This window comes from Panthera onca, chromosome D1 (assembly GCF_046562875.1).
Source record: "Panthera onca isolate mPanOnc1 chromosome D1, mPanOnc1 haplotype 2, whole genome shotgun sequence".
NCBI classification, from domain to species: domain Eukaryota; kingdom Metazoa; phylum Chordata; class Mammalia; order Carnivora; family Felidae; genus Panthera; species Panthera onca.
This window is the reverse complement of record NC_138348.1, coordinates 4,032,300-4,276,092: the sequence shown is the minus strand read 5'-3', so window position 1 is coordinate 4,276,092 and position 243,793 is coordinate 4,032,300. Positions and strand designations below refer to the sequence as shown.

The 243,793-nt window shown below is 60.1% G+C and overlaps 5 protein-coding genes and 1 long non-coding RNA gene across 22 annotated transcripts; 4 read left to right on the top strand and 2 right to left on the bottom strand.

Moving 5' to 3' along the window:
* Nucleotides 1–11,751: 11,751 nt before the first annotated feature.
* MRPL21 (mitochondrial ribosomal protein L21) lies at nt 11,752–24,708 on the bottom strand. Its single transcript, XM_078433797.2, has 7 exons — nt 24,604–24,708; nt 20,273–20,330; nt 18,105–18,190; nt 16,789–16,952; nt 14,300–14,352; nt 13,221–13,324; nt 11,752–11,866 (listed from the first exon to the last, which is right to left on the bottom strand). Exons 1-7 carry the CDS (start codon nt 24,701–24,703, stop codon nt 11,802–11,804), a joined length of 630 nt encoding a protein of 209 aa, XP_078289923.2. The 5' UTR covers nt 24,704–24,708; the 3' UTR covers nt 11,752–11,801.
* Nucleotides 24,690–122,053, top strand: IGHMBP2 (immunoglobulin mu DNA binding protein 2). 6 transcript variants are annotated; one of them, XM_081790222.1, is made up of 16 exons: nt 24,690–24,925; nt 27,176–27,345; nt 30,656–30,839; nt 31,073–31,170; nt 32,483–32,646; nt 35,144–35,344; nt 36,918–37,065; nt 38,484–38,658; nt 41,285–41,467; nt 41,791–41,909; nt 42,329–42,423; nt 43,361–43,484; nt 44,312–45,157; nt 46,931–47,317; nt 47,393–47,565; nt 50,150–51,162. In XM_081790222.1, the coding sequence occupies exons 1-16, from the start codon at nt 24,690–24,692 to the stop codon at nt 50,345–50,347; spliced, it is 3,501 nt and encodes a 1,166-aa protein (XP_081646348.1). In that variant the 3' UTR covers nt 50,348–51,162. The 6 variants fall into 6 exon arrangements, with proteins under 6 accessions (XP_081646348.1, XP_078289916.2, XP_078289918.2 ...); XM_078433790.2 differs by lacking the exon at nt 46,931–47,317; XM_081790223.1 differs by lacking the exon at nt 27,176–27,345 and having other exon boundaries at nt 24,813–24,925.
* LOC132662122 (mas-related G-protein coupled receptor member F) lies at nt 97,343–105,280 on the bottom strand. 6 transcript variants are annotated; one of them, XM_078433780.2, is made up of 5 exons: nt 105,110–105,280; nt 104,125–104,217; nt 102,501–102,577; nt 102,272–102,385; nt 97,343–99,194 (listed from the first exon to the last, which is right to left on the bottom strand). In XM_078433780.2, the coding sequence occupies exons 4-5, from the start codon at nt 102,317–102,319 to the stop codon at nt 98,211–98,213; spliced, it is 1,032 nt and encodes a 343-aa protein (XP_078289906.1). In that variant the 5' UTR covers nt 102,320–102,385; nt 102,501–102,577; nt 104,125–104,217; nt 105,110–105,280; the 3' UTR covers nt 97,343–98,210. The 6 variants fall into 6 exon arrangements, with proteins under 6 accessions (XP_078289906.1, XP_078289905.1, XP_078289909.1 ...); XM_078433779.2 differs by having other exon boundaries at nt 102,501–102,574; XM_078433783.2 differs by having other exon boundaries at nt 102,501–102,549.
* A 5,148-nt stretch (nt 122,054–127,201) lies between the features above and the next one.
* TPCN2 (two pore segment channel 2) lies at nt 127,202–153,982 on the top strand. 6 transcript variants are annotated; one of them, XM_078433785.2, is made up of 25 exons: nt 127,203–127,384; nt 130,190–130,254; nt 130,962–131,038; nt 131,385–131,562; nt 132,871–132,987; nt 136,512–136,618; nt 137,162–137,234; nt 138,330–138,429; nt 139,384–139,449; nt 140,121–140,185; nt 140,661–140,761; nt 141,357–141,438; nt 141,660–141,746; nt 142,489–142,608; nt 142,748–142,807; nt 144,658–144,786; nt 145,586–145,635; nt 146,950–147,049; nt 149,546–149,617; nt 150,927–151,000; nt 151,527–151,608; nt 151,698–151,780; nt 152,161–152,242; nt 152,484–152,578; nt 153,167–153,982. In XM_078433785.2, exons 1-25 carry the CDS (start codon nt 127,279–127,281, stop codon nt 153,243–153,245), a joined length of 2,250 nt encoding a protein of 749 aa, XP_078289911.2. In that variant the 5' UTR covers nt 127,203–127,278; the 3' UTR covers nt 153,246–153,982. The 6 variants fall into 6 exon arrangements, 4 of the variants coding, with proteins under 4 accessions (XP_078289911.2, XP_078289910.2, XP_078289913.2 ...); XM_078433784.2 differs by having other exon boundaries at nt 138,327–138,429; XM_078433786.2 differs by lacking the exon at nt 127,203–127,384 and adding an exon at nt 127,523–128,144 and having other exon boundaries at nt 138,327–138,429.
* A 47,513-nt stretch (nt 153,983–201,495) lies between these two features.
* On the top strand, nt 201,496–207,121 carry SMIM38 (small integral membrane protein 38). 2 transcript variants are annotated; one of them, XM_081790220.1, is made up of 3 exons: nt 201,496–201,839; nt 202,472–202,576; nt 202,995–207,121. In XM_081790220.1, exon 3 carries the CDS (start codon nt 203,523–203,525, stop codon nt 203,838–203,840), a length of 318 nt encoding a protein of 105 aa, XP_081646346.1. In that variant the 5' UTR covers nt 201,496–201,839; nt 202,472–202,576; nt 202,995–203,522; the 3' UTR covers nt 203,841–207,121. The 2 variants fall into 2 exon arrangements, with proteins under 2 accessions (XP_081646346.1, XP_081646347.1); XM_081790221.1 differs by lacking the exon at nt 201,496–201,839 and adding an exon at nt 201,885–202,067.
* Nucleotides 207,122–232,298: 25,177 nt separating this feature from the next.
* LOC132662125 (uncharacterized) lies at nt 232,299–242,213 on the top strand. Its single transcript, XR_013550296.2, has 4 exons — nt 232,299–233,223; nt 233,985–234,069; nt 236,529–236,684; nt 239,169–242,213. It is a non-coding gene; the product is annotated as an uncharacterized LOC132662125 (long non-coding RNA).
* Nucleotides 242,214–243,793: the final 1,580 nt, after the last annotated feature.

Here is a 243,793-nt window from a genome sequence, read left to right as displayed (position 1 = left end):
ATTCTGACCACCGTGCTGGGGCACTCGACCTTGTACGCTCCCATCTTTGTGCGCGTGTAGTGTGCACGTTAATACGCTTCTGTTTGATTTTCTGCCTTTAATCTGCCTTTGGCCGGTCCGTTCACAGGGCCCCGACCGCGGAACCTAGGGTGGGCAGAGGAAAATATTTTTTCCCTCCCCTGCAGGCATTGTTTACAAAAATGCATCCTACATTATATAATACTTAATAGAGACAAATGCGTTGAAAAAAGTCCGGAAGATTTTGCCATAAATTGTTCCTTCTGGAGAGGATGTGCTTTTGAATAATGGCCAATAAAAAGGGATTCTTTTTCTTCCTCCTCCCTCCCTCCCTCCTTTCTTTCTTTTTTTTCTTTCTTTCTTTATTCCTCCTTCCTTCCTTTCTTTCTCTTCCTTCCTCTTTCTTTCTTTCTTTCCTCCTCCCTTCCTTCCTCCTTCCCTTCTTTCTTTCCTCCTTCCTTCCTTCCTTCCCCCATCCTTCTTTCTTCCTTCCTTCTTTCTTTCTTTCCTCCTTCCTTCCTTCTTCTTTCTTCCTTCCTTCCTTTCTTTCTCTCTCTCTTCCTTCCTTTTTTCCTTCATTCTTTCTTCCTTCCTTCCTTCCTTCTTCCCTTCCTTCCTTCTCCTCCTTCCTTCCTTCCTTCCTTCCTTCCTTCTTTCCTTCCTTCCTTCTTTCCTTCCTTCTTTCTTTCCTTCCTTCCTTCCTTCCTTCCTTTCTTTCTTTCTTAGACAACAACAGGCCCAAAATGGAGTACCTTCACTCTGGCCCGCCAAGACTTCTTACCTAATCTGACTGCGGTTTCAGCCTCTCCCAGGCCTGGGGCTTGAAACCAAAGGTCTAGAATTTCCTGGTCACACTAGTGAGCTCATCTGCTTGATAGACTCCCCCCAACCCCGCCCCCACCATTCTCCGACCCTGCACCCGAAAGGGAGGTGACCTTGCCTGAAACAATCCTTTCCTTTCTTTTGCTAACATCCTTCTTGTCCGCCTGCTCTGTTTCTGCCCATGAAATCCTATAAAATCCTTCCGTTTTGCTCAGATCCTCAAAGCTCCTCTTTACCTGCTAGGTGACCTGCTTCCCAATTCATGAATTGAATCTGTTGAATAAAGCTGATTAAGTCTTTAAATTTGCTCAGTCTCGGGGCGCCTGGGTGGCTTGGTCGGTTAAGTATTCGACTTCAGCTCAGGTCGTGATCTCGTGGGTGGTGAGTTCAGGCCCCGCCTCGGGCTCTGTGCTGACAGCCTGGAGCCTGTTTCAGATTCTGTGTCTCCCTCTCTCTCTGCCCCTCCCCTGCTCACGCTCGGTCTCTCTCTGTCTCTCAATAGTGAATAAATGTTAAAAAAAAAATTAAAAATGTGCTGTTCCATTTCTGTTACGCTCCCAGGTAGGCCAGTGTGTGTGTTGTAGCTTTTCTAAGCTTCAGGCTTATTATCTGTAAGGCGAGGATCACGAAACCTACCTTGCAGGATTTTTTTTTTTTTATTTTATTTTGAGAGAGAGCTGGGAAGAGGGAGAGAATCTCTAGCTGTCTCCACAGTCAGTGTGGAGCCCGACCTGGGGCTCGATTCCCTGACCCTGGGATCTCGACCTGAGAGAAATCAAGATACTCTACCCCCCCCCCCCCAGCCACCCAGGGGCCACCCCTCCCCCCTTTCTAAATATAGTTAACCCACCCTGCAGGATTATAGGATTGTTGTGAGAAATCCATGGGCGTGATGGTTGATTTTATATCAGCCTGACTGGGGCGTCCGGAGACCCGGGAAAACAACGTTATTTCTGGATGCGTTCTGCAAAGGTGTTTCCAGAAGAGATCAGCCTGTGGCGGTTAGAGTGAAGAGGGTGGCCCCATGTCCCCAGGGATGCGGGCGGACACTGTCCCATCCTCGGGGGCCTGGATGGAACAAACCGGCACAGGAGGGACGAATTTGCCCTCTCGGCTTGGGCTGGGGCCTCCACCTTCGGTCCCCGGACACTGGCCTCTCCGGCTCTCAGACCTCCGGTTGGCTCTGGAATCACTCTTTCCAGGGTGTGCGGCTTGTACGTGGTAGAGCACGGGTCTTCTCCGCTTCCCTGCCCGTGTGAGTCAGTCTCTCACAATAAATCTCCTCCCGTGTGTCTCCGCATATCCTGTGGGTGCTGCTTCTCCGGAGAGCCCTGACTCCCACGGCGCGCCCATTTGGTGACGTGCAAAAGGGCTGTGGTGCAAAGGGTGCCTCCTTGCCCTGAGAGACGCACTCGGGCCAGACCCTGGTGGCAACTTCCAAAGATATTCTGTGTTGTGACGCACACCGACTTGTCTGCAATTCTTTTCCCAAGTGAAATGGTGTCTGAAGACGGCTAGCTCAGGGGCGCCCGGGGGGCTCCGTCGGCTGAGCGTCCGACTCTTGATTTTGGCTCAGGTCGTGATCTCACGGTTCGTGGGTTCGAGCCCCGCGTCGGGCTCTGTGCTGACCGTGTGGGAGCCTGCCTGGGATCTTCTGTCTCCCTCTCTCTCTGTTCCTCCCTCACTTGTGTGCCCTCTCTCTCTCAAAATAACTAAATAAATGTTAAAAAAAAAAAAAAAAGGAGAGAGAGAGAAACAACCAGCATAAACACCTGAATGTGCCCGGCCGAGGACGTCCCAGCTCTGCGTCTGGGTCACCAGTACTGCGTGGCTGGGACCCTACACAGGAATTTGGTTTCACCTGTGTGCAAATATTTTTCGAGCATAACTGGTCTGAGAAATCAGCTTGCCAGGCAGGCCTCTCTTTAAAACCAGCATTCATTCATTCATTCATTCACTCATTCACTCATTCATTCTTCCTTTTATTTACACAGAGTTCACGTCATATTTTGTGGTACACCCTTCATATGACTCCATGGGGATTTGACCATTTCGCAGACAAAAGGAGTGAGGCAGAGACAGGTGAAGCAACTTTGTCCGAGCTCCCATGGCTCACAGGGGCAGAGCTGGGATGCCAACCCCGAAGGTACCCTCCAGCGGAGACATGCAGCCCTGGGCTCCACCAGCCCAGGTCGGGGAACGGCTTGTCACCTTGTCCCGTGTGGGGTGCCGGGCCAGGCTTTGCGCAGGACGCTGAATCTACGATTATGTTGTCCTTGTTTGCGAGGAGCTCAGCCCCCCTGGCGGATAAACAAAAAGACTTGGGGAGCTTCTGAGTGAGCGTGTCAGTACCTGGAACGAAGGGTGAACCCCGAGGCCGGGAGACCGGCCCGACGGCTCGCGCGGTGACCCAGGCATCGGCTTGCCACTGTGGGGCCAAAGGGAACAAATGGATGTCCCAAAGGAGGGACAATCCAAGCGCTGCTGTGAAGGTTCAAGGGCAGAACTCCTGAGCCGTTGGTTCGAAGAGGAGGGGGAGGGGTGCGTGACGGTGCCGGTCCCCGTCGGGTTCCTGGAACAACACGTGGCTGGGGGCCCAGCCACGGTCCCCAGATGATTTCAGAAAGAACTCCTGATCCCGTTACACGGCCCCCCCTGGGGCTGGCCTCCTGTCCCTGCATCTGAAAGGTGAGTTTCATCACCAAAGAAGGTACTATAATGGATTCAAATGCACGTTCACTGGGTTCCACTCGCCCCCCTCCCCCTGCTGTCTGTGGCCGCATTTGGGGTTAAGGGATCGGCAGGCATGGGAGTCAGAAGGAAGGAACAGAAGTTGGAACCGGAGTTTTTGTTCTTAGCCGCCCCTAGGATGTCTGTCACGGGAGAATTTAGATCTATGCGCCTCGAGGTGACGTCTTAGCAGCTCTGTCTGGCAGGGACTCGAGGCGAAGGGTGACAGGCTGGCGGGTGGGCCTCTGGGGCCGTTGGGTTGGCTCATTCATGACTCCAGCCAGCTGGCGCTGGGCGATCCCTGGAGGGGTGTGGGATGCCAGGGCGAGGAGGAACCGGGTCTCTGGGCAGCTGGCTTGGCCTTTGAAGGAAAATGTAACACATGTGGATCGAGTCCATGGCTAGACCCGGGCAGGGCCACAGGCTGGGAGCCGCGGGGCATGTCCGCAGAGTTCAGGGCTGACCCAAGGGTGTGCCTTTGGTGTCCCTCCCACCCCCGCCCCGTCTTGACCACTGTCTTGGGCTTGGGTTCCTGGGCCTGCTGGATGAAGGTCCCGCAGACCGGGGATGGGGGGCGGTGGGGGGTTCACACGATTTGTTGTCTCCCGGTGCCGGGGGCTGGAGTCTGAGATCATACCGTGGGCAACGCCACATTCCCCCGCAGGGGCCGGGCAGGCGTGTGTCCCGGGGCCTCTCCCCTGACTTCTGATGGCCCCTCTGCTTGTGGCTGTGTCACATGGTGACCTCGCTATGTGTGTCCACATGGCCCCTTTTCCCCAAGGACACCGGTCACGCTGGATCAGGGGCCACCCTAGTCCAGCGTGACCTCATCTGAACTCATCACGTCTGCAATGACGCCGCCTCCGAGTAAGGCCGTGCTCTGAGGTGCCACGTGGGCCGGGGGGGGGACACAGTCGAACCCGTGACCACCACCCACCCCGTGTTCTTTTGGCCTCCCTTCTCCGTGTTGGTCCCGGTGGTGGCTACACCTGTGTGTGTGTGTGTGTGTGTGTGTGTGTGTGCCCTCGGTGTGGGTGCTTGAGGCTGGGCTTTGGCTTCCCCTCCAGTAGCCTGAGGCCCGGGACTTGGCTCCTGGGTGACGAGAGGACGGCTGGGCCCCTTGGGAGCAGAAGCAGCGCATGGCTGCGGTCAGAGAACCGTGTCCTGATAGGTGGCTCTTCCCCGTGTGGCCGTGAGCAGAGTTGAGGAGACGCGCCTGCCCACAGCCTCTCCCGTCCGCGCGCAGCCCGAGAGGCCAGCTGCCTTCCAACCTCTGTTCACGTCCGGATCGCAGATTCCCCGACAGGTGTTTCCCGAGGGGCCCCCGCGTGCCAGGTCCAGTCGCCACCCGGAGCCCTCGAGGGGCTCCGCTCTGGGAAGCCGGCCCAGCTGCGATTTGTTCGACGCGGGCCCCGGAATGCGGCTCGGGCGCATCCGGTAAGTAGCGAAGCGTCTTGAAACTCAAAACGCATTTGCGTCAAAGCCGGTAATTTACTCTTACCCCGGGGAGGAAGATTTCTGCTCCACGGTCCAGCTTTTTGTCGCGGACTCTCTGGGTCTCTCGCGTGACACCGGGTCTCATTGTGGACTCAGAGACGGAGGAGTCTCCCGGGATGTTCTGCGTGCGCGTGCGTGCATGTGCACGTGCTCGTGCGTGTGCATGCATGTGCGCGCGTGCGCATGCACGTGCTCGTGCGTGTGTGCATGTGCTCGTATGTGCGTGTGTTCATGTGTGTGCGCGTGTGCACGGGCACGTGTGTGTGCATGCATGTGCGCGTGTGAGTGTGTGTGGGCATGTGTGTTTGGCATGTGCTTGTGCGTGCGTGTGTGAGTGGCTTCCCCAAGAGCAAGGAGCAATGGGCAGTGCTTTGCCGAGTGCTGAGCATCATCACACATGGGATTGTATAGAATTTGCACAAGTCGGTGAGGGGTGGCTTGCTCTGAATTGTGTGTGGGGAATAGAGGCTCCCAAAGTTTCTGTTTTGTTGGTCCGAGTGTATGTCAACTGTGTCTCTGATTTTCTGCATTTCTTTTTCTTATAAAACATTTTTTTTGAAGGTTTATTTATTTTTTTTCAGAGAGGGAGAGAGAGCGTGAGCAGGGGAGGGACAGAGAGAGAGGGAGACTCAGAATCCGAAGCAGGCCCCAGGCTCCGAGCTGCCAGCACAGAGCCCGATGTGGGGTTTGAAAGCACAAATCATGAGATCATGACTTGAGCCGAAGTCGGACGCTCAACCGACTGAGCCACCCAGGCGTCCCTATTTTCTGTATTTCTGAGGCTCTGGCAACAGGGGCCTTGCTGACCCTGGAGGGACAGCCCCTCCCAGGGTTAGCGATTCCTAGAGACAGCAAATAACTAGCCTGAGAGGGTGACTTTCAAAGGAGCCCACGCAGAGCCCTCTCTCCCACCTGTCTTACTGGGGTCTCACCCTCAGGACCACGGTCCCCTGCCCTGATCAGCCCAGGGCAGGTCCCAGACAGCCGGGACAGAGGCCTTGAAATTATCCAAACTAGCCAAGCCCCCGCTTGTTCATTCCGCCTGCCTCTTCCTTCCCTCGAAACCACAGTGATGGTTCCTGCCCCCAGCCCTGTCTCCCTCTGCCTCCTGACCGACCCCCGTGCTTTCCCGTGTGGCCTCCTCCTCTCGGGCTCTGCGAGCCGCAGATCTGTTGTCCTCACTGTACCTGAATGACAATGAAAACCTAGATTTAAAAAACAGAGGGGTTGGGGCGCCTGGGTGGCTCAGTCGGTTGAGCATCCGACTTCGGCTCAGGTCATGATCTCACAGTCTGTGAGTTTGAGCCCCACATCGGCTCTGTGCTGACAGCTCAGAGCCTGGAGTCTGCTTCCGATTCTGTGTCTCCCTCTCTCTCTGCTCCTTCCCTGCTCATGGTCTGTCTCTCTCTGTCTCAAAAATAAATAAAAACATTAAGAAAAAAAATTAAAAACAAAAAACAAAAAACAAAACAAAACAAAAAAAAACAGAGGCGTGCAAAAGAGGGGAGGAGGGTGGTCGAGCAGAAGGATCCCAGGCTCGTCTCATCGCATGGACACGACTAGATAAGCCATCGGGTCATTCTGAAACTCCCAGAAATTGACCCGACAGAGCAGACTTCACAGCTGCACGGAGAAAAGAATGCTTTTTGCTGCACAGAATCCCACCTCGCGTATTTTATTGCACAGAAAGCGTAATGCAGAATTTAACAAGCCCAGTTATAAAAGACTTACGCCAGATGCAAAAGAATAAATAATCAATAAGAGATACAACAGAGGGACGCAGCTCCCTGCCGGCCAGGAGAAGACGTTCACATAGGTGACCACCTGGCACAGGCGTTGTGGTCCTGGGCAAGGGTACCGAACGGCCAGGGAAGGGGTCGTCGTGTCCTTCTGGATACTAATGGCCCAGGCCAAGTGCCTCCTTGAGGCCAATAGCACTGTGGCCCCATTTGGCCGAGGCTTGGGAGGCGAAGTCGTTTGCCCATCAGAGCTGGGACTCTGAACAGGGTCACCTGTCCTGAGGCGGTGGAGGAATGCCACCAGAGAACCCCATACGGCCCCTGCAGAGTGAACACAGCAAACTCATTAATGCTACGTGTCGTTCGTACAGTGATGTTAAAAATCTGATATAATTGGGGAGGGCACGGGGGAAAAACAGGTGGGCTTTCGGGGGGAGGGAAAGGTGGTGTGGGGGAAAGGAATTTTCTGGGGTGACGGAGGGCTCTGAACCCTGGTCTCAGATCCTGCCCCCTGAAATGGCCCCACTTCTAGAATCTTCTCTTAACATCATAGGATTTTTTTTTTTTCCCCAGTTCAAACATTCCAGGAGAGAGAACTCTCCAAGCTGAGCTCCAGGAAGTTCCGGGCAGTGGACAGAGGAGGGGCTGGGGGCGTGTGCAGAAGGAGACATACTTGGCTTTCACATTGGGCATCAGGCTGGCCAGGAGAACAAGTTCCCTTAGGCTCCTTCGGAGACTCGGACGGTCTCCTTAAGGAAAACATTCCTTATCGGTGGAAATACCGGTTTCATTTCAAAGTATGGGGTTGACAATTCAGCAGAGTCTTCCCTGGAAGGGCAGGCAAATCATGAGATGACACATGTCTGCACTGCATCCTCCTGTGAGAAGAGTCTTTCCTCGGGGCGCCTGGGGGGCTCAGTCAGTTATGCATCCGACTTCGGCTCAGGTCATGATCTCACGGTTCATGAGTTTGAGCCCCACATGGGCTGTCTGCTCTCAGCATAGCCCATTTTGGATCCTCTGTACCCCCCTCTCTTTGCCCCTCACCTGCCCTCTCTCTCTCTCTCTCTCTCTCTGAAAAACAAACATTGGAAAACATTAAAAAAAAAAAAAAAAAGAAAGAAATTGGGGCACCTGGTGGCTCATTGGGGTTGAATGTCCGACTTCAGCTCAGGTCATGATCTCGTGGTTAGTGAGTTCGAGCCCCACTTTGGGCTGTTTCAGATTCTGTGTCTCCCTCTCTCTCTCTGCCTCTCCCCTGCTCTCACTCTGTCTCTCTCTCTCAAAATAAATAAGCATTAAAAAAAATAATAAGTAAAACGATCCTTTTAAATTTTTAAAAAATGTTTATTTATTTATGGGCTCTGTCCCTCAGAGATCATTCCCAGAGACGACCTGTTAAACTGCTGACCCTGAGGTCTGGTGAGGAGCCTGGGGGCGGGTAAGACCCCCCACCTCGCAGTTCTGTTCTGCACACAGAGCCCAGACCCCTTGGCCCTGCCGAGAGCGGGGCGCTGCCTGTCGTGGCGGCCTTCAGCCGGAGGAAAGAAAGAAGAAACCTGGAGGGCGTCTTTCAAGGACATCAGGCGGCCTGGGTTTCTGTGTCTCCAGTCCCTCCCGTGTGGCTGCACAGGAAGCGGGTCAAGGTGCACCCAGCCTTCCAGCTGCTTGGCTCTTGTCTCCTGCGGCCGCTGCTGTGCCCGCCTCCACGGAAGTGGTCCTCGGGCCCAGGTGTCTGAGGCCCTGGGTGTGGGGATGCCGGGAGGAAAGGTTCTGACCCTTGGGGTCCCGGAGCCATGTGCAGACAGGTGAGCTCCGTGGGCACCACTTTATTATTTTAGTTTTTTTAAGATAAGTGTACTCTTTTTGATATATATAAAGTTCATCCATTTATTTTGGGAGAGAGAGAGCATGAGCGGGAGAGGGGCAGAGAGAGAGGGAGAGAGAGAGAATCCCAAGCAGGCTCTGCGCTGTCAGCACAGAGTCCAATGCGGGGCTCGAACTCACAAATGTGCCATCACGACCCGAGCCGAGGCCGGACTCTCAACCACTGAGCCACCCAGGCGTCCCCCTGGCCGACCCTTGTAGACATCGCTGAGTCCCACCTGGACTTTAATGCTTCCAGGGCTGTGTCTTTCCGTGGCTCCCGTGGACGCTGGGCCCCATCTCCTCCACAACCTCCCGGGTCATCGGCCTCGCTGGTGAGTAACACAGAATCTCATCCTTATCCTGGAGCTGGCTGTCCAGGGAGGGGGGGGAAGGCCAGCGAGAAACCCGGGACAAATAAATACACATGTGCTGACCCCGGGGAGCAGACAGCGACCCAGGGGAGGGTCCTCCTGAGATGAGATGGCCTGGCAGCCCCCTCCGAGCTATGGACGCAGATCCCTTGCAGCCGGGCGTGCGGGTTAGGGCGGGAGTCATAGCCCTTGTGCCAAACCCCTGGGCTGTCCTGCCTCCCAGTGTCCCCTTTCATGCTTTTCTTAGTCTGCCCCCCCACCGCGTTCTCAGGACATTCCTGGGAGGCTCTGAGAGGGTGAGCAGACTCTGCAGGCCAAGGTGGGTGGAAGGAGCAGGGGGCTGGGTTAAAGGGAGGTGAGGCAGGCAGGTGCTTGGCCACCCCCCCCCCCCCCTTGCTCCTGGAGCTGCAAGGTGACCCCGTGGAAAGAACGGAAAGCTGGCCTAGGGGAGCAGGGAGGTGCTGCGGGCCCCCCGAGCGCCCTACCAACCCTGGGGGCGGCCTGTGGAGTGGCTTCCGCCCCAGAACAGCACAGCTGTCGGGAAGGGCCTGTAAGGAAAAGTTCACACTCTGCAAAAATACAGATGTGGATCTTTTTTTTTTTTTTTTTCAATTAAAAAAAAAAATGCTTGTTTATTTTTGAGAGAGCAGGAGTGGGGGAGGGGCAGAGAGAGACGGAGACCCAGAATCCCAAGCAGGCTCTGGGCTCTGAGCTGTCGGCACAGGGCCCGACGCGGGGCTTGAACCCACGGACCGCGAGATCATGACCTGAGCCGAAGTCAGACACGTAACTAACTGAGCCACCCGGGGGCCTACTATCTTAACCATTTTCAAGCGACAGTTCGGTAGCATTAATGATTTTCACAATGGTGTGCAGCCATTACTGCCGTCTACTTCCAGGCTTTTCCATGACCTCAAACAGAAACCCTGTACCCAAAAAAAAAAAAAAAAAAAAAAAAAGAAACCCTGTACCCATCCAGCAAGAACTCCCCGTCTCCCCCCCACCCCCCCAGCTGCTCTCAGCCCCCGGGAACCTCTACGCTTTCTCTACGGATTTGCAAATTCTAGACGTTTCATACAGGTGCAATCATACAGTTTGTGTGCTTTTGGGACTGGTGGCTTTCAGCATCGGGTGCTCAAGGTTCACCCGTGTGGTGACAGGTCAGGGCCCCGTCATTTTTAGGGCTGTACGACATTTCACTGTGTGCCCACCGCCCACATCTATCCACCCACCTGTTGACGGACACGAGTTCTTTCTGCATTTTGGCTCCTGTGAACAGGCCTCGTCCAGTATGTTCAATGCTTCGTGGGCACCCGGCCAGCTCCCCAGAGCGGGGGTTCCGCCTCTTTCTAGGCGGTGCGCGTGGTCACTTCTCGTCGCCCGAGTCCTCACAGCCGTCCAGCGAGGCGGGCACCGCACGCCCAGCTCCGTCTGGCTCCAGAGCCGAGCGGTACGGCCGGAATCGGTTCCGCGTCCCGGCGTGTGGATGCGCCAAAGGCAAAGAACGTGGAAGGCGGATCCCGTCCTCAAACGTGTCAGCACGAGGACGGTCCTCAGAAGTTCCTGGCGTGGACTCGGCGGGAGTGCACCCCACGCTCCGGGGCTGGCTCCCGCCACCCCTCACACCCAGCATCACGGGGGGGCCTGCTGCCCACTCGCGCGGCCCCGTCCTGCTGTGCACGGAGGGCATTACGGGAGGGACAGCCCCCCCAAGGGCTGCCGGCATGGGGGGGGCTCCGCCTACAGAGCTGTCTTCTTCCTTCCCTCCCCTGCCCACCCCCCTGCAGGGAGGACCTGACAGGCGACTACCCCCCCCTCCCATGACTCCCCGACCCCCCAAGCAACTCCCCAGGACTCCTGCCGAAGAAAGCATTCACTCCGGTTCCACAAAAGGTTGTATTGTGCGACTTACAAGCCCTAACTGTTCTTTGGGAGGAAGGCCCTGCCTCCGGGAAGGACACAGAACAGGGGACCTTGCCATCGGAGAGCCCCTCTCCCCCACTGGCTCCCCCTGTCCCGGGCCCACTCTGGGTTCAGGACCTGTCGTCCCTCCCTGCCTGGGGGGTTAGCTGGCCTGACTCCCAGCACACAGATCTGGGCGGCCCCAAAGGCTTCTGGGACAGGCGGCTGCTGCCAGGACCCACTTGGGAACCCCTCCCGCCCCTCACCGCTCCAGGCTGCCCACTGTCCCTCCTCCCGTCCCCGCTGCCCCGCCCTTGGTGAGAGCGCCACCCCCCTGCACCGCAACCCTCCTTTCCTGCTGGACCGAGAGCAAAGGACAAGAACAGGGACTCTGGGCCCAGAAGGTTCGAACCCCAGCTTCTTGAAAAACCCAATCACTAGACACAGGTATACTCGGAGATGGGGTCCACTCGCTTTCTGTCCACCCATCTTGCCCAGAGGTGGAAGCCGGACTGTTTCTCTTGGCGTGGGCTCCCGGGTCCCGGCTGCGCCCCCCTCCACACCCTCGGGCCCCACCGCCTGCGCTGGGGTGGAGGACAGCCAAGAGAACCACGGTGTCCCTTGCACAAGCCTCCAGGCTGCAGCCCCGGGAGGGCCGTGCTTGTAATTCTTCCCGAATTCCAGGCTTCTCTGGCTCCGGGAGGCTGGCTGCTTAAAAAACTATGCTCACAGACGGGGGTTCAAGCTACAATGGCCTGTCACGGGCACGCGGAGATTTTACGTCACAACTCAGAAACCCGGTCTCCGGAAAACGGGAGTTTATTTTTATACTCTGTAAATAGTAGCTTCGCGATCAGCACAAACACGGAGCGATCTCAATGGTGTTCACCCGGAGGACAGTCTGTGGGTTCACGATAACTGGAAAAGACAGACAACAGGGTCACCGCTCGGCCACGGATTCTGCCGCTGTTCGCGAGCTATAGTGAAACCCTGCTGCTGGGCCACCCGAACTTTCCATGGGGTTGGCCTCACACCGGCTCTCCCCGGGCGGCAGGCACGTGTGGGCCCCGCCGGCCACCTGCCGTGAGCGCGTCACGGCGGGTGCTTTCCTCTCTGCCCACACGGCCCACGGGCACCATCAGACACAGCAACACCAGGGCGGGGAGGCCAGGAGCGTCCTGGCCTGGGGGCGGACGGCCCGTCTGCCCGAACCTGGGGCTACCTGATGGCGGCAGAGTGTAGGAGAGGCTCCTCCTGGCCTGACCTGCGGGGAGGCCGGCCTACTGGTTCGGGATATTTTAGCGACTCCCGACTATGAACAGCTTAGGCAGCCCTTACGGCGTCACCAAGGACCGTGGGCGCTATGCGCTCCCGGAGGCAGGATTCCATAGCCCGCGCGTCCCAGCCACGAGGAGCCCCCACCTTGTCAGTTAACCGGGCAACGGAAGGTGGCCGTGGACTGGGGCAAAGAAGGGTGACGTGTGGGGGTCAAAAAGAACGGGGCGGCAGAGGGTGGGTAGTGCCAGCTGGACTGAGACCCGCCTGGGGCCTCCTCCCTGTGAGCCCAGGTGCCCCGGTGCCCTCTACCCTGGATGCGTGGAGCCCGGCACCCACACCAAGAGGCTGGGCGGGGAAAGCCGGCCTCCTGCCCTTGTTCAGGGGACGCTCTCGCCTTCCTGACCCCTCGCATCGCACCCTCTGCAACACTCCTGCAGTGCGCTCCAAAACGCCCCGGATGAGGCCTCCTCTCCCCTTCCCGCTCATTGGCCGCTGAGCCCACCCCACGGCCCCTCTCTTCCCTCATGTGCTGCTCACGAGCCCCTGCCTGTGCACCCACGCGGGGGACACGCACAGGTGACACGCACGAGTGAGGTCTCTGCTGTGAAGTCACCCCTCAGACTCGCTGCTCCCAACTCCACCCTGGGTCTCCCCGACCGCGCCAGGGTGCCTCCTCCCTGCGCGGCTCAGGCGGTCGGCCACCGTGGGTCAGGGCCTGCCCTGTCCCGTCGTCCTCACGCTGCAAGCCGCCCGAACCGTCAGCACGCAGCTCCCCCTGGTCCACGGTGGGCTGTGCTTCTTCCCTCTCCGACCTCTGACCTCACCCCCTGCCACCTGAGGGGAGCCTGAGGCTCCCGGGCCCTCCCTCTGCACCCCTCCGCCTGTCCGTCCCCATCAGACCTGTGAGGCCGGACAGAGCTCCCTCCCTGGGGTGTGGCCGCTGTACCCCCGGCAGAGCACGAACAAGGTGCCAGCCACACTTTCTCTAACTTACCTTTCTTCCTCCTGTAGTTTTTCCTTCTCTGAAATTTCATATTGATTTTTGGCCATGATTCTGTCTTTTCAATGACTGTGGCTTCTACCCGAACGAGATCCTTTCTAGAAGACAGAAAATACCCTTTTGATTATTTTTCAAGCTTACTAACGCTTTTTGTAAGAATTTCCAAAATAAAGTTTTACTGTTGTGTGTGTGTGTGTGTGTGTGTGTGTGTGTGTGTGTTATAAAAGTGATATGTCCTTTTCCCTGCAGATATTTTGAAAAGCACATAGCAGCCTGATCAAGCTCAGTGCAGAAAGGACAGGGCTGGGGGGACTGGCAAAATAAGTGAAGAGGGATAAACTCCCAGTGATGAAATAAATCAGTCATGGGGACGTGACTACAGCAGAGAATACGGTCAATAATGCTGTAATCGCTTCGTGTGGTGACAAACGGTGACCAGGCCTGTGGGGGGCGTGCACTCTGCAACGTATGAAGGTACCATACACCTAAAACGAACGCCGTGTCGTATGTGAATTATACAATTCAACACCATAAAAAAAGAACAGCATCAGGGTGCCTGGCCGGCTCAGTCAGTGGAGCACACGGCTCTTCATGTTGGGGTTGTGAGTTCGAGCCCCACATTCGGTAGAGTTTACTTAAAAAAAAAAAAAAAAAAAAAAAAGAAAAAAAGACAACAGGGGCGCCTGGGTGGCTTAGCAGGTTAAGCACCCGACTCTTGATTTTGGCTCAGGCCACGATCTCACGGTTTGTGAGTTCGAGCCCCGCGTCGGGCTCTGAGCAGCAAGGGGCCTGCTTGGGATTGTGTCCCTCTCTCTGCCCCTCCCGCTGCTTGCACGCATGCATGCACCCTGTCTCCCTCTTTCTCTTTCTCAAAATAAACAAACATTAAAACAAAACAAAAACAAAACAAAACCAGCAAGAAGATCGCAGCATAGTCCGTCAACAAATCGTAAGGGCCTATGCTGTAATAAGTTAGTAACGGGACAACGCTGTGGTCCGGGGATCCTCTGCCTGGCGACCCTGCGGTGGCCCGCGTGGGTCCTGGACAAAGCCAACGTGAGCGAGCGTGTTACCCGAGGAGCGGCTTGCCAAGTAACGTGAAGTTGTCGGCTCCCACCAACAGCACCTGCGGAGCGAAACAGACACGTTACCGGCAAGTGACACGAGCTCGTCGATCAGGCGGCGACACAAACACCCTGGAGAACGAGACAGTGTGCCGATGGCATGCCGCCGACCAGGCTACCTCATGAGTCGGTGCCTGGGACGGGAGCCGCTCAGGAGCTGGCGAGCGGCAGCCGGGGCAGGAAAAACCGAGCCCTCGACCCGGTGATTGTGCACCCCAGGCTGTGTGTTCGCCGTCTCTGCACATGGTGGCTCTTTTCTTTTTTTTTTCCTTTTTGGGGGGCACCTGGGTGGCTTGGTCGGTTCAGCGGCCGACTTCGGCTCAGGTCGTGATCTCGCGGTCCGTGGGTTCGAGCCCCGCGTCGGGCTCTGTGCTGACAGCTCAGAGCCTGAAGCCTGTTTCAGATTCTGTGTCTCCCTCTCCCTCTGCCCCTCCCCTATTCATGCTCTGTCTCTGTCTCAAAAATAAATAAAATAAAACGTTAAAAAAATTTTTTTAACTTTTTATTGGAAGTTATGACATAGACAAGGAGAAAAATGCACAAATCATACTGGGGTACTTTTTTTTTTTTTTTAAGTTTACTTCTTTATTTCAGAGAGTGCAGAGCAAGCAAGGGAGGGGCAGAGGGGGGGCGGGGAGAGAGAATCCCACGCGGGTTCCACACTGCCATCAAGGAACCCCACGTGGAGCTCGAACTTACGAACCGGGAGCTGAAATCAAGAGTCGGATGCTTAACCGACTGAGCCCAGCGGGGGCCTCGTTCTGTGGCATCTTTTGAAGCAGCTCGTAATGCTAACCCTGCGCACTCAGGTTCAAGTGTATTTTCTGAGGACTGCGGAATCCCATCCAGCAGCCTTTCTCGGCACGGCCAAGTGTGGCCTCCCAGGAAGACCTCTTTGTGCTGCAAGGGCAGGGGTTTTTATTGAAGTTGGAGAACCATCTGAAGTTTGACTGGTAAGAAAAATACCTGAGCGTATGAAACTTAAACATCTAAAGGCAAAAAGCGTCTTTTGTAGCAGTGTAAACGGGCTCTTTATGCCAAACGATGACAATCAAAAAACTTTCACAGTTACTTCAAGGACGTGTTTCCTGCTCCTAGAGTCTAGATTTCCTAAGTTAGGAATAAACAACCCGCGTTAGGTGAGGCTTTCATCTATGTTAACGTGATGTTTGAGAACAATGTCTTTGGGAGGTGCCTGGCCAGCTCCGTCGGTCAAGTGTGTGAGTCTTGATCTCAGGGTTGCGAGTTCGAGTCCCATGTATAGAGATTGTTAAAAAAACAAAACAAAGCAAAAAGCCTTTTTAGAAGCCTTCATAGATACACTCTTAAAGGCTCCCGTTACTTTAGACATCACAGAGTAAAGCCGCTCGTGCTCACGAGCTCATGACCGGCCACCGTGTCATTAAGGAGAGGAGAGTTCTGAGGGTTGCTGATGTCCAAAACAGTTAATTAGTCCAGCTCTGGGCTCAGATCACAGGCTGGGAGAAGAACTTCTTAGAAACAGAATTTAATGCTCTGCTTGGTGTAACACATAAAGAGCCTGCAATCACAAAGGAAGAAGTCTTAATGAAAAAACCACACGTGTTATGGCACATTACGCTAACAGTTAAACCTATCCTACAAAAATGATCTAGTGCAGAGAACTTAAATTTTATATACTTTTATAAATAGAACAGGCCAAAAACAAATAGAGCCGCCCAAAACACCAAACAGAATCCTAAGTGATGAGTAGAAACACTAACTTCACAGACAGAGCAGTGTAGAACGGCCAGTAAGATCAATCAGTCCCAGGGAAATGCCTCTGAATCCAGTCCTCTCTGTTTAAAAGCCATCAGGGGTGCCTGGGGGGCTCAGTTTGTTCAGCATCTGACTCTGGATTTTGGCTCAGGTCGTGATGTCATGGTTTGTGAGATCGAGCCCCACGTCGGGCTCTGTGCTGACAGTGTGGAGCCTGCTTGGGATTCTCTCTCTCCCTCTCTCCCCTGCTTATGTACGTGCTGTCTCTCTCTCTCAAATATTAAAAAAAAAAAAAAAAAAAAAAAAAAAAAAAAAGAAAAAAAAAGCACCAGCCATCGATTCAAAGGCCAGAGTGGTGTTCCAGCTGAAACATTTCTCCCGTAACATGGGGTTGAAAGTCTACGTGTTCACCTGGACGCCCATTATGTTCTGTGGGAGCACGTTACGGAGACGGGAGACGAATCAGCACACGTACTTTCCTCTGCGGAACGTGCTGCCTGCCTCCCTGTGACAGGGTCTCCTGGGTGGGGGTGGGGGGGGGGGCAGCCGCCCACCCCTCCCTGCCTGCCACCCCCGGGGAGGATGCTGCTCTCCTGCCCCATGGGGATGCTTGCCTTCCCCCGCCGACCCGAGGGAGCCTCCCCAGGGATGCACCCGGGGAGCGGGATGGCACGTGTGGTGACTGTCACTGCCGGTCTCACCTTCTCCAGCCGGATCCTCTCCCCACACGCGACGTCTAATTCATTGTCAATTAAAATCAGGTCCTCGGAGGTCACCTTCCACTGGTGGCTGGCAAAGTGCACCACGGCGAAGAGCCTGCCGTACTGGCCGGTGGCGATCAGCTCGTTCACCTTCCCCACAACCTCTGGGCGGGGGAGGGAGAGTCAGGACCGGGCCGGGTCGGTCAGCTACTCATGACCGGGATGGCAGCCGCTCCACCCCAGCCGCTGTGACCGTGGTACAGGACCACGTGGCCCCTGCTCGCTCTCAGCGGGACAGGAAGCTTCCCCGGCAGCTGGCACCCTCGAAAGGGGAGCTCACAGCCGGGGGCTGCTTCCTCTCCCTGCTGCGGGCAGTGTCAGCCCGCTGTTCCCAGGAGCACAGGCACTCGGGGCACGTGGGGCTTTTCCAGACCGAGTCCCCAACCCCACACGATACCCCGCTCTGGCCTGAGCACTGTCTCTCTGACTCTGGGGAGGACAAACCTTCACCCTGTTCGATTCCCCGTCTTTACTAAGCAAAGGCCAGAGGACTGGCAAAGCGAAAGGAGAGGCCGTTTTGCAGATAAGGAAAAGCTAGAATTATGCCGCATAGCGTCGGGGTCTACCTGGAAGCTTCTGCCCACACAGCTCCCTGCTTCCGCCGCCCCGGCTCGGGTCACAGCCCCTGCGGAGCCCTGACCCACCAGCCTGTGCGGGGCTGGGTGCGCGGGGGAGGAAGACATCCTTCCTGCCCTGAAAGTGGAGTCTAGGCCGGAAGCCGCACCGAAGAAGGGCAGGACGCTGTTTAGCTGGCGCGGCATCTCAAAGACGCCACCCGCTACCCTGCGTGTCTAGCTCCGTAAAAGACACCGAGGGTGCCGCGCCCCCTCATGGCAGCCACGTGGCCGGCCACACCGTCCCTCCTCACGGCCACAAGCCCCGGGCGGACACCCGTCCCGACACCCCGACGGTTTCTCCAACGCCCAGGACGGCACGGGCTCTCGCTGCCCGCCGTGCACCCTGTTCTTCTGATTGCGGACAGATCTGTCCCTGACCCCGTGCTTCTACCAGCGGCGGGAAGCACGGATGGCCCGGGGGCCCCTCCCTCACTTACGCAGCCTGCCCTGAACGTGCTCGGTGCTCAGGAGTATTTGCTAAGTGAACGACGGTTTAACTTTTTGTGCTCGGTGGCGAAAATGGGCCTGAGCATTCACACTGGGCCTCAGAGCGCCCGGCGATGCGACGTCCTGTCTGCGGCCAGGTGACCGCCTCTGTCAGGGAGGGGGGCACCGCCCTCCAGCTTCTGCCCCCGTTACCTGCGTGCTGTCTGGTCTCCTCAGCTGGGTCTGGCAGAACAATTTCTGGCCAAGGCGGTGAACTCAGCGACGTTTCAGGAACGTACCTGTAAAACGTTTTCACACATGTGTGTCACCGTTCAGAATCTGTAAGACGGGGCTGCGCTCCCAAGCCCGGGGGCGGAGGGGGGGGCACGGCAAGTGCAAACTCACGGCCGTGCTGCCACGAGACGACCGAGGACAGGCTCCCGCACAGCTTCCTGGAAGGAGCAGGGATCCAAGGAACACCCACTAATCACTCGTAATTAAAACGGAATTCCGACCATCTTATTCCAGAAGATCCCCTCCTTGGAATAACCACGCCCCAGGCCGGTGGCCCATCCAAGGCGAGGAAGCCGGGCCCTCTCAGTGTCCCCAGGGCACACGTGCTCGGAGGTATGGGCTGTGGCGCTGTGCTCCCCTCCCCCCAACACTCCACAAGAAGATAAGAAGCTCTCAGCACCACCCACCCCCAGCCCACCAGGCTCCTGTGTCTCATCTTGGCATTCGAGGGCCCTGAGGGCAGGACTCCAACGTCCGTGCTCTCCCCCTTCCCCGCCAGCCCAAACCTCTAACTCCCACCCGGCAGGGGCCTGCTCGGCCTTCATGGGGGGGACAGGAGCCAGGCAGGCCTGCATCTGAAGCCCAGCTCTGCCACCAGAGTAACGCGACCTTGGCAAGCGTCTCACTAGCTTGCAGGCCGGTTTGTCTCACTGAGCAAATGGGAATAAAAGCCCCTCCCCCCCCTCCCCCCCCCCCCCGGGGCCGGGCAGGGTCAGGAGGGTCAGTGTGCCCGGAAGGCTGGGCATCGGGGACGCGCTCAGGAGCAGGGGCAGTGCCAGTGCCGTCGCGCGTCTGTCCTGTGCCGCAGCCAGGTGTCTGCCCGCGGCACAGGAGCCGGGAGCACCGGGCCGGGAGCCTGGAGGCAAAAGAGGGCCGCGGGGTCTTTCTGACTTCCTGATCTACTTCTGCCTCCAACTACTGTCGCCTGCAAAGAGGGGAGAGCTCGGGAGAGCCCAAACTGAATTATCAGAAGCGTCTTAGAGCTTCTGTCCCTTTGCTGCCAGACGGTGACAGGTCGGCGTTTCTGCTGCAGAGCTCCAGCAAGGAGAAAAGGCCACTCGACAGGCAGAGCCGCCGACTGCGCAGCAGGACCCATGTCGCCGGCGGTCAGCAGGTGCTCGACACAGACCCGCGAGTCAAACGCTCTCCGGGACGGGGTCCGCTGGCCACAAAATTAAACCGGGCTCGTCCGCTGTGCTGACCTCGGAGCTCCCAGAGACACGTCCCGGCTCTGCGGCCAGGCAATGACCTCTGACGGACCCGGAGGCGCGGAGTCTGTGCGTGGGAGCCCTGGCCCCCCGGCCGGGTCGGGCGGCACCCCACGGCAGACTGGCGAGCTGGAGGCCCGTGGGGAAATAGGAAGAATCAGGCAAATTAACTACAATCCCCCTTCAGGGGCTCTCTCTGTAAGCGGATTCTGTCTTTCGACTTCTTCTCAACGTGAAGAGAGCCCTGAATGACTCCATTTCTGAGATCCTGTGACGCAGGGCAGCTGACACTCTGGGACAACTTCCCGTCCGACAGGCACTGCCCTAAGCTCTTTAGACGTGGAAATTTACTGAGTGCTCACAGGACTCCACCGAGATGGACACGAACATCACTCCCATCTTGCAGAAGAGGAAACGAAGCTCAGAGTGGACCACCCGCCCAGGGACCTGCCCCAGGCTGCGAGAGGCGGGGCCAGGATAGGAGGCGGGGCTTCCTCGCTTTTAACTGCCACTAGGGCGTGACTTTGTCAGATTCACTTCCTGTACTTTTCCCCAAAGCGTGATGCTTTAATACTGAATACGCTCTTCCCAGTGGTATTTAAGCTGTTCCTAGAAATTCTGATACAACCTTCCATACTCCCAGTTGGAAGTCTCTAACTCGGAGTTAAAAACTTTGCTTAATAAAACACAGCTGCGTAAGGCCCGGGAGCACACTCGTCTTCGGGTTTCTCGATGCCCCATCCACACTTACGTCGAAGGTTTTAGAAAAACACTATCAAAAAAGTTACATCTTCTCGAAAACCCACGCACGTGCAGTTTTGGCTTTAGAACGACAGTCCCACAAACGAAGGGTCGCCCGAACCCACATTTGGACATTACCCTTGTGGAACTGAAGTGCTCTGTGAACCGAACCTTTGGGAAGCCGACCCCAGGGAAGCTGAGGGGACAAGAAAAAGGGGTAGTTACTGGTATGAAATGCCACAGTTCTTCACAAAGCTAAAACACACAACGCTCTTGCTGGTGACCGAGTCAGACCACCACACTATCACGTGCCTGTGGAATAATCTAGGTCACCGAAGCTAAAAGAACGTCACTTAGTTACTGCTTGTGTGTGTTGAGATGTGCTCATCACACCATCGGAAGTTTTCAAGCAATCTCTACACTCGATGTGGGGCTCAAATTCACGACCCCGAGATCAAGAGTCACAAGTCTCTTTCTTTTTTTTTTTTAAATTTTTTTTTTCAACGTTTTTTATTTATTTTTGGGACAGAGAGAGACAGAGCATGAACGGGGGAGGGGCAGAGAGAGAGGGAGACACAGAATCGGAAACAGGCTCCAGGCTCCGAGCCATCAGCCCAGAGCCCGACGCGGGGCTCGAACTCACGGACCGCGAGATCGTGACCTGGCTCAAGTCGGACGCTTAACCGACGGCGCCACCCAGGCGCCCCACAAGTCTCTTTCTGACAGAGCCAGCCACGTGCCCCTGACCGCATCATTGAAAAGAGCCCCAAACCGGAATCCCTCACCCACGAATCCACTCCTCGACCACCAGGTGCCCAGCAGGTTCAGACGCTGTTCTGGGCCTCCAAGACGGCCCGAGGGGCTATTCTCACCCCTGTACTGTCCCTCTCAGATGGAGCCGGTCTCTGTGACCGATGGCACATGGCATGAGTGATGTCGCAGAACTTCTGAGATTAGGTTATAAAAGACTGGAACTGAGGGCTCCTGCCGACAGGCAAGGAGTGGGATTGGAAATGGACTGTCCTTGGGGTGCCCGGGTGGTGGCTCAGTTGTTTGAGTGTCAGTTCACGATCTCACGGTTCGTGGGTTCGAGCCCCGTGTCGGGCTCTGTGCTGACAGCTCAGAGCCTGGAGCCTGCTTCGCATTCTGTGTCTCTCTCCCTCTCTCTCAAAAATAAACAAACATTAAAAAAAAAAAAAAAAAGAAAAGAAAAAAAAAGAAACGATCGTCTAGCCCCAGCCGACAGCCTGACTGCCATCTAATGAGAGCCAGAACCACCCAGCAAAACTGCTCCCGCACTCCTGACCATCCGAAACGGTATGACATAAAGTTAGTCGTCTTTAGCTGCTGGGTTTTGGAGTAACTTGTTATGCAGCAGGTGACCAATACACCAAGGGACAAAGGCAGTCACCCCCTACTGAGTCAAGAGCCTGGAAATCAGATGCAGAGCTTAGGAGCAAAAAGAAAAGAGCAGCGACTCAGTGGCCGTTGAGGGTTTATTTATTCATTTATCTCTGAAGATGTTCTGTTATTAAAGTTCTTTTGCGGGGGTGTCTGGCTGGCTCAGTTGGTAGAGCGTCTGACTTTTTTTTTTTTTTTAATTTAAATGTTTATTCACTTATTTTGCAAGAGGGAGGGAGAGCACGAGCCGGCAAGGGGAGGAGAGGGAGAATCCCAGGCAGGCTGCATGCTCCATGCAGAGCCTGACGTGGGTCAAACCCACGAACTGTGAGATCGTGACCTGAACGGAAATCAAGCATCGGATGCTTTTTTAAAAAACGTTTTTAAAGTTTATTTATTTTGAGAGAGAGAGAGTGAGCAGGGAAGGGGCGGGGAGGGAGAGACAGAGAGAGAGAGACAGAGAGAGAGAGAGAGAGAGAGAGAGAGAGAGAAAGAGAGAATCCCAAGCAGGCTCCCCGCTGTCAGCACTGAGCTCAATGCAGGGCTTGAACTCTCGAACTTGAGATAATGACCTGAGCTGAAACCAAGAGTCAGATACTCAACCAACTGAGCCACCCAGGGGACCCAACGTTTTTTTTTTTAAAGTTTTATTTTTATTTTGAGAGAGACAGAGACAGTGCACGTGGGGGAGGGGCGGAGAGAGGGAGAGAGAGAATCCCAAGCAGGCTGCACGCTGTCAGCCCAGAGCCTGATTCGGGGCTGGGTCCCACAAACCGTGAGATCGTGACCTGAGATGAACTCAGGACTCGGATGCTTCCCTGACGGAACCACTTCCGTGCACCAGAGCAGACAACTCTTGATCTCAGGGTTGTGACTTTGAGCCCCATGTTCGGCATGGAGCCTACTTAAATTAAAAAAAAAAAAAAAAGTTTCCTTTGTATCTTTTTTTCTGTTTTTGTTATGAACACATGTTGACCTTTGTCAAATATCTCCTATATCTATTGACGCATCTTTTTTTTTTTTTTTTTTTTTGAGCTATAATTGACATCCCATAAGATTCACCCTTTCGTAGCTACCTGTTAGCAGGTGTTCCCAACTATGGGTCTCTTGGGTTGGTTTCCTCCTCTCCTCTGCTACCTCGCTGCGCCTGGGGTTCAGATCTTGGACCTTCTCTCTCCTTTATCTACGCCCACTCGCCTGGTGACTGCACTTGGCTGGATGGATTTGAGGACCACCAGTATGCTTAAGGTGCAGCCTGGACCTGACTCCCCACTTGACCATCTGCCATCACCACTTGCGAGTCTAACAGGCATCTCGAAACCTACAAAGGCTCCAGGTTCCCCCGAGTGCCTGCTTCTCCTCCCCATCTCACGTGACCACAACTTCATCTCTCCCGGTGCTCAGGCCAAAAGTCTCCATCATTTCGGACCCTTCTCTCTCCTGCCTTCACAGCTATTGGCAGTTCCTCCTGGTTCTCCTCTTCAAGAGATCCGGGTTCTGACCACCTACGGTCTCCAACCCACCCCCACCTCCTGCCTGAACTACCACTAATGTCCTGCTCTCCCCATTACCTCCCTTCTCTGCACAGCAACTAGAGTGATCCTGCTAAAACCTAGGTCGGATCCTGTCACTATTGTGCTGAAACTCTCCACGAGCTTCCTATTTCATTCAGAGAGAAAGCCAAAGCCCTTGCAGTGGCCTGCAGGGCACGGGCAGCGTGATCCCCTCTGTCTCTCTGAGCCCATCTCGTTGTTCATTCTGCACCCGCCGCTCAGGCTGCCTGGCTATTCCCATAACATGCCAGGCCCATGCCAAGCACATGCCCACCTCAAAACCTGTGTTCCTTGACTGTTCTTCCCCTAGAACCTCCCTCCCCCGCAATCCACAAGGCTAATTCCCTTCTTTTCTCTGGGTCTCTGCTCAAACACTATCTCAGTAGAGAAGCTTCCTTGACCATCCTATTTAAAACTGATCCCCTCCCTCCCAACCTACGCTTTCTTTTTCTCTGTAAGACTTATCAGCTTCCAGCACACTATGTAATGTGTGTATTTAAAAAATATTCTTAAAGTTTATTTTCTTGAGTGTCCAAGTGGGGTTGGGCTGGTGGGGAGAGGGGGTTGGGGGGAAGAGGGAGGGAGAGAGGGAGGGAGAGAGACAGAGAGAGGGAGGGGGGAGAAGCAGGCAGGAGGGGGAGATGGAGAGAGAGAGAGGCAGAGAGGGAGAGAGGGAGAATCCTAAGCAGTCTCCACTTAAAGCCAAGTTTCACCAGGGCACCTGGGTGGCTCAGGTCATGATCTCACGGTGGGTGCGTTGGAGCCCCACTCGCGGCTTGCTGCTGTCTGCTTGTCAGCACAGAGCCCACGTCGGATCCCCTCTCTCTGCCCCAACCCCGCTTGCACTCTTTCATCAACAAACAGTTAAAAAAACAAACAAACCCGCATCACCACATCTAAAAAAGGGAACAATTATTTAATACCGTCAAATGCGCATTTTATCTAATTTTAAAACATGTTTAAACACTCCCCCTCCCCCCCCCCCCCCCAAATACATACTCCAATCATTTCAGGCAAAAATACAGTGTTTTTGACGAATGCAACTTTTTTTTAGCCTCATAAAAACCCAGGGCCTAAAATGCAGCCATTGCTTTTGCTGAACGGGTTAAGATTCGGCAAGGACCTTCACCATTTTCCAGACGGGGACAGGGAAGGTTGGAAGAGTGGCTCGTAGCCTGGGGGCGATGGTAAAGCACAGGCACCTGGAGGTCTGTATCTCTCTTCCCCCGCCTCCCCGCCGTGTGACCCTGGGCAAGTTACCTAAGCTCTCTGAACCGAGCCTCAGTTTGCCCCCCCCCCCCCCCCCCCGGTAACACCGGGCCTGCAGAGAAGTTGAAGGGCTGCGGTCAGCAGCTAAGCTCCTAAAGGACCCAGGATCCGAACCCTGGTTTCACCCACCGCAGGGCCGGTGCTATATTCGCCGCATCAGGGACAGCGGTCAACACCGAAGGCACCGGGGCGGACACAGACACGCGCGCCCCGACCCCTCCTCTCACCCCGCCGCCCGGGTCTCACCCGCTCCCGGCCCCGACGCGCTCAGGACGCTGCGGCTGCAGGCGGACGCCAGCCGCCCGAGGCCGACCCGCACGGCCCGCGCGGCCATGGCCGCCGCCATCTTCCCGCGGCCTCGGCCGGAAGCGGAAGCGGCAGCGGCGCGAACCTTGTGCGTCGACGCACCGGGCCCGGCCGGGAACGCCGCCGCGCGCCGCAGCGGGACCTCTGCCGCCGCGGGCCCGGGCCAGGCGGCGGTCATGGCCTCGGCGGCCGTGGAGAGCTTCGTGAGCAAGCAGTTGGACCTGCTGGAGCTCGAGAGAGACGCGGAGGTCGAGGAGCGCAGGTACTGGGTGGGCCGGCCGGGATTTGCCCTTCTGCCCCCTGAGTCCCGCCCGCGGAGCTGTGTGTGTGTGTGTGTGTGTGTGTGTGTGTGTGTGTGTTTGCGGGGGGGGGGGGGGGGGGCTCGGCCGCCTCTGGAGATGCGACCCTGTCGCCTCCCGGGCGGCCGTACCGGTTTGGGGCCTTCAGGAAGCCCTTTCTTCTTGGCCTGGAGCCCCCACCCCCGAACTTCCAGTCCCAGGCCTTGCCCCTGCCCCCAGCGCGTCCTCAGCCCTTCTCTCTTTCGGGGCCGGGCGGGTGGGAAAGCGCGACGATGCGGCCTCCTGGGCCCTGGTCTGGGTAGGGGACGGGCCTGGCTTTGGGCGGGGGGTGAGGGGGTGGGGGAGGTGGGCCTGGCTTTGGGCAGGGGGTGGGCCTGGGCCTGGGTGGGGAGTGGGGGGGGGGGTGGAGGGGTGGGGGAGGTGGGCCTGGCTTTGGGCATGGAGTGGGCCTGGACCTGGGCCTGGGCGGGGGATGGGGGGGTGGGGGTGGGGGAGGTGGGGGCGGTGGGGGAGGTGGGGGAGGTGGGCCTGGCCTTGGGCAGGGAGTGGGCCTGGGCCTGGGCCTGGGCAGGAGGTGGGCTTGCCTGGACCGTTACTTCCAGCTGGGCACACTCATGCTGTGTGTGCGGAAAGGGCTGTGCAAGCTCGGATGGAGACCAGCTCCCCCTGGGGAGGGTGAGGCTAAGGCTGGCTCTGGGGACAGGTGGTGCCTGAGCAGAAAAACAGGAGTGAAGGTTTCCTGGATAGAAGAGGAAGGAGAGGAGCCTTGAGGAGCCTTCCTGGATGAGATGGGAGGGCAGCCTTGCACCTGAGGGTGCGTGCCATAGAGAGCCCGGCTTGCTTCTCAACGCGAATATTCACTTAGCTGAAGAAGTAACAGCCAGGGCTTATGGAGGCTCACTGTAAATGCTCTTTCCAGACCCTCGTTCCTTCAAACCTCAGTGTTCTTCTCATTTGGTGCCCGAGGAGGCTGTGACAGAGCGGTTCAGTCACTTGCTCAGGGTAACAGGTGGAGTCAGGACCGGAGGCTAGGAGTCTGATTCCAAGGTCTGCACTGCAGACATCGATGGGCTTTGCTTTGTGTGTGGCTGTGTGACTTTGCAGGCTACGTCTCTGAGCCTTAGAGCCACTTCACCTGTAAAGTGTGATTATTCCCACCTCATGGGTTTGCTGTGAGCACAAGATGGCCTGCTGTCAGGCGCCCAGCTCAGTGCCGGGCGCAGTGAGCACCCACAGAAGGGTAGGCATCGGTCAGATTGAGAAGGGTCTTGAGGGTGAGCTTGTGTTATATTCCGTATGCAGAGGCCGGCTCTCCGCACAGGTAAGAGGGTGGGGTGTTCACCTTAGAAATAAAACAGCCAGTTCCTCTCCTAGCAAGATGGGTTTATTCATAACAGCAGAGGATTGCAGTTCTGGACATGGAATCTGTGGCCTAAGCTCTAGGCTAGTGCAACCAGGGAAGGGGAGGACCTTTATTTTGTGGAGGAAGGAGTTGGGAGGGGTCGTTCTGAACTGAAGTCCGTTACAGAAGGGGCACGAGTTCGGGAAGACGGCCACTTCTCGCTGGCTGCGTCCAGGGGTAGTGGATTTCTTGTAGGAGTTGCAGGGTGCATCATTCCTGTTGTGGGATGGTCTGGCCCCTTTGCTGTGGGGGGTCTGTCACTGACAGTTCTGGTCGCTGACATCTGTAGGTGCAGCTCCCCCTTCTGGCCTCCCCGCTGCATTTCAGTGAGGTTTCCTCTTTGTTTTCACGGGTGGGGGGAGGGGAGGTGGGTGAATAGATTCGTGTTTTGGGTGGATTGCTTGGGTGCTGCTGCTGGGGACCGGACAGGGCAAGCCCCAGAGGTGAGGCAGTTAGGAGGCTCTGTCTAGTCCAGACGATGTAGTTGGTGTGGGTTGAACCAGGGTTATGGTGGGGAGGATGGAGGCAGAGGCGGATTCGTGAGGGTGCAGATGGCGGGGGTGGGGGGGGTACGATGGACTTAGTGACAGGTGGGAACCAGGATATGCGGTCAGAGCAGAGCAGGGCCAGCGCGTAGCTCTACCGGCAGGAGGATGTGGGGGAGCCCGATCTGAGGGGCTTACTTGGGGTCTTACTTGGTGCCTATGCACAGATCTTTGTGTCTCTCTCCCTTTTTCCTTCCTCCCGTATGGGGGGAAATATAAGCTGGTGGGGCGTAAGTATTGAACTCTCAGTGTTGGGTATCTTCCAGGTCCTGGCAGGAAAACATCTCTCTGAAAGAGCTCCAGAGCCGAGGGGTCTGTTTGCTGAAGCTGCAGGTGTCCAGCCAGCGGACCGGGCTGTACGGGCGGCTGCTGGTCACCTTCGAGCCCAGGAGATGTGCGTCTGCCACGGCCCTTCCCAGCAACAGCTTTACTTCCGGTCCGTGCGTCTGTGACGTAGGCATATGTTGTTTATTGCTCGCCTCCCGACTGCGACTTTCGCTCTGTAAAGGCTGGGTTACGCATGGCTGATTGGGGAATACAGCATTGCGGTGAAGGCCCTTTAGTTAGATATTCGCCAGTCACGTGGCTTTTTGGCAGTCTAGGTCAGCACCGTCCAGACGGCAGCCACTGGCCACACTTGGTCATCGAACACTTGAGACGTGGGTCGCGATTGCCGCAGGCATACCGTGCACACCCGGTTGGAGATTGAGTACACAGATGTCTAGGCTATCTGAAGAGTAACCTTTTTTTTTTTTTTTTTTTAATATTTTATTGTTTATTTTTGAGAGAGAGAGGCAGAGCGTGAGCGGGGGAGCGGCAGAGAGAGAGGGAGACCCAGAATCTGAAGCAGCTCCAGGCTCCGAGCTGTCAGCCCAGAGCCCGACGCGGGGCTCGAACTCATGAAACGTGAGATCGTGACCTGAGCCCAAGTCAGATGCTTAACCGACTGAGCCCCCCAGGCGCCCCGGAAGAGTAATCTTTTGGAAACCTGACTACTTGTTGAAACGGTGTCTGTCATATATCGGATGAAGTAGATCATCATTAAAATAAGTTGACTTGTTTCCTGAAGATTATTTTTTTCACGGCTACTAGAAAGGGCAGAATTACGCGTGACCGTCGCCGTGCGTGTCTTGGGCAGCTGGGGTACAGCACGTCTCCTTCTGTATTCCCACAGCCTCTCATGCCGAGCGTGTTCGGGGCACCCTTGTGCCGGCCCTGCCCGAGAGGAGCAGCGGCCGGGAGGAGCCGGACTTGCTCTAGAAGAGTCCGCCTTATTTTGGTGGCGACGGGCTTTTGATTTCATATTCGGGTTTCCCAGACTCCTGCCCGCGGTTGTTGGAGTGGTGGCTGGGTTTGGAGATGGGGGGACAAGGGGGGCTGCTGGCTGCAGTCCGGTCTCCCGTGTTCTTGTTAAGCGAGCTAGAGCTCACCACTGCCTGCCCGCTGCCGACGGGCCTGGGGGCGCCTTGGCACATTTCCTCCTGGCCGTCAGGGTTGAATGTCCATGCGGGGGGTTGTAAACTCTGAAAACCAAAAGTGAAAACGCATCCAGTGGCGTATACGGTTAGCAGGCATCACGGAGTGGGATCCACGAGGTTGGCGAATGGTTCGGAAATGGGAGTCAGGGAGTGGCAGTTGGGCGCGAAAGGATCCGGCTGAGAATCTGCCGCGTGGCCGAGGCTGTGGGCCAGACCCGGGTGGAGCTGTTAGTTTCTCGTCTTCGGAAGAGCAGTTTTAAGGCTCAGCTTAGAAATGTAAACTCCTTTTTTTTTTTTTTTTTTAATTAAAAAATTGTTTTAATGTTTTTATTTATTTTTGAGAGAGAGAGGTGGGGGGGAGAGAGAGAGACAGCGTGTGAGCAGGGGAAGGGCAGAGAGAGGAGGAGACACAGAATCCGAAGCAGCTCCAGGCTCTGAGCTGTTAGCACAGAGCCCGGCGTGGGGCTCGAACTTGTAAACTACGAGATCGTGACCTGAGTCGAAGTCAGACGCTTAACCGACTGAGCCACCCAGGCGTCCCTAGAAATGTAAATTCTGAGACGGATCCTATTCAGGGCACTAGTGGGGAGGTCACAGTAGGGACGGGGTCCTCTGTGCTCAGCCCCATGGGCGCACAGACAGAACTGGACTCTGCCCCTGGGGGATTGTTGCCACCTGCTGTCTGTCTTTATAAAGTTGGGGAGAACACAGAGAAAAGGTTTAAGGTGCGGGTGAAGCTCATTGCTTGAAGAAAAACAGCGCAGGGTCAGTGCGTCTGGTGCCTGGTTGACCTGGGGCACACACTTTCAGACACGGAATGAATGGGATGTAAGCGTGTGGGTGGCTCTGGCTTTATCTCAGAGTGGAGTCTGTTTTGGTCGGAATGTCTCCCCTTCCAGGTGATGAAAACCCAGGCCACGCTGGCTTGGGCGAGAAAGATTGCGTTGGTTGTGATGCTAGAAGGTTGGCTTCAGGGCCCACGGGAGGTCGCTCAGACTTCTCTCCGTTTCTTGGCTTTGCCCTGTCCTGGGGTGGCTTCCTTCTCAGGCGACACAGGATCGAAGTTATAGCCCCCATGTGCCCTCAGGGTTCTGGTCCAGCTGGACAGAGGGAGGGCCTTTTTGCCAGGTGCAAGCAATAGTCTCACCGTGTTCAGGGGGCTCATCTCTGAGCAGTCACTGTGGCCAGGGACGTGGCAGCAGTGATTGGCTGAGGTGTAGGTTGTGTGCTCCGTCCCTGGCATCAGGGAAGCCCCTCAGAGTCACCCAGCGGGTGGGCGAGTCACCCGACAGTTACTGTGGGAAGTGGGGAAGTCCGTACTTGGGTGGGCAGCAGATGACCTCTGTCCCCCCGTTGGTGCTCACGTTCTGCCTGGAATGTTCTCCTCTAGATGTGCTCGTGGCCCCCGCTTCGTTCAGGGCCCATCCTGCTTACCTGTGGCCACTCAGGGGCCCTTGCCATACCCTGTTTCTAAAATGACACGCTGGGGCGCCCGAGTGGCTCAGTCGGTTATGCATACAACTCTTGATTTCCGCTCAGGTCATGATCTCACAGTTCATGAGTTTGAGCCCCGCGTCGGGCTCTGTGCTGACGTTGCAGAGCCTGCTTGAGATTCTCTCTCTCCCTCACTCTCTGCCCCTCTCTCACTTGTGCATGCCACCTCTCTCTTTCTCTCTTTGAAAATAAAAAAATTAAAAATAAATAAAATGACACCCCCGTCCCTCTCCATCCCCTCCTGGGCTGCATAATACCTTGAAACCTCCAGTGCTGATACGTGTGTCTTATTTCTCATTGGACCAGCGCCTAGAACAGTGCCTAGCACAGAGTAGGCACTTCAAAAGGTTTTATTGACTGGCACGTTTGTCCTAATTTTTTTGTTAAAAATTTTTTAAAAATATTTATTTTTGAGAGAGAGATTGAGAGAGAGGGGGACATAGGATCCGAAGTGAGCCTGGTGCTTACAGCAGAGAGCCTGATACGGGGCTCGAACTCATGAACTATGAGATCATGACCTGGGCTGAAGTTGGACACTTAACTCACTGAGCCACCCAGGTGTTGTCCCTGGCGTGTCTGCTTTAAATAGTTCATTGATCTCAAGTCAACTTTTGTACGTAATTTAGATGTCAGTTAAACTTTTGTACTGCTATTGATTTCATTTCTAAAGAAAGTTAACAGGGTATTTGAAATAATGCTGGAATTTATCATAGAAAATAATTCACCGTTTAACTTGGCTCAGTGTTTGTATAACCGGAGTCTCTGTTCCTGCAGGAGATATAGTGGGTCTGTATGACGAAGGCGGTCAGCTGGCCACGGGGATCCTGACCCGGATCATGCAGAGATCGGTCACAGTAGCCTTTGATGAGTCCCATGATTTCCAGCTGAGCTTAGACCGAGAGCGTGCCTACAGACTGTTAAAACTCGCCAATGACGTCACTTATAAGCGGCTGAAAAAGTAAGGGCGAGTGAGCCTGGGAATCACATGTTCTTTTTCCTTTAACGTGGCTCACTCACCCTGGCCGCCTGTCCTGTGGTGGAAAGGAGTGCAGTCGAGTTGAGTCTGGAGTCGTTCGGTGCCCCTCCCAGGGGGTGGTGGCTGCAGGTGGCTGTGCTGGGACAGGGGCTCGGGCACTGAATCAGTGGCTGGTTTTCACCCAGCTCCTAATTCTCGTTTTTCTCCCTTGGCAGAGCTCTCATTACCCTAAAGAAGTATCATTCTGGCCCCGCGACCTCCCTCATAGAGGTCGTCTTCGGTGGATCACCCCCCAGTCCTGCCAGTGAAACACGTAAGAGCCTTTTCTTCCCCGGTCGACGAGATCACTCCGGAAATACTGAGAGCAGGGTGAGCTGGGGTGTTTCAGCAAGAGGTTGAGGATGTACAGTTGGAGGGAATCTCTGTGTCTTGTTTTAAATTTCTTTGAGTGACTCACGTGAACCGGACTGTCCAGCACTCGGTGCCAAGAAGCAGCTCGTTCCATCGACTTTCCAACGTTCTTTCGAGTGTTCCTAAATACATTGTTTTAAAATGTGAGGATGTTCTAGCTCAGTGATCCACGAAAATACGTGATGGCTGGGTATAGCGTTTGCCCAGTAGTATTTTTTGTTTGTTTGTTTGAAAAGTCTCCGTTCTAAGTGCATTTTGTTCCTTTTTCGGCATCTTTCAAGCTGCACGTGTTCTGGTCTTTTCTACGTACAGACACACGTACACGCACACGCTCCCCTTCCTCGCCTGCACTTTCTCATACCCCTCAGTGGTCTTGAAGAGCCTCAGTTTTGAGGGGGCTTGTTGCCTCCCCAAGCACCGCCCGTGATGTCACCCTCGTCCATCTCCTGACTCGGCAGCGCTCGGTCTGTCCCTGCCGCCTGGGGTGGCGGGGCTCATTCACGCCCTCGTGATGCCGTGCCAGTAGCCTTTAAAGATGTGGCTGCCATATGGTACTTCTCCAGATTCTGAAAGCACTCACGTCTCAACGTTTTATTCTGTCACCTATTTATCGAGAGGCTGCTATGCGCGGGAAAAGCTGAATTAGAAGTTTATTTGCCGTGTTTTAAGGAGCAGGCTATGTGGTGGTTATGGCAGGTGTCCCTGAGGAAAAGGGATGCGGTTCCAAGAGGTGGGGCGCGCTGGGACTTCGGGTCAGGTGATCGCTGCTGCTTGCCAAGCTGGTTTCAGTCTGGCCTGCCTCGACCAGGGCGCTGTGCCCGGGAGCTGTGCTCACTCAGGGGTCGGGTGCCCTGCGGCGGGCGCTGGGGGCAGAGCTGGACGCCCAGGGCCCGCTTTCGGAGCACACGACACACGAGGGAGATACTTGGCGGTGGCCGGAGGCCGCGTGTAAGTGAACGGGCGTGGCTGGGTTCCGGTGAGACCGGACGGCCGAAAGCGGGCAGCAGGCTGGCTGGGGCCCGTGGTCCACAGCCTGCCGCTTCCTGTTCTGGGAGGAAGCTTTTGGAGACAAAGCAGGTGGGTTCTGTGTTGACGGGCTGATGCCCGGGGAGACCCAGGAGGCTGGTGTGCGCTTCCTTCCACCCGCGCCGTCTGCAAGGAGGAAGCGCCGGGGGGTGCGGGGCCCCAGCCTGACCGTGTTGCCCCTCCCGCAGAGCCGCCGCCGTTCTGTAACCCCTCCCTGGACGCCTCCCAGAAGGAAGCCGTCTCCTTTGCTCTGTCCCAGAAGGAACTTGCCATCATCCACGGGCCTCCCGGCACTGGGAAGACCACCACTGTGGTCGAGATCATCCTTCAGGCTGTGAGACGGGGCTTAAAGGTGGGCGTGGGCGCCAGAGCCCCGACAGGGCGAAGGGGTTCCGCGTGCCCGGCTCGCGGGTGCTCAGCAGTGTCCTCGCCTGCGCTCTGGGGTTGGTCAGGAACGTTCCCGAGCGTGGACTGATTGGGCGTGGGGCTGGGCCCTGGCGGATCTCTGACAGCTGCAGGGCGCCTGGGAAGGGCACACGCTCGGGAGCATCGGTCCGCAGGGTCCTGCTCGGCGCGCCTGCTGTGCCCGCGCTGTGCGCAGGTCTGTCCGTGCCCTCAGGAGCTCTGCGGTTGGTCGGGGGAGACAGACGTGTTGCCGTTAACGGGCGCCCGTGTGTGGTGCCCAGATGACTGATTTCCCGAGATGTGGAACGGGGTGATTGTATGCTGTTATTCACGCACGTTTTCAGTGGTCCCAACGGGGTCTTTTGTCCTCGTGTGCATCCACGTGAGTCCTCGTGGGTTCTGAGCCCGTGGAAGACTTTGGAAAGTCTTTCTCGTTTAGACATGTCAGATGGTGATGAGAATTAGAGCGATGATGGTCAACGCTTGACTTTTTACGACGCAGTGCTCCTGAGCGCTCTCTGCGTGTTCGCTCGGGTCGGGGCAACCCTGGGTGCTGGGGACCGTTGGCACCCCCAGGTCCCAGAGGAAAGCAGGCACTGAGGTCCTGTGCCCCGGTCACAGTGCGTGGCAGGGCCAGGATTGGAACTCGGCAGACACGCTCCCCAGAGCCTTTGCTCCGTACCTCACGCTTCTCCGCAAGGCAGAGCTGCCGTCGAGAGCGTAGGGAGGTCTGTCACTTGGTCACGGGGCTGTCCGGTGGCTTCCGCCAGGTGAGTGGCACTTGAAAACTGGATGAATGACCATTCGCTGGTGGGAAGCAGGTCTGGTGGTTTGATCGGATGCCTTCCGTTTCCATAAACGGTGAAACAGGACACGCTCGTGCTCACGCTCGGGCCCCCGGTGGGGGTGAAGGTGATGGGGTGGGGGTGGGGGGGGGGGCGCCTGCCACCGAGGCTTGTGTGTGTGCAGGGGGGCTCTCCTCTCCACCTCCTCTGCCAGCTGCCACGTGCTGCTTTTTGTTTTTAAAGTTTATTTATTTTGAGAGAGAGAGAGAGAGAGAGAGAGAGTGCGTGCGTGCCCGTGAAGGGGAGGGGCAGAGGGAGAGAACCCCGGAAGGCTTCTCACTGTGCAGTGAGTGCAGAGCCCGATGCGGGGCTGGAACTCACGAACCGTAAGATCGTGACCTGAGCTGAAATTAAGGGTCGGACGCTCGACCTCCTGAGTCCCCCAGGAGCCCCCGCCACCTGTGTTTCATGGTGGAACTTCAGGTTTTTCTTTGCTGATGGAAGGCACTACAGGAGAGTTCTAGACGCAAGATTGAGCCCATCAGAAAGATTTTTCCCTCGTACCGCTTTGTGAGTTGATAAAGTGATTTCATTGGTAAGAAGCTGGATGCTTCAAACCTGATAATTTCAACGTTTTTTTTTTTTTTTTTTTTTTTTTTTTTATTTATTTTTGGGACAGAGAGAGACAGAGCATGAACGGGGGAGGGGCAGAGAGAGAGGGAGACACAGAATCGGAAACAGGCTCCAGGCTCCGAGCCATCAGCCCAGCGCCTGACGCGGGGCTCAGAGCCTGACGCGGGGCTCGAACTCACGGACCGTGAGATCGTGACCTGGCTGAAGTCAGACGCTTAACCGACTGCGCCACCCAGGCGCCCCTCAAACCTGATAATTTCAGAGCACACTTTAATCTTTGAGTCCTTTTTTTCCCCCAGTTGCCAATTATTTAACATTTTTGGTATTTTGGTCACTGGTAGTTGTTATTTAGAAAAACTTTTTTTTTTTTTTTTAATATTTTATTTTATATTTGAGAGAGAAAGAGAACGTGAGCAGGGGAGGGACAGAGAGACAGAGGCAGAATCCGAAGTAGGCTCCAGGCTCTGAGCTGTCAGCACACAGCCCGTCCTGTGGTTTGAACCCAATGAACCATGAGATCATGACCTGAGCCGAAGTCGGAGGCTTAACCGACCGAGCCCCCCAGGTGCCCCTCAATAGTTCTTAAGACCAAAGTTCCAGATACTGTGTCAGTCTGCGGTCATGTGTTCTTTTTAAAAAAAAAAAATACATATTTTTAAATGCTTATTTTGCATGCGAGAGTGTGTGCGCACGTGTGTGTGGGCGGGGGAGGGGCAGAGAGGAAGGAGAGAATCCCAAGCAGGCCCTGTGCTGCCATCACAGGGCCTGACTCAGGGCTCGAACTCCCGAACTGTGAGGTCATTACCTGAGCCAAAAATCGAGGGTTAGACGCTCCCCTGACTGAACCACCAGACGCCCCTGTAGCACGTGTCCTGTGGGGCGTGTCCACTCATGCTTGCGTCTGCGTGTTTATGCGTTGACACGACCTCTTGTACACGCTCCGATCCTCCTCCCTTGGTCTTGGTCCGTTTTAGCGGGAACTTGAGTGGTTAAAGAAGTCACCGAACGCGAGCCTTGCTTCCCCAGGTGCTGTGCTGTGCCCCCTCTAACGTCGCCGTGGATAACCTGGCAGAGCGGCTGGCGCGGTGTCAGCAGAAGGTCCTGCGCCTCGGGCACCCCGCCCGGCTGCTGGACTGCATTCAGCAGCACTCCCTCGACGCCGTGTTGGCACGCAGCGACAGCGCCCAGATCATCGCAGACATCAGAAAGGACATCGATCAGGCCTTCGTACGTCCCTCTGTGTGCCTTCTCATCTGAGGTCTCTCCCGGGAGACATTTCTGTCTGTGTTTCTCTTGCTTTTTTTTGGCCTCCGTCAGCTCCTCTGAGAATTTCAAATATTAGGGGGCGCCTGGGCGGCTCAGTCGGTTAAGCGTCCGACTTCGGCTCAGGTGATAATCTCATGGCTTCATGGGTTCAAGCCCCGCATTGGGCTCTGTGCTGACGGCTCGGAGCCTGGTACTTGCCTCGAATTTTGTGTCTCCCTCTCTCTTTGTCCTTCCCCAGCTCGTGCACTCCCTCTCTCTCTTTCAAAAACGAACATTTAAAAAAAATTCCAGATATCAGGATGGCCCATTAAAAAATTTTTCCCCCAAGTTTTACTAAGAAAGGAAGGGCTGCCTGTTTTTGGTAGAGACTTGTACTCGGCATCTTGTAGGGACTCGACTGTTGTCAAGGTAGTTTCGTGAGTAGGTGGGGGGTCGTCTTCAAGAGGACCTCATCGGATCTTGCTGGCTGGGTCACGTCGGCAAGAAAATACCCAGCGGCCTGAGAATAAAAATTCAAAATTTATTCATCCTCCCAGTCTCTGGTCCATTTTACACCCTCCCTGTGGAAGAGACGCAGCAGGCAGTGGGTCAGGCGGAGACGTGTTTCTTCTTGTAAGTTGGGGCTCTGGAACTCCGTGGTCCTGTGACTTAACGTCCGCTTGGTTTGCTCACTGTCAGCCGGCCTCACGGCCTCACGTTGGCGTGGCCTCCTCCGTGTCCCCGCCCCACAGGGCTGTGAGTCAGCCTTCCCGCGGGCCTGCGGGATAGTGGGATGGCGCACGGGATGCCAGCGTGGGCCCAGCAGAGGTGGGGACGAGTTGAAAACATGTCATTCAAGGGTACAGGTGGCGTGGGAATGTGCAGCGATGGTATTTCCTCCGTTGCAAATGCGGATGATTTCACTTCTTGTTCCTGTTTAATCAGTGCTTTCGGGATCTTCTCCGTAAGGGAGGTGCAGTAAAACCCCTCTGCCAGCCCTGGAAACCCTGTGCTCCAAAGCAGGAACCACAGATAAGGAAGGATGTCTTTTTTAGTATTGCAGGAAGTTGGGGCTTAGCTAAGCATTTTATAGGCCCGGGAAGAGCTGTTACTCCCTTGGCAGATGTGGAGTGGAAACTGGCGTGCAGCCTCTCCTCTGTAAGCAGCGAAAAACCCAAATCCTGGGCTGGCAGGTGCTCTTCGTTGCACGGGCGTGTGTGGCAATTCCGTGCAGGGTCGGGCAGGGCCCAATTTCCGGTTTTGTGTGAGCTTACAGTTCAAGACACCATCTGCTTCGAGGACCTGGCCTTTGTCTCTCTGCCTCTGCCGGTGCAGGTGACAGCAGCTGTAAGGCCACAGAGGGCGTCAGGTGCTCGGTCACCTGCGTGTATCTGTTTGCTCCGTCGAGAAAGGTTTTTGACATCTTAGTGCCCCTCAAGGAACTTCACGCGGTGGACCCGCTGGTTGTAAACAGAAGCGCTTTGGGAGCGAGAAAGAGCTAAGCAGGTGCAAAGTCACGTCCAAATACTTATGTTTACTTGGCTTTCCTTTGTAGTTGAAGAACAGGCAGACCCAGGATAAGAGAGAGAAGAGTAGTTTCTGGAACGAAATCAAGCTGTTACGGAAAGAGCTGAAGGAGAGGGAGGAGGCCGCCATGCTGGAGAGCCTCAGGTCGGCAGCCGTGGTGCTGGCAACGAACACAGGTGAGGGGGGCGTGCGCCCCGCTTCCGGGGGGCCCCCTTGACGGAGGCGCGGTTCCTCCCACAGGCTGCGGGGGGCGGGTTTGCATAAAACCGTCCGTCGGTGTCGGGTAGGGTTCCCAGGGAAGGCTTCGGGCCTGCGGTCTTCCTGTAAGGACGTTTCTCGAATCGGTACGGGGGCGCCCACATTCCTGCTCGTGGAGCCAGCTGGCATCTTCCAAGGAATCTGTTCGTTGAGTCTACGTGATTGCATTTGTAGGTCTAGCGTTCACTCTTTCCCCTTCTTTGACAGCGTGTAGCATCTCGGGCGACCTCACTTGTTTCCTTCCTGCTGTCGGTAATTTGACACTTTGTCAGGACAGTGATTAGCGGGGGCGTCCGGGCTGTGCAGGCCCGAACCCGCCTTCCAGCAAGTACCGTAGAGTCAAGTGCCTCCAGGGGCGCCTGGGTGGCTCAGTCAGTCGGTTAAGCGACCGACTTCGGCTCAGGTCATGATCTCGCGGTCGGTGAGTTTGAGTCCCAAGTACTTGTCAGTCTCCATAACTGCAGGAGCAAATTCCTTACAAAAAATCGCTATGTTATATTAAGGTATACATATAACATCCCATAGGTTGTGTTTCGTGGTGGGTTGAGCGCCTGACTTCAGCTCAGGTCGTAATCTTAACGGTTCGTGGGTTCAAGCCCCATGTCGGGCTCTGGGCTGACAGCTCAGAGCCTGCCTCTGCTTCTGTGTTTCTGTGGAGAACCTAACTAACACAGGGTTTAGTTGGTTTAGTAGCCACTGGGTGGCCCAGCTGGTTGAGCGTCTGGTCTCGGGAGCCGTCCTGTGCGATACAGGCGGTGCCCACGTTTGTAGATGAGAGAGGTTCAGGGTTGGGGGCCCTGCCCGGGCTCACTGCTGTCTGTGGGGGTTGGCGCGGGGCCCGGGTCATCCTCACACGTGAGCTCTTGCCACGGCACTGCTGTTCCGAGGAGGAGCCGGGGCTGTGCTTTCGTGCCGTCAGACACACGGAGGCTTCCCCCTGGATGGACGTTCAGTTTACTGTTCGGTACGTCTGGGAGAGCAGCAGAGAGGGGAATTAATTAAGCTCGAAATTCAGAAAATGATACAGGAATAATACTTAGAAAAGAGACACTCTTCCGGGGACTTGGGCCCAGACCCAAGGGGGAGATCGATTCTGGCGATTGGACTGTGGGAGTGGCCCTTGGCCAGGGGGCCAGTGCTCACACTTAGACGCAGGTGGGCCGGAACGGGAGGTTTCTCGTGACCTTCCCCGTTTTTATTCTAAGACGCCCAGTGCTTCTCACACAGTCTTCATGCCAGGCTGGGTTCTGAAACCCCCGGCCCGTCGCGGCCTCGTCCGGCGTGGGTGCGGCCTCTGGCACCTTCTGTGAAGGCTCACGGTTCCGATTTCCACCAGGCGCTTCTCCCGACGGCCCTCTGAAGCTGCTGCCCGACGGCCACTTCGACGTGGTGGTCATCGACGAGTGCGCCCAGGCCCTCGAAGCCAGCTGCTGGATCCCCCTGCTGAAGGCCGGGAAGTGCATCCTGGCCGGAGATCACAAACAGCTGCCGCCCACCATCGTGTCCCCCAAGTAAGACCCCTGCCCGTGGCGCTCCTCGGCCCTCACCCGCCACCCCTTCCGTCTCTCCTTGGGCGCAGCGGCCCTGACGTGCCCTCCTGCACGTTCCTGATGACAGCCCCTCGCGCCCGTTTTTTTTTTTAGTGTTTATTTTTGAGAAAGAGAGTGCGCGCGTGAGTGAGCAGGGGCGGGGCAGAGAGACAGGGAGACATCGAATCCGAAGCCGGCTCCAGGCTCTGAGCCGTCAGCACAGAGCCCAACGTGGGGCTCGAACTCATGAGCTGGGAGATGATGACCTGAGCCGAAGTCGGACGCTTAACCCACTGAGCCACCCGGGCGCCCCAAGCCCTAGCACCCGTTTTATTGCGCGTACTTGTTTAGAGGTCAGGCGATCCCACCGTGTACTCCTGAGGTCGGGGGTCATGGCCGCCACACGCCTGTCCGTAGCGTCAGCACCCGGCGCCGTGGCCGGTCGTGCTGGTGGCACGGAGCTTCTCTGGCGAGACCGGCGGGCTGATGTGCCCGTTCCCGCCAGGCGAGCCTTCCTGAGCCAAGGGAGGCGCCCCTGTGGGCGGGCCGGCTGGCCTCCGGGTTCGTTGGCGCACGGCCTGGCACGGGTTCTTCCAGTCCTGACCTGTAGGCGCGTCCTTTGACCTGGGCCACAGGAGGGTCTCTGTAGAGACACAGCGGTCCCTGCCGTTGCCGAGCTGCACTGGTCTTGCCACCCCTCCCGCACCGCTTCGGCCACACCGGCCTCTGTCCTTGCTGTCCCCGTCCGGACGGCTCCTTCCCGGACCCTGGGTGGCCATGCCCTCCCTCCACTCAGTACTTTCTCAGATGAGCCCACTTCGCGGGCTCCCGTGACCACCCCACCTCAGCGCGTCCCCACTGCCGGCGGGTCCCTGCCCGCCCCCCGCCTCAGCGCGTCCCCACCCCCTGCGGGTCCCTTGTTACAGCTGCGCGTTCCTGAGCGCGCTCTGGCGGTGGTGCGTGTCTCTCTGTCCGTTCCCTGGCTGGTCCACCTAGAATGGAAGTCGTGTGCAGCCGGGACCACAGCCAGCACGTGGGTATCTCTGACCCAAGCGCGTCTCTAAGTGCACCCGGGACCGTGGCCGCTCCAGCCACCCCCGAGGCGGGGGGACAGGAGACTCCCAGAGCCCGGCGCCGGGGCTCTCCCTGCACGCAGGGGGCTTTCTTCTTGTCCCCCTGCTGCCTGAGCCCGGCCTCTCCTTCGGGGTGAGTGTGGACGGGCCGCGCTTGACCGCGGGACGCTCCCTACTTGTTCTGAGGTCCAGCAGCCCTCGGAGATGTGGGGGATGTGCCCACACCGTGTCTGTCGGGTGGAGCCTTGCCGGAGGGGGGTGCGGCCCCCGGAGCGGGGGGGGGGGGGCGTCAGGTCAGGATCCCTCAGAGAGAGAGGGCGTCCCATCCACGCGGTGTGGCTGGCAACCGGGGACTGCGTTTGGGAAGTTGGTCCTGGCCGGGGAACGGCCCCCGCGGTGGGAGTCAGCGTGCAGACTGCAGGACAGGAGCGGTCTGTTCCGGGGTCCCGGGGGTCCTTGAAAGACCGCGTTGTCCTCCACAGACCTTTGTGGGGAGGACGTCTGGGGCTGTGCCCTTGGGAGCAGGGATCCTCTGTGTCTAGGGGGCAGAGTGTCAGGGGGACACGTGCTGGGTGCTTCCGTGTTTGCCGTTGGGACCGGTAACCTCTTCACTCGCGTCTCTGGCGTCGTTTTTGGTGGACGCCTTTATCACAAAAGGTAAAGCGCGAGATCTTACGAGCTTCCGGGGAAGGGCCCCCGAGCTAGAATGAGCAAGCGTCCCCTGGTTTTAGTGTCACCCACGCGGCGAGAGCTGTGGTTAAGACGGCGACTCCGGAGATCGCTGGCTGGGCGGCCTTGAGCTGCTCCCTTCACCTCTCTGGTCGCACTCTCCTCCTAGGGAAGGGGCAAGCGCAGCGGTGACCCCCGCCTCAGGTTTTGTGGGCGTTAGGTTGACAAGTATCAGGGGTGCAGAGCGGCACCCGGGACGCAGGAAGCGCCCAGCACGTTAAGCTGCGGTTGTGCTTAGCAAGGGATTACTTGCGGCCGAGGGTATCGGCTGTGGAAAAGTTTACCCGTAGCAGCTCGCTGTTGCCGCTGCGCTAGATCATCACAGATGCGGACGAGGTAGGTTTGCGCGGGTTCGTTGTTCCGCGGTTCTGGAAATCAAAAGTCGGAAGGCTTCCTCGGTGGGTTCAAATCCAAGCGTGGGCAGGGACGGGTTCCTTCTGGAAGCTGCGGGGGAGGATTCACTTGTCGGCCTCTTCCAGCCGGCAGAGGGGCCGCCCCCTTCCCTCGGGGCCCCTGCGGAGCCCCCGGCAGCGACTCCCGCCCTCCGGTCCCGTCTTCTCTGCCCTGACCCTCTGAGGAGGAGCCCGTGGCGGCCCCGGGCCCACCTTAGCTTCGCGCTCGGAGGGTCACACGTTCGCAGGTCCCAGGCTCGGGACCCGGGCTTCTCTGGGGGCCGGTGTTCAGCCGAGCACGCCCTTCACTTTAGGCGGGGACTGGGGCGGAGCCGGGTCCCGAGGTTTGGGGGCCGGTGTCAGGCGGGACGGGGGGAACCCAGGCGCCCCTTCCCGGTTCCTCTCTCGGGGCAGGGCTGCGGCGGCGGGCCTGGCGCGCAGCCTGATGGAGCGCCTGGCGGCGGAGCGGGGCGCGGGCGTGGTGCGGACGCTGACGGTGCAGTACCGCATGCACCGGGCCATCATGCAGTGGGCCTCCGAGGCCCTGTACCACGGGCGGCTCACCGCCCACCCTTCCGTGGCGGGCCACCTCCTGCGGTGAGTGACCCGCTCGTGCCCTCCCCGGCCCGCCCTGCTGGGTCCTCGTGCCCCGGAGTCCCCTGTGTCCCCCGAACCACGCGCTGTAAAGACTTCAGAGTCGCCCCCGAGGCCGGTTTCCGGGAGGGGGGAGGGGGGAGGGGCCTGGCCCTGGGGAGCTCCAGCGGGGGGCGCTCGGTCTCCGGTGCTCCCGGGGCTCCTCGTCCTCCAGAGGGAAGGGCCCGCACCAGACGGGGCGAAGGGAAGCGTCAGTCCTGTCGGGAGGGCCCCGGCTCTGCTTCGTTGCCCTGGCCTCACGTGTTCAGTGTCCGCCCGCGGTGCAGGGACCTCCCCGGGGTGGCCGCCACGGAGGAGACGGGCATCCCCCTGCTGCTCGTGGACACGGCCGGCTGCGGGCTCTTTGAACTCGAAGAGGAGGACGACCAGTCTAAGGGGAACCCTGGTGAGCCTGCTTGGGCAGGGCCAGCCTTTGGGTTTGGACGGACCCTGAGCTCCTCTGTGTGGACAGCAGAGGGCCTGCGATTGTGGACCTTAGCGGGGAGGAGGAGGGGGTCCCCCGGTGAGCTGCGGGGTTCCGGCCAGACGGGAGCGCGCGGTGCCCTTCTCGGCGGGTGGTGCTGCTTCGGCGAAGGAGCCGGCCCGGGAGGGTGAACGGGGTGGTCCCTGCTCCCCCGAGGTCCCAGCCCGCCGGCTTGCACCCAACGTCACGGGGCCCACGTCCTTGCCGGCTCCAGCCGGCCGGCCTGCGACCCGGCAGTGCCCCAGGCCGACGCTGGGTCCGCTGGCCGGGGCGGGCGGAGTCCGGAAGAAACCGGCACCAACGAGGGCGTGACCTGGACCCGCGGCCTGCTTGCTCCCCAGGCGAGGTGCGTCTCGTCAGCCTGCACGTCCGGGCCTTGGTGGAGGCTGGCGTCCGAGCGAGCGACATTGCCGTCATCACACCGTACAACCTCCAGGTGCGAGAGGGCCCCCTCTGCCGGTGTCCCCGGGCTGCGGCTGACGGGAAAGGGGTGATTCACGGTCTCTTCTGACTGCAAACTCCAGGTGGAATCGACCACCTCACGACCGGATCCGGGGCTCACGTGACCTCAGCAAGAGCCTCTGTCCGTCCGTCCGTCCGTCCGTTTTACTTGCTCTAACTTGTCTGCCCCGCCCTGATGTCAACCTGCTTCCCTGGTTGGCTTTGTTTTCTGGCCAACTTCCCGGTAGCCCTGTCCGGGGGCGCTGTCCTTACGGGGCGGCCCCGGGGACCGCCTGACCCTCCACAGCATCTCCCACAGGGTCTCAGCTTTGGATCTTCTGTGTCGGGCTCGGGTCCCCATCCCTGAGCTGGTTGCCGTGGCTGGTGCGGGGTCCTTGCCCACCTCTGGGCGGGGGCGCTGTCTGTGCTTCCTGGGACGAGCGTGGGTGGACAGGAAGATCGGGGTGCCGCCTGGAGGAGGGGTGGGGGTGGGCCAGCAGAACGACCCATGCTCACTCCTTTCTTTTCTGCTCACGTCTTCTCTCTCGGCGCCTGTGGGCTTATCAGCAAAGCCCGTCTTCTTTGGTGGGAAAGATGCGGCCACGGCAGGGTGTCGTGGGGTCCGTGGGCGGGCTGCCACCCCTTCCCGGCGTGTGGACACCACACCAAGGGGCGTCTGAGGCAGGTGGCTGTCGTGAGCCAGAAGAGCTGGTGTGATGTCAGTGCTGGGGCGTGGGTCACGTCCGACCTGTTCACGCGCTGCCTTGTGCGTTCACGGACACCTGTCAGACAGCGGCTCCGGGGCTCTGCAGGGCTTCCGTGCAGTGGTTTTGGTTCTGCAGGCTGAGGCCCTCGGCGGAGTCCAAGGGCGGAGTGTCAGGGCCGCCCCGGCCTGAGCTGCGATGGGGACGCGGCCTTGCTTGGTGTTCCAGGTGGACCTGCTCAGGCAGAGCCTCGCTCACAGGCACCCCGAGCTTGAAATTAAGTCGGTCGATGGCTTCCAAGGCCGAGAGAAGGAGGCTGTGGTCCTGTCCTTCGTCAGATCCAATAGGAAAGGTACGTGGGGCTCAGCAGACTCCTCTGGGGAAGCACAGAGGAGGGTCGTCCGGGGGGTGCGTACCAGATTTCTGCTCCGGGCTGTGCAGGGCGGTGCGAGTGTGGCCTCCGTGAGCTCAGCGTCGGGTGAGAGGCGGGCGAGAGAGCCGGCAGGCGTGGGGTGCAGTGAGGCCCTGACCGGAGCCGCCGGGGCCGGGAGGATCCCGAGGGGCTGCCTGTGAGCTGGGTGTTCTGGGGGGTGGGGGGTAGGGCAGAGCTGGAGGCTGAGCAGCGTGCAGGTGCGGGTATGCTTGGACCACCTGGCATCCTGCCCCGGGGGCGGGCGGCGGGGCTGAGGCACGGAGCCTGGCTTTTGGCCTCAAGGTGAAGTTGGTCTCAGGGCCTGGTGTTTCTGCCACTGGGGCTTGTGGGTCCTCCGTGTGGAGGGCGTGTGGGACCCTGAAAGGGCTTGTGTGGGCTCTGTAAGGCGCTTTCAGTGGAAGGTTGGAGGCAGACAAGAGAGGTGGGGTAGACGGGGGACGGGGGGAGAAGCCGCTGGAGAATCCCCCTCGCTTTCCCGGGTCTCGGCTGCAGCCACCCCCTGGGCTGGGCGGAGGGAGGAGCCCGTACTTGGAAGTGACCGATGGTTTGGGGGTCCCACACCCGGACCGGGTGCCGTGGGGCCAGACCTGGGCAGCCGGGGTCGGGCAGCGGGGAGTCTGCGCGGGCCTGATGTCCCGGCGGTCGCCAGAGGGGGTGTCGGCTGATCCCCGCGGTGGGCAGAAGCGTTGATTTCCTGTTCCTCGGTCTCGGGTCTGCTCGGCCACTCACCGCGGCCTCGTTTGCAGGCGAAGTGGGCTTCCTTGCCGAGGACCGGCGGATCAACGTGGCCGTCACCCGCGCTCGGCGCCACGTGGCGGTCGTGTGTGATTCGCGCACCGTTAACAACCACGCCTTTCTGAAGACCCTGGTGGATCACTTCACGGAGCACGGCGAGGTGCGCACGGCCTTTGAGTATCTCGATGACATCGTCCCTGAAAACTACTCCCACGAGAGTTCCCAGGGCCACGGCCAAGCTGGTGCGAGGCCCCGGGATCCGGCCGCGGCTGCCGGGAAGCCTCCTGGAAGCCGGCCGCGGGAGGGGGTCCAGGAGGCCCTGGCGGCCGCCGGGCTGCAGCGGAAGACGCCTGGCGGGAAGCCCTCGGGCCCTGAGGTCGGGTCTCAGCCCAGCCTCAACGGAGGCGGCCTCTGCCCGGAGGCCGCGGACGGCGGAGACCGCGCGGACCGCTTCAGGGCCGAGATAGCGGAGTTTGTGGCGAGTGAGAACACGCGGCTGGAGTTTCCCGCGTCCCTGAACTCCCACGACAGGATGTGGATCCACCAGATAGCGGAGGAGCACGGGCTGAGGCACGACAGCGCCGGCGAAGGGAAGAAGAGGTTCATAACCGTGAGCAAGAGGGCCCCGCCTGCCCCGCCGCCTCCAGCGGGCGGCCCCACGGCCCCCGGCCCCACGGAGGCGGAGCCCCCTCCCGGGGAGCAGAGCGGCCGGGACCCCCCGGATCTGAAGGCTCTGCACCTGGAAAGGCTGCAGAGGGAGAAGAGCCGGCGGGAGCCGCAGGCCGAGCAGGGGCAGCGGGCCTCGCGCTCAGGGCCGCGCAAGTTACCGGAGAAGAAAAAGAAAAAAGAAGCAAAAGGTAAGCGAGTTTACCTGAGGAGAGCGCAAGCTCGGTGTCCCCTTAACGGGGGCGTTTGCCCCGTTTGAAGTCCCCCGCCCCCTCCCCCAGAATTGGGACTTTCTCTTGGTGCCACGGCCCTGATTCCGCGTCCCGCGCCTTGTTTGTGATCAGTTAGGTGTGAGCTCCCCGAGGGCGGCGATTGGCCACAGTGGCCTCTGCCGCCCCCCCCCCCCCCCCCCCCCCGGCTCCTCAGGTGGGGCCTGGCAGGTAGGCAGCCGTCGGGGTGCAAGAGCCAGGAGGAGGGGACGAGGACTGCATGCAGGAGCCCTCGGGCAGTTACGGACCCCCGTGCGGGCGGCAGCCTCGTTCGCTCACAGCCCAGCTCGCTCGTCCGCCGTCCCGGGTCCCCATCCCAGGAAGGGGGCCGCCTGCGTCCTGCGCTGCCCTGTGGGGCTGTTTGCTCTGCCCCCGTCCCGCGCAGTGGTGGGGCATCCACGGGCATGACGTGGATTTCCTGCAGACTCTGGGTAAAGTCGTACTCCCGCTGTTGTCCTCTGAGCAGGGCCACCGAGCGTTCCCTTCTTTCACCGAATTCCCGGGAGCAAAGCCGCGTGGGAATCACAAGCGCGATTCCTGGTCTGTGAAAGCACCGCAGAGCGGGGGGTGCAGCCGATGTCATTCTGGGGGACTTAGTGGCCTCTAGGCGCCCGGCCGTGTGCTGGGGAGCGAGGTCAGCCCTGCCGCCCAGGAATGGGTGTTCTGGCAGAGGGTGGAAATGTCAGGTGCCTCCTTAAACCACACCAAGAAGGTGCTGAGTGCCGTGCAGCTGAGTGAGGGCAGATGCCGGGACGAGATGACAGGAGGACCTGGGAGAAGGTGTGTGGGGTGGTCAGTTGAGGACAGAGCATCCTGGAGAGACTTTGCCCCATGTAGGGGACGGTAGCACTGCTTAGTTTTGAAGCGTTCCTTCAAGCCGCCTCCCGATTTCGCCTTGCCGCTCAGGTCAGAGCGTGACCCAGCAGGACGGGTCCCCAGAGGCTGTGCCGAGGTCCCAGCAGCTGAGAAGCAGAGGCCAGTCTGAGCGGGCCCCTCGGGCCACGGCTGGGGGCCCCCGCGGGGAAGGGTGCCACTGAGTGATCAAGGGCTGCCTGTCCCTCTGGAGGGCTGGGGGAATGACAGGTGCTCAGGCCCGTGGTAGAAGCGGTCAGCGCTCTGTCGATGAGATCTCATTTTCCGGTTGGGGCCCGAACGCCGTCTGCCTGGTCCCTGCGGCGTGTCCCTTTCCCGAGGTTGCCAGTGAGCAGCCAGCACCTTCTCGGGCCTTCTCCGAGCTCCCCTGGTGCTGCTCCTGGGGCATCAGCACATCTGGCCCGCCTTGCCCTCCGTAGAGCTCGCCTTCTACCACGGCCCGTCCGGGGGGACGGGGAGGGGCACGTCCCCCTTCACAGGTGGCCCTGCCCGGAAGGGTGGCAGTGGCTGCAGCGGGGGCACTGGGAGGCCCTGTGGTGTGCCGGCTGCCCCCCTCCCCCGTCCCCTCCGAGGCTGACCTGGCCCGTGTACCTGGCCCCGCGGTGCGCCTCTCGTAGAGAATCTGCTCGGGGAAACGGCTGCCTCGCCTTGTCCGTGCCCGTCAGCCGCATAACTGACGAGAGCCACCTGGCTGGTGCCCCCCCCGCGCCGTGTTCCCTGCGTGTCTGTGTCTGCGTGTGCGTTTGTGGTGGGGGCGTGTGTCCCACAGAGTTACGGGTGCGTGTGACCTCGTGTTCTTTTCCACCCGTGAGCGTTCCGCAGGAACTTTCCAGGACTTGTGCGTGCCTGGTCAGGAAGCTTACGGCCCCCTGGCGCTGGGGCCCGTGACTACGCCGTGGTTCACCTGGCCGTCCCGGGTACGGCAGCGTCCGTTGGGTTTCGTTTGTGCAGTCGATGGCGTGAGGCGCGTTCTTGTCTTTAAACGTGTGCTCAGCGGAAGAGGATGTGCTTTCCAGAGGCGCTCTCCGTGGGCCGCCACTCCTTCCGGGGAGTCCGCACGGTGCTCGCACCTCCTGGCGGTGACGGTTACTAGCTCGCTGAGGAAGGGCCGCCCCGGGCTGGACGGACACCGGGCCGGACGGAGGGTCATTGCCTGTTCACTGAGCCCGAAGGCAGGAAGCTGGGCAGAGCGGCTCCGTGGGGGTGAAGGTGGGTCCAGCGGGGGGTTCTCGTCCTGCTTCTGTGTCCTTCCCCCCCGCGTGAGTGACGCTTTTCTTCCCCTAGGACACGTGGCCATAGACTTGCCCGGCGAGGAGGACTTCGACGCCCTGGTATCGGCCGCCGTGAAGGCCGATAACACCTGCGGCCTTGCTAAGTGCACAGCCAGCGTCGCGACCCTGGGTCAGCTCTGCCTGCACTGTGGCCGCCGCTTCTGCCTCAGCCACCACCTGCCGGAGGTGCGCTGGCCCTGCTGGGGCTCGGGGCGCTGGGCGGGGGGACGGTGGGGCCGTGTCTCCGGGGCTCGGTCCTGGCCAGATGCGCTCCCGACAGAAAGGGTAGCGGGTCACGAGCACGGAGTCTTTTAAAGCGGACACAGACCTGGGCTTGGTTTCTGACGCGTCACATTACAAACCCAGCCGGTGGGAGTTCCGGGCAGAGAGGATCTTGTTTAAGCGCGTTTGGGGTCTTTCGGTGGCATAGTAGAGGGGAGCTGGGGCCTCTGGCCCACGGTCTGAAACGGGCTGGCTGCCTGGCTGCTGCTTCATTCGTTCCTTGAGCAGGAATGGCTGGGATCTCCGCCCGGGGGGGCACGGGCCGTGGGGACCTGGGTGTGAGAGCAGTGGATGGTGTCGGGTGCCGAGTGTGTGGAGGGAGGGCCTCTGGCAGCAGGGGTGGGGAGCCGGGCCGGGGAGGGCATGTGGGCAGGCCCCCGGGGAGGGGGCGCATGCATGCAGCTGGGAGCAGAGCAGGGGGCAGGGGGTCAGGGGTGGAGGCTGAGAGGGCCTGGCTCTGGAAGCTGCGGGGAGCGTTGGAGACCTGGCCGGGGTGCGGAGGAGGCCGCCGGCAAGGCTGGGAGGTCCTGGGGCCTCCCCTGGGGCGGGCAGTGGGGGGCGTGGAGGGGGCCCCTGGGCCCCTGAAGTGGTTGTAGGTGACGATGAGAAGGGGAAGGAGGGCGCACGGTGGCCCCGGGGTTTCTGGTTTGGGCCGTGGGAGGAAGGCAGTGGGGCTCTCGGAGGGAGAGGGAGGGGCGGGCACAGGGGAGGGATCGTGGCACCTGGGACGTCACCGTCCTGGGCCACCTACGTGGGGGTCCTCACGGTGTCCCTACGCTCTGGGTCAGGGGTTGTAGTGCTTGCCCGCAGGGAGCTCTGCTGCCTCCGACCCTGGAAAGGGTCTCCTCCCTCCCCTCTCCCTCCCTCTTTTCCCCTCTCTCCCCCCTTCTCTCCCCTCCCCTGCTCTCTCCCACCTCCTCACCTCTTCTCCTCCTTCACCCTCTCTCCCTTTCTCTACCCCCTCCACACCTCTCTCTCTTTCCTTCCTCATCTTTCCCTCTCCTTCTCCCCCCTCTCCCCCTCTTCTCCCACCCTCCCCCTCCCCTTCTCCCCTACTTCCTCTCCTTCTCACTCTCCCTTCCCTCCCTTCCTCTCTCTTCCTCCCCCCCCTTTCTCTTCCCCTCCCCCCTTTTCTTTTCCTCCCCCTTCCCCTCCCCCCTCCCCCCTCTCTCCCCTCCCCCCTCTCTCCCCTCCCCCCTCCCCCCTCCCCTCTCCTTCTTCTCTTCCCCTCACCTCCTCCCTCATTCTTTTCCTCTCCCTCACACCCTTCCTCCCCTTCGCCTCCCCCCCTCCCCCCCGGCACATGCACACTTTCTCCACACACAGGTGTGCAGTCTGTCGATGCCTGTTGACAAAGCGTATGGTGTTCTAGAAAGATTTTCATCCAGAATGTTTAGAAATGGCCAGATGCCAGGTTTGGGAGGCCAGTGTGCGTTACTGGCATGGCCTGTGCTGGTCCCTGGTGCCGGGCGGTGGGAGCCCGCAGGGGCGAGTGGACCGTGCGGTCCCCGTGCCTTCCGTGGAATAGCCCGCCTGAGCACGGATGCCGCTGCGGGCCGGGCCGCGAGTCTGTCTGCTCTGAGCTGCTCTGCGGGATGAGGCCCAGGGCTGGGTGGCAGGGACCTGGCCTCAGAACCCGCTCTGTCACCTGCTCCCTTTGTGACGTGGGCAAATTCACTTCCCCTAAGCCCTCACCGAGGTGCCGGGAGGAGCAGCAGGCCGGTGCTGGGTGTGGAGGAGGAGGGCCACCCGGAAGGGGCAGGAGAAGGGGATGCCCGCCGAGTGGGGAGGGGACGGGCGCGGCACAGGGGTGTGGTGGGCTGTGCACAGCGGGCTGGGTGAGCCGCTGAGCTGTCTCTTCTGGGGCCTTGCTGAGTCCAAACTGGGTCCCACCCGGCAGTTCCCAAGGAGGCAGCCTTCATTTGTGCAACGGGGAAGCCCAGGCTTTCCAGAAGAAGCCGTGACTCGCACACGTGGCACCGTGGCCTCGGTGCCCGGCGCTGGGGAAATGCTCAGGGGGCTCCTTCTGTCTTCCTTCTCCTTTCAAGAACAGAAGGGGTCATGTCAGAGCGTCCTCGAACCGCCGGGGCACGTCATTAGCTGATGCACGTTTCGGAGCTCCTGGGACGGGCCTAGCACTGGGGTCCGGTTAGAGAAACGGCCTGTCGCCCGGAGCAGCCTGCTCGTGCTTTGGCTGCGTGCTCGTGAAAGGCGGTGTGGCTCGCGGGGGCTCGCGCTCTGCTTCAAATGCCACTGCTGGTGGCACACACAGGTGTGATGTCCCCCTGTCAGAGGACGGCGTGGCTAAGCCGAGGGCGGGGCTGGAGGCTGGTGCGGGTGCTCCCTCCGGCCCCCCCAGCCCTGAACGTGCAGGATCCGGGTGCAGGAAGGGTAAGGAGCCCTCCAGGACCTCGTCCGGGGGCAGCAGGCAGAGTCGCGGGACCTTTGTCCCCACTTGGCTCAGCACCGACTGCTGTGTGCCCCCCAGATCCACGGCTGTGGGGAGAGAGCTCGCGCCCACGCCCGGCAGAGGATCAGCCGGGAAGGAGTCCTCTACGCCGGCAGCGGGACCAAGGACAGGTCCCTGGACCCAGCCAAGAGGGCCCAGCTCCAGAGGAGGCTGGATAAGAAGCTGGATGAGCTGACCAGCCAGAGGAAGAGTAAACGGAAGGAAAAGGAGAAGTGACGGGCTTGTGTCTCTGAAAGAACGGGTGAGGGCGAGCATGGCTGCCTTCTGCTTCCTTGTGGCTGCTCCCCGTGACAGCGTGCAACCCGACCCACCTGCCTGTGCCACGGCCATGTGGGGCTCGGGGTCTGGGGGAGAAAGGGTGGGCTCTTCTAACCTGACGGGAGGGTGCCTGGGCATGTGGTCAAGGCCAGGTAGCCCTCTCCCCGGGCGTGCCCACACCCTACCTCCTCCCCCTCACTGCCAGGACCATCGCCCGGTGCATTCTCTCCTTCCCGGTCAGAACCGAACCCCCCCCCCCACCCCCACCCCGTCTGAATCTTGGGGTGTTGCCATGAGGGTCACTAAGTTCCGTTGGAGACGTGCCTCTGTGTCCCCTGCCCAGGTCCGATGCCCCCTCAGGCTTTGTAAAAGTAAATCCTGTCAGGGCCCGGCCGGCTTTCGGCCCATCAGAGTGAGGGAGAGCACCCGAGAACTCAGCGCGCCTGAGATGAGCTCTGAGAATGTTCTCCGGGGCGCTCCTCCCGCACGTCCCCCTGCAGCTGGCTCACCCTCGTCCGTCCGTCTGTCTCCTGTCCCCTGTGGCTGCCGTGAGCCACGCTGTCCCGCGGGCGGCAGGCACAGCTCGGGCTGCGCCTGCGAGGTCTGGAGGGCCCCTCGCGTGTGGCCTGTGCGGGCCCTGTGTGGGTGGAGGTCTCTGCCAGCTGCCTTATTGAAGAGAGCCTCAGAGGCACGTCCTGTTTTAGTCCCAGGGTGTTATTTGTGTAAACGGGATAGAAATTATCTGAGAAAACAATAAAGACATATGCACATCACCCGGTGTTTGTTACGTGTTCGTGGGGAACGTGCTGTCCCGTTTGCTCACGTCTCTTTCGTGGAGCGAGGGGCCCTGAGCTCAGGGTGAGCTGACGTTTGCTCTCAGCTCTTGGCCTCCAGAAGGCATGAACTACACTCTGAGCGAGGAGGGGGACACACAGGGCCACTGCGGGGGGGGGGGGGGGGAGCTTGTCCCGTTAACAGATGACAAGAGGAGGAAAAAATCCCCGTCCTATTTGCCTTTCTACCGGTTGGGACGAACGTTTGAAATCGGCAAGGTCGGAGAACCAGGCTGGGCTCCGTGGCAATACCGTGGCAGAGCGGCTGCCCCCCGAGGGAAGAAAGAGGGAGGTGCCAGAGATGCTGCCTCCCTGGGGGCCCGGGGGTCTGCCCTCCCCCTCATGTCCACCCGCCTGCTCTCGCCCGACTCGCGACGTCCTCTGCCTTCCTTCCACCAGCCCCCCCGGCCCCCCTCGCGCAGACCTCGCGTTCTCTGGCCCTGCGTGCCGTTCGTGTCTCGGCCTCCCTGACCGGGCGTTCGAGATGTCTGTGTCGTCCTCGGGGGCCTCCTAGGCCTTATCCCTGTGCCGCTGCCCCCCCCCCCCCCCAACGCCGTTTATTCAGCACGTTTATCGCCTGTGTCTTCGGCGCCAGGCCCGCGTACGTGGGCCACTCTGCTTTGCCGGTGCTGGGCCACCGTCTCGTGGGGACAGCCCGTTCCCACACGCAGGACGGTCGGGTGCAGTCCTCACCGCCCCCAGCAGCCTGTGGCCGGCGGCAGGCAAGGAGATGACCGCAAGGTGGGGAGTTCCGTGCACACGACCCGCTGCTTCACCGTTGTTGACGGGCACAGAGGCGCTCTCCTGGCTGCTGAGGACGCTCGCTCGCTCTTCCTGTCTTTGTGGCCACAGCCACGGCAAGGCCAGGTTCAGGGACGGGCCAGAGTCCGGCCAGGGAGCATCAGGGTTCTGGCCTGCGCTCCGCACGCAGATGCTGAGAAAGATGTTGGCCGTTCTTCCTGAGGGTGTGGCTGGTAGCCAACCTTCCACCTGCAGGAAGCCTGTCCGCAGGAGGGGAGGAGGCCGACACGGAAACAGCCAAAAACTGGGGGAGGGAAAGAACACGATCACACTGTTTGAGCGCCTGGATCCAGCCGCACCTGACCCCCACCCCATTCTTCCCGGTGTCCTGAACTAGTCTCCTTTCTCAGCTGAAAACAGTCTGTCTTGAGGTTCTGTCACTCGCAGCTAGAATGACCTTTGCCGGTCCCGTCGTGCCTTTGTGTATCCCATTGGGTGTACCCGGCCCCAGCAGGGAGGCGGTACCGAATCAGGACTCCTCTGCTCCTTAGAGAGGGAGCGGGTCTTGTACCTTCACCCACGTGGTCTTCCCGTGAGCCATCCTGCCAGGAAGAGCTCAAAGAAAGGCCGCGGGGCTTGGGCTGGGGTCGTGGGAGGCCTCCGTGAGTCCCCGCCTCCCTGAGCCTGTCCGCTCCTCGGCGATGAGCTCACGGGGTTGAGAACCGTCTTCGCCTCTCCAGCCGTGCCGACAGGCCCACAGAATGATCGACGGGCAGCGTCACGTGTTGCAAGACCTGGGTGTGGGTTAGCAGGCTCCGCGGCGGTGGCCCGGCACGGGGTTCGCTGTGGCCCCCACGCGCCACCCCCCCCCCCCCCCAGAGCCTTCACCCTCCACCGCCGACCTCCATTCAAGCTGGTCCTGACGCATCGTTAAAATATCAGAGTTGACCATTGCAACGCGTAAAGCTGCCGTTTGTCGCCCCAGAGAGACCTTGTTGGGACAATGTCCTACATTAGCCCCCCAGACAGGAAACAACGTGCCAAGCCTGACATCTTAGCCCGTGAGTGCGGTCTGCCGGTAACCCGCAGGCTGCAGCCCTTCCTGGGGGAGCAGCCTGGAGCGGAGGGGTCCCTTCCGGGTGGGCGTGCTTCCTCTCCTCCGAGGCACCCAGCCGGGAGCCCTGCCTTTTCTTTTGGGGGGAGGGGGCACCATGGCACGAAACGGAGCCCCTGCTCGGAGTGTGTCAGCCCCGGGGCGGGGGGGTGGTTCATTCTAGATTCCCCCCTTGTGTGGCTCATGCCTCTGTTTCCTCATCTGTAAAGTGGGTAAATGACAGGACCCGTCTCCCAGGGTTGCTGCAAAGATGAGTTGCTTGAAAGTCACCAGGCCCCCAGAACGGTGCCTGGTGCTTCAGTGCTCAGGGGGCGCCCGCCTCCTTGTCGTCTCGCAGAGCTGCGGCAAAGGTGAGGTGAAACACACAGCCCTCCGCTCAGGGCCGAGGCGAGGGCGCCCAGGGCCCCAGGCGCCGGTCAGCTGCCGGCAGAAGGTGTGGGTGCAGCGAGCCCTGGCCCTCCGCGCGGGCACGCCAGGCTTCCTTCGGAACAGCAGGGCTCAGCCTCGCCCCCTGCCGGCGGCCCAGGCTGCCCACTCTGTGTTTACCCGGGTTGTTTGGAGCGTTACCCGGAGGGACCAGTGGGCTGACGGGCACCGTGCTGCTTTGGGACCTTTTAGGCCCAAGCTATAACCTGGCACTTAAAAGGAACTGTGTTCTGTGCCAGGAGCACTGCAAGAGCTGCAGCCTTATTTGGTCTGGAAACTTCTTTGCTTGGAGGAAAAGCGGGCTAAGTAAGCAGACTTCTCATCCGGGCGGGCAGATTTTTAATTGTGCTGGGGATGAGGCGTCCGGTCCGAGGGTCCTTCTGTTGGTGGCCGCCCGGCCGCCCGGCCCTGCCCTCAGCGGCCAGCGAGCTGTCCTGCTGTGCTTTATTGAAGGTGTGATGGTCACGCCGTGAACGTGAACTCTGCCAGCCATCACCCCACTCAACTGCCTCGTACCTGTTTGTAGTTATCAGGCCCGAAAGTTCCCCTCTGGCCTTAGTTTGCTGAGAGTTTTTGTTTATTTGCTTGTTTATGAAATTGTAAAAAAAATGTTTCATTTTTGGGAGAGTGCCAGCGGGGGAGGGTCAGAGAGAGAGGGGGACACAGAATCGGAAGCAGGCTCCGGGCTCCGAGCCATCAGCACAGAGCCCGACGCGGGGCTCGAACTCACGGACCGCGAGATCGTGACCTGAGCCGAAGTCGGACGCTCAACCGACTGAGCCACCCGGGCGCCCCACGTTTATACATTTTTTTATTTTTTAAATCATGAATAGACATGGGACTTCATCGTATGCTTTTTCTGTGCCCGTTGAGATGGGGTTTGTCCTCGGTTGTATGAATATGGCCTGTGGCATTAGTTGATTTTTGTGTGTCAGATCAGCCTTGAACTCCTGGATAAATCCCACCTGGCCACGGTGTTTAGTTTATGTCTGTGTTGTCGAGAGGGATAGGTGACCAAGGAATATTTGGAAACTACCATTTTGGGACCTGCTCCAGATCACAAGTGACTCTCCTTCTATGGGGCAGCCACGGTTGGGTTCTTTTTGCGAAACGAGACAGAGAAGTCGGGACCGGAGGCACAGACGCGCCGAAGGGTCCCCCCACGGAACGCAGCGCCCAGACCGTCCTCCGTTGTGATGCCCCTCACGTTAGCCCTCACCCGGAGCGCAGCATCAGCAGGCAGGGTGGTCCCGGCCCGGCTGGCCTGTCACCTCTTGGGGTAGACGGCAGCGGGCCCCCACGTAAATGCCATGCAGGGTGGGCTTTAGGGGCGAGGTGGGGGCTGCAGCTCTCGTGCCTGCTGGTCAAGTCATGTACACGGGCTGTCGCCCCTCGGAGGAAGGGGTGCCAGCTCCTGGTTTGCACAGCGCTGCCGTGGAGGCTGCTGGCGGCCCTGGCTGTGGGCAGGGGTGCGGGTGCTGGGCTGGGATCACACCGCCGACCCTGCACAGGGAATTTCTGGTCTGTCCTCGTGTCTTTCGCACTCTTTCCTCGCGTGGAGAGGACAGAGCCTGTGGCTTCCTCCTTCCCGCCTTCCTCCCCCGCTCCCCGCCCTTAGACCCGCCCTGGCAGACCCCATCCAGAGTGCGAGCTCGCTCTCTAAATGTTCGGGAAAACGCCTTGACGTGGGCGGCCAGCGCGTCGTGGGGCAGGGTCCCGGGAGCCGCAGTGGTCCTGCCCCTCGCTCCCACGTGCGGCCGCTCAGCTGTGCTCCGGGCGAGGCCTCCGCCAAGGACTCTATCGGTGGGGCAGCGGGGCTCTCAGGCCTCGCCGGGGGCACCCCCAGCCCCGTCACGGAGGGCGGCCCGCGTTGCAGGAGGCCGAGGTGACATGGCTGGTTTATGCCGAGAGGCACCGCCCCCCACCCCCGTCTCTGAGCCGGTGGAGAAAGTTTTAAAAACACAGAGCCACACTCGAAAGAAGATAAACATCCGTGTTTTTTCCAGGCACCGAGCAGGGCGGTCAGCGGCGTGGACGCTGTGGACCCGCGAGGTACCTGGTGTGGCGAGAAGCAGGAGGCGCTTTGCCGTGGGTGACAGGGACCGCAAAAGGGCCGATTCTGAGCCGGGATCGGAGCCAGGTTCACGCACTGAACCTGGCAGCCGGGACGGGACTCCCCGATTCATCACAGGAAGAAAGGCTGTTCCCCTTACTGCGGCCGCGTAATACATTGACCCGAAACTGTCGTATGAAACAACCAGTTACCACGCTCGTGGGTTCTGGGGCGCGGGCAGATTGACTAGCCCTTCGCCTCCGGGGGGACAACTGGAGGGACAGTCTGTCCCCCAGAGCTGCCGCGGGGTCAGGCTGACGGCCCTGGTCTCCAGCCAGCTCCCCCTGAGCCCTCCCTGCTTCCCCTCCGTCTTCTCCCCAGTGGCCTCTCCCAATAAACCCCACGCCCTGGAGTTCCGTCTCGGGCTCGTGTCCCGCAAACTGGGCCTGAGCCGCTGTGCGCACAGCCTCGGGGCTCCCCGCTGACGATCGGCTTTGCTGTCTGCCCCCAATGCCGAGCGATGAACTAGTCACATCTTCCCTTGGATGTTCAAGACGCATCTCGAACCCAGCGTGTCCGAATCCGTGCGGCCTCATCTGTCAGCCCCTCGGTGGTGGGCTGAATGGTGACCCCTGAAAGATACGTCCACGTCCTAATACCCAGAACCTGGGGATGTGATCTTACCTGGAGAAAGGGTCTGCAGGGGTAATGAAGGATCTCGAGAGATCATCCTGGAGGCCGGTGGGCCCTCGACCCAGTGACAGGTGTCCTTGTAAGAGATGCACAGAGGACAGACACACGAGAGGAGGGGATGACCGTGTGAAGTTGAAGGCAGGGTCCCCAGAAGCTGGAAAAGGCAGGAAGGACACCCTCCCCCCAACCCCCTGCAGAGCCTTTGGAGGGGGCGTGCCCACACCTTTGGATTGCGGAAGCCAGGAACAAAGGAATTACTGTTGTTTTCAGCCTCCCGGTACAGCTGCCCCAGGACACTCACACGGCCTCCAGATCTGGAACTTCATCCTCCAGATCCCCCAAATTCTTGCAGTCATCCTGTCCCCCCTCATTCTCCCACACTCCACACCTGTCTGCCAGCAGCTCCTCTTTGCTAGGCCTTCAGCAGGTGCTTACCTGCCCCCTGGGTCCCGGCGCTGCCCCCTCATTGTTCCCCTGTCTTCACCCCGGGGCCGCTGGCTGTTCCCATGGAGTTGGGACGAGGGACTGGGGTCCTGTTCTTCCCTGGCCCTCCGAGTGTTCCCCGCCCCCCCAGCGGTGGCAGCTGTCTCCTGCCCAGACTTCTTCTGGTCCTTCCAAAACCAGCCTCTTGCCTGATCTCAGAGGCCACACGGTGCCCCCTGTTCTGTGGGGCCCGCCCCGTGAGCTGCTGCTTTCTGGACACCCTCTGTGCCCCTTTTGTCCTCCCAGGGCTGACGGTGGTCCCTGGGACGGTGGCTCAGGTCCTTCCCTCTGTGGTTAGCACAGTGCGTTTCCCTGCTTCTGCCCAGGGGAGTTTTCCAAAACTGTTTTCCTGATTGCTGTCCTCTGTGTGGTTTCTCTCTGTCCCCTTCCCAGAACACCTCCCAGGCGTGTGGCAGGTCTGGGCCCAGGTTCTAGTTCTTCTGTCCTCTTCCGTTTCTATCTCTTGGTCTTTTGCATGAAATATTTTTTTCTGAAGCTTATTTATTTATTTTGGGAGAGAGAGCGCGCGTGCAAGCAGGGGAGGGGCAGAGGGAGACAGAATCTGAAGCAGGCTCTGAGCTGTCGGCAAAGAGCCCGACGCAGGGCTCGAACCCACGAATGGTGAGATCATGACCTGAGCTGAAGTTGGACGCATAAGTGACTGAGCCACCCGGGCACCGCCCCCCCCCCCTTTATTTTAAAGGTTATTTTATTTATTTTGAGAGAAAGCATACGTGCGAGTCGGGGAGAGGGAGAGAGAGAGGATCCCAAGCAGGCCCCACACTGTCAGCTCAGAGCCCGACGCGGGGCTTGAACCCACGAGCCGAGAGATCATGACCTGAGCTGATATTAAGAGTTGGATGCTTAACGGCCTGAGCCTCCCAGGCGCCCTTGGATGTCCTTCTCTTTGTGTGGGAGCCCCCGCCCCACTGCACCCCGGGCCCCGAGGAGCATCCCCTGTTTTACCTGCTGCGCAGACAAGACCTGTGTTTAGTCCTCGCCGAGACTGGGTCGGAGCCTTCACTGAGGGGCACAGCGGTCAGAGGACCTGATTCCCGCTCCTTCTTTTTTTGGTGGTAAGATAAACGACAATACGGTTTGCCATTCGAATCCTTTTAAAAGGGACAACTCGGTGGCATTCACTGCATACACACTGTTGTGTGGCTGTGACAGATGGAAACTCTGTCCCCGCGAGACACTGACACCCTCCCCCATTTCTCCCTCCCTCCGCCCTGTACGCATCCGTTAGCGGCCCCCCCGCCCCGCCCCCCAGTCCCTACAGACCCGTTTGTCTCTATGGCTTCCCTATTCTGGACATTTCGTATAAATGGAATCACCCAGCGTGTGGCCTTTTGTGCCTGGCTTCCTTCGCTGAGCAGAATGTTTTCGAGCTTCCTCCACGCGTCAGGATTTTATCCCTTTTGAGGGCTGAATACTATTTCGTATGGCTAGACGACACCGTATTTATCCATTCGTAATGAATTACCCATCCAGTTGGTAGACATTTGGGTTTTTTCCACTTTTTGGCTGTCGTGAATCGTGCGGCTATGAGCATTTGTGCACAGGTTTTATTTCTTTTGTATTTTTTTTTAAAGATTTTGTTTTATTTTCCTAAGTGAGCTCCACACCCAACGTGGGGCTCCAACTCGGAGCCCCCGAGACCAAGAGCCGCGTGCTCCGCCGACAGAGCCAGCCAGGCGCCGCGGGACGAGATTTGACATGAACGTATTTTCGCGGCTCGGGCATGTGCCTGGGAGCGTAAGTGCTGGCTCATGGGGTCACTCCGTGTCCCCCAGACTTCTTGAAACGCACACGGAACTTCCTGCCTGCCCTCTCAGCCGGGCTCTTTAGAACTCTCCGGTCCTTTGGCCCTGACTGTCCTCTGTGACGGAGGCGTGCTGGCCAGCTGCATTTTTCCAGCGAGGACACGGAGGCACAGGGCAGTGAGAAGGCGGGTCTGGCCTCCGCGCCTCTGCCCTGTGGCTCCGAGGCGACGTCCCTCGGACAGAGGAGCTCGTCTCGAGCCTGTGTGGACCGGGCCGGGCCTGCGAGGGGCGCCCGCGGGACACTTGCTGGCCGAGCTGGCGGCACAGAGCCGGACGCGGGGCCCGAACTCACGAACCGCGAGATCGCAACCTGAGCCGAAGTCGGACGCTTCACCGCCTGATGCCCCCAGAAGTTACTTTAGTCGCTGGCCGTGCCGCGTCCCCCGGCCTCCGAAGTTTCGTTTTATGCCAGGAGCCAAGAATTGTTGTATTGGTTCTTGAAGAAAAAGGTGTAGAAAGAATGATGAGCACCCCTGCGCCCCTCGTGATTTGCTGACTCAGCCCGGCTGTTTCAGTGTTGGGCAGACCGCCCTCCACATGCTTTTGCATAATTTTGCATAGTCGCCATCAAGCTGTTCATCCCCTTGTGTGTTGTGCTGTTTTTCACTGAACGAGTCACAAACATTTCCCGTGTTTTTTGCCTTTGTCACAACTGTCGTTTTAAAGAGTCTCACAGTCTCGCATCATGGGGCTCTCCATAATTTAGTAAACCATCCCCCTAATGTTTGTTCTTCAGATCAGGAATTGGCAAGTATAGCCCGCAGGCCCAGTCTGGCCCAGCACCTGTTTTGTATGGCCCACAAGCTAAGAAGGGGTTTTCCATTTTTATTTTATTTTATGTTTTACGTTTATTTATTTTTGAGAGAGAGAGAGAGGGAGGGAGAGCGCCAGAGAGAGCGTGTGAGTAGGGGAGGGGCAGAGAGAAAGAATCCCAAGCAGGGTCCACACTGCCAGTGCAGAGCCTGACGCAGGGCTCGAACTCGAGAACCATGAGATCATGACCTGAGCCGAAATCAAGAGTCAGACGCTTAACCGACTGAGCCACCCAGGTGCCCCAGGTTTTCCATTTTTAACGGTTGAAAAAAAAAAAAATCCAGGGGCACCTGGGTGGCTCAGTCAGTTAAGCGTCTGACTTTGGCTCAGGTCATGATCTCACGGTTCATGGGTTCGAGCCCCACGTCGGGCTCTGGGCTGACAGATCGGACGGAGCCTGGAGCCTGCTTCGGATTCTGTGTCTCCCTCTCTCTCTGCCCCTCCCCTGCTCTCTCTCTCTCTCTCTCAAATATAAAATAAAACATAAATTTTTTTTTTAATTCAAAAGAAGATCTATGATAATGGTATAAAACGCACACTTTAGTGTCTGTTAGTAAAGTTTTATTGGAACACAGCCTCGCCTACTTGTTTACTGTTGTCTATAGTTGCTTTTGACTGAAATGGCAGAATCCAGTAGCTGTGTGGGGACCATGTCATCCTCAAAGACTAAAATGTTTCCTATCAGTCCTTGACAGGAAAATGTTTGCTCACTCCTGATTAAGATTATTTACAGGTTTTTTTTTTTTTTTTTTTTGGTTCTGCACTTAAAAAAAATTTTTTTTTTAAATGTTTATTTTATTTTTTTAAAAGAGAGAGACAGAGACAGAATGCGAGCAGGGGAGGTGCAGAGAGAGAGGGAGACACCGAATCCAAAGCAGGCTCCAGGCTCTGAGCTGCCAGCACAGAGCCCAACATGGGGCTCAAACTCATGGACCGCGAGATCATGACCTGAGCCGAAGTCGGATGCTTAACCGACTGAGCTACCCAGGCGCCCCTTGGTTCTGTACTTTTTTAGGTGGCACGTGCTATCTAAGCTTTGGGGTACAGTGGGACATAGAATGAACAGAGCATGCAGGGTTCTTGAGCCCTCAGGGCTGGAATGTTCTGGAAGTGATGTTGGGTGGGGTGAGGAGAGGGACAGTGAAATAAGATTGTCTCAGAGAGTGGCCAGGGGAAGCTCATGGGGTCTGGGAAGTCCTCTCCAAGGAGGTGACACCCAGGAGGTGTTGTTAGAACTGAGATCTGAATGTTAGGAAGGAGCAGCCATGCAAAGACCATGGAGAAGGACATTCTGGGTCAAGAGAATAGTGAAGGCAATATTAGCTGAACCGATTGGGGTAACCATTTTGCAACATATGTAAATCAAATCATTGCACTGTATGCCTTAAGCTTATAGAGTGATGTTTGTCAATTGTTTCTCAAACTGGGGCAAAAAAAGAGTGAGAGAAAATACTCTGAAACAGGAACAAGGTGGACACTGTTGAGCCAGTAGGAGGTGAGTGTGAGTGGGACAGAGAGCGATTGGATGGTCCAGGTGGGGCGGGACCTCAGAGGCCATGGAAGGGAGCTTGGATTTTACTTAGAGCCACCCTGTGTGAGGGTCCTTGGCAGGCCCCCAGGGCTTGTAGAAAACAGGTTGCAGGGTCAGAGAGAGTGCAGGGTTGATGGAGAGAATTGGGTGTGTGGAGGATATTTTAGAGGTTGGAACTTACAGGATTGCTGAAAGGATGTGGGAGATGAGGGGTTGAAGAGAGGGGTTAAGACACCTCCTCGGGTTTTGGCTTGGGCAGCTGGGTGGATGGGGTTATAATTCCTGAGACAGGGCAGATTGGGAGAGGAATGAAGTTTTGGAGCCAGGATCTGCAGGACTGCAGGGACTCTGCCGATGGTATGCTAGGTCTGTGGAGCCTATTAGACACCCAAGGAGAGATTTTTTAAGAAGTCAGGTCGATAGCAGAGTTTGAAGCTCAGTAGGGAGGTGGGTGATGGGATACAATAGGGGAGGGGGAGTCACTGACTCCACGATGCATTTAAGGCATGGGATGGGATGGGCTCATGCAGGAGGACAAATCAGGGTAGAAGAAAGAAATATGGTAAACTCTGACTACATTTCCTTCTTGGACAGCTCTTTGTTTTTACTAGTTATTCATTGCCTTGTTTTTCTCATTTGCTTAATTTTCTATGTACTTTTCACAAATTCATCCTCAGACATTCTCACAAAACTAAAAACCCCTCTTTCTTGGTTTTTGGTATTAGTGACTTTCCTGAGAAAGAGTGAATGGGAGGTAGTTGGTTTTTGGTTTTGTTTTGTTTTTGAGGACTTTTCTTTATCTAGTCTCAGTCTTGAATTGACAGTGTGGATTCTAGGTTGAAGATCGTTTTTACCCTGGCATCAGAAGGCATTATCTTCTGCTGTTTTGCTTCTTCCCTCAACACCCTGCATGATCTGTTTCCTCTGAGTTCCTTTCTCCATTTTGTTTTGGCACCTCGTCTTTCATGTTTAAAAGTTCCCTGGAGATCATGGACTCTATTTTTATTTTATTGAAGAGTGCAGTACTAAGAGCTGATGGCAAACTCTGTTGGGGGGGGGGGGGCACCAGTGATTACTGGTTTCACTATCAGTTTATAGGGAAGGGCTCATTAGTTTCTTTGGGAAAACCTTACACACTGTCTGTAGGTCCTACCTCTTGGGCAGGCCACTTCCCACAGTATGGTAGACAGACTAATGGCCCCCCAAAGATATTTGTGTCCTCATCTCCAACGCCTGTGTATATGTGACCTTAATGGCAGAAGCTACTTTGCAGATGTAATTAATTTAAGAAACTTGCCATAGATTATTCTGGATTGTCCATGTGGGCCTAATTAAGTCCTTAAAGAGGGAGGCAGGCATGGGAGAGACAGAAAAGGTGAGCGGAGAGAGTGATCTGAAGGTGTTAGCCTACTGGCTTTGAAGGTGGAGCAGCGGCCACAGCCAGAGAATGCAGATGGGCCACTAGAACCTGGAAGAGACAAGGACACAGATTCTCCTCTACAGCTCCCAGAAAGAAGTCGGCCCTGCCCATCCATTTCAGACTTCAGACCTCCCAAACTGTACGACAATGCATTTGTGTGGTTTGGAGCCACTAAGTTTGTGGTCAGTCACGGCAGCCCCGGGAATCTAACACACGCGGTAAAGAACCCTCCAACCTTCCACCCGGCGAGCTGGGGGGGCGTCTCTCTGCTCTGACCAGTGGGTGCTTCTGCTTTTTCTTCCGTTTTCAGAATGGCCCCTCATTCCTGTTCTTGGCCTTGTCGCTGGATACAGACCTGAGGTTGGTTGGTTTTACAATGGAGAATACTAAGCATTTGTTGACCAGTGCGAATTTGTGCCGGGCTCTGAGTTTGCGGAAGAGTGTGAAACACACACTCGCTTTCCCACCTGGGTGCCCACCCTCTGGGGGCTGAAGAGCCCGTGGGCCAAGTTCATGGATTCTGGAGCCCAATTCTTGGCTTCTGAGTCCACTTCTGCCGCCCCCTGGTTTGGTGACAGGCCACTCAACCCTCACCCCCCCCACCCCAGCTGCCTCAGCCGTATGAGGAGGGTGCTCCTAACACCTGCCGGTGCTGTTGGGTACCGGGCGGTGCCTAGAACCGTCCCTGGCCCCCAGTGAGGGCTCCTGACTGCTGCTTAACAACCACGTGGCGAGTGTCTCACGTGCCTGGCATTACGCCGTCCTTCACCTGCTTTCTCTCATGTCCTTTTCCCTGTGGCCCCATAGGGTTGATGTAGTGGAATCTTTCCCTGGGAGAAATTCCCTGGAATGGGAAGTCTTGGGTCAGTGTCGCAGCTGGGGATGGGGGAGGGAGGGGAGTGCTGTAGTCCTCATGCTTTGGGGCCTTACTCAGCACACCGCCCCCCCCCCCCCCCCCCCCCCCGACCAGGCTGGGAAGGGGGAGGCTGGTCTCAGGCGCCCCTAGGATCCAAGGCCCAGAGGCCAGGGGATCCCGCGTGGGGATGTGACTGGAGGCAGTTGGCACGAAGGGGGCTCTAGCAGGAGGCAGCTTCAAGCCCTGCGTCTCTACCCCGGACAGGACTCTCCAGCCCTGCTGGGGAATCCTTTTTAGGAGGCGGAGGGTGGGGACCAGGCACAGCAGGAGCGTGGGTGTGGTGTACTTGGGGCTTTGCTCCGGGAGCCACTTGGCAAAGTGGGGGCTGGGGGTGGGGCTGGGAGGGGCTTGGGGCGGGCGGGGCTGGAGCTTGCGTGTGAGTGGAGCCGGGTGGAGCCCGGGGCGTGGCTTACACAGAGGGACCTGATAGGGCGGGTGCTGGGATTGGGGCGGGGCTTGTCTGGGCGGGGCCGGGGCGGGGCCGAGTGGCAGGCGTGGGGTTTGCACCGGACGCTGGTAAACAGAGAGAGCGTCCCTCTCTCTGACCAGGTTTTGTTAGTGCAGGACCGACAGCCTGGCCCGGGGGAGAGGCAGCCTCGGGTCACTTGGAGGGCTGGGCGCTCCGCGAGGTGGTCCCTGTGCCCGGGCGGCCCGTGTGCCTCTCTCGTGGGGCCCGAGATGCTTATGCGTCCTCATTGCAGGGTCTAGGGGCTCTCTTAAGTGGCCGTTTCTTTTCTTCTCCCCGCTCCCCCATCACTGCTTGAGAAGGGAGAGGAGTTTGGGGAGGGAGGAAGGCTTAGTGAGATGACAGGCCATTTGTCCTTTTCTCTCTGCATTTCCCTCTTCCGCGTGCTCCTGGCTCTGCCCCAGTCAGACTGCAGTGCGCCAGATCTGGAAAAGGCAAAAATGTTCCCTTTGGCAAAAAGGAGGTGAAAGGAGCCTCTGGGGGCAGGGGATCTTGGCAACAGAGTGGACTGGCAGGGAGGTTGTGTACTATCATCCTGGCTGCCCCGTCATCCTGGCCTCCCTCGGTCACCTTGACCTCTCCTGGTCATCCGGGTGCCTCTGGCTGTCCTGACTGCCCTCTGTTTACTCTCCCTGAGCAAGCCCCGAGCTCTCCACGTTTGAAGTGGAATTTCCCAATCAAGAATGAGTACAGCCCTGCCACACAAAATGACACATAGACCATGCAAGAGCCAAGTAAGTCATGGCCTTATTTGGGACGCGAGCTCATCCTCTGGGAGCCTGCAAGTCTCCTGGAGGGTTGACATCTTTTACCTGACCCTACCTGGACCCGGGACAGGATAGAGAGGGCCTGGGATGGCTCAGGCAGGGCTGGGCTGGTTAGACGGCTCTATAACCCACTACAGACCCCTCATTGGAGGGGCCCAGGATTTCGCCTTTGGAATAATGCTTCTCAGTGCCCAGTGATGGATGGATGCAGGACCTGTGTGTCCTTTCCACATTGAAGACTGGTAGAGGGTGGATTGTTCCCATTATACAGATGGGAAGACAGCTCAGAGAGGGTGCAAGATGGGCCCAAGGGCACCCAGGACAGTGGTGATGGAGCCAGGGCCAAAGCCAGTCCTTTCCCTCGATCACTATAACAGCTCAGTGAGCTCTTTATGACTGACTCCTGGTGGGATGGTAGAACCAGGGCACAGGCCTGCTCACTGTAGTGCAAAGGTGCAACTCAACTCAATTCCCAGTGGTTTACAAGTGATATAGCTAACAGATAGGAACACAGAGAAGATGAAAGTCAAAGGAGGCAAGAAGAAACAAGCACCAACCAAAAGAAGCCTGGTGGAGCCAAGTTAATATCAGATAAAATAGATTGTAAGGAATAACATGACTAGGATCGAGGATGATAACTTCATAATTTATCACCAAAGCGCCAACTCCCCTGGATGACATAACACTCCTAAAGCTGTATGCTCCTAATAACATCATCTCAAAATTGATAAAGTTAGGTAGCAACTCATGCATGGACTTGTTTTTTCATTCTGGAAGTCAGGTGTTGTGTTTTTGTTTTGTTTTGTTTTGTTTTTGATGGACTTCAGTCTTGGCCAGCAGCCTTGGGCAAGGCTGAAGAGTCAGGCCCTCCTCTTGGGGAGTTTGCCCTGCAGAAGGGAGAAAAAAAAATCACAGATGCATGAAATAGTTGGAGACCAGTGGCTGGCACTAGCTGAGGAACGTGTGGGTTTTGTACTGTAGACACACTCACGCTCACGGATGGCAACACCAGCAGGTAGACACATTCCTTCCTCTCTCATTGACACAGTCACACACGTGTGCCCACAGGAACGATCCTCCCACCCAGGTGTGGGGGAGGATGCTTAGGGGTTTCATTTGAGGAGGGCCCTCTGGGAGGTGAACTGTGGACTTGAGCTATCTGGATTACCACTCTGCCTCACCGCTGTGGCTTTCTCCCTGTCCCTTGTCTGGACTCCCACAGTGTGCCTACCAGTGGGCATCCCACAAACATGTCCTGGGCCCCTGTCTTCCAGGCATCATCCTAGGCCTGGAGCACAGCAGTGATCAAAATGGTCATGGCCTCTGCCCTCTTGGTGAACACGTAAACACATAACATATCGGTCAGTGGTGAACATACCAGGGAAATGAGGCAGATTGGGAGTGTATGTGTATCACACTTTTAAAAATATTTATTTTTGAGAGAGAGACAGTGTGAGCCAGTGGGGGAGGACAGTGAGAGAGGGAGACAGAGAATCCCGAATCCCAAGCAGGCCCCACCCAGACTGTCAGCACAGAGCCCCAGGTGGAGCTCGAACCCACTAACCATGAGATCATGACCTAAGCTGAAATCAAGAGTCAAACGCTTGACTGAGCCACCCAGGTGCCCTATGTATCACATTGTTTTATGTCAGGTGATCAGGAGAGGCCTCTCTGAAGAGTTGATGTTTAAACAGTGACCCGTGGAAACTGAGGAAGAGAGCTCTGTGCACGGCTTGGGGAGGGGTGTTCTCGGCAGCGGGCACAGCGAGTGCAAAGGCCCTGAGGCGGATGCTTGGTGGACTGGAGTAAGTCCCTGAGTCAGGGACACCTTGCAGGCCGTGGCCACGACTGTCACTGCCCGGGAGCGTGTGCAGGAGGTGGGAAAGGGCCCAAAGGAGAGTGTGGAGGGGGCGAGGGTGTCCCGCATCTTGCGAGCCGGTAGTGTTATTCTCACTGGGTCAGACATGTTGAATGCCTACCGTATGCGTGGTCTGTGCAGGGTTGGGGTGTGTCTCCTGGGGGGCACTGACGCAGCAGGGTGGCAGTCACTTGGGGGGGCTCTGCCCACCCCTGCTCCCTGTTCTGGCATGCAGGTCTCTGGGTGAATGGGGCTGGTGCAGAGGCCCATGGTCCCGACGGATCCCGTGGCCCCGGATGCCCCCTCCCCTCCCAGCACCCTCCCGCCCGGGCCAGGTCTCCTAGAAACGCTGCTCCCATCGGGTCCTGTCTTCCGGGGTGCCCTTCTCCGCCCGTCCCGCACCACCGACCTGGCGACTCTGTAGCCACACCCTCTCTTGCCCACGGCCCACGGCCCCGCACAGCCTCCTGCCAGTGTGGAAGGTGCTGCCCATGTGGCTGGGCACGGGGTGGCCGCCCTATCTGGTCACCGTGCGGGCTGGGCTTTCAGCTGCTGTGTGCGCAGTAAGGCCCTGAGGCCATTGAAATGCGGAACCACCTCCTAATCGGTTGATGCCTTGCCCCTTCCTCGCCCCCCTTCCTTGCCCCTTCCTGGCCTCCCCCCACAACCCCCACCATGGCCTAGCTGCTCATCTTCTTGCCCAGGACCCGCGGGACCTCTCTCTCAACATCAGATTCAGCATCTGAAGGGTGGGCACCCGGCGGCTGCCCAAGGCTGTGGAATGCCTGCCTCCCACACCTGACTGGTGTCAAGATTACTCTGTATAAACGTGCCTGGGTGGCTTGCCCGCCTCCTCTGTGTCCTGCCCTCGCCCGCAGGACCCGGCTCATACTGGCCGTTTGCCAGTTAAGCGGCCACTGGGCGCTCAGAGTCGGGGAAGGGCAGGAGCCGGGCGGGGAGCCGTGGGGCAGAGCTGTGAATGGCCAGCGTCAGCGGGCGGCCCCGGGGCAGGGGCGTCCGGAGGTCCCACTCTCGGCTCGGACCTGGTTGGTGCTGGGGGAGGGCGTCCGCGCTCCAGCACAGGCTCCCCGCTCCGCGCCCTGCGGAGCACGGTCCCCAGGAGCTCACGCGGGCTCGCGCCGCCCGGACCGCCCATCGGGAAGTAGATGACAGGCTGGGCGCTGTGGCTCGCGGCCGAGGACAGGCACTCCGGGTGGCGGAACACAGTCTTCGTCCGCCGGGTTGGGGGTGGGGGGCGGGTCGAGCCAGTAGATGCCGAGGGGCGGGGAGGGCGCGGGTGAGGAACACCAGGACAGAGGCCGGGATGACCGCGAACGGCGGCGTGGGCCGCGGTCGCCGTCAGGAGCTCCTTTGAGTCTGGATGACGAAGACCGCGCTGGACGGGATCGTGACGGTCCCGGAGCTGCCCCGCGTGAAGACGTGGAGGACGGTGTCCACGTGGAGCCCTGCCACAGGTGGGCGTTTCTGGGCGCGCCGTGGAAGGACAAGGCCAGCGTGGTCGGCAGGAGGGGCAGCAGCCGGAGGGTGGCCCGCCCCGTGCTTGTCACAGGTGGGGACGAGGACTGAGAGGCAGGGCTGGGTGCCGGTGAACTCCAGCGGGCTCAGGCCTGTGTGCCGTAGGCCAGGTGCCTGACACCCCTCGTGGCTCGCGGGGGCCGCCTGGGGGCCGGCGTTCAGGATGGTCAGGCCCGAGGAAGACGAGGTCGGCCGCGGCCGGGTGGAGGACCGACGTGCCCGCAGCGCCCCTCTGCACGGGGAAGCTCAGCGGCCGGGCCACTGCGCCTTTGCCCACCATGGCACCCACGCAGGGGAACGCGGCCAGGGCGCCGGGCGCCTGCCGGGCCCCGCGGATGAGCTTCTCTGTGCGCGGAGGCCCGCGGCAGGTGGCTCTCTGAGGAAGGCGTGCAGCCGGACGGGGGTTGTCAGGGGCCGTGTGACCCTCACGGGGCGGGGGGGAGCGCCCCGCCATCTGTCCCTCAGGCCGGGAAGCCGCGTGTTGTGTGCTTAGAGGGAATTAGCACGGGGTGGGGGAGTAGGTGGTGCATTCAAATAGAAGTCATCAAATGAGGAGGGAAATGATACCGTATCTGGGATTTGCTTTAGAATGTTCCGCAAGAAGATGGGGCGCGCCCGGGTGGCTCAGTCGGTTAAGCGTCCGACTTCGGCTCGGGTCATATCTCACGGCTTGTGGGTTCCAGCCCCGCATCAGGCTCTGTGCTGACGGCTCGGAGCCTGGAGCCTGCTTCGGATTCTGTCTCCCTCTCTCTCTGCCCTTTCTGCAAACTCTCTCTCTCTCTCTCAAAAATAAACACACACACACACCAATGAGTTGCCATTTTTGCTCTTTGGGCCCCTCCCTCGAGCACAGAGCTCCAGACTGGGGTGCCCAGGGGAGCCAGAACGTGTAAAGGGGGACATTTCCAGCCATCACGTGGCACAGTGGCCGAACCATCATCTTCCTGGGCTGTGACAGTGACAAGCCGTTGGAGGGTCCCCATGCCGGTCCTGGATGCTGGTGGTCATGGGCAAGGATGGGCCCTGTGGAGCCCCGAACGACGCAGGAAGGGGGCAGGCAGTGAACGTGGAACCCTGGGTGGGCACAATGAGGGAGGGTCTCCCGGTGTCCTCGTGAACCACCGTGTCACTTGGCACCAAATGTCACCGCTCCCCGATGGCGAGTGAGAGTGCAGAGCGGTGGGGACCTCGGGGACCACGGGGCCAAGCCACCTGGGTTTACACCCTGGCTCTGCTCCTTAGCTGGTGTCCCCGCAGGAAGTCACAGAACCCCTCCTGCCTCGGTTTCCTCATCTGTAAACACAGGGCAGGAAGGGTTCCTGGTCGGGGGCTGACGGAAGGATTCGGTTTGTTAGCCAAGCCCCGGAGGGACACCAGGTGTTACTGTCGCCGGATCCGTGAGGCAGACAGTTTAAAGGGGGATTAAGAGACGTAGAGAACAGAGCGAAAGGCCCCATGGGCAGTGGGAGACAGGACCCCTGGAGCCACAGCCCTGCGTCCCTGGCGGATGTCACATTGTCCTATTGGAGTTCACTTTGACAAACACAAATTCAAGACAACATCGTGAAGAGTTTCGAGAAGGCAGCTGCAGGGCATGAAACCCCTGCCCCCCATAGGTCCTCTGCGTGCAGGCCCGAGCCACCACACCGGCTGCATGCCCGCGTGGGGCCTGGGGTCCCCTCCCCGCCCCGGAGGCTGCCGCGCCCTCGGGTCCTCAGGGGGATGAGGCAGTCAGGGGTCAGAGGGAGGACTGGGGGAGGCAATCAGGGAAGGAATTTCCTGGGAGGAGGTAGCTGCTGCGGGTGCATTCTGGCCCCTTTGGGGCTAATGGGGGCTGGGGGTGAAGGGCTCCGGGAGAACCGTTGGAAGAATGTGACCCCAGAGGAGGCCTCGGTGTGACGCATGCAGCGGCGACCCACCCGGCAAGGAGGAGGCTGCCCGAGGCTCTGGCGGTGAGCCGAGGGCGAGCTGCTCGTGGCCGGATGTAGATCTCTGGGGGGCTTCCCTCTCTGCTTCCCCTGGGGGCTCCTGGGCCCTCCAGGCGTTCCTTGCTTTGTGGCTTCGTCACTGCAGCCTGGGCCTCTGTGGTCACATGGTCTCTTCCCTCCTCTGGGTCTCTGTCCTGTGTCTCTCTCAGAAAGACACCTGTCCAGGTTGCGGGTCCTCCCCATGATCCAGGCCAGTCTCCTCGTGAGATTCCTGACCGGATTCCAGCAGCAAAGATCCTTTTTCTAAATAAGGCCTGTTCACAGGAGCTGGGGCGTGGGATGCGGACAGGTCTTTTGGGGGTGCCATCCAGCCCGTGCACCCCTCTGCACCAGTCGTCGCCCCGAGGGAATAGGGGGTGCTTTCACCTCTGATCTGCGGACTGTGCTGATTAGCTGCTGCTAACGCCAGATCCCGCGGCCCCGGCCGGCAGATTCCCCCCATCCGGGCTGGGCCAGCTGGGGCCCTGGGCTGCCGTCCTCACCTTGAACCTGACACGGCGATGCTCCCGCAGTGAACCACAGAATGCCTTGTGTGGCGGCCGCTGCCCCGTGAGAGCACGGTCAGAGCGGCACGGAGCCTCACACAGGCCGTGGAGGGCGTCCCTCGGATGAACCGCAAGGACACAGATTGCGGGTCACCTGCCCGGAGACCCCCCTCCTGGCCCTGAGGCTGGCCGTGGGGGAATGTTCTCGGCCCCCCCACCCGTGCTGGGCCTGGGAAGCCGGCTCCACACCTCTCCGCTTTCCAACGCAAACAGCCACCTCGGGAAAGCCTGTGGGGTGGAAGGAATCTTAGCTCCTCCGTTGTTTGTGTTCGTGAAGTAGCAGAGTCTAAAAGGAGAACAAACATTGCCTGAAATCGGCTTTTTTTTCCCCCCATTAATCCGTTTTTTCCCTTCCATCGAAGCAGATGAAGGAAAAGACCCCCCCGCCCCCCCGCCTCCATTTTGTCTTTTCTTTGAATAAACAGAAGCTTACTGCGTCTTCGAGATAGAAGCAGACTGAGGAGGGACGGCCGTCCGCTCTCAGCTTGGGCCCCTCCCACGCACGGACAGCTTGGGCCAGCCCGTGCCCAGGCGTGCCACGAGTGGCTGTCCCCGTGGGCGGAAGGGAAGAGGGACGGAAGCAAGGTCAGAGGAGCGGCCAGGGTCACCCAGGGAATGAGCGAGTGGCCGAGGGCAGAGCGGAGGCCGGGCCGGCCGTGGGTTCCTAACCACCGTGCACCCCTGCCTCCCGCTGAGTCCTGCCACCTCCCCCTGCTGCCGCCAGAGTCCCGTCCTCGGACGAGGGTGCCGGCCACCCACGAGCCGCTGTCCGTGCTGTCCCTGGCCAGGGGGACCAGCTCGGTCTCCTGATGCTCCCGGAAGTCCCATCGCTGGGACCAGGCTCCCTATCCTCCCAGAAGCGGGAAGAGGGGTGCGAGGTGCACAGTCTGGAGGCCCGGGGAGGCGGGCCTGCCCTGAGCTGCAGCCCCTATCAGCTCCTGCCCAGGGGAGGCTGGCTTTGTGGGGGCCTGGAGGACCAGAGTGGGGGTCCCTGTGCCCAGGAAAGTGCAGCACTGAGCCCTCGGGGACGCGGTAGGGCTGCGGCCCGGGGCCTGCGTGTGTGTGTGTGTGTGTGTGTGTGTGTGTGTGTGTGTGTGCGCGCGTTGGCTGACCAAGGCTGTCGGGCTCCGGTCTGTGGGTTTTTCTGGTTCTCTGAAGTTCCTTCTGCACTGGGGCCTGCAGCCCAGACACCAAAGCCTGGAAGCCAGAGCCCTGGGACCCTGTGTCGTTCTGCCCCTGGTCTAGCTTTGGCTAAGTGACCCTGGCTCACCCTTCAGGTGGGTCCGAGCCTCACTCCCCTGGTTCTGTCACTTCCCTGTGAGAATCGGGCCAGGTGGTGCCGTGAGAGGCACCTGTCTCATGCCTTCAAACGGTGGGCAGTCCTTGGGGTGGGGAGGGAGGAGGCACAATCATGGCCCCCCAAGATGTCCACGTCTGTTATGGGCTGAATCGTGTCCCCCCCCCCCAAAGAAGAAACGCTGGGAGGCCTAACGCCCAGGACCTCCGAATGTGACCTTCTTTGGAAATAGGGTCTTTGCAGATGTGACCAAGTGCAGATGAGGTCATGAGGGTGGGCCCTGATCCACCGTGACCCGCGTCCTTATACCAAGAAGAAATTTGGAGCCACACCCACGCCAGAGGGAGGACGACGTGAACACGGAGGGCTGAAGCGGTGTGCCTACAAACTGAGAGCACCGAAACGTGCAGGCAGACCCCAGAAGTCAGAGAGACGCTGGACGGGTCCGTTCCTAGCGCTGAGGAGGGCACACGGTCCTGCCATCACCTTCACCTCAGACTTCTGGCCTCCAGAACCGTGAGACAGTACATTTCAAGCCTTAAAAAAAAATTTTTTTTTTTAATGTTTATTTATTTTTGAGACAGAGAGAGACAGGGCGCGAGCCGGGGAGGGGCAGAGAGAGAGGGAGACACAGAATCCCAGGCAGGCTCCAGGCTCCAAGCTGTCCGCCCAGAGCCCGATGCGGGGCTCGAACTCACGAACCTTGGGATCATGACCTGGCCCAAGTCAGACGCTTAACCGACTGAGCCCCCCAGGCGCCCCGGCCTGCGGGTTTTAATTGGGGAAGAGATGTGCTTGGTCTAGTTTACACGGGTCCTCCTGAGGCGTCTCTGTGTGTGGGTGGCTGTCCTCACCTTTGTGTCCTCACGGGGTCGCCGGTCTGTGCCTGTCTGTGTCCTTATCTCTTGTCATAAGGACCCCCGCCCTGATCAGGGTGCCGTCTCTTTCAAGGCCCTATCTCAAAACGTGGTCCCTTTCTCAAGTACTGGGGTTAGGACTCCAACCTGGGCATTGCACCCCATAACAGAGCCTTGGAAAAATGGGTGGGGAAGGTCAGGATTTCAGAGGCTTCTGGGCGTTTCCAGGAAGGCCCCCGCAAGAGCCAAGCCAGCATCCCGGAAGCTGAACCATCTGAAAATAGGAATAATAAAGCCGTGTGGAGAGAGGTCCTTTCTCTTTGGGGTCAGCACTTGAGGGGGGCTGAGAGTCCGGTGGTCTGAGCCCATGGTGGGCAGTGAACCCAGTAGAGGCGGGAGTCCTACCAAGCCTGGGGGAGTCCCTCTGTGAGCTCTTCCTGCTGGAGGAGCTGGGCACTGTCCCAGCTGTAAGAGCCATCTGTCCCCTCAGCTGTGACCTGGGGACGGGACAGGCCAGATGAGCCCTATCGGCGAAACAGAAATCAAGTCCCAAGGGAACTCGCCAACTCATAAATACAGCAGTGACTTTTATAGCAGCTACCCCCCCACAATCCGGAATGCAGGGGGGGGGGTGGCCCCGGGTGACTGCAGGGCTACACCGAATTCCCACCGGCCGTTGTCCTTCTCTGGGCGAACGGCCACCCCCTTCTGCTCGCGCGCGTGAAGGGCGCCGTTGCACTCGCTGGGACATCCTGATTTTTCGGGGGCAGCGCGTCGACCGATGGTCCGGGCAGTTAGTCACATTCTTCGACATCCGACGGGAAGGTTAGCTTCAGCTCAGCCCCACCCCAGAAGAGCGAATGGGGGGCCGAGCCGGATGCAGGTCCGGGGAAGCCAAGAGCTGGGGAGCGGTGGGGCCTCACGGCCTGCGGTGTCCGTGGGAGTGCCGAGAGCTGGCTTTGATTTGCACCCCAGGAGGTGATGGACCGTGTATACTCCACAAGGCAACCCCGCTTTTAAGGGGGTTGGCGCCCCGCCGGATCCCAGGCGTGGCCGGCCTGGTCTGAGCGCTCTCACCAAGACCAGATCTGGGTGTTTGTCAGCGGGGAACCCCGGCCTCGCATCTGGTCCCTCTGAGTGTAACACTCTCCCAGCTGGGATGGTCTGCATATCCCATTCTCTTGGCCGTGTAGTTACTTTGGGAAGAGGGGTATCTCTCCAGTCCAGTAGAACTAGAATCTAATTTATCCAAGAAGGGTCAGTTCCGGGAGTTCTGTGGTGAAAGGTCTCTCCTTCTGGGGTTGCCGGACAAGGCAGAAGGGAGGTCTGAGAAGGGAGACCCATTATGCCAGCAACGAGTGGGCAGGGAGTGAAGTGCCCAGCCGGTGTGTCGAGGTCCCGATGACACCTGGATCCAGCCGTGCCTGAAGCCACGATATGTTCTCAAGTTTTTAGTTATACCGAACCACTACATTGCTTTTCCCTTTTGTCCATTTTGACTTTCAGTTCTGTTCCCGCAGCCTCAGGTGTCTTTACTTAGGCAGTTACTTCAATGACAAGGATAAGAGATAGTCCTAATCAGCCCTGTCTGACTTCAGGAAAAAAGGAGAGAAAACAAACAGAAAGACACTGATTAGAAGCAGGTCAGGGAATTGCCGAATTATTGGCTCCCGGAGAGCAGGGTGGGAGTGGCCCAAGGGGCCTTCTCTCTGAGGTTAACTGGGCGTCCTGAGGTCCCGTGTCAGTGCCCTGGGGCGGCCACAGCGTAGGACCACAAATCCGGGGCTTTAAATGCCGGGAATTCATTTTCTTGTGGTTCTGGAAGCCAGAAGTCTGAAACCAAGGTGTCAGAAGGGTGGTTCCCTTTGGAGGCCCTGGGCAAGAATCTGCTCGAAGCCTCTGTCCCGGCTGCTGGTGGCTCCCCCAGCCCCCCTCCAGCCGTCCTCAACGTCCTTGGCTGTGGTCGCATCACCCCAGGCTCTGCCTCTCCTTTCTGTGTCTCTGTGACTCTTCACTCGACCTTCTTGTAAAGACGTCAGTCATTGGGTTTAGGGCCCATCCCGATCTGGTGTGACCTCTTCTTACCCCATTTTCAAATGAGATTGCATTTTGAGGTTCTAGGTGAACGTGAATTTTTGGGGGGACACCGTTGAACCCAGTGAGGGCCATGTCTACACCCCCTAGTTGTGTGAGGCGAGGAAATGAAGTGTTTGCAGGAAGGGGCCCCTCTGGCTTCCGTGGCTGAAGATGCCACATTATCCTCCCCCCGCCTGCCCACTCATCAGGAGCCACCACTGAGGAAAACCACGAGGAGGTTCCTCAAAACATTAAAACTCCTAGGACTTCCTACGATCCAGCAAGCCCACTTCTGGGAATGTGCCCGAGGGGAATGAGATCGGCATCTCAGATTGGTGCCTGCACCCACGTTCGTGGTCGTGTGATTTGTAGCAGCCGAGACGTGGAAACATCTCAGGTGTCCGTGGGGAGACGAACGGATCTTATTTGATTTTAACTTTTTTGAAGTTTGTGTATCTATTTTGAGAAAGAGAGAGAGAGTGCGAGCTGGGGAGGGACAGGTAGAGAGGCAGAAACAATCCCCAGCAGACTCTGCACTGGCCGTGGGGAGCCCCACGCGGGGCTTGAACCTTGGAACCGTGAGATCATGACCTGAGCTGAAACCAAGAGTCGGAGGCTCAACCGACTGAGCCCCCCGGGCGCCTCAACGAATGCGTTTTAAAAATGGGGTGCATGGGGAGTATTGTTCGGCCACGAAAAGAAGGAAATCCTGCCGTTTGCGACGTGTTCGAACCTGGAAGACATTGTGCGAAGCGAGTCAGGCACAGAAAGCCAAGTGCTGTGTGGCCGCACTTACACGTGGAATCCAGACGCGTTGAACTCCCAGGAGCGGAGCGGAGCGGAGACTGGTGGCTCTGGGGGCTGCGGGGTGTTGGTCAAGGGGCCCAGGCGTCCAGCTACAAGACGAGTAAGTCCTGGGGGTGTGATGCCCGTGTGGTGACGGAGTTAACCGTACCGTATCGTGAGCTTGAAAGTTGCCAAGAAGGTAGGTCTGAAGTGTTCTTTTCCCTTTGTTTATGGAAGAAGTTTTTTAATGTTGATTTATCTGTGCAAGAGAGACAGAGTGAGAGAGAGACCGAACGCGAGCAGGGGAGGGGCAGAGAGAGAAGGAGACATGGCATCCGAAGCAGGGTCCAGGCTCCGAGCTGTCAGCACAGAGCCCGATGCGGGGCTCGAACTCACGGACCGTGAGATCGTGACCTGAGCAGAAGTCGGACGCTCAACCGACTGAGCCGCCCACGCGCCCCTGAAGGGTCCTTGCAACACACGCACACACGGGAATCACGTGAGGTGACAGATGTGTTGACCTGGTTGTGGCCATCATGTCACGATGGGTAGTACAGTTTGTGCACCTTAGAAAAACCCCATCAAACAGGCTGAAAGAGCAGAACGGGGCGGGGGTGGGGGGCATTCCTGCAAAGGAGGCTCCCCTGCAAAGGGGAGCGGGTGTTGGACCAGTCCGAGCCGCAGGTCTGTCTGCACGCACCCTTTTCCTAATTCCCACACCTCCCCTTAGAGCGGAGCGTTTCGGGGATGTCTAGATGCGGCCTTTCCCGCGGGCGTCTCAACGCCCCCGGGTCCTCTCTGGGCATCGTGGCGGGTGCAAGGTGGGAGGCTAGACTCCTTCCTTTCTGCTGAGGTCTCCTGGGTCCTTCCACCCACGTTAAGCGGAGGGCTGTCGTCCGGGCCCCTGGCCTGGGTGAGTTTCAGGGTCACGTTAGATGCCACTGCAGACGCCTGGGACCACAGCCAGCCTCGGGCGTGGGCACGGGTCCATGCGCACGGCCACATCCCACTGGGTCTTGAGGGGCTCTGTGCCCTCCTCGGTTAAGCGCTCCCCCAGACCCATTCCTACGCAGATCAGCCGGAAGTTGACTCATACAGAGTATGGAGTCCCGGCCTGGCTCAGGTCGGGGGCTGGTGCAAGGCAGGGGTGACCACGCCGGGGAGGCGGGAGGATTATGATTTCCTGCAACAGAGGCCTGGGGAGGTTGGAGGCCTCCCCAGACGGGGGAGGAGGGAAGCCTTTCGGCGGGAGAAGCCCGTGGGTGGTTTCACAGAGTTTGGCCTTTCGGGGTCAGCACCTGCCCTTTGGCTGAATAACAGACCCGTGAAGTGTGAATCCGACGGATGTTCTGATTCAGCCAGTTGCCAGGGTGCATCGTGAGTTTTGTTTTTCTGTGGTTCCCCCAAGTCAGTCTCGGCCTCCCGGCTACCAAAAAAAAAAAAAAAAAAAGATTTCTTTCAGCACTGACCTAGAGGGTCCCTAAATTTCAGTCCGGATCTCACATCAAGAAATCAGAGATTTGAATTGTCCTGAGGTATCCTGTCCTGCCAGAAGCAGCCCCCCTGCCCTGTGGTCCCGGGGCTCCCACCTACTCTCTGGGGGTGGGGGGGTCTCTGGCAGTGGCTCTGTGACCACCCCCTTGCTCACCGTCCTGGAGTTGGGGAATTCCTCTGTCCTCCATCCAGGGACAGATTTTGTGGGGACCAAAGCTTATCAACGACAGGGGGACGCCCCTTCTGAGAAAGAACACAAAATCGTAAATCCAAAGTTAGATCCAACGATGAGTATGTATTTCAAGCGGGAAGAGAAATCGCAGCAAACTGTCGATTTTTAAAGGCGACAAGTACCACAAATAATGCGAAACACAGAAAAACAGATGCACTGTTTTTTTCTACCCATTTTTTGCTGCATGCTCCTCGATAGCTTTTTCATATGTCCACAGTTTTGAAAGATTTCCAGAAAGAGAACTGAGAGATAGCTCAGTCTTTTTTTTTTTTTTTAGCATGGTTGATCAAAAATTGTCTTGTGTTATATTTTTGATTATTTTCTAATGTTTATTTTTGAGAGAGAGAGAGAGAGAGAGAGAGAAAGCTTGCCCACATGTGCCCACGAGTAGGGGAGTGGCAGAGAGAGAGGGAGACATAGATTCTGAAGCAGGCTCCAGGCTCCGAGCTGTCGGCACAGGGCACGACGCAGGGCTCAAACTCGGGAATTGGGAACGGTGAGATCATGACCTGAGCCGAAGTCGGACGCTTAACCGCCTGAGCCACTCAGGCGACCCCCAAAATTGTCTTGTGTTATTAATAGTTAAGAGATTTTTCGTAGTTTCATAACTCATTCTTGGTAAGGTTCTGCACATTTTTAGGACTGTTAGCAACTCTGGGAAGATCTTCTGTCCTGTTTTTCATGCACGGATAGTAAAGTTTCAGGGCACGTCCAGTTTTCTTGTATGGCGGTTAATCTGAAATGGATGATGCTCGTTGACAGTTTTCTTCTCACTTTCCTTGCTGTAGTGGTGACTTACGACTTTCAGCTGCCGTCGCTGATGTTAAATCAGCACAAAATGTAAATATTTCCCAGTGTATTAGGAGATTATCATTAACTGGATTATCAGAAATCCAGTAGGCTCTTGATTTCTTCTTTTCCAAAAGGATCTCTCCCTCTTGGTGAATTACTTTGGGTTAAATTCAGTTCTCAGTTGCAAACTAATGGCTGTTGACTTCAATATTTATCTTTACCCCTTCTGTCTCATAGTCCATTAATTTTTTTTAAATTAATTTTTGAAAGAGAGAAAGAGAGAGGGAGAGAATCTCAAGCAGCCTCCACACCCAGCACGGAGACTGTCATTGGGGTCAAGCCCGTGACCAAGAGATCATGACCTGAGCTGAAATCAAGAGTTGGATGTTCGACCAACAGAGCCATCTGGGCGCCCCACGTCGTCCATTAATTTTAATCTGAACTTTCTCTTAATTGTTCACAAATAAAGAAGATTAGAGATAACCAAAGAAGGTCCCCTTCTTACCCATTTAAATCAGAAGTTTATAAATTCTCACTCTCTGGGGGGAAATATTCCAAAATATGCCTCCAAATTTGAAAAATCTTTTCTTTTTGTTTGCAATCCATGCTTTCAGCTCCAAAATGTAGCTTGGAGTCTTAAAAATGTCATTGTACCCACAGCAGAGGACTTGAGCGGCTTTGTGAGGAGAGCCCATCCCTGCCTTGTGCTCAGCTCTTTATTTTATCTTGCTTTTTATTTTTGTAATGTTTATTTTTGAGAGAGAGAGAGAGAGCACGAGCAGAGGAGACGCAGAGAGAGAGGGAGACACAGAGCCCGACGCGGGGCTCGAACTCACAAGCCGTGAGATCACGACCTGAGCCGAAGTCGGACGCTTGACCCACTGAGCCACCCAGGCGCCCCTGTGCTCAGCTCTTTCAAAGGAAAAGCCCAGTCGGCGTGTGCACTAAAGCATTGCATTTACAAAGTGGACTCGAGAAGAGAGCCCATACCCACTGAGAACTCTGAAGTGCTTGGCAACCGCTCTGATGACATCTGTCCTGCTTTTCTGGTTGTTTGCCGAATTTTCAAAGCCCTGAGAACGGGTTCTTCCCCTTACAATGGTCCGCATCTGATTGGATGAATCCCCCACAGGTTGGCTTCTGGCCTTTACGTTTCTCCTCCACCCCTACCTCCTTCGTGTCCTGGGTGCCACGGGGGCACCGTCATAGCCGCAGACAGCCACCTGAACACGTTGCAGGACCCCCTTCCAGGATGGAGGCTGAAACAGACCCGTGGCTTAAGCTTTACGGGCCTCACGATCTCGGCCGGGCGGGGTGGGGATGGGGTCTCTGTTCTCAGTTCCCCGCGTTTACTAACCGGAGGGTCCGTACGCGCAACGCTCTTTCTGATGGTTCTTGTGTCCGTGGTTGCAGACAGCAGACCCCCACTGTGGCCAAGTTAAGTAGTAAATAGAAATAGCGGGAAAGACGCGGAAGAGCCTCCGTAATCAACACAGACTGGAAAACCTGGCATCAGAGCAGAGTAGGCATCAGAACGAGATCTCAGGGCAACGTCAGGTTGCCACCGGTGGGGATGGATGGTTTCCAGATGCTTCTCCTGTCTTGTTTTGCTGCCCAAAATTCAGAGTCCTGGGACAGAGTCGGCCTGGCCCGCTAGGTCCCAGGCCAGCCCCTTACATGTTCTGGGGCCGTGGGGACCAGTAGAAAGACGCAGAGAAACCCAGGGTCTCTGGAGGGGTGGACTTCCTGATGAGCCACATCTGCCCGCAATGAGGAACAGACAGTCCCCCAACAGCGAGCCGCGGGCTCCTCAGGAAGGGGACCGGAGGCTGCATAGCAACCCCCCGCCTCCGATTCTCCAAAAGGTCCATGCACAAAAATAGTGACGACCCCTGCGTCCTTGCTGTGTGCCAGATAGAGCCGAACCCAACATGATTGCCTCATCGGCCCCTCAGCAAACCCACGAGACGGGCACGTGTATTTTTCCCGCTTCCGAGATGCACGACTAAAGAATTAGACCGCACGGCAGCATGTGGCGGAGGCGAGGTTCGCCTCCCGTACCCCGGCCCCAACCCTGTGGCCCCAGAGTTCTCGTTCCTGCAGATTTGGTAGTAGTCTCTGTAGAGAAAACAGAGAGATAACTCACCGATCACTTTCATTGAAAAGCACTGACGGCCGGGGCTCTTGAAACACGCACCCGTACGCGTGGACATCTTTGTAGTTCACACTCTGGCTCCCAGATCAGGCCTCCAAAGGCAGGACATCGGAGACATTGTGTTTCGCACATTTCCCATCAAAAGAGAGGGTATGGCGTGTTTTCTGATCACATGTGCTGCGGGATCGGGCAAAGTCCCAACGGGTGAGAACCTATCCAGTTTTCGGCGTCCGATGATTGGAGGCCTTTCCCACAGACGAGCTTCTGGTCCTGCGCGTGCCCAATCTTGTTTCTTCTCCACGAGCCACTACCGCCACGTGGCTGGTGGTGCTCAGCTCGCGATGGCCTAATGACACGCAGGGGCGACCGCGAACCGCTCCCCTGTGCCCCCACGAAGCCCAGGCTGCAGGCTCAACCTCTCCTTAGCCGGACCCCCCAATACCTGTGGCCCCACCGGTGCCGCCTGGCCTGAGGCGGAGAGAGACGGAGGAGAAGTCGGGGTAGAAGGTGACCGCGGCCCCAGGTGATGCACCGTATTGACAGTGGCACCGAAACGTGACCGCGTGAGCGATCTCCAGGGTTCCTCCCCTCCCACGTGCAGCTGTCCCGAGAGGCGAGGTCGTCCTCGTCATCAACCATCTGCTTCTCACGGCGACTGTCACTGCCGCGGTTGGAGAAGGACCACGGAGCAGTGGGGTTTGTGTTGGAGACGTGCGGGTTGGGCACTGGTCGTGTGATGCTGGACAAAACTTGGCTTCTCTGGGCGCCCCTGCTATAAAGCCCTGGACAGGTGTTGGTTGTTCTTATTAGCCGCACGAGCACTTACTGAGTGCAGATGGCATGCAAGGCCAGTCCCGGTACTGGGTGCTCCCTTAGATGGCTGCGGTGACTGAGAAAGGACCGCCGCCCACCCCACAGGCCTCCCTGGGGCACGCAGACCTGGGGGGCTGGCTCGAGGTGGGAAGGCAGGTGACCCAGGAAACCAAGGGCACTCCCAGCTCACACGCTCCTTCTGGCTCAGGTCAGTGAGTGCCCGGGGGAGCCGGGGCGGCGGATCCCAGGCCCAGACACATACGCACCTCACTCCCAGGACTCTCCTGCCTCCTGCGACAGGGGGGCGCAGACCTGGAGATCTGCTGCCACAGGGCGACGGGCTATAGATTATTCACGCCTTTTCTCTTCTTTTCTGAGGACGGGAACTGCGTCCCGGCCGGCTTGCAGCCTGTCTTTCGGGACGAGATGGGGAACTGTTCCAGAAGGCTCCGCAGGGACCACCTGTCACGTGCCCTTTCCGCCCAGGCTCCCCAGCCACAAGGCTGGACACTGCACGGTAGGAAAAGTAACACAAGTGTCCACTCTTTGTTCTGGAACCAGGAGACGGAGGGAAGAAAAGGGGGGAGGTGAGGGAGGAAGCATGCTGACGTGTGTCCCGAATTTTCTCGAGGGCCAAAGCCCAACAAGGGGAGAAGTGTTTCCAACAATGTGGCAGGGGCAATCAGTCGGGGTACAGACTCTTGCTCTGTTGGCCATGCGGGTCTGTGGGACAAAGCTGCCTCCAGGACGCACGTCCCCCTCTCCCCCCTCCCCCCCGCCCCCAGCTCCCAGGGCACAGCCTCACCAAGGTCGACTCTGCATCTCCAGTGACGCCAGGCAGAGGCTCTCCTGGTTCCAGCCAGCTTCCTCCCGGAAGAAAGCAAACAGACCGGCCGTGGTTGCCAGGGACAGTGGTGCAAGGCGACCCAAAGGCAAAGGCCAGGGGTCAAGTGCTGGCCAAGGCCACGTGAAGGATGCGGCAGTCTCATGGCTCACGGCCAGCGGGAGTTTGATCAGCTATGGACACAGTGGACCGGCTGCAGACGGCGGTCACGGTGGGGGTCGGCAGGACACCTAGTGGAAGGCGGAGCAGGGCCCTCGCCCCTGTGGTCAGCTGGTGCCCCCGGCACATGCCCAAGGCCCAGCGTCCGGCCACAAGGTCACGGGAAGCACATCCTGCCTCCCATACAAAGACGTCATTGTAGGGAGCGGAGGGGGCCGGGACCGCGTGCTTTCGCCTTCAGATGGGTGATGGGTGCCCGCTGCCTGTTTGCGGAGCCTCTGCGGAGACTCGGCCGTCAACAGCCAGGCCTCAAAGCTGACATGTGCCCTCTGACCGGGAGGTTCTCCGCAGACAACGAAATCGAATTCCTTCTCCCCGCCGGGGTCCCGTTGCGAGACCCGGGAGAGGCAGTGCTGTGGGGGGGCTTTGGCGTGGAGGAGAGGGGCCCCGATGGGGCGAGAGGCGGGCCTTTGGGGACATCGGCGGCAGGCCGGACAGGCACCGGGCAGGGTGGGCACGCACACCCGTAGGGCGCGGCGGCTCTCGGACCCCCACCTCGTTGGTGCCGGTGGACGGCGTCTCCCTCCCCTCCAGCTCGGGCTCCTCCCTCAGCGCCCGGTGGAGCGCGGCCCCCAGGGGCTCCCGCAGGTCCCGGCCGCCCCGGCTGCCCACTGGGAAGTGGAGACCCGGGTTGGCCCTGCTGCTCGCGGCCGAGGACCGGCACGCCGAGTGGGAGAACGGAGTCTTCGTCCTCTGGGGCAGGTCCAGCCAGTTAGAGGAGGAACCAGCGGATGCCCAGGGGCGGGGCGCAGATGAGGAACACCAGGACGGAGGCCAGGATGACCACGGACAGTCGCGAGGGCCGCCTCCGCCGCGAGCTCCCCCGCGCCTGCACGAAGAGGGTCGTGCTGGACGGGATCACTGTGGCTCGTGTGAAGGACCCGATGATGAGGATGCGGAAGACGGAGTCCGTCACGAAACACTGCGCTTCCCAGAGGTGCCAGAACTTGCCGCAGAAGAAAGAGGCCAGCGCGTTCATCAGGAGGGACGGCGCCCGGAGCAGGGCTCACGTGACGGCCGGCAGGTGCTGGGGCCGGTGACGCTTGTGCCAGATGGGGAAGGGGACAGAGAGGCAGTGCGCTGATGGCCGCCAGCGGGCTCAGGCCCAAGGTGTAGGCCAAGTATTTCATTCTCTGCAGCACCTCGTGGGCCAGCAGGGGGATGTCTAGAGTGGGCATGGAGGCCGTGCAGAGCAGGAGGAGGAGGTCGGCCACGGCCAGGTGGAGGACGTACGTGCAGAAGGGGGACCTCTGTGCTCGGCAGCCCGGCAGCCAGACCACCGTGCCGTTGCCTGCTATGCCCGCTATGCCGCACGAGCAGGTGCACACGGCCAGGGCACTCAGCACCGCGGGAGCCACGGCCAGCGGGTCTGCCCCGGGGCAGCTTGCGGTGACCTTTGGGATCTGGCTGCCGTTCAGAGTCTGGTTCATCCTGTGGCAGGAAGATGGACCGGCGTGAGGTTCTGTGTCGCTCGGGCCCAGAGGGACTTCTGAATTTCCTGCTTCGGGGCTCTCATGTTTGCAAGAAGCCATGACCAGGAGGCTGGACCCCTTCCCCGCTCCCCTGGCTCCCACCCTGCTGGCTCTGCCACACCCTACCCCCTCCATCGTGGAACACACACCCGAAGTTGTTCAACGTGCACTTTGTCAAGTTAAGAGGCTCTCTTGTATGAGTCTGTTGTTTTTTTTTTTTTAACATTTATTTATTTTTGAGACAGAGACAGAGCATGAACGGGGGAGGGGCAGAGAGAGAGGGAGACACAGAATCGGAAGCAGGCTCCAGGCTCTGAGCCATCAGCCCAGAGCCCGACGTGGGGCTCGAACTCACGGACCGTGAGATTGTGACCTGAGCTGAAGTCGGACGCTTAACCGACTGAGCCACCCAGGCGCCCCTGTTTTTTTTTTTTTTTTTGAAAAGCTGCATTCATTCATTCATTCATTCATTTTGAGAGAGAGTATGCAGGTGCATGTGAGCGAGAGTGAAGGAGGGCAGAGAGAGGGAGAGAGAGCATCCCATGTAGGTTCCCTGCTCAGCATGGATGGGGCTCGATCCCGTGAACCATGAGATCATGCGTGACCTGAGCCTCGATCGCCCCGCTTCTAAGTGTTTTAAATGTACACAGGTGTTGTTGTGATTTAGAATTTATGCAGTTTTTCTTCGCTCAACGGTACGTTTTTAGGATATTTGCAGGTGGCTGTGTGGAAAAGTAGTTTGTTGTTTTATAATGTACATTGGCCCCATTTTGTCCATTTCTTCATTCCCAGGATCGTAAAAACGCTGCGTTAAACAGGCTCATGCCTGGCCCCATTGGCCCTGGCTCAGGATTTTTCTGGGGTGTCCTAGGAGTGGGGGTTCTGGGTCACAGGACCTGTGCATGCCTGGCTTCACTAAATATTTCCTGCTTCCCTCCTTGGATGGCTGTTTCAGTTTTATTTCCACTGCGGCACAGGAAGGATTCCATTTCGTCATTCTTTCACCAAGACTCGCTATCACACACTCTCCTCATTAACTGCCAACACGATGGTGGCACGGTAGATTTTGCCAACATTGAAATTTGCACTTCACTGACAACAGTGAACTTGAGTATTGGTTCATTTACCCGCCACCCCGGGGCTCCCCTTCTCGAACTGCCTGTTCACAGTGATTGCCCATTTTTCAGTTGGGTTTCCTCCCCTTTCCTTTCTGTCTTGATTTGCAGCAGTCTGGATCCTTGCTGGTGTTAGACACCGTGGGTGTCATTCTCTGAGAGTTAGCTTCAGTGTGGTAGCTTTATCTGTGGTGACCATGAGTGGCCAGATACACTCAACTTTGATACAATCAACTCCCATACATTTTCACCCTGAAATGTGGCTTTTGGATCGTTAAGTCATTCCACGTCCCTGGATGAAAAAGATATCCTCTTATATTTTCCTCGGTTACTTTTATACTTTTTCCCTTTTAGAGTTTGGTCTTGAATCCAGCTGGAACTATTTTTATGTGGGATAAAGACAGGATACAGCCCGATTTTTCCTCCAAATTATGAGCCAGTTTTCCCAAAACCGTCTCCCAGACAGCCTGTCTTTTCCCTGTTGACTTGTCAAGTTCCCATTTACACATGGGACTCTTTTAAAACTCTCCATTCTGGTTTCTCTGTTCCTTTACAGTGTGTGTGTGTGTGTGTGTGTGTGTGTGTGTGTGTGTGTGTGTTTAAAAAAAGATATAGTAGCTGACAGCCACTCTGTACTTGTTCTTGGCCGTTTCCATGAAGTCTGATCCTTCAGGGAGGGAGGCCACCGAGTTCCACCTGACTTTTCCCACTTCCCGTGACATTGTCCAGAGAGCACCCCACCCCCACTGGCAGAAAGCCGGGGTGATCGCAGGGTTCACCTCTTATATTTGTCTTCTCTCAGAGTTCATATGCCCAGGATGCCTCTTGTCCAATATCTGAAAACAGTTGTGCCTTATGTTTTCTCCAGTTTTCTGCTTGTTTAGAGTGGGAAGGCTGGTCCAGTGCCATTACTCCCTTGTGGCTGGAGATAGGAATGCCTCTATTTATATTTTTCTCTTGATTATTGCTGGTGTGGAGGGACACTGTTGCTTTGTGTCGTTTTTGTTAATCAGGCAAATGAGCTGGTTTATTGTACCATGCTGTCGGTTTTCTGTTGACTGTTTTGCTTTTCTGTGCAGCTGTCCTCATCCATCTAATTTCTTTTTCGTGTCTTATAGCATCGCCCAGAACATCTAGTTCTCTGCTGAGCAATGGTTGGAATTAGGCACACTCGTCTTCTCCCGAATCTTAAAGTTCCTATATCAGATGTGATGGGTGCTCTGAGCTCGTAGTATTGTCTTTTATCAAGGTGAGAAAGTTCCCTTCCTTGTTGTCTGAGAGTTTTTAATCTTAAATAATGGAATTTATCACAGTTTTTCTTTCTGCATCTACTTAATCGCTTTCTTTTTTTCTTCCTTTTGTCCATGTGGCAAATATATAGTGATACATTCCATGGTGTTTATTCATCCTTATATTTTTAGGATAGACCATTTCTAGTTTGCTCTGGTTCCCCGCCGCCCCCCCCCCCCCACCAGGCGTCCTGATTTTATTTAGAAAATTTTAACCCATGTCCCTAAGTGAAATTGGCATGTAATTTTCCCTTCTGCTACTATCCTTGTCTTTTTATTCCAAAGCTGTAAAATTATAGTGGTTTCATAAAATGACTTGGAGAGATTGCCTTTTTCTCTACCCTCTGGAACAATTTGTATCATGTAAGGATTATCTTTCTTTGAAGATTTGGCAGAAGGTAAAACCATCTGGTCTGGCGATTTTTATGTGAGTGTTAGTGGATACGCAGGGCTTTGTAAAAAGAAAACTTCAACTCCAATTTATTTAATGCTTTAGGTTTATTCAGACTTTCAATCTCCTCTTGAGTTAGAGTAGTATTTTTCTGGAAAACAATTCATGCTTTCTGTTTTCACATTTATTGGTATAATTCTCTCAATACTCCACATGGTTGTCTCTTCTAATTTTTAAAACCTCAATTCTATCTGCCATGTTAAATTTGTGGGCTCACTCCTTTTAAAAAAAAATCCAGGGGTGCCTGGGTGGCTCAGTCGGTTAAGCGTCCGACTTCGGCTCAGGTCACGATCTCACGGTTTGTGGGTTCGAGCCCCACATTGGGCTCTGTGCCGACAGCCTGGAGCCTGCTTCTGATTCTGTGTCTCCCTCTCTCTCTGCCCCTCCCCTGCTCGCGCTCTATCTCTCTGTCTCTCAAAAATAAATATTAAAATAAAATAAGATAAAATAAAATAAAATAAAATAAAAAATCCATTTGCCAGAGGTTTGCTTTTTTTGAGAACTTAAACAAAAATCATCTCTGTTGTTTTTTTGCTTCCAATTCCTTAACTGGTGTTTTTATTTCTTCTACTGTCTTTGGATTTACTTTGTGATCGTTTTTTTCACCTTCTTGCATTGGATGCTTAGGCAATTTTCAAGCGTTCTTCTGTTTCTAATGAATATTTAGGGTTATCGATGTACTACTGAGTATCTCTTTAGATGTTCCATGAGTTTTGGTAAGCAGTGACGTCATTGTTGTTCTTGCCTAAGTATTTACAAATGGAGAACCACTGAAAATGTTTAAAATGTAAATTTCCATGAATTAGTTAGAAACACATTTCACAACGCTATAAATATTTTGACCTGCTACCAATGAGTTTTGTCATTTTCTCTTTACTTCGCCTTTTTTGAAACTTTGGGAAGTGGGTACCAGTCCAAGATGATCCTGTTATCCTGGTCAAGCGTACCTGTTAGGTTGTGGCCCTCTTCATTTTTAACGCTTAGATTTGCTCCCGCACATTTGGCACTGGCTTCTGTTGGGGGACTCACGGGATCTCTCTGGCCCAGGACCAGGCTTTTGATGGTGCTGCTGGCTTGGAGATGTGGCATCACGCGAGTGTCTGTAAACTCAGTACCTGTGAATGTGGCAGATCTGGGGCTTTAGTTGCTGAGATCGGTGCCCGGCTCTGCTCACACACTTCCCCCCCCACCGCGGTCTCCGGCAGGGAGACCCTCCTAGCGGCATTCTATGCAGAGCCCCCTTCTCTGAGCAGCGGGGACTTCCTGGGCTCTGGCCTCCTAGAGTGGTACCACAACCCACAGTTTCCAACCCCCAGAGGAGCCCTGTCATTGCGGTCGGAACGCCCTCCCTCCGATGCCACACGAGCTTAAATAGTACTTATCAGACGTGGGGCGCCTGGGTGGCTCAGCCGGCTAAGCGTCTGACTCGGTTTCGGCTCAGGTCGTGATCTCATGGTCTGTGAGTTCGAGCCCCGGGTGGGGCTCTGTGCTGCCAGCCCAGAACCTGCTGGGGCTTCTCTCTCTTTCCCTCTCTCTTTGCCCCTCCCCTGCTTGTGCTGTCTCTGCCTCTTTCAAGAAGAAATAAACTTAAAAAAATATTTATCAAACTTACACTGGGTGCCAGATACACACATGGTGCTCCCTACGTATGTATGTAACCCACGCAAATCCACATGTATGCACACGTGAAATAATACGTAGACGTAGACGCGTGCGGATAGTACAAACGCGCATATACGCACAGCACGTATGCACACACACACAGCACACGCACACACATACGGCAATGACAGCGACAGACAAGGCCTGTCGTCACAGAACTACAGTCCGGGAGAGGAAACACAGCACAGACACGGTTACCTCCTCCCTCCTCTGGGCGGGGTGCCTAACAAGGAGGGGACCCAGGGGGGCGGGGCGGGAAGGCACTGAGGCTGGGTGGGGGGGCAGCTGGGAGAGGCCAGGTGGAGGGGTTGCCGTGAAGGACGGTCTGGGGTTCCTTCAGGGGCTGGGACCCTGCTCCGCCGGCCCCTCCGTGGCCAGCAGAACCCTCACACACGCCCCCCTCTGCAGCTGCTACTGATTGGGTGTGGCCCACCACAGGGCTCGGCGAAGGAGAGTCCACACGACCCCACACGAAGTGAGATGTGTTTGGGCCACGCTCCCAGGGAGGGAGGACGCAGGCGTATACCTGCCGAGGGGACAGGGGACAGGGCAGGAGGCACACCCCCGGCCCCCCAGCCCTGTGCCTCCCCCCAGTCCAGGCACCTCTGGGTGTCTGTAGGGACCCCCTGACTGAATTGTGACCCCCTCAAATGATCCGTTGAAGCGCCAAGCCCCACCCAGTGCGACCCCAGGCTGGGCCCCTAAGGGATGAGTCAGGGTCAATGGCGTCATGAGGCAGGGGCTCCCTCTGATAGGATTAGCGTCCTTTTGAGAACAGACAGGGAGCACGCGCTCTTCTCCCCCGGCCGCCATTCCCTGATGGGCTTGTCCCGGGGTTCAGCTGGTGCGTCCGGGGCCCGTGCGCCCCTCGGGCAGGCCTGCGTCGACTGGAGCCTCTCCACGGGTGACCTCTGCTGACGGTGATGGTTTGCAATCTAGTCTCTGATGCGCTAGCTTCCGTACCCCTGTCCTCTCCCGCCTTTGTCTACACTACGGAAGACTTAGGGAAGCGTGTCATTCCCCGCTAACGTTGCCCATCTCTCTTTGTACCTCACACGCTACGTCACACGCACGAGGTGGTAAAGCAGTCTTATTTTAAAAGATCCCTGGGTGGCTCAGTCGGTTAAGCGGCCGACTTCAGCTCAGGTCACGATCTCACGGTCCGTGAGTTTGAGCCCCGCGTCGGGCTCTGGGCTGATGGCTCAGAGCCTGGAGCCTGTTTCCGATTCTGTGTGTCCCTCTCTCTCTGACCCTCCCCCATTCATGCTCTGTCTCTCTCTGTCTCAAAAATAAATAAACGTTAAAAAAAAAAAAATCCCAATGGAAGGGGCGCCTGGGTGGCTCGGTCAGCTGAGCGTCCGACTCTTGATTTCAGCTCGGGTCGTGGTCCTGGAGGCTTGTGGGATCCAGCCCCGCGTCGGGCTGTGCGTCATCGGCACGGAGCCTGCTTGGGCTTCTTTCTCTCTCCTCTTCTCTCGGCCCCTCCCCTGCTCGCTCTCTCAAAATAAACAAAGACACATTAAAAAAAATTTTAAAGCTCCGAATGGTAAAGAAGACATGATTTTGGCACGCCCCCGGGTCACCACTCTGAAGGGTTGTCACCTAGACTTTATTAGCCCGTCCTATTTGGAAGGTGCCGGCTCGGAGGCCCAGAGAAGTCGAGGCTCGCCCCGGCATCCAGCTGCACCTGGCAGAGGGGGGACTCTCGCCCGGGGGTGGGGGGAGGGGGCGAGTTGCAAGGTATCGCCTGTCACCGCCACCCAGACAGTAAAAACGTGAGGCTGTCACCTGCTCCTGGCGTGGCGCTCGGCTCTCCGGGAAGGGCGGCCTGCCCCTCCCGGCTCCAGTCCCCGGGGGCATCTCCGCTTGGCCCCGAACCCGCTCAGGGCTGCTCTGAGCTGTCCCTGGGTGCTCCCCACCCCGGCCTCAGAGGAGTCCTCTGCCCCCGAAGCCCCAAGAACCTTCACTCTGCTCCCTCTGAGGTGCTGGAAGGGGAGCTTGAGGTAGAAATGCCAGAAAGGGGGCTCCTGGGTGGCTCGGTCGGTTGAGCGTCCGACTTCAGCTCAGGTCGTGATCTCACAGTTCGTGGGTTCGAGCCCCACGTCGGGCTCTGTGCTGACGGCTCGGAGCCCGGACCCTGCTTCGGGTTCTGCGTCTCCCTCTCTCTCTCTGCCCCTCCCCCACTCATGCTCTGTCTCTGTCTCTCTCTATCTCTCTCTCAAAAATAAATAAATATTTTTAAAAAATTAAAAAAAAAATGCCAGAAGGTACCTGCCCCACCCACCGGGAGGCTGGGGGCTGATGGCCCGGTCGGGCGTGGCCTCCCCGGCTCCAGGGAAAGGAGAAGGCGGTTGGGGGCTGCAAGGAGCTGTGGGAGGTTCACCTCTCTCCTGTGCCCTCCTGGCAGAACCTCCCTCCCTGTCCCATGTGGGGCAGCCACAGAGACCTCAGAGCATCAGCAGGCCCCGTCATCTTGGAGTTGATGTTGGTCTGTGCAGGGAAGAGGCCGGGAGAGAGGCCATTATGCCCGCACAGCTGTCGGCACGGGGAGAGACTCTGACGGCGCAAAGGAGGGAGCCCTGGCCCCCGAGTCCAGGACCCGATCTCAAGTCCGAGTTTTGCCACTGACTAGCTGGGGAGCTGTGTGGTGTGGTGACCCCTCCGAGTGTGCAAGTCCTCCCTGGAATTCCTGGAATCCCTTCCAGCTCGTGTCCCCTCCCGGCGGGAATCGGAGGTGATGCATCTCATCCGCCACAGAAGGCAAGAGGGAGGGGATCAATTCGGCCCTGATTGGTGACCTTTTCCCCACATAAAACTGAGTCCCCCGCAGGGCAGGGTGGAGGCTGACCTCGCCCCTGTGTCCCCTGGTGTGCCAGGTGACCCGCGGGACCCGGCAGCTGCTGGGGGGACCGCACATGGCGGGTGGCCGGTGGTTGAGGCCTGGAGCTGTCGTGCTGACGAGAAGGCGAGGTAGGTGTGGGAGACTTTGGGCCTCGGCTTTGGAAAGAAATGTGAGGGGAGAAAGGAAAGGTGGGGAGGTCAGATGCTGGAACGGTCCCCAACCCCATATGTCACTAACAGGTGACTTAGGACACGGTCCTCTGCTGTGCTCCTCCTGGTCTCCGAGGAAGAGTTGGACCGGCCCAGGCCCTTATTCGGGTCTTGCTGAGCTGGGGCCGTGGTGGACTCTGACCTCCAGGGGGCAAGGCATAGCCTGAGGTCGGGCCAGGACAGAAACACAGGGCCTCAGACCCAGAGACACATTCAGGCCACCCAAGAAGACACGAGCTCCTGGAAGGCAGAAATCCTCACGTTCGTGACCCTTCTGTGCCCAGAACAGTGCCTGGCAGGTACAGAAATGGCTCACGTTTCTTGATTAATTACGGGTTGATCGACGCGTTCCCTGGATCCGGGTGCCCGGACCAGGTGCTCTTGGACCCCCTTCCACACCTGGACCTCTCAGTGATGCGAGCCGGTCACGTGACTCTGCGTTCCGTGGGGATTCCGTCAATTGCAGCCAAGAATCCCAACCGGTGGGGACACTCGTGCCTGGACGAGGCGTGTCACAAGCCCTCTCCTGCGGTGTGGCCAGGCTCTGGGGGTGACGGTGAGGACTGTTCAACCCCGCTGGGCACGTCAGGCCGCGCGCGTCAGGAGGCCGACGGGTTCCGCTTCTCCACCCACAGCGATTGTTTTCGCTGCTCTGCGGTCTCGCGGAGGTCATCCTCTGAGGCCAGGGGGACAGCGGAGTCTTCGACACGGAACGATGGTGCACCCTGCAGTAGGCTTCGGCTTCAAGGACCATGACTCAACAGGGGATCTGGGTTGTTTTTTACAGTTTATTTACTTGTTCTGAGAGAGAGAGAGAGAGAGAGAGAGCGAGCACGGGCAGGGAAGGGGCAGGGAGAGAGAGGGAGAGAGAGAATCCCAAGCAGACTCCATGCTGTCAGCACAGAACCCCACGCAGGGCTCGATGCTACAAACCGAGAGATCATGACCTGAGCCGAGATCCAGAATCAGAAGCCTAACCGACCGAGCCACCCAGGCGCCCCACGGGATCTGGTTTTGGTTACTAGCTCAGGGAGCTGACGGAAAGCGGAAGCAAAATAACAGGGAAAGAAAGTTAAAAAGACCAAAAAAAGCCAAAGAGTTTGGAGGGCTGCGTCGTCAGAGATTCCCCCAACTCGGCACCAAGTGGCTCACCCTGTAGGGCCAGAGCCAAAGCCTTCAAACATCTACCATTGGGATGTAGGCTCTGGGGGTCTCACCAAGAGGCTCAGCTGGGGAAAGATAGTTTCCAAGCTCACGTGGGTGTTGACAGGATTAAGCTCCTCACCGGCCGTTGGACTGAGGGCTTCTGTTCCTTGCCGGCTGTTGGCCAGAAGCTGCCCTCAGCTCCTTGCCATGGGGAGATCTCTAGTTTGGCAGTTCACAATATGGCCGCTTGCTTCATTAAAGCCAGCGGGGGCGGGGAGAGTCTGGCTGGCAAGATGGATGTCACAATCTTTGTTGCTCCATTCTGTTGGTTAGAAGCAAGTTTCCTGGTCCAGTCCGCGCTCACAGTACGGGGTTACATGAGGCTGGGAATACCAGGAAGTGGATGATGGGCGCCATCTTGGATTCTGGCTAGCATGCTGGCTGGCTGCCCGACACCCTCACTGCTTCCCGTCCGGTATGGAATACGCTCTGGGCCGATTGTGTGTGGGTGCTGTTCTTTCCTTTCCCAAATGGAATTTTTAAAGGATCACAGTCATTCCGCCGTGACTTGTGCGTCTTGAGGGTGGCGATCATTTGTCATAGGACGTATCTCTGGATCCGGAGGGGAGAGACGCAAACAGCCCACCGATCCTGGGCTCAGTGCTGGGGAGGCAGTCCCTGGAATTGATTTTGGACTCTTTCTCTTCTGGGAGGAGAGGAGAACGCACAGTATAGCTACAGTTTGGGTTAGGAGCATTTAAAGTCATCTGTGGGGAGGAAGGGAGTGTGGTGGTGTCCAGGAGGACCACGGCCCGCGCTCGCCACCTTGCCTGTCCGCGTCTCCTGCTGCCGACACACCCAGGTTTCCCCTTGAGCTCACACCTCTTCCCTGCTTTCAGCCTGTGGGGTTTGGGTGAGTTGCCCCCCTCGCCACCCCCAGGCCCCACTCTGGGGGACAGCGTGGGGCTCTGCGGGCCAGTGAGCACAGTCGTTGGGACTCATCTTACGGTTATCAGGAAAGGGGCCGTCTGTGGGGGCTGCTGAATTTGTGGGATGGAAACAGGAGCTGCTGGTTACCGGCCATTTCGTTTATTCGTTGAGAATAAACGCGAAGCGGGAGAGGAGGAGAGGTACCCTTGAGAACATCACTTGAGGCTCCAGATCCAGCTATATCTGGAGCGGAAATCATTTCTGGAGCGTCCCTGGTGGGTGAGTCAGTCGACTTCCTTAAACACACACACACACTTTCCCCACCCCCACCCCAAGCTGGATCACACTTGGCATCTGTTACTTTACTGGTCACCAAGAGGCGTGGCCGGTTAGTGTATACATCTGCCTATGAAGCGGATCTCTGATCTAGAATCTATTTGGCATAAAGCAGAGGCGAGCGGCCGTCTCCGGCTGCGGGCGGGGCCGTCGCGGGGCGGGGCTTGGGTGCTCTGGGGCACCGGGAAATTTTCGTGGGGGGCGATGGCAATGTTCTCTTGGGGGAGGATGGAAACATTCCACGTACTGATTTGGTGAGGACGTGGGCCTTCATGCCCGTGTCAAAGGTCATCGCGCTCTTCGTTCCGTGGGTGTATTTTATCGCGTGGAAATTAGGCCGCAATTCAATCCGTCACAAAGATTTTTGTTTTTCACAAAACCTCCCCGAGTAGGTAAGCCTTCCCTGGAATTGCCAGGAAACTTCGCGCTGGCATCCTGACTCACTGGGGCAGAACTTTCCACGAGTTTTCATTTTGTGAACTGTGCCCTGTTGTTTTCTCTAGGCCCCACTGGCTACCGTCCAGCACCCGCTGGGCCCAAACATACGAATTCTGCCCGCATTCCGAGTTGCCCCCGTTCGGGAAGATCTGTGCAGTGTGTTTTTGCAGCTTCCCGGCACGTTGAAGGGCTCGTTTCCTCAGGCTGGGCTTCTCCCCTTCTGTGGGACCATAAACGGACCCATCCCTTGGTCCCACCTGCCAGATGAACCCCGTGCCTCCTGGGAAAGACCCGTCGCCTTGGCGGAGGATCCCGAACCGAGATGCGCATGTGCGAAAAGATCTCGCCCTTCAAAATCCTGGCCCAAGATCCCAACCCCAATCATCTCGAAACCACAGCTGGCGGGGGCTCGGGGAGAGCTGGGCGGGTGCCAGGGAGGCATTCGGTTTCTTCTCACTAAGAGGGGAGACGAAGGCAGGAAGAGGCGTCAGCTGTCCGGCCGGGTGTTGTGCCGTCTGTTGGACACGCGTCCCTTTCCCATGTCCCGCTCGCCTCAGCCTCCAGCAGCCTGGGCCTCGGCCCGAGCTGCCCCCCGCCGGCTTTGGTCTCGAGCGATGGGCCGGCCTGGGTTGAACTCGGGCTGTGACGGGCCTGTCCTGTCTATTCCACGCGGCGCCCCTGGACCCCCAACTCGCAGTGCTTTGCTGGCGGGGGCTTACGGGGCCACTGAGCCTTTGGAGGATGACTGTGGCTCCACAGTGGGCGCGAACGGGCTGTCCTTTGGAGCCCTGCTGAGAAGATACACTGGTTTTGCAGGTGGAGCTCTTAGCCCGGGGCCCGCTGCGCCTGCTATGTCGTCCGTAAGAGTCCCCAGTGCGTGGGATAGGCCGTTCCCCTGAATGTCCCTCCTTGGGGGCCACCCTGCCGCCTCCTGTCCACCTTGCCGCTGCCCGTGCGTCACCAGGGATTTAGCTCCTGAGGACTGTGCCCGGTACGTGACAAAATCCATGCCCCGCAGCTTATAGGTGGCAGCCCCCTGTCCCTCTGGGGCTTGCTCTTGACTTTCCAAATTTGGCCCCGTTCATCCTTTGCGTCGTCTAGGAGTGCGCTCCTCGGCTGGCTCCTTTCTGCACTGATCGCCACCTAACGCTCGGCCCGCAGCCCAACCCCGGCCCCTTCACCCGCCCACCCCGCGTACCCGCATAGCCCGTGGTGGTAGAAAGTCGGGCTTGGTAGCCGCTGGGGGGCGGGGCAGGGAGACAAGTGTTACTCGTTGCCGGCGAGCTCCTCCCGGGGGACGCTGACACCGCTCGCTGAACGCGGCTGACCAGAGGTTGTCGGGGGAGGATGGCCAGACCCCTTGCTCCAGGCAGTTCCGGGGCGGATTCCCGTGACGCTCGGGGCCTCCGCTTCCTGCCTTCACCAGAGACACCCAGGAAGAAGGAGGCTGGGGGTGGGCCCAGCTGAGCTGCCTGGGGAGGGGTAGGTAGTGAAGGTGCATCTGCCCCACCCCGCAGCGAGCTCCCCTCCCGGCCCTTTTAATAGTTCAATACCCCAGGAGGGAGGAGCAAAGCGGCCGTGAGCCTCTCTGCCATTAGCACAGAGCGAGGTGGTCCAGGCCGTGGCTAGATGTGCAGGCTGGATAGGATAGGTGGTCCAGGCTGGGGATTGGAGGGGGAGGAGAAGGCGCGCTCCCTGGAAAGACTGTCGATCCACACCCGAGAAGGGGCCAGAGGCTGAGGGAGGCCCGATCCCCCGAGTTCATCCCCAGCCTCCCAGGCCTGGCGCCCACCCAGCTCAGGCGGATGTGCCTCCCCATAGGGGCTCAGCCCTTCCCTGACGCCCAGGCCCTGCAGTGAGTGAGGGCCGCCCGCCCACCTGCCGGCCGGGGCCCGGGTTCTGAGCTGCTGCGGCCGGACCCGGGCAGCGAGGCGGCTCCAAGCTCCTGGGGGTGGGTAGCTCCCGGCAGCGGACTCGGGGCTGGGTGGGGGCTCCTGAGGAACCCCTGGGCCCCCTTCGGGACTGGAGGCATCTCCACCCGCCTGGAGGCCGGCTGCTGGAAGCTTTTCCAGGGAGGGGGTCCTGCTCTCACCACCCCCTCCCCCCCCGCCCCGCATGTGTCCTCAGGACCCCACCTGCTTCTGAGTCCCCAGGGGTGTCAGATGGGAGGCCCCCAACTCTGCTCCTCGGGGACTCTTTGGTGACGGGGAGTGTGTGTGTCGAGGGTGTGGGGGGGGTTTGGGGGGTGGAGTGGTGGGGGGAGATGGGGGTGGGGGGATGGGCATCGGAGGGTGAGTGGGTGGAGGGTGTGGGGGGATGGGGTGTGTGGGGGAGGGTGTGGGGGGATGGGGGTGGGGAGCGGAAGAGGTAGGCATACTGACCCCCACCCCCTGAGGCTCCTCTGCCTCTGGGCACGCGGACACACGGACACACGGACTCAGACACGCAGACAGATGCAGACACGGGTGCGTCTCTCCCTGCAGAGCAGCTGCCTCGATAGGAGGAGCAGCCGGGTCTGTTGGAAAGGGGAGCACGGGAGCAGTGGCCTGGAGAGGCCGGGAGGGATGAGTCCGGCCAGCTGGGGGGCCGGTCACCAAGAAATGCACTTGGGGGTCAGCCCACCGGGGGGGGGGCTCCTGTGGCCCCTGCTCGGGGAGCGAGTCCAGGGTCTGCGGGTGGAACGCTGGCCGCCGGGCGGGCCCGGAGGTACTGCTGCTCCCTTAGCCACCGGCCCCCTCCCAGTCCCCTCCCGGCCGCCCTGCTCTCTGCCCTGGGCTCTCCTTGGGCCCATGAAGTGAGCAGAATCCCCCCAGAGCTTCCCCAAAACGGGGCTGGGATCCCAGGCTGGACACCTAGAGCCTGAGACGGGCCTCTTGGGACGCTGGCTGGAGGACGGGGTGGGGGCGGGGGGGGGCAGTCAGGGAGCCTCTGGCCTGGCTCTAGTTGAACTCTCCCCTGGGAGGGGCTCCAGCCTATTGCTGGGCAGTAGGGAGGTGCCACCCCCAGCCCCCACCCTGGAGGGTTGGGGACAGAGGGGGGCATTCCGGACAGGGATGGAATCAGCAGCCCAACCCGGGGAGCCCCTGTGTGGACACACTGTGGGCCTTACAGGCAGGGACTGCATTAGCCAGCACCGGGCCTGGCAGTGACTAGGGACCATGAGGAGTGTTTCCAAGGGGAGCAGGGGGGCCCAGAACGGGTGAGAAAGGGCACAGGCTTTAGCCAAGAGGACAGTGCGGCTGACCAAAGCCCCTTCTGGCAGAGGGGTGGAAATCCTACCAGGAGATGGAGCACCCTGGAGGTATAGACAGACCAGCCAGGGGAGGGGGCATCCCGGAGGTATAGACGGACCAGCCAGGGGAGGGGACACAAGAGCTGGGGTACAGAGCAGGTTGGGTGGGGCACCAGGCGGCCATCTGGGCCCATAGACGCTGAAGGGCGCCCTCACCGCGGAAGAACACAGACGGGACCGAGGGCAGGGAGCCTTGCTCAGTGCACGATATAAAATGTTTATTGATATACATTTATTGGCTTCCATAAAACTTGCAGGGGCTGCACAGGGCCACTGTGCTTGGAGGTGGGCTGGGGTGGCCGGGTCGAGCCAGCGCCTGCTCCCAGGCGGGGGCTGGAGCCCAGAGGCTGCTGGCCCGTCTGCCGAGCCCCGAGGACCAGGCACATGGCAGCCTGCACTCCGGAGGGGGTCCAGGGGCTGGCCGCCTGGAGTCCGAGAAGGGAGCGATCTGCCCACGCTGGCCCGAGCTCTGTCCCGGCAGGCTGCTTGCCATGACCAGAAACCACCCCCCCTCCGCCCCCATTGAAGTCCCCAAAGGATTCCTGGACGGGGGCTGGGGCGTAGTGTGCAGATAGACCGAACTCCAAGGCAGGTTAACCAGAACCTTCTCCCAGGTAGCACCATTGCGCTCAGGTCGGCTCCCCGACATTGCTCGGACTGGATGGAATGGAGAGAACAGGTGCCCTAGCGGGGGCGCAGCTGCTGACCCCGGGCGCGACCGCGCTGGCTGTGTCATTTTCAAGGAGGGCAGATTCAAAGGGGCAGGAGGCGGACGGGCCTGGGTGACCCCCCGCCTCCCCTTGACCAGCCCGGGGTGACTTCCATACAGTAGGCCTCTGGGCGCCGAGGACAATGTCTCGGGGGGGATCTGTCGGGGCCCGTTTGCAGGTGGCTTCTCAGTCTCCCGGTGGCCCCTAGTGCCTCCAGCCCGCGGGGAAGGAGGCGCGAGGGCAGGAAGCGACTTTTCTCCTTGCACTTGGGCCCCGGGGCGGTGGCCGAGCTCCCGTCCTGCGGCAGAAGGTCTCTGGAGGCCGCGGCCCCTGCCTCCCCCCGGGCGCTGGCCTCTCAGGAGGCGTTCCCAGAGGGGCACTGCATCTCCATGGTGACCGTGTTGGGCGTGCCGCCCCCGGCCTCCCCCAGCTCGGCGCCGTCTCGCAGGGCCCGCTGGAAGACCACCCTGAGAGGCTCCCACAGCCGCTGTGACTTGTCCCTCCCGGCCAGGAAGTACACGACCGGCTTGGCACTGCTGTTGATGCAGATGCACAGGTCGGTGACATACTCGGGGAAGGGGGCCGGGATCTGGAAGACCCAGAAGAGGAACCAGTCGACCCCCAGGTAGATGGAGGACACGAGGAACACCGAGACCGTGGCCAGGACGACGTGGCTGAGCTTCGCGGAGCGCTGGCGCCTCCGGGCCCTGCACTCCGCGTGCAGGATGAGCACCAGGCAGGGCAGCACCACGAGCGGGCAGAAGACCAGGAAAAGCAGGATGCCCAGGAAGGCGTCCATGTGCCTGCAGGCCACGCCGGACGCTCGGTGGCCCAGGAACACGCAGAAGTAGTTGTGGACGGTGGTGACCAGGAGCGACAGGGCCCAGAGCAGGGCGCACGCCACGGCCGACAGGCGCTTGGGCCGACGGCGCCAGAACCAGGCGGGGAAGACGACCGACAGGCAGCGCTCCGAGCTGACGGCCGGCAGGAGGCTCACGCCGGCGACAAACATGCAGAGCCCCGCGACCCTGCACACGGCGCGGACGTAGGCGGCGAACGTGCCCAGGAAGCCGCCCGTGTTCAGGACGGAGAGCACGGCCTTGCTGCAGAGGTAGCCGGCGTCAGCGCCGGCCAGGTGCAGGAAGTAGACGGAGAAGGGGCTCCTCTTGATGGAGAAGCCGAAAAGCCACAGGACCAGCCCGTTGCCCACCAGGCCACACAGACACAGGAGCAGGAAGATGTAGTCCATGATGGCCGGCGGTGGCGGCGTGGCGATCTGCTCCATGGTCAGGAAGCCACGGCCGTAGAGCGCCGGGGCCTCGCTCGCGCCGGGACACATCTGTGCGGGGGCAGAGGGCAGACGCCTGTGATGCTGGCTGAGCCCCGCGCCCACCCCCGCACCTGCAGCCCGGCGTGCCGGGTCCCGCTTACAGGCTCGCGGAGCGGCTGGCCCTGGAGCAGAGGCCACCCCCGTTCCCGCCTAGTGCCACCACTCTGCGCCACGGTGTCGCAGAGCCTGCGGCTAGCAGCCTGGAGAGGGCCGACACGGGCGACGTCAGTCCCCCGGAAAGGCACCCGATCGCCCGCCTGTCGGAACAGACTTTGGGCCACGAGTGTCCTCGTCACCAGAGGTGAGGAAAGCCCGGGGGACCTTTCCAGATGGCAGGACGATGAAGCCGCGACCGGAAAGGCCACGCGGCGTCCCGGACCTCGCGGTGGCTCTAAGGGTTGCCGGAGAGGATGTCACGAGGTGCCGGGGGGGATGTGCGAATGGACCGCGCGTCCTGGGATGGCACCAGCCCTGGATTTCCTGAACGGACAGATGCACTGTGGCTGCGTGTCCTGCAATGTCCTTGTTCTTAAGGGGTACGGGCTGTTTGGGGACCAGGGGGCTTGGTGTCTGCAAACCTGCCTTCCAAGAATTCTGGGAAGGAGCCTATCGTGAGGTGCACAGAGAGAAAGCGCGGGTGGTAAGAGGCTAACGATGAACCGGTGAAGGGCGTATCTGCGTATGAGCGGCTCTCGCCCGTCTCCTGTACGTTTGCCATTTTCCCACCCGAACGTGAAAATACTTAAAAAAAAAAAAAAAAAAATTGGGGGCGCCTGGGTGGCTCAGTCGGTTGAGCGTCCGACTCCTGGTTTCGGCTCAGGTCATGATCTCACGGGGTTCATGAGATCGAGCCCCGAGTCAGGCTCTGCGCCGGCAGCCGGGAGCCTGCTTGGGGTGCTGTCTCTGCCCCTCCCCTGCTCGCACGAGCGCCCTCCAGAGCTCTCTCTCACTCTCTCTCTCTAAAAAAAATAATAAAGTTAAAAATAAAATAATTGATTTTTAAAAAGTGGACCCTGGCCCTAACTGGAGTAGGACCCTGTCCCGTAATGGGATCGGAGAGGCCTGGGGAATCAGAGGCGGTCCCCTGGGGGGCCAGGGAGACTCTGGGTTTCTGGATCATGACGGGTCTCGGTGCGGGCCAGGGATTCCCTGGGGAGGGGGAGACACTGGAGGCCACAGCTGTTTATGCTCTGGGGAAGCACTTTGATACTTGAACAAGCTGTGGCTGCCTGAGGGCACCCGGCTGGGTTTCTGTCTTGCCTGCTGGGTCTGGGCGAGGTGGGTCCCCTGCGACTGTGGGGGAGGGGCGGCAGATCTGAGCAAGGTGGGCTTTGCTCCAGCTGGTGGGTGCTGGGGGGGGCGGGTTTTGGGGGGGGGGGTGGGGGACAGGACCGTGGGCCCAGTGGCCCCATCGCCCTTTCCCCAGAGAAGCCAGAACTCTGGGTTGTAACGTGAACCTCCCTGATCTTTACACGTTTGCATTTAAAAAACATCCTGTGGGCCAAACACAACACATCTACAGGCTGGATGCATTCTCAGGCTGTCATTTTGACCTCTCATTCCAAGTGACGAGGCTGCCCAGAGCGCTGTCACCGCCTTCTCTCAGCCCGGGAAGATATCACTAGCCCTTCCCACAGAGCCTGAACCTGACCCTTGACCCCCGGGTAACGCGGGTATTCCTTGGTTCCCACTGCTCGTGACTCCCTCCCAAAGAAAACAAACAGGTTCTGGAGGCTGGAGCGTTCTGCCACCTTCCAGATGGCCCCCAGCTCTGCCAGAGAGCTGGGGCCTGATCCCCCGTAACAGCCTTTCCGTCCTGGCTCCGGTCAAGGGGAATCTGCAAGCAGGGGCCGGAGGGCGTTGGCCAAACTTGGGGAGACTCTGTGAGGTCAGGGCAAGCTCTTCAAGGGCGTCCTATTCACCACGCATCATCCTCTAGGTACATTTATTGGCTCAGCGTCTCTGTCTGTCTGTCTGTCTGTCAGCCACCAAGCCCCTTGGCTTCCTCTTTGCTCGGCCTCTCCTGTTGCTGGCTTTGACTGCTCCAGGCCATGGAGCAGTGCCACCCACCCCGCCCCCCGCCCCGCCCCCGGCTGGGGCACCAGACCCAGAATCCGTAAGACCCGGTGCCCAGACAAGCCCACGCAGAGGGATCACTCAGAGCTTCTCCAGGCTGGAAAAAGTCTGCAATCCCTTCCTCGGAGTCAGAGCGGGAGGGCCGGGTGAGTCACGGGGCACGTAGCTGCCATCTCCAGCCACATCCCGCCTTGTAAAATGCCTGCCCCGGAGCCTGGCCCCCCTCCCGGGGCTCTGGTTTTCTCTGGAGATTTCTGGAGACTTCTCCCCAGCCAGTCCCATCGCTGCGTCCCGTGGCTGCTGCTCCACGGTGGTCACTATGGGAGGAGGCTAAGGGACACGGGCCCCGGGCGGGAGTCCGGCCTCTGCTCAGACCTCGGGGCTCGTCCCGGTCTAGTTACTGGCCCATCGCAAGCCTGGGTCTCCTCGAATGTGGATGAGGTCGTACTAGGTAAACTCGAGGGGGTCCCTCCAACTTGGAGACTGTTTCGCCTGGGATTGAGAAGGGAATTCCAGAATTCTCAAGGACCTCAGAGAAGTAGGGGGCTGGGGAGAGAAGAAGGGGTGTTGGCCTGGCGCGTTGTCAGAGTCTCGGCCCCGGCGGGTGCCTGGACCGCCAGACCCTGGCCTCACGGGGTGGCCCGTCAGCGCCACCTTGCAGCCCGCGTCTCAGGGCCTCCTGGCAGGGACCGGCCACGGGAGAAAGCTGACCACCCCGTCTCCACGGGGGAGAGGCGGAACAAGGCCGGTCAAGGTGGTAACGGAGCACGGGGTCTGCACAGGGAGGGATTCGAGGCTTCGGTTCCCCGTGCTTGTCTCACTGATGAGGACACTGGAGACCTGGGGGGCCACACGGTCCACAGGGCCTGCCGCCCACCTGTTCGTCCTTTGACAGACGATGGGCCCGGGCGGCAGAGTGCAGGGGGAGGGGGTCCTGGGCTCCGTCTGCCTCTCCCACCACACCCGGCCCGACGGTGCCCGGACCCCCTCTGCTGCCGGCCAGCACTTGCCTTGTTCCTGTCCCCGGGGTGGGCCTCCCAGGAACAGTTTCCCACCATCTCCAGGCCCGGCGAGTCCAGACTCCTCACGGCTCCGCTCACGGCTCGCGGCCCCGCACACCTCCCCTGGCAAAGGAACAAAGGGTCACGTCAGGGCAGCCGTGTCCCCCCCCCCGCTCCCCCCGCCCAGAAAGCCCCTCCACCTTCCGGATCCCCGTCCCCAGGCCCCAGGGGCTCTCACCTTAGAGGAAAAGGCTGACAAGCCAGCACGTGGCTCCCTCCGGGCAGGGCTGTGTGGGAGGCACAGAGGTCATCCTGCTGAGTACGGGACAGGTCACATCCATATGCACTGTCCCCTCCTGCCTGGGCTCCTCGTCCCCCCCCCCCCCCCCCCCGCCTCCACGATACTCTGGATACTCGCTGCTGCTTGCTGGGGGAGAAGCCCCTCTCCTTCCCCCCTTCTTGCTCGATCTGTGAGATTTCTGGGACCAGAGGGCTTCTGGGGACGTACATTTATACCCGTACACATTCCTGGGCACCTCCTTTCTGCCGGCCCACGGTGGTGGCACAGGGGTCCCTGGCAGTCAGTGGCAGCCAACCCAATGGCCACCACCCCTTTTGGTCTTCATTCCCCGTTACGGAGCAGGTAGCATTGCTCCCCCATGAGGGGCACTCCAGGGCTCCGGGAGGTGAGGTCCCCTGCCCGGGGTGCATGTGACAACAGCAAGTTCGGGGATTTTGTGCGTGGTTGAGACCAGAGGGGCTGGAGCAGCTGGAGGGAGCCAGCCAGGACGGCTCTGGGGGTGGCGGGGTGGACATCCCCGCCTGGGGGAGGCAGAGCATTGGTCCATCTGCCCCAGGTGCCCCTTCGGACGGTCCCCTGTCCCCCAACCTGAGCTCTGCTCCAGCAGGCAAGCACCCGTCCCTCCCCCCGTGGGGAAGCAGGTGGGGAAACTGAGGCTGAGCCGCAGGCCGCCGGCACCCCTCTCCCCATGCGAGGAATGCTGCTGCTCGGCGGCCTCCCCCAGAATTCCTTCCCCGACGCGGCAGGCCTGGGGAAGGCCGGGGCGGGCCGAGCCAGGCGCGCCGGTCGTTGGCTGGGAAGGGGGGCCGTCCGCGCGCTGCCTGCACCCTCTTTAACGCTTGGTCCGCTCGAGCCCCGAGCCCCGGCGCGGGGGGGATGCGCGGAGAACAGGAGAACGGCGCGGGGCATCAGACCCCTGGCCCGCCGGCGGCCCGGCTCCCTTCCCGGCCCCCGCCCCCCACAGCGCCCTTCTGCCCCAGGCCCTTGGGCAGAGTGGCCGTGTGTGTTGTGGGCAAGCGCCTGTGCGCCCGGCAGGTGGGTCTGGGTGTGGCCTGCCGTGACAGTGCCTGCTGGCGCCGGTGCCCCAGGTGGCTGTACGCGGGGTGGGGGCCCTGGTGCTCGACGACAGGTGGGCGAGTCTGCGTGCGTGTGCAGCGTGTGGGTGCAGAGAGCAGGTGCTGCGAAGGGTGGATCTGTAGCCCCCCCCACCGCCCCCCAGGCGTCATCCGGGCTCCAGCCCCTGCACTGTCCCCACTGCCTCCCCCGGGTCTCTTGCTTACCCACCCGCTGGGGCTTCCCTCTCCTGCCTGCAACCCCAAAGCTACCGGCCCCTCAGACCCTATCCTTCCCGGTCCCCTTCGCCCCCGTCCCCAGCGTTCCCGCTCGGTCGTCCTGGTCGCACGCCATCCTGGGTCTGGGCCCTCGGGGACGTCCTGGCCGCAAACCTTGCCCTCTCACCCCAGCCGAGCGAGGCCCCCGGCACACAGATGCCCCGAAAGGGCAGCCGGCCGGGGCCAGCCCGTGATGCCCAGCTTGGACCCGGCTCGTAGGAAGGGCTCACCTCTGCCGGTTGCTTCCACGTGGGGGCCTCCCTACTGTGTCTCCTCCCGCCTGCCACGGGCAGTCTGGAAAGTTACGGCGCCCAGGCAGAGATCTGGAAGCCAAGAGGACCCCCCAGATGGACGATGAGAAGACACGTGTGTGTGACACGCGTAAGGCGTGTGCGTGAGCGGCGTGTGCGAGCAGGGGCGGAGGGGTGGGCGCCTCGCGCATTCTTGGGGTGGGGTCTGGACTGTGGCAGAACCAGCTGCTGCTACAGCAAGACGACAAAAGCTGTCGGCTCAGTGCACCCCTGACCCTCCCTTCAAGGCACAAGGCCCACTGGGGCTCCGGCCGCCTGTCTGCCCCCTCTCGGCCCACCCTGCCACGAGCCGGCCCCCAGTTTGTCGGGGACAGGGCGAGGCTGTCCTCCAGTGGGCACGGTCAAGCCCCGCTTCCCTGATTGTCTTCCCAGCCCCTCTCCTCGCCACCCCACTGCTCCCCCGCCCCCCCAGCTCACAACTGAATCGAAGAGGCTACTCTGGGGACTGGAGAGCCCACAGCACTCCAGGTGCCATCTGTCCGGGAGAAGGTGGGAGGTCGCGGGCCGTGCAGCAAGCCCCTGGGAACAGTGGGAGCCATCTCTCTGCACTTGGGACGCTGCCGGCTGGGTGTTCCCTTCCCGCCCTTCCAGAAAGCGGACTTGGACGGCTGGCGAGGGTGGGGGTAGGGCCAGAGGGGGAGGTCGGGAGTGGAGGACAGCACGGGGGTCAGGCCCTGCCAGGATGCCGGCTCCTGCCGCCCCCGGAGGGGGGACCGTCAGGGCCTCGGGAGTGTGCGGGAGGCGGCTCTGGAGTGTCAGGGTTCCTGCCTGGAGCCACGTGATTTCTGGGGGCTGCCCGCCCTGACGGCGCCCACCTCATTCTCCCTCCCCGCCTGGCCTCCTCCTCCCTGCAGCCCTGGTCTCCAGAACGCCCTGGCTGGGCCCAGGGCCCCCGCAGACCCACCTGCAGCTGCCCAGGTCCTCGGAGGTCTCTCCTTCCCGGAGCACGACACCGGCCTCTGGCCGCCGACCCGCCGGGGCAGCGGGCCAGCCCAGAGCACCGGCTGGAGCCTCAGAAAACGCGAGCTCAGAGCAGAGGACGGCCCTTGCTTGCCCGCCTGCCGGAGGAGATGGCTTTGGGAGCAGAACCCGCCCCAAACCCAATTCCAGGCCCGGAGGGAGGGGGAAGGGGAGGAGGAGGGGGGAGGAGGGGCCGAGCCCCAGCTGGGATGAAGCTTCGGGAAGGAATGCCCCGCTCGGGAGCCCCCCCCTCCCAGGCCTCGCTGGGCGCTCATCTCCCCGGCCCGGTGACGTCATGTTGGCCCGAGCACTGCTTCGGGAGTCCAGCCGTTCATCTCCCTTGCGCCCTCGCAGCTCCGCTGGGCTGCTCTGGAAAAACAGCACCGGGCTGTCCGCTTGCCTGGGATTGGCTCCCACTGGGCATTTCGGGGCGCGCAGGCCCGCCAGGGGCAGGTCCCCACCCGGTGGTTTAAATGCAGTCAGGGCTGGTACGGAGGAGCCGGGAGGTAGCAAGGTGAGGGCTCCGTGGAGAAGGTGGCGCAGGCACTTTTGAGAGGTAGACTGGGGGGCAAGACGGCAATGCCACCCAGGTGTGGCCCCATCCCCCTTCCCACCTGAGATCTGCCTGGGGCGAGGGGGGGGTGCCCTGCCGGCTTACGGAACCGGGAATTCCCTTTCTCCAGCCCTAATAGCAATCAGATGGCACAAGGGGAAAATCACAGCGCTCGCCTTGTGGGGGGGGGGGGGGGAACGGCGGGCTGTGCGTGCCTGACCCGCGGGAGGATGAGTCAGGCTTCCCCCCTACCCTGCGAGCCTCCTCAGGGTCCTGGGGCAGCGAGCCAAAGCCTGAGGCGGGGGTGGTGGGGGGGGGATGCAGGGGCCCCAGGGGGGACCGTGAGGACGGGGAGTGGTGAGGAGCGGCTTCCCCGGGGAGGCACCAGGAAAGGCACACACCCCTGCCCTGGGCCAACTTTCTCATGACCTCGGGGAGCCCGAGGGAGTTCCCATCAGTGCTTTCTCTGTGGGAGGAAATGGTGCCCAGATGGGGGGCGGGGTGGGCACCCTGAAGAGGACCCAGAAATAGAGCGCGGCCCTGGCACCTGCCCTGGGGCCACGGGCCTCCTGACCCTGGATGGAGGGACCCGACGTCCCTGCAAACCCCAGAGCGGAGGGGGGAGCCTCGGACCGTGCCCTGCATGGCCCAGCGGGTCTTTGGGGGCCTTCGTTTTTAGGGAGGGGGTGAGAAGGAGGGCCTAGCAGGCTAAAGCTCATGGCTACGCCCCAGAGAGAGAGAGAGAGAGAGAGAGAGAGAGAGAGGGAGAGGCTGGGCAGGGAGCAGGCAGCGGGGGTGACCCTCCCCTCCTCCCCAGGGCAGGCCAGCTGGGGCCCAGCTGGGCTGCTTGTTTACGTGGGGGGGCCCGGGGGAGGTGGGAGGAGGCCGGGGGAGGCTGGATGCAGACAAGTTCCAAGTGTAATTGCATTTGGACACTTAAAAGGAATTGTGCGAAGTGGACAGGAGCTCTAAAGCCTTATTTGGTCTGGAAATTTCTTTCGAGACGAATGGGAGGGACTCCTAAATGGGAAGGTCGTCCTTTACCTGGGTTTTTTCTGGGTCCCCCAGCCGGTGTGCCCACCTGGAGCAGGCAGTCGGGGCCGTGGGGGGCAGGTCTGGGGGCTGGGCTCCCGCGGGGACAGTGAGGGAGCCCCCGCCCCGGGCTGGCGCTCGGCCTCCCGCTGCCTCAGGCTCCGTGTGTGGGCTTGGCGCCATTCATTCATTCATTCATGCCCGGGCTCCCTCCGCAGGGCTTAGGACGGTGCCGAGGTTCCAAGGCCACGGTCGGTCCCTCCCTGCTCTCTCATATCCTGTCCTCGTGCCCTGGGCCGCCACCACCCCGCCATCCTCCCGGTACAGAGGATCTTTATTTGTAATTGTCCCCGGCCACGGGCCAAGGGTGCAGGCCGGGACCCGCCTCCGCTGGGGCTTCCTGGGGGTGGGAGGCAGGTTCTGGCTCCTGACAGGGCCCTTCTGGGGTCCACAATTGCCCCGCTGTTGCCAGATGACGGGCCGGGCGGGGACCAGCCCTCCGGCGGCCCCTCTGAGCCGCACCGCACGGCCCCCAGGGAGTTCCCTGCTCTTGCTGGCATCCACTGAGTGCCCGCTAAGTGCCGGGCGCCGTGCCCCAGGCTGCCGAACAGGACGGTGGAAGTCCAGCGGAGGCGGACCAGAATCAGACGGCCCAGACACGCGTGAAAGCACACCTGAGCAGGAGGCCAGGTAGCTCAGGAGGGCTTCTCTGAGGAGGTGATGGTGGAGCCCGTGGAGAGTTGGGCAGGAGTGACTCGGGGGAGAAGGAGCAGGAAGGCATCCCCAGCAGAGGAAGTGGGCACGAGCAAAGGCCCTGGGGTAGGGAGGCGTGCCGCACAGGTGAATTGGGTGGCCGTGACCCCAGCCGGGCCGCTCTGAGCGGCCCCTCCGGGCCCTCCTTGTGCCGTCCTCACCCTTCTGCTGCCATTTGTGCCATGCGCTCAGGGGACAGGTGCAGGGGTGACCAGGACAACCACAGCTGCACCTTCCTGTGTCCTGTGAGTCGGGTCCGCCATCGGTTCCGTCATTCGATCCTACAACACCCCCCGTCTCACAGGGTTCATTCAACACGTGTATACTGAGCACCTGCCCCGTGCCAGGCGCTGTTCTAGGCTCTGGGAAGCCACTGATGAATGAAACAGTCGTGAGCCCTGCCTGCAAGGTGCCCAGATTCTGGAAGTGAGGAAACTGAGGCCCAAGGAGTGACTGTGTGTTTCCCTTGGACACCTGCACCCCCCCACCCCAGCCCCCCACCCGCACTGCAGGACTTGAGCTGGGGGCTGGGGCCGCTTCATCTCTGCACCCCCAGCACTGGGCACGGAGGCATTGAGATACGGGGAGAGGTCCAGAGCCCCGGGATCTCGTCCTGGCTTTGCCTCTGATGAACCAGGGGAAACTGAGCCTCGGTTTCCCAAGTTGTACTACAGAGGGATGGCAGGGGCGGGGGCGGGGGGCGCTTGGTGATGCTTCTGCTCTATGCCCCGTGCCCATCTTCCCCTCCAGCTCCGGTAGGCCAGTCTTCCCCCTTGTCAGCAGGGCTACTGAGATCTGGTTCACACAGCAGACAGCTCACTTCTTTAACGTGTACAGTGGTTTTAGTGTGTGTTCACAGACTTGCGCAGCCGTCACCACCGTCTCAGTAGGGAACGCGTTGTCACCCCAGAAGAAACCCTGTACCCGCGAGCGGTCACTCTGCACCCCCCCTCCCCCCCCCCGCCCTCCAGCCCCTGGTGACCACGGATCCACTGTCCGTCTCCCTGGATTTACTCGCCTGTCCTGACGCTCGATGGAAATGGAATGACACACGCAGCGGTCTCTCGTGCTTTGTTCCTTCCCCTCGGCGCAAAGTCGTCAGGTTCACCCGTGTCGTGTTACGGCCCAGTACCGCACCCCTTCTTACGGTGAGAGGCTGCTTCCTTCGGGCCCCGTGGTCCGCCCTGTTCTCTTGCCCTCCAGGAGACAAGGCAAACGTGGACGTGGTCTGGGTCTCCCAGGTTAGTGCCTTTGCCCTTTCGGCTCCAGCCCTGCAGGTTACTCAAAGGTCTCTGCGACGCCTGGCTGGCTTTCCTGATGGGCAAGGGTGAGTGCGAACCCCTCCTCCTCCACTCTCCCCTTTCTCCAGCTGGGCTGGACCACCTGTGATGGAAAGTGCATCTTGGGCATGAATGCAGAAGCCGACATTGTCCTCCGTCCTTCATGAGGGAGATTATTCATTTGTTCATTCGTTCATTCGTTCATCCACGTATCCATCCAACTGTCCATCCATCCATCCATCCATCCATCCATCATCCATCCACACGTGACCTGTCTGTCTGTCTATCCATCCATCATCCATCCACATGTGATCTGTCCGTCTGTCCATCCATCCATCATCCATCCACATGTGATCTGTCTGTCCATCCATCATCCATCCACATGTGGTCTGTCCGTCTGTCCATCCATCATCCATCCATATATGATCTGTCCGTCCATCCATCCATCCATCATCCATCCACACGTGACCTGTCTGTCTGTCTATCCATCCATCATCCATCCACATGTGATCTGTCCGTCTGTCCATCCATCCATCATCCATCCACATGTGATCTGTCCGTCTGTCCATCCATCCATCATCCATCCATATACGATCTGTCCGTCCATCCATCCATCCATCATCCATCCACACGTGACCTGTCTGTCTGTCTATCCATCCATCATCCATCCACACGTGACCTGTCTGTCTATCCATCCATCATCCATCTACATGTGATCTGTCCGTCTGTCCATCCATCATCCATCCACATGTGGTCTGTCCGTCTGTCCATCCATCATCCATCCATATATGATCTGTCCGTCCATCCATCCATCCATCATCCATCCACACGTGACCTGTCTGTCTGTCTGTCCATCCATCATCCATCCACATGTGATCTGTCCGTCCGTCCATCCATCATTCATCCACATGTGATCTGTCCATCCACCCATCCATCCATCCATCATCCATCCATATACGATCTGTCCGTCCATCCATCCATCCATCATCCATCCACACGTGACCTGTCTGTCTGTCTATCCATCCATCATCCATCTACATGTGATCTGTCCGTCTGTCCATCCATCATCCATCCACATGTGGTCTGTCCGTCTGTCCATCCATCATCCATCCATATATGATCTGTCCGTCCATCCATCCATCCATCATCCATCCGCACGTGACCTGTCTGTCTGTCTATCCATCCATCATCCATCTACATGTGATCTGTCCGTCTGTCCATCCATCATCCATCCACATGTGGTCTGTCCGTCTGTCCATCCATCATCCATCCATATATGATCTGTCCGTCCATCCATCCATCCATCATCCATCCGCACGTGACCTGTCTGTCTGTCTATCCATCCATCATCCATCTACATGTGATCTGTCCGTCTGTCCATCCATCATCCATCCACATGTGGTCTGTCCGTCTGTCCATCCATCATCCATCCGTATATGATCTGTCCGTCCATCCATCCATCCATCATCCATCCGCACGTGACCTGTCTGTCTATCCATCCATCATCCATCCACATGTGATCTGTGCATCCATCCATCCATCCATCCATCCATCATCCATCCATATATGATCTGTCTGTCCATCCATCCATCCATCATCCATCCACATGTGATCTGTCCATCCATCCATCCATCCATCATCCATCCACATGTGATCTGTCCATCCATCCATCATCCATCCACATGTGATCTGTCCATCTGTCCATCCATCATCCATCCATATATGATCTGTCCATCCGTCCATCCATCCATCATCCATCCACACGTGACCTGTCTGTCCATCCATCCATCATCCATCCACATGTGACCTGTCCGTCTGTCCATCCATCATTCATCCACATGTGATCTGTCCATCCATCCATCCATCCATCATCCATCCACACGTGACCTGTCTGTCTGTCTGTCCATCCATCATCCATCCACATGTGATCTGTCCGTCCGTCCATCCATCATTCATCCACATGTGATCTGTCCATCCATCCATCCATCCATCCATCATCCATCCACATGTGACCTGTCCGTCTGTCCATCCATCCATCATCCATCCACATGTGATCTGTCCATCTGTCCATCCATCATCCATCCATATATGATCTGTCCGTCCTTCCATCCATCCATCATCCATCCACATGTGACCTGTCCATCCATCCATCCATCCATCCATCCATCCATCATCCATCCACATGTGACCTGTCCGTCTGTCTATCCATCATCCATCCATATATGATCTGTCTGTTCGTCCATCCATCCATCATCCATCCACATGTGATCTGTCCATCCATCTGTCCATCCATCCATCCATCCATCATCCATCCATATATGATCTGTCCATCCTTCCATCCATCCATCATCCATCCACATGTGACCTGTCCGTCTGTCCATCCATCCGTCCACCATCCATCCGTCCATCACCCACACACCATCTATCCTTTCTTACCTACATTTAACACATATTTACTGAACACCAGCAATGGTGCCGGGAAAGAGCAGTGGATAAACCAGGACAGGCGGAGCGGAGAGTAGCCGACCAAAGAAACGAATGAACGCAAAAATTCCCACTGAGATCCATGCAGTGAGGAGGAGGAGCAAGTGTGGTGATCGAGACCGAGGGAGGTGTGACGTAAAGTGAATAACGGCACCTAAAATGTGGACCTCCTGATACCCAGGGTTGGGAATATGTGACCTTACAAACCAAAGGAGACTGGGCAGACACGATAAAGCTAAGGATCTTGAGACGGGCGATTATCCTGGATTATCTGGGCGGGCCTGCAAATTATAAGGCCCTTAAAAGACAGAGGCAGAAGGCTCCGAGTGATGTGTGATGAATGGGGTCGGTGGGGAGAGGCAGTTGATGTGACGACTGATCAAAGAGGTTGGAGGGATATGAAAAGGGACCTTGAGCCAAGGAACTCAAGTGGGTTCTAGAAGTTGAAAAAGACCAGGAAGTGGCGTCTCCCCAAGGTGCTTCAGAAGGGACCAGCCCTGCCTCCCCCTTGGTTTTCGACTTCTGATCTCCGGAGCTACAAGAGAATAAATGTTCGTTGCTTTAAGCCCCTGAATTTGTGGTCCTTTGCTGCTGCAGCATCGGGAAGTAATACAGGTGGCCGGTAGGGCTACCCAGCAAGGCCAGGGGGATAAAATCTCTTTCTGCTTTAGCGAGACCTGCAGCATTCGGGACAAGGGCAGCAGGTGCAAAGGCCCTGAGGTAGTAAGGATTTGGTTCGTTGGAAGAACAGAAAGGGTGACCGGGGGCAGGAGTGGGGAGGTGTGCGTGCTGAGGCTGGGGAGGTGGGTGCAGCCGCCAGCCCCCTGTCAGCCCAGGTGAAGAGCTGCCTCCTCAAGCCAAGGTCAGGATGCCTCCAGGCACAGCATCTGGCCGGCGTCCCATCGTTCCGGTTTGAGACTCTCTGCCCAGTTTCCAACCCCTCACTTCCCTAGTGCCTGGAAATTTCCCAACTGTGTCCACTTCTCTCCCTCCCCAGGGCCATTACCCTGGGGCGGGTTTTTGGCACCTCTGGCCCAGACACCTTGCCAGGGACCCGGCCTCCACTGTGTCCTTCCCTCCGCTTCAAGTGTACTTAACGTGCCGGGGCAGTGCAGGTAGTCGACTCAGGTGATGATCCTAGGAAGCCCTCCAAGGAAGCGGGGAAGTGAGCCAGGGAGGAAAGTCGTTGTGAGAAGATCCCACCTTGTCTGAGGGGACTGGTCTCCAGCTCCCCGTGGCCTCAGCCTCCGTCATTGGGTCATCGTGACCACTGACGCCTGCAAACCCGGGCGGGAGCCCTGGGAGGGCGACTGGCGCGGGAAGAGACAGGCCGAGACCAGCAGTCTCTAGACCCGGTTTTCCCGGGTCTAGTGCAAAATCGCAGAGCTGCGCTCGGGTCTGAGTGATCTGGTGTCTTCTGTGTGTGGGAGGCCACGGTTCCTTAACTTTCTGGCACAAGTAGCTGTTTTCCAGATAAAACTCAAGATTGTTTTGCTGCTGGTACATCTATCTGTTTGATCTGGAATTTGCCCCGAAGCCTGGTTCTGTCTGCCAGCTGAACAGATCACACTGGGGTGTGTGTGTGTGTGTGTGTGTGTGTGTGTGTGTGTGAAGTCCTTTTTTTTCTTTTCAAGAAGTTTTAAATTCCAGGATCTTAAAAAAATTGTGGGAAAATACACGTAACACCAACTCTCCATTTTAATCGTTTTAAGGGCACGGTTCCGTGGCATTTAAGTGCATTCCCACTGCTGTGGGACCGTCCCCCCCCCCCCCCCCCCCGTCCATCTCCAGAGTTTTTTGTCTTGCAGAACGGAAGCTCTGTCTCGGTGAAACAGTCACCCTCCAGCCCTCCCCCACCCTTCCCTGCTACCACCTTCCCACTTGCCTCGAATTTGGCGACTCTGGCGGACCTCACGGAAGCGGAATCTCACAGCGTCTGTCCTTTCGCGACTAGCTTGTGCCGCTCAGCGTAGCGTCCTTCAGGTCCGTCCAGGTCGTGGCAGGTGTCGGAGGCTGACGACTGCTCCGGGGTTCCGATCGACCCCGTGGTGCGCATCCGGTCGTTCGTGGGTGGACACCTGACTCGCGCGTTTTGGCTGCCGGGAATCACCCTGCTGTGAACACAGCGAGGGCCTCTTTGCCAAAGTCTCTTGGAGACGCTGCTTTCCATTCCCGTGGGGATTTGCCAGACGCGGAATTGCGGGGTCACACGGTGATTCCAGTTTCGAGCGTTCGAGGGCTCACTCCGGTCCTAAAGGCCCCTTAACCCATCTCTGGGTGGTGGTGTTCACTCCTTCTAGCTGAGCCACGCTCCCTTCTGGATCCTGTAACTGGAATAACCAGACACGGGGCAGCCACTGTTAGCACACTTCTTTTTTTAATTTTTAATGTTTATTTATTTTTGAGAGAGAGAGAGAGAGAGTGAGTAGGGGAGGGGTAGAGACAGAGGGAGACACAGAATCCGAAGCGGGCTCCAGGCTCCGAGCTGTCGGCACAGAGCCCGACGCGGGGCTCGAACTCACAGACCCTGAGATCATGACCCGAGCCGAAGTCAGATGCTCAACCGACTGAGCCCCCCAGGCGCCCCTAACACATTTTCTATTAGCTGGCGCAGGAGGGGAGAAGGGGAAAGAACCCACCCACACCTACAACAGCCCTTGTTCCTGTGGTTCCAGTGGGGCAGGTGAGGCCTCCTTTCCCTCTGCCCATCCCAGACCGTTCCCTTTGCCCTCTGCGCCCTCGGGGGGCCCGCCTCTTGGGGGTTGCTGGGGTTCCCCACGCATACGTACCGGGACATGGGAGCTCTGAGGGGAGCCTCAGAGGCTCTCTTGGGGTCCAGGCACACACTCCCTACTGCCTGCTAGGGCCCAGGACCAGGCATCCCAGACAGCATCGTAACCCCCCTCTTGGTTCAGAGCCCGGACTGCATCCTAGGGTCCAGCAAAGTGTTGTCACCCAGCCATCGAAAGGGCCACCCCTTCACTCAGCAGTACCTAGGATGATGGGAAACGAGGCGGGACGTTTTTTTAACGTTTATTTATTTATTTATTTATTTGAGACAGTGAGAGACAGAGCATGAGCGGGGGAGGGACAGAGAGAGAGAGAGAGGGAGACACAGCATCCGAAGCAGGTTCCAGGCTCCGAGCCGTCAGCAGAGCCCGACGTGGGGCTCGAACCCACGAGCCGCGAGATCGTGACCGGAGCCCAAGTCGGACGCTCAACCGACTGAGGCACCCCCCCCCCCAGGCGCCCCTTCATTTTCAAGGTTCCTGCTTTTGTTTGTAGTACTTCTTGGCTCTCACGTTCCTTTCTGGTTTTGTTCTCATCTCTTAATTTCCTCTCCTGTTTTCATTCTTTTTGCAGCCACCTCTTTCGAAATTGTCCTTTTCTCCGGTCGCTTCACTTCTCTGCTTGTTCTAATTCTGGCTTAGGCTCTTCGGTCGTGATATTTCTTTTTTATTATTTATTTATTTATTTATTATTATTATTATTTTTTTAAGTTTTTTTTTTAACATTTATTTTTGAGACAGAAAGAGACAGAGCATGAACGGGGGAGGGTCAGAGAGAGGGAGACACAGAATCTGAAACAGGCTCCAGGCTCTGAGCTGTCAGCACAGAGCCCGACGCGGGGCTCGAACTCACGGACCGCGAGATCATGACCTGAGCCGAAGTCGGCCGCTCAACCGACTGAGCCACCCAGGTGCCCCCGGTCGTGATATTTCTAAACATCTCAAAGGGTAGTTATTATTCAGCCCTAAAAAAGAAGGAACTCTGGCCAGTTACAATAATGTGGGTGGATTTGGAGGCCCTCGTGCCAAGTGAAATCCGTCAGAGACGCAAATGCTGTGTGATCTCACCTGCACGCAGAATCTAAAAAAATCCAAACTCGGGGCGCCTGGGGGGCTCGGTCGGTGGGGCGTCCAGCTTCGGCTCGGGTCACGATCTCACGGTCCGTGGGTTCGAGCCCCGCGTCGGGCTCTGTGCTGACGGCTCGGAGCCTGGAGCCTGCCTCGGAGCCTGTGTCTCCCTCTCTCTGCCCCTCCCCCGTTTGCACTCGGCCTCTGTCTCTCTCAAAAATAAATACACCGTTAAAAAAAATAACAAAATAAAAAAACCCAAACTTGCAGACACAGAACAGATCGGTGGTTGCCAGAGGTGGGGGGAAGGGGACTGGGGGACGTGAGCGAAGGGGGTCAAAAGGGACGGACGTCCAGTTACCGGACGAGCTCTGGGGATGCAAACGTTTTAAAAATGAGTAAAGCGACCGCTCATTTTGAAATGTCACACGTCCTCCGTTTGGAGGGCGTGTCCTCGCGGCTGGTCTTCACGGGCTGGGGAGGGCCGTCGCTGTTCCCCGTCGTCTCTTTCGCGGTGTCTCTGTGTGGGTTTTGACCGTAGTTCTTTTCTGCTGCTTGGGCTTCTCCCGGCGAGGTGAGGTTTTGTGACTACTGGGAAGGAGGCCCGGGGGTGCCGCGAACTGTCCCTCTTTCCCGGACCCCTGCCCATCAGAGGCCCCCCAGCAGGTTCCTCTCCGAGGTTTTGCTTTGTCAGCTCAAGACGGCTCGGGCACCGAGACCTTGCCACCACCTGCTTGGGCTGATGGCCTGTGTGTCCCCTTCCAGTTCCCGCTCTCCTGCTCTCCCGGGGGGCCGCCAAGCTTGCCGGCCAGTCCTTGGCTGACTTCCCTTCCCGTCCTCTCCTGCGCTGGCTCGCAGCCCGTGGGCGACTCGCCCCTGCCCCCTGGCACGTGCTGCTTCGTTCCGCCGTGCATTTTGGGTGTTGCTCTCCCGAGGTGCCCTGCCTGTTTTTACAGGGCAATCTGGGGAGATAAAAAAACGATAGCATCACTGTTCCCTCTCCCCCCACCTGCCTTCAAGCCCCGCTTGCTAAACAGCAGCAGAAACATCTGCTCTGAAAGCCAAAGGGTTGATGACAGCTCGCAGCCGACCACTCTTCAATAGACACAAGCAGCGCCAGAGAGCTGAGCACGAAGTGTGTGGGCATCCTGGTTTTTCCAGGCCCCCGGCACCAGACTGCAGAGGCCCTGCGAAGAGAGCCGCGAGCAGACCCACCATGTACTGTGGCTGGGTTGCACACTGCTCAAGTGCGCCTGGCTGACAGGGTGGGTGAGGCTGAGTTTCAGCTCGTGCTGTTTGCTGAGCCCTGGGTTCCGTCCCGGGGCTGCACCCCTACACCCCGACGGCTTCCCTGACTCTGGGGGAGGCTGCGACTTCCCGTCTCTGAGGCCTCTTTCTGCAGTGGGATTCCCTGCGGGAGGGGAGGGCAGCCTGCAAAGTGTAGGCTGGGCCCCAGGTCTCTCCCTGCACCCAAGTGAATGCACGTCCCCCTGGCTCCAAAGTCCCTTCCGGCAGAAATGCGGACTTTCCTCGCTTCCGTCTTCACCGGTGGTGTCTGTAGCCGCCCTGGGGAAGAAGCTTCAGGAATCAGAAGCAGGCAGACCCTCAGCCAGGCCAGAAGCTGGGCATCAAAGGAGCCTAACCAGTTAGGGAGCCGCTGGACCGTCGCGGCTCAGCTCAGGCGGGGAGTTCCTGGCAGAGGGACGCCCCTCCCGGAAGGGTCCCCGCAACCTTCCCAGCCCCGCCCCAGGCACGGACTGCTCAGCTCCCCGGTTGGTGCGGCCCCTTCCAACCTCCAGGCCTGTGCTCACGCGATTGTCTCTACCTGCTGTGCCTTGGAAACCTCCCATGCGTCCTTCAGGCTCCAGCTCAGACGTCACCTCTTCCAGGAAGCCTTCCCGTAAAGCCTTGCTCCTCACCCACACTCAGTTCGTTACTCTTTCCTGAACACGGCCACTGCCCCACTGCTTCCGTTCAGCGTGGGTAGCTTTGGTCAGTCGTTCAACAAACGTTGGCCGAGTACCTACTACGGATTCAGCCTCCGAGGGGAGCCCCCTGGGGGTGAGTGAGACAATGCCGGCTCCTGGCCCCCCAAGAGCACGCAGTCCGGTCGTAAGTGCTCTGTGCCCGTCTGCCCCTTCCCGGGGATGACACCGTGGCGGACCCCGTGCTGACCCCCAGCCCCGTGAGGACCCCGCCTGATGCAGGGTGAGTGTCTCCAGTGAGGCACCCACGGTCGGCTCCAAAGGCATCCCTCTCCGAGCGACTGGCCGGTTCCAGCTGCCAGGATGCTGCCGGCTCTCTGCGGGGCTCGCACGGGCCATCAGCTCCCCGAGGGACAGGTGGGGACCCCCCTCCCCCCACAGAGCAAACCTTGCCCTTGAACCTCCAGGTCCCCTGGCCTGGCTTGGGCTCTTGCAGGTCAAGGCAGGACCAGTCCTCCCAGCCTGGATGATCACCAGTGCCTCCCTGGCCTCCAGTCCTGGTCACCCCCCCCCCCCCCCCCTTCCAGACTCCAGGCCCTGGGATTCCCGGTCCTGGTCTCTGCCCCGTGGGCCTGGGACGTGCCCAGGAGCCCTGGGCAGCTGGCCTGGCAGCGAGCTCAAAGTCCAGGCCGCGTTCTGGATGGCTCTGGGGTCTGCTTCCTGCTCCTTCTCATCCACCACCCCAACCCCAGCCCACCACGCTTCGAGAGCACAAACCCCATCGTGTCTCTCTCCCCCACCCTGACCCTCCAGCAGCCGTGCCCTGGATCCGCACCCTCAGCACGGATGCCGGGCCGCGCGGGGTCTGCTGCTGTCCCCTCGCGTCACCTCGGGCCCTCCCCTCAAGGTCACTGTCCTCAGCCCGCTGTCGCTCCCTCCACACGCCACGCCTCCTCCTGCCCCACTCTGTGACCATCTCGTCCTCATCCTTCAGACCTCAGCTAAAATGTCACCTCCTCCCAGAAGCCCTCCTTGACCATCTCATCTAAAGGTGGCCCCGCCACCATGCGTGATGTAATTTGCCTACCATCAAACCTACCCTTTTGAAAAAAGTTTATTTTATTTTTGAGAGAGAGAGAGAGAGAGAGAGAGAGAGACAGAGACAGAGACGGGGAGGGGAAGGGGCAGAGAGAATTTCAAGCAGGCTCTGCACTTTCAGCATGGAGCCCAGTGTGGGGCTCGAACCCACGAACTGTGGGACCATGAGCCGAGCCGAAGCCCGACGCTTAACTGAGCCACCCGAGGTGCCTCCCACATTTACCTGTCCAAAGCGCACAGTTCAGCTGTTTTTAGTATATTCGCACGGTCGTGCCGACGCCACAGCTGCCTAATTCCAGAACGTTCTCATCACTCCAAAAGAAACCTCGAGCCCACTGGCGGTCGGTCCCCACCCTGCCTCCTCCAGGCCCAGCTCCCACTACCCTCCCTCTGTCTCTGTGGACTTACCTACTCTGGACGTTTCACACAAGTGAATCTGCCTTCCTCCGCTCGGCAGAATTGTTTTTAAGACTCAGCTCTTCGCCCGGTTTTGTGGCTGAAAAATATGCCTGGACATTTCCCGTTTTGTCTGCCGTCGGTCCCTCCGTGCACGGATGCCACGGATGCTTTTCCATTTCCCCGAGTCCCTTCTCATTTCTGATTTCCTAGACGGTTCGCCGCCTCCGAGAGAGAAGGCCTGGCTGGGCGCTCCTCGCTGCGCCCCGGAGCCCCGCACACGGGGTGCTCAGCGAGCAGGGGCGTGGTGGGACGGTCGCAGCGGCTGCCCCTGGCGTCCGATGGTAGCGTCGCGCGCTCACGGATCCCGGCCAGGCTGATAGGACAGGGACAGGCTAGGACAGCCTCTCAGGCAGGTGGGACTGTGGCCGGGTAGCTGGGGGCACATCGGCTTCCTTGACCGTAGAGCGGCTGGTTCTGCGAGGTCCCCGCTGGGACCGAGCCCCGTTGCTGCCGGCCGGTAATGTGCCTTCTGTGGCTTCCTTCCCTTCCCTGGCTTCTCCAGCTTGCCTCCAGCCCTGTGTTGGGGGCTGCACCCCGGGCCCCCAGCCCAGGAAGACGTGCTTGTGCTTGGGTCTGACCCGGCAGGGCCCCAGATTCCGCCCAGCTCGCCAGCCTTCCACGTGGCCCGACTGGGCCCCGACTCTCCCAGACCCTCACTCCAGGCTCGCCACCCTCGGGCCTTCTCCCCAGGGCGGCACCCCAACCCCGCACGCCCCGCCCCCCCTCCCGCCTCCTGTCACCCACAGCCCCTCCCTTGGCTGCCGCCCCGAGCCGCGCCGTCCCCAGCACCACGAATGATGTGGGTCTCCCCAGATCTTTGCGTGGGTCATGTGTGAGAGCGCTGAGAATAGCAAGGCTGTGGCCTGGGCCGCATTTGGTTGTGCCAGGGAGGTGTCCCCGGGGCCCTGACGAGGGGGCTTGCTCACTAGCGCCCCTGCAGGCGGCCGCAGGCTCAGCAGCCGGGCTCTCCCAGTGTCTGGCCAGGCTTGGCCGGGCCGCTGTGTGACTGCGGACAGAGCACGTGGCCTCTCTGAGCCTCAGTTTCCCCAGACACAACAGTGGGAAAATTTCTGCTCTGTTCTCAGCAGCGGTTTCGAGACTGAAGAGTGACAAGGGATTTGGGAATTCTTCGTTATCTTAAAAGCCCGTGAGCACCTTCCTGTATTATTCCACAGCCCCTGAGGCAGTCCTGGCGTGGTAGGTGGGCAGCAGGTGGATGGACGAATGAGTGAAGGAATGAATAAAACCCACAAGTAGGGGCGCCCGGGTGGCTCAGTCGGTTAAGCGTCAGACTTTGGCTCAGGTCATGATCTCGCAGTTTGTGATCTCGCGGTTGGATCCTCTGCCCCTCCCCCGCTCATTCTCTCTCTCTCTCTCTCTCTCTCTCTCTCTCAAAATAAAAATAAATAAATAAATAGCTTATTTATTTTGAGAGAGAGAGAGAGACAGAGAGGGACAATCCCAAGCAGGCTCCACCTGTCAGCGCAGAGCCCGATGTGGGGCTTGAACTCACAAACTGCGAGATCATGACCTGAGCGGAAACTAAGAGTCAGATGCTTAACCGACTGAGCCACCCAGGTGCCCCTAAATAAACTTAAAAAGCCCCATAAAGCCACCTTTAGAAACACCTACGTGGGCACATGCTCCCTGCTCGTGCAGGTAGGGAGGGACCCCAGCCCCGTGGGGGGGGGGGGTGGGGTGGCGAGTGGCCTGAGGTGCCCAGGAAAGAAAGGAATATGACCAAGAAGCATCCAGAGCAGGTGCAGGGTGCCTGACCTGTGACGCCTGTGTCTCCAGGCTGCAAGGACATTGGGCTCCTCTTGTGATCTCCCATATACCCCTGCAGCCTCACCAGGAAGGTTCCATAATTCCCCCTAGAAAACAAATGGGGAAACAGACAGCGAGGTTGTTGGCACTTTGCCCCAAGTAACATATCTCCAGGCATGTGTTTGGGAACCGAGGGGGGCATTTCTCTCTTTTTTTTTCTTTAATGTTTATTTATTTTGAGAGAGAGAGAGAGAGAGAGCGCACTCACACAAGTAGGGGACAGGCAGAGAGAGAGAGAGAGAGACAGCATGAGCAGGGAAGGGGCAGAGAGAAAGGGAGAGAGAATCCCAGGCAGGCTCCAAACTGTCCTTTCCGAGCCTGACACGGGGCTCAAACTCACGAACCGTGAGATCATGACCTGAGCCAAGGATCTGATGAGCAACCCCCTGAGCCACCCAGGGGCTCCCAGGGGGCCATTTCTGATTTTCAAGCCAAGTTTCAAGCAACCTCCAGGTGGGTGTCTGGGGAGAAAAAGTTCCCTGTCACGGTGCAAGCCTCCGCCAGTGGCCCCGGTGTGATGTGAAGCGATCCTCAGGCTGAGCCCGTGTCGGTGTCCCCACCCAGAGGATGCCCTTCTCCACTGCAGGTTCCTGGGGACAGTGGCAACCAACGCAGCTGCGTGGTGGTGGTGGGGGGGGGGGGGTGTGCAGGGGGAGGCGGCGGAGAGGGCGCTGTCCCCCGGTGAGTCTCAGGTTTGCTCTCTTTCCTGGGGTCAGGGCAGGCCCCGGATTTCGTGCCAAGCCTCCCTGTCTCATCTACTCTGCACACTACCGGCTCTGACTTTTTGCCCCAGCGCCTCCTCTGGGCTGGCCTCATCTCGCAATCCAGGCTGGTGCCAGGGCCCCGCCTGGCCCCTCCCTAGGCCTGATGTGCTGTGGCCTTCCCCGCCCGGGGCTGAGTCACTGTTCCCCTTCATCCCGTGCTGGGTGGGTCCTGTGCTCGTGGACTGAGCTGAGGGCCGGTCGGGGCTGTTTTCAGACACGGTGCTTCTAGCCCCCTGGGGCGATGCAACCTTGGGAGGAATGTCACTGAGACCCTCCAGCCTCAGTTTCCTCATCTGCCAACAGGGAAGAGGGACAGCCGTCTTGGCCCACAGGACTGATGGGAGAACAGGCAACTGTGGTGTGGGAGATGACCTGAGGGGCACAGGAATTAATATGAAAACAAAGCCTTGTCCCTTCTTGTGGCTGGCATCCTTCAGAGATGAGCCCCCGCAGCCCCCCACCTGGTGTTCCTGCTTCCCTCCTGTGACCCCCTCCCCTTGAGGGGGAGGGCAGAACCTGGGGACCCTCACCAACAGGACACAGCAGGAGTGAAGGGGCCGGGTTTTAAGGACTGTGGCTGCTACCTTGTCAGTCCTCTCTCTCTGGCTTTTCTCTCTAGACAGCACTGACGACCGTGGAGGCCGTAACATGAACTACTCTAGCAAGAGGCCTGTGTGGCAGGGAACGGAGGCCCTCAGCCCTGCAGCCACCGAGGGAGACTTGAACCTCGAGATGGGTGCGGCCTTGCTGGACCCCTTGATTGCCGCCTTTGAGAGACTCAGAGCCGGGGCGGCCTGTGGCCAAGCTGCTTTCAGATTCCAGCCTAAGAAAAACTGAGAGACAATTGATGTGCTGTTACGTTTTTTTTTTTTTGTTTGTGTGTTTGTTTATTCATTTTGGAGAGATAGAGAGTGTGAGCCGGGGAGGGGCAGAGAGAGAGGGAGACACAGAACCCGAAGCGGGCTCCAGGCTCCGAGCCGTCAGCACAGGGCCCGACGCGGGGCTCAAACCCACGAACCTCGAGATCGTGACCTGAGCCGAAGTCAGACGCTCAACCGACTGAGCCCCCCGGGCGCCCCTTATGATTGATGTGCGCTTAAACCATGAAGTTTTGGGTTTGTTTGTCAGGCAGCAGTAGATAACTAAGAAACGTACTTATTGGTCTCGGAAAAAAGATACAGTAGCAGCACATCGTTTGGGTTTGCAGACGTTTATTGGTTGCAACGAAAGGGAAACGAGTCTGTTTAAATCAACTGGAAGGGAACTATAAAATAAAAGTACGAATGGCAAAGCTCGCGGGATGGCAAAGGTCGGGAGGGGCATGGACAGTGACCGAAGTTCCCTAAGGATGAAGACGTTGATGGGACGCAGTATTGAAGCCACAGTGGGCATATTCAGTGTTAGAAATAATCAGGGGTTATGTCAGGGGCAGGCGTCTCTGGGGTGTGGTGCAGGCTTCTCTGCTTCCTGGCTCCTCTTTTTAAAATTCGATTTAATTTTAGAGAGCGGGGGGGGGGGGGGGGCGTTGAGCCAGGGAGGGGCAGAAGGAGAGAGAGAATCTTAGGCAGCCTCCACACTCAGCTCAGAGGTGACGCGGGGCTTGACCTTGGGATCCTGGGATCGTCACCTGAGCCAAAACCAAGAGTTGGCTGCTCAGCTGACTGAGCCCCAGGCGCCCCGCCCTGGTCCCTCCTGGCACCACAGCCTAACTGTGTGCACTGTGTCCATCGGGGGAGGGACAGCTTTGTGGCCTGTTTACTGCAGCCTGGTGTCCGGTGGGGATGTGGCTACCCCGGTTCTAGGGCAGCGTCTGACTGTGGCACTTACCTCCGTTCTCTGGGCTGAGGAAGGTGGGCAGAAGGGGTTGGGGTAGGAGAGGGGAGGATGGGGTGGAGGGTGTTGGATGATGTCACAGTCACGCGATGGCTCTCCTGCAGAGTTGCCTCCCGGTCCGGGGCACCAGCAAGACCCACGGACCGAGCAGGTAGGAGGACTCGTGACCTCATGCGACTTCAGCTGCAGACAGACCTCGGCCGAGCCCTTCTCACCTCTGGCCTTAGTTTCCTCACCCCCAAATGCAGGGCAGAGGGCCTTGGGGTTTTGTGTGGCCAGAGCCAGCTGTGTTCGTCCCTTCCGGCTGGACCTGGGAAATGCCCTTAGCAAGCCCTCGTCCCCAGTTCTGTCTCCTCCATTGGACCGGAGGGACAAGGAGCCCTGAGGGTGGGCTGGTGGGCGGGGTGGGGCCCCAACACCCAGGCAGTTTCACAGATCACCTCCCCCCTGCCCCGCCCTTGACAGGTGTCACGTAAACGCTCCCAACATCCATATCGGTGTAATTTTCTCCCCACTTTACAGATGGGGAAACGGGCTCAGAGAGGAGGGAGACGTGCCCAGGGTCCCCCAGCTGGGTCACCCTGAGAGCAGAAGTCGCTGGGCTGACGTGCACGCGTCCCAAAGTGCCTGTATTTTTTTTCGCTGCTGTGGCCCCAGCCCCTAACTAGCGCCTGGCGATCAGGAGATGCTCGTGAGCACTGGCTGGACTGGGCTGGACTGGGAGGTGGCGCCTGGTCGACCCCATAGGAGGCGACCGGGGCACAGACACGGGCTGTGACTCGCCTGAGGCCGCCTGCTCGGCATCGTTCTGGTTTCACTGCCAGACTAGCACTGCTCCCTCCGCCCTGTGCCCCCCGGCCGGTGTCCCCAGGCGCAGGAGACCCATCCACGGGACCACAAGGCTGGCGTGAGGACCCGGCTACCCAGAGGGCCTTCCGGCCACTTCTCTCTCCGTGGGCACCCGAGTGCTTACCGAATATTAGTGACACACTCAGCCCAGATGCTGCCCGTCCGCACCGCAGGGACAGCCTGGCTGTACCAGGGACAGTACGGTACCCTGGCACCTGAGAAAGTTTATTCCTGTCTTCCCTTTACCGAGAGCGCCTTCTGCTAGCCGTGCATCCAAAGCCAGGCTCCACACCATAGAGTCCGTGTAAACCGTGAACCTATAAACAAGCTGCCCGCTATTTTACCAGCAAACGTGGGTTTACTCGGGAACCCCAGAGAATTGCAACCTGGGAAAGATGAGCCACAGCAAGGCCACAGGCAACTCTGCAGAGAGGACCCCTCCTTTAGAGAGGACAGAGGGAGTTGGGCGGGACCGCTGTAAAGAGAAAGTTCATTGGAGCACTTACTCCAAGTGCCCGATGTCGTGGCTTCTCATTGGTTGAGTGGGGGCTATCTCTCATTGGCTGGGCTGTCGCTGGGGGCGGAGAAAGTCTTCCTCCCGCCGGGGTAGGTAAGTTCCAGCTGCGACTGTAAGGTACACGCTCTTCCGGTTGGGGTCTGTGATTGACGCCAGGAGTGGTAGTGCGTGAGAGTCCCCTCCTTCTGTCCTCCCCACTCCATTTCATTTCCTTTTATTTTTAAAGGTTTTATTTTTAAGTAATCTCTACACTCAGTGTGGGGCTTGAACTCACAACCCCGAGAATAAGAATTGCATACCCCACGGACTGAGCCGGCCAGGGGCCCCTCCCAACTCCATTTTTTTTTTAATTTTTAATTTTTTATTATTTATTTATTTTTGAGACAGGAAGAGACAGAGCATGAACAGGGGAGGGTCAGAAAGAGGGAGACACAGAATCTGAAACAGGCTCCAGGCTCTGAGCTGTCAGCACAGAGCCCGACGCGGGGCTAGAACTCACGGACCGTGAGATCATGCCCTGAGCCGAAGTCGGCCGCCTAACCGACTGAGCCACCCAGGCGCCCCCAACTCCATTTTAAATGAGGTTTCCTTTAATTAATTTTCACAAAGTGCTTATAGTGCCCTGCATTCCACTTGGGCTCTGTGAGTTTGTACTCAGACCTAAAGAGAATTCCTTAATCGCAATTAAAGACAAATCCTTGGGGGATGGGCCATTTTTACAAAGTTCTGCGTGCATCTATTTTCTTTTTTCAGAATGAAAGTATCTTACTTTTTCCAGGTTTTAAAATGCATGCTTCGGGGCACCTGGGTGGCTCAGTTGGTTACGTGTCCCGTGTCTGACTTCGGCTCAGGTCATGATCTCACGGTCCGTGAGTTCGAGCCCCGCGTGGGGCTCTGTGCTGACAGCTCAGAGCCTGGAGCCTGTTTCGGATTCTGTGTCTCCCTCTCTCTCTGACCCTCCCCCATTCGTGCTGTGTCTCTCTCTGTCTCAAAAATAAATAAACATTAAAAAACATTTAAAATGCATGCTTCTTGTTAAAAAAAAAAATAACCAAACATAGTCTATGATTTTTCTGACCTCCTCAGATAACCACACTGTTAACCTCCACACTTTTAAAAATGTACCCACTGATTTGCTCAATGATTTTATTGTTATTTTGATTTGATTTGCATCCCACTGAGGCGAAGTTTGTCTCAAACATCCTACATCTATAGTTCCTCTGTTGTGAACTTCCTGTTCCAGTCCTTTGCTCCCCTTCCACCTAAGGAGAGTTTAATGCTTTTCTTACTGATTTTTTTTTAATTAAAATAATTTTTTAAACACTTTTGTTTATTTTTGAGAGACAGAGTGCAAGCAGGGGAGGTGCAGAGAGAGAGGGAGACATAGAGTCTGAAGCTGTCAGCGTGGAGCCCGATGTGGGGCTCGAATTTAGAAGTGTGAGATCACGACCTGAACCGAAGTTGGATGCCTAACCGACTGAGCCACCCAGTCGCCCCTTGTGGACTTTTTAAAAAAAGTTTATTTATTTATTTTGAGAGAATGAACAGGGGAGGGTGGAGAGGGAGAGAATCCCAAGCAGGCTCCGTGCTGTCAGTGCAGAGCCTGACTCGGGGCCGAACCCAGGAACAATGAGATCATGACCTGAGCCGAAATCAAGAGTCAGACACTCAATTGACTGAGGCACCCAGGCGCCCCCTTTCCTTGCTGGTTTTTAAGAGCTCTGTGGGAGGCAGAATTTTGGCTCCCTTGACCTTCACCTCCTGGCATCACACTAGTGGTTAAGGTAGGATAGCTGGCTAAAGGGATTTGCAGATGTAATCTAAGTTACTAATCAGCTGATCTTAAAATAAGATGATCCTGGGTTATCTGATGCGCCCAACGTAATGACAGGAGTCCTTAAAAGAAAGAGATGGGGCAGAACGAGGAAGTTGGAGACACTGGAGGCATCTTGCTGCATTTTGAAGCATGGGAGAGATTCAGTGCACTTTTGCTGGCTTTGATGATGGAAGGGCCATGCGGGGAGGAATGTGGTAGTCTCTAGAAGCTGAGAATGATCCCCGGTCGACGTCCAGCAAGAAACAGGGACTGCCGTCTAGCCTCCCGGCAATGAATCTGCCAACCGTGTGCATGAGCCTGGCTCAGGCCAGCCAACACCTTGACTTTGGCCTTGTGAGGCCCTGGTGGGAGAACCCGGTCCAGCCGCTGGACTTCTGACCTCCAGGACCGAGAGGTGATAAATGGGAGTGGTTTTAGATAAATTTGCAGAAATGTGTCACCACAGCAATGGGAAACAAGCTTTATGTGTTAACGTTAAAAAGACTTCATATACATGTTGTAAATATTTTTCAAGAGTCTTACTGGTCTTTTCAAAGTTTACCCCTAACTATATTTAATCTTCCTAATTTCATTACCAGAGGGTAAATTCAAGTTCCATTTTGGGGGGGGGGTATCCTTTGGGGTGATCCCCGCGTGCCCAACACTCAACATGCAAAACACAGAGTCCTGGGCCCTGCTCCGAGTTTCTGATTCGGGGAGTGCCCGAGAGTCGGCCTTTTTCCCAGGGCCCAGGTGCTGCTGAGGAACCCGGCACAGGGACCGCGGTCGCCGGAGGCATTCCGCCCAGCCCTGGGAGGTCCTTAGAGGCCCTCCCTGCCGGGAAGGAAGCTTAGCCCCGCCCCTGACAGGCGGGGCCTAGGAAGGCCCCGCCTCCACACGCGAATCCTCCGTTCTTATTGGCTGGTGGCGAAGGGGCATCCCCTGTGTCACAGCGCGGTCCGCTCCTCCTCCCGACCTCCGGGGGCGGGGACGCCACGCCTGCGCAGTGGAGCTCGCGCGCGGAGTTCTGCGCTCCAGTGAAGGTCCGGCGGCGCGCGGCGACCCCATGGAGGAGCCACGGGAGGAGTCGGAGCCCCTTCTGAGCCGGGCCCGGGGCGGCAGTGGCCGCCCGGCGGGCTCGGCCGGCTCCCGCGGCGTCCGCGTTGGGCCTGGTGAGCGACGGCGTGGCGAGGGGAGCGGGCCGCGGGGGTGGCGCGTGGGTCCCCCCCCCCGCCCCGGCCCCGCGCCATCCGCTGCCGTCGCGCCCCCCCTCCCCGGGCCGGGGTCCGAGCGGGCGCTGGGCGCCAGGGGAGCCGCTCTGCGGACCCGGGCACTGGCGCGGGTGCGGAGTCGGCCAAGCGCTGCAGGGTCGCGCCCTGCCTCCGACCAGCCGGCCTCGGCCAGCCTGGGGCAGCCAGCGCCGTGCAGCCCCCTCGATGCGTCTCGGGTGGACCCGCGCCTCGCGGATCGCCTTGGTGACTCCTAGGAAGCAGCACTTCCGTTTTCCTCCCGGTTATTGTGGGGGAAACTGAGGCACGGAGAGGGGCGTGCCCATACTCCGGGTCACCCAGCGGGGAGGTGGCTGAGGAGGGATTCGAACCCCGCTGGGAGTAGACTTAGGAGTCCTTTCAGTCTGCCCTCTCATTCCGGGTGCCCGGAGGCTCCCCAGGGGCTGGTCCTCCTTCACCCCGGCCAGGGAGGAAGCTTCACCTCCCACTCCGGCCAGGGAGGAAGCTTCCTCCCTTTGCCCTCTGCAGCTCCCTCCTGTCCTTCCTGTTTACGGCAGAGAAATTGCTGAATCCCGAGGAGGGCGGGAGGGTGGAGTCCAGCGGTCTCTGGCAGACACCCGGGGGGTTGGGAAGGGCCTCAGCCTCATCTTGCAGGAGAAGAAAACCGAGGCCCGGCCTGGAGAGTATCCCGGACCTGTCCAAGGTCAGCCCTGGGATCTGTTGCGAGTGCCGAGCTGGGTGCTCCTTCCAGGGCCACTTTCCTTTTCCGGACTTAACTTTCTTCCTGGGTCCAGGAGGGGCCTGTGGTGTGCGCCCATCCGTGGACTGGGGGGATGGGTGCCTGACCCCAGACAAGAAAACCGGAGGCCGAGGCGGCCACCTGCCTGCCCATCTCAGAGGCTGTCCCCCAGGAAAGGTCTCCATCCAGCACAGATCCCTGGACAAGGGACATAGGACGTGGCGGCATTTGGGTGTCGGGGGGGGGGGTGGTGGTGGTGCAGACTTTGTGTCTGGAGGTCGGAGTGTCTTTCTCGTGCTGCCACTTCTGGCTGTGTGACCTTGGCAGGTTGCCTAACCTCTCTAAGGTTCAGTAAAAGGGAGGGAGTCGGAGGAGCTGACCTGAGGGGCGTTGTGACGATTCGGAGAGATTGCTGGGAACGCCCTCTGCACGGGGCCCGGCCAGGTGGCCGAGATGGGGCAGTCAGTGCTGATGGCCATTCTGGGCCTGATTGTGCAGGTCCTACCTAGTCTTGGCAGAGTGGACGGCAGGCCGCTGAGACCTGCATTGTAAGCTAGGAGCCGGGGCCAGGCGGCGTGGACCATGAGAGAGGGCTCTTTGTCCCGACGCCATGCCTCGATGAGGCTTCCCGAGAGCGTGAGGGGACGCTCTGTGTTCTGAGTCTCCCCGGCTAGGCTGTTGGCCCCGGGGGCAGGGGGGACCGAGAACGGCTGGTCACCTCCCGGCTCCCTAGCGGGGCTCCTAGGTGGGGTTCGTCCTGCCAACCGGGGTCCGGGGACTGTGCTGCCCCACAGACCCTGCGGTCGGGTCCTTCTGACCCAGCCTCACCTCACGGGCTGCAGGGAGAGGGTGGCTGTTTTCTTGTTCCTGGTCGGGCCCCCCCCCCCCCGGCTATGGAAAAGTCAGAGGCCGAGGGATTGTCGTGATACGGAAGGGGCTTTTCGAATAACACCTAGTAGCTAAGCAGCCCATTGAGTCGGCACAGCCGTCCCGTCGCATCTGACCTGTGAGGGGAAACTGAGGCATAGAGGTGCGGGGGCTTGCCCAGGGTCATCAGGGAGCTGGTCGGGGTCCCAGGCAGGCAGTGCAGGGTGGAGCCTGGAACAGCAGAGGGGGCTTAGACTGGATGGTGGGGATGGTGGGGGGCGGGGGGCTTGGGGCAGAGGCAGAGAGGCTGGTCCAGGGCTGATGTGGGAGCAGCGTTTGAGCCCTTGCTGTCCTCTGCTCTCTGTGGCCTGCTCCGCTTCTGGCTTTGGTACCTCTGCTCTAGAGCTGTGCACATGTCTGTGTGTTCCCTGTACCGGTTAAGGGTAGTTTTCAGAAGCTGCTGGCCCAAAGGGGCCACGTGTGAAAATAGAATCTTCAACAGGAACCGCTGCCGTGTCATTTCCCTGATCCGGGAGCTGCTGGGGCTACGTGCGGGCTCTTCTCCCCGCCCCCGGGGACCAGGCTGCCTGGGTTGCACCCTCTCTCCTGGGCGCCGGGCCGTGAGGGTCCTCCGTTGCTGCGAACCACGGCTCCTCATGCCTGCCTTCTCCCTTTGTGTCCAGCAACAGCTTCTGCACCAAAGCCACAGAGGTGGCCCTTGCCCCACGATCAGTGGACAGAACCCAAGGCCGCAGGGACTGATCTCGTTTGCAGCTTATGGCTCCTTGGTGGGCAGGGGACAAGGGTGCTGGGATGGCTTCAAGCCGCCTGACTTCAAGGCCCCTTGTAGTCGGGAGCCTTCCTGGGGCCCACGGAGGCTCCATCCATCCTCCTGGGCCCTGAGGCCCCAAGTTGCTGGTGGGTGAAGGCGGCAGAAGGGTAGTGACGGCCGCACAGTCCTCCCTGTGCCAGCCCAGGTCTGGGGCTCTCCTGTGTGCAAACTCGCGGCAGGGCGAAAGGCCGGTCATTCCAGAGCCTTAGAAAAGAATGCCTCCAAGTTCTCTCCTTGAGCTCAGTGGCCCTGTAGCAGGTGAGTGCCGCGTGATCCCCCACGTCACCTGATGTGTTGTTTCTGCCTGCAGGTGCTGCGTCCAGGCAGGATCTCTGCTTTGACCAGGCTGCCGTCTTCATCGAAGATGCCATCCAGGTGGGTGGCACCTGTTCCCAGTGGCTGGGCCTGGGCCCGTGTCTAGGTTTTGTGGGGACTGGGTGACGGCTGCCCCGATGGGCCCCTCCTCGCCGTCCTGGGGCCAGGGCCTCGGTCGCTGGACCGTGTGGCCACGATTACCGTGATGACGGGCACTTTGGGCACGGCTTGCCTGGAGTCCTCCCTCCAGGTGGGGCACTGGGTGCTCTTTTGAACCCTGGAAACACTCGTTTCGTTGAGTTACCATCTACTGAGGGCCTGTCCAGGTCTTGGGAAAGATGCTCCAAGATGGCCCGACCATCCCCTGCTGGAAAATGCTATTGAGGCTCAATTCGGGAAATAGAATATGGAAGGGAGCAGTGTACCAGGTGGGGGGCATCCTGGAGAGCGGCACCGTTGTAGGGCCTTGCACAGCAGAGGGGACAGCGTCACAGGCAGGCAGAGGGCACAGCTGTGCACTTAGAAACAGGCATCCACGCGGGGCAGTGGATGCCCAGGGTGTTCTGAGTCTGCCTGCTAACGTGCCCCTGCTGGGCCACGAGAGAGCCCTTTTTCCACGTGTGCGATCGAGGGGACTCCAGTCCACGGCCTGTGTCCCCGCCTAGGGCCCGTCGAGGGGTCAGCGGGGGCCCTGCACGGGGCTGGCCGTGCCGCGTGGCTCCGAAGGGGCCCCCGCTCATGCTCTCCCGTGCGCCTTTCACCTCCAGTACCGCTCCATTAACCACCGCATGGACGCCAGGTCGATGTGGCTTTACCGACTGTATTACTCCAACACCTGCCAGTGGTGAGAAGGGGCACGGCGCGCGGGGTGCCCGCGGCCTGGCTGGGTGGGGGGAGGCCGGCCTCAGGGTCCAGGCGGGCTCCCCCTCCCCTGTCTCCTTGCCACGGGGCCCAGCCCACGGAAAGCGGGGCCCTCCTGGTGATGAGGTCCAGCCACGCCACTGAGTTTTGGCCTGGGCACCGTCAGCTGACCGCTCCAGAGTGGGCACAGACCGCGAGGCGGGGGCTCTGCTTCTGGAAGCCCCCGAGGGTGGCCTGCTGTCCTGCCCGGCACTCTGCCGGTCGATGTGCTTTGCGGCCCAGAGCCTCGCTGGCTCGTGCGTTTCAATTAGTTCTGGTTCTTTTCTCAGGACGTTGAGCCTCACCATCTTCTTGATCCTGCTTTTGGCTTTTATCGAGACCCCTTCCTCGCTCACTAGCACCGCGGACGTCCGCTTCCGCTCGGCCCCCTGGGACCCGCCCTGTGGCCTCACCGAGAGTGTCGAGGCGCTCTGCCTGCTGGTCTTTGTGGCCGACGTGTCTGTGAAGGTGAGCCGGGCGCCATCAGGTGCCAGAGCGCGGGGGCCGGTGCCCTCCCACCCTGCGTGCTGCCCTCCGGATTAATCTTTACGCTCCCGGAGCTGGCTGCCTTTTTCCTCTGACTGCACCTTCCCCCTGTGAGCAAAAGGCCTGGGTTGGTTGGAGGACAAGAGACCCTGTCAGCTTTTCTCTCTCTGGACTAAACCGAGTCTGGGTTCGGGCCTGCCGGGTGCACGGCCTCGCGGGGCCTCCGGGAGCGGCCCAGGGTCTGGCAGTGCCTCTGTGAGGAGAGACCCCGACGGAACAAGAGAGGACCGGTGGTCTCGCTCGTGGGCTGCCCTCCCGCCCCCAAGAGGGGAGGAACACGGGAGGAGGTGGGTGTGAGCTGGAAAAGGACCGGCTGCCGCGCGGCTGTGTGTCCGACTCTGACCCGAGTCCTTCGGGAAGCTGGAGGTGGGTCCGGCCTTCCTCATGTGAACTTCTGAGCCACGTCGGGGGTTCAGAGCCGTAGCGGCTTCCCAGCACGACGCGGAGGGGCCCGGAGATCTTCCTGTGGGTCACACGTCCTGTTACTTTGGTCGAACGGTAGTGATCCCAGCGCCACAGGCCCAGCCGAGCATATGCAGCTGGCCACGGAGCCCCGGGTAGTGCGGCAGACTGTCCCCAGAGCCCCGCAGGGCCTTGGTCTGGTGCCTGCCGGGCTGTCCTGCTGTGGGGGTGGCTTCGGGGCCCTGCTGCTGGCGCTGGGGGCCGGGGGGGACCGAGGGCCCGGACCGCTTCACATTGTTTCTTTTTTAGCCCACGATGTGTTTATGGGTTTGAGGGTTTTCAGACTGGAACTGAAACTGGGGAGCGGTTCTCATTAGCGTCTTCCGAACGGTTGGGACGGTTGGGGAGTCTCGAAAGATAGCGAGCGTACGTTTTTGTCTGCACAGCATGACCTCTGGATGCCCCTGCTGCCGGTGGGGCTGTTGATACCTGGCCAGCGGGCCCCCGAGGAAGACCTGGTCTAGACGGTTCTGGGTGCGGGCCGGCCCTAACCAGAAGCGGACCACGAGTGCCGTTGCCCCTTTTCCAGAACGGCTCTTTTCCAGAGTGGTTTCTGTGCGCAAGCCAGACTGGCGGCCGGGACGGGCAGGACCGATGAGGCGGCGGGCCAGAGGGGTTAAAGTGCCCGAGGTCACTGGCGGGCTGGGCAGGGATCTCTGCTCCGGGCGCCCCGGCCTCACCCCTGCGCGTCCACGGCCTCGGACCGGCCGCAGGGCTGGTGTCTGTGGGGCTGCCTGCTCGCCCGCTCACCCACCGCCTCTCTTGCAGAGCTATCTGGTTGGATGGGCCCAGTTCCGGAAGAACCCCTGGCTGCTGGCCTACCTCGCAGTGCTGGTCGTGTCTTTCGCGGACTGGATCGTGTCGCTGAGTCTGCTTTGCCAGGAGGTAGGTGGTGCGGTGGCTCCGAGGCGGGAGCGGGGAGCTCTGGGTGGCCCGTCCGCTGCCCGTCTCTTCCCACCCTCCTAGCGTTTTGGTCAGCCGCTGGCCTTGTCCCGTCCTGTAGAAGAAGGCCCGTCCTGAGGCCTGGGGAGGGCACAGGGACTGCTAATTCCTGCCTCCCCACTTGTCAGCTGAATTTCTCGCCCGCCTGGGTCCCCCAGGAAAGCACCGTCCAGGGCCTCGCGCCCAGAGCTCTGTGGGGCCTGCGGTAAGAAGGCCCACATCGGCCACCGGTCCCCAAACCTCTCTGGCTGCACCATCCCCCCCCCCCACCCCCACCTGGATGCTCTGCCCCGTGATTGGATAGAGGAGAAACAGGGAAAGTGGGTGTGGGGACATCCGTGTCCCTCAGGGCCCGTCGGGGACACAAGCCCATCGGGTGCTTTAGCCAAGAGAGTTTACATAGGGGCTTAAACGGGTGTCGAGTAACCGACAAAGCAGAACGGGGCCCCGAGGGACACGGAACTGCAGGAAGCTCAGGGGACAGGCCCCCAGAGCTGGCGCCCCGCCCCTGGCGTCTGGAGGGGTGCAGATCACCAGTGCCCCTGCGGAGACTGCTTGGTTCTGGGAGTGCCGCAGGCAGGGCCGGCTGGCAGCCCCAGGGCGTGGGCACCTGCCCTAGGGACAGCAAGGGGACAGCAGGGAGCCGTCCGTCTGCCCCTCCGGCGTCCCAGCCTCTGTCCACGCCCTCGCTGGCGGAAGTAAGCGGGGAGCCGCTGCCGAGAGAGAGAGCTGCAGGGGTGACAAGGGGAGGGCGCCAAGGGGAGGGCGCAGGGCCCGCCTCCCACTTCCTAGCAGGAAAGAGCCTCGTTAGCTTATGAACCCACATCTGCGCAACAGGCCAGGAAGACCGAGCACAGCTCAGACCTCGCTTTGTTATCGGTGGGGCCCTCACTGCTCCTTACAAGTTCCTCTCCCTCTGCGTCCCGCAGCCCTTGCCTCGGCCAGCTCCTCAGCAACTCGGGGCGCTTCCCCTCAAATGGGGACCCAGGCCTCCACTCCCGGGCTGTCCTTGGCAGATGGGCACCCATGCTGGCACGGCACCCTGCTTTGCATGAATTCTTACGTGTGTCCCTGGTGGAACGCCGCCCGCCCCGCCCTCCCCAGAGCAGCAGGACACTGAGTCGTGGGGTCGGGGGAGGAGTTGCTGTTCCTGTCACGTCCTGGTGCTCAGAGCCTCTGATGCGCCTTCTGGTCCCACAGAGGGCTGTGCCCCACAGCTGGGGTCACTGAGCCTGCCTAGGGCCGTTGGGCCCTCCTGCGGGCCAGGCACTTCAGAGTGAGGGCCATCGTGAGGCCAGTGGGGGCTGTGGGGCTGCCCTGAAGCAGCGTGGGCCCCTGAAGCTCAGAGGGTGGCCCCTGGGTGGCCCCAGGCAGAGCCCCAGCCAGCACGTCTGTCTGTCCAGTGCCTGGGGAAGGGGCACATCGCAGTCACCCACCCCCTGCCAGGGGGCCGCATCGGGCTGGGTGAGCCGAATTGAACCGGGCTCTGCTTCTGGAGGGCAGGGCGTCAGTGGTGCCCTGGGGGGAGAGGCTTGGACATTACAGGACGCGTCCTTCTGTGTCTTGTGGGTGTTCACTCTGCCCATCCACACATGCGCTTCCTGGACCCCATCCCCTGTGGTCTGGCCTGTTCTTTCCGTGCCCTGATCCCAGGAATCGTTACCTTTCCCAGTACAGACGGGGCGGACCCCGCTTGCCGCAAAGCTTTCCCTTCAGTACCGTCTCGGGGGGGGGGGGGGGATTCTCCCAATTGAGGCTGTAATGCCACACGTGGTCCACTGGGTAGAGTCAGCCCATCACCCAGAACCGTCCAGAAACCAGGCCCCAGGTTTCTCCCTGTGGCCAGCTGGCCAGTCATAACTCACACAGGCACCAGGGCGGGGAGGGCGGGCAGGAGAACCAGGGGCATCCCACCCACTCCGGCCTAGTCTCTCACGTCCATTTCTACTTTGTGGCCAGGAGGGTCACAGCCCTCGTGGTCTACCGGTGACCGGATAGGCCATGGTCACGACTCTGCCGTGCCTCTTTCTCACGGGGGACTAGGTATCTGCAGATCAGTGGTGAGCTGTGATTCTATGTGGGCCTCCCAGGGGCACCCCGCCCTGGCCCTAGGCTGGCGTCTAATCAGGGTTGAGTCTTGTGGATGAACCTTCCCATCCTTCATCAAGGCCACATGTCTCCGGGTCCACGACCTGACGTGGCCCCCCGTGTCAGGAGGGCCCTTGGCAGGTCGGGTCACTACACCCGGGGAGAAGCCGCACCCTGTCCCGTGTCTGATTACTGGTGAGGGTCCAAGACCCCGGGTGCGGGTGCCAGCAGGACCTTCAGCCCCTGCCTGGCCTAGAGGGATGGCTGGAAGATTCGGGATACGGGCCCTGAGACAAGGTTCCTTCCAGGGGCAGCCAGCGGATCATGGGCGAGCTGGGGACGCTGGTTCCTCAGCCCACGGGGCAGGGCTGGGGGCGTGGCCCTGAGCGCCCTGAGCGTCCTTTCTTGGTCCTGTGCCGGGAGCTGGGCCCCTTCCGAGGGTGCGAGTAGCCGAGGGAGGTTGAGTCAGGCCTTGGGATCACCTGTGGTGCAGACGATCTGGAGGGTCTGCCCCGTGCTGGAGGGAGCTCATTCGGTCGCGAGAGACACCGGGTGCGGGTGCGCGGCAGGATTCCAGAGCACTTGGGTGTGGTGCAGGAGCAGGTGGCGTTCGCATCGGGACAGGAGGCTCCGGCACCACCCTCCCGCTGAGCAGAGACAGGCCGCAGCCAGCGGGATGGCGGGACGGCGAGGGGCGGGCCAGAGTGGGCCTCCGGCCAGTCCGTAGGGCCTGGGGCCGACCTAGCTGTGCTTCTGAGACGAGAAGCCCAGAGTCTGGAGCTGAGAGCTGGGAGGGGCGGGTGGACGTGGGAGGGACAGTCATCACCGTGAGCCTGAAACCGTGAGCCTGAAAACCAAGAGGCCTGATGAGCTCGCCGGAGTGCGAGGCCTCAGAGGGCAGGAGGGGCCCTGGGCGCCAGCACTCGGGTCAGGCCCCGGGAGATGGCCCGAAGCACTGGGCAGACTCAGGCCTGGAGGTCACCGGACAGCAGGACCGGCTGGGTCGGGAGCGGGGACACGCGGGGCGGGTGGAGGGGTGAGTGGGGGGGCGAGGGTTGTGTTGCGAGTGAAGGTGTCGGGACATGTGGTGTCTTGGTAGCAGGTGAGGGAGAAGGGGCGCCTGAGGGAAGCCCTCGAGAAGGCCGGGGGGTCCCGAGGACTGAGGGGGGGTGGGGTGCGGGGAGTGGCCCCTGGGTGCTCTGATCGCAGGGGTGGCCCCTTGGCAGGGGTGTGAGGAGGAGGGTGTGGAGCCCGAGGTGGAAGCCGGGGCATGCGGGGGCAGGAGGGGCGGGGGCAGGGGCGTGAGCGGGGCCCGGGGCTCTTCGGCCTTCTGCCTCCGGCCTGGGTGGAAACGGGGGCCCCTTCCTGCCGTCTTTCAGCCCCTGCGGATTCGCAGGCTCTTTCGCCCCTTCTTCTTGATGCAAAACTCCTCCATGATGAAGAAGACGCTCAAGTGTATCAGGTCGTCGCTGCCGGAAATGGCCAGGTGGGCTCGCCGGGCGGGCGGGGTCTCCTGCTCCCTGCTGTGCCGTCGGGGGCGCCGGGACTACGGCCTGGGGAGGCCGGTGGGCGGGTGTTCGCGGCCTCCCGGCAGCCCCTTGGTGGCCTTGTGCCCCTGCCTGATAGCTGCAGAGCCCTGCGGGTGCTCCCTTCTGCCCCGCTGTGGCCGTGACCCCTCCCCACCCGCTCTCCTCCCGTGCCTCCCCCAGTTCTGTCTCCGTCCCCTCCCCCAGTGGCTCACATGGGTGACCCCTCACGTTCCAGCCCAGATGGCTGGACGTGGCCTTCCCCTCTGGGAGACGGGAGGTCCTTGGACCCCCAGGAAATGCTTTTGGGGTCACCGATCGTCCCTGCCAGGGAAAGAGGGCTCCCTTAGGGCGGGACCAGTAGCTGAGTGCACGGCGGGCTCTGTCGGGGCAGGGAGCTCCCCGTGCGGTCGGGTCGGCTGTCCCTAGTCCCTTGTCCGCTTGGGCGCGTGGGGTGCGTGGGGTGTGTGTCCCGTGCTGAGCGCCCGCCCCTGCCTCCCCAGTGTCGTGCTGCTGCTGGCACTGCACCTGTGCGTCTTCACCATGCTCGGGATGCTTCTCTTCACAGGCGAGAAGGTACGGTGCTCCGCTCTGACCCGGCCTGGGGCCTTGGGGTTTGGGTGGACAGGGCGGCCCAGGGGAAGCTTCGGGGTCATTCTGGGGCCCAGTTAGGCTGCCTGCCCTAGCCTGGTGACCAGGGTCAGTGTCGGCCCACCCAGGCTCCGGGGTCTCTCCACGTGGCCGGTCTTCCGTGCACCCCCGATGGGGCCCCCGGGTGCCCCCTGCCTCGCGGGTTCAGGGCTGGTCTGCCTGGTGGCCCTCCTTCCATCTCCCCTCCCTGCCCCGTCATTCACCCGGCTTTCTTTGCACCCTGTTAGATGGAGGCCCCCTCATTCTGGCATTTGGGGCCCTCGGGATGGACTGCACCACCGTCCCTCTCACGGCACCTGCCTGTCCCCACTTCCTCTTCTCCAGCTGTGGGCTTTTGCCCTCCCCCCCCCCCCCCCCGGCCCCTGTCCCCTTCTTCCAGCTCCTCCCTGCTCCTTGGCCCCCGGTGGCTTGTTGCTGTGTGGAGGTGTCTCCCACCTGTCGCCCCGGTCCCCCCGCCCCGTGCATCTGTGGTCCAGCGTGTCCTTCCTCATGTGCTGGCCAGGGTTGCTGTCCTCAGGCCTGGAGCTGTCCTGCATCTGCCCTGGGAATGTGGCCGATGGTCAGCCAAGGCCGGTTTTCATTGAACTTGTGGTATTTGGGGGTTCAGGCTGTGCTGTCCGTGAGGGGGGACTGAAAACTGTCCTTTCTGACTCTGGGAGAGCTGGAGCTGCTGCGCGTGTGTGTGTGTGTGTGTGTGTGTGTGTGTGTGTGTGTGTGTGTCCGTCCATGTGGTTGTGTGGTCGTGTGTGCTGTGTCTGCGTGTGTCTCGGCCAGGGCGGCTGAGAGCTTTTCGCCATGGTTCCCAGCAGACCCTCTTTGGTGGCCGGTGTCCCTGTGGGTGCGCGGCCTCCCTGAACACTGGCTCTTGGGCCCAGAGGCCGCGACTGAGGTCCTGTCTGTGAGTGCAGAGCCTGCTGGGAAGTGATGGGGACATGGCGGGTCAGGGGATGCTGGCCTCACAGTGGCTGCTGGGGCAGAGGCCCGACGGCGCCTCAGAGCTGTCACGTTCGCTCTCAGCAGGACGACGGGCAGGACCGGGAGAGGCTGACGTACTTTCGCAACCTGCCGGAGGCCCTGACCTCCCTCCTGGTGCTGTTGACCACCGCCAACAACCCTGACGGTGTGTGAGGAGTGGGGAGAGGCCCCGGGGGCGGGGGGGGGGGGGCAGCTTTGGTTGTCACTGGGCTGCAGAGCCGGGCTCCGGGCCGCGGGGGTGCCGAAGGCCTTTTTATCGCGCGGGGGAGGATGACACTGGCTTCTCTCCCTCGCTCGCTCCTTGGTTTTCTTTCCCTGTTTGTCTTTTCCCTCCTCCTTCCTGCCTTTTTCCTTTTTCTTCCGTTTTTCCCCGTCTCCTGTGCTCGCTTCCTCCCTTTGCGTCTGTTCCCTTCGCCTTGTCTTTCCCCTGGCTCCTGACTTCACCGGGAAGCTAAGAACGCATGAGTTGGTGTGTCTGGCGGGGCCCCCGGTGGCCTCCTCTCTGAGGCCTGACCACTTTCCCTGTTGCCCCCCGGGCCCGGCCCTGGGTCTCAGGTGGCTGTGGCTGCTCACGTTTGGGGTTGCTGCCGGGGCCTCTCTGTCTGGGCGAGCGGTACGGCCAGGGTGGGGTGCCGTAGGCCTCCAGGGCTTGGCCGTGGCCTGGTCCCCTGGCTGGTGACTTTGGTCTTGGGCGCGGGGGTGATTCCCCCCCCCCCCCCCATCATAGAGACCTTCCCGGGAGGGCAGCCCCCGGCTTCCACACCCAGGGAGAGCTGTGCGGCGGGACCCCGAGTGTTGTGCCCACGCGTCCCATGAGTCCTAGCGAGTCACCCGAGGGAGAGCTGACCTTCCGGTCTGCGGGGAGTGGACAGGGGAGCAGATCTCAGCGGAAGGGAGGAGCAGCCTCGAGAAGTAGTGAGCCCTCCGTTCCGAGGGTGTGCCGGCAGAGCCGGGGGTCGGCATTGGACCAGAAGGCCTCCTGGGTCTCCCCGCCGAGCCCTTCTCTCCTCTGGGAGGCAGACGGCGTGGGGCCGTGAGGGGGTCGGACGGGACGCTGAGGCGGGAGCAGGGTTCAGTCCCTCCGCTTTCTTTCTCCCAGTGATGACTCCTGCGTACTCCAAGAACCGGGCCTATGCCTTCTTCTTCATAGTCTTCACCCTGATAGGTAAGTTCCGGTGGGTCTGCAGGGGTCACTGGGGGCAAGATTCTGCCCCCAGTGGCAAGATCGCGAATGCTCAGGTGCGAGTGTGCCCTCCCGACCCCATGGCCTCCCCCCATGCGCCCTCCTGACCCCATGACTTCATCCCAGTGTGCTCTCCTGACCCCATGACCTCCCCCCATGCGCCCTCCTGACCCCATGACTTCACCCCAGTGTGCCCTCCCGACCCCATGACTTCATCCCAGTGTGCCCTCCTGACCCCATGACCTCCCCCCATGCGCCCTCCCGACCCCATGACTTCACCCCAGTGTGCCATCCCAACCCCATGACCTCCCCTCATGTGCCCTCCAACCTCGTGGCTTCTCAGTGTGACCATCTCGTGGTCTTTGGTCTGTGACTACCGATGGCCCCTGTGCCCGTGGCTGGGCAGGCCTGGTATCTTGCGTGTTCATTGGATGAGGACAAGGCTGCGTGTGGGGTGACTGGTGTGCCCCGGGCACCTGACGGGAACCACGAGCACGCCCTGCTCTGTGACCGTCCCTGCCCTTCTTGCCGCCCCCCCCGGGGGGTTGCTGTGCCCATGTCCCCTCTGTGCCCCTGGATGCCGGCCTGGCCCTGGGCCCCTGGGGTGCTCCCTCCAGACTCTGCCCGATGACCGTGGCTTTTCCCACTCGAAGGAAGCTTGTTTCTGATGAACCTGCTGACGGCCATCATCTACAACCAGTTCCGGGGCTACCTGATGGTGAGCCGGGCTGCTGTCCCTGTTCCCGCCTGAGCAGCTGCCCCTGGAGGCCAAGCGGGGCGCGACCGAGCTGACTGGCCAGGCAGTCCCCGCAGTGAGGGTGGCCGGCCGGGGGTGGGGTGGCGGCCCCTGCTGGTCTCCGCGCCGCCTCCCGTGGGGAGGCGGGAGCCGTGGCACATCCTTGCTGCCCAGGCCGCTTCTAGAGGGAGGCCTCGAGGTCGCCCCTCCCAGGGCAGGCGGCCCGAGCCCACCGTGTGTGTGAGAGCTGGGGGCCCCAGGTGCGCAGAGCGGAAAAGCACGTCTGCGTGAATTCTGCAGGCCGGGAGGGGTCTGGCCATGCCCCTGGGGCCCGAGGGGGCGAGGGCCGCTCCCAGCCGCGGGCGGGTGGGTGCCCCCAGAGGCCGCTGCACAGGAGGGGGTGTGCGGCCGGGAGAGGCCCGGCCCCGCCACTCAGAGCCATCGTCCTGGCTTGCAGAAGTCCTTCCAGACCTCGCTGTTCCGGAGGCGGCTGGGGGCCCGGGCTGCCTACGAGGTCCTCTCCTCCATGAGCAGACGGGGAGAAGCCCACCCTCGAGGGTGAGTGCCGGGGCTCCCGGGAGCCCCTTCTCCCCGAGGAAGTGGGGGCGCCTGCTGCCGGGAGGGAACGCCTCAGGGGTGGCGTGCTCCGTGGGGCCTTTCCCGGGCACCGCTCTGCCCAGCTCCCTGCGGGCTGGGGCCCGGGCATCCTGAGGACTCTGCCTCTCTGGTGCCGCGGGGTCGTCCTCGTGAGCCCCGGAGACCCTGGGCCGGCGGGGGCCGAGGCGCTTTGGCCCTCTCCCCCGACTGCGCCCTTCCCGCGCCCCTGTGCTCGGGCGCCCGAACCAGCGGGACCTGGTCTGGAGGTGGTGTCGGTGTGGAAGGCTCCGGCTCAGACGGCTCGTTAGCCGTGGTGCTGCTGTCGTACCGCCTGCCGCTTCCGAGGGCCAGCGCGCTCCTCTCGGGGGCGCGACAGTAGTGTCTGTGGGGATTTTAGACGACAGGACGTCGGAGGGCCTGTGGTCGGCTCTTTCACGGAGGCCCGTGTCATCGCCCAGGGCGGCTCGGTCGCACGCGCACAGCCCAGGCCAGAGGGGCGGGCGCCGGGTGCGCTGCGCTGGCCGGGCTCACTGGGGCGCGGTGTCTTTCTTCCCAGGGTCGGGGTGGACCCCCAGGACTTCCTGCAGGTGCTTCAGAGAGTCCAGCTGGACAGCCACCAGAAACCGGTCATCATGGAGGTATCGGAGTCCCCTCTTCCCCTTGCCCTCCTCGGTCTGTGATCTGGGGTCCCCCTGGAGGTCACGTCGGCCAGCAACCCCGCTTCCGCACAGGGCGTCATTTCAGATCGGCCGGGGCCCGGGGGCCGGTGGGGGCTGGGCCCGGCGCACCCTCCTGTCCTGGGCCTTTCCTCCCCTGGGCCCAGCTGACCCCTGCTGACCTGTGTTTCTGTCCTTTGTAGAAGGTGCGTTCCTACGGTGGCGACCTTCTGTCGGCCGAGGAGTTTCAGAAGCTCTTCAACGAGTTTGACAAAAGGGTGATTAAAGAGGTAACTGAGCCACCTGCTTAGGGCCAGGCCACCCGGGGTGAACGGGGAAGTTTACGGTGCGTGTTGGCATTGATCACCCGGGTGACCCTTGGCATCAGTGCCAGGGATTCTGGCCCCGAGGATGGGGAACGGGAACAGAGATTGCTGGGCTCTTGGAAACCGAGGAGGTTTTGTTAACCTGATGCAATTCGCAGACCACAGGGACTGGCCTGGGCCAAGCCTGACTCGGGAACCTTCTGGATGGGTTCCCCTGTCTCCATGACAGACTCTTACCTACTTCCTGTGTGTCCTTCTCTGGAGCTTCCTGAGTTTGTCCAAAGCATTTGTCCTTTGTCCTTGACCCTGATTTGTCAAGTTCCCAGACGGGCCTTGGCATCCAGCTCAGCACTGTGTCCAGAAGACTGTCCCGTGTCAGTTATTGGCGTGTAATTTACGTACATTTATTCACAGAACACTTTGGTAAACACCTGGCGTGTGTTCAGGGTCCCCCCCGGATAGTCCCTCGTGGTTTACTTAAGCCGCTTAGTGACCGTTTAGGCTCTCTCTGCCTCTCTTTTGGTGTTCAAAGACTGCTCGGATGAACGTCTTTGTGCACCTGTTTTCGTGTTTGAGATTATTTTCTCAGGCTGGATAGACTGGGACGAGAGAGAAGGTAGGAAAAGTCGAATCCCAGAATAAGGGGGTGCGGGCACGTGCCCCCCGTAGGCACGTGTGTTTGAGCACACGCGTGTTCCCTCCCCAGCGCCCGCCGCGGCCCGAGTACCGGTCTCCCTTCCTGCGGAGCGCTCAGTTCCTCTTCAGCCACCGCTATTTTGACTACCTGGGGAACCTCATCGCCCTTGGGAACCTCGTGTCCATTTCTGTGAGTGTGCCCTTGCCCTCGTGTGGACGTGGGAGGCACCTCGTGCCCGCCACCCCTGCCCCTGCCCCTCCTCCCGGCCCCCTGCCCGAGGTCTCTGCAGGGCCCGGCCGGCGAGCCGCCTCCCGCTCTGGCTCCGCAGGTGTTCTTGGTGTTCGATGCCGACGTGCTGCCCGGGGACCGTGATGACTTCGTCCTCGGGGTGAGCTCTGGGGCCGTGCGGCCGGGGTGACAGCGGCCAGAGGGAGTGAGTGTGCACGGCCTCCCTGCCCCGGGGCCCTCCTGCTGCAGAGCGGCTCCGCCCGTCGCGGGGCGCCCCCAGAGGAGGGGTGCTGGCCCGGGCGAGGCCGGGGGGCGGGGGTGGGGGGCAAGGCAGCGGGTGGGGCCGCCCCCGTCTTGCCGCCTTGTCTGGCCCTGGGATTTGAGCTTCTCCGTGGCTGGTTCTCAGCCCTTTTTGGAACCGTGAGCTCCTTTCTGAATGTTATGTGCTCTCATCAAACTCTCTAGGAATTTAAAAACAATTTTCCCACGTTGGATGTTAGGCAAAGTAGCAGCCACGCCCCCACGGTACCTAACGCCAGAACTCTTAACAAAGCGGGTGTTTTCACGGCATCGTGAAAGATGTTAAAATGGACGCAAACGACTACATCTTCTCTAATTACGTAGGAAGCTGTTTGACTTATCTGGTTTAATGTGCCAGGACAGATTGTGTCCTGTGTGTTAGATGTGGAGTAAAACGTATCCTAGTTTCAAAATCGAAACAACGGCTTTTCTGACCTGACGCTTGAAATTCCTGCATTTTGCACTTCAGGAAGATCAGATTTTCTTCTTTCTTCTTTCTGTTGTATTTTTTTCCTGGATGACCCCAGAAAGGTTCAGTCTCCTCCTCGTGAATGACACATTCCAGAGGTGGCTGGTTTCATTCCTGACAAAAGTCAAATTGGATACACTTGATCTATGTTTTCTCCCTTTTTTCTTTTTTTAAAAGAGAGAGCACACTGGCTCGAGAAGGGGAGTGGGGTGGAGGGGGAGGGAGAGAGAGAGAGGGAGAGAGGGGATCCTGACGCAGGATTCGATCCCACGACCTGAGCCCTGGGATCATGATCTGAGCTGAAATCAAGAGTCAGACGTTTAACCGACTGAGCCACCCAGGTGCCCCGTATTTTCTCTCTTGTAACGGTAATTGTTCAGCACTAGAGTCAGCCTGGTTAGCTTTATGAGAGATTTCTGGTCAAATGGGGTCTGACAGCATCTCTTCACGGGTGAGCGAGGCAGCACTAGGAATATGGAATTTTTTTTTTTTTTAATTTTAACGTTTATTTATTGAGAGACACAGAGCATGAGCAGGGGAGGGGCAGAGAGAGGGGAGACACAGAATCCGAAGCAGGCTCCAGGCTCTGAGCCGTCAGCACAGAGCCCAGTGTGGGGCTCGAACTCACAAACTGTGAGATCATGACCTGAGCTGAAGTCAGTCGCCCAACCGACTGAGCCACCCAGGTGCCCTAGGAATGTGGCATTTAGACTGGACACCTAGGTGGGGTGACCGCGGCGCTCACCACGCCTCCCCACCCTCGGGACTCCCGTGTCTTACTTCCTGGCTTCAAACATGGACCGGACCGGGACCCAGTAGCCTGAGGCCACGTTCAATGTGAAGAGCGTCTCAGACACACCTGCGGAGGCCGGGAGGGCGCTGCCCACGGGAGTTGTTAGAGGTCCCCTGGAGGTTGGACCGGAGGCGCCAGGGCAGAGACAGCCGGGGGCGCAGGCTCGGGGGGTGGTGGTGGGGGGGGGGGGAGTGTGACCCCGGCCTTGCGGGCACAGAGAGGATGTGGGGTTGGGAGACGTAGGGCCGCAGACGTGCGAGTTCTGGAAGCCGGCGTGGGGTTCCAGGCCACCTGAGGGGAGGGTGTGGGGCAGGAAGTTGGGGTGCTGGAGATGCCCCGGGTGTGAGCGGCGGGCACGTGGCAAGGGCGGCCCCGAGAGGCCAGAGGGGAGGCGAGCGGAGGGCGGGTGGCGCGGGCCGGGCGCGAGGCAGCTGTGTCCCTTTTGCAGATTCTCAACTGCGTCTTCATCCTGTACTACGTGCTAGAGCTGCTGCTCAAGGCGTTCGCTCTGGGCCTGCGGGGGTACCTGTCCTACTCCAGCAACGTATTTGACGGGCTCCTCACCGTCGTCCTGCTGGTAAAGTCTGAGACGCGCCGGGCCACTGGCGTCTCCGGGCGGGCGGTGTGCTCTCTGCGTCTGGCTCTGTGCCGTGTCCCGTCCCGGGCCGTCCCTCGGGCGCTGAGGGCCACAGGGAGCCGCGCTCCGGCCTGCAGGGGCAAAGGGCCGGCTTTCGCCCCCGTGCGCTGCTTGGGGGGGGGGGGGGCGGCCAGCGGGGGCCTGCGGGAGGCGGGGTTTCTGCTGCACTTGAGTGTCACCGGGCAGGCTGCCCGACCCCTGCCGGGGGTGGGGGGGGGGGGCCAGAGGAACTCACGGTCCCCGCCCTCTGAGCCGGCCCCAGCCACTGACACTAAGGACAGTGGGGCCTTGATGTGGGTGGCAGGAGGGGCCGCGGGGGTCAGGCACCCTTTCCCTAGAGCCTGTGGGAGTGGAGGGTCACGCGTGATGTGTGCGTCGTGGCAGCCATATTGTTCCGACATCTGTTCGTCTTTGATCGGAGGTGCGGGCTCCTTGGGACAGGAACAAGGACGGTCTGAGAGCCGGGCCTCCGGTCTGTCCTTGACCCGGGCTCCTCCAGCCTTTCCGGTGTCCCGCCCTCCCTGTAGATAGGCCACCGCCTCCTGAGACTAGAGTGTGTTTCTCGGCCGCAGGAAGTCCCATGTTTGGAACCAACCCATGGGGACAAGGACGGAGCTCTGACTTCCCCCCCAAAGCCCCGTTTGAGGGGGAGCATGTCAGACACGAGCTTTAGAACTCGTTTGAAAGCCCCCTAGGTTAGGTTGCTGTAGCGATGCCTTCTCTTCTTTTGTGATTAAAGGTTTTGGAGATCTCAACCTTGGCTGTGTACCGATTCCCACACCCAGGCTGGTATGTGACTGGAGAGAACCGAGGGAGGCTACAGCAACCAGCACCCTGTAGGCCCCAGGGGTGGGTGGCCCGTGCCCAGGCGCCCTGGCCTGTCTGCTCCGGCTGCTCCAGGGCCCATGGCCCGAGTGTTAGGGAAGCAGGTGGCTCGGAACTTGGCCCGTAGGACTGTGGAGCAGGTCTCTCTTTGCTCTTGGGGATCCTGTGACATGGCCTAACTCGCCGTCAGATGGATAGGGTTCCCAGAGCTGTGACAAGCCGCTAGCGGGCAGTGGGCTCAGCCCCGGCACCAGGGCAGGGCGTGCGGCTGGGAGCCGTGTGACCTTGGCTTGTCACCTCCTGCTCTGAGCGCCACCCTGTTGGATGGCGGAGGCGGGGGCTGCTGAATCCCCAGGGCTGTTGGAGCCCCACCCACCCTGGTTCTGGCCGCATAGCAGTGTGGCTGTCTGGCCAGGGGGCCCCAGAGCGCCTCGAAGTGTGGCTTGAGGTGGCCGTTGGGTTGCGTTGCCCAGAACACAGCTGCCCCAGCCGGGGCCTGTGCCGGCCCCGCCCTCTCAGTGTCTCGGGGGCTGCTTGTCTGCCAGTGGAGTGGCCCGGAAGTGCCGGCGACTCGGCTTAGCTGCCCCAGGGCCAGCTAGGAAGGGCTTTCGTCGGGGACATGGGTGGGGCTGGGGCTGGTGCTGTCCGTGGTGGTGAGCCGAGGCCTGGCAGGAGCTCAGGCCGCCTGGTTTCTCAAGCGCAGTGAAAACCTGCTTTTGTCCGAGAATCGCAGGGGAACATTTTGCGTGAGCATGAGTTTCGAGTTGACAAGAGCACAGTAAGCTCCGAGGGACACCTAGGGGGTCAGGCCGCAGGATGGCATCACAGGAGAGGGCAGAGTCAGGACGGGGATGGCGTCAGGAGACAGGGTCGGTGATAGGGACAGGGGACGAGGTCAGAGGGAGGGGTTGCAATAGGAGGGTGGTTAGGGGTCAGCGGAGAGGGACGGGACCGGCTCAGGGACCACGTCTCTTCCACTCGGGCTGGGACCAGAGTTGGAGTGTTCCGGCCTCTGGAACCTGAGTGTCTGTCGTGTGAGACCGGGGTGCGATGGCTGGGCACCAGCGTGAGGGGCTGTGCCTTGACCCGTGCTGTCCTGGGCCGGCAGGTGTGGGCAGTCCGGGCTCAGCGTGTGCCAAGACAGGGCCCCCCTCCCCCGCGCCCCCCGCCCCGTTGCTCTCTGCGTCTCTGTTTCTCTGTGTCTGAACACACGCCTCCCGGTCTTCCTGTCGCCGACGTCTCGGGGCCCTCCCGACCGTCTCCTGTGTGTCTCTCCAGGAAGCCAGAGATGCTGGGCCTGCTGTCGCTGTGGGACATGGCCCGGCTGGTGAACATGTTCATCGTGTTCCGCTTCCTGCGCATCATCCCCAGCATGAAGGTACGTGCGTGCCTGACGCCCTCACCTCCCGCCACCCTGCCTTACTGCCCCCACTGTGGCCTTGCTCTGGGGAGTGGGTGAGCCTGGGCAGGGAGGGACCGAGAGCAGGACCGTCGTCCCCTTGGTCTCCCTGGGGCGTGTCCCCAGCCCTGCACTGCAGCCGGGTGATGCCGGGGGCAGTTCCAGCCCTGCTTTTATGCATGAGGAGAGGGAGGCCAGCGCAGGTGGACCCGTGTGGGGCACCGCGGCGTCTGCGGCGGTAGCTTTGGGCTCTTTGGGGCCCCTGGCGCTGGTGAGGGGCAGGGTCTGGAGCTCTTGGAACCCGTGTGTTCCCAGGCGTCCTGAGGTTTCTAGAAGGCCGTGGGCGTGGGCTCTCAGTGGCTTCCAGTAATGAGGGGTGAAGGCGGGACGGGCCAGGGTACTCCCCTCCAGGACCCCCAGTGCAGGCGTGGGGTTGGCTGGGGTGCTAGTCTCTGGGACCCCGATGCGGGAACCCGGTGGCTCGTGACATCTACGAGCCTCGTTTTCTCTTAACGTGCCCACAGGGAGGGACACCAGCCTTGAGGGGAGGGGAGCCGGGCGAGCAGGGGATCTAGGCCCAGCGCCCACCCGGCACAGAGGTAGAGTTTGCTCCTCCTGCCTTCCTAAGAACTTTTCGGGAGAGAAGAATCCAAGGACATCACCCCCTTTCCACGTGTCCGAGTCCCTCCCCCTGAGCTCGTCTCTTCCTTCTGCCTCGCCGTGCACCTGTCCCTTCTGGGGCTACCTGTTTCCAAGCAGAGTTTCCCATCCGAAGGGGGCCTGGGGCCCTGGGTGCAGCTGGGGGCCGCCGCCCACATGCGTGTGGGGACGCGTGTGCACACGCGGTCCTCTGCGTGCGCGTGATCACACACGTGCTCGTAACTACACCGCGCATCTCATTACATATTCCCGTGCTGACACGCCCGTGCAAGCACACGGTGACCACACGCGGTAACACACCCGTACGTGTAACCGCACGTGTCGTGCACGTGTAGCACGGTAGCCACGCTTAATCGCTTGTACACACACACACACACACACACACACACACACACGGTGGTTTCTGTCATGTAGCATCCAGCGTTAGGACCTAACGCATCACGTGGGGAAAATGAACTATTTGGAGAGCTCTTCCCTGGGGCTCAGGCTTGCATGTGAGGGGAGCAGCCCTCTGTGGGTGGGGAGCCTGGTGCGTCTCCAGAGCTCCCTTTGTCAGACCTGGTCCCTGGGGCCGACCTTTGTCAGACCTGGTCCCTGGGGCCGACCTTTCTCAGACCTGGTCCCTGGGGCCGACCTTTCTCAGACCTGGACCCAGGGGCCGACCTTTCTCAGCCCTGGACCCTGGGGCCGACCTTTCTCAGACCTGGACCCTGGGGCCGACCTTTGTCAGACCTGGACCCTGGGGCCAACCTTTCCCAGACCTGGACCCTGGGGCCGACCTTTCTCAGACCTGGACCCTGGGGCCGACCTTTCTCAGACCTGGACCCTGGGGCCGACCTTTGTCAGACCTGGTCCCTGGGGCCGACCTTTCTCAGACCTGGACCCTGGGGCCGACCTTTGTCAGACCTGGTCCCTGGGGCCGACCTTTCCCAGACCTGGACCCTGGGGCCGACCTTTCTCAGACCTGGTCCCTGGGGCCGACCTTTCTCAGACCTGGACCCTGGGGCCGACCTTTGTCAGACCTGGACCCTGGGGCCGACCTTTCCCAGACCTGGACCCTGGGGCCGACCTTTCCCAGACCTGGACCCTGGGGCCGACCTTTCTCAGACCTGGACCCTGGGGCCGACCTTTGTCAGACCTGGTCCCTGGGGCCGACCTTTCTCAGACCTGGACCCTGGGGCCGACCTTTGTCAGACCTGGTCCCTGGGGCCAACCTTTCCCAGACCTGGACCCTGGGGCCGACCTTTCTCAGACCTGGTCCCTGGGGCCGACCTTTCTCAGACCTGGTCCCTGGGGCCGACGTTTCTCAGACTTGGTCCCTGGGGCTGACGTTTCTCAGACCTGGTCCCTGGGGCTGACCTGGCCACCGTGGGCCTGTGCTTCTATGGAGCCTCCAGACCAGAGAGGAGCGGCCAACCCAGCCTTAGTGGGTCGCTGGGCAGTGTGATCTGAGCCCCCGTGTGCCGTGGCTTCGCCAGAGGACTCGGGATCGAGACACAGCTGCGTCTGGGGGGCTGGTGGCGTCGGTGGGGGGCACGTGGGCGTATCTGGGCGGGCGTCTCTGAGCATGAGTGTGTGTGGCGGGCGTGGATGTATCCGCGTGTGCGGGTGTTTATGGGCGGCTGTGGGACGTCTGTCCAGCTGTGCGTGTAGGGGTGTGTGTGTGCATGCAGTTGTGTGCCTGCGCAGGTGGGTAGGTTGGTCGTCCACTGGTCACGTCCCGCCTCTCCGGGCCAGGGTCTGGGTGGCGGGCAGGGTCGGCATCACCTCATTGGGGCCAGAGAGAGCAGGGCCGTGCCTTCTTCTCGTCCTCAGCTGATGGCCTTGGTGGCCAGTACAATCCTGGACCTGATCAAAAACATGCGGGCCTTTGGCGGGATCCTGGTGGTGAGTGTGGCTGTGGGCGTGGGGGTGGGGGTGAGCCTGAGCTCGGCCGGAGGCCTGGGTGAGCGCGGGGCCGGCCGGCCCCTCCGGAGGAAGGGGGGCCCTGGGTGAGGTGGCCGTGTGTCTGGGCCGGGAAGCCGCGTCGCCTCCTGCCAGTGCAGAGGGCGGACCTCAGGGCTGGTCTGTGGGGAGGGCTGCCCGACCGCGCTCCCTCTCTGTGCCAGAGATCCCGTCGGCCGCTTGGAATCCCTCACGTTTCTCGGATCGCGGGCCGCATTGAGACACTGGTGTCCTTTTCTTTTTTTCTTTTTTTAAAAGTTTGCTTATTTTGAGAGAGAGAGAAGGCGGTCGGGGAGACCGAACATCCCAAGCAGCCGTTGGTGCTGTGAGCGCAGAGCCCCACGTGGGGCTTTGGTCTCATGAACCGCGAGATCGTGACCTTGGCCCAAATCGAGAGTCAGGTGCTTAACCGACTGAGCCATGCAGGTGCCCCCCCGAGACACTGATTTTAAAAGTATGAGAGGCACTAGGGGTCCCTGCAGCCCCAGAGACCCCAGATGGGGTTTAGTCCTCCCTCCTTGCTGAGGGGGATCTCGGGAGCCCCCAGCCATGTCGGCCGTGGTGCTGCTGGCTCTGCCTTGTGGTCCCGCCCCGGTGGGCAGGGGGGACACCTAAGGCTGCTCTCGGCACGAAGCCCAGCAGTGGGGACGGAGGCCCAGAAGGGACTGGGTTAGGCTGGGCTGTGTGCCCCTTCCTTCTCCTGCTGGGCTCGTTGGGGACAGGTGGGGATGGGTCGGGCCGCTGGTGGCCTCGTCCCTCTGTGGCACGAGCCTGCTGGGTGGTGCTCCTTAGACCTCATCACCTCCTGGAGAAGCCTGGCCGGTTCCTACCTGCCCCTCCCTTGGGGACCTCTCCCCTGGGGCCCCCTTCCCTTAGGACTGGCGTCTGCCTCCAGTGGAGCCCAGAGTAGGGGTCCTTCTTACCTCTTTCCTGCCACACCTGTCCCAGAGAAGAGGCGGACAGCCTTGCTTCGACTCGGCCGCCTCGGTCTTTCCCCTGGGCCCCCAGTTCATCTTTGTGGCTCCCCTGGTGGTGGTGGCTCCTTGCTCCTTCACTGGGGGGCAGGTTGGTGGCCAGGAGAGGGTGCCCGGGAGGAGAAGTCCTGGTGCTCCTGGGGGAGGCCGGCCGTACCCATGGCTGGGGGCTGGGGGCAGGACTGGGAGTCTGCTGGCAGGTGGCCTTCACACGCTCAGCCCGGCCCTGTGGGTCCGTGTGCCGGTGGCATTGACCGGGCCCGGCCCCGCCTCCCCAGGTCGTGTACTACGTCTTTGCCATCCTGGGCATCAGCCTGTTCCGAGGTGTCGTCGTGGCGCCTGGAAACGGCAGGTGAGTGGGGCCTGAAGGTGCCAAAGGGAGTGCATCTCGGGGTGCGGAGTCTGGGGGTGTGGAGGAGCGTGAGCCTGGATGGCGGTGCAGGGGGCGGGCCTCCTGGTCCTCGTTCCTTTGCCTCCCCACCTCCTCTCCTCCCACACCCCTCCCCCTCCCCTCCCCTCTCCCCCTCCCCTCCCTCACCCAGACTCTGCACTGAGAGCGTGTCTGAAGCCTGCTCAGCGCAGCGGCCCCACCCCTGTGCCCCACTTGGGAGCTTCAGGCCAGGCCATGCCCTGGTGGAGCGGAGCGCGGGGCCAGACCTAGAGCCGGCCGTCTGGGAGGCTCGGTTTGCCCTGTGTGTCTGCGGCTCTCGGCCCCTGGCCGTCCTCGCGGCACCTCCGGAGATGGGGGCATTTCTGCCTCTACCTTCTCGGGCCCAGACCGGTTCCAGGCGTGCAGGGGCTGAGGCAGTGCCGGGGCCCCCGCGTCCGTGTCCCCGTCCCCGTCCCCACCCCTGACCCAGCTTGTCGTGTCCCTGCAGCCTGGCCCCCGACAACAGCTCGGCGCCCTGCGGAAGCTTCGAGCAGCTGGAGTACTGGGCCAACAACTTTGATGACTTCGCGGTGAGCCCCGCAGGCCCTGCTCCGCGGGACCCCTGCCCTCCCGACCCCCTTCTTCTGCCCTCCTGGAGCCCGTGTGTGCGTCCCCGCAGGCCGCCCTGATCACTCTGTGGAACGTGATGGTGGTGAACAACTGGCAGGTGTTTCTGGACGCCTATCGGCGCTTCTCGGGCCCGTGAGTGACCCCGCCCCCGCCGCGTAACTGTGCCGTGCGACCCTGGGCTCGCCAATCCTGGGGACCGCCGAGGGGTGAGGCTCCTCAGGCTGCTGGGAGCCCTGGGGGCAGGCTGAGGGGAGGAGAGCCTGGAGCCTGGGGGGCTCAGACGGCCCCAGCGGAGGGTCCCGGGTTCGAATCCCAGCCGAATCGCTTGCCGGCCGTGCTGCCCGGGCGATTCGTTGACCGCTTCCGCGAAAACAGGACTGGTGGCGCCACAGAGTTAGCGGCAGGACTCGCGGAGAGCCGCTGCTTACGCGCCGTCAGGTGCGCGGTGCCCCCCGCGTGCGCGTGTGGCCTGGGTGGCTCACGGTGGCCCCCACGGCCTTCCTCCTCCACAGGTGGTCGAAGATGTACTTCGTGTTGTGGTGGCTGGTGTCATCTGTCATCTGGGTCAACCTGTTTCTGGCTCTGATTCTGGAGGTATCAGCCGAGGCTCCGTCCTGCCCTTGGGGCCTGGCGCTGCTCGCCCTGGCTGCCGGGAGCCCCTTGGAATGCCCTCGACCCCTGATGTGTGGGGGTTCTCGGCCGCCGGGTGGGCTGGGGGCGGCCGTCGGGCGTCTGGCTCCCTGCCGTGGACGCCTGGCCGACGCTGGAGGGGAAAAGGCTGGTTCGTGTGGGACGCACACCCACTGGGCCCCCTCTCCCCCCGCCTGCTCCCCAGAATTTCCTCCACAAGTGGGACCGCCGCGCTCACCTGCGGTCCCTTGCTGGGGACCCAGATACGTGCTGTCAGGTGACTGTGGATCTCCTGTTCAGGTGTGTGGACGAGGAAGGGGGCGTCTGCTTGGCTTGTGGGCGGGGAGGGGGAGATGCCGGGAGGCGGCCGGCAGGCGGGCGTCCTCTCTGACGGTCTCCCCACGAGCCCCCGATCCCTTGCCTCCCTCCCACCGACTTCCGAGCCGGGACCAGGGCGTGGGCTTCCTCTGCTGCTGCCGGGGCCGTGGGCTCTGTGCTGTTGTCTGGTGGGCGTGTAAGGCGACAGGCTCAGCTTCCCTTAGTCTCCCAGCGATTCTCCTGGCGGGTGGAGGCAGGTGGCCCTAGGAGTCCTTGCCCGCCCTTCCCCACGGTGGAAGCCATCCTCTGCCGGCACAGGAAGGCGGGGGCGACCCCTCCCCCCGCCCCCGTGAGCGTGTGCGGGGCGTCCTCCCGGGCTTTCAGCCCCGTGCTCACATCCACACGTGGAAGCCCGTCCTCGTGTCCCCGGTCCTCCCCAAGCTGTGCACGGGTGTGAAGATTCCTGAGCGGCGAGCAGGGCCTCTCCGAGTCGTGCTCACGCTCTTCTGGAGGCACCCGGGTCACTCTCCGGAGCTCCCCACACGTCTTTCCCTCCCCCCGACTCCACAGGGACGTCCTGGAGGAGCCCACGGAGGAGGAGCTGCTGGAGAGGCTGAGCTGTCACCCGCACTTGCGGCTGTGCAGGTGACCCCCAGGTGCGCCGTCCTGGCACGGGCGGCAGGTGGCCGTGTGGCCTCGAGACGGACGCCCGTCGAGGCAGCAGCCCGGGAGGAGAGCCTTTGCGTGGCCGGAATTCTCCACCCACGCGAGGCGGGAGCGGAGAGCAGGGCCCCGTTCGCTGCCCGGCGGAACCACCACCTACCAGCGGCTTTTCCTCGCGGCGCCTTGGGCTCCGCGCCCGGCCGCTTTCTGTGGTCGGCTGCTGCAGTGAGACTTTGACTTTTCTACACCCGGGTGGAGGGTGACTCCCCAGGACCTCTGAGACCGTCGGGAAAGCAGGAGGCAGTGGCCTTCCTCGTGGGCCCTGCGATTTCCGTGGTGCCTTCGCTGCCGGTGGCCTTCAGGGACCACGGGCCCGCCTGGGGCCTGCACGGGCCAACCGGCAGCTTTCCAGGGCATTCAGTTTGGGTGGTTTTAGGGGAAGAGAATCTTAAGGGTTTTATTGTTTTATGGCTCCCATGAGTATTGATTGGACGGATTTCTTTACGGGTCAGAACGCCCGTAGTTTTTATCCTGGCGAAGAGTGAGGTCGTCATTCTTATGTGGACACAACTCCAATCCTGCTTCTCTGGAGCAGGGTGGCCAGGTAAGGTTGTTTACGTTGTGCACTGTAAACCTGGCTGCGAGGGTGTGTCCAGGCACTGGAATGTCTCCCCAGGGTGACGGGTACCTCTTTCTAACTTGCATAAAGGCATGTGTAAGCCAGCGGCTCTGCATTTTTTCCTCTGAGTTTATCTTGAGACCGAGAGAGAAAGCGTGTACGAGTGAGTGGGGGAGAGGCAGAGGGAGAGAAGAGAGAATCCCAGGCAGGCTCCACGCCGTCAGCACGGAGCACAACGCAGGGCTCGATCCCACGAACCGTGAGGTCATGACCTGGGCCGAAACCAAGAGCTGACGCTCACCTGACTGGGCCCCCAGGTGCCCCAATGGTAGCCGTACTTTATGTGTCTGCAGGGCGTGTGGCACAGGGGGGAGAAGTGAGTAATGTGTGACGGGCCATATTGCCTCTTGAGCCACCGTACGTCCAGGAAAACCATCAAGGGCTTTCTCATTTCAAGGGCCAACTCGAGTGCTTGCCGGGAGCCCCTGCAGGTCTGTGTCAACCAGGATTGGAATCCTGGAAAATAATGCCGGGACCGATCAGTGCCGTCTGCTGTGGGCCCCGAAGGGGGAAGCGAGGGCACAGGTGCTGACTCCACTGCAGGAAGTGATGTCCTCCTTCCCCGTTTGTCTGACAAGTGGGGTGAAGGGAAAGTAACTTAAAAAGAAAAGAAACCCGTGAAATGTCAGGAGACCCCGGTGCCTAGGGTTGCGTAGGGCCGGCCACGGTTTCACGGACACACCTGCACACTGCGGTTTCTGCTCCTGGAGTCGACCTGGCATCCTGGGCACCAGCGGGCCACACCCCTCAGGTTTGGGGGCTCTTCAGATGCTCTCAGACTGCTCTTCTCTGCGGGCTGCCTTCTGGGCAGGCTGGTTTTGGGCGGGGAGCCCCTCACGGAGCGGTGGGGCGAGAAGCCTGCACCCAGCTTGCCTTGGCGGAGCCCCGCTCTCTCTGGGGACGAGGTTGCGGCCCACCCGGTCAGCCGCCGTCTGCACCTGCTGTTTCGCCACCCCGTCGCCCCCTCCATCCGAGGTCTGAGCGCCATCTGGCGGCAGGATTGGATTCCCCTTCGTGCGCGCTGGAACCCATGACCCCCAGGGGACAGCTCCTTGCTTTTCCCAGGCTGGCCAGAGGCCTGCTTCCTCCTGGGATCCAAGGCCTGGGCTGCAGGCTCGTCCGCCCAGAGTGAGCCTCGTAGTGGACACTCGCCAGGTAGGATGTCCTTCCTTCCGCCCCGCCTGTGTGCAGGTTCCAGCTCCCCCTCGGAAGGTCCCCTGCCTTGTGTTTCACGGCCCGTGTGCAGAGAAGCCCTGTCTGCTCGTTACTGTCATGTGGCACGGAATCCGGGCGACCCACGTCAGAGTCTGGGACGCGGTGCTGCTCGGAGAGGCTGGCCCCGCCTTCAGGATGGGCCAGCCGAAGGTGGTGCCCCCAAGCTGGTGACTTCTGTCCACAAGCTAGTGTCTCTTGGGTGCTCTGGGGGCACTGACTGTTCCTTTCTCAGGTTCAAATGGTATCGGCCTCCCCACATTTGTCCCCGTGAGAACGAGGGCTGCGTTCACGGCGGAGCTGGGGCTCCGCTTTCGGTTAAGGGGAGCTGGTGGGGGTTGCCCGGTGCTGTCCGGGGGCCGCACTGGGGAGGACCCATTTGAGGAGGACACGTGCTCACATCTCTCAGCCCCTTGCGGCTCTGGCGGGCACCGCTGTTCTTGTCTGTGGCTACCGTGGTCCTGGTCACCCCTCTGCACTCTGGATGGGCGCGAGGTACAGGGGGCTCAGCCCTGCTGGACCCCGGAGTCCCCCAGTCGCATGCAGGAGTCTGGGACACCTGGAGTGGTGTCGCTGCCCCGGTGGAGGTGGGTGGAGGCGGGGGCAGGACGTCACTGCGCCCCGGGGAGCCCCGCGGCACGGGGCAGGCTCCGAGGAGGGGCCCGTGTGTCTGCGGCCTGGGGAGCCCTGGCCTGGGTGTCAGCAGGAAGCTGAATGGAGGCGGCTGGCCCAATGGAGGGGTCCCCCCGGGGGGGGGAGGGGAAGGGGGTGGGGCAGAGTGGTGGGTTTGCAGCCACACGCACCAAGTAGTTGGGCCTTTCGTCCCAGATGCCGATGGGCCTGGAGTTGCGTGCGGGCAAGGCAGGGACCCGGGTGGGCACCAAAGCCCCCACCTGCCTGGGACGCCTGAGTCCTTCACGCTATGGGGGACTTGCTTCGTACCTGCCCAGATCGGGGCCACCAGCTAGCCCGGGCCTCTGAAGGTGACTTCCTCCAGGACCTGGGGTCGCCTGCCTGCCTTCACTGGGACCAGGAAGGGCTGTGAGTGGGCGGGGACTGTCTCCTCTCCCATGGGGGTTCCCCACGGGGGCCCCAGGCCCCTGTCCCTGCTGGGGGGCACCAGGAAGGACACAGCTGCTGTTTCTGAGGCCTGGGGAGGGCAGGGAGGGGCAGGAGCAAGGTGAGGCCGTGAGTTTGCCTGTGTTTAATAATAACGAACTATAGAAATGATCCCCGAAAGTATCGTCTTGCTCATGTTTGATAGTAACGTAGAAGTGAACGCAGACTTAGAGAAACGTCACAAGTACAGCTTCCCCCGGATCACTGGGGAGTTCAGTTGAAGTTCCGATCCCTTCGCCTTCCGCGCTTGAGGGAGGGTCTCCAACACACGGGGACACTGGGATGGGGTCTCCACGGCTTCCTGCTGGCTGGTGCTCACCCCATGCGTGGCCATTCGGAGCCTCCAGCCCGGACCCTCGGGCTCCGTGGTCATCTGTGATCTCCCCGGACAGGTGACCTCAGCGCTTTGGAAGGTCAGCCGGTGATGGTGATGGGAGGTTCCCAGGCTGGGTTTATGCAGGGTTTCCTCATCAGCGTGTTTCTGCCGTGTCTGTAGGAAGACCAGAGCTGCGTGCCCTGGCAGCTGGTGGGCAGTTTCCGTTTGCCCCGCGGCCGCTGCCCACCCCATCATCTGCCGTTGGTGGTGCCGGGTCACCCGGCGTAAGGTGGCTCTTTTTCCCTTTGTAACTCAGGGGTGGGAGGTGCTTTGAAGCTGGGCTTCAGTTCTCCAGGCTTCAGTCACTTCATCCCTGCCTTCCTCTGCGCGCATTATCATTTCCTCCGTTCTGTGTGTTCTGTATAGTCCGTTCCGTTTCGTGCTCAGGTTCTCATTTGGCCGGTGGGAGCCGCTTCATCTCGATTTTGTGTCCATTTGCTAGGCACCTGCCGTCCTCTGAGTGCTTCTTTGCTTTCTGGTGTGAAGAGACGTTCAAGGCCTCATGTCACGCCTCCTGTGCCCCAGCCCTGGAAACAGCCGTCTCTCCAAGGACTCGTGCTCCTTTAAGCAAGAACAGCATCTAGGAACCAAGATGTGGGTGTGAGGTGCGTTTCCTGCTGCTGGGGTGCTGCTTACCCAGGTTCTCTCTGTAGACAGAGCTGGGGAGTACATGCATGCATCTGTCCGTCCGTCCATCCATCCATCCACCCAGTGGACAACTGTGAGATCACCCTGATACCAACACCACAGGGCACAGCTGGTTTTCTCTCTCCGTGGCTCTCAGCCCTTTTCTGAGTGGTTTGCGTTCTCCGTAGCCTGGGCACTGACTCGATCCGTTCTCTTGTAAATAACTTGCCTCATCCTCCCCACAGAGATGCCCTCCTCACCCCGCAGGGGCGCCCCTGCGGATGCCCTCCAGCCAGAGACCTCCGGGAAAGAGCTTTCCAGATGGAGAGATAGTACCGCCCAGCCCTTTACCGTTAGGAATAACGGAAGTAGAATCTGACCAGCTTATTAAAACCAAATAAGTAAAACAAACAAACAAAAAAACATTAGAAGAAACGTATCTTTTTATTCACAAATAACATGGTGGTCCCTACCGAAGGGCTGAGAGCATTAATAATTCAGCAACATGGCTTGCTATCAGATTAATACCCTGAAATCAATTGCTTTTCTAAACACTAGCGACAAGCTGCCCCAAGTTTATTTTAAAGGATATCGGAAGAAATAACTATTCACGTAAGAGTAAAATCCTCAAGGTCCTTAAAAATACATTGAACGAGGCCCATACCCAGGAAACCATAAAACCGCACTAAACCCCATGAATGGACTTGAGCGAGAATGCAGTCGCGTTCTCTTGCTGGGCACCTGTTCCCACACAGCGGCCTCAGACGCTCCACACTTGACCCGCTCGCAGCTCGGCAGGCCAGACGGGCAGGTGCTGCTTCGCGGGGCCTTCTGCACGGCGGGGCTCAGCCCGTGCCCCACCTCGTTCTCCGGGAAGAGCCTGACAGCTCTGCAGTCGTTCGGGTTGTCGGCCGAGTTCTGTTCCGAGGCCATAGGTGATGGTCCTTCCCGTTCCCCGGTTTCCTTATTGGCGTCAGCAGAGGGCTGCTCTTAGGCTGCCTTCGCTCTCTGCTCCACAACCCCCAGTCCTCAGAGTCGGCAACGGAGAACCTGCTGTGAATCGAATCCCCTTACCCTTTGTGCCCGGCCCTCACTACGTACAGGCTCGCCTGATTAGGTCAGGCCCACCAGGATACTCCCCCTTTCTTGAAGTCCACAAGGATGTCCGAGGGTGAGGCTCACTGGGGGTCTTAGAATTCCGCCTACCACAGTCTTCCTGTTCGTAGCCAGAAAGAGTCGATATCGTAAACATGTCTGCCTTCCCCAATTAATCCATAGATTTGTCAAGATTCTAAACAGAATGCTCATTTCTTCCACAAAATGTGATGAGCTGAAAAATTTACCTGAAACTTACGTGCAAAAAATAGCTAGGTCAGTTCTGTAGAAAAGTATGGTTGGAGACCTTGCTCGCCAGTGTCCCTGACTTACCGTGGGGATACGGAAACTAAGACCAACCAGCATGATCCCAGTGCAGGGGCAGATGGAGGAATGACGTAGAAGGGAGAGCCCAGGACGGCAGCGGTGAGGGGCTGGGGCCGCTGGGAGGCTCTGTGCACCCCCAGGGGCCAGAGCGGCCTCAGCATCTGTGGGTTTTTGTCCGGCTGGCAGGTGCGGAGCCAGCGGCTGGATGGGGTCCAGGACCTGGGAGCAGTCTGTCGCTGGGACCTGGGAGTGGGGGTTCGAGTGGTTCGGGGCCTTTCATGTGGTTACGTCCTCAGCACAGCAGGGAGGAATCTTGTCTTTCACCCGAACAGCCAGGATTTGGTTTTCTGCCTCAGAGATAATTGGCGGTGCTTGTGAAAAGGTTCGAACGATTCGTTGTTTTAAAAAAAGCGAAAGGCAGGTACACCTCGTGGCTCTTAACGTGTAAGAGGGGGCCGTGGGGCTCCACAATGCTCCTCACGTCAAAGTGGCCAGCAGGCGCTGTGGACAGTGAGCGGGCGGCCCACCCCGGCCCACCGATCGCGCCCGGGGCCCCCGCCGTTCTGGTGGCGGCAGGCCCACACCTGCAGGGACCCCGGCGGCCCGGCTGCGGCCCTGGGTTTGATACAGCAGTTGGCTAATCCGCGTGGGGGGCCTCGGCAACACCTGTCGCCAGGTGAGCCGGACCTGCCTTACCCGCCTCCCTGGCTTTCGCTTTCTCCTCTCAGCTAACGGGCAGGTGGATGGGGGCCCGCTGACACCAGACTCGGGCGGAGGAGGCCATCCTTGGCCGTAGGCGCTGGGCCGGCAGCTCCCGGAATCCCCTGCGGAGGCTCGCTCAGACAGAGCTCTGGGTTCCACCCTGGCCGGTCTGCTTTACGCTGGCTGGGGCGGGGCCCGGGAACCTGCATTTCGACTTCGTTCCCAGGGGGTGCTGCTGCGCGTCCAGAGACCAGAGCCGGAGAACAGCGGGCTCGGGAAAGAGTTAGCTTCTCTCCCTCCCTTTCCCGGCGGCTTTCTTTCCGGAAGTACTTCCTGAGCACCCGTTGTTGTCGTCGGGGGGCTGTAAATAATACTTTGGTGGGGGGCTGTTACGGAGAGGACCTCTTTCTGACTGGTCCCCTCTGGAAAAGGCGCTGACTTCTCGCGCCGCAGCCACCGCCCTGGTCTCTCCGGGCTGGCGGAGTCCAGGCAGGACGTGGTCCTCCCGGCCGCCACGACCCCTTTCCTGTCGCCTGGGCCCCACGTCTGTGCGCAGACTGCCTAACTGCACGTAGGGAATCTGGCTGTGCCCCGATGGGCGCGCTGGGCAAGGACAGCTACCGGGGCCCCTGGACACAAAGGGGGCAGAGATGGGGTGCTGCCCCCACGGGGGTCCGGCCACCCTCCCCCAGCAACGTGATCCTACTCTCCCCTCGCTGTTCCCTGGCCCTGTGGGGCACTGGGTATTCCCATTCCTTCCCCCGTCCCCAGGCCCTGGTGGTGCTTGTATGTGGCTAGTGCTCCATACCTAGTCCTGCCATTGAATGCCGAAGAGCAGGTGGCTCACGTCAGATGCTAACATCCACTCTGTCGATGGGCTCTGCAGGCTGCCAGGCACCGATGTAAAGTGGGGTAAAAACAGAAACGGCTGGGGCCGGGAGCAGGAGGAAGAGGTGGCCCATACACCCGGGGACCCACTATGGTTGCAGGCCAGCTGGGAGCTCCCTGGCAGCCCTAGGGAAAAAGGGACCCGGTTTCCGCCAGGGGAGGCAGCGGGCTGCTTGTTGGTGGGAGATCTGGTGGGGGTGGAGGTGTGCTGGGCGGGGCCGGGACACGCCCCCTGGCTGTGAGCTGACAGCCCTGGCTTTGTCATCTCGTTCCCGGGTCTCGTGAGGGCCCACGAGGTGAAGGACGCGAATCCTGTTGAATCCTGTGGAGTCACGGGCTGGGGCGCTGCTGACAGATGGGGAAACTGAGGTGCAGAGGGGTCAGGAAGCCTGTTCAAGGCCACCTGACTGCTAACGGTGCAGCCTCTTCCCTGCGTCCCCCCGCAGCACATCAGCACGAGGACGTGAGTGCCGCGGGCCTGGGGTAGCTGTGACATCACGTGTGACCCGCACACAGGAGGGTCCCGACAGCCCCCAAGGGAAGTGGGAGGTGACCGGCTTGAAGAGGCATGCTTCGGGGGTGGGGGGGCAGACTGGGCTCCTTGCGACTTTCTCCCCTCTTCGCCACTATCCAAAGAGGCTCGGGGCACACGGAGTCCACAGCCTGCGTCTGGGCCCCACCCGCCGCACGCCGTGACCTTGACGTGCAGTTACACCTCCTGAGCCCCGCCTCCCTCGGTTGGGAAGGGAGGTGGGTGGGTGGGTGAAGTAATGACACCCGAGGGAGCTGATGTGCTGACCCCCGGCCCTTTGTCGAACTGCAGACCTGTGGTTCAATCTCGGAGCTCCTTGTAGGTGGGGAAACTGAGGCACAAGAAGATTCCTGTTTTTCTTTTTCTCTTTTAGGAGCCCGTGCTGACAGGTGGCATGGCAGAGGGTGAGCCCAGCTCTGTCATGAAGGCCGGTGCCCTCAGCCTGCCCTGTGGGTCTTAGCGCCAGGCCTGGAGGCTCCCTTGGTTTCTATATGACAAGTATTCACACGCAGCTTGCTCAGCGCACAGGCGTGTGGGCTATGGGCCCCCCGACTCTCCCGGGTGCCCCGTTTCAAACCATGAAGGTAAGATCTGCTCCGTCAGCCTGGAAGTCCTCGCCAGCCACGTGCAGGGAAGGACGGAGGGTATGCGAGGGGCAACCCCGGGGGCCTTCTGGTGGAGGTGGCGGATGGCCCAGGGCTCATTCGTGCGCAGAGCGGAGTGGGGTGCCGGGGGGGGGGGGGTGGTCACCGCAAAGGAGCTGCGGCTGGGGCTGTCCGTACGATGCCCTGTGGGGCCCTGGCCACAACTCGGGGTTGAATCTTGGCCCCCGTCTTAGCCCCTGAGGCCGGCCCCACAGCAGGGCCCCGGGGAGAGGAGGTTCGGGGCCCAGGCACGGTTTCCCCGGAGGATGAAGGTACGTGTGGTTGGAGCCGACGCTGGGGTTCTCGGCCTTTCCTCCGCTGGCTCCCTCCCCCGGGCCCGGCACCTCCAGTGACAGGTGCCAGGCCTGTCCTCAGGTGTGACACGTGCTGGACAGCTTGTCCTCCCAGGGGCCCCTCCGGATAGGTCTCCTTTCCGGCGTCCTCTTGCCCCGCACGTGACCCGCATCCGGCCCCACTGACCGGGGAGGCTGGGGTTGCTGCCCGGCTGTCCTGGCACCCTCGGGCCACCGTCTTCAGTCGTGGGGGCACACCCATCAGCCCCCCCCAGGTGACCCTGAGCCCCGCACGGCGCATAGTGTTGGCAGCTGGGGGGGCACAGCAGAGCGGTGAGTGTCCCGCCTCCTCCCCCTCTCGGTGCTTCTTTCTGCTGTGAGCGAGGGGGCTCCAGGGCGGGGGGGCTGGTTTTCACCCATTTCCTTCGTCACTTCCGTTCGTGTCGAAAGGGTTCCCCCTTGGGTTGTCACACCCCTTGTGTTCGGGCGGAAGCTCATTTACAGCTTCCCGCCGCGGACCGTTTGCGCCGAAACAAACCCGGAAACCTCGAACCTGTGGGTCCTTCTGCTCGATGGCGTGGACGTGGGTGGCTCGTCCCTCTGATGGTGTTGGATGTTTCAGACTATCCTGCCCGGAGCTTTTACGCTGAGAAAGAGGAGAGGGTTCGGGGAAGGACGGGACCCCCTGGCGGAAGGTGGATCGTGGAAAAAGTAGGCGTGACCAGCTTTCAAATAAACTGGAAGGTTCTTGATTGGGCAGAGGGTTGGCGACTGTGGCCCTTGTGGTGCCGGTGGCCCTTGGCTGTCTGCTGAATCCGTGGACCCTTCTTAGAAGAATGTCTTTAAGGGGCTCCCGGGTGGCTCAGTCGGTTGAGCGTCCGACTTCAGCTCAGGTCACGATCTCGTGGTCCGTGAGTTCGAGCCCCGCGTCAGGCTCTGGGCTGACGGCTCGGAGCCTGGAGCCTGTTTCCGATTCTGTGTCTCCCTCTCTCTCTGCCCCTCCCCCATTCATGCTCTGTCTCTCACTGTCTCAAAGATAAATATGAACATAAAGTATTTTAAAAGAAAACTGTCCTTAAGCCATAACCTGAAATGGAGAATAATTATATTGAAAAACTGCCAACAAAATACTAACAAATAAATGCGGGACAGGAGATTCACCACCTGCCCCACGTTTAAAGCACCATTGGAGATGAAGCATCCTGACAGGAAATTACATGCCCGGGAAGGGCCAGAGGCCTCACCGATGCCCTGGTCTGTGGTCTGGCTCGTGCTGTGCTTTGGTTTTCTCACCCGAGTCCCCAGCACCCCAGCACCCCCCGCCCCCCACGCGTGGAGGTCCCCTGCCGATTTCCTGGCGGGCTCTCCCCTCCCTTCACCGAGTTAGGGTAAAGTGGCTCACTTCTGGTTTCTGCCAAGGCTGGGGGTGCCGGCTCACCCCCAGGAGGCTTCCCTGGTGCCCCTGCTGGCCCCCATCCCCACCTTCTCTATTTGCTTTAGCGCTGAGTCACAGGCGGGTGGGCCTATGAGCGCCCAACATCCCGGAGGGTCTCAGGCCTCCTCAACCCCAATAAATGAAATCAATCCCCACGGATGTGATGCCCCATCCAGTGCAAACTGAGCCCATAGTGCATATGGATGTGGGAGTCAAGAAGGGACATTTTCTGGTATCGTTTCGGTGGCTCTCAGACGTGAGCCTGCATCAGAGCCCCTGGAGGGCTTGGGGAACCCAGGTGGCTGGGCCCCACTAGAGGTTCAGAAACAGCAGGCCTGGGGGGCCAGCCTGGGAATGTGCATTTGTAGCCCGTCCGCAGGTGAGGCTCACACGGCTGGCTAGGTGACCGTCACCGAGGGTGCCCCTCCCCTCGTGCCGCTGTGGGGGATCGATGGGAGCCCCCAAAGTCCAGGTCCTGACCCCCGTACCTTGAACGTGAGCGTACGTGGAAATAGGTTCGGCAGGTGCAGTTACGTCAAGGATCTTGAGACGAGATCGTTCTGTCCTTAGAGTGGGCTCTAAATAGAATGACAGGTGTCCCTGTAAGAAGAGGAGAGGACACAGATGCGGGAGGGGCCACGTGACCACGGAGGCAGCAGTTGGAGGGGAGTGGCCACGAGTCCAGGGACCCTGGAGGCTCCAGATGCTGGGGCAGGAGGGGCCCTGCCCCAGAGCCTGCAGGGAGCACCCCGCCCACACCTTGACTTCGGGCCGGAAGTGGGAGGGAATCCATTTGCTGTTTAGAGCTGCCTGTTCGTGGTCATTGGTCACGGTGGCCCCAGGACACTCACACAGCCCCTGACAAGTGGTGATTAGTGGTGGTTCTTGATTTTGCTGAGCCCAACTGGGCCTCAGATGCCAAGCTCCAGACCCGTCCGGTGGGACCAGTGCTCCAGGGAGAAAGCAGTGTGGACGGGGCCGTGCTCCTGTTTCCTGCTCTTCTCCATGAGGTGACCCCGAGCAGCTTCGGGAACACACCCAGGCGCCTGCTGCCTGGGTCCGGGGCTGCCGGAGAGGGCATCCGTCTTGGGCTTCTTGCTGGGGATGCCAACCGGGAGGAGGGTGGTTTGTGCTGGGGATGCCATCCGGGCGGGGGGTTGTGCTGCGGTGACTGTCCTTGGGGCCGTGGCACGATCCTAACAGCCTGCTCTGGGCCCAGAGGGCGGGGGTCCATGGGGAGGCAGGTGGCTGCAAGGTGGGGAGTGATCCAGCCCCCTTGGGGCCACCGGCCATCCTGGTGTGACCCCAGGAGCCGAGGTGGCCTGGCAGGCTCCCGGGAGGCCACTGACTGACTGACTAACAGGTTTGCTAATTGATCGGGGCGATGGCAAGTGGGCTTGGAGGTCACGTGGGCTTGGCCCCAGCTCTCCAGAACCCCGCTCGGGGGGCGACCCCCTCTCTCCTCTGGCCTCAGTGTCCCGGTGTGTGACACAGGACGGAAGCAGCCTTGAGGGGTTGCAGGACTTAGAGGGGTGGGGACAAGTGGAGGTGGCTCGTGCCGTGCCTGGCATTTCCCCACGATGTGCTGGTGCAGAGGGAGTAGCCGGCCTTACCGACAGGCTCCTGGGTGCCGCCGTGGCCCCTGAGCGGCTCCCTGCACTTCCCAACGGGCTGGTCTCCCTCCCCACTGGGTGCCCGGCCCTGGCGCTCTCCTTGTTTCCAGGCTGAGGTGGCGCCTTCTGAGGACACCCCGAGCTGGCTCCGAGCAGCATCCACTCACACGCCCCTAGGGGAGGGGTGCACGGGGGCGGGGGGCGGCACCTGACCGTGGGCTTCCTGGGGTCCCGGAGGGGCCACCTTGTCGGTCCATCGGACACCTGCCGGCCCGCCTCGGGGACAGGGGATGGGGGTTCTTCACGCTGCCCCTGCTGGCAGTGGGCTGGGGGCCCCAGAGCTGATTTGCATACAGGTGCGGACCCAAGACGGAAGGCCTGGGTGCCGGGAGGCAGGGCCGGGTGGGACGCACACACCTGGAGGGAGGCTGCCCGGCACATGCAGTACCGGGGATAGCCAGCGGGAGGCAGCAGAGCTCCAGCAGCAGGTGTCCCCTTAGGCCCAGCCTGGAACTACCCTCCCTCCCAGCTCCTACACCAGGCCAGGCGGAGGGCGGGGGGGGGGGGGGGGGGGGCAGTCACCCCCGTGGAACTTCCGTCCCTCCCTTCTCTGCAAAGGTGTCTCCTCCTCCCACAGACTTCTTTGACCCCAAGGCCTGTGCAGGGAACTTCCTCGGGTGCCTCGGTCAGGCCTCCGTCATCGCCGTGGTAACCGGCCGAAAGGGTACGTGAGACCTGTGTGCCTGCAGTGCCCTGGGGCTGCTGAGTTCGCACGGGCTTTTGCTGACCTGTAGGTTCTGGGACGGAGGACAGCCTGGCCTGGTGGGCAGGTGGTGTGGCAGCGCTAACGCGGGGGGCCAAGTCCCCACGGAGCTAGCCAGCAGAGCGCCTCGGGGGAGAGCCGTGGCTTGGCCCCCTCTGGCTGAGGGGACCCTTCCGGGTGGGTCTGGAGTGGTCTCCGTCCCGGCCCCGCCTGCTGGCCGCCACGAAGGCAGCTGGGGGTCCCTTCTTCCCAGGACGGGGCGACATTTCCGTCTCCTTGGGCACAAGATGTGTCCACATCTGACGCCTACAGCGAGGACCTGGGTGCTGGGGTGGGTGGCGTGGCCCTATTTCCCCGGAAGTCTGCCTCTTAGGGGGCTACCCCCGCCAGCCCACATCTCCTCAGCGTGACCCCTCCCCACAGCTCCTCGAACGTGTGCCCCGGGGCCTTTACACGTGCCGTGCCCCCCACGCTAGGTAGGTCAGACCCCGCCCCGCCCTCACCCACCGCCTTGACTTTCTCCTTGTCCGTTCCCTGTCTGATGGTCTGGTGTAACATACGCTCTGTTTCCCTCACTGGAATATAAACTTCGGGAGAGCAAGGACTTTATTGGATTCACTGCTGAGTTCCAGGGGTTCAGAATACTGCCTGGCACATAGTAGGTGCTCCATAAATCCCTGTGGGTTAAGTAAACAGGCGAATGAGTGGATGCCCGACCCTGTGCCCAGCCCCCGAGGCCTCGTTCTACCTCTGGGCAGCCAGTGGGTGGGGGTGAGAGGGCAGAGTCCCCCCACCCCCGTACCTCCCTTTCCCGGGTCCCCTACTGTGGGGTGTGTGGCCACCTGACCCAGGGAGGGCCGCTAGTCATCCGCCAGGGCTGCACGTCCTGCACTCAGATGTGGGGTCCGCGAAGTCTCTTGCCGAAGGGGCTTGTTGTCAGGGGACCTGGGTCTCAAACGCCATCACGCCTGGTTAGCAGAGGGACGGGGCCTGAGATGTGAGTCTGGCTGCTCTGGTCCCGAGGTGTCGGACCACAGGTGGTCCAGGAGACCCTGGGCGGGGGGGGTCTGACCGTAGTCTGGCTGGCTCGGCTGCTGTCCCTGTCCTCTGCAGGCCATCCAGATCCCACCTTTTCTCTCTCTGAGGCCAGGTGCTGCAGGGGCACCCACGAGGAGGGGGGTAGAAGGGCCTAAAACTATGTCCTTGGAAACAATGACCAAATAAACCTCTGGGCGCGGGGCCACCATCAGAGCAGAACTTGAGGGACCCCTGCTCCTGTCCTCTCTGTGTGGCAGTGAGCCATGCACATTCATCATTCTCTTTTCTGTCTCACGGGGGGCCACTGAGGTTCAGAACATTCTGGAATACACCCCCGCCCCCCAGCATTCACCCCTGCCCCACCCTCTAGGCCTCGTGCACGTCTGCGCTCGCTGCTTCCAGAAACCAAAGCGCCGGCCCCTCCGATGGACAAAAGGGGTTGTATTTCTTTCAGGGACAGTCCGGGGTTAAGAGTCACCTCATGGAGGACGGGGAGGCTGCTTTTAGCTGAGAGCCGGGGCATCTGATCACCATCGCAGGTGTCTGAAGGTGGCACGTGGGGACGGGCCCCACGCGGGCTGGCCACAGGCAGGAGACAGGCCCGACACAGGGAAGAATCATCCGCTCTCGGGCTTGAGGAAGGCCTCGCACGCCCCGGCCAACGGCCTGGCAAACAGTCTCGTTCTGATCTGATGCCGTTGGCATTTTTTAAGAGATGCAAAGAATGTGTTTGGGGGCACTCGGGACCCAAAGGTCTTGCTTTCCACCGGCCACATAGTTTGGCTACATTTCTGAAGGGCAGTGACTCTGACCACGCGGCGGTGAAGGTACAGGGGACAGGATCTCTGCTCCGGCCCCGCGGTGGTGGACAGCGGCCAGGGGACGGGGACTCCAGCCGGACACTGGCAGGGAAACGGCGCTGGGGGGTGGGGAGGAGAGAGGGGCCCCTCCTGGCGGGAACGGCACGCTCGGCCGGCTGCGAGCAGGGAGCCTGCCCCAGAGCGGCCGTTCTCCAAGGCTCTGGGGTCTGTGCCCTTGCTGGAGAGTTCTGGCACCCATTCTCTTTTTGCTCCCAGAACAAAATTCAACCCCATCCCCGGGGGGGCTGAAACAATTTCCTGGGGGGGCTGAAACAAGGGGCCGTAAGCGAGGTGAGTTTAAACGGCAGAGATTGGTTCTCTCCCAGTTTGAGGGACGGAGGGAAGTCCAACCAAGATCAAGGGGTCAGCAGGGCCTCCGGAGGCTCCAGAGGAGGGTCCTTCCTGCTTTTCTGGCTTTTGGGGCCGCCCCCCAGTCGTCCCTGGTCTTGGGGCCCCATGGGCTCCATCTCCGTGGTCACGTGGGCTCCTCCCCAGTAATTCGATTTAGGGCCCACCCTACTCCAGTGCAAAGACCCTGTTTCCACACGAGCTCACACCCTGAGGTTCCAGGGGGACATGAATTTTGGGGGACACAATCCAGCCCAGCAGAGGGGTTTTCTCTCCTACAAGCACTGGCCAACGGCAGCTCTTCTCTCGGCTTCTCCGGTGGGCACCTGAACACAGCCGTGTCTCCGGGGGCCCCATCGCTAGACATTAGGGGGACGTGACCGTGGCAGGGGTGGACTCAGGTGTCCCATTCGGGTTCCAATCCTGGTCTTGCCGGTTGGTGGTTGTCTGGCCTCAGGCGACTTAGCGAAGCCACGTGGGCCTTGGCGTCTGCGTCTGTAAAATGGGTCTGTTGTTCTCTGCCACCCCACCGGTGTCAGTTGCCGATTCTCTGACGCAGATGGAGGGGCCGGCAAGAGACCATCCTAGGGAGACCCGGAGCTGGGGAACGGCCGAGGGTCCCCGTGCTGCCCGCCGGCGGCCGGCCGCACAAACTCTTTCCACCTCGGCTGCCTGATCCGCAGAACAGGGTGGTCCCCACCCGGCCGGCTTGCAGTGAGGGTGGGTGGGAGGCCGGCCGGAAGGCGAGTGCGGGGCCGGCCGTCAGCACAGCTCAGCCCCGCGGGGCGTGTGGCTCTGGTGGTCAAGGGAAGTCTTGCGGATTTTGTACGCGCCCCATCCCCCACCCCTGGCTCGGTCCCAACTCACATCTTCTTGGCTTTGATAACAGGAGTTGCCATCGAGGGCAACCGTAACGGGTATGGTCATCAGCCACATCTGGAGATGTCCTGCCACGGCTGTCGCGGTCGGCGGCGGGTGAGTCAGGACCGGGACACGCAGGGCTTCACGGCAAAAGCAACGTCCTGCGTCTTCGTCTCAGATGCCGGGGCTGCGGGGCGTCCACGTCCACGCCCACGGAGCCTCCACCAGCTCCTCCCGCCGTAAGAGAACAGACGGTCTGCCTCCACTGCCCAGCGAGAAGCGTGCATTTGTTTAGAAGGCGCTCCTTTTCCAGAAAGTGGGTTCTGTGGAGGGGCGCTGACTTCTCGGCTGTGGACCCGCGTGGACCCTGTTTCCTTCCAGGTGCCGACATCGTGTCAGCTGGCAGGGCCCATCCTCCCTCTGGCGTCTCGTATCCCTGCTCTGGGCCTGTCTGTCAAACAGCTAATGATCCCTGAACAAACATGGGTGTCCGGGGGGAGCTCCCCGCCGTGGACCTTTTGCGATGTGGGGATCAGCAGGGCACGCCTGCGGTCAGCCCCCCGCGGCCACGCCGTCGTCTGGGAGAGGCGGCCCCGGCCTCGCCCAGCCGTCGGTGACCCCGCGGCGAGCTCGCCTGCCGCCCAGAGCCAAGCATAACCAGGAGAGGGACTTTTGATCTCGGGACGGCTGGCACTTTGGCCAAGAGCCCCCAGACGTCTCCGCCTGGCTGAAGCCCAAGCCAGCTTCGTGAAGGGCAGCGCCTTCCAGAGAGGCTTCTGGGAAACACCTTTGACAAATGGCTTCATGCAGCGGCCAGGAGGGCCGTGGACCCAGCCACAGGGCTCCTCCTTGGCTCCCAGCCTGGGTCCCAGGACGCAGGGCCATATGGCAGGTTCAGAAAGCGAGCCAGGCCCCGACATTCCTGCAAGGCGGCCCCGAGGCCCCCCACCGCCCCAGCCCACTCCCCAGCTCTGCCAGCCCCGAGTCCTCATGAGTTTCCAGTGCACTGGAGGCGGGAGGGGCCCCGGTTCCCTCCCCCCTCCCCTCCCCCCCCCCCCCCCCCCCCCAGCCAACTTGGAAGCGTGTGCCAGCCACAAAGCCGCTCAGAGTGCCGCAGGGCCCTCCCCGGCCACTCGCATGGCCCTTGGAGTCTGGACGTGGCCGGGGCTTGACGTTACTCTCGCCCCGCTCAGCCAGGCTGATGGTCTCTTTTTTTTTTTTTTTTAAATTTTTTTTTCAACGTTTTTTATTTATTTTTGGGACAGAGAGAGACAGAGCATGAACGGGGGAGGGGCAGAGAGAGAGGGAGACACAGAATCGGAAACAGGCTCCAGGCTCCGAGCCATCAGCCCAGAGCCTGACGTGGGGCTCGAACTCACGGACCGCGAGATTGTGACCTGGCTGAAGTCGGACGCTTAACCGACTGCGCCACCCAGGCGCCCCTGATGGTCTCTACTAAGGCCGTCGCGAACATTTCCTCGTAAGCTCGTTTTAAGGAAATGTTTGCGCACAGAGCACGTTCCCACAGCTGTGGGACAATGTGCCGTCCCTTGCCAAGGACCGCTTCTGCCAGCCTCGTCTTTCCTGTAGCTGGAGGTGGGCCTGGAGGCCCGCCAGGCCCACGCTGCCAAGCCGCCTCCGTTGATCATTGTCAGGATGCGTTTGATTAATATCTGACGTAGAAGGAGGCCTTGGTGCTGGCGGTCAGATGCCTCGCTCTGCGTGCGGGGTCTGGGGAGCTGCGGCTGGCGGCGGGGCGGGCGCCCGGGCCCGGGGGTGAGCGGCATGGGCGACCGAGCTGGGCTTGGCCGCGGCCGTGTGAACTGGCCGTGCCCGGCTCTTTGAAGCACTTCCAGTCTGCCCGGCTAGGGACGCCCGGCGCGGGCCTTTGCATTTCCAGTTTATCCAGATCTGCGGAGCAAAACCAACTGTCCATCTCCCCTGAGGCCTGCTGGCCCTGCCTCCTGGGCCCGTCCGCCTAGGGAGGCGTTTGTGGGAAGGTGCCTCTGGGTGATTCTCTGAGCCTGCGGTGGGGACCGGCCTCCTCCTCTCTGTCTTCCCGCTGGGGGCCACTTGGAGGCCGCCTCTCTCTCGGGCCAGCCCTCTGCTGAGCTGGCAGGGTGCGGGCAGGAGCAGTGTCTGGTGACACAGGGACCTGGCCGTAGACAGGCGGGGTCAGCGAATGTCAGCTCTGGGGGTTTCAGGGATCACAGCCTCTGGGCGGAAGAAAGGGTTCCGGAGCGTGGATGTTGCAAAGGGTGTGTCCAGGCAGAGAGGAAGAAGGGGGCCCTGGGGTGTGTGTGTGTGTGTGTGTGTGTGTGTGTGTGTGTGTGTGTGTGGCTGGGGTGGTGACGTGCAGAGGCGGTAATGGGCTGAGGCACCTGCTGCCCAGTGAGCGGATGACCAGACGGGTAGGCCCTTCGGTGTGTTTGGAGAGCTTTTCCCAGGAAGGACCCGTGGAGACCTTCACGCTGGACCCTCTTGTCTTGGGGAAGCCATCGAGGCAAGGAGCACCCTGGGCTCGTTTGGGGGGCACCTCGGGTCCCTCACAGAGCGTACCTCGGGGCCCGGGGGATTCACGCTGACGTGTTTGCTGAGCACCGGGGGTCTGCCGAGTGCTCCGCTGGCCCGGGGACATAGGCCACTCAGCCTCCTCCGGGTCAGCCCACGGCTGTGAGGGCACCTGTGGCCCCCACTTCTCGGCGTGGTGGGGCGGTCACACCCGGTCACGCCCAGCTTCCCCATCTGGTCACACCCAGACAGCACCCCATCAGGATGTTTGTCGTGGCTCCGGAAAGATCTGTCCGAGTCCCAACCCCCAGCATCTGTGAGTGTGACCTTATTTAGGAAAGAGGGTCTTTGCAGGTGTAATCGAGTTAAGAGATCACGAGATGTGACCATCTTTGGTTACCCTAAATCCAAGGGCAAGTGTCCTTAGGAGAAGAGAGAACATACAGAGAGGCCACGTGACCATGGAGGCAGAGGCTGGAGGGACATAGCCAGAAGCCCAGGGACGCTAGAGCCCCAGGAGCTGGGAGAGCAGGAGGGAGCCTCCCCCAGTGCCTGCAGAGGGAGCAGACGCCTGCCGGCACCTTGACTTCTGGCTTCGGGCCCCCAGACGAGGAGAGGACGCGTTTTTGTGTGCTCATCTGTTACCGCTGCCCCAGGACCCTTGCACACATTCTTTCTGCCTGATGTGCTCCCTACCCTCACACATCTTTCAGGCGGCAACTTCTTTTTGCTTCCTGAGAGAGGAGGTCCCTGACGCCCATCGGAGCGCCTGCTCCTGCCCCTGTAGGAACCCTGCTACAACGCACGACCTTGCATTCACTGATCCCGTACTGATTCGTGCACAGTCACTTATCGATGATGATGATTTCCGTTGATTATTATTATTGATAGGTGAATGCATGCCTCCCCATCCCTCCATCCACTCAATCACCACTAATTGAGCGCCCACTGGGGACCAAGAACAAGAGAACAGAGCTTGAGCGGGAGAAGCGTCACTGCTGTGCCGAATGGTGGTGGTGCTGGCAGTGGGGGTTCAGGTTGGGGCAGGGAAGCTGCCGTCTGTAGTGGGTCAGGGAAAGCCTCTTGGATGAAGGGCCATTTCTGCAGAGACCTGTAGGAAGGAAGGGATGGGGAAGCCATGTGGGGATCGGGGGGAAAAGCCTTGCGGGCAGAGTGAGCGGCATGTGCAAAGGTCCTGAGGGGAGCCCGCCCTGGGTGCTCAGGCTTGCTCGGGAGGCCGCATCAGGGAGCAGGGCGCTCAGGGGAGCGGGGCGTGTGGCCAGGCGCTGGGGGCCTTGTAGACCGGCGTAAGGACTTTGCTCGTGTGTGAGGGAGTTGGGCCCCTGCAGGCTCGAGCAGAGGAGGGATGGGAGGAGATGCCCGTGGTTAAGCCTTGTCCCGAAGGCTGTGGCACCCGTCGCCTTTGAGCCGGACGGTCTGGAAACGAGCATTCACGGGAACCACTCCTGGCCTTGGGCTCCAGAATGTTTCAGAGTTTGCAGGGATTTCGGGGAGACACCAGAGCAATCCCCCCTTTGATGAGGCAGCATAAGATACTGAAAACAAAGCCTGGAGGGGTGGTCCTTCTCATCCACTCAGAGGCGGGATAAGGCTGAGCCACCAGCCAAGAGCGGAGATGTGGTCATGCGGACGGAGGGGGCTCCGTTCACAGGGCTCTGCCGTTGGACAGGAATCTGGCTTGGTTTCCCCCGAGAACGGCCGCTCCTTTAGAGGCGCCAAGTAATCGGTCAGTTAACGTGCCTGTCGCGTGCTTGTTGAGTGCGCACCGGGTACCGCACGCTTTATCAGACTCAATCCTTACCGTTTGGGAGGAAGGTTCTGACTCTGGGAAGCGGCCGAGCCTGGCGCTGGGCCTGCCTGTGTTCGAGGGCACAGCTACCATGTGTCTCTGTGCCCAGCTCCGCCCCACTCAGTGCACCTGTCCTGGCAGGAAAGGAAGATAGGCTGGGGCGCCCCAGCCTCCGGGTGTTGGGGGAGATGAGGGTCCCCGGACAGGAGGCCTTGAGCTGGAGGTGGGGTTTGATGTGGGGGTACAGACATTCTAAGGGGGGAGCTATGGGAACAGTGCCCAGCAACGGAAAAACGAGGCCAAGAGGGCGGCCTGCTCGGAACCTCTGCCTCCAGGGCCGGGAGAGGGAGACGTGGCCTCCTGGGGTCTGCTTGGCTCCAGAAAACGCAAATTACCCCACCACGACAATTGTCTTTTTGGAGGGTAACTTGTGTTATTCATCCATTCGTCCATCCAACAACCTTCCACCCATCCATCCATCCATCCATCCATCCATCCATCCATCGTCCATCCATCCATCCATCCTCTATCATCCATTCTCCCAATCATCATCCATCCATTCACCCTTCCTTCCATCCAGCCAACATCCATCTACCCATCCTTCCTTCTGTCCATCCATCCAAACGTCCGTCTCCTTCTCTCCCTCCATCTCTCCCCGCCCCCCCCATCCCTGTATTCTATGGCAAGCATTCTTCTAGGATAGACCTGAATGATGGCCACCATTGAATGATGGCCACAGACCCTGAACAAAGTGTCATACAGCTAATCCCACTAGGATTGTCAGGAGCACCAGGGACGGAAATGTAGTGCCCGCTGTGTGTATAGCTGGGGCCTCGCTTCATCTGATCAGGGTGGGCTGCTCCAAGCTGAGATGAGTCGGGGTAACCTGCTCGAGGGAGTGGGGAAGAGCCACCCTGGCAGGGGGAACAGAATGTGCAAAAGCCTCTGAAGCAAGAAGGTCTTGCTGAGGCGGGAGGAGCGTCTAGAGAACCAGTGTGTTTGCGGGGCGGTGGGACGCCGCGAGGAGGCTGTCCAGGAGGCGGGGGGCCTCGGTCCTGGATCGGCGGTGGGGGGGGCCTAGGTCCTGGACGGCGCTGACGCGATCCAAGGCAGACGATCACTCTGGGGGGCGCGGGCTCAATGTGGGACCTCCGCCTGCTTCTGGACTCTCTCTGCTTTCTCAAAAGGTTGCTCGGAAAGGGGACGTCAAGGTCAAGATGGGCACCTGGAGGCTTTGGATGCCGAAGCAGTTTTACTTTGCCCGAGTCAGCTGAAGGACCACGTGGGCCTAAAATTAGGCAAGTGTGTGTGTGCTGAGAGCGAGTTCACACGCTCACAACTCCTGTGGGCAGGCTTTGCGTTGCTTTCCTCTGTCTGTTAATGGTACAATCTGTTCAGACCTTTGGAACATTCCTCAGCTTTTATTTAATGTAGGAAGAATCATTTCGGGAATTAGCATATAAATTGGCAAAAGTCAGCAGCTCTGGAGAAGGTGCTTTCCCTGGGTGTCAGGGCCCGATGGCGGGGGTGGGGGTGGGGGACCCCACGAGGACAAACCCGCCGTCCCACCCCCGTTCTCCCTCAAGGGGGCACAGACACGCTCTGTTGAGAAAAGCTCCAGGCTTTCTCCCAAACTATGCAACTCGGGAAGGAACATGTGTCCCCTCAGCGAAGGCCACAAGGGGAGAGGGGTCTCGGCCGAGAGGCGGGGAGGTGGGACCGAGCGTGTGGGAGTCGTTTCCAGATAGCTGGCTTGCCGAGGGGAACTTTCCCCACAGGCCGGCCTTGCAGAGCAAGGTTATGGAGAGGGGAAACCCAGAAGTGCTCCCTCCCTAGCTGTCATGTCTGGTCTGGTCAGGGGCAGATATTTGACGCATTTTATAACACTATTCTAGGCCTTTTGGATAGTTGATCATTAACTGTTTGCTACGTGTGGCATTCCAAATTCTGGCCCAAGATAGCTCAGTCCAGCGTGCTGATCCCGCCTACCTATTGGGCCATGGCTGGAGGCGGGTGGGGCGCATTCCCCGAAGCCAGGGCTTGGGCCCCGGCACCAATGCTCACCTGCCCTTTTAGGGTCCCGCCGCCCCTCGAGCCCCCCTGCCCCGCCGTCTTCCTAAGGCGATGGCCATGCTCGCTCCGGGGGCTGGGCGCCCTCCCCTCCACGGCTTGGCCGCCAGGCCTGGCCGGGGATGCAGCCGGCGTGTGGACGTTCTCTCCTACAGAAGGTTCCTGACACGGTGCGGCCATTGGTGGGGTTGAAAGTCTCCCCGACGGCTTCTTGAATACCAGAGTGGGGGCCATCGGTCCAGGTGGGAGTTGGGGGGGCGCCCACTTGTAATTAGATGCTCATTTTTTGCATTCACCGAATTCTCTGCCAAGCTTCCAGAAATGTCCTTTTCTTGCAGAAGCCAAAGGCAATTGCCAGGCATTAAAAAAATGTGCCCCCGAGACCACTCCCGGCTCGTTCCACCAACTCTCTGTCCTCAAGACAAGCACCCGTGGCTCAGCTCCCTGCCGGGCCTCCCCGCCCCCCACCTCTTCTCCTTCTGGGGCACCTTGGTCTCCAGGGGACACTTCCGGATGGCACATCTGTCACTCACCAGGGGCTTGGAACTTCCTATGGCTCCTCAAGGTGAAGAGTCTCAACCTCCAGCCTCTGGTTCGATCCTAAAAGGTCCTCCACAGCCTGTTCCTTCTCTCCCCGCCCCTGTCACGAGGTGGCTCCAAGGACATCCCTGGGCATGGGGTCGCCATCCTGCTCCGCGCCTGCTCCCACCTGGCCGGGACACCCCCTCTTCGGGAAAGCGGGCTCTGGCGATGCGTCTTCCCTGGGACCCGTCGTCCCCGCCGTCTGCACGCCCCCGGGCGTCCCTCCTCTTCTGTGTGTTTGGGGGCCAGAGTCGGCTCTGAGCACCTTTGCTGAGGACGGACGGGTGGTCGCGAGCATGGCGGCGTGCGGACGCTCCTCGGGCTTACGGTGCCGGGAACACACGTGCCACTTCCCGGGGGAGATGGACCCAGAGGCGGCCGGCGCCGGGGGCCAAGCGTGCACGGGCAGAGGCGGGCAGGGGAGCAGCCAGGCCTGGGCTGTGTGACCTCGGGCAAGTCACCTAACCTCTCTGAACCCGGCTTTTTAGTCGTGGAAACAGCACGTCCAGAGGGACTGACAAGTCGCTGGCCTGTGCCCAGCTGGCGAGCGCTCAGGGAATGTGGTGGCCAGGGGTCCTGGTGGAGGACGGGGCCCAGGCTGGGAGTAAAGACAGACCCAGTCCCGGGGGGGCGCTGTTGTGGGAAGATGCTGTCTTGTTTCCCCTGAGCCCTCACGCAGGATGGGGGGGACCTGTGTCAGGCACTGGGTTCCTGTTCGCCGCCCCCCTCTTGCTGGGTGACTAGGGGTCGGAGCCTGGCCCCTCGGGCCTCTGTCTTCACTTTTCCAGGAGGGAGCCGCGTCCGTGCTCTTGGGGCTCCCTGGGAGCTGCCGTCGGGGACACGGTGGGGCCTTCCAGGGTCTCGGGTCAGGTGGTCCCTCGGCCACTGTGTGACCGCAGCAAAACCTCCAGGTCCCCCGGAACGATGGCCCGATCACAGACACCCCCCCTACCTGGGAACGTGGCCCCAACAGGAGTCGATGACACCCAACTTTGGGTCGGAGGGAAAGTGCCAGAAACAAAAAGGCTGTGTCACGGGGGCCCGAAAGCGGGATTGCTTCACGCCGAATTAAGGAAGCTGTCCTTCCTTCGTGGGACCCCGGCTCTGGGCAGGGCGCACCTCCACGCCATGCTGGGGGAGGCTGTGACCCGCTCCCTTCTGACGGGGCTGCGGGGCGGCCGGGCGCACAGCCGAGCTTTGGAGAAAACGGGAGCGCCCGGTGCCAGTTTATCAAGGGTTTGTCCCAGGCGACCCGAGCCGAGAGCCTTCTTATCTAAGTGGAGGCTGCCACTCCCCCCGGGCCTGCCCGAAAGCCGCGGTGACACCCGCCATCTGGTGTCACCGTCAGCTGTCCCCCTGGAGAGTGAAAGAGAAGGAGGTGGTTTCCCCGTGTGCAGCCCCTGGCAGAGCCCTGGGGAACGTTCCCATTCCGTGGATGAGCAGTCTGAGGCTCGGGGGGGGAGGACTTGCCCAAGGTCAACGGCTGGCTCCTAGGATTTCAAATCCCACGGGTGGGACCTGAAGCCGGCGGGGGCCGACTCTCCAGCCTGCCCGTGACCCCGACCTGCACGCCTTCCCGAGCGAGGGGATGCCTCCGAGGGCGCCTGTGGTTTCAGGGAGCGCTGGCGGGAGCGCTGAGGGGCCGCGGTCCCTGCCTCGGCCCCAGCCCCCCAGGATCCCTCGCCAGCGGCCAGCGGCCGGGGTCCCAGGAGGAATTCTGCCGAGAGCGAGCTTTTTCCCCTTGAAGGAATCAGAAGCCCACACACACACATTCCTTCGAATCAGAGGTGTGCCGAGGGGGAGAGGGAGGGCAGGGCCCCTTGACCGGCCTGCCGCCAGCGGCCTGGGCACGTGACCCCGAAAGCTGCTCGGCACCCACTCGGGCCGGGCGTTTGCGGAGGGCGGCGGTGCCGGGGCGGGAGGCGGCCTTTCACCAGCTTGGCACCTTGGCCGTGTGACGGCCGCTGTGCTCCGGGCAGGCTGGTGCAGCTGGCGGGGTGCCCGCGTCTGCTGACCCTTCCGGGCCTGGCCTCTGTGCCCACACCTGCCGTTTCTGGTCGAGGGAGCGGGGCGGGCGGTGGGGGTGGGGGAGGCGGCGGGAGGGGCAGGCACAGGGGCTTCGCCGCACTCAAGGCGCAGGAACCCGGATGCGTTTTTGTAACTCCCGCCGTTTACCGGGAGATGCGCTTCACCGTTTCCGTGGCCGGGTCCCCTCCAGTGGCCCTGTGGCTGCCCCACGGAGGAGCCGTGGCCACGGTCTAGCTCCACGTTAGGGAAAGGGCGGCGTGAGGCTCTGGGGGCTGAGTTACCCCCAAGGTCACACGGTTCACTGGGCACCGTGGTCTGGAGTCCCGGCCCCGCCGACAGGGCCCCCAGGGCGAGGGGGCCGCCGATGTGGGCACGTTGGTTCCTGTAGTAATAATAAAAGAAATGAGCCAGGGCACGTGTGTGTCCGGGAGATGTATCAGTGTCCTGGGGCCGCCGTAACAAAGGATCGCGAATGGGGTGGCTCAGGACAGCAGAAATCAGAGTTTCCCAGTCCTGGAGACCAGAAGTCAGTCAGGGAGCATGTTCCGAGGCCAGTCGGGGCCACGCTGTCACCGCAGGCTCCGTGGGTAGGATCCCTGCTCCCCGTCCCCAAGGCGAGCTGCTGTTGGGCTGGTAAGGCGGCAGGGTGATCGAGCGTGGGCCCGTGTCTTTGGGGTCCCGCAGCCGCTCCTTCCCCAGCGGTGTTGATCTGAGGCCGTGTGAGAGAATGTGCACACGTTTTGGAAACTGGAGAAAGAAACGTCCGCGACGCTGCGTCTCCCTCCTCAGCTGCGTCCCACGCGTCCTTCGAAGCCCCCAGAGCTCATTTGCTAGTTTCCTCTGTTTGCGCGCCCCTGTCGTGTGCTTGACCCTGAGACGCAAGGTGGGAAGCGTTTCCGCGGCCGGCCCTGAGCGGTGGGCGTCGGGCGGCCCCGGGAGCTGCTTGCCGCGTGCTGCCCGGGAGGTCGGGGCTCTAGGTGCTTGCTGGGCGTGCGGGGCCGGCCGGGCAGTGGCCGGGGCCGTCGGGGACAGCTGTGGGCAGGACCTGGGCGGGCGCTGACCCCCGAATGGACGGTGCCTTGTGGACAGACAGGGTACCCGTGGGCGAGCGGCCGCCCCACCGAACACTCAGAGGGAGGCGGGTGGCGGGGCCACGGCCCGGCCAGCTCAGAGCCTCCTTCCTAACCGTGGCCTCACGTCCTGGTGGCACAGGGACCGAATCCGTCAGCAAGGCGGTGGACGTGGGCGGGTGGGGCCGTGCCTGTCTTCCGGGCCCTGGGGAGCAGGCCACTCTGCCAGCCGCAGGGGCTGCTACCCGGCCCGTCCTGATGTTCACTCTGTCCTTCCTGTTAGACACGGAAACCCTATGTGGGACCCTGTGGCCCAGTTAACAGCCTCCCGCAGCTGGAGAAGCGTATCGGCTAGTGTTTGCTGTGTAACAAAGCACCCCGGACTGTGTAGACTGTGTGGCTTAACCCAACAAGGATTTATTACTTCCCGTGGCTCCGTGAGCTGGCTGGGGGACTTTTCTGATGTGAGCTCGCCTGGCTGGGGCTGGGTGGTCCAGGATGGCCTATTTTAGGGGCATCGGCTAGGATGGCAGGAATGCTGGAGATGGCTGATGCCCCCCCTCCCACCCCCCCCGGCTCTCACCTTCCAGAAGACAAGCCTGGGCTTGTTCACGTGCTGCCAGAGGGGTCCCAGCACCCGGAGCAAGCCTGAACGCATAAGAATGTCTCAAGCCTCTGCTTGTATCCCTCTTCCTGTCTTGGGGTAGGTAGGACGAGGCAGGTCACAGGGCCAAGCCCAGATTCAGGGCTGGAGAGATAGACTTCACCCCTTCCCGGGACGGGTGACAAGGTCAAGTCGCTATGCATACAGCCGCATTCTACCGCTGAACATTGCGCCTCAGTTCCGGTCAAGCAGGTCTAAGCAGAGCGGGACTTCCGGGAAGTGTCCTTAAAGGGCTCCCCCTTTCCTCCCTTCCTCCATCCTGCTGCTTGGAATGTGGATGTGAGGGCTGGAGCTCCTGCAGCCATCGTAGGCTGAGGACGAGAGCCACACCCTCGGGGTGACGAATCGGCGAGTTGAAAGGAGGCTGGCATCTGGCCGACTCCTCGGAGCCTTGGACTGCCTGTCCGTGGGCTTGTCTCACAGGATAGGAGAGTTACGTGTGGTCCCGTGTCATCGTAACTGATGCATTTGGCAGAGGCTCCCGTCTCCCAGAGCGTGAGGGTTTGGGCTGACTCCCAGTGCTGCCTGGGTGTCCCGGGGACGAGCTCGAAGCCAGGGAAGAGGGCGGCTCGAAGGGGGCCGGGCTCCTTGGGGCTGAGGGGGTGAGACGGTGTGAGCAGAGCAGACTTTCCGCACTTCGCACGGGCTCGGACACGGGCTGGCCCTCACGAGCACCCTCGGCCCCTTGGGGATGTGGCTCCGGCCCCGAGGCAGGACTGGGCGAGGGCAGCCTTGCTGGGAAGGCCCGGGGGTCTCCCCGGGGGCAGCGTGCACGTGACCGGCTGCCACCTGTTTGCTGGGTAACGGACGTGGAGCAAATGTGCGGTGCTCTCGGGGCCTGGGTCTCACCTGTGGATTGGGGACATGGGTGCCCCACCGTGCTGGGGCCGCTCCCCCGCGGTGACCTGCTCCTCGGCCGTGACTTGCGGGCCCTGCACGGGGCTGTGGCCAGGATTCCTCGTGTGGCTACATTAGCAGCTCCGAGGGGCGCTGGCCTCATGTGCCCTGTGGCAGCTCGGCCAGTGTAACGAGCTCCCAAAGCCCCGGGGCTCACACAACAGGACGGGCTGTCCCCTCGTCCTGGAGGCCGGAGCCCGAGGTCCAGGCGTGGGCGGGGCCGGGGTCTCCCGAGGCCTCTCTCCCTGTGTGTGGACGGCCGTCCTCCCCCTGTGTCCTCACGGGGTCGTCCCTCCGTGCGTGTCTGTGTCCTGATCTCTTGTCATAAGAACCTGAGTCACGTGGGATCCGGCCCCCCCCCGCCCCCTCTGTGACCTCACTTTACCTGAATTTCCTTTTTAAAGACTAAGGCACTAAGGGGTTAGGACTTCATTCAACAGAGGAATTTTTGGGGAGACACAATTCAGCCGGTGACATGCCCCCGGGAGGGCCGATGTCAGGCTGCGGAAAGGGACATGTTTGCTATCAAAACACGGTCCGGAAGGTCCCTACCTGCTTGTGCGGGGACCGTAGGCACTGGGCCGCGACCTCGAGCCGTCTCTGGGGACGTGGGACGTGCTCGGGGAAGCAGAGGGACTCCGCCACCTGCTTGTCCCCCCTCGCCCGCTGCCCCACCAGATAGTCTCCGAGTCCCTGCCTGCGCCGGACGAGCCCCGAGACCCCGGAAGTCAGAGTGCTGCATGGAGTGGGACCTGCCTGGTGGTGCAGGTGGGGTCACAGGAGCCAAGACTCCGGGCTCCGGTCCTGGCCGGCTGCTCGCGGGCTCCGTGCGAATGACAGGTGCTTCCCTCCCTTTGCCTCAGTTTCTTTGTCAAGTGAGTCACAGTGGGGCCTCCTGGGGTTGGGGGGGGGGATGAGGTGACCTACACGGGCGGAGAACGTGGCCCGTCCTCAGGTGGCTGACAGTGAGTGGACCCTAGCCGGAGCCGTGGGTGTCGGCCCCTCTCAGAGTTAGGTTACGTTTATTATCTTGACCCCCGAAAGGACACTCTGGGGGCGCCTGGGTGGGTGGCCCAGCTGGTTGAGCATCCAACCCCTGTTTTCGACTCAGGTCACGATCCCGGGGTGGTGGGTTCGAGCCCCGCATTGGGACCTGTGCTGCTTGGGGTTCTCTCTCTCCCTCTCTCTCTCTCTCTCTCTCTCAAAAATAAATACGTAAACATTAAAAAAAGGACACTCTGGGGCGTCTGGGTGGCTCGGTCGGTGAAGCGTCCGACTTGGGCTCAGGTCACGATCTCACGGTTCGTGGGTTCGAGCCCCGTGTCAGGCTCTGTGCTGACGGCTCGGAGCCTGGAGCCTGCTTCCGATTCCGTGTCTCCCCCTCTCTCCGCCCCTCCCCTGCTTGCGCTCTGTCTCTCAAAAATAAATAAATTTGAAACAAATTTTAAATAATATGAAAAGGACACTCTAGCTGGCAGGAGGGCCGCGTCATTCCCGCAGCTTAGCTGGAGGGGAGACCAAGGTCTGAACAGGTGGAGTTGGCCGGTCCGAGGCTGTGGGGACCTTCCCCCCTGCCCTGCCCTTCGCGGTTGTGCCCCGTGGGTCTGCCGAGGAACCGTCACCCCTGGGGCTTCTCCCCAGGGGCGTGGTGGCCTTCCTCCCTGACAGCAGCCTCTTCTTCCTTGAAGGGAACAAGCAGAAAGCGTCCTCGGGCGAGTCGTGTGGCCCTGGCCTGTCTCCCCACGCGGCACTGGGCCGTGACCTCGGTCCCCGGAGCCCTCCCTGCCCTAGACACCTGTTGTCCCCTCCTCCTCCATCAGCAAGCTCTCCCTGGTCCTCTTGCCCTCGCCGCTCTACGAACCTGCGCTTGGTCCCCGCCGTCTCCATTGGCCTGGACCTCGCGGTCGCCTCTCCGTCCTCGTGGGGACGTTTAGGGACACTCTTGTCTCAGGCCCCCACGCCCTGGTCTTGCCAAGCCCTCTGTTCCCACAGCTTCTCTCTGTGTCCTTAGCTCCTCGTGTCTGCCCTCTGCCCTCTGCTGTTCGTGACTTTTGTCCAGCAGGGGGCAAGGTCAGCTGAGAGAGGCATGGCCATGGCAGGAGCCAAGAAGCAGCTGGCGGGAAGTGAGCCCCGGCCCGTCCACCTCGACCGCGTCCCAGCTCACACGGCAGCCGGACCAGCCCCTGGGCCGTCAAGGAAAAGAATGATTCCTCGTGGCGGGAGAATTTGGAGTCAAGTGATTCTGTCTGGGCTCTGGTGCTGGGAGATCAGGGAAGGCTCCCGGGAGGAGGTGGCTTTGAGGCTTTGGGAAGTAAGTAGGAGTAGAGCCGGGTTTAGGGGACAGGCGGAAAGGTGATCCCGGGGCCCTCGGCGAGCCCCGCAGCGGGGAACGCGTCTCCAACGTGGCGGGCATCTGCCCCAGGTCACGCAGCCGGCGCGAGGCCGAGCAGGTCCTGGAACAGGTTTATCTGACCCCACGTTCCGTGGCATGACACTCCCTCCGAGCAGCCGGCCCGGCCCCCCCCCCCTCCCCCCCGGGCGGCTAAAATGCTGTTTAACGTACAAAGTTCAGTTTACATACAAAGATGGCCATGCCCGGGCGCGGAGGGAGAGCACTGTGCGAGGAGTGCCTTCCCCTCCTGGCGTGCGCTTCCTCCTCTGGGCACCGCTCAGACCGTGCCTGGCCGGGCCGTGGGCGACGATGCCAGAGGACCGGCTCCAGGCTGCTGTTTACCCCGGCTCTGCATGGAGGGTTTGACCTCACGTCCGCCCCCCACCCTCCAGCCCGGCTGAGTCCTCCTTCTCTCTGCTTCAGCTGACTCACGGCTCTGCTATGCGTCCTGTAAACACTCCGAACCCTCACCCCGCAGCAGGGCTCTCTGCGCTGGCGGATGACAGGGCGGGGCCCTGTGCCCCGAGGAGGACGCGTTTGGGGCCCCCAGGAAACACCCATCGTCGTCCACATGCCCCTCCGTGGTGACGGCGTGCGCCCGTTTCTGGGCCCTCAGAAATGCTGATGGCTGTGCCTCTGGGCCTCCCCTGGAAGTTCTCCTCCATTCTCATCCAGACCCACGGTGGGGTGGGGCGCAGGGGGCCGGAGCCCCTGGATCCCGCCCCCCACCTGCTCCTGCTGGCCACCGACCCGGGGCGAATCAAGCCGCTTCCCTGGTGGCCAGAGCCCCGCTGCTGCTGGCCTCTTCTGTGCGGTCCCAGTCCAGACGGCTGAGCTGGATGCTCTGGTTGAATTGGGGGGGCGGGGGGCTGGCGGAGAGCAGAGTCGGCTCTTGAGGTCCCGTGCTGCCGGGGCCCCTGAACCACCTCCAGCGGGCAGTCGTCGAGGTCGCTCCCCACGCTGACCCGCTGCACCCCGCTGCCGCGCAAGGTCAAGGTTGGGCCTCCGCGGGGATTTGAACCCTGGCCGTCGGGACCCCGGATTCTGCAACCCTGCCACCGAAGCACGAGGTTGTTGGCACCCGTGCCCCCTGCCGGAAGCCGGCTCCGTGGCGTCAAGGACGCGGGTGTTCGTGCGAGTTCAGAGCCTGGCGCGTGGAAGGTGCCGGAGAAGCCTTTTGCCGAATGCGGGTGGGTGTTGTGGGGTCCGTGTTGCCCCTCGTCTAGCTCCTCCTTTTCCGTGCAAGAGCCAAGCTCCCGGATCCCTCGGAGCCGACGGCCCTCCCTTCCGCTTCCTGGCCCCTCCCCTCACTCCCCTGACCGGCTCACCTGTCACCCACTCTTGCCTTTGCCTTCTCCCCATCCCAAAGGACTCCAGGGGCCCCTTTCTTCCGCCATCGTGCTCCCGTGCTCCATGGAGAGTGGTCCGCGGAGACTGTCCTGGGTTTGGGGGAACCGAGGGGCGCAGATGGTGGCCTGAAAATCCTGGACGGAGGGTGGCTGCGTGGCCAGGGCCACGCAGGGAGAGGCCAGGACCACCAGCTTCCCTGCCTTCCGACGCAAAGGCTGTTGGGTTGGAGGTCCTGAAGGCTTGCTGTGTGGCCCAGGGCAAGTAACTTAAACTCTCTGGGCTCTGAGAGGGGGTCAGTGGGACCTATCTTGTCAGGGTGCTGGGGGCAGGCAGGAGAGTCAGCTAGCTCTTTGCACGGAGCCCGGTGCTGGGTGAGGTTCCCCTATTACTCGATGTCATTACTTCACAGGCGTCCCCAAGGGGAACAGACTAGCGAGTGTTATAAGAAGACTCCAGAGGTCCAGCTGTGGGCCCCTTGCGGCTGCCTGCACCCTGTGGACCTGGGGGGAGGCCCTTGTTAATAGGATTTGTGGGTGAAATACATAATTTTGGTAGCCACGTTAAGAAAGTAAAAAGAAACAGGTAAAATGGATTTGAATCACATTTTATTTAACTCGATCTGTCCAAAATATCATTTCAGCATACAATCAAATCAAAATTATTTTCCTAAATTTTATTTGGGGGGAGGAGAGAGAGAGAGAGAGAGAGAGAGAGAGAGGGAGAGGGAGAGAGAGGGAGAGAGAGGGAGAGAGGGAGAGGATCTTAAGCAGGCTCTAAGCTCAGCCCAGAGCCCGACGTGGGTCTCAATCCCATGACCCTGGGATCAGGACCTGAGTCGATATCAAGAGTTGGACACTCGGGGCGCCTGGGTGGCTCAGTCGGTTGGGCGTCCGACTCCGGCTCAGGTCATGATCTCACGGTCCGTGAGTTCGAGCCCCGTGTCAGGTTCTGTGCCGACAGCTCGGAGCCTGGAGCCTGTTTCGGATTCTGTGTCTCCCTCTCTCTCTGCGCCTCCCCTGTTCATGCTCTGTCTCTCTCTGTCTCAAAAATAAACGTTAAAAAAAAAAATTAAAAAAAAATGTCAATATTTAGGGACGCCCGGGTGGCTTAGTCATTTAAGCGTCTGACTTCGGCTCAGGTCATGATCTCGCGGTCCGTGAGTTCAAGCCCCGCATCAGGCTCTGGGCTGATGGCTTGGAGCCTGCTTCCGATTCTGTGTCTCCCTCTCTCTGCCCTTCCCCCACTCATGCTGTGTCTCTCTCTGTCTCAAAAATAAATAAACGTTAAAAAAAACCAAAAGAGTTGGACACTCAACCGACTGAGCCACGCAGGCGCCCCCATATCAAAATTATTAACAAGATATTTTCCATTCTTCTGCACGGACTTAGTTCTCCAAAGTCCGAGGTGTTATTTTTATACTGACGGCCCATCTCCATTCAGATGCGAAATCGATAAACGTCCTGCCAAAGCCATAAAGTTACGGTCAACAGAAAACCATTTTACGCGGCTTCGGTTTTTAAATTTACACCGATCAACGTGAAATCCATTAAAAGCCCCCACACCTTGGGGGTCTCACGTGCCAGTGTTGAACGGCCGCGTGCGGCCAGGGGACGTGCCGGGTCTAGAAGCATCTGGCCCTCCTCCTTTTGCCCGTCCAGTCCCCTCCTGTCTGGGCTGGGTGGCCCCACCTGTTGCAGGATGGAGGTTTGGAGGCATCTGAGGGGTGGTCTCCAGGCTTCGTGGGAGGCGGGCAGGGGGGAGGATATGTCGCCCTGTGGAGCCCCGTCACCCTGCTGGAGTGTGACGAGATGGGCATGGGCCCGAGTGGGGTCTGTGTTCCCAAGCTGGCTGCGTCCCCCCTGGGGTCTCTCCAGGAAGTCGAAGTCTTCGATTCAGCCAGGGACCGCCTCTGGGAGGCTGGTGGCACCAATTCGGGGGCTTACGTACAGACGGCACTTAATAGAAGCTTGGTGCACGGACAGGGCAAGGTGATGATCTCACCAGATGGGCTTGCCTGGCATCGCCTTTTCTTTCTCCTGCCACAGGGGTCTGACTGACCTTCCTCCGGGACCTCCTCCGTCCCGGGCTTGCGCGTCCCCCCTGTGGGCGACGCCAGCCAGTCCCCGGGGCTTGCCTCTGTCTGGGCTCGCGTTGAACACTATGATCCTGATGGTGCCCCTGGGAAGCTGGTGCTGCACCGCCCCCATTTCGCGGGTGGGAAGACTGAGGCCCAGAATCGCCCAGAGTTGCAGAGGTGGACTCTGACCCCAGCCAGTCTGGCTCCCACCCTCCTGGGGATGGCTGAGTACTGGTCTCCACTGACGGCCAGAACCCCGGGTCCCGTCCCGGCCCTGGCCTCGGTGTCCCTCCCCCCCCTCCGTACTTTGAGAGGATCGGACCCTCTAACGGTGACATTCCCTCCACTTCTGGGTCTCTGAATCCCTTCTTGTTTTCTGGTTTCGAAGTGATTTTATTTTGGTGACGGGGGCTGAGGGAGCGTGAGACGCGGGGGGCGGGGAGAGGCCCTCCCTGCACACGGCTCCCGGAGGCCAGGCCAGGCAGCCTGCCCAGCCGGATCCCGACGCCGGGAGAAGCCGTTCTGCCTCTTGGCACTCAGGCCTCGCAGCTGCCGGGGGCTGGCCGCGCGCGGTCCCCGGGCTGGCGCGGGTGGCCGGGCGGGTGGGTGACGGGGCCCCCCGGCATCCATCACTGCCAGCAGCTCCCGCGGGCCCTGCCAAGTCGTGGGGGAACTGGGCCCAGGTGCCAATGTGCTTGGTAACCGGATTGCTATTTGAAAAATTAAAGCCGTGTCAGGAAACTCTAACCTCCGCGTTCACATCGGGATCCTGGAGCCGGGCCGGTGGCTGCCCGAGCGAAGCCGTTCGGGCAGGGCGGCCAGTGGAAGGCGCCCGGGGACGGAACCGACCACAGCAAAGACTGCTGATCCACCCAGCACCCGGGAGGAGGCAGAAGGGACTAACCGAGAGCGGAGAACACGGGCCGGGCCTGACCCCTCACCAGCGGCCGAGCCCACGCGGCCCGGGGCCCGGGGCCAGCGCCCGTCCCACCGCACGCCCACCAGGACCGTGCCAGCTGCTGGGGGTGGCCAGGTACCCAGGTGGCGTCTCCAGAGGGCCGGTGAAAACTTCCTAATTTCTTTTAAAGTCAGAATTTTGAAAGCTAACTTTTGGGTCGCAGAAAATGTTTTAATGGATGTACTGGGTTGAACAGTGTCCCCCTAAAACTCACGTCCACTGGGGCCCCCAGGCTGTGCTGTTACTCGGAAACAGGGCCTTTTGCAGAAGTAATTCGCTAAGATGAGGTCATGGGGTCGAGGGTTGGCCCTGCTCCAGTGACTGGTGTCCTTCTAAGAAGGCCCAGCAGAGACTCGGAGGCAGAGACCGAGGGGCATGGCCACCTCCCAGGAGCGCCTGGAGCCCCAGAAGCTCGAAGGGCGCGGCCCTGCCCACGTCTTGATTTCCGACTTCTGGCCTCCAGAGCCGGGAGGGAATGAATTTCTGGTCTCTGTGTCGTGTTATGGGAGCCCCTGGGAATGGAATGCAAAGTAGATTAATTTGTCTTCATTGCAATGCACTTGTAAATATAAATTATTAGCAGCGTTAGCATTTGATGGGAGAAGGAACCCTTGAGAGCAAAGGCCCCAAAGGCCCACGAGTCTTAATTCAAGGCGACCGGCCCCGTCCTTCTTCTAGGAACTCAGCTCCCGGCCTGGGGGCCGTGGGGGGGCCCACGCCGGGGGCTTCCTGAGCGAATGGACCCCGATATCCGGGCGGGGTTGAGGCTGGGGGGAGTCGGAGGCCGGAACGGGAGGCCCGGTGGCGTTTTCCATCCCCGTTGGGAGAGAGCCGCCCTCCTTCCACCTGTGCGGGTCTGAACGGATGTCCTCCCGCCTCCTGACCGGCTTGGGGTCCCCATCCCTGTAGGTCCTCCTCGCGGTCAGCTCAGCGCTGCGCTGGCCCTGCGTGGAGACCCAGGAGGCCGTCCCCTGCGTCTGCCACCGAGATGGCCTTGTGTGCGGCCTGGAACGTGCCAGCAGGGGGGCAGAGTGCCATCCGGCCGCCCGCGGCCGCTCGGAGCGGTTCCGGGCTGGGCCGCCTCGGCCTCCTGGCACCGCTGTTCGGCCTTCACGGGGTGGAGTTGGGCTACAGGTGTGCCCGGCCTCTGTCACCGTGCTGTGCACATTCGGTCGCCCTGACGCCGCTCGGAGACACGGGGGTGCAGACGGGATTTCAGTTCTCACCTTGCAGGGGAGGGACCCGAGGCGCAGAGAGGCTGCTGGCTGGCCCGTGGGGGGCGCAGCCGGGGCGTGAGTCCCGAGGAGGCCGTTCTGAGGCAACTGGGGAGGAAAGGGTCTTGTCCCCCAGGGACGCCCCCCCCCCCCCCCAGGGCCCCCCCCCCCCAGGGCCCCCCCCCCGCCTCAAAGCCACGGGGACGCGGCGCATTCCTGCCTCTAGATGGGGCGTTCTGCATGTGCAGCTTTGAACCCCGAGCCGGGCATTCACCGAGCGGCCGGGCTTCCAGAACTGCTGGGGGCTGTTAGCCTGTTCCTGCAGACCCCTCGGCCACGCTGCGGGGTGCAGGGTGGAGGCGACACCCCTGTCCTCTTCCAGCCTCCCGCCCCCTCCCCCACAGGCCTGAGCTGTGGCCACGAACCCCCCTCTCTCCCCGCCGGCCTCCGTTCCACTGGGCCCCCGTGGAAGTGGTCTGGGCAGCCACATGCCTGGTCTAGGATGTGACCTTGGGCCAGAGGGAGCCGTGAGCTTCCTGAGGGCAGAGCCTGGCTCTTCCCAGGCCTCACTCCTGCCGAGTGTCGGGTCTTTTCCATCCTCAAGGTTGTTGTGGGGGGCTCCCTCTCTCCCTGTGAGTCTGGGCAGCCAGTTCCCCTGAGGCCTCCTCCCTGCGTCTGGAAAGTGGGCGAAGGTGACAGGCAGCTTGGCGATCGAGGGGAGGAGTCCCCCGGGACGGCCTCAGCAGTTTGGGGTGTGGACACTGGAGTCAGGCCGGCCTAGAAAGCCTGACTCCGTCACATCCTTGCTGGTGATGCCCGCCGGCTGCACTTCCCCAGGCCTCCATTTGCTCTTCCATAAAATGGGGAGAACACGGGCCCCGTGGGATAGGTGACCGCTGGGGACACAGAACATCCGTCGTCCAGCACTGCGTGTGCCACACGGGACGTGGTCGTCTTCTTACCGCGACTTTATGACTTCCAGTGAAGAGGGCGATGAATTTTGGGGGGGTTAGTTCTCAAGCTGTACTTTGCCTAGGGGAAAAGTCACCCTTTTGATGGCTTAATGTCTTTTTAAAAGTTTATTGAAATGTTTATTTAAATTTTTTTTTTAACATTTATTTATTTTTGAGACAGAGAGAGACAGAGCGTGAACGGGGGGAGGGGCAGAAAGAGGGAGGCACAGAATCCGAAGCAGGCTCCAGGCTCTGAGCTGCCAGCACAGGGCCCGACACGGGGCTCGAACTCACGGACCGCGAGATCGTGACCTGGGTTGAAGTCGGACGTTTAACGGACTGAACCACCCAAGCGCCCCTGAAATGTTTATTTTTGAGAGAGAGAAAGATAGACCAAGAGCAGGGGAGGAGCAGAGAGAGAGGGAGACACGGAATCCAAAGCAGGCTCCAGGCTCCGAGCTGTCAGCACAGAGCCCAACGTGGGGCTCGAACCCACGAACTGCGAGATCATGACCTGAGCCCAAGTCGGACGCTCAACCAACCGAGCCCCCCAGGCACCCCTGATGACTTTCGATAAAGGTATACACCACTACAATCAGGGATCGGACTGGACCCTTGCCCCCAAAGGTGCAGGTGAGGCCTCTCCCCACCCAGCCCCTGAAGAGCACAGGGCTGTTTTCTGTGTCTGTGTTTTTGCCTTTTCCAGAATTTCATGCAGGTGTAAGTTCACAGCCTTTGCTGTCTGGCTCCTGTCACTTAGCGTGATGCATCTGAGTCCTCGTGTCTGTGGTTAGTTCTTCTTACTGCTGAACGTTCCTGAACATTCCTGAACGTTCCTGAACATTCCTGAACATTCCTGAATGTTGCCTGGATGCTGAGTCGTATGAACACACGGTAATTTGCTTTTGGACACTTGAGTCGTTTCCAGTTGTGGCTAATACGAATAAGGCAGCTACGAACATTGGGATCCAGATCTTAGTGGACGTGTGCTCCTTTCTCCCGGGTACGCGCTAGAAGGCGGGATTGCTGGGTTCACACCGAGTGAACGTTCAACTTGGTAAGGCACTGCCAAACTCTGCCGACGCGGCCACTGCGTTTCATTCCCGCCAGCAACGTCTGAGAGCCCCACTCCCCCCACATCTTGTCAGCACTTGATGTCGTCCACTTCAAACTTTAGCCACCTTCCTAAGTATCTCCTGCGATCGAACGATGCTTCCCGCATCGCTCACTTGCGTATGTGACGCCCAGTTTCCTTCTTCGGCGACACTCCCTTAGAAAACTGGGTTGTTTTGTCTTATTGAGTCGTGAAAACTCTTTGTATATGTTGGACCTAAGATATTGATCAGATGTGTGTTTTTTCAAATATTTCTCCCAGCCGCTGGCTTGTCTTCTCATTTTGTTAATGGTGTTGTTTGGGGTGCGGAAGTCTTTCATTTTGATGAGGTCGCATGTGCGATGTGTTCTTTTAGGTCCGTGTCTCAGGACCCTTTTAGGAGCTTAGCCCCCTCTGGGAGCTCTTTGTCCCATTCAAAGTCACAGAGAGTTTCTCCTCATGGTTATTTCAGAGTGAGGGGGCTGCCACCCTCTGGCGTGTAAGCTCCTCCTGGTCAAGGATTTCTCTCGTTTTGTGTTTTCTCCCCACGAAGCGTGGTCGTGCACGCCCACGGACTTTCGCGGTGTCAGCTGCTCGTGAGAACGAGCCTGTACGCGAGTCTTTTAAACGCGGCCTCGACTCCCCACGATGCTCCTTAAGGTGATGGGTAGACTCCCCAGGCCCCTGATGGATTTGGGAGTCATAGCGACCCCTTGTATGGTCTTTGGCACACAGTAGGCACTCAATAAATGTTTGCAGTGTGAGTGAATGACCTCGGAGGCATCCACCTAGTGGGTGTCACCAATTATAACAAAACCCGATGCGGGTGCCCGGGGGGCTCAGTCGGTTGAGCGTCCGACTTCGGCTCAGGTCACCATCTCACGGTTCGTGGGTTCGAGCCCCGCGTCGGGCTCTTTGCTGAACATCTCAGAGCCTGGAGCCTGCTTCGGATGCTGCGTCTCCCTCTCTCTCTGCCTCTCCCCTGCTCATGCTCTGTCTCTCTCTCAAAAATAAAAATAAACATTAAAAAAAATAACAAAACCCAGGGGACCATGAAAATCAGGGTTGAGGCTGAGTGTCTGGGGCCCTCTGAGAGTTGAATGACGTGATTTTTTGGGTCCCCCAGGATCTTGGGTCGGGATCTCGAGGGGAGATGAAGAGAGGCCGTTGGGGCTGCTCACAAAATGCCCGGTCAGGCGACCAAGCTCGTGCTGCAGGGAAAATCACCCGGGGGTCATTTGGGGTCCAGGACGAGCGGGGGCTGGCTGTCCCAGGGCCCTTGCCGATGCTGCCCGTAACTGAGAGGGTTTCATTGTGAATGAAGATAGGACGGCCCTAGTACAGGGCCTGGTGTGGCCCGATACTCTGTCTGTTGCCAGCTCTCGGGGGCGACAAGGGGACGCCAGGCAGCCCGTGTGCAGACTCTTCCGTCTGGGGGACAGGGGCGGGCGGGGCGGGAGCACAGGGGAGGCTCTTGGCGTCCCTCAGCGGCAGGCGGTCCTGCTGAGACCTTGGGTCTGGAGCTCCCGGCGGGCTCTTCGCAGAAAAAGCCAGTTTATCGGCCTGTTTTGTTTTCCAGGGTCAGGATCCTGCGAAGCACCAGCGTCGGGGCTTCTGGATTTGGGCTGGGACATACCTCGTGCACGTTCTTGACCCTTCCCTCTCCGACCCGAGCGCTTTCCGTGACCGGCAGGTGCTAAAGCCAGAGGTGTTCCGGTGGGGAAGTGCGGCCACCCAGCTCCCGAGGGGGGAGAGACCATGCTCCTTAGCTGGGAGGCCAGGAAGGCTCGGGGGGCCGTGGTGGGGGAGGGCGCCCCGATCTGGTGGAAGAGAGGCCGGGGTCCTGTTGGTTTCCCCGTGAACTTCGGGCCAGCAGATAGGTAAGAGAGGCTCAGGCTGCTTTATTCCTGCTCTGGGATCTTGCTTTGGGTTCAGCGGCCATGTGTCCCTTCCCTGGCACCTGGGGGACAGGCAGGAGTCTGTGCCATCGGCCGGGCCAACCGCTGGGGGCCTGGAGGGCTTGGGGGACCCCTGGTGGCACAGGAGCCCCGCAAAGGAGAAGAGAAGGGGACCCACCCTTGTCACGGGCTGTCCGCGCGTTGGGCTCTCCGTCGTGGGCGTCTCGCCAAATCCTCGAGATCAAGGTTCCTGGGCTGTGGCACCGCCGATGGTTTGGGTGGATGAGGTCCCGTGTCTGTGAGGGTGTGAGCAGCACCCGACGCCTCTACCCGCTGGAAGCCAGTTACCAACCCCCGACACAACGTGACAGCCAAGAACGTGCGCAGACGTCACCGGGTGCCCCTCGATGGGCGAGATCACCCCCACTGTAGAGAGGAGGGAACGGAGGCCCAAGAGAGACCGGTGACCCCCTCAGGGTTTCCCGAGCGGGCCCCGGGGAGCGTGAGATCCACGCCCAGAGTGCGAGGGCAGGCCCCTCGGGAAGGGGCAGGAGGGTGAGCTTGACCCTGGCCTGCAGGGAAGGGAAGGGCCCAGAAGAACAGGGGGAGTGCTCAGGTGTCTCTCGTTGCACCACGAGTTTCCAGAAGAATCGAGGGCTTACAGCAGCAGCCAACACTGGCCGTGTCTGTGGACCAGGAATCGGGAGCGGCTTAGCTGGTGGCCAGGGGTCTCTCCGGAGGCGGCAGCTGGGGGCCGGCCGGAGGCTGTGCTCCCAAGCAGCTCCCCGCGTTTGGAGGGCTGGCGGTGGGAGGAACTCAGTTCCCCACCGCACCGACCCCTCCCCGGCGCCGTGGGTGGCCGCACCGACCCCTCGGTGAGCCACCCCAGCTCGGAAATCCCACGCCAGCGTTTCCACAGTCCCCTGGGAGTTCCCAGGGCGGTCCTGTTTAGAGTGGGAGGGGGCCGCACAGGGCGCCCGCGAGCACAGGAGCCGAGGGCTGTCGGGGGGCCGTCCGGGGAACTGGCTGCACCAAGCACGGGGAGGCACCCAGGTGGGGGGGCGGCTGAGCGAGGGGGGTGTGCCTGGGAGGGGGGAGAACAGCCCAGTTCGTGTGGGTGACATTGCCTAGGAGGGGTGAGGCACAGAACGGCCAGACGGCGGGGGGACCTGGATGGCTGCGCAGAGGTTTGTGCTTTGTCCCGTGGGACAGAGTGGCCCGCAGACCTCGCCCCCCTCCGGCCTCACCGACTGTGGACGCGGCACCACCGGCAGCTGGCTGTGGGGTCTCGGGGGGGGGGTGGCTTCGTGTCTCTGACCCTCAGTTTTCTCTCCTGCAGAACGTCGGGGTTGCAAGGGTTGTGTGAAGGAAGAAGGACGGGATGTACTTGGTGGTTGTTCCAAAAGTGGAGGCAGTACGGGCTGGTCTGGGCCGGGTGTGGCGCCTCTGGACCGGCCCATCGAGGGCCTGGGGGCCGGGGCCCAGCCCAGCCAGCGGTCTCGCTGTGGTCTGACAGGTGCCGAGTGGATGGGGAAGTGCTCCTTCCGGCCCCGCGGCCTCTTCTGCTGGCCCCTGTCCAGTATGTCCTCCCAGTAGGTGGCTGGGCCTCCCCACTGCCCGCCTGCAGCTGACGCCCCTGTCTTCCCGCTGCCTTTGGGGGTGCTGCGGTGCCCAGACGCCCACAGCCCCCGTGGCCTTCCGATGCCTTCCCTGGTCCCAGTGCCCCGACGGACTGGGGACTTCGGGGGCTCTGGGGCCGACCCGCGTTCGGGGAGAGCGGCCCAGGGCCGTGTGGGACCCCAGATGTTTGCTCAACAGGAAGTGTCACGGGGGAGACGGCTCCCCTTGCCAGGGTTATCTTAATCCCCGCTTTCCTTCGCTTCTCTTCCTAGGGCCCCTTCTGCTCCTGAAACAAAGCTCAGAATAAATACTAAAAAACAGAAAACAAAGGGGTTTTAGGAGCGGGAAGCATCACCGGCCTCGTAACCTCTCCCATGTGACCGAAGGGGTTCCTTTCCTGATGGAGGGGAAGCCGTCCTTTGGGCCTTAGGTAACGAGGCTTAGCCGGGGCGCCCCCATCGTCCCCCACCCGCGGCCACGGAGAAGCACCGATTCACTTGAAACGTTAGACCCGTCACCCGGGCTTAGCCTAACCCCTGTGTAATTTCGAGGATCTGGGTGAGGAATGTCAGAAATGAGGTGGGGGCTCGGTCGGGGCCGGGGGAGAGCGAAAGTCCTCTCGGCAGGTGTCCTCCCCAGCGATGGCCGGATTTCCCATCCACTGTGGCGACTTTCGTCTCACGAAGGGTTTTGTGCGCACCCGCACTTGATCGCGGCCTTCCCGCGGCATCACCACGCTCCCACGTGCATTCTGGGAAAGGGGCCGGCCCTCGAGGTCTGCGATGTCTCCCCCGCACCCAGGACCGTGACTGGCTGGTGTCCAAGCCCACGGGCTGGGGGACGCAGAGAGGGGTTTGCTCCCAGGGCGGTGACTCCGCTCAGTTGGCATAGATGCTCTCGGGTCAGTGGTGCTGAAGGAGCTGGGAAGCTGGGTCAGGCTCCGTCAAGGTCACGTAGGGGCAGAAGGGGCATTTGTGGGGACGGATTTGGGAGGAAACTTGAGGCAACGTGCACGTCATCTTCGGACAAGCTCGCGGAGCAGGGACCAGTGGCAGACCTTGGAGACCCCGCTCGTGGGTTCAGATTCGCTTCTCTGCGCTCTCGTGTGTTACAGAGACCTCCCTGCCCCCCGGGGGTAAGTGCAAGGCCATCTGCTGAGCCTCGAGCTTTGTCTGCCCTGGGCTGGGAAAGCGCGTGTCACAAGCCTTGGTGCTGTGTGTCTGCAAGAGATCAGTAAGGTGCGACAGGGACCGATTTTGGAGGAGGACAGTTCAGGGAGTAGCTGACTTTGCAAACGAGGGGTCCACGAATAACGAGCGTGGACTGTGCCTCAGCCTTGAAGACGGAGCCCTGGATGGGGAGGTCCTCGGGGGGCCTCTCGCAGAAGGCGGAATTAAAGCCGAAACCTGAAAGTCAAGGAGGAGGCAGCCCCGGAACGCTGTATAAAGGTCAGCACGGCGTCTTCTACCGTGTTTATTTTTTCTCATTTGAATCTCTCCTCTACCGCATTGCAGCTCAGATGTTCAGTCTCTGTTCTTCTAGTGGGGACCCCAGAGGCCATGACCGGGCGTCGTAAATTTTTACATGCCTAAGTCAAGCGGTATTTTACGTTCCTTCCAAGGATGCGAGGCCCTAGGATGTGTTCCTTCTTCTGCGACTGATAAGCAGTCTGTCATACGTTTGGCTTCTCATTGTAACCTCCCCAAGTTGGGCCTGATTTTTCTTGTTTTATACAGTGTTCTTGTTTACACTTCCTCCAGTTTCCCCCACGTGTTTTGCCTGTAGCTTAAAAAAAAATTTTTTTTTTTAATGTTTATTTATTTTTGAAGGAGAGAGAGACAGAGTGTGACTGGGGGGGAGGGGCAGAGAGAGAGGGAGACACAGAATCGGAAGCAGGTTCCAGGCTCCCAGCTGTCAGCACAGAGCCCGACGCAGGGCTCGAACTCACGGACCGCGAGATCATGACCTGAGCCGAAGTCGGACGCTCAACCGACTGAGCCATTCCGGCACCCCCCGTAGTTCTCTCTCTTTTTTTTTTCTTGCACTTTGCATTTTCCTTCTGCGATTATTTCTCCTTGGCCTGTAATGTTTTGGGTTTTTTTTTTTCAGATTATCTGTTAGTGGCAAAGAGCTTCATTTTTACTGACAATAAAATGATCAAACCTTTCTCTTATGGTTTGTACTTTTGCGTGTGGTTAAGACAGCCCTGTCCTGAGGCAATGACAAGGTCACTCTGTATTGCCCTCTAGAAGTCTCACGGTTTTGCCGTTCGCATTGAACTGTTCAGCCACCCGGAGCCGGTTTTTGTGTGGGGCGTGTGGGTGGGGGTCTGCGGGGGTCGTCAGTGTTCTCCACCCAATATTTTGGGGGCTGAATGCTTCCGGCATGCGGTCGGTTGGCAGCTCTCCACCGAGGTCTGGATCCATTGTCTATGCCGCGTATCAAACCACCGCAAACACGGTGGCTTAAAGCAACACCCGCTGATGAGCCCACAGCTCTTTAGGACCGAAGTCGAGGTGGGCTGGACACTTCTCTGTTCAGGGCGTCACAAGAGACCAGGCTTAGGGCGTCGCCGGGAGGCTCTGGGAAGGAGTCTACTTCCAAGCTCATGGCTGTTGACGGGAGTCACTTCTTCGCGGTTGTAGGACTCAGTCTTCCCTGCCTTCTCGCTGGCTGTCAGCAGGGGGCCAGCCACTCTTGGCTCCTGGAGGCCACACTCGGGTCACAGCCACGCGGCCCCTCCTCTGACAGCATGGCGGCTTGCTTCTTCCAAGGTGGCGGGAGAACCTCACTGCTGTCCGCTAGGACAGATCTTATAGGCACCCCCCACCTGTGGGAGCCACTAACGTGTGACCCGCTTTGGCCAACGATGCGTGAGCAGCCGCAGGCGTGTCCCCTCCTGAGAGGAACTCGAAAAGCTGTCTGCGACTTGTCCTGTGATCCCCCCTCCGCCTCTGGAAGGCGGGAGCGATGACAGCATTGTGTCTTCTTCCTTGATCTTTGTGGTTCATTTCTCTTGCATTACTGTCCTTGGTTGGGTCTTTGGTATAACGGACACATTCGACTGCATGACGTTTAGAGCTAATGTTTATGAAAACTCCATAGAGGGGCGCCTGGGGGCTCATTCGGTTAAGTGTCTGACTCTTGGTTTTGGCTCCTGTCATGATCTCACGATTCGTGGGATCGAGCCCCGCGTCGGGCTCTGCACTGACGGTGTGGAGACTGCTCGGGCTTCTCCCTCCCCCTCTCTCCGCCCCTCGTGTGCTTGCTCTCTCTCTCTCCAAATAAAAAATGCATACATGGGTGAGCACTTAAAAAAAACCCACGTTGTAGAAAGCATGAGAAGACAAACTGCAGATCGAAGACATGTAATGGGTAGAACCCACAAAGGATGAATATAAAGAGGGTGGATGGTTTTAAAAATTTGTTTAATGTTTATTTTTGAGAGAGAGAGAGAGAGAGCATGAGCAGGGGACGGGCAGAGAGAGAGAGGGAGACCCAGAATCCGAAGCAGGCTCCAGGCTCCGAGCCGTCAGCACAGAGCCCGACGCGGGGCTCGAACTCACGAACCGCAAGATCGTGACCCGAGCCGAAGTCGGACGCTCAACTGACGGGAGCCCCCCAGGCGCCCCTCAATGTCTACTTTTAGGTGGCTGTTGTACTCCAACACCCAGAACATGGGAACGTGTGCTTTCTGCTTCCCCGTTGCTGTTGAGAGGCCAGTGGAGGGTCCCCCTGTGCCCCGGACCTCAGCTCCGCCTCGCCTCTCCGGCTGCTTGTAAGACCCTCTCTTCTGCGACAGTCCTTCTTGACGTTCCGTAATTGCAGATCTGGATCCTGGCGAGCACGAGCCACACTAACGGCCGAAGCCGCTCCCCGTCGCCCTGGGCTTGGGGCGTCGCCCGACAAACCTCCGTAAACCCCAGCGCCTGTCTTGCCTTTCGGGGCGTAGGGGACACCCCACTAGGTGACCTCTGGTCACGGCGGTGATGGCCACTCCCGCCCTCGCTCCTGCTGCGCTGCCCAGCCCCGGGGGCCTCTCCGTGTGGCCCTGCGAGGCAACTAGCTAATAGGTTCTTCTTTCAAGGCGGGACGTACCTGATTAAAGCAAAATCCAGGTACATTTTAGGCCACTTGTGTGACCTTGGACTCCGGGATGTCTGGGTCTGTGCACCGATGTGTTTCATAAGTTGTCAAGACCGCTGGGCCCCTCTCCCCTCACACACTGGCCTTTGCCCTATTCTGTCCCCGCGACTGGACCGCTGTGGCCGTGAGTCACGCGTCACGGGGCCGACCCGGCGCAGCAGAGGAAGCCGGGGGCAGGGGGAAGCGGGGGTTAGAAGAACTCGAACCGCGTTTGCCGACGGGCGCCAGCACGAGTCTTCGGAGCGGGCCGGGGTCCGGGGGCCGGCCCGGGCTAGCCTGAGCCATCCTGCCCCTGGGATCCGATCACCGGCACCTGCTGGTGAGCACGGAGACTCCAGGAGGCATGAGGACACGAGCCCGTGGGGTGGCTGTGGGCGGTTCTCCCGTGACCCTCGTTTGGTGGCAACGGGGCACCTTCCCGTGGCTCAGTCCAAGTCTGGGAGCCCACGGTGTCCTCTCGCCTGTGGCTCTCTGGCCCGTGCCAAGGGCCTCACAAGCGTCTCCCTGTCCCCGGTCCCCATCCTCTGCTTTCCTTTTAAATTTACAAATAGGTAAGAGCAAGAGAACCGAGGCCCAGGGGCGCTTGGGAGACGGCTGCCTCCTTTCTCCCCACCCTACTCACTATACTTCCTTTATGTTTAAAAAAAAACAATAATAATACTTGGGTCATCGCTCTCTTTTTTTTTTCTTTTTTCATTTCTGGGAAAATCTTTATTTTGTGTATTTCTCAAGCATCTTGATATTCCCTGCCTCAGACCCACGGAGGCTCCCTTCCTTCCAGTTTCCCCTCCAAATTCCTGCCGGTTTTCTTTTGCAAAGGCCTCAGGGCGGCCAAGCACCCCCCTCCCCCCTCCCCGGCCTCTCCCCCTGCCTCCCTGTGAAGAAGAAAGGGCTGACGGAGGTCTTTAGGCAAAGCAGATACATCCCCACAGAGCCTTCAAAGGTGCCTCCCCAAAGCTGCCAAACGGTTAACTCTTTCCGAGAGCGTTGGCCGGCCTGTGAAAGATGTCTGGGTTCGTTGATAAAAAAAAAAAAAGGTATTGTTTTTAGCGCTGTCGTCGGTATTAATGAATGCCATCAAATGAAGTATTTGCAAGGGGCTCTGGGTCCCTGCGACCTACTCGAGGCTGTGAAAAATGGAGTGATGTGGGGGGGACCAGAGGCCCCTGCCGGAATGGGCCTTGCCGAAGAGGCGGGCGGGATGCCTCTCCCTCCCACACCCCAAAGAGTTAAGCAGAAATGGTTAATATTCCTCCCTTGGGCCCCCACGTCCCGTATTCTAATGTATGAACTCGCATTCAGACGTGAGCCAGCCGCATATGCTTCCCGGCCGGCCTCGGCGACATCTCGCCCCCTCGCACGGCACGCGGGGTCTCCGCCGAGCCCTTCGTAAAAGCACAATTTTGTGACCACGTAACCCTCACCTGGGCGGCACGCACGCCCAGACGTGTGGCCCCCCGCGTTCCGAGCGGGGTCCGCTTTGCCCCTTCCCGTCCGAGGGCTCGGCCTGAGGTGAGAAAGAGGGGGCAGGGTTATTAAGGATTCTGACAAGGTAGGCTGAATAAATTGTGTTTCCTTTGTGAGCCTTAATCCGGTGCTGTATTGGCTTCTCGGACATGGCTAATTTATTTGGAATTTCATTCTGTTCCTGACAGCGTCCTTGACTAGCTGTTTGATCACCTCGAGCAAAGTTACACGCCAGCTTTCAGATGTTGGAAGGGCGGTGGGGTATAACTCGGCTCAAGTGCGTTCTCCCCGGGCCCGGCTTCCTGCCTGCAGCCGGGACGTTTCAAACGGCTGGGGCCATCCCTGGTTCGGGAGACAAGGCGGCCGGCGCGGGGGTCCCCCCCCCCCCCTGCCCCTCCAGGGAGGAGGAGGCTTTGGCCACTTGCCCCCTCCCCCCACTCGTCCCTCTGTTTGGGATTTGAATCTGCTTTTGTGGTGCAGGAAGAAAGAAAATTAATTTCCGCCCGTCCATGAGTTCGGAACGGTGCGTTTCAGGGGAAACCCGGTTTCGAAATGCGTGTTCTGTTGGCTTGAGGGGTTTGAGACGCAGTCTTCCGGGGGCGGGGCGGGGAGGGGGAGGTAAACCGGCCTCAAACCGTCCCAGGGTGCTCGCCCCCGCTGCATACCGGTCCTCGCGTCTCCCCCGCCTCGTGTCTGTCGTGGCAGAAGTGGTTGACGCTCATTCTCTCCTAACTCACGTATTTCCGTGGGGTTTGCACGTTTCCTTTTGGTGAGTGCAAGCGTGTCTTGCTTGGATACAAAGGAAAAATGATGATCTTGGTCGGTAAGCCGCCAACACCTCTGAGGGCCTCGCTCTCGGCAAGTTGTGGCTGCTGGTTTTATACTTTGGGCGGAAGCCGGTCTCATGGACACAGGGGCCTCCTTCCCTTTGGGCTCTTGGCCCCGGTACATGGGACACCTTCCTTCTGAGCGCCTTCTAGGTGCCAGGACGGGGGGGATCTGGTGGGAGCTCGCGGGCTAGACGCACGTCAGAGATTTCAGAGGACGTCAGCGCCGTGGTCAAAGTGGAAAACAGAATCAACCGACCGACCGAAACCAGGGTGATATGCCGGATGGACCCCGGGGGGGAGAGGGGCCAGCGTCGCTGACCAGCTCCTCCCCTGGAGTCCCTGAAGTCTGCCGGCCGCCTGCCGCCTTTGAGCAGTGATGTACTTCTCCTGCAAAGCAGGCTTACCCCCGGCCTTACCCGCAGACACGGGGAAGGGGCTATTGCCCCCTTTTACGAAGGAGGCAGCCGAGGCCCGGGGCATCGCAGGACGCCCCGATGAGAGCCGCCAACTGAAATGGGGCCCCCGGAGCTGGTTCCGGTGCTGTCACCCGCAGTGCAAGCTGGTCTGGGTGGGGGGGGGGGCGGGGGGCGGACTGGGCCACGCCTCCATCCCAGACCCCCCCGGGCTGGGGTCGCCCCTGCTCAGCTCTGTGCGTCGTGGGAAACTCTGACTCCCTTTAAGGGGGACACTGGTCATCTTTGTCACGGGTTGTGTTCAGGGGGAGGGCAGGAGGGAAGGGGGAAGCCGGGAAGATGTCCCAAGTTCACGGTGATCTGGAGCGGAATTCTGGGGCCTGTTTTGACCTTTGGGTTTGTCCTGATGTGCAGGGGAGCTGGGCGTTCGTTCCCCCCTGCCCCCAGTCGGTCCTGGGTCGCGGTGCTGGGCGGCCCCCACAGCATGTTCCCTGGAGGAGTAAAGAGCTACTGAAGCTAGGGGTCGGGGGGACAGAGGTGGGTAAAAGGTCCCAGAGACCAGGGTGCAGGCCCGACCGTGCCCCAAGCCCATCACCTCTGCTAGTTGTAAGATGAGGAGAGTGGGCAGCATGCAGTGCCCACTCCACGGGACACGGTGGGAACTGCGTGACATCAGAGCTGGCCTGTCTGATGCACTTTCTCATCGCCGAAATAATTTCTCCTTCTGGGCGACGGCCACCGTATCCATCTAGGGTCTGCTGCACCTGCTGTGTGTCACATACACCCTTCTTGGGAGAAGTCAGCGGGGGGCACAGCCGTGACACTGTCCTGGGGCCGGGGACATTCACTTCCTCTCCCGAAGGGCGTGCTGACCTTGGCCTCGCTGACTCTGGGGCCCGGGGGCATCTGAGCAGGATCTGGGAGGCCTCCGTGATCCCAGAGCTTCTGGGTGCGTGGATGCCACGTGACCGGGACGCTGTTGACTCTGCGGGTCCCATGGTGTGCTTGGCAAACAGAGGGATTTACCCAAGGCCACCCTGTCCCCACCTGCCAGGTCGGGAGCTGGCGTGCGCTCGGTGCCTTGGGTTCGCCCAGAACACCCACCTGGAGACGCTGACCGCTCAGGTGAGCAAAATGCCTGCTCAGGAACCTGTCCCTTCTCCCTCTCCGCGTTCATGGCTGCTTCCCCCTGGGACCTCGCTCCAGATGCAGACGGGTGTGTCCAGACAGGTGGCTCCTGAACACCCCTGAGGACTTTCTGCAACATTCTGGAAGCCCTTGCCAAGTGGCCACGTCTTCCAGAATGCCCTGTGTGCTTCCTGCCTCCATGCTGGGCTCCTGCTAAGTTCTCACGTAGGTTTGAAGCCACGTCCGTACCTCTGCGACAGTCGGGGTCAGCAAATGTGCTGGGTCACCTGGCCAGGTCCGCTGGTGGCCGCTCGCTCTGTGGACAGAGGCAGAGAAAGTCATTTGCCACCCAGAGAGCAAAGTAGGGCACGGTGCCCTTTCACTGGGGCTGATACCTGAGCCAGTGGGGGGTGAGCGCTGAGCGAGGGTGCCGGTGGGGCCCATCCTGGGACTGGCCCGTGGTGAGCATGGGACACACGTTCGCTTGGCTTCTCATTGAGGAAAACCACAGGTGAGGGCTGCCTCCCTACCCCACTGCCCATCTTAGGCTGCGCTCCTTGTCAGCGCCTTTGCATTTATTCCTTAGAACCTTCTGGGAGGGCTGGAAGGAGCACATTCTTATTTTGTAGATAAAGAAGAAATTCAGGAAGGGGCGTCAGGTGGCCGGCAGTCCCGGAGGCCCCCGAGCCTTCTCCCTGACCAGGAACCTGCGGGGGGACTGCACGCTTTCCGGGGTGAGTACGTGCTGGGCCCCCCAGGACGTGCTCTCAGAGACCTCGGCTCCTGCCGCCGGGCCCTCTGAGCTCCAGGTGGGGCCCCGTCGCCTTATGAGACCACAGGGTCTGAGGAGGTGCCCACATTGTCTCTTCCCCCAGGCAGAGCTTGGCTGGGGAAGATCCGAGGTGGGGGGTGGGCAGGGTGTGCAGAGGTGCAGGGGCTGTGGGTGTGTGCACATCTGTGCTTGTGTGTGTGTGGCAGGCAGATAACGGCAGGTGGAGGCTGTCCCTTCGGTGATGGTGTGGGGACATTTCTCGGGGCATCCCCTCTGGCGGCGGGAGGGCCGTCGGGGATCAGCAGCGTGCTGGTCCCCTGACCCGCATTCACCGCGCCCTTCGGGTCAGGCCCCAGCCACCTGCCTCACTTTCCCTCCAGGGGTCGGTGCCCAGACAGGCTGAGGCTCCAGGTCAGCCGCGAGCCACGGTGGGACCCGCTCGATCGAGGCCGAGGGTCACAGTGAGGGTGAGAAGGGACCCGCGCGGGGTGGAGGTGGGAGAGGGAGGGGCAGCTCGGCCAGGGCCTCCGCAGGGGGAGCGGGGAGCGAGCAGGTCTGTCCCGCCGCACACAGGTGGCAGCGCGCGGGTGCGCGGACCCCAGGACCCCCTCGCGGGTGGAGGGGTGGGGGGGGTCTTCTCGCGTCCCCTCCCCTTCCTCGCGTCCCCTTCCCCGCGCCACGCCCCCCCTGCCGCCGAGCGATAGCTAATTGGGCAGAGAAAGGGCCCGATTGTCTGCGCGCCGGAAGCGCGGGCGTGGGCGGCTGGAAGCGCTGAGAAGGTGGTGGGCCTCGCCCGGCAGCTGCCGCCGGAGCCGCCCGGGGGTGACGTCAGCGCTGGCGAGCGGGGAGCCCGGCGGAGAGGGGGGCGCTCGCGGCCTCGCCACAATGCGACCATTGTGGGCCCGTGAATGCGGCCGGGCCTCTTGACCGGGGAGGCCGCGAGCCTCGCGCTCTGGCCTGTCACTCGCCGCCGCCGGGGAGGCCCGGGCTCCGATCGGGGTGGGGAGCAGGGGAGCAGGCCCCTCCCCCCCAGCACAGCCCGCACCCCAGTGGGGACCCCCACCCTCGGCATGGCCTCCTGGTGGGAGGGAAGCACGGGCCCTGACCCGCTCCTGGTCCTGCTGGTCATTGTCCTGTTAGCCCGCTTCATTCTCTGGTCCTGCCTCGGGACCTACATAGACTATAAGTTGGCCCGGCGGCACCCCCAGAAGCCCAAGGAGGACTAGGGCCTCTGCCGGCCGGGGACTCTGAGCGTCACCCTCCCCCCGCCAGCCCCTCCAGGAGGGCGCTGCCCCAGAGGTGTCCTCTCCCGAGCAGAGGGCGTGCCGGGAGGGCCAGGCCACGGACCCCCGGCTCCTACCCACAGGGCAGAGATGGACTGTGGCGCCCCACCACCGGCCCTGAGCTGTCCTGGTCACCAGCCCGTCCCATGTCGGGACAGAGGGGCCACCACGGCCTGTCTGTCTGTCCGTCAGGGTCTGGGGTCCGCAGCTGGAGGGAGCGCTCGTGGGGGGCGCGGTCCGCTCTGCCTCCACGTCTTTGTAAGTATGTTTGCGGGAGGAGGTGGGGATGAGCCACAGGGGCTGGGGTGGGCGCCGAGGGGACAGACGTGGCCACGTCACGAGCCAGCCCTGCCACCCAAAGCTGCCTTGCCCCTCGGCTTCCTCCTGCCCCCCGGAGGGATAATACTAAGTTCAGACGGCTGCCTTGGTTTCCCCAGAGCAGACCCCCAGAGGGTCTCAGGACAGGCTCGACACCTGAGTTCGAGTCCAGCTCTGGTTGGCCGCGGGGAAGGAAATCTCTGTCTCTAAAACGGGCGCAATAATCCCTCCCTCCTCAGAAGGGTGCGAGGAGGGTTGGACGAGGGGCGGGGCGGCAGCCCCCCCAGCCTGCACCCTGCTGGACTCGTGCAGGACGGTGCAGGAGAGAAACCAGGGACCCGGTGAGTGCCTCTCTTCCTCGGTGCTTGGAAGCGTGTGGCTGAGACGCGCCTCAGAAGGCGGGCAGGCGGGAGGGTTGACTCGGGCCCCAGGAGCCGGCGCCTGCCCGTCGCACCCCGCCTCGGAGCGGCACCCGGTGGCTCTGAGGTTCTCGACCTGGTGGCTCCTTCTAATCACCCTGAGGATTTTAGCAAACACGATGGCCGGGCTCCCCAGACGGAGAAGCAGGGGCAGGGACAAGATGTCCTTGGGAGGCTGGCGCCTGGTTGCACAGGACCGGGGACACCTGTCAGAGCAGAGTCTTAGGGAGCTGGTGTTGCTGACCTGGGCGAGCAGACTCGGGAAGGCCCGGCCCGGCGCCACCCGTCTTGCCTTGCGGCGTCCTGGCAGAGGGACCGCAGGCCTGAGCCGGGGGAGCGGCGGGACCTGATGAACTCACCGGCACCGAGGAGATCCTGTTTTGCTCCCGAAGGACCTGCCGTGCTCCAGGCAACCTCAGGGCCCGGGGAGCCGGTTGGCGGAAGCGGGGACCTTCTGGGGGCGGGGCTGACTCACACGAGAGATTTTGATGGGGGGGTGTCTGGGGGCGGATGGCCGATGAGGCTCTTTTCTTCCGGATGACGGTCCAGAGAGTCTGCGCGGTCGTGGTGGTGGTGGGAGGGGGCTTGGTGTGCGTTGATTCATCAGGGGCTGGAGGGCGGCTGTCCTCTGGGCGGTTGTGGGAGCCGGTGGCCCAACAGAACTCACGCCCCCGCCGCGTCCAGAACCTGATGGTAGGGGTCAGGGGAGGAGGTGTTCTCGTTGCCCTGAAGGAAAACGGCGTTCAGTGCCCTTTTAAAATCACACGTGATTTTACTGGTCTCTTTAAGAAGAACCACGTGTGTTCTCAGGATCGGTTATCCAAGGAGGGCGGGTGGCCATTCATTCCGGTTCGCCTGGGACGGACCCAGGTTTAAAACGGGATGTTCCCCGTCCCGGGAGACCCCTCTACCTCGGGCAAAGCAGGCCCCGCCCCCACCCGAGGGAGGAAAAGTCCCAGCACACAGCGTGTTCATGGGTCTCCAGCTGCGGACCTGCGTGTAATCTGCGTGCAGCCTGCGTGTGCACACGGGTGTGTGTGATGGCGCCTCGGCCCATGCTTGAGGTTCGCCGTTTGGTCCAGTGAGCCAGGATGCTGGGGCTCTCACCGCCGCCCCTGCTGTTGGGGTGGTCTGGCAGAGGGGACAGAAGCCGGAGGCTCCTGCCAACGTGGGACCGTGCAAGAAAACCAGATTCTGCCAGGGCTCTTTGAGCCCCTTTGGAGTTACACCGGTCGGTATCTTTCTTCCCCCGCCGCCGAAGCCAGTTTGCGTTGTGTCTTGATTCACAACGGACACGTTCTGCTGGGCGCGGGTCTCTGCAGCGATGCACCAGGCCAGCCATCTACAGCCTTATGACGCCTGCCCGGCTCAGAACAGGCACTCGAGCCGCGGCGTCTGAGTGAATGACAGGATGTGCCCTGGCCTGATATCAGGCAGCAACCACACCTAGCTGCAAGTGACAGACGAGTAGACAGTGACTTAAACAAGAGAAGCCTTTTGTTCCCCCTTCATGTTTATTTTCTCATGTAGCAAGAGGTCTGGTACCTGGGATTCCCGGACCGGGGTATGGCAGCCCCATGATATTATCACGGGCTCAGATCTTTCCATATTTCTGCTCTCACATGCAGCTTCGGTCTTCATGGTCACAAAAAGGCTGCTGCTACTCCAGGCATCCTGAGTGACGTTCCAGGCAGGAAGAGAAAAAAGGGTGATAGAGAGGGAGCGGCAATTCTCTGACACCTAAAACCCTTAGGTTTATATCTCATAAACCAGAGTCATGTCACATGACACCCCTACATGCAGGGGCGGCTGAGAAGTGGAGTTTGTTAGCGGGGCTCATTGCCACCCTAGATAATGTGAGGATTCTATTATAAAGGAAGGTTACATAGGGGCTCCTGGGTGGCTCAGTCAGTTAAGCCTCCGACTTCGGCTCAGGTCATGATCTTACGGTTCGTGAGTTTGAGCCCTGCGTTGGGCTCTGGGCTGACAGCTCAGAGCCTGGAGCCTGCTTCCGATTCTGTGTCTCCCTCTCTCTCTGTCCCTCCCCTGCTCATGCTCTGTCTCTCTCTGTCTCAAAAATAAATAAAACATTAAAAATATTAAATAAAGGGAGGCTACATGGATATTAAACGGGCAACTGGCCGTCTCTGCCACTGACCCTTTGCCATTCGTTGCAATTGTCCTCATTTGGGACATGAAATGCTGATGGGTAAATGAATGATAACGACGGCCAGCAGACGGATAAATGGAGGGGGAGATGTTGTGCTCATACAACGTAGAAAACACAGCGGCTTGCAGGCTGGGAGCTAAGAAGTGGGCAGAGAGACCTGGACCCTGGTCACGGATGCTGGATCTGCACTAGGCATACGTGGCTATTAAGTACTGGAAGGGTGGTCAGTGCCAATGAGGAGATACTGATTGAAATGATACATTACCGAAATGATAATATTTTGGACACGATTGGGTTCAATAAAATACTAAAATTCATTTCACCTGTTTCTTTTAGTGCGTTTTAATGTTGCTACTAGAAAATCTTAAAGCGCATGTGCAGCTCACATTATTTTTATATTGCACAGCGTTGTGCCAGAACTTCATAATAGAGCGAATGAGCCCTGGTGGGCAGGTGTGCTGTGTGTTATAGGAACGCATGTGTCATCAGAAAGAGAGCTTTCTGGAGGATGGTTTGAGATTATAACATCAGTACTACACAGCAGAGCTTATGAGATGCAGCCAAAGCTGTTCTTATAGGAAAAGTCATTGCCGTAAATACTATACAAATAAGAGAGAATGAAAATCAATGAATTAAGTATATGATTCAATAAACTGAAAAAAGAACAATAGAACAAAGCAAAGAGAAACGGAAGACAGAAATGAAGAGAGGAAATTAGCGTAATAACAAAGTGATAGAATTAACAAATGTCCCCAAGTCCTGGGTTTTTAAAAAATAACATTTCTTATGTATTTCCTTCTCCTTTTTCTCTTTAAATATTGTGTTGAAATACACACAAGGTAAAATTCACCATTTTAACCATTAAAAAAAATGTTTATTTATTTATTTTGAGAGAGAGCGGGGAAGGGGCGGAGAGGGGGAGAGAGAATCCCAAGCAGGCTCTGCATTGTCAGTGCAGAGCCCGATGCTGGGCTCAATTCCATGAACCTCGAGATCATGACCTGAGCCGAAATCAAGAGTTGGAGGCTTAAACGACTGAGCCACCCGGGTGTCCCCATCTTAATCATTTTTAAGTGTGTATTTCAGTGGCATTTTTGAGGGGAAAAACCCCCTAACAATCGATCCCATTCCTATGTTTTAAATTCATCACTAAAGAGTGAACTCTCGAAACCCTAGCCCCCACCGTTGACCTGAACGAAAGGTCATACGCTCTCTGTCTCTCCCGCTGCGACCTTGCTGTGTGGCCCCAGGTGTGCCGTGTAATTTGTGGCTCCAAGCCTTCATTTCTTCAAAGTCTCCTGACGTTGCTGCTGAAGAGCATCTTAGAATCCCAATAGGAAGCGCAGGGGCGGGTCTAACCACAGCCTTGGTTACTGGCAGGCTGAGACCACGCGCAACATCTCCTTTAAAACAAGACATGAAGGCCCAGGGTGTTTCAACGGAGGACCCCTACCGCCACCCATACTCAACACGAAAGTGCTCTAGCTCACAAAAGGAGTGCTCTCCGTTCCATGGAGTAAAAGCATCTCACTGGGATCCAAGTCCCCCGAAGACACACGGAAAGAGGAAATGCCTGTCGATGTCACTTAGAAATATTGATGCAAAAGTACGAATTGCTGAATTAAGTATCACATCAGAGGGAAAAAACATCATGACCGAGTAGGGTGGGTTCCAGAAATGCAGGGAGGGTTGAATACCAGAAAGTCAGTTAATACAACTTACTGTAGTCATAGCTCCGAAGAGAAACATAACTTGATAGTTTCCTTCGGTGTATTTCCAAAGGTCTTGGGATACAAGGCGCATCCAACCTCAAAACTCATCAAAAACAGAAGTAGATAGTAGATTGATATGTTTTTAACCCGAAAAGGAAGTTCTCTCTTAACAGGGAGCTGTTCTCTATCCTGATGGGCAGGGAAGTACCAGCAGGGTCATCACCCAACCCTGGAGTCGAGGGGGGAGACGTTCATGGGGGCTGGACGTGGTTCCGGGGTGGGGCGTCGCCTGAGCGACTGGAAAAGAGGTGGCAGGTACAGGAGGGGTAGGAGCCCTGGGGAGGAGAAGGACACACTTGGGTCACTGGCAGTGAGACGGGTGGCTTTGTTTCTAAGCCACCGACTGCACGGGCACATGTTGGCATGAAAAACCCCATTTATAAGAGCAGCGAACAGAACACCTGTGTCGGCCGCTCGGAAGCTTCCCTTCCCTTCTGCTCCCTTCTGTCGGTTTGGGGGCGCACTTTGGATGCCGCAAGTGAGACTGACCGGGGACGGGAGACCCTGGGAGGGAGGGAAGGGGCCGGTGGGGACGCCCACGCAAGGCCGGCCGTGGGGACGGAATGTGACAGGGGCAGACGAGGGTCAACCCGGACCCCCGAGGGCAGACCTGACCACGTCTGTCCCTCCCGCTTCCCGCTGCGATGCCCCACGCCCTGGGAGGTCCTGGCGCTCCGCTCGGACCTTCAGACGGCTGACACCGAGGCCCCCTCCGGAGCAAGCTTCTGGGCCACGCGCTCTGGCAGGTGTCACCGCAGCTTAGCCCAGACGCACAGAACGAAGCCACCGCCTTTGTGGGGAGCACGGAGGGTGCTCACATGTCGAGCGGCTAATCGTCACGGGGAATGGGATCTACTTGGGATCAGGGGTTCCCTGTGCCACGGGGTTGGCCGTGCCACAATCAGGAGCGTCATGGGCGTGGTTAGTCATCTCCTTTACGTGAATTGCTGGGTAGTAATGAATGCAGTACCCACAGGGAGTTCTGGTCTCTGCCCTGGGAGGGGATCTGTAGGCCCTGGCAATGCTCTGAGTGTCCTTGTCAGCCTGGGACCTTGGGCCACGTGGGACAGTCAAACAAGGTGACTTCTTACAGGGGCTTTGGCCACGCAGTTTCCTCCCCATCTCCAAAAGGGGGCGGGGAGACTGAAGGCTGGATGGGTGGGTGGTCAACTGTATTTAGGGGTCGAGCCCGACAAAAACTGCACACTGAGCTCGCTTTAGGGGGGAGCTTCCTGGTTGGCTGTGTGTGACACATCCTTGCGGGTGGGGCTGGCACTGTCCCACCAGGAGAGGACACAGGAGCTCTCTGCACGGAGCTTCCCCAGGCTCTGCCCCACGCACCTCTGTCCTTGGCTGATTTTGAGCTGTGCCCTTTTGCTGTAATAAACCACCACACTGAGCATGGATCCCCCGGGGGGTAAGGAGTCCTTCTAAGGAGTGATGCACTTTGGGGTGGCCTGGGGACCCCTGAACGTGCAGTGGGGGGCAGCAGTGAGGGTGGCCTTGGGGATGTTCCTGATGCCTGCACCTTCCTTCCCTGCCCGCCGCCTTCCCCCCGACAACCACAGAAGGGCATCCCCCCCAAAGCCAGCCCGCTCGCCACCTCCCCCAGCCACGTACCCCCCCCACCCCCACCCCCAGCAAGTGCGGCCGTGGTGCCGCCTTCTTGTGTCTTCTCTGGAGCCCGTCCGCGTACTTGCGAGAAAACACAAATACCTTCTCCCGTCTCCCCTCCCACGTTCCTTGTCTTGTTCTCTAGCTCTACATCAGCTTTTGTGGATTTTCTATTTTTTCTGTAAAGTGCGTGTATTTAAAAAAATTTTTTTAATGTTTTATTTATTTTTAAGAGAGAGAGAGAGAGAGAGAGAGAGAATGAGTGGGGGAGGGGCAGACAGAGAGGGAGACACAGAATCCCAAGCAGGCCCCAGGCTCTGAGCTGTCAGCACAGAGCCCGACCTGGGGCTCGAACCCACAAACTGTGAGATCGTGACCTGAGCCGAAGCCGGATGCTTAACTGACGGAGCCCCCCAGGTGCCCTGAGGTGCACGTATTTTTTTTTTTAAGAAAGAACTAAAGAAACAAGTAAGTTATACAAGTTGGAAAAGGGCAGCGAGTGAGAATCTGTGAGGGGAGGGGCCGGGGAGAGACTTGGGGAGGGTCCGTCTTTGTGTGTGTAGGGGCAGGGGCGAGTAGGGAAGGAAGGGACGCCTGGAGCACAGGGGAGGCGGTCTGTGTGCTAATCCCGTCACCAGAGATGCTCTCCTGTCCCGCCTCCCGTCCCACCAGGCCTCGCAGCGTGGGAATTGGCTCACTCTTTGCGCCCCGGGGATTGGCGCCCAGCTCTTTCCCCTGGAGGAGGGTCACTGAGGAGGTCATGGCCGGGCGGGTGCCCTGACCCCCGGGAGCCTCCGTGGCCAGTCCGTGTGAGAACAGGATACAGAGGGGAGACCCCCCCCCCCCCCCAGATAGCTCACTGGCCCTGACTTCATTCCCCGGATGGGACGTGACACACGTTACCTCTGCCCAGCCGCCCCCTCCGGTGTCCCCGGCCTCCTGAGACTAGATGTTTTGGAGGGGCAGGTGGAAGGCGAGTGACCGCTCACCTCTCAGCTGGGCATCGGCCCCCCGGTGCGGCAGGACAGCCGGGCCCCTGCCCCTCTCCCCCCAACCCCGCTTGGCCGGGGAACAGGCGCCCAGCCTCTGCCATCTCCCTCGAGAGCGGCCTGCAGGGCCCCCGTGATGGAGATGAGTCACCGGGTCTAAAAATAAAGAGTCAAGTCCCGAAGCAGCGTATTTCCTTTTTAAGCCAGATGTGGCCGCCGAGGGACCCCCAGCAGTTTGGCGCTGTGGGGAGGGCCAGGAGCCTCAACGAGGTCTGGAGCCTCCGCCGCACGGGTCGCTGGGAGCTCCGTCCCCCCCCCCCCCGCCCCCCATTCGCACCCCTCCACCCCCGCACTGATAGTTGCACCTGCACAGGCTCCGTACGGGGCAAGATGGACGAGGACGTGGTCCCCGCCTCCGGCAGCTCCCGGTTGAGCGGGGAAGACGAGCCGTGTGTAAATAATACCCGACCGGGCAGATGGTCCTCAGGGCTCTAAGGGGGCAGAGCGCCCCAGGGATACACACAGGGGAAGGGGCATTAATCGTCTCTCAGGGTCTGGGGAAGGCTTCCCGGAGGAGGTGTCGCCAGAGGTAGGACTAGGAGGGGCTCTGAGCGGCAGATGGGAGGAGTGGCGTTCCGGGCAGGAGGAACAGCAAGGGTCCCACGGCTGGAAAGCTCATGGCAAGTTGAGGATCCGCGGAGGGAGGAAGGAGAAGGAGGAGGAGGGGGATGGGGAGGAGGGAGAAGGAAAAGAAGGAGGATGGGGAGGAGGGAGACGGGGAGGAGGGAGAAGGAAGAGGAGGAAGGGGAAGAAGAGAGGAGGAGGAGGGGGAGGAGGGGGAGGGAGGAGGAGGGAAGGGAGGGAGGAGGAGGGCAGGTGTGGGGCTGCAGAAGCCATGGGCGGAGTGTTTCTGGAGATCCCCAGTGGTCATGCGCAAAGATTGAGGCTGGGGGACCGAGGGGCATTTGAGGAAATCCTGGAGGAAGCAGCCGGGGTGCGGGAGGTGCCCGGGGAGAGCGGGAGGGAACCCCGCCCCGCTGAGGGGGCCGTTCCGGGTGTGCGTTCTGGGCCAGCCGTCCGGCCGGGTTTGCCACAGCCTCTCCTCCTCCCCGCTGACCCGGGCACACGTTTCCACCTCCCCGGGGCCCAGGCGCCCATCTGCAAGACGGGGGCCGCATGGCCATCGCACGAAGCCCCGAAGAGCAGAACCCGTGCACAGAGAGCCGGGTTGCAGGAAGGCCCCGAAGTTTCCCTGGGGGGGGGGGGGCGCGTGCATCAGCGTGTCGGATGGGACTTTCCTGGTCCTCCCAAGAGTGTGGCCGAAGCCACAAAACTGAGGAGGAGAGGAGATAGGAGCCGTGCGTCGTGAAGGGGTGTGACCCTCCCGGTCCTGTCGGGCTGGACGAGCAGAAGGGTCCCCACCTGTCTCGCCATCATCCACCTCCAGCCTGAATGGGACTGGGAAAGGGGAGGGGCGCCTGAGGGTCCCCACGTAGGGGACAGCCATGGCAGTGCAGGCGATTCTCCCCTGGCCAGCCCGGAGTCCGGAGGGGTCCGCGGGGCGTCTGTGGGCCCAGAACGCGGTGGGCGGGAGAGGACTTGGGAGCCTGGCTGTGATTCCCTGGACCTGGTGGTCGTGCATGGGCGTGGTGATTGGTACCTGCTTCTCCCCTGTGAGCTCAGGGGGCTGGGGGCTGGAAGGAAGAACAGGGCCGTGAGGCCACCTGCCGGCCCCCTCGGGCATGGGTAACCTTGGCAGAGGCTCCCGATTTCCCCACAGGGTCAAGTCATTGCCCCCTCGGGCCCCCTAGTGTTGGCGCCCCGAATTGCGTAGCTGAGCGCAGGGCCACCCAGCCAGAGGCCATTTCCTCAGCGCTCCTGTGGCAGGTGTGGCCGTGGGATTGAGTTGCGGGCCCCGGGACGTGGGAGGAAGGGAGGCGCGCCCTGGGGAAGGAGGCCCTCTCTCCTCCTCCCTGTTGGGCTAGACCACAAGCTGGCGGAGACAATGGAGAGGACACTGGTGCCCTGGGGCACGGGGGAGCAACATGGTGGGAAGAGTCCGGCTCCTTGGGCCGTCCCGCGGTCGGGAGCCCCTGGCCCACCCCGCACCGCCCTCAAACTCCAGGCTGTCGCGAAAGGGAGAGGTGAGCATTCGTCTTGCGCCCGCCATTGTGTCTGGGGGCTCTTTGTTACACAGCTTTGTCCGTATCCTACCTGGTGCACCCTTTCAACGGACCCGTCGCGTTCAACCTTCTCATTTGTGAAAGAGACCCCCGACCGCCCCGCCTACAGCACAGAGCCGGGAAGTGCCAGAACGCACAGACGCCCGCGGTGTGCCTCAGGGCTGCCCCTTTCCCTAAATGCCCGCCCCCCTCCCCACCTCCCTGTAAGCCCTCTGAGGCCAGACCGTGGCCTCACCCCGTGCCTCTGACGGAGCATTTGCTGCCTGTCAGGAAAACAAACCCTCTGGCCTTCAGCCGGCCTCGTCGTGTCCTCAGAGGGAAATCAAGCAGCAGGAGAATCAGAGAGAAATGACCGCCCTGTCCCATCCGCTCTCTTACCTCCAGCGATAGCAGGACGGGTAGGGGTGGGCTCAGCGGGGACGCGTGGGGAATGGCTGCTATTTGATGTGTGTGGGGGGCGTCCTCTCGGGTGGTGGAGCGTTCTGGGATCTGCCCTTCGGTAAAAGCCTTTTGCTCACAGGAGCGCTCACCGCCGGGGTGGGCTGGGGCGGTCGAGATGTTTCCTTGGTTCCCCCAGGTCTCGGGCCTGAGTGTGTGGCCTTCCGCGGCTTGGGTGGTCCTGGCGATGGGCAGCTGAGGCAGATGACCTTAACCAAAGCCAACGGCAGGTTGCTCACGATGCCTGCGGAAGCCGTCCTTCCAGGCTATCTTCACCCTGGTCTTCAGGCCTCCCAAACTATCTGGTGAGTTCTCACCACGGCGGTGTGGACGGCCGTCCGATTGTGGTCTGGCCAGCCCCCGAGTGCGTATCGTCAGCCCGCTCCTTCCCGGCGGATCGTCCGGGGGCCAGCGCGAAGGGGAAGACAACCCTCCAGACACAGCCCAGCCCGGCCGTCCATCATCGGCTCCCAGCGCTCTGCAGAAGTAACAGATACCCGAAAATAAGAAGTCAGGGTCAAGGGAAAGCACACATTAAATAGGGAAGGTGAAACTGTGGACGAGGTGGGACTAGGAAAAACCTCTGCTGCCCACGACGTCCTCCAGGGTTGTTGGGATGGCACCGCGAATTCCTGGCGGCCAAAGGGAGCAGGGAAAGAAGGAAAGGTTTCGAGTTCATATGGTCCTTGGGGAAAACGCACTGCTCCCCAGGGACAGTAAATGAGTCCTTAGCCCTTAATTTGTAAAATAAATTGCTCCCGGGGGCTTCGCCTCCAAATTATTGGGCGATATAGTATCGTATCAGCCAGCGGTCTCCAGAAAAACAGAACCGATATGATGTGTGTTCATATAGAAAGAGGTTTATTACAGGAATTGGCTCGCACGGTCATGGAGGTTGGGGGTCCCAAATTTCTGGGCTGGGCTGGGCTGGCAGGCTGAGACCCAAGGGAGTCGATTTTCCAGTCCAAGTTGGAAAGTGGTCTGCTGTAGAACCAGGGAGAGCTGATGTCGCAGAGAAGTCCGAGGGCAGCCTGCAGGGGAATTGTGTTTTTTTGTTTGTTTGTTTGTTTGTTCTACCCAGGCCTTCAACGGATTGGACGAGGCCCACCGCAGAGGGAGAGCAGTCTGCTTTACTCAGTCCTCCCGTTCCAATGTTAACCCCACCTAAAGACACCCTCGTAGGAACATCCAGGGTAACGTGTGTGACCAACTACTTGGGCCCCCTGTGGCCCAGCCACGTCGACTCCCAAAATGAACCATCGCAGCGATGGTTGGTGCCGTGTCCCGTCTTCACAGCAAACGCAGTCCCCGACTGACCGGGTAGGCCCCCGGGACACAACCAAAGGCATGTGGAATGTGTGCTGGGGTACGTCGTACGTGATCCGAGCTCGGCAGTGGATCTGAGAATAAAGCACTCAGACACCCACAGGGTGGCTTGCTCGCCCCGCTCGTGTGTGTCCGCCGTGAAGTCACGTGCTGAGAAAAACGTTCCCGGACACCAAAACGGCCCCTCGCCCGCACCCGCCCGGCCCGGCTCAGCACCTCATCCCTGCGTACGGGCCTTTAGTTTTCATGCTGGAACTCAGGACCCGCTGACGTCGCTTTGTGTGCTTACTTACTGGATGGGTTGGTTCTAGTTGGTATGTGTTGGCTTGCCTGGACGTCAAGTCCAGGAGGGCAGGGAGTTCCTTGAACAGTCACTTGAGAACGGCACCTGGCGGTTAGTGGGTGCTTCACCCCCATTTCTGGGGGGGCTGACCCTTCTCCTGAGTCTTCTCCGGCTACGGGTCCCTGCTTCCTTCCGCCGTCCCCCCGGGCCTGAGTTTCTGGCTGGGCTCTCGGCAAGGCTGGGCTGATGGCGGGGACGGTCCCGAGGTCGCAGGACATCCTGCCTCTAATCCAGCTGGCCGTGCGGTTTCCATCAGCACGCATGGCCTCGTCACGGCTCCCTGGTGGCTGGTCAAGCTCTCAGGTCTGTCCTATGTCTGTGCAGTCTCAGGTCTGTGCAGTATGTCAAGTGCCAGGCTCCCGGCCACTCACTGGTCAGGAGGCTGTGGGCACTGCCCTCGGGGGCTCACGAGGCTTCGTGAGATCCGGGTGCGGGCACGGCCTTTACATCAGAGCCAAGCCTTATTCAATGACCCGTACGGATCGGTCACCTTTCTAAGAACTTTCCACGCATCCTTAACTCTACTCTTCAACAAAGCTTCTATGGGCGGGCTCTGTTATCATCCCAGCTAGCAAGGGGGGGCATCTGGGTGGTGGTCACAGGCGGTCGCAGGGGAGCTGAGCCCCTCCCCCCCAGGCCTGCTGTCCTCTGGGTGCCGTGAGGCAGAGTGGGAAGATGCCACAGCAAAGTGCTGGAGTCCTGGAGGGACACGGGAGGGGTGGGGACTTCTGGCCTGGTGACATCTGAGCTCAGCCTGGAAGGTCGCAGAGGGCGTTTGTGGTGGGCGGTGGGGTGGGAGGGGTGCCTTCCAAGGGGAGCAGGGCTGAGTAGGTGAGGAGCGGGGAGGGTGGGTTTGCAGAGCTGGGTCACTGGGAGGGGAGGCCCCCTCTCCGGATCCTGCCTGCTCAAGGAGAAGTGATCTCTTGTTTGCAAGAAAACATCTGGGGGCGCCCCGGGGGGGCTCAGTCGGTTGAGCGTCCGGCTTCGGCTCAGGTCATGATCTTGCGGTTCGTGAGTTCGAGCCCCGGGTCGGGCTCTGTGCTGACGGCTCAGAGCCTGGAGCCTCCTCCAGACTCTGCATCTCCCTCTCTCTCTGCCCCTTCCCTGCTCACGCTGTGTCTCAAAAATAAATAAATGTTAAAAAACAATTAGAAATATAAAAGAAGCTTCTGTCTGGAAGTCGTGTGCGTAGATGCTTTTACGCGTGCCGGGTATAACGTGGGAGAGGCCCGCCCCCCATGTGTCTCTCACAAAATAACCTCATCCCAAGAATAACAGGGACGTCCCCCGCGTCCCTGCTACCCTCACGAATCAACCGTGCGGGTCTCCTGTTCCCCAGGCCATCGGCCCGTGCAGACATGACTGTGGAACCACAGCCAAAAAGCAGTCTTGTTTGTTCGTTGGTTTGTTCAGCAGACGCTTCACTACTTACCTGCTCGGGATGAGGGGCTGCGCTCCGAAAAATAATTGCTCAGGTTTCCCTGGGTTTTCACGACTCACGTCAGGACCCCGTATTAATCAGGGGGTGTTGGCTGTCGTAGCCATCAGTCTCCGATTGCAGTGACCCAATCCAACCAGGGTGTGTTTGTCGTCCGAGACTGAGCGGGGCAGGCGGGGTAGGGGGCTCTGTTCCACGGGGTCACGCGGGGACCCGGGCCTCTCCGCGTCAGGGGTTCTGCCCTCCTCCCAGAGCCTCGGGACCTCCGTTTGGAGCCCGCAGGGGGCTGGCAGAGGGCGAACAGGAGGAAAGAGCAGGGTGGGTTGCACAGGCCTTGCCTGGATGCGGCATACAGTGTTTCCGGCATGTTCCGTCGGGGAGGGGCTCAGTCACATGCCTGTGCAGAGGGCTGGACAGCGTGTCCCGCTGGGTGCCCGGGAGAAAGAGGAAACAGGTCTGGTGACCCTCTGGCCAACATCTGCCACAATCCTAACAGCACCCTGTTTGCTTCTGAAAAAAGGAGTAGGAGGCACAACCCGCGTTCTGGAAGGAAAAGACGATATTGTCCCCACAGCCGAAGGCACCGTGGGAAAGCGTGACCTGCAAAGGCAGGCTGAGGAGGCTCTCTGGGTCAGAGTCTGGCTTCTGGAGGGTTCTGCTAGGTCGGTAAGCTCTTCTCCACACCCGACTCTCGGGGGCCGCGGGACTCAAATTTCTTAGGTCATTCTGCAGGGACAGGGCCTCCTCCCAACTCTGCGTGCCTTCCGGAAGTGGCTGCTGTTCTCGCCTTTCCACCCTCCGCATCCCTGTGGGTGTGTGCCCTTAAATCCCTCTGCTGTAGCCTGGGAGCGAGCTCAAGTACCGATGGTCGGTCAGTGTCGGTCTTCAGGAGCCCACGTCGCTCTTCCCCATTCAGCGTTACCTTCCGGCGCGGTTAGGGAGTCCCCGCGACGATGGTCGTCATGGCGACACAGCACTTTTCTTTGCGCAGGCGTGTTCCGTCCAATGGTGGCAGGAGTGCCCGAAAAGAGGTTCTGGTTTGCGATTGAGAAGGGTAACCGCAAGGACTGTAATTCCAAGGACGGTAATTCCAGCTATAATCGATCCCAAGGTCTGGGTGCATTCAAAGACCGACATGGTCAGGCCACGGCGCTTCCCAAGGGTTTCCGGCCTTGCCGTCATTTCCTGGAGAGCGGTAGCAAGGGTCGTCTTTGGGCCCCACAGGTGACCGTTTCAAGAGCCGCTGGGCCCGGGCTGTGTGAGATGACTCCTGTGGGCTCCCACGGTCCCCTGCTCCTGTCACATCACCTGTTGTCATATATTACAATTGCCTGCTCGAGTCTTTCTCTGGCCTGCGAACTACCCGTGGGCTGCAAGGGAGTCCTACTGACTGGTAAAATCCTACTGTGGTTTGGAGAGAAAAGGCACTTGATCTGTTGGAAGAAAAGGAGGAAGGAAGGGAGGGAGGAAGGAGGGAGGGAAGGAAGGAAGGAAGGAAGGAAGGAAGGAAGGAAAAGAGGGAGGGAGGAAGGAAGAAGAAGAAGGAAGGAAGAAAAGAAGGAAGGAAGGTGGAGAAGGAAGAAAGGAAGGAAGGAAGGAAGGAGGAGGGAAGGAGGAAAGGAGGGAGGAGAAGAAGGAAGGAAGGAAGAAGGAAGGAAGGAGGAGAAGGAAGGAAGGAAGGAAGGAGGAGGGAAGGAGGGAGGGAGGGAGGGAGGGAAGGAAGGAAAGAAGGAGGGAGGGAGGCCAGCTGCCCGGGCCCCATGTGAGCAGAGCATGGCCCTCCCGGCCACCTGTGCGCACAGACACACGATCCCATGGGAGCTGGCGCCCAGCACTGCTGTGTGTAAACAGAGCCTGCCCCTCTCGTGTGGCCCCATCTTCCGACACTGGCCTTCGCCTGCCCGTGGAAACCCAAGATCCAGACTGGGACGAGGGTTGGCAGATGTCTGTGAAAGGGGCCGTCTGCCTTTGCAGATAAGAATCCCCTAGACAATGGGATGGCCTCGGCCGGAAATTCCCGCTGGGCTCCCAGTCGGGAGACTCCGACAGGCCTGGGTCACGGCTCCCCTGCCCCTCGGGGCCATCTTTGTGGGCCCGGGGCTCCCGCTTTCCCGCGCGCCCCTTGGCAAGAGCTCTCCTCCCGCCCAGACCTGCAGCCGTTTTGTGGGACTTCTCAGAACAAGAGATCTTTCTCCGAAGGCCTTGAGTTGGGAGTGTTGGTTTTGTGGACTCAGCCTGAACCTCCTCTCTTGGATCGCTGGAGTGTGTTCGTCTGAGGCCCGGGGCCCCTGGTGTGGGAGGTGCCAGTGACGATGGGGAAGTGATCAGGGCTCACCCTGTTGGGGTTAGCCACATGCCAGCTTGGCACTCAGAGACGGGCAGTCCCGTGTGGTATTTCCCTCGAGAGCCCCCGATGAAAGATGGCCGCAGGGGAGCCAAGGAGGTCAACGGGATGCCGAGGTCCCCTTGAGGGCCCGGGTGAGACTCCCAGCTCTGAACCACGGCCCTTCCTCATTACCGTGCATGCTTTGAAGGGCAGAAGCCGGGCACGATGGCCAAGGTGCCCTAAGGAAAGCCCACACCTGCCACCTCGTTTGCAGTTAGGTCACTGGGAACCCATTCTCTGGGAAGCCACTCTCCCTCTTGGGGAAGCAGAGAGCGTCCCAGGGATTTCTGTCCTGTTCTGTTCTCAGCGCTATCCTGTAATTGGCCTGGTCGTCCCCAGGAGGCCTCCAGTCAGAGAATCAGACCAATAATGAGGGTCAGCTGGCTCCGGCATGCTTCCATGGCTGCAGCCCTTATCAGGGCCTTACCTCCCAGTCTTGACTCGGGGCTGCCTCTTTCACAGAGGCCGTTTCCACAAAGGCCCTTATATGTGCCCTTCCTGGGTGCCCTTCTCTGTCCCTTCCTCTAGCCTCGGGCGCTGGGCCAGACTTACGCGTTACTCAGATGGAAAGTGCATCCTGTCTTCTACGGTCGTGACTTTCGTCCAGCTGTTTCCCCCGGACTCCCCCCACCACAGGGGAAGACCATGAGGTTCCTGCTCAGAGACGCAGGCACTCACAAGATAGGAAGGCGATCGGTCCGATGTAGAAAGCGAGGGTGACGTGAGATCGGGGGTCCCCAGTAACATCTATGTATCAGTCAGCGATTGCCCCAGGAGTGCTGTGTAACAAAGCATTTCAAACTCAGGGCACACAACCATCAGAATGCATTTCTTGCCTTGCTGCCTGGTCCGAGGGGCGGGTCTGTGGACCGGCCGGGGTTTGGCTGATCCGCAGTGGACTCGGCTGGGCTTGGCTCCGGGCCAGGACATGCTCTGTGTGTCCACTCTTCCGGGGACCACAGGGCTCCTGTGGGCATAGCCTTCTTGCAGCCCTGGCAGAGGTGCAGGTGATTAGCCCAGTCCCCAAAGCATCCTTTTTAAAAAATATTTGTTTATTTTTGAGAAAGAGAGAGAGCGAGCGCGTGCGCACGAGTGGGGGAGGGGCAGAGAGAGAGGGAGACACAGAATCAGAAGCAGGCTCCAGTCTCTGAGCTGTTAACACAGAGGCCGACGCGGGGCTCGAACTCACAGACCGCGAGATCATGACCTGAGCTGAAGTCGACGGTCAACCGCCTGAGCTCCCAGGCGCCCCCCCCAAAGCATCTTTCAAGCCTTTGTTTGCATGTGCAGCTGACATTCTCCTGGTCCAAGTGAGTCACGTGGCCGAACCCGGAGCCGTGGGCAGGGTTGGCGGGGGGGGGGGGGGACTGCAGTCACGTGGCGAGGGGCACCGGTACGGGGTGGAATTAGGGGTGCTTCCTGTGGTCGACCACGGCCCCTTTCTCAGGGCTTCGAGCTTGAACTCTGCCTTGAGCGGAGCGTCTGGCCCGTGCGGACGGCATGGTGGATGTGAGTTCAAGTGTTCGGCCACTTACGAGCTGTGGGATGGTGGGCGAAGCTTGTCTGGGCCCCAGTTTCCTGGGGTGTAGAACGGGGGTGGTGTTCATCCACACCCGAGCTCGTGTCAAGTGCTGAGTGAGCCGGGCGGTGGGGGGGGGTGTGCAGGCGCCTGCCTCATGGCAACCACTGGGAGTGTCGCAGCAAGGTCCCCGTGCGGGGGCGTCTTCCACGGTGACACCTTTGGACGTTCGTGCCCAGAGGGCGTGCGGGCCCTTAGCCACACGGCTGAAGCCGTTTCTGCCCTGTGGCGGCCCCAGAACCGAGGTTCGCTCCGAGAGTCCTGCCCAGGTAGCTTCCGATTTCATAGCTCGCTGCCCAGACACCCTCAGGCCCGTACTGACTGGCCCCGAGGGGACGGGGGCAGTGACGACCCCACTTTCCTCCTCCCCCCTCGGGGAAGCTCCCCTGTGACCCGACAGAGCCACCTTCTGCCTTGTAGACATCATGTGACGCTGAAGCGCGTGGGGGCTTCCGGGGGACCCTCCCCCCCCATGTGAGCGCTACACCGTGAGCACGGCCTGTGCTCACTTGTGACCCGGAGGCGGCTGCCGTAGCATGGACAGTTCCGGAGCCTCTCTGCGTTTTGGGGGAGGTGACGGCCCCTTTGCACATGTGATGGAAGCTACTGGACCTTCACCCCCCTCGCAAAGCACACAGACAAGCCATCTTTGAGTGTGGTTTCAGGCAGCTCGTGTGCTCCCTGCAGACCATTTACATACGAGCCCCCCCCATCCAGGGACACATACGCGGACAGGACCCACTCGAGCTCCCCAAGGCCGAGCGTTCCAGCATCACAGAGTATAATGCCAGCAACGGATCATCATCCCATCGTGAGAGTGTAGATCCCTGAGTCCACACGTGATGGCGGATTAGTAGATGGATAGGTAAACCCACCTCGGAGAAAAGAAAGCTCTTTAGGGTGCAACACCAGCTGACAAATGTGGGCGGAATGGTAGGTTCCGGAAATGGCAAATTTGGAACCATCGGAGCAGGGAGTGATTTAGGCAAGCGGCACGCTCACCGATGGAGATGAGACCCTCGGGCGAAAGCGTACATCGAGCTTCTTGGCATCTTTCCGCGGGACACTTTGAAGGGACTGAACTCCATTCAAAGGGGCGATTGGAGAAACCCGGAGAAGGCCACCCTCACCGAGGGATCCGCGTCGACAGCGCCAGCGTGGGGACCCAGTGACGGCGTCTGCCTCCCGACCGCAGCACCGCGGGCACAACCTCAGTCCCGTAGCTGCCCTCGAGGTGCCAGCGTCACGGAGACAAAGGAAAAACGGAAGATGCGTCCACAATAACGGAAACTCAGAAAGGCATCCCGCTGAATGCCGTGGTTGGTCGTATTCTGAAATTCAGTGCCGTGAAAGACCATTTTGGGGGTGACCGGAAAAATCTGAGTGGGCATCACGCATCAGAGGATTTTGTTTCAATGGCCAATTGTCAGAATTTAATAACTGTGCTGCCGTAAACCTCCTTAAAAGCCCTATTCATTCTTAAAAAGAAATTTTTTTTTTAATGTTTTAATTTTATTTTTGAGAGCGAGAGAGACAGAGCCCGACGCTGGGCTCGAACTCACCGAACAGGGAGATCGGGGACCCGAGCCGAAGTCGGACGCTTAAGTGACTGAGCCACCCAGGCGCCCCTAAAAGCCCCATTCATTCTTAAAAAGAACGGTCGTGCTGTGGCTACGTGGGAAAACGTCCTTGGGATTAAAAGATACGCGCCAGAATATTTAAGGATCGCTATGGATGGAATGGAGTCCCCTCCCCCCCCACCCTCCGGCCCAGATTCCACGTGAAGGCCTCGGGTCCCGCGAGCCGACCAGACGGGCACAGCGACACGGGTTGTCGGCAACGTTGTGGTTCGGAGACAAAGATGCGCGTGTGTATAAAGAAAGGCCGAGCGAGAAAGCCAACGGGCGAAATGCCCAGGGCGACGGTGGGTCTAGGCGAAGGGCATCGGCGTGCTGTCGGCATGATCTGGGCAGCTTTTCTGCACCTTTGAGGTTGTGTCGAAATACACGGCGAAACCAAAAGAGAACTCACGTTCTGTACAAAAACGAGGAAAAAAAGCCAAACCGGGCTCCATGGGCTCAGGATTGATTCAACGTGGCTCTGAACCCCTGACTGCATTTCCCGGTCATCCCGACTGAGGGGCGGAGGAGGCCGGCCTGTGCCCCGGGCATGCGCCCTGGGCAGGAAATGATAGCAGGTTGAATTCTAGAAGTCGCCAGGATCCTGGGACCAAGCTCTCCTGAACTTTTCCCAAAGTGTGTTCCTTGGATCCCCACGCTGAGGGATTCTCCACACGGGAGGGTTCCCTGGGCAGGCACACGTGGGAAAGGCGGCAAGTGACGTTCCCCCTTCTGGATGTTTGCACGGTATTTTATTAAAGTATGTTTATCAGGGAGCAGCCGGGCGGCTCGGTTGGTGAAACCTCCGATGCTTGATTCGGCTCAGGTCGCGGTCTCACGGTCTGTGGGTCTGAGCCCCGAGTCGGGCTCTGCGATGACAGTGGGGAGCCTGCCTGGGATTCTCTCTCTCTCTCTCTCTCTCTCTCAAAATAAATAAACAGTAAAAAAATAAAGTATATTTATTCGAAGCTTTGGAGCCTGCCTGGGAGTCTCTCTCTCTCTCTCTCTCTCTCTCTCTCCCTCTCTCTCTCTCTCAAAATAAATAAACAGTAAAAAAAATAAAGTATATTTATTCGAAGCTTTGGAGCCTGCCTGGGAGTCTCTCTCTCTCTCTCTCTCTCTCTCCCTCTCTCTCTCTCTCAAAATAAATAAACAGTAAAAAAATAAAGTATACTTATTCGAAGCTTCTGAGTTGTGCTCAGAAGCCCAGTGTAACTTTCTACAACGAGGTGGAGAGGTTCCTGAGAACCCCTTATGGGAGAAGTAGCTCCAGGCCGGGGTACTTCAGACTCCCAGGAACCTTGCTGGTGGCTCGGACCCTCCAGGACCTCCGTCCCTCTGGGCATGAGTGCCAGGGCCGTTTCCGGGAAGGGGGCAGGGAGAAGGAAATGACCCACTTGCCGGCAGGGGTGCTGAGGTTACGTGAGCAGGCGTTGGGGACACCCTGGGCGTGTCGAGCCGAGCCGAGCCGAGCCGGGACGCGGGTGTCCAGGCGGCTGGATAGGAACGGGGCCCTTCCCTTTCTCCTCTCTGCCCTCGGGGCCCCGGCGACATCGGGCTCTCCCGAACCACGTCCCTCATCCGCCAAGCCCGGTTCCTCACGGTCCCTCCAAATACTCGGGGCCCCTTCCCGTGACTCTGCTCATCCTGCCTCTTCTTCCGCGCTGGCCACCCTCCCTGCCAGACCCACCCAAGCTCCCTCTTCCCCCCGCCCGGCCCGAAGGGGTTCTGCTAAACCGCCCAGCGGCCCACGCGGTCTGTCTTCGCCCTGCTCAGCGGCGCTGGGGAGAGCACCCTGTTGTGCCCTGAGTCACACATCAGGAACACAAAGGGTCGACAGGATCGCAAGCGTTCTGGGGTCCCTTCCGCTTCCCCCCCACGCGGTCCCGTTACGCAGACACCCAAAGGACCGACCGCCGGTATGGTGCCTCCGAGGCTCTCGGTCGGCCTGTGCTTCGTAAAATTTGCCGAAACTCCGGCCAACTTTCCGGACTGTGCAGCAGCCTGACCGTCCCTGGGATGGCGCTCTCTACCCAACTGAGGTCTCACATTTCAAACCGTGTGGCTCCTTGTTCGCTGCAGGTAAGTTTTCTTCACCCGCCCGGCTTCTCCCCCCACCGGCAAGTGGGTCTTGTCATTTCTGCGGCATTACTGAGGCCCGGGGGAGCTTGCATTTGGCCCAGCAGACGTCTTCTGAGCGTATCTCACCGCACAGACTGACAGCCGGTCTCTGATTGCATTATCAGCTGGCCCGTTACACATTACCGACGAAGCCGGGGACCCGTGATGTCCTTCGCGATGTCCTGCAACATTTCAATCGTCGTTAGCTCCGTGATTTCATCTCAGATCTCCGCGTGTGTGCGGGCATCGGCTGGTGAACTCATACGTCAAGATATGTCTTCCCTTTTATCTCTGGCTCCCGTGCCCAGGATCTCCCCAAATTGTCTTTATTCACAGGGGAAGCAGACCACTTCCCCCTTTTAACAGTAAACTGCATTTGCTAAGAAATGAGATCTTTCCGACGATGAGTTTGAGCCCTTGTCCATTTTCCTCGACCTAATTGAGTGAGCGGAGGCTTAGTCTGGGGCAGAGCGGAATCTTGCCCCACAGATGCGACGCGGCCAAATGCGTTTTGCTCCTTTAATGTTTTCTGATCGTTTCCAGAGCTGCTCCTGTCACGAGGAGCCCCTCGCGGCGCGGGCGACGCTTCCTGAGGACTGAGTTTTTGCTTCCGGGATGATGACAGGAAGGACGATGGTTCCAGCCGCTGGGAACTTGGGAGAAAAGTCTTCCTAGTGCCAGAGCCCGCCCTGGGCTTCTTTCCCTGGGAGGGACGGTGCGGCGGCCGCGGTCCGCCGATCATTTTCTCCAATTTCAAACCATGCGCTGGGTTCCTACCCAGAAGGGTATCCTTCTCCGAATCCGTGTTGACCCCAGGCGTACCCGTATTCATTATCGATGATAAGGAGACCCACAGCTGCTTCAGCCTCGGCTCCCGGGCCGGCTGCACTCTGGAGGAAGACCTGGCGCATTCTTGGCGGGGGGTGGGGTGGCGGGGGGTGGGGGAGGCAGGGTGGTTTGAGCTGGGAGCACGGGAGGGTCACGGCCGGCTGAGCGTTAGTTACCCCATGTCATGGCTGCCCTCGTTTCGAGTTCCCTCTCGAGGAACACTTGGCTAGGTTTACACCTGCTGCGGAACAAAGAGAACCTTGACCCAAGTTCTGCACTTTACAGGCCTGACGGAAAGCGGTTGGGACGGTTTTGCCGCCTTCCCGACAATTCGGGGGGCGAGAGGGGAAGGGGTTTCCTCTGGCAAGTGGGGGTGCGCAATGCTCTCTGGTCTCTCACCTCCTCTGAACCGATAGGCCGGGAATTTGAGGCAGGGGCAGGGCGGGTGAGGGGGTGACAGGGCGGGGGGTGGCCAGATGGGGCCACGGAGGCCTGGGGCTTCATCGTGCCAGGAACCGGAAGCCACGGGAAAGTGGCTTGGGTGGGCTTGCACGATCAAGCTTGGGCTGGCCGAGGGGAAGGTGAGAACTTTCCTGGCAGTTCCATGGTCCGGGCAAGGTGTCGGGGGTCGGCCCCGGGGTTTGGCATCAGGTTGGGTGGGAAGCGGGGGCGGGGGGGCTGCCATATATTTATCTCGACCTGCGCTGACCCCTCAGGCGATCTGGCCCAGGGCCATCGGGAGGCTTGGGAAGGGGACCGCAGGTCCCAGGGGACCCCCTGGGTCTTAACAGCACAGACCGTGTTCACCAGAAGGGACCCTGGGATTCGAGCCGCTTGAATCCACACCCGGAACACGGAGGTCTTCCTGCACTGGCGGCTTACCGTGAGCGCGTTTCCAGGGGCGCCCTCACCGCGAGGGCCCGCGCAGTGGGCTCACACGGGCATGCATATTTCTTTATACGTGCAGGAGTGAGATATTTTGATGACAGCCGGTATACCTGTCGTTCCTTCCTTCTCCGACTTGTCCCCGCCTTGGCGTCCAGGTGACGCAGAGCGGGTTTGGTGGGGTGTGTCCCCTTCCCGAGACAGCTGAGATACCACGGACTCCAGGCTCAGGTTGGATTCTGGGGACCCAGCTGCGCCCACGGGGGGCGATCCCTTGGGATGGCTGTACTGTGTTGCCAGCCTTTCTTGTGGCCCCTTGGCCCCGGGTGTGCGTGTGCGGGCAGGAGAAATGAAGCTCGACGTTCATGGAGCCAGGAGCTCGTTTCTGGCAAATTTGTTCAATTATCCTACGAGTCACGTCGTGAGGAGGGGATTCAGTTCTTAGCAAATCTAGTAAAAGCGAAAGGTTTCTCCTTTAAGAATGTTCTCGATAATGCGGGCTCTGTGGTTCTAAATAGACCACGCTGTCATATAGGCATTTTGTCATTTTTTTTTTTTTTTTTGGATGGGAATCCTGGCAAAATCACGCTGAGCAGGACCCCTGGATTTGCAGGGCACAGCATACGTGCAGCTGAATATCTCTGTGTGAACGAAGCATGCCTCGTGCACCTCAAGGTGTCAGCTTGCTTCTTAGAGCTCAGGATGCGTCTCGTCCTCACGAAACCTGGTGCTTCCCCGGTAGTGGAGGGCAGGAGGGTGCCCAATGCAGCACGGCGGCCTAAAGACACTGGGACACATGCCCATCAGTAACTTAATGGGTCGTACAGAAGAGTAAGCAGGGGTTGGACCTACGTAGTCCAGTAGAACGTCGCGACAAGGTGAAAATGCATTTGAACCATGAGGGAAATGTGAGTCAAAACCCATCCACGCCCCTTAGGAAGATTCGTGTCAAGGAAACAGGGATGCCCGGGGGGCTCAGGAGGTTAAGCGCCCGACTCCTGATCTCGGCTCAGGTCAGGATCTCACGGCTCTTGGGTTTGAGCCCCGGGTCAGGCTCTGTGCTGACAGCGTGGAGCCTGCTTGGGATTCTCTCTCTCTCTCTCTCTCTCTCTCTGTCCCCTCTCATGCACTCGCTGTCTCTCAAAAATAGATAAACAAACTATATATATAAAAAAAAGAAAACAGAAAATGACGAGCGATGGCGAGGATGTGGAGACATTGGAGGCCTTCGCCCCGCGATAATATAACGTGGTGCTCCTGCTGTGGAAAACAATACGGAGGTTCCCTGAAAACTGAACCAGAATTACCGTATGATCTGGCAATTCCCCGTCTGGGTGCATATACCCCAAAGAATTGAAAGCAGGGTCTTGACGAGATATTTGCACACCCACGTTCCGAGTAGCGTTATCGCCGACAGCCAAGACGTGGAGGCGACCTAAGTGTCCGTTGATGGGTGAACGGATGCCCAAAACGGGGTCCATCCACACCACGGACTATTCTCTAGCCCTAAAAAGGAAGGATGTTCTGACGCCTGTCGCAGCATGGATGAACCCTGAGGACACTATGCCGAGTGGAACAGGCCAGACGCAAACGGACAAACGCTGTGTGATTCCGAGGTATTTATAGGTATGAGGGCCCTGCTCTCAGGCGAGAGCCCCGGGCTTGGCTTAACACTGTTGCCGTCATGAAATTGTTGGCAATTTTGAACTAGGGGCTGGGCTGTTTTCCTTTTGCACTGGGCCCCGCAAATGATGTGTCGGGGCTCCAGCCAGCCCGGTCTGACCCCGGCCTCCCCGGAACGGCACCGTCGGCCGGCCTGCGGAGACTATTCCAGAATGCTGTCTCCTGGGGCTGACCGTGTCCCCCCCGCCCCCGGCGCCCCCAGCCACCTTCCTTGAATCTATTCGTAAAGTGAATTACCACAATACAGGAGGAACGAGAAGGTTCTTTATCTCCACTGGGGCAAATCCATTAGGATTAGCGGCCCCTCTGAAGCCCCTCCGAGGGGGTGACGTCAGCCCGTCTTTGGTGATTTGTGGAGTGACCGCATGATAAGGGGTCCGGGCCCGTTGTAGTGACAGGGCATCCCTCCCCGCGGCGTCCAAGAATGAGTGGGCCTATCTCTCCATTTATCAAAGCCCTTTGGGGGATGAGGCAATGGGGGAGGGAATCTGCTTCACTGTCTCCCCGCCCGTGGGGCCTGCAGCTCCTGCCGGCCCCTCCGGTTCCTGGGGGGCTGGGGCGGCTTCCCCGGGAAGGACACGGCGTGTGGCCTGCCACCGGGAGGGCGAGGGGAGGCTTTGGCCCCCAAGTGGCGTGGACACATGGTTGGGCTTGGGGAAAACTGGAGAGTTCTGCCTGGGCCACGTTCGGTCTGGGGGGGCCGGGGAACCGGTGCCCCCTGCCCTGCCCTTGCAGTGTGGCCGATGCCCACCCGCCCTTCCCGGCAGGGAGCTGTCCCCGAGTGTGTGGCAGGAGCGGCACCCCGTGACTCCCCGGCCTGGGGCGGAAAAGGTGGTGTGGCTTCCGCCTGGCTCTCCCTCTTGAGCTCGCCCTGGGGACGTGCCTCCCATGATGCCAGGGAGCCCAAGCCTCCCGGAGGGGCCCCCCACCCCGCCCCCGCCGCCCCCCATGATTCTGGCCCACAGTCCCATAAGCCCCCAGCGGACGCCAGCCTCAGCCGCCAGACGTGGGAGGGAATGAACTTCCAGATGATTCTACCCCCAACCTGCCTTTGAGCTGCCAGCCGAGCCCCCCGGGGATGTCACGGAGCAGAGAGCAATGGTCCCTACTGTGCCTGCCTGAGTCCCCGACCCACGGAAACCGCGAGAAAAAATACAAGGTGATTGTCGTCTCGAGCCACCGGGTCTGGGGACAGTTTGTTATGCAAAATGTAACCGGAACAGATGGAATTCGATACTAAGAGGCGGTGCCTGTGTGAGGGACGCAAGGGGCAGTAGCTGGCCTCTGCGGGTCCCTCCTTCCTCCCCCCGGGAGGAAGGGGGGCGCTTAAGTGACGGAGACCTGGGGGCTCCGGCCCCTCTCTCTTTCCGCCTCGCATCACGTGGGTCTGCTCCGTGGGCAGCAAGGCTGCTGTCCCAGCGCAACCTTGACCTTCCCAGGGGTAGACCTGCTCAGATCTGGGGCCCGGGGTTCATCGGCCTGTGACCCTCCTGTCTATGACCTAGGCGATCTGAACCCAGCCTTTTCAGGGATGGAGGCCACACTTCAGTGTTTGCCTGCAGAGCTCGTCCACTTCCTAAAGGGTTCAGAACTCCAGCGGAGTGAATACTGGGCCCCTGTTGAATTGTGCCCCCAAAGATATGTCCGAGTCCCCACGGAAAAGGGTCATTACAGGTGTCACTGAGTGAAGGACCTTGAGATCATCCTCGATGCACTGGGGGGGCCCTCAATCGGGGGACAAGTGTGCTTGTCTGAAGAGGAGAGCACCCAGACAGAGGGGAGGGGCCACGTGGAGACGGAGGGAGAGGCTGGAGGGAGCCCGGCCCCAGTGCCATTTTGATTTCAGACTCTGGTCCCCAGTCCTGAGAGAGAGCACATGTCTGTTGTTTCAAGCCCCCAGCCTGTGGTCATTTGTCAAGGCCGCCCCCCTACGCCCCCTGAAGCCCCAGCTGAAAAAGCCTTGGACATGGCACACCCCGGGGGGAAAAGCCCCGGATGGAGACTGGGTCGGGGGTCACCAGCACGGAGAAGGAGGGAGACCGGGAGAGGAGGGGAGCCCGGAGCACGGTTTGCAGGTTGGGAGAGGAGGTGGGGACAGCAAGGGGGCTGGGAGATGCTTGGATCCCCGCTGCCCACTGTTGACAGGCAGCTCAGGGCCGTAGGAACCCCTGGGTTTGTTTGAGTCCTGGCCTGGGCGCCCGTTACTTGGGTAACCTTGGTTACTTAACTTCTCTGTGCCTCAGTGTACCCATCTGTAAACTGGAGGCCATAACACCTGGCGCTTTTTTTAAATGTTTGCTTTTGAGAGAGAGAGAGACGGGGAGACAGAGAGACGGAGCGCAAGCAGGGGAGGGGCAGAGAGAGAGGGAGACACAGAATCGGAAGCAGGCTCCAGGCTCTGAGTCGTCAGCCCGGAGCCCGACAGGGGGCTCAAACGCATGAACCGTGAGATCGTGACCTGAGCCGAAGTCGGACACTCAACCAGCTGAGCCACCCGGGTGCCCCAGCACCTGCCTTCTTGGGTTGAGAGTCGGTGCTTGGAGAGTATTTTGAACAGTGCCGGGTGGGTCACGAATCTCAGTGGCATTAGCCAGCGTCACTGCTCCGCGGCCCCGTTCTCGACGGTGCGTGTGGACCAGGTACGTGCGGGAATGAAAGCGAGCGCCCAAGCTTGGGTCTGGGACAGACAGACAGGGCTACATGGGCTCGGATTCCAGCAGGGACCTCGTTTCCCAGCCCCTAAGTCCCCGAGCCCCGGGTGGGTGGAAAGGAGGCGGGGGGCTGGGGATCGAGGCGGACGGTGGGCGGAGGCTGCCTGTCCGGTCTCATCTGAGGAGTCAGTGCCCGGCCGCTGTGGAGCCTGACGCCGGACGTCAGAGGCGTCTTGGGAGGTGACAGCACGGGCTGGGTACAGCGGGGCGGGAGGGGAGGGCACGGGGGAGGGCTGTCCCCGTCCTGCTCAGTGCCTGGCACGTAGGAGCTTGCCGAATGCTTGGATGGATGCGTGCGCGCCTGCGGGTGACCTGGGAGCCCCGCCTGGCCCTTCCCGGTCGAGCCGGCCCGCGGGCCCGTCTAGGAGCGCAGGCTGGGGCGCCGTGGCTGGAGCTGGGAAGGTGAGCGTCCCGGCCTTTGCAGGAGGCCCCCCCGCAGACCCCTCCGGGGAGAACTGTGAGCGTTCACCGCGGTTTGCAAATGTCAACAGAAATATCCTTTAAAATCGACGTATCGTAGAAACTTCTCACTGGAGCCTTTTACAGAAACTGATTTGAACCACGGACAACGGGCCCCGGCTTCTTCCCGGAGGCGAGAGCTGGGTTCTTGGCCGAGTTGCAGCCCTGACCAGCTGCATGATATTGAGGTGAGAACACCCTTCGTGGAGGTGGTCGGGGGTAGGGGTTTGTGGGAGCCCCGGAGGCCGGAGACCGGGCTGTCAGGGGGGCTGGTTCCTCCAGGGGACTTGGGTCCCCCTGTCTTGCATTTCCGTCCGGGACTCCCGTGCTGGCCCTGCAGCTCGGAACCTCGTCTGCGACGTCTGGGGCCGCAGAGGACGATTCCCCGCGGCCGCCTGTGCTCGGCCGCTGACGCAGAGCCCCGTCCGTCCTGCTGTGAGAGGGTCTCACGGCCGCATCTCTGTCTCCTGTCTCTGTCTCTCCCACACCCTCTCGTAAAGACTCACAGGGCTCTGCCTGCAGAGCAGAACCTGCCTTTGGTTGTCGGCACCACCAGCTTTCTCACTGCACGACTCCGAGCCTCAGTCTCCCCACCTGTAAAACGGGAATGCACGGTGAGGGCCTGGCCGGCGCTCATCCCTCCACAGACGGGGTCAGGGTTTATTGTCGTACCACGAGAGGCCGGGCGGTGGTGCTGTGTGGGCCCGGCTCTGAGACCAGCGAGGCGTTCCGGGCAGCTGGGGTGCGGGGCGCGTGGGAAGGGGCCGGGGTGCTGTTGGGGCTTTGGAAGTCCGGGCCGAGGAGGGTCACCTTTAAATCACAGCACGGAAGAGCTTGTTGTACGGCCAAAGGAAACAAGAAACAGAGAGGGCGAGCTGCTTTGCCCGCGTCACACAGCACTCCGGACGCAAATTGGGAGAACGGAAGCCTGCTTGTCCACTCGGTGTCTCCCCGCCCCGGCACGGGCGGCGGGGGGTGGGGTGGGGGTGGGGTTGGGGGGAGGCGGCCTTCCCAACGGCTTCCGATCTGAGCTGCGGCCTAGGAGGTGAAACCCCAGGCCGCGAGCCGGGCCTGGCGGGCCCTCGGCCTGCGAGCGGGAGGGGGAGCAGGGGGGGGGGGGGCGACGTTTCCGAGTTATCTCGAATTTGCCTTGAAATCAGGCGCAAGTCGTTGGCAAAACAGGAAGCCGTCTCTCTGGGCCTGACACGAAATCGTATCGCTGTCACCTTGAATTAGAGAGCTTGACATGTCTCGGAGGCGCGGCATATTGGAATGTCTGCTGGGGTCAAGCCGGTCCCAAGCCTTTGATAGCACGGCTGATAACGGGCCCTCGGCCATAAATGCCCAGAATCAATCAGCGCGCGCTGGTGACAGCCCAGGTGCTCGCACACGGCGGCAGATGGGAAGGAGGCAGGCACGGCCACTCGTCTTGCCTTTTAGACGGATTTCCTGTTTTGTAGGGAGTGGGACAGGGCCCATCTGGTACTCAGATCGTGGGCCCAGATAGCCACGTCCGGGTCACGGGCCCCCCGCTCGACGTGTCCCCTCTGCCGCGGCGGCTCCAGCGGGCCGGCTTCCACAAATGGGAGCCATCGGCAGGCCCTGGCCCCACGGAAGCTTCCGGAAGGGGGCGTGGAGGGGGGGGTGGGGGGGGGCAGGGGAGGGCCTCCTGCCTTTCATCTTCCCTCTGTTTCCTTTCCAGGCACCTGGCTTATGCTCATAGTCATTTCATTCCTTTTTTTTCTTCAAAGGCGCGTCCCGACTAGTACACGGATGTGCAGATGTGCTCAGACATTGGCACACGCGTGTGCGCACACGCGCGCTTCGCTGCCTTCTTCGAGCGGCCTGCCTGGGACGCTTCTCTGCCCGCTCGCCGCTTCTAGACTCCTCTGGACTCCCCGGCCAGGTGGAGGCCGGAGGGTCCTGCCAGGCTGTGGCCTCCCTTGGCGGATGCGGTCGCCCCGAACCTCGGTTTCCCCATCCGCAGACGGCGTCCCCTCCAGGGGTTTCTCGCGGCCACGGGAAGCATCTGGAGTTCTGGGTCGGTGAGCTCGGGACAGGGTTAGCCGTTCCGATGGGTGGCCCATCGCTCCCCTCCTCAGCTGTGGCTCCCAACGTCCCCCAAGGCGGGCGTTGGGAGAGGGGCCTCGGGACGGCAGGACCTATGCTCTCACTGACCCCTCGGCCGGGATGCTGTCTGTCGGTGACCCTCCTCACGCCTTCCCTCCCCCAGCCCCCAGCCCCCCGCTGCTCCAGGACCGTGTCCTTCCATAGACCCTGCGCGGGTCCTTTTCCTCTCCGGGGACCTCGCGGGGAACGCATCTCACGTGCACCCCCGCCCCGGGCTTGTGAGATCTCCTGTCCCCCAAATTGTATCCAGACAGCCCCGGTAGCAGGCATCTCGTTTCCTCCCAGGGCCCCCCGGCCGGCCAAATGGGGCGTTTAATTGGAAAGAGAAGCTGGCGGTCTGCCCGGAAATCCCGAAGAAAGGCCCCAGAATAGACCTGTTTTTAAAACCGCTCCACACACCTTCCCCGTACATTTCTGTTTCAAACACCTGAAGGGGTTCTTGAGGCCGTTTGACAGTTAAAACCCCGACCCGAAGCCATGCAGCGCACGGTCCAGACCCTGGGGCGGGTGTGAGCTGTGTGGTGGTGGGGTCCGACCACTTTGCTCAGATGTGGAAACTGAGGCAGCTCAGAGCTGGAGACGGACCCCGGCTCAGTTCAGGTCAGGTCTCCAGACGCTGGCTGAGGTCTTCTCTGAGGACCGCCCTGAATGCTTTGCTTTGCATCCTCTTCCCCAGATTCTGAAGCCACAGCCTCCGTCGGGACGTCATCCGGAACTCCGGCTGGGTGGTTCCTGGGTCTACACAGCGTGGGCGTCGGCCGGTGCGCAGCGGGTGGAAGCGAAGGGGGGAATGATGGCTCACGGGGAGACTCACCCTCAGAGGCCCCACGGTAGGTGGGGCCTGTCCCCGCAGTGAGAGATCGGGGTCCCTCAGAGCTGGCGATGGACCACGGAATGCAGAGTCACGGCCGTGCGTGTGCAAGACAGGCTGAGGACAGGGGAAGGGCTGGGGTGCAGAGGGGCGGCCTGGGGCAGCCGGGCAGCCGGTGCAGCTGAGCCCCAGGTGGGCAGCTGACTCTGCCGTCTGCTGAAACCCTAGCGGCCGGGATCTCATCGCCGGGGGTTGTGGGGCCAGTGGAAGTCATAGAACTTGGTGACGGTGGGGAAGTGGCCAGACCTCCACCTGCCCTGGTTTCTTTCTCTGTAGAATGGGCACAACTGTAGTTACTTTGTCATTTGCTGCGAGATGAAATGAAGCGTCAGGGCAGAGGGCTGCCCTCACGCCATTCACAGAGGCTGGGCCATCAACCTTGGGGCCATTTCTGTCAATTCAAGGATATCCCAGCACTGCCCTTTGGGAGTAGTCTGACTCTGGGCAAGCTTCTGAAGCCCTGTCCCTCAGAATCCTCGCCTGTGAGGGTAAATATACAGTTCTATTTCACAGGACTGGGGGTACCATGGTCAACCTATGGAGAGCCCATGGAACAATGTCTGGCGGGCACTCAGTGTAGGTTAACTCTTACTGGTATTCGGATGGTGATGGTGATGATGGTTTATGGTGGTGATGATGGGAGTGATGATGATGTTGGTGATGGTGGAGGCTGTGGTGATGATGATGGTGGTGATGATGGTGGTGATGATGATTGATGGTGATGGTGGTGATGATGGTGATGATGATGGAGGTGATGATGATGATGATGATGGTGATGATGATGATGGTGATGATGATGATGATGATGGTGGTGATGATGATGGAGGTGATGATGGAGGTGATGATGGTGGTGATGATGATGGTGATGGTGGTGATGATGGTGATGATGGTGATGGTGATGGTGGTGATGATGATGGAGGTGATGATGGAGGTGATGATGCTGGTGATGATGATGGTGATGGTGGTGATGATGGTGATGATGATGGAGGTGATGATGATGATGATGATGGTGATGATGATGATGGTGATGGTGGTGATGATGATGGAGGTGATGATGGAGGTGATAATGGAGGTGATGATGATGATGGTGATGGTGGTGATGATGGTGATGATGATGGAGGTGATGATGGAGGTGATAATGGTGGTGATGATGATGATGCTGATGGTGGTGATGGTGGTGATGATGGAGGTGATGATGGAGGTGATGATGATGGTGATGGTGATGGTGGTGATGAGGATGGAGGTGATGATGGAGGTGATGATGCTGGTGATGATGATTGATGGTGATGGTGGTGATGGTGGTGATGATGGAGGTGATGATGATGATGGTGATGATGGAGGTGATGGTGGTGGTGATGATGATTGATGGTGGTGATGGTGGTGATGATGGAGGTAATGATGGAGGTGGTGATGATGGTGATGATGATGGAGGTGATGATGGTGATGGTGGTGATGATGATGGAGGTGATGATGGAGGTGATGATGCTGGTGATGGTGATGGTGATGGTGGTGATGGTGATGATGATGGAGGTGATGATGCTGGTGATAATGATGATGGTGATGGTGGTGATGATGGTGATGGTGATGGAGGTGATGATGCTGATGCTGATGGTGGTGATGGTGGTGATGATGGTGATGGTGATGGTGGTGGTGATGATGTGATGATGAACCGAGCACTTGTTACCTGCTAAGGTCTGTCCTAGGCACAGGCATACCACAGTGAGCAAGATAAACGTGATCCCTGCTCTCCTGGGAATCAGTCCTAGTGAGGATGAAGCCAGTGAATAAGTAAACTGATAAATCCATAATATCATGTCACAGAGGGAAGAGCCAGAGAGCCATGTGATGGGAGGGGCACCCCAGCAGGCCCCTTGGAGGAGGTGACATTTGAGTAGTGGGAGGGGTGAGTGTTTAGGACAGCCCCCTCGCCCTCTTTCCCCTCTATGCCCCTCGGACTGAGTTTTAGCCTTCAGTTGGGAACCTGAAGGCACAACACCCTCTGTGGCTTCCTAGATTTGTGGCCTTGCGTTCGTCGCGTCCCGTCTCTGGGACCTGGCGGGGTCCCGTGTGTGGGATGCAGCCAGACATTCCTTTGCCCCTTCTATCGCTGGGGTCCCAAGTGTCTTGGGCCCGTGCTCACGGCCTTGATCTGCCACGGAGTAATTGGCAATAAACGGTCTGTGCGAGGGGCCCTCTCTGGGTCAGGGCCCTCGGAGGGTTGAACAGTTCACTCCCAGCGGTTCCCCGTGGCTCACCTGAGACGGAGCTGGCTCCAGGAGCAATTTCCCCTGGACGAGACAGTCTGCGGAATCTGTATATCATTCCCCATGACGTCTTCTGTTTAAACAGCGGCAGCTGCCGGAGGGTGTGCTCTGAGGCCGAGCGTCTAGGGGGGCTCGCGTCCCAGCCCCCCCTCCCCAACCCCCGTGGAAGGCCCCGCTTGGGGGAAAGCAGGCATATGGAACCCATTTGGGAAATTCTTTCTGCATAAACCACTTTTTCCAGGTAAGACGCACACCCGTATTGACCGTGAAAGATGAAATGGCTCTCTCGCTCGGCCGGTTGCGTTTTTATGGATCTTAATTAAACACATGCCCTCCCCGGGTTGGGAAATTGTACCCTCTTTGAGCGGCTCCTTCTCAAGAGGTGGTGTTGGCCCAGGGGAGGGCCGATTAAAACCTCCCGTCCTCACCACCTCCCAGGACCTCCCAGACCCTCCAAGCGCTTGGAAAATGTGTGCTCGACAGAGGGGCTTTGATTCCGTGCGCCTGGAGAGCGTTAGGCCTGTTTCCAGGCCCAAGGCAAGTGGCGGTCAGAGTCCCAGGCCGTTGGCGGGAAGGCCTTGGGGACCTGGGCTTTCAAACTTCATTGAGCATCAGAGCTCTCGTTCACACCCAAGCGCACGCAGACCCCCGACATAAACCAGATGCAGCTGCTCGGGCAGAAGGGGGAGAGGGTACCCGCACCGCCCCCTGCTCACCCCACGGGCAGCCTTGCGGCTAGCCGCGGGGTGACGGGACTTCTGCAGCCGCGGCCTGTGTGTTCAGGGAGCTTTAAGTGTGTGCCGGTTTTGTGACGTTTCTTGTCTCATTTACACTCACAAAAGCCACATGAAGCAGACGCCACTGATCTTGCACACTCAGGGGACGTAGGCACAGAGCGGCGGAGTGACCTCTCTGGGGACGCCCAGCTGGGGCGGGAGTGACGTCCGAGTCCTGGGAAGCGGCCGATGCGCCCGAGGCTCTCTTGTGGCCGTGCTCTTGGCCCAGTGGTGCACTGCCTTCTCGAGTCGTGGTCCCTATCTTTTAGGGGCCCCCCTCCGTGTTAAGCTGAGCGGCCCCCATGCGGACACCGGACCCGTCTGCAGGAAGGGGGACGGCGGCAGGGTCGGCTGATCCAGAAGCCCCTTGATGTCGGGGATCTGGGTGCAGGGGGGTGGTGGCCTCGTCTGGCACCACGTCCCTACGTGGCGGTGTCTGCAGTGGGGAAGGGACACCTCCGCGTGACGTTTTCTTTCACCGGCAAGATTCATGAGCCTTCCCGGCGTCACGCTGGTCAGGGCCGTGTCTCACGCCGGGCCCGATGCCGGGCGGGTGAGACTGACGGGCTCTTCGGCCCGTGAGGCGCAGCACAGCCGACAGCTGGGCGAAACTGGGGCTCTTTTGGCCAGGAGGAGAGGGGACACCTGGGAGGCAGGCAGCAGCCGAGTCGGCCGGACGATGTGGGCGAGGGCACCAACGGCAGGGTGATTGCCGGAGGGTCCTCCAGGCTAAGGGACCAGGGGAGGGGGCGGCCGGCAGGGTGAGCGGTCGCTACCGTGGCCAGCGGGCTGCAGTGGGCCCTTCCCAGAGCTTCAGAGGAGTCACCCTTCGCTTCGGGGGTCCCTCAAAGAAGGGGGTGCAGTTGCACATTGTGTAAACTTTGCATGCGTGCTGTCCGACCTTCTGGCCTTCCTCCCCTTCCTCCCACTGACCCCCATCCCTTCATCCCTGCATCCCTCCAACCCCCATCTCCTCATCCCTGCATGCCTCCAACCCCGATCCCTGTATCACTGCATCCCTCCAACCCCCATCCCTGCATCCCTCCAACCCCCATCCCTTCATCCCTGCATCCCTCCAATCCCCATCCCTGCATCCCTCTAACTCCCATCCCTTCATCCCTGCATCCCTCCAACCCCAATCCCTGTATCACTGCATCCCTCCAACCCCCATCCCTGCATCCCTCCAACCCCCATCCCTTCATCCCTGCATCCCTCCAACCCCCATCCCTGCATCCCTGCATCCCTCCACCCTCTGACGTTCCATCCCTCTATTCCTGCATTTCTCCTTTCCTCCGCTTCTCCATCCTTTCTTGCAAGTAACAATCGAGCACTCGGAAAGGGGGAGCCTACGCTGGATCCCGGGGAGAAGGAGAGGCGCCGGGCCCTGTCCCCAGGACCCCGCCGAGGGGTCCTCGTGGCTCATGGTTAAGGTGTGGAGGTGTGGTCCCTCTTAGAGCCCGACCCTGCAACCCCTATGCGCACATGCAGATGACGACTTGCCTTTTAGCTCTTAAGGCTCACAGTGCACAGATTTCCCCTTGCCACGCACCCCCTGGCACAATCCTGCAATCTCCGCTTTCGTATCTCCGCTTGCTGTGTTGAATCAAGATCCACACAGCTCGGGCTGGGAGGAATAAAGGCATTCGCTCCAGCTGGCCTCTGCCTCAGGGCTTTGTTCCTCTCGCCTGGGGCGATGCAGGCCACGGAGGCTCACCTGAGACGCGGGGAGAGAGACCCCACGTTGGCTTTTCTTGCCGGCAGACTTTTTGGACGGTGCTGAAACACCAGCCTGGGTCTGCGGCCAAAAGCCTCAAGCTTTGGCCCAGGACTGTCTGGGCTGATACCAGTCGAGGATTATGGGGGCTCCATTGTATGCTCGATTGGCTCATCTCCTTGGTAGCGGCGTTTGTGAAAAATGAGGTGTCTTTTCTTTCTTTTTTTGGCCGCAGAGAGCATTGTCAAGACTTATTAGGGGAGGAACCTTGGCCGTTCCATCACGGGACCTTCCGGCCTCACGCGAGAAATGGTCAGCAGCCGCGTCCCCGTGGATGGTTCGGAGAGCCGGGAAGACAGGCGTGCGAGACACCACGTCAGGTCAGGCGCGGACACGCGGGTGGGCCTTCACAGTGTCTCCGTTCAAGCAAATTTAGGTTAACAGGGTCCCGCTCGGAAGCTGCAACATGGTCAGCAGGGACTTAGGATTCATGGGGTTTTGTTTCTGAATTTCAAAAAGGGACACAGCGCGGGGGTACCGAGAAAGGCCGTGCACCGGGAAACAGGGTTGCTGGTCTGTGCGTGTCACTGAGGCTTCCCGGCCGTGTCCGGGGCGGTCTCCCCTTTTCTTGGACGATGTGGGGAGGCAGGAGTGTGGCAGATTGCCTCGGGACAATGGGCCCCTCTCCCGTCGGGTGACGCCCCAAACAATAGGCCTGGGCCGGCCCCTCTCCTGCTGCCCACGGCCTGAGACAGATGCCCGGGAACCCCCTGTGAGCGCCCTGGAGGTGACCTTTGGGGCTGCCCTGTCACTCCGTGGAGAAGCCCCGGAGAGCGAGGGAGGCAAACAATGAAGGCCTCATGCCAGGCGCCCGGCCTCCGGCACGGGCCGGGGGCTCCCCGGGGAGAGCAGGGCCCGGCAGGTGCTGTTATTGTCTCAGGGCACGGGGGTCTCCCGGCCCAGCGGCAGGACAGGCTTGGGGCTGGAGGCCCCCTTGTTGTTCTCCGGGGAGGACCCACGGGGTTGATTTTGCTGGCCCCGTTCGGTTCTGACAGCCCCCAGCCCTGCACTTGGCCTCTAAAAGTGTCATTCAGAAAAGCAATTATCGTCAGCTGGCCTCAAACAGCACCAGGACTTTGAACGGTCAGACTTTATGACCAGACCTGCTCTAGAACATTCTCAACTCCAGCGTGACATTCCTTCTTGGGTGGGGGCGCAGGAAGAGATTTCTGGAGGAATGCCAGCTTAGGGGGAGGAGGGCAGGCCCGGGGGTTCTTTTTTGCTAAAAGACTTGCCTTCGGAGACAAACCTCAGCATAGACTTCAAGCAACCCGCGAATACAGCAACGGGTCCTTCATCCAAGGGAGGAGCGGTGACGAGAGTGTGCACGCGTGTGTGTGTGTGTGTATTTGCGTGTGCGTGAGGTGCAAGCACGTGTGGGCGCACAGACTCTGCACCAGGCACTGCATGGGGATTCCCGCCTCCCCCCACCCCCCCCCGCCAGTATTCACCGAGGACTTATTTGTAATGGCCCCAAACTGGAAACATCCGGAATGTTCCACAGTAGGCGAACGGGCGCATGAAACGTGACGCCGGCCCGCCCCGAGACCCTGCTCAGCGACATGAAGGAACGAACAGGCTTTTCACACCACTTGGGTGGATCTTGTCTTCACCCGCTCCAGCTGCTGTAACAAAATACCACAGAGAGGGCGGCTCGAACGGCGGGAGTTCGTCCTCTCCCAGTTCTGGAAGCCGGAAGTCCAAGAGCAAAGTGTCCGCAGGGCCTCCCTTTAGCCTGCAGACGGCCGGCCCGCACCTCGTCCCGCACGGTCCCTGCGCGTGCGTTCTGGGGGGCCTCCGCGTGTGTCCAACTCTCCCCTTCTTACAAGGATACAAGTCCCACTGGACGAGGGCCCACCCGACGGCCTGGTTGTAGCCCAGTCGCCTCCTGAAAGACCCTCTCTCCGAACACACATTCTGGGAGTTAGGGCTCCATCATGCGGACCTTGGTGGGGACCCAGATGGGCCCAGGACAGATCTCAGAGGTGTCAGGTTGAGTGAACGCAACCCATCTCGAAAGCTCCCACACCGAAGGATTCCACTTACATAACATTCTGGAAAACAGGACTACCGAGATGGAAAGCAGGCCGGTGTCCCAGGGATGGGGACGGCGGGTGTGGCTGGAAAGAGGAAGAGTCTCACAGATCCTTTGTGGCGATGATCCCGCGTCTTGCTTTGGACGGACCCAGTGATCAGGCGAATTCCAAGAGCCCTCTGGAAAAGGGGCACCATCGAGTGACTTTACGGAAGAGACAGAGCCTCTGAAAGGCACGTCACTGGAGCCGAATCCTCAAACCCCACCCCCGTCAGGCCCGCGGGACCTCACGGCTCGGTCTTCTCCCACCGGCTACCCAAAGACCACCCTTCCTCATCCTGGCCGCAGCTCCGTGACCCCAGAATGGGACTCGGCTGTGCAGCTCTATGCCACCGGGGTCCCCTAATGGCTGGGGTGGGCTGCATGGGGGAGGCCCCGGGGTCAGCACCTGTGACCAGGAATTGTGGACGTGGCCTGAGCCATGTGGCCGCCGCCTCGGAGGGCGCTGAGCGCGGCTCTCCCTCACGCGCCTCTGACGTTTGGCTTCGAGATGCCCTGGCCTGTGTGGGGGGCCGTTCGTCCCAGCCTCTGGCTGAGACCCCCAGGCGTTCTGAGGGAGGCCGGCGCCAGGACCCGAGCCACGACGGGGCTCGCTCACAGAATACGTTCAAGTGGAACCGAGCGGACCCCTTAATCCCATGGGAATGACCCGGCAACAAGTGGCCCCTTTGGGGTCCCGTTAAGTGTGGACACAGGAGAATAGAATTTTAGAGCCGGAAGTTCTGTTAGAAAGGACCCTTCTGCCCAGACCCGGAGGCCCTGCTGGGCGGTCTGGGAGTAGGGCAGAGCCTGGGGGCGTGCAGGCCTTTGCTTTTCGGTGCTCTGGGGTCAGCCTCGGGGAGCACTTGGCGATTTTCTAGAGATTTCTACTTTGCTCATCGGAACCACAGTGACCCTGGGGAGCGGGCGGCCCGAGGGGCCTTCAGCCACTTTACAGGTGGCGACACGGGATCAGAAGACAGCAGAAGCCCGGGGCCTTCTAGGACCGCTGCCCTTGGCCTGGGCCGGCTGGGCTGCACGTGGCCCCGGAAAAATTTCGGCTGGAAGTGTGGTGCTGGGCAGGGGGCACCCCACGAGTCCGGACAGGCGGACTGCCGGTGGCACAGACGTCTGGGGCACGCTGTGTCGCCTAATTTCCGGGGGGGGGGGGGAACGTGCCGAAGGGAGCCAGTCAGGGATGCGGGTGAGTCCAATCCCGGCTCTAGGTGGCCCCTTAGCCTCCCCAAACCTGTTTCCAGAAGGTGGGTTCATGCCGGAAGAGCTCCTCTCTGTGGAATCGTTTGACCGTGCTGCTGGGGACACCGGGCTGGTCTGTGCCGGGAAATCGCCTCGAAAGTGGCAGGAGGGAGCCACTCTTCTGCACGGTGGCGGCGTGGGGGGGGGGTACCCTGATGCGTAGTGATGTCCCTGAGGAGGCGGTGACCCCAGGGGTGTCCCCATGGGTCTCTCTCTCTCCCCTGGGGGATGAGACTGAGCTTGGGCTCAGAGGGCCGAGTGCTTGGCGAGGACCGGCTGGCTGGGGTGTCCCCACCGCCACGAAGGGCGCCGTGTGGCACCGTGACCAGGATCCTTGCCGGCTGGCGGCCCCTGGTGCCCCTGGTTCCTCTTCCTCCTCCTGCTCCTCTTGGGTGGCCGGGAGCCCCAATGTGGCCTTCCCCCGGGCCACCTACAGCTCCCAACAGGCCTACCTCCCCGCGGGGTGGCCTCCCCACGGGCCAAGGGAGCGCATGGAAAGGGATAGGCAGAGCCCAGCGTGGCGGGGGCCTGGTGGCGGGTCCACGCGCCTTGCGGTCCGGCTGACCTGGCCAGCGCGCCCACCAGCAGGCCTCGGAGAAGCGGGCGGCCGCGGTGGCCCTCCTCTTGCTCTGAGAGATGTCTGTCCCCCTCCCGCCCCTGGCTGCCTATGACAAGTGGCTTTCAGCAGATATGACAGCCACCGGTGGGGGGTCTCTGGCCCCAGTCCACGTCTCCACACTTGACTTGTTCGGAGTTCACTGGCCCGAAATAATGTCCCCAATGCAAGTCGGCGGACGGAACGTTCGCAGTGGACGATTTGGCTTTTTTTTTTTTTTCCTCCTTTTTTTTAATACATTAAACATGCATTACTGGATTTCTACCCGGTTCCTCTGACAGCTGTGGAAAAATAAAGAAAATTCAGTTTGAACTTAAAAAGCTGGGGCTTAATTTATGTCCCGCACCTTTGTCTGCCTGGTTCTTTTTCCTCTTCCGATGGAAAGGCCCCAGGGAGACAGAGGCTCTGCGAGCCCACGTGGCCCCGTGGTGCCCGGGCCTTAATAGGGGCACCCAGTGGCCAACACGGAGGGGAGTTTTCAGATGGAAATGCGAGGAAACAATGCAATCATCTGTCTCCCAATCTGTTTTGAAGGGGGGAAGAGAGAGCGCCGGGAGGAGAGAGTCGGTTTCTGCTGGGGGGCTTTCATTCAGGGCGTTTTATGGGGAAAGACAGATGTCATGAATACTGATGTGGACGGCCTGGCTCTTATAGAGGTTTTTAATTTTCTGAGTTGTAAAGACAAAGTGTTTTAATAATACAGGGAAACACATGTTCATGGGAGGGCCTTTTAGCTCATTCTGGTTTCCTTGACTCACTCTTTTTCTCTCTTTCTTTTCCTTTCTCTCTTTCTTTTTCTTCCTTCCTTTCTTCCTTTCTTTCTTTCTTTCTTTCTTTCTTTCTTTCTTTCTTT

Bases quoted from the DNA above. Each gene is read 5' to 3' on its own strand.
- IGHMBP2 (XM_081790222.1), top strand. From the start codon at position 24,690: ATGGCCGCCGCCATCTTCCCGCGGCCTCGGCCGGAAGCGGAAGCGGCA. The intron at 35,345-36,917 runs GTACGTCCCTCT...TTTCCTTTGTAG, and splicing joins AGGACATCGATCAGGCCTTC to TTGAAGAACAGGCAGACCCA. The intron at 41,910-42,328 runs GTGAGCCTGCTT...CTTGCTCCCCAG, and splicing joins CCAGTCTAAGGGGAACCCTG to GCGAGGTGCGTCTCGTCAGC.
- MRPL21 (XM_078433797.2), bottom strand. From the start codon at position 24,703: ATGGCGGCGGCCATGGCCGCGCGGGCCGTGCGGGTCGGCCTCGGGCGG. The intron at 16,953-18,104 runs GTAACGGGGGCA...TCCCCCGCCCAG, and splicing joins GGAGACCAGACAGCACGCAG to AGGTTGTGGGGAAGGTGAAC. The intron at 14,353-16,788 runs GTGAGACCGGCA...TTCGCTCCGCAG, and splicing joins AGAGGATCCGGCTGGAGAAG to GTGCTGTTGGTGGGAGCCGA.
- LOC132662122 (XM_078433778.2), bottom strand. From the start codon at position 104,744: ATGGCTCCCACTGTTCCCAGGGGCTTGCTGCACGGCCCGCGACCTCCC. The intron at 102,550-104,124 runs GTGAGCCCTTCC...CCTCCCACACAG, and splicing joins CGTGGAAGCAACCGGCAGAG to CCCTGCCCGGAGGGAGCCAC. The intron at 102,386-102,500 runs GTGAGAGCCCCT...TTCCTTTGCCAG, and splicing joins TGTCAGCCTTTTCCTCTAAG to GGGAGGTGTGCGGGGCCGCG.
- TPCN2 (XM_078433784.2), top strand. From the start codon at position 127,279: ATGGAGGAGCCACGGGAGGAGTCGGAGCCCCTTCTGAGCCGGGCCCGG. The intron at 127,385-130,189 runs GTGAGCGACGGC...TTCTGCCTGCAG, and splicing joins CGGCGTCCGCGTTGGGCCTG to GTGCTGCGTCCAGGCAGGAT. The intron at 149,618-150,926 runs GTGAGTGTGGCT...CCGCCTCCCCAG, and splicing joins CCTTTGGCGGGATCCTGGTG to GTCGTGTACTACGTCTTTGC.
- SMIM38 (XM_081790220.1), top strand. From the start codon at position 203,523: ATGCGGCCGGGCCTCTTGACCGGGGAGGCCGCGAGCCTCGCGCTCTGG.